The 207,365-nt window shown below is 44.1% G+C and overlaps 1 protein-coding gene across 1 annotated transcript; it reads right to left on the reverse strand.

Annotated features, from left to right (window-relative positions):
• Window positions 1-17,315: 17,315 nt before the first annotated feature.
• LOC146772763 (mas-related G protein-coupled receptor member H-like) lies at window positions 17,316-207,055 on the reverse strand. The gene is made up of 2 exons (XM_085637463.1): window positions 206,987-207,055; window positions 17,316-19,522 (listed from the first exon to the last, which is right to left on the reverse strand). The coding sequence occupies exon 2, from the start codon at window positions 19,484-19,486 to the stop codon at window positions 18,503-18,505; it is 984 nt and encodes a 327-aa protein (XP_085493589.1). The 5' UTR covers window positions 19,487-19,522; window positions 206,987-207,055; the 3' UTR covers window positions 17,316-18,502.
• Window positions 207,056-207,365: the final 310 nt, after the last annotated feature.

Raw genomic sequence — 207,365 nt, forward strand, 5'->3', positions numbered from 1 at the left:
GAATTCCATTATTTTACGAGAAAATATGTATGTTTCAGATTGCAAGAATCTATCGAAGAAAGCACGTGTTTTGCGTACCTTTTTCGTTTTTGTTCCCATGGCTGAAATAATTTTCACAGAAACCTACATCTGTATATCTTCATTGACTTTGGGAGTGTGAATATTGTTTCCAAAAACGTGTATATTTGTGGGTGAAGTGTGCACAAACTCACATGGCATTCCAGCTCTGGAACTTCCATACCACACCACTCACCACCACTCCCCACCACTTGAGGTATATGTAGTTGCAGGAAAATCTTCTTGTGGAGAAATCTTTTTATGCTGCAGAACTTATTTATTTGGATTCCAAAGGTTTTCCTTTCACTTTACATTTGCATATGTGAACTAAACTCACATATACTAAAAGATTTGCGGATCATGTGTTGGATTTATTAAGAACAGATTCAGTAAAAATTATCACTCATTTTGCACTGATATTTACCAAATCCATTCAGTTTTTGTGAACCGACCTATGTAGTAATAGGCTGGTTCACAAAAATCCAATTTGCAATGGGTTGTAATTCGACCTACTTCATGACTATTAATGCTCTAGGTCGCAAGTTACAAACCGACCTATGTCCTCATAGGCTGGTTCGCAAAAATCTGATTTGCAATGGGTCACAATTCGACCTACCTCATGAATATTAATGATATTGGTTGCTAATTGCGACCCACTACAATTCGCAGCCATCACAGGGATGGTGGCCTGCTGAGGTCCGCAGACCACCATGTGTGAGATTGCTTCTACATAAAGCAATCCATTTTCCCTAAAGGAAACAGGATGCATTAAAAAAAATATTAAACCTGTTGGTAACATTTTTTATGAGTAAGCAGTGGTCCATGTTTATGGCTCCATTTCATTGCAGGTATCGGCAGCCTGTCAGCCACCTGCCACCAACTCCCCAAAGGTTGCCATATCTTTATAGCCATGTGGACTGGCGACTCTGACTCGATGGAAGATATCATGTGGCCAGTCTCCATCAACATGTGCAACTACACTGACTGCATGTCTGGTTTAGTAGATGGGCACATATACGTTCACCTGAAAGCTTTTCCCTAGCACACTGTTCAATGCAATCAATATAAAATACATGTTTCACACACCGACACAGTTGTTGGTAGACTCACAAGTCTCACTTTTAGATTGTCCCAACACAACACAAACCCTTGGTATAATCATCAGTGGCAGCATCCGCAGGTATTCATTCAACATAAGTATGCCCGGGTAGTTTTCCACCTTGTGTAGCATCATTGCTGTCAGTTGTTGGGTTTATCAGAGGTTCTAGTAATCTCAGTGTTTTAAGATTTGGCAATCTCCTAACCCTAGGCTACACACTGTGGATGGCTCTTGAGTGTACTTGAGCAATGACTCTGTAACTGTTGTGGTTCATGATGGCACTTTACATGCTGTTAAACCTAACAGTGTAATGGTACAACCACCGTGTGTCAAATGCTGCATATCAAACTGTGGACAGCTGCTCTTTGTGTCTCTGTATTTCAGTCAGGGCATCACTAGTGTAGGCACATGGCCGTGCGTTAGCTATCCTTCTTCAGATGTTCCTTGCACTATTCACCAGTATGACTCTGTGTTTGTTCTTAGCTGCAGTCACTCAGTGACCTCTGGATGCAACACTGCGCCCCACCCAGGTTGTATCACATTGCTCATGAGAAGCAGGGCGTGAGCCTTCTGACATTCCAAGGGATATGTTTGTATCACAAAGATGACATCACACTGTGTGATCTCACCTACAAAGTGAACTCATTGTTGGGAAGCACTTGGAGGACAACTGCATCAGTGTTTCAGGACCAATGTGCCCACATGAATGTCAGATACGCCAGGCATGAAATATGTTCTGTGCCACCCAACTCGTCTACTTCTCAAATGTTTTGCAAAAGCTGTTTCCTCTACCACCAGATATTCACAATACTGTGCTTGTACTATTGAAGAGCCACTGATATCACAAGCTTAGTACCCCACAGAATCCCTGATTCTAGTTGTAAATTGTCTATGACACTGTCTAATGTGCACTATCAGAGTCGCATTGCGTCAGGTAATTTAGAATGCGTTTGTTAGCAGGCCACCGTACCACAAGTCCATGAACCAACAAGTGTGTCTCTCATGACCAGCATCTGACAAAGAAGACAGTGGAGGATGAATCATAATGTTATAATCACAGAGAGAAGCCCCGGGGCTTATTTACACGGTCATAGCGCCACCAGAGCGTCACTTTTTCCGACGGTCCTGTGCCCTGCTCCATATTTACAAGGCGGCACTAAGCCACTTTGCGTGGCTTAACGCCACCTTGTAAATATGACTCTCCTTGCTGCAGTTGTCTGCAGCAAGGGGGCGTGCGATGGGTGTTGCTCTGGGTGTTCCAACGCAACACACGTTACTTTTTGACACTGTCCCAGATTTGCAAGGATCTGTAGATCTGAGACCGCGCCAAAAACTAACGCCATTGAAAAGGAGGCGTTAGAGGTGTGCATTGAGGAGAAATACTTTTATTTCTCCTCTCCTCATTTTTAGGTCTCGCCTGACCCAGCGCATGCGCTGGTCTGGCGAGACTTATTGAGAGGGCTCCAAAAAGTGTTACCAGGCCAGCCTAGAGCTACAGTGCGCGCTTTACCGCGATTACTTTCACTTTCGTGGCCGCAAGGCGCTTTGATGTTTGATCGTGATCGCAATCGCGATCTCTTTTACTTTCGCTTGGCATAGCCAATAGGTCTCGCTTTTGGGACCTTATAAGTATTTAGTTATGCAACTGTTGCATTGCTAAACACTTATAAGGTCCCAAAGGCGAGACCTATTGGCTATGCCAATGCTTGTTTATCTTTCTATATGTTCTGCATTCTGCAGCACACTTAGAAGGAGCAAATGCCAATAATTATTGTTTGTGTGCAGAAAGGTGCCCCTTCCTGCACAAACACAATCATCCCTGCAGCGCAGGCATACTCGCACCATGGTGCAAGGGTGCCTGCGCTGGCGCTAGGCAGGTTTTTCAGTGACAGTGCAGGGAATATACAGGGTTGCGCCGTATTCTGGAAAATACGGTGCATCCCTTTTAAAAGGTGCTCCCAGCGCAATGAGGGAAAGTGCGCTGCATGTATAATACGGCCGCTGATGTTGTTATTATAGATTGTCGGGCAAATCTCTGAAATCAGCATGTCTTTTACAAAATAAACCGAGTTAGGCTCATTGACAGTAGCAACAAGCCAACCAGTAATATAGTATCCCATCCGGCGGCATGTCCAAGTGATTTGTCGTACAACTCAATATCCTTGGAGCTTGAGACTGCAACAAGCTCATGGAGCCTGTTACTTATGAGCATTACTTCATTGTGTCCACCTCTTCATGAGGCATGACAGCTAAGCTTGAACATAGTAAACTCATCCTCAGCCGCTGACCCAATATCGCCTCATTCAAACTATAGCTGAACCTGCTGTTTCTGATGCCACACCAAAAGTGCCACCAACCTCATAATCAATAATAACCTAGAGAGAGAGTGGGTGTGTGTCAGGGAGAGAGTGAGGGGAGAGAGTGAGGGGTTGGTGGTGGTAAGAGACAGACAAACTAAACAAGAAAGCAGGACAGAGCAAAAGAAAAAATGGAGAGCAAAACTATTGATAATGGCAAAGGGGAAGAAGCAAATGTCAAGGAGAGATGGAGAATAGATGAGGTTATAGTTAAATACTAGGGAATTTGAGCTAAAGTAAGGAATGATAAGGATACTTGTTAATGCATGTGAAATGTTACGTATATTTGTAGAGCGTACTATCCTGGCCAGGGCATGCTGGCACTGAGTGGGTGTAAGTCTAGGCACACCTAGGGCCGAGTGGACTACTCAAAAAGACAGGTCTTCAGCTTCTTGCGGAATTCAAGAAGTGAAAAGGTGGCTCTTATATGTAGCAGCGGGTTGTTCCCTGATTTAGGAGCGATGTAGGAGAAGGCTCGACTGCTGGATCTAGTTTTCTGTGTGCGTGGGATTTGTGGGAGTAGGAGTCTGGACGAGCAGAGGGGTCTGGAAGGTTTGTGAAAGCAGATGTGCTTGTTAAGGCATGCTGGGCCAGTGTTATGAAGTGTCTTGAAAGTGTAGGCGACGAGTTTGAATTGTGCTCCTTTCTGAATGGTCTGCAGCCTTCCGGTGAGTTTTTTGTTGATCCCAGTATAGAGGGTGTTCCAGTATTTCAGCTTGCTTCTGATAAAGGTGTGTATGATGGTTTTCAGAGTGCTGATTGGGAGCCCCTTAAAAATCTTCATCAGCATCTTCACTACCGGTGTACATTTGTCTTTCGTAAAGAAATCTCAGGGTCTGTGTGGCCTCCAATTAGATGAGTATGGCATCTGGCCCCAGTATACAGTCTCCGAGCTGAGGTCCCTATGCTGACCCAGAGTTGAAATTTGGCGATATGAGCTAGTCAAAGCCCAGGGCACCCTCGTAGAGCCATATAGCCCCCTGCAATGCTGTACAGACACTGGCAGATGCAACGTAGACCAAACGCGACACCAGTGCTGATGCAAGATGTTCTACCGAGAGCCACCACGCAGGCCTAGCAGCGAGGATCCGATGGACTGCTCCCTGCTCCAGCCACTGGTCAGAGTGCTCAGCGGGAGGGCTGAGCTCTAGGGCCCAACCCCCCAGTACAGGCCCTCCTGCTTGTATTTAGAAGTTCTGGGGCCGCACACCATAGCACAGTGAACCTCTGGGCCTCAACCCTGTTCATGAGGGGCAATTTTGCACCCCGGAGGCTGATTGCGCACAGAGCCTGAGTACAAACGGCTCCACATATCATGTTCCAGCAGATGCAACTCACCGTGGACGGACTCCCATCCTCTGTCACTACCCTATAAAAGTAATCCTCCTCCACCAGTGTGCACGCTCATGCCCAAGAGGTTGAAAAGGCAGCAAGGGCTCGAGGACTGCTGGGGGCAAATTTCTAATGAGAAAGCACCCTCAACCCACTGGGCCACCCAGAGGGAGTGCAAAAACACTGTGGCAGCCAAGAAGGGGGACGACGGAACCCGATTACAAAAGAGGACCTCTAGACGGGTCTGGTGGACCTCTACGACAAAATAGCAATCATTGTGACTACACAGATGCAGGCATTAAAAGCTGACCTTGCCTCCAGCCTCTACGAGGTCACAACGGAAATTCAGGCGTTGGGTGAGCGAGTGGAGACCAATTAGGACAACAAAATGGCCAAGAGCCAGGAACTTAACAAGCTACAGGAACAGTGCAGCAAGGCAGAAGAGGAGATATGCATACTGTGCGAGAAATTTACGGACCTAGAGGATAGATCGAGACACAATAATATCCGTATACGCTATGCAGCGGAATGAGAGGATAGAGATGATGTGGTTTGATACTGTGCAGACTGGTTCTGCGCTATCCTCCAGGACGAGTTCTCGTGTGAGATCCCGATTGATCGTGCACATACAGTAAGGGCACTGAGGCAGGCGTCCCCAGCTCTAGACGGAGGGATATAATTGTGAAAATGGCCTCATCACAACTGAAGTACAAGATAATATGGGAGGCCAGAAACGCTGACCAACTAGTTTTTCAGGACCAACGCTTCGAACTGTACCAGGACCTTCTCAAGCTACACTAACTAAGAGGCAGACTTTAGGCCCATTGTTGGAGGAACAGCAACAGTGACAGATGCGCTATAGATGGGTCTTCCCCTTCACCTTGTGGTTTCAATTGAACTCCAAGTCTCACACAGTACGCACCCCGGAGGAAGCCCTAGAGATACCTGGACCATCGCAGGAGAGTTGCCACCCACGAAAGAGGTTCAGGAACTTCCAGCCAGGCCTCACGATAGATGGGAGAAACCTGCAACACTATGCCAGGCGCACCACAAGTAACCAGATTTTGTAATTCAGACGACCCTTTTGGTGGGGTTAAGATGACTGGTCAGTAGCCAACCAGTGACTGTTACTGTCTGGCTGTTTTGTGCTGTTTACACCAGCCTGGAATCCACTACTGGGGGTACTGAGCACCAGATGCTTCAATATCTAGTATTAACACCACAATGGAACTGACGTGTCATACTGGATATGCTTTATCCGAGGACAGCCCCCACGTGGGTGGGCTATTGCCTGTTTCGAAAGTGCTTTGACTTGCTGTATTATTCTGGGGTGTTGTGAGGCCAGGGGAGCTGGGGAGGTGTAAAGCGGATAACACGGCAACTCATCATCATGCTCTACTCCCCCATTTGGTGTAGGAGACAAGAGTTTGAGTGGAGGGGAAGGGGGATTTGGGTTGGAGGGAGGAGGAGAGTTGGGGAGTTGTTTGACTTGATCATCCTTCATAGGGGATTTCACTCAGTGCACTTGTCTTCTAGCGGCAGGTTGGGAGACTCACCAAGATGTAGTATAGACCAGACCTCATACATTAATACCTTTGCTTGTTTTACAGTGCAATGGTTAGACTGATATCATGTTAATGTAAACGGCCTAAACTCACCAGCTAAACACCACAAGATATGGTGGGGGTGCGCGAAATCAACCCAGACATGATTTTCCTACAAAAGATACACAGCTGACTCTTGCACATACCCATCTCATGAAGCATAGGGCCAGATATACGACCATTTCATTTTGCGAGTCGCTAATTGCGACGTTTTGCGACTCGCAATATACGACTTGCAAAATAGAATGTACAACAGTGACTCAGACACTGTTTGCGATTCCTAATCCTCATTAATAATAATGAGGTAGGTCGCAATTTGCGACCCCTTAGAAAACCCACATATCACTGGGATGGTGGATAGCTGGGGACAGCAGACCACCATGTCTATGTTTGCTTTTTTAAATAGAGCAACTTTTTTCCCAAATGCGGCCTGTTTTCCTTAAAGGAAAACTGGGTGCATTTAAAAGAAAAAAATTAAAGGTTTATTTTCATTTTTTAAGGGCAGGCAGTGGTCCGTGGGACCACTGCCTGCTCTTAAAAAATATTTTTGCATTCATTCCCAAAGGGGAAGGGGTACCTGGGGACACCTTCCCATTTGCGACTGGCTTACCACCTATTTGAAGTAGGTGGTAACTGCAATTGTTTTGCGACTGCATTTGCGGTTGCAAAACAATCCTACATACCAGTGCGACTCGCTATAAGGAAGGGATGCCCTTGGCACGCCCCTTCCTAATAGCGACATGCAAACCCTATTTTGTGAGTCGGTAATAGGTTACCGACTCGCAAAATAGGGTTTGTACTTACCACAACCCTCTTAAGTGGTTGCAAACGGGCCGATTGCCTGTTTGCGACCGGTAGAAAGGGTCGTACATCTGGCCCATAGACTTTTTGCCACGCAATACTTCGACTCCACGAGAAGCAAGGAAGTGGGTGTCATGGTCGCTCTACACAAAGGTTTCCCCCTTGAGGTAAGATGGGTGCTCAAAGATAGAGGTGAAGGGAGGTTTGTATATCCGGAGGGTCAGCACCTGAGCAGCCCTACAATGTTCTGAGTGTATATTCTCCTAACCAAAATCAAGATTCTTCCCTTCTCAACCTGTCCCAAAATTAGGGGACTAGGGACCCTCCAGAAGCTCTGGGTTGGAGATTTCAATTTAGTTCCAGATGGGACAATGGACAGACACCCCGAGGATAGGTTACTTCATGGCTTTATGTCCAAGGAGCTGCTCCTAGAATTTACAGACTTGGGCCTGATGGCCATTTAAAGGGGCGTACACCCTATTGAACGGAACAATGCATTCTTTACTCATGCCCAAGGTCGGACTGGCTGTAGCGCGCATCAGGCATTTTCCCAGGTGGCTGGAATGGTGGGGGCCGATTTTGCAGGGGTGGAGGCTGTTTTGTTGCTGGGGCCGGTTTTGCAGTGCGGCTGCTGCTATTTCGCCCCCCAGGAACGAAAGCAACTGGGAGGGTGGTCCGTCAAAATTGCCAGGGCTGCTTTGGGTTCCCAATCCAGCCCTGCTCATGCCCACAAGTCCTATTCATGTTTGGACCAGATCTGGGAAACACTAGACATATAGGAAGCCACGGAATCCATCACACACAGTATGGCGAGACCTTGGAAATGCTGTGGCCACTTGGTTGGGGACCCATCGGGCGGAGCCTCTTTGTCACCCTGTGTAGATTTAAATGACGCCTTCCTGAATGGCACTGTGGCACGACAGGAGCTGCTCACATCGATTGCTCAGTTCTTTTAGACAAAATGAAATGGGGAGATTTAAATAAATACTTTAGGGGAGGCATATAAGGTGTTTTTTTGGAAACCATGCATAGCCGAAAGGGCACGGTCGTGCAGACAGGTGTTTCCCACAAGGGTGCATTAGAGACCAAGCTTAAACTATCCACAGAACATCGTCCGATCTCAGGGGTAAACTTGGTTTATGGATGACTGTAAGCGTGCAAAAAGCACTAGTGTGCGTGCGTCAAAGGTTTTATGAGAAGGGCAACAAGACGGGATCACTGTTGGCTTGGAGTCTATGCACCCAAGTGGCCTCCATGAGAAGATAATGAATGCATACAGTGCAGAGGTTTAAATCCTGGGCAAAACCTGTGCCACATCAAGGGCATTTTGGGACTTCTATGCCTCGCTCTGTACCTCAGACCCGGTATCCATGCGTGACGTGGAGGCTTTCTTGGCAGAGGACCAGCTTCTGAGACTCATGAAAACCAACAGTGATCATTTTTTGTTTTTTTTAGAGTTTTCTATAGCGCTAACTCGACCCAAAGGTATCAGAGCGCTTTACATGAGCACCAGTTGCGTACACAAGGACACATCATTCATTCAATAACTTTATTTCGGCCACGAAGACCATAAAAGTACATATCAAAGAAAAACACGATAAAACATATACAGTTTCATTACATACTACACGACCAGAGAGTAGCTTCACCTTACAAAGTTGACAAAATTGACAAACAGGCTATTTATCGCCATAATAAAGTGTAGCTTTAAAATTTGTTCAGAGGCCTGTGCCAATTTGGGGTGCAGTATATACATTCATCTGTTAAAAAAGAAACAAATGACTAAAATTTGCTACTATAAAAATAGTTACAAAATACCAAGATAAAACCAGACTAAAATAGATGAATATAAAAATGCACGATGAAAACGAATACATTACCGGTGCAGAGACTATTTTAGAAGAGTCCTCCGAATATGCCACATAGAATTTAAAAAGCGAGATACGGCGAAAACCGTGTGGGCATGAGTGTCATATTTTAATACTCAGTATGCCTCCACACAGCATACAAAACCTAAATTCTTACATAGTAAACAAGCCAGCACTGTCGCGGTAGTACATAGGCAGGGCCGAGGAGCACGACATGTAACTCGGTCTCTTCCTTGCAGTTACAGGCGGGAAATTCACCAGTGTGCATTTTGTACCACTTATTAGTGTATGTGTGAAGCGGCAGAGTCCCTAATCTAAGCTGTACATACAATTTGCTGGCCAGAGTTGGTTGAAGGTCGTCCAGGAAAAGTTCCCTACTATATACATCTTTAACTTGTAGATACTCAGCTGTCAATCTGCCACAAGAGGAACTTTCCTGGATAACAGAAAGTTTGTGTGATCTGTAGGTTCTTACCAATTCCACCCGTGAAATTAAGGGACAAGATGCCTCAGGAGTCCTCCATAGATTCACCTTGCCTAGTTTAAAACAGAGATCCTTATATGGCAAAACCAAGGTATTTTCATAGTACCATAGGTGGTCAAAACCTCTTTAAGCTCGGATCGATAGATAGCCAATTCCGGGGGCACCCAAAGCAGATGCCAGAAGGTCACGGGCCTGAGGGCAATCTCTTCATTAATGGGCCTAATACCCAGATTCAAGCATAAGGGGATGAGGGAGTTATTGAGGGGAAGGCCTAATAACTGCCTCATAAAATTATTCTCCACCTTGGTCAAACTAGTGGTAGAGCGATGCCCCCAAAGTTCTGCCCCATACAGTGTAGCACCACGCGCTTGAGTTTTATAAATTTCAACTGCTGGTCCAGCTTCTTAAATGAAGAGGTTCTGTGTAATTTCATAAGCCCACCCACTGTCTGAGCTAGCTTAAGACTAGCTTTGGCCATCTGTGGCCCCCATTCCAAATATTCGGTCAGAGTGACACCCAAGTAGTCGAAGACCGACACTCTTTCGAGGGGGGTGCCATTCAAAGATGGATTGGGGCGAGACGTATTAGGAGGGTTAAAGACCATGTATTTGGTCTTTGATGTATTTATCTCCAACCCCTGAGTCTTGCAGAAGACGTCAAAGCTATCAAGGATGCGCTGAATTCCCATTGGTGATTTTGAAAGTAGAAGGGTGTTATCAGCAAACATCATCGCTGGGACCTTCCCAGAAGCTAGCCTGGGGACATCATTGTCCTAGACCTTTCTGAGTTGGTCAATAAGCACATTAATAAATAAACAGAATAAAGTAGGGGCTAAAACACAACCCTGTCGTACCCCTTTATTGACAGAGAAGCGGGGGGTAAGTTCACCGTATTTTCCATATCTCACTTGCGCAAAATTTTCTGCATGGAGCCTCACTATAATGCTAAGGAGGGAGGATGGGATCCCCAGCTCTCTAAGCACATTCCAGAGTTTCTCCCTGGGTTTAAGATCAAAGGCCGACTTCAGATCTACAAATATAAGCTAGAGGCTGTCACCCTCTAATGCCACCGCTTTCCAGAAGAGAAGTTGGAGTCTAAATATCTGGTCAACGGTTGAGATGTTTTTTCTGAAGCCGGCTTGATAGGGACTAGGAATCTTTTCTTCTTCCATCCAAACCTGTAGGCGATCAAGGAGAACCCGTGCAAAAAGTTTTTGAGTTATGTTGATTAAACTGATCGGCCTATAATTAGTGGGTAAAAGGGGACAGCCTTTTTTATAGACTGGAACTATTTCTGCTCTCGCCAAGTATCAGGAGGATCCATGCCATTCATAATGGCATTAAATAGGGCCCACAAGTATGGTCCCCAAATTTTTGGTTCCTCCCAAAAGAGGTCCCCTGGTAGTTTATCCAGACTTGGTGCTTTGTTACTCTGGAGTTTATCGATGGCATTTCTCACTTCAATCATAGTGTTCTCCACATCCGCCCCCTGGTATGGTTCGAAAGATAATTCTAGAGGGTCTGTGTTGATAATCGGGCCTTCCTTGTTGGAATAGAGGGACTGGAAATGAGTCTCCCAAGCTTCAGAGGCAATATTTGGCTCAATGGCTGGCTTCCCTTCCATATCACCAGAACTCACTATTGCCCAAAAAGCCTTTAAATCTTTACTATTCAATGCGGTCTTGAGAGTTTTCCATCTATCTAATTCCCAGGTTTTTTTTCCTACTGGATGGTCACTTTATACAGTGCCCGGGTTAATTTAATTTGTTGCTTGTCCTTCACCTTCACAGCATCCATTAGGGCCTGCTTGGCTTTACGACATTTGGCGTTAAACCAAGTGCGTTAAAACTGGGTTTTTACCCTACTACACACCACTGAATAAAATATATCTTCCAATTTTGAAGTTAGCTCCAAATGAATTTTAGCTGCCTTCTCTATGTCCAGTGGCAAACCCTCCGCAGAAGATGCCTCCCACATTTTTGTCATTATTGGAGTTGCTAGCTGATAGACTTGTGCCAGCTTGTGAGACGATTGTTGTATGTGTCCCCACCTAACTTTCCTTCTATTGTTTGTTAAAGTTATTGCACTATTCACATTCGTAGGGGTTGTTAAGGAGTTGGAATAACTCTAGTCCAGCGACTTCAAAACCAAAATCAGTGTGTTGTGGTCACTATCCTGCCTCCTCACAATGGAAAAATCGCAGACCTTTTGCCATGCTCCTGTTTTCACTAGGATATAATCCAACAGGGAAGCTTGGCCTACTCTGTTGAATGTAAGCTGCCCCGGAGTATCTGATTTTGTTCGGCCATTACATGCCCTTAGAGAATGCGCTGATCCATTCAGGACACATCCATTTTTTGGTAGGGCAGGGAGATTAAGTGATCTGCCCAGAGTCACAGTATGTTGCGAATCACTGCCGAGACTCACACCCAGTTCCCCAGCTTCGACATCTACCAATCTAGCCCTTAGGCAACATCCTCCCCCCTTCACTTAGAAGAACTAATCAAGGAAGAGGAGGTTGCGAGGTCCATCGCGGATCTGCACCCAGGCATAGCACCAGGGCTGATGGCCTCACAAATTGTTTGTTATAAATATTGTCATTCTGGTTTCACATCTAGTGACCCTCTTTAATTCCTTCTTATCCTCTCATATGGTCTCTCCACTGATGGCTGTAGCCACTATCACGTTAATTTATAAACCCAGGAAGCCTGCTGACGAATGCAGGGCATAACGGCCCATAGCATTACTGATTTCTGATATAACAATTTTTCGCAATGCTAATAGCAAGCAGAACTCCCCCTTTTATACCATACCTTACTGACCCAGATCAATCAGGTTTTGTCCACCATAGACAGGCCGCTGACAATATTAAGAGACGATGTGGCCTAATGGCCAGTGCTGTCGATCTCAAATCTGGGGAACAGGGTTCCAGTTTCGGCAATGATGCTCAACATCCTGTGATTCTGGGCAAATCACTTAATCTCGCCACGCCTAACAAAAATGAATGTGTCCTTGTGTAACACAACTGGTGCTCATGTAAAGCGCTCTGATACCTTTGGGTCAAGTTCGCGCTATATAAAAATACATTTAAAAAAAGGAGAACCTTGCATTCAATAGCGAAAGCTAACTTCTGGGAGCTGCAGATACTGATTCTGTCCTTGGACGCTGAGAAAATGTTTCACAGGGGCAGCTGTCCAATTATCAGCAGGGTCCTGGAGATAGTGGGCTTCGGCCCCCAGATGCTGACCAGGTTGGGCGCCAGCTATCAGAACCCTATGGCCCGAGTCCTGGTGAATGTGGAAACCTCGGAGAGATCCCTTTTAGGAGAGGGACCAGACAGGGCTGCCCGCTTTCACCGCTGCTATTTGTCATAGCTGTCAAGGCACTTGTGGGTGTCATATGGCGGAATAAGGCTATTGGGGGTGTGCCCTTCTCGGGAGAAAAACACATTATACAATTGTTTACCAATTATATCCTCCTCTCTCTAACAGATTCACTACAGTTGATTCCTCAGGTCTGGACCTCCTGGAGAGTTTCGAGAAGGTACCCAGGTTCATGGTGACCGTAGCCAAATGGGAGATGTTTGGGGTGGGATTTCTTCAAGAGGTGATGGCTGGGTGGCATCTTTTGCTCCTTTCTGATGGGCCCCGGGGAAAAAGCTAAGATATCTGGGAATGTATCGCATGCCACTGTTTCACATGCTATATGCTGCCAATTACCCCTGACTGCCAGATGCTATAAGGACTGACCGCCATAGGAAGAGGCACTTGTATGTCTCGTGGTTGGGTAGGGTAGTAGTCCAAGCGCTAGCGCTCCCAGAAAGTGATCTCTACAATTTGCAGAGAGATATTGATAGATTCATCTGGGTGGAAATAAGGCGCGTGTATCAGGGGAAATAACGAGGGCCCCCAGACTGTCTGGCAGCCTTGGCCTCCTGGACACATGGAAGTATCACCAAGCGTCCCAACGCCACATCTTCTTTGAGTGGTCGTTGTATGAAACTGAGCTCCACTGGGTCCACATGGGCGCGGGGGTCTTGGGACGTGCTCCATGGTCTGTCCCCTGGCTCCCTAAACGCATTAGAACCACGGGTTGCTCGTCTCAGAGATTCTCAGAACTAAATCAAACAAATGGGACATACACCAGGGGCAGTGGGCAAACGTCTTTCCCTTTCTTGTTTATACTCTTGTTGGGCAAGATCAAAGGAATTTTCACACAATTGGACAAGGGGGAAGGGTGTATAATTTTACATTACCTTTTTGAGGGCAGGGGCATTCACAATTCCCTGCAATGCAAACGGTCCTAACAGTTACATGAAACTGAGTGCCTGAGATACTTTCAGCTCCAACACTGGGCCCACCACCCAGCCAGCAAACAATCAGCCACCCATTCCTTAAAAGCCTTGGAGACATTATTCACCAAATATAGTGACCCAGAAGGCTTAATAACTCGCATCAATGCATTGCTCTTAGTCATCTCAGACTGGCCCTACATGAACCAGTGGTCGAAGGCACTTGGTAATACCATCCCTAGAGCTGTATGGGAGAAATTATGATTTGATACTCCCTTACTCTGTAAGAGCGTATAAAATAGAGAAATGATGTACGTGATTGTGATGATGTGGTGCATTACGCCAGTTAAGCTCCACCAGATGTACAGTATGACTGATGCACAGTGAGTCGCAGGGCCAGACTGGGAACAGCAACCGACCGGCCCTTGGATCGTGGGGAGTGCTAGCAAGAAGCACGGCTCCCGCTTTTGATACAGGGGGGCGGTATTGCAGCACAGGTGTAAAACCGTCCCGCAGTGACAAAACCGCCCCCCATGGGCACAAAACTGGCCCTCATCCCTCCTGCCCACCGGGGAAATGCCCGGTGCCCGCTACGGCCAGTCTGGCCCTGGTGAGCGGATGATCAATGGAAGGGGATTATCTGCATGTATGGTGGTCCTCCTGTCCCAACCTGTCATGTTACTGGAAAGAGATCCTTAGCCACATCAAGAGGGTGGTGGGATACCCTCTGAAACGTGATATAATCCTGGGCCTCTGACCTGCGGACATTGTGATCCTACCCAAGGTGGACTGGAGAATAATATTTAATATGCTACAGGCGGCGAAACAACTCTTTGCTCTACGCTGGAGGACCACAATAGTCCCCTCCATGCAAGAGTGGTTGGGCCGACTGTGGTCACTCAGAGCCTTATGAAAGTCAGCATGGAGCCTCGCAATATGGACTATAGGTTTGATGTACTTCGGCTGCCCATGGTGGCATATCTTTCGGGCAACCCATAGACCACTGTTTTACTGTCACAGATCCTTGTAGTCATTGCGTTTGGTTGACAAGGGGGGGCTCTCCCAAGACACCCTCGTCACCGGTGTCGCTCCCGGTACTTATTGTGTGATGGGTAAGACTAAGTGGTCCACGTCAACTTTATGCTGTCATATCCTGCCTTTTTTAGCCTTATTCCTCATGCGAAGTTGTTATATGTTATGAGGGGGTATTCTTGATTTCTTTTTGACTTTGTGTTATTTTTCTATATGTAAAATCCGATAAAATGTCTTGGAAAAAAGAAAGAAATCTCTCACTGGATCAGAACAGCACCATCTTCTGCAGCAAGATTGCGTGGAGTACAGTCATTATCTGCAAGATGACCGTTGAGCACAAACTTGGTGGTAGAGAAGGGGCCCCTGCAGTAAGTTGGAACCACTCTCATCCAGATATATCTGTCCGGGAGCCCAAATCAGCCGTTAAACCCTACTTCCTCGAGTCTTTCTGATAGGCATCAGGCCTCTGTCGTCCGTTGTGTATTCATTCCTTATCTGCCGCTACAAGCCCTGCCCAGACATCAGGCCTTAGCAATGTCATTCACTAGTCTTATGTACTCTGACTTGCCATAAGTGTTTGATTAAAAGACATTGAGTGCTCACGAGATTTAATGACATCATAAGTGTGCCAGGCAATCCCCGAAATAATTGACATACAACCATGACATTTATACATACATGGAGATTTTATCTAGAGAGGAGTTCTTTACTCTAAATGACGTAGCAGTTATCTCAGTCTTTACATTTCTTTTTCCATTGATATTAGACTTACCACGTCCTAAATACAGCCTCACAACATGCCCTGCAAATCAATGTCCCCCGCTCCAGAAGCCTTCCTGAGGCTTGCAAGCAGGAGCCTCAGTAGTTATAATGCAGCTGAAACAAGAAATAACATGTCCTCTGTGGGTAATATGGAGGCAAATTCCTCAAGGGCAACTGTGATATGATCACCACCAACAAGCTGGAAATATATACAATGTTTTTGGAGCTGATTTGGTGGCAGGTAGACCAGTGCTTAATTTGAGCCGTGGTTTCCAGTTGCTTGGCACTGGCACTTCATTTTCAACACCGCACTTAGGACAGTCTGCCACATGGTGGTGCTACTCATCTAATTTAGAGTTTGAGCAAAACAATGATTGTTTATGAATTTAATACACATTAAATATTACTAATACCCGCCTCCCCGGCCATTCCTTTAGTTTTGGGGACCTGGAATAATCTGAACTGTCGCACTTGCAGGCAAGAGAGATGGTTAGCAGTTGTTTTGGCAGCCTTGATGGGGGCGATGGGTGGTGCAAGTTGCAATGGTCTCCTGCTTAGTGCCCTGGCACTTATTATTCTACAAATTAAGCACTGAGGTAGACAGGTCCAACACAATGTTCAGAATGAAGAGACTTCCCATCCAAACTTCAACTTCCCCCCACGAGGAGGCACAGAAGCAGGGCCCCTAGTCGTGACAATGCTGGTGAATCCCAAAAATAACATATTATGCGTGGGCAGAAAGACATTCTAGTGGGACCCCCTCAGTCACAACAAAGGCCTTGGGCTGTGTCAGAGAGAGTAAGCACTTCAAGTAATGAATTTAATTCACAACTCTGCCCCAGTTTTGGGTTGAGTCTTGTCTTAAATAATTGGAGAACTGTAACAGCATAATTTTACTTCCATTCAGAGACGGTAAATGGTTACTTGCCAGAGAAAATTTTAAATCATGTGCTGCTTTCAGCTGGAAAAGTATAACCATCAGTTGACATATCAAGTAAACAAGAGAACATAAATGAACAACAAAAGCAAGGTAACAAAACCACACAATTAAAACCTAACAGAGAAAAGCACAGTAAAACATAACTCAATGACAATACAACACAACATCACATTACACTATTATTGTACAAAACCAAAGCAGTAAAAATACAACAGAAAACATCACCGCTGGACAAAATGCCACACAAGAAGTATGCATAAACATTCTTGCCACACATTATCAAATTCGGAAACGTGCTTCGATAATACAGTGGCAGAAGGCATTTGAACCAAGCACAGCCTTAACTAACCACCAAGGACAGTGAATAGCACCAGGTAAAAATGTTTGGAGATCCAGCACATGATCACTCTGAAATAGCTTGGGATCCCTTCTGATATTTATGCAGCTGATCCGATAGCACAAAGATCAGTCAATGGTATGAAAGACACCGAAGAGACTTATCTATAAATGTCTCACCTTCCTCCCAAAGCCCTCAGAACCATAAGGAAACAGCAAGGTAAAGTCAGAGCTTTATTGAAGTTTATTCAAAACATCACAAAGTAAGTATCATCAAAACAATAGTTTACACAGAATTCCCAAATAGTTAAGAATACATTTTGTAACAAATCTAACATAAAAGTTCAGTAGGTTTGCAAATAGTGTTACATATTAGTCCTCTGCATAGTTGTAGGTTAACTTGCTAGGTCGAAATGACAGTTTAAAACTGCACACACAGGCTCTGCAATGGCAGGTATGGTATATGTTTAAAGGGCTACTGAGTGGGTGGCACAATCCGTGCTGCAGGCCCACAACTAGTATTTAATTTACCAGCCCTGGACACGTATAGTGCACTGTACTAGGGACGTACAAATCAATTAAATATGCCAATTGTGGATAAACTAATGTTATCATGTTTAGAGTACAGAGCGTATACACTTAAGCACTGGTTAGCTGTGGTAAACTGCTCAGAATCCTAAAGCCAGCAACAATTATGTCAGCAAAACAGGAGGTCAGGACAGGAGGCAAAAAGTCAGGAGAAACCACACCGAGGATGCCAGGGCTAACAGTTCCCATTATTGCGGACAAACTCCATTAGGTGCTATTTATTGTACCTCATTAATTCTGACCCCGCACAATTCGCATTCATAGTGTGCAATAAATGTAGGCCGAAGTAACAGGTCGCATGTGAAGTGCCACACAATTTTGGAGGTAATAAAGTTGAAATGAATTCATGAAGACATTTGATAGCACTTGTTTGAACAATCCTCATTTTTTCAGTCTAAAATCCTTGGTCATTAAAAAAGAGGAAACATGACCACTGCATCAGTGTACTACTCCACGCTTGAATAGCACTCTATCTGACAATTTCATTTTTTGGACAGCAACAAAACTTTAGAAAAGTTTGCAAATGATAAAAAGAAGGAATTCATAAAAAGTAATTCATTCATGTAGCTTTTCTCGACCATCTTCCATTTAGGTGGACTATAATTTTTTTGGTTAAAGTTTTTAGATCAGTGAACACTAGTATTAGGACCTTAAGACATAGTTTCTTAAATGTCCAGAGTGAATATAACCCACAAACCTATGATCTCTCAAAGCAGTCTTAATTAGTGTGTTTGTTTCAACTACTTACAAGCATTTATCACCAGGTAATGCTGCCACTACATCACAGATGGTCTAGTGATCACAAGCTTTAAGTGAACATAAGAACCACAGTTCAATTTTATTGTTCCTTTATCTCCAGGACCTTCACCTATCTAACCCACCACACACATTTGGTGTTGAACTGATGCATAATCTCTTCCATCTAAGATAAATTTGGAATGCCACACTTGCGCTAAAGTGGAGAGCGCATACTGAGACACGCTTGTTGAGGAACATCTTCATCTTCATCCTGAGTTAGTTGAGACTCATCTTGAAAAGCCTTCTGAAGGGCCCGCTTTATGGTGGTCTTGCTTCCCCGCCGCCGGAGACTGCCCACTAGAAAGTATAGTATAGGGTTGATGCTACTGTTAATGCAGAAGCAGTAACTTTGAACCATCACAAATGCAGGTGGCATAGTGAGAAGATCAAAAAGAAAAAGAAAAGTAAATAGACAGATTACCACCGAGAGGGAAAGAAATGTAAGGACGGTGATGAGAATGAGGATGGAGGGCCTCATGCTGCGGCGCCTCTGTGATTTCTTGCACATTTTGCTGAGCAGGGCCAGATTGGATAGAAACATTACAGGTGTTAAAATTAAAAAATATAAAACAGCCTCAAATATGTAAAATTCTTTAGAGATTCCATATGTAAAAGCAAACAAAGTTTCAGTTGCAGCCAACATACAGGAAAAAGCCCATACAATGATGCACACAATGGTGGTCTGGTAGCTAGGACGTTGACATCGATACCAAATTGGGTAAACAATAGAGAGGCACCTCTCCACACTGATGGCGGTGAGGAGGTACAGACTGGTCTGATACCCAAACGCAGTTATAAACATTATGATGTAGAAGGGAAAAGATATCACAATGAATCCGTGTAGAGGCAACAGATAAAGCAGGATGATCATGAAGGAAAAGGAGAGAAGAAATATAAAATCAGCAATGGACAAGTTTAAAATGTATGTGGTAAAATATGTTCTGGCGATGCAAACCATGAGGTACCAGAGAGTCATTCCATTCCCAACCAGTCCAAATAAACAAATGAACAAGAGGCCATAGGACTGGGCCAGTAGAATTGAAGTCTGAGGAGCATAGTCTCTGTCTGTGGTTTTAAGGTCTTCAAAGTATTCTTCCATTTCAGCAGAACTCGGAGAGATGGTATTATGATCCTCCATAGATGAACCTTTGGTACCACAAGTTGTTCCTCTGACCTGTGAGAGATATTAACAGAGATGAAAACACAGAATATGTTGACATGGACTGTGCATTTCAGCATTTCTTTAACAAATGAATCAAGACTGAAAAGGGACAGTTTTCTGCTCTTTCATCACAAACTTTAGTTGTTCTGTTAAAATCTAAATGGGTAGTTGGCCCACAAGGAAGTCCTTGGGGGAACCACTCTTCTTGTTACCTCCATTGAATCCCACACTGTGGGATTGCTAAGAGGTGTTCGGAGGCCAGGCCCCCCTTTTTCCACCAGTCTGCAAATGTGCCTCCTGGCACACTATTGGTTGGGGGATGAAGTCCACTTTACTGCAGAGGGACCTTGGGGGCCAAGAAACCCTCCTGGTAGCTCCTATAAGTCCTAAGCAGTGGAATTCCTGAGAGCTAGTTGGAGGTCCAGCCCTTTTTCTTCACCACTATGCAAATGTGACTGCTAGTTAAAAAACCTTAGAAATTCTCAGGAAAAAACAACGGTTTCAGGGACGTTATAGTTAGGAATTAGCATTTGCAAAACCTTAGAAATTCACTGAAAAAACCACAGACTTCAGGGTCGTTATAGTTAGGAATTAACATTTAAAAAACCTGAGAAATTCACAGAAAAAACAAAGGTTACAGGGACGTTCTATTTAGGCTGGCATTTCACTCGTACAAAACTAGAAAAATTCAGCCGTTATAGCTAGCTGAGCTAACTATAGCTCACGCCCCCGCAATGCACTATTTATGACCTTACACATTACATCACTCATGACACTGTCAGTGACATCACTGATGACATCTCTAATGACATCACTGATGACATCAGTGATGACATCATCCACAGCATCTCTGACGCACCCACTCACACCCTTATAGAATCATTTATATACCCACTGCCATTCCCACACAGCCATTCAGAAACCCATTCAAAAAGCCACACCAGTACTTACACACCCACCCACTTATTCACTGATCTAGTCACCCATCCACTCGCTCACCCATACTGCCACTCATAGACCCATTCACTCACTAATACATCCATTGACATATCCACTCATAAAGCCATACAGGCGCTCACACACTGAGTGAGTTACCCATAGAACTACTCACACACCTAGACACTCACCCATACAGACACTTATTCACCCAAACAGTTATACACTCACCCACTTACTTACTCATACAAATAGTAACACATACACACTCAGCTCTACAGTCACTGACAGAAGCATCCACTCATCATATAGCCACTCTCACATTTACTCACTCATGCATACATTCACTCATATACCCTGTCACTCATGTATACTGCCTTTCACATACTGAGTTACTCACCCATACTGACACATGCACTCAATCACCGACACAGCCATACAGACACTAACTCACCCATACAACTTCACACACATGCAACAGTATCCCATACAGTAACTGACTCACCCACTCACTGATCCATACAGGCAGTCACACACCTCCTCACCCACAAACACAGACACCCAGACAACCATAGACATAGTCAGACAACCAATCAATCACCCATATAGTCATTCATGTATCCACTAACACACTTATGCACCCACTTAGACATCAACTGACAGACAGATACACACATTCACACAGTCACACACCCATACATTCACTGATACACCTAATCACTCAATTTTGCAGACACTCATACACCCACTGTTTCACCAATACACATTGGCATATATATTTAACGCTCATAAACTTTTAAAAAACACTCAGACTCACTGGATGATGTCATCACTGATGTCATCAGTGATTGTATTCGAGATGTCATCAGTGATGTCACTGATGATGTAATGAGTGATGTAATATGTGAGCTTATAAGCAGTGCATTGCGGGGGCGCAAGTTATAGTTAGCTCAGCTAACTATGACGGTTGAATTTCTCTTGTTTTGTACTTTGTATGAGTGAAATGTCATCCTAACTAACGTCCCTGTAGCCTTTGCTTCTTTCTGTGAAAATATATATAGCTTTTGATTTTTACGCGGCCTCCCAGCCGCGGGAGATGCACCACCCGGACATTTTGGGCCACGGAGCTACGAATTACGGAGTCTCAATGTGGAGGCATCCATGGAGGATTGACAAGCCGGATGTGTGAATGGAGGCCCATTGGTGGGCTTGAAACGTCTCAGACAGTGGCACACAACTGAGGCACACACTACAAGACCCACAAACCAACGCGGACTCATTTGAGTCACCCATTGGCAGGCTCATATTTTTAAGTGGGAGGTGTGGCCTCTATGCCAAAATGACTGTCGCGCCTCTGAAGAGTGCAATGAGCACAAAATGCGTCAGGAGTGAATCGACAGGCATGCTGTAAACTGGATCCGCCCGCCGATCCGGCTTTTACCTCATGAAGGTTGCTGCAGTGGATGTCAGAGTGCGTCTCCACAGGTGGGAACCTTGGAGCTTTGATTTTTACGTGGCCTCCCAGCCGCGGGAGACCCATCACCCGGAAATTTGGGATCACGGAGCTCCAAATCACGGAGTCTCAATGTGGAGGCATCCATGGAGGATTGACAAGCCGGATGTGCGATTTGAGGCCCATTGGTGGGATCCGCCCGCCGATCCGGCTTTTACCTCATCCTCATGACGGTTGCTGCAGTGGATGTCAGAGTGCGTCTCCACAGGTGGGAACCTTGGAGCTTTGAGATATATATATATATATATATACATACATATATATATATATATATATATATTCACTTAAAAAACCATAGGTTTCACACATGTTATAGTTAGCTGGGCATTTCACTCGTGAAAAACCAATGAAATTCCCCCGTTATAGTTAGTGCAGGCAACTATAACTCACGCGACCGCAATCCTCTGCTGATGACGTCAGATATTACATCACTGTATTTAGACACTTATTTACCCATGTCTTCTTCCATTAATTTTTAGCTATACATATATTACAAATTTATTTTTTTCAGAAAGACACATATGTCATCAGTGATGTAATATCTGACGTCATCAGCAGAGGATTGCGGTCGCGTGAGTTATAGTTGCCTGCACTAACTGTAACGGGGAAATTTCATTGGTTTTTCATGAGTGAAATGCCCAGCTAACTATAACATGTGTGAAACCTATGGTTTTTTAAGCCATTTTGATTGTTTAAGAAGTGACTTTGACGACGCCCACATGGGTTAGACATTTTGCACTACCAGTCCCAGAATACATTGGGTGATGATTAACATGCTGATTATAGAAATAAAAGAGGGATTTTTACTGACAGTGCTTCTTTGTCGTCATCTACAGCTATGGCCCAAGAAGAAGGGCGTCCCTGCCCGAAACGCGTCGGCCAAAATAATGAGGATGTGGCTGCCACACCTACCTGTAATGAGGAGCGATCCCGAGTGCGCCCTCCACCGGAAGGGGTAACTTTTGAAAACAAATTAGTGACCAGCCCTTGGTCACGGAGGTGCACCACCGCCTGTGCCTCGTGGGTCCGTGTGCTGTTTGAATTGGTCAGCTACACGGAAGAGGCAATTCCTGTGTGGCCGCTGCTACATTGGAGCTCCACCCCCGGAGCCACGCGGGTCTGCTTGCTGTTTGGATTGTACAGTTTGAGTGGAGCGGGAGCTGCCAAATATATTGTACAGTGAGGCGGACAGCACCTTTTATCCCATTTTGATTGTTTAAGAAGTGACTTTGACGACGCCCACATGGGTTAGACATTTTGCACTACCAGTCCCAGAAGACATTGGGTGATGATTAACATGCTGATTATAGAAATAAAAGAGGGATTTTTACTGACAGTGCTTCTTTGTCGTCATCTACAGCTATGGCCCAAGAAGAAGGGCGTCCCTGCCCGAAACGCGTTGGCCAAAATAATGAGGATGTGGCTGCCACACCTACCTGTAATGAGGAGCGATCCCGAGTGCGCCCTCCACCGGAAGGGGTAACTTTTGAAATATATATATATATATATATATATATATATATATATATATATATATATATATATATATATATATATATATATATATATATATATATTCACTGAAAAAACCATAGGGTTCAGGGGTGTTATAGTTAGCTGGACTTTTCACTTGTACAAAACCATTGAAATTCCCCCGTTATAGTTAGTTCAGCTAACTATAACTCGCGCGCCCGCAATGCACTGCTGATGACGTCACATATTACATCACTCATGACATGGTCAGTGACATCACTGATGACATCACTGATGAAATCTCAAATGACATCACTGATGACATCACTGATGACATCATCCAGTGAATGTGTGTATTTCTGAAAATTAAATATGTTTTATATATGTATATCTCAAGGTCGATGGAAGAATAAATGGGTATATAAGTGTCTAAATGGATGATTTGTTTTTGAAAAATTGATTGTGTAACTGACTGATTAAGTGTATCATAGTGAATACATGGCTTAGCGAGTAATGTTTAAATATGTAAATATCTGTATCAGTCTCTCACTTTGTGTATAAGTGGCTGCATGGGTTGATGAGTAGCTACATGGGTGTCTATATAGGTTATTAGTTGGTTTTTTGAGTATCAGTCTGAGTGTCTGCATGGTTCGGTGGGGGGTATTACGTAGTGCATAGGTGCATGAATGAGTGACTCACTGTTTGTATGTGTTGAAGACAGCATGTGTGCAGGACTGTATGGGTGGATGAGTGTGTGTATGGGTGTGTTAGTGAGTGAATGACTGTCTCAATAGTGTCTTTATGAGTAACTACATATGTTTTAAACTAGTATATGTGACTATTGGTGTATATAAGTGAGTATATGTGAGAGTGAGAGATTGAAAGAGTTCCTGTATGAATAAGTATGTGTTTCTATAAGTGATTGTTTAAAAGACTAAGTATGTGTAAGTTTCCGTAGAAGTAAGTGTGGTGGTGTGTGTATAACTATATATGCAAGTAAATGTATGTTTGATTCTTTATTAGCATGAGTGACTATGTGTGTGAGTAACTCTATGGATGAGTGGCATTGTGTAACAGGATGTATAGGTGTATGAGTACATATGATGAGTGAGTACATGTATGAGTGACTGTATAGGACTGTTGGTGAATGAGTGGATGTGTATGTGGATCTTAGAATTACTGAAGAGGTTGTTGTAACTGGTATTGGTATGTCCATTGTTTTGAACATTTTAGTCTCTATTTTTGAATGTGTGTATCAAAGGTTATATTAGGGTGAGAGGAGGTCTGCCACACTATCACAAGGATGATGTCATCAGTGATGTCATCAGTGATGTCATTTGAGATGTCATCAGTGATGTCATGAGTGATGTCACTGACCATGTCATGAGTGATGTAATATGTGACGTCATCAGCAGTGCATTGCGGGCGCGCGAGTTATAGTTAGCTGAACTAACTATAACGGGGGAATTTCAATGGTTTTGTACAAGTGAAAAGTCCAGCTAACTATAACACCCCTGAAACCTATGGTTTTTTCAGTGAATTTCTGAGGTTTTTTAAATGCTAATTCCTAACTATAACGTGCCTGAAACCTATGGTTTTTTCTGTGAATTTCAAAGGTTTTTTAAATGCTAATTTCTAACTATGCCTACAGAGATAGGACATGTGAAGAAAGAAGAAAAAATGCACAGAAAGAAAAAAAAGAAGTGCAGAAAGAAGCAACAGAAGTCCTCAAAGACGAAGAAAAGTGCAGGAAGAAGGATAACGTGCAGAAAGAACAAAAAGAAGAGCAGAAAGAAGCCTTGTTGCAAAATCATCCTGTACCCTCAACTTTTTCAGACGGATACTGGTGGTAACTGAGTCTGACTAACCAGTCCTAGAGCCAGTGCTATGTTAAAAGACACTTAGAATACAGTGAAAACACCTACACACACTAGGGAACATTATGCGTTGGGGTCCCCCTGTGATTAGCATGACCTCCTCTGTAAGCCCCTAGTATATAATAGGACAGGGGGATTAAAACTACCTCTTAAAACAGGCCACAGGGCGTTTTTGCACACATTAACTCAGGCCCTGTCCCCTCCCTTCACCACTGTGTAAACACGCCCTGTGTCCGTTTTTAGTTGGGAGATTAAGTTCATTTGAATCCTGAGGGTCCCTAGGGTCCAACTAGCCCACTAGGTACCTCCAGTAAGTGCCACAGAGCTGCGTTGCAGAGAGGTGTAAAAAGTGGCACGGCCTGGACCACCTCTCTGCAATGCAGCTCAGTGGCGCTTACTGGAAGCACTTGGTGGGCTAGTTAGCCCCCAGGGGCCCTCAGTATTGAAGGGAAATTATATCCCCAATTTAAAACGTGCCATAGTGCGTGTTTGCACACGTCACCTCAGGCCCCGTCCCCTCCCTTCACCACTGTGTAAACGCGCCCTGTGGCTGTTCTAAGTTGAGAGATTAAGTCCCCTTGAATCCTAAGGGCCCCTAGGGTCAAACTAGACCAATAGGTACTTCCAGTAAGTGCTACAGAGCTGCGTTGCAGAGAGGTGTAAAAAGGGGCTTGGCCTCAGAACACCTGTCTGCAGCGCAGCTCCCCGGCGCATACTGGAGATGCCTGTTGGGCTAGTTGGCCCTCAGGGACCCTCAGTATTGAAGAGGAATTAATTCCCCAACTTACAATTCGCCAGGGGGCACGTTTGCAGAGTGCTGCAAGGAGGGGGCGTGGCCACCGGCACGATGCCAGTCTTTTATTTATTTTCATTTTTTAAGAAGGGGGGCTGTGTGGTTCCCCTTCTTATTCTAATTTATTGGCCCTGATGACCCCATCCCCCAGGGCCTGTCTGCTAATTATATTTTTTTGACCCCAATCCCCAGGGCCGGCCACTGTTTTTTATTATTTTTAAAAAATATATATTTATAGACACACCTAGGACATGCTGGACAAACCGTACGTACCTATCACCATGACGATTTGCGTGAATTCATTAAAAGGCGACTATGCATACAATGAATCCACGTGGAATGTATTTACACCACTAGTGAAGCTCTGACATGTCTGATGCCCTACCGTGCCTAATCCCGGTAGACACCCTTGTCGTTTATTTATACAAACATGGGTAGCTATTGACGGGCACATTTAATACACATGCACACCAAGCCATTCAAAGGGGATTCGACAAAATTTCGACCAAAACTATGCAAGAAACCCCCCTCACGGTTAATAAAACACACATCCACTGCCAGATGTGTAATACTTTTTATTTTACTCTCTGGAAAGGGGACGAACATCACTTGAGAGTCACAGCGCACTCCTGGCAGAGCCCAATGCTGTGTTACACCCACCATTGCCTGCTGAGTGCCACACACCTCTGTGTTGTATTCCACTAGCTAGTGCATATGCTATGACACTCTCTAGCCCATGTGCACTGTAACACCACCCCGTGAATATGTCATGCCACACTTGTCTTCGCACGGGTTATATTGCCCCATCTAACGTGCCTTCCTCGATGCCTATGTTATAACGCACAGTGCTATGCCATACATTTTACAATCTGGGATCCATATCTTTGTCACAGTGCATATGCAACGTTACACTCCCCAGCACATATTTTATATTACAACTTTAGAGACTAGTTAGGTTACACAACACTGCCCTGTGCATATTACACTCCAAGGCGCATATTGCATAGCACGCGCTAGTGCCTGTGCTATCTCGCGCTCTCCAATGAATCTGTCATTGCGCACAATGTATTGCATATTATATTTCACGCCCGGTTCATCTTATATCACACTTTTTGGTGCATAGTTTATACCATACACTATATCTAGTTTTCATTTTCAATCGTGCTCTCAGGACTATGTTCTATATAACACTGTGTTCACCTACCCTTTTCACGGGCATTACATTTTGCGATAGGGGGTGGAGGGTCAGGGGGTGTTTCTGCCAAGTGAACCCAGAGTCACAGTCACAAACGTCCTCTTCTTCCTGAATAAAAGTGAGATTATGCTGCATACTTGTTCATATTTTAAGTAGTTCGCACAGACACACGTTTTAAAAACAATAAAGCTCCTAAAACCCGCCTTCTCTGAACAGTTAGCTTGCTGCCCCATCCCCCTCCTCCCTATCCTCTGTTGTGTGAATCCATGGACTAGCCACCTCCCTCCTGCCATGCATGGTCTGATGTGCTGCCACTGCCCTCAATTTAGTATGATGTACCAGTCCACTCCTCCTGCCCTCCATTGCCCAATTCTATGCCCCATCATTGACCTCCTGCTTAAACTCTGTGCTTAGCTTGCTGCCCCTATTCTCCTTCCCCCTGCCCTCCGATGTCTTTGTGCATGCCCCTGCTCCATCCTTTTTGCCCACCATGTTCCATGGACCTGCCACTCCTATCTACTCTGAGTGTTCTGTTGAGCTGCCACTCCCCTCCCACCTGCCTAGCATTGTCAGATGACTGTAACCTGTCCCTGCCACCTCCACCCTGCCTGTCCACATGCCATGCCCCTATCCTCTTCCTCCTGTCCTACATGGTCCATTGTACTGCCACACCCTTCTGCCCTCCCTGGTCTGTTGTGCTGCAACTGCTCCTCCTGCCTGCCCCGTGCGGTCTGTTGTGAGGCCCCTTCCCCTGAAATTTCTTATCTGTGCACAGGTCCTGACCCTCCCTTCTATCCTCCATCGTCCTTTGTGCATGCCCCTGCACCCTCCTTCTTACCCATCATAGCCATTGTGCCACTAACCCTCCCACTTGCCATGCATGGTCTTCTGTGCTGCCATGGCCCCTCCCACCTTCCCTGTGTGGTCAGTTAGCTGCCCCTGACCCCCTTCCACCTTCCCTCCATGGTCTGTCTGTATGCCATCACAGTCTCGCTGTTGCTCTTCATGGTGTGTCTTGCTTCTAGTGCCCATCCTGCCTGACCTCCATGGCTATCTTGCTGCTCCTACCATGCCCCCTTGCCCCCAGCCCTCTGTTTACATGTGCAGACCCCTACTCCCTCCCTCCTGACTTGTCTGTTCCATTGTAATGCCCCTGATCCGTCCCTCCTGCCCTTTATGGTCGGTTATGCTGCAGCTTTCTCTCCTGTCTGTCCATTATGGTCAGCTAGCTACCATTGCCTCTTGCCCCTCTGTTCTCTGTTGCCATGTGCATGGTCCTGTCCCCTCCCTCTTGCTTTCTATGGATTGTTGTGCTGCACTCCCGTCCCGCATGCCCTGTGTGGTGTATTGTGCTGCTGCAAACCCTGATGCCTGCCCTGCAGGGTCAGTTTGGTGCACCTCTCCATGTCCCTCCTGTCCTCTGTTATCCAAGTCCATGTCCCTACCCCATTTCCTTCCATGATCCAATGTACCATACTTGCGAACATTTTGAACTTGGTAAGAGGGAGATTTTGAAAAAAAACTGGGGTATTGATTTTCCCCTTTGAGTTACATTGAAAAAGAGGAGATTGTAGACAGGAGACAGATCAAATAAAGCCCATTTGAGCTTAAAAACATTGGACGTTTCCTGGCTGAATCGGGTCTGTTGGCATGTATGGTTGTACTACCATTGCCTCTTCCTTCTGCCCACAATTGTCTATTACATTGCCACAGCCTCTCTTGCAAGTCCTGTATTGTTGGTTTGTTGCCCCTGCCCCCCTTTCCACTGCCCTCCATAGTCTGTTGTGCTGCCACGGCCCTTCCTGCCTGCTCAGTGTGGTTAAATTGTTGCCTTTGCACCCTCCTACCTGCCTTCAATTTTCAGAGTCCGTGCCCCTGGCCTCTGCCTCTCAACAGTATCCTAATGAACAACTAGATTGCTAACATTCTATATTCATTACAAAAGTGTGGAACGCCTGACGTCATCTTGATGTAATCAAAACTGTAATACCTAGAGCATTTCCTTTAGAAATTACATATATGAGAGGGTCTTATTGGCATCAAAATTATGGTTAGTGCTCTAAAAGACTAAAATAAGGACATATTTTCTGAGTTTTCAAATAGCGACAAAGCACTTTTAAATTATTTGTTGTCTTTATGTTTTTTTATCCAGTTGACCACTTGATTAAATGTTGCACTTAGGGGAGAGGATGTGGTGTTACTTCCAGAACTGCAGACTTTGCAACTGGGGAACCAGGTTGGAGTTTCTGCTTCAGCTCGACATTCTGTGATTCTGGTCAAATTACTTAGTCTCCCCATGTCTACAACCAAAATGAATTTGTTCTTGTGTGATGTAACCAATGCTCATGTAAAGCACTCCAATACCTGACAAGTCTGCACTATATAACACTGCAAAAACACAGAATAATAAGTGTTTTGCACACTTCTGTCATTGGGCTATATTTGGGCTACATCTGGGTGATTTTGGGCTACATTTGGGCTCTTTTGTCTCCGGTGGCCATCTTGGGAGATTTATTTGTTATGAAGTTTCCTAATTTCCTCATGTACTGCAGTCTCCTCAGTAGGAAATGCTTTCAGTTTTTTACTTTGATTCCATCATGAAGGTATTCAGATGTGTCACACATTTGCCATAAATTCAGAATGTTAGCACTCTTTTTGCTCATTAGATCACTGTAGTAAAGCTACTGCTCACCAGGGAAAACTGCTGCTGGTATTGAAAGTGCATGTTTCAGTCTGCATGTCAGAATTTTTTAATGAAATAGAAGAGGATTTGAGAAGTCACTCAAAATGTGCCCTAATTTTTCTTTCTGCAGCACTAATCATACTTTTTATGGAAAAATGAACCCCCTCCTTTTGTTCCTTTTTAAATTAAATGTTTTAAGAGTTACCACTTTAATCCAAGCAAGATGGCTTCAGGTGTGCCATACGTTTATCATAAGTAGGACTGTTAGCGCTCTAGTTGTTCTTTGGAACACTCTGGGAAGCTGCAGTAGAACACAAAGGAATCAACTGACAGTCTCTGCCATTGTTGGATGTACATGTTTTACTGAGAATGTCAGACTTCATTCTCACATGACTGAGAAAGATAATGTGAATTTACAGGAAATAAGCTCTCAGTTTAGCTTATAGATCACCTTCCAAACCTCTGTGGGAAAAGCATGAGAAAATATTTTTCTCTCAATCATGATATCCCAGCAGAAGGCTTTTTCACATGGTGAAATCACCTTAGAACATACCACACTTCCTAAAATGAGTATGGTACCATCAACAAATGATTTATAATGTAACTAAAGTCTTAAAACCTTCTATTAACTGCAATGCTTTTTAATGAGGTGCTATCATGTATATTGGTCCCAAGATGGCTGCCAACACTTCTTGGATGAAGTGCTGACAGCCAATCAGATCTCAGGATGAGATGTGTGGTTAGGCTCCGCCCACATATATATATGTTTTAACTTTTGATTTTCTCAGGAACTACTGAACAGATTGACACCTGCAAAAGGCACATCCCTGAGCTGAGGACTACCTCTCTGCCAAATTTCAAGTAATTCTGTTCAGCCGTTCGGGCTGTACCTTGGACTAAAGGTCCCTATGGAAAATTGCATGGGGAAAATGCGTTTTGGGACCCCCCTTTTTTCTCAGCCCCCGCTTGACGAATCCCCCCGAGACTTTCAGGGTAGGGGCGGAGCGGAGCGCCCCACCTATTTTGAAAATTTCGCGAGGATTCGTCAACCGGCGCCAAAGTTATCCCAAATAGAATGTTGCGGATTTCCTATGGAAACAAAGTCCTAACTATAACTATCTACTGGCGACCGCCAGTAGATAATATATATATATATATATAGATATATATATATATATTATCTACTGACGGTCGCCAGTAGATAGTTATAGTTAGGATCTATTTTCCATACGAAATCTGCAACATTCTATTGGGAATATCATTGGCGCCGATTGACGAATCTTTGCAAAATTCTCCAAACTTTTGGCTAGCTCTGCTCCGCTCCTACCCTGAACGTTTTGTGGTGATTCGTCAAGCAGGGGCCGAGATAAAAGGGGGGTCCCAAAACGCGTTTTCCCCATGCAATTTCCCATAGGATCTGTTGTCGCAGCTACAGCCCGAACCGCTGAACGGAATGACACCAAATTTGGCAAAGAGGTAGTCCTGAGTTCGGACTCGTGCCTTTTGCATATTTGGTGTGAATCTGTTCAGTAGTTCCTGAAATTAGGGTAAAAAGGTTAGTGATATCTATGGCCGCGGAGGATCCGCGGACCGTACCCGCACCGTAAGCGAACCCTCCCCCGAACTGAGCACGCACCCTCCCCACCGCGTGCTGTAGGTAATTGGCTGTCGAGCGACTCTCTACATTCGAAACCAGGAACTGTTGGCGGTCATTTTCTGCCTCCGTAGAAGCGAGGCTGAAGAAGCAAGGGGAATAAGTGAGTAAAACATATAAAGGGGGCAGAGTGGAAATACTCTGACCCTCTAGAGGTGCTTAGGGGGTCCCAGAAGGACCCCCTGGGGCCCCCCTTTTAAAAAAAAAAAGCGGCGAAATGCGCGCACGGTGCGCGCATCCTATCGCGTTGGATGCACGGATCCTCTTGCGGTGGGTTCGCGGATCCAAGGGGAAAAAGATGAAATTGTTGGCAGATAAAGATTAAGCTTAAGTGTTTTGTTCTTGAGTGGCTCTAAAAGGAGCCGTTGGGTTAATTGAGAGTTTTTGGTACTTATAAGTAAGTACCTATACAGAGTCTAAAGTTGTTGAGGAAGGCTCTGTTTCCTTCATCAGTAAAGTGTACTCCATCTCTCCTATACATCTCTTGCATATGAAAGCGCAGATTGTTATTGTAAATGGACCCCATTCTGTAGTCTCGGAGAAAAGCAGAAACAGATTTATTCACATGTTTCCTAGCTTTCTCAATCTGTGGACAAAAACGATCAGACCAGTTCCATTTCTGCCTTTGGCATATGTTAGAATACACAAAGGCAGTTTTAGGGAAAAGTGAAATCAGTTGTGCAAAGGTGTCCTTCATAAGCATTTCCAGACCTACCCCAGTCAAAGTGCCTAGGTCATTGCCACCACAGTGCACTATTATGAGGTCAGGGTGTTGGATTTGCATGAAGGATTTCACCAATGGCATCAATTGGTGCCACTTTAACCCTCTCTGTCCAATCCATTTAATGTCTACATTTGGCAAACCTAGGTCTTTGTGAGTGCCTTTGTTTTCTGCATACCTTTGGCTCCAGAAAATATAGCTGTGTCCCACAATCCACACTGTAAGCATCTTGTAAGGAGGTCTGGATGCACTCAGATGGTCTCTGTAAATGAAATGGCAGTTTGGAAAGTAAGATGTTTCTAAAATGGTGGCTAAGATGCAATTTTGAAAAAAGACAAGAAATCATTGGTTGTTTGACAACCTTCTACACTGAAAGGTAGGGTGCATGTTTCTGTTTTTTAAATGCTTGATTCTTATTGGTTAACAAAAACAGATTGTAAGGAACATTATATATGATAAGCTGATATGTTGAGAAGTCAAGCACACTTGCTGTTTTGATTAGCAACATTGTGTGTGCTGAACTTGTGACCTGTGTGCTCAGTACAGTGTTCCATGACCTGTTTCTATGGTAACGGGCGGAAGGCAGATTGGGGGAAGGGTTGAAGTTTATGTCATTTGGAAAGGGTTGAAATGTTTAACCAATAGAAATGTGTGTTTGCTTTTGAATTTATGTGGGAAGGAATGTGATTTGATATTTAAATGTTTATGTGTGGAAAATGAGAGGGAAACTTTCCCATTCTTTGGTTTTACTGACAGGTGCACAGTGCAGAGATTCTGTATAAGAAAATCTGGTGTGTGACTGATATCTGGTGTGTGACTGATATACTTCTTAATCTACAAAACATCTTGAAAGGTGAGTTATTTAATTGTGAGGGGATGTATGTAGACTATTTTTATTGTAATCAGCCTAATGTATTTTTTCTGCTAAAGTGTAGGGAGTATTTTTTTTTCTCTACAATCTTATTGACAGTGTGTGTGCATGTAGAAACCATTCTGTGATAAGGATTTGTGTTTTTTCATGTGTTTGTAGACAGATAACTATGCAGTTCTTATATTTTGGTAGATTTAGAAACCACTTATTGTTTATGAATTTGTGAAATGAGTTATGTTTCTGCAGTAAAATGTAGTACTCCTGGTAGATGAAGAAATATGTTTTGGTATAGAGCAAGGGATAGTGTTGTTTGTCTAGAATCACACAGAGAGCCTGTGTGCATTTGGGAACCACTGTGGAGAAGCGTTTGGTAACATTGTGCATTTGCTGACAGATAACTGTTTTGAAATCTGTCATGTTGTCAAGTTTTAGTAGCATTAGAAGACAGTTATGGCTTATGCTTTCATTAAATGAGTCAGGTATTGACAGTAAAGTGTAGTTGTGAAATATGTAGATTGTGTGCAGTTCCCTTACCACTTGCACTGTAGTGAATGAGTATTGGTAAACTCCTAGGAATACTGGTGCTTGTCTAGAATCACACTGTGAGTCTGTGTGCATTTGGGAACCACTGTGAGAGAAGCGTTTGGTAACATCGTGTATTTGCTGATTGAAAACTGTTTTGAAACCTGTCATGTTGTGAAGTTTTAAAAGCATTAGAAACCAGTCTTTGCTTATGTGTTGATTAAATGAGTCAGGCATTGACATTAAAATGCAGTCGTGAAATATGTAGATTGTGTGCAGTTCCCTTACCTCTTCCAGTGTAGTGAATGAGTTTTGGTAAACTCCTAGGAATACTGGTGCTAGTCTAGAATCACGTTGTGAGTCTGTGTACATTTGGGAACCACTGTCAGAGAAGCGTTTGGTAACATCGTGAATTTGCTGACAGAAAACTGTTTTGAAACCTGTTATGTTGTCAAGTTCTAGTAGCATTAGAAGCCAGTCTTTGCTTATGTGTTGATTAAATGAGTCAGGCATTGACACTAAAGTGTAGTCGTGAAATATGTAGATTGTGTGCAGTTCCTTTATCACTTCCACTGTAGTGAATGAGTTTTGGTAAACTCCTAGGAATACTGGTGCTAGTCTAGAATCACATTGTGAGTCTGTGTACATTTGGGAACCACTGTCAGAGAAGCGTTTGGTAACATCGTGAATTTGCTGACAGAAAACTGTTTTGAAACCTGTCATGTTGTCAAGTTCTAGTAGCATTAGAAGCCAGTCTTTGCTTATGTGTTGATTAAATGAGTCAGGCATTGACACTAAAGTGTAGTCGTGAAATATGTAGATTGTGTGCAGTTCCTTTATCACTTCCACTGTAGTGAATGAGTTTTGGTAAACTCCTAGGGATAGTGGTGCTTGTCTAGAATCAAACTGTGAGTCTGTGTGCATTTGGGAACCACTGTCAGAGAAGCGTTTGGTAACATCGTGCATTTGCTGACAGATAACTGTTTTGAAACCTGTCATGTTGTCAAGTTTTAGTAGCATTAGAAGCCAGTCTTTCCTTATGTGTTGATTAAATGAGTCAGGCATTGACACTAAAGTGTAGTCGTGAAATAAGTAGATTGTGTGCAGTTCCTTTATCACTTCCACTGTAGTGAATGAGTTTTGGTAAACTCCTAGGGATAGTGGTGCTTGTCTAGAATCACACTGTGAGTCTGTGTGCATTTGGGAACCACTGTCAGAGCAGCGTTTGGTAACATCGTGCATTTGGTGACAGGAAACTGTTTTGAAATCTGTCATGTTGTGAAGTTTTAGCAGCATTAGAATCCAGTCTTTGCTTATATGTTGATTAAATGAGTCATGCCTTGACACTGATGTGTTGTACTTAAATATGTAGATTGTGTGCAGTCCCCTTACCCCTTCCACAGTAGTGAATGAGTTTTGGTAAAGTCCTAGGATAGTGTTGATTGTCTAAAATCACACTGTGAGACTGTGTGCATTTGGGTAAGGATTGTGAGAGAAGCATTTGGTAACATCGTTTATTTACTGACAGATAACTGTTTTAAAACTTGTCATGTTGTCAAGTTTTAGTAGCATTAGAAGACAGTCTTTGCATATGTGTTGATTAAATGAGTCAGGCATTGACACTAAAGTGCAGTCGTGAAATATGTAGATTGTGTGCAGTTCCCTTACCTCTTCCACTGTAGTGAATGAGTTTTGGTAAACTCCTAGGGATAGTGGTACTTGTCTAGAATCACACTGTGAGTCTGTGTGCATTTGGGAACCACTGTCAGAGAAGCGTTTGGTAACATCGTGCATTTGCTGACAGAAAACTGTTTTGAAAACTGTCATGTTGTCAAGTTTTAGTAGCATTAGAAGCCAGTCTTTGCTTATGTGTTGATTAAATGAGTCAGGCATTGACACTAAAGTGCAGTCGTGAATATGTAGATTGTGTGCAGTTCCCTTACCTCTTCCACTGTAGTGAATGAGTTTTGGTAAACTCCTAGGGATAGTAGTGCTTGTCTAGAATCACACTGTGAGTCTGTGTGCATTTGGGAACCACTGTCAGAGAAGCGTTTGGTAACATCGTGCATTTGGTGACAGAAAACTGTTTTGAAATCTGTCATGTTGTGAAGTTTTAGTAGCATTAGAATCCAGTCTTTGCTTTAATGTTGATGAAATGAGTCATGCCTTGACACTGATGTGCTGTACTTAAATATGTAGATTGTGTGCAGTCCCCTTCCCCCTTCCACAGTAGTGAATGAGTTTTGATAAAGTCCTAGGATAGTGTTGATTGTCTAAAATCACACTGTGAGTCTGTGTGCATTTGGGTAAGGATTGTGAGAGAAGCATTGGGTAACATTGTTTATTTACTGACAGATAACTGTTTTAAAACTTGTCATGTTTTCAAGTTTTAGTAGCATTAGAAGCCAGTGTTTGCCTATGTGTTGATTAAATGAGTCAGGCATTGCCACTAAAGTGCAGTCGTGAAATATGTAGATTGTGTGCAGTCCCCTTACCCCTTCCACAGTAGTGAATGAGTTTTGGTAAAGTCCTAGGATAGTATTGATTGTCTAAAATCACACTGTGAGTCTGTGTGCATTTGGGTAAGGATTGTGAGTGAAGCATTTGGTAACATCGTTTATTTACTGACAGATAACTGTTTTAAAACTTGTCATGTTGTCAAGTTTTAGTAGCATTAGAAGCCAGTCTTTGCTTATGTGTTGATTAAATGAGTCAGGCATTGACACTAAAGTATAGTCGTGAAATATGTAGATTGTGTGCAGTTCCTTTATCACTTCCACTGTAGTGAATGAGTTTTGGTAAACTCCTAGGGATAGTGGTGCTTGTCTAGAATCACACTGTGAGTCTGTGTGCATTTGGGCACCCCTGTCAGAGAAGCGTTTGGTAACATCGTGTATTTGCTGATAGAAAACTGTTTTGAAACTTGTCATGTTGTCAAGTTTTAGTAGCATTAGAAGCCAGTCTTTGCTTATGTGTTGATTAAATGAGTCAGGCATTGACATTAAAATGCAGTCGTGAAATATATAGATTGTGTGCAGTTCCCTTAACACTTCCACTGTAGTGAATGAGTTTTGGTAAACTCCTAGGGATAGTGGTGCTTGTCTAGAATCACACTGTAAGTCTGTGTGCATTTGGGAACCACTGTCAGAGAAGCATTTGGTAACATCGTGCATTTGCTGACAGAAAACTGATTTAAAACCTGTCATGTTGTCAAGTTTTAGTAGCATTAGAAGCCAGTCTTTGCTTATGTGTTGATTAAATGAGTCACGCATTGACACTAAAGTGCAGTCGTGAATATGTAGATTGTGTGCAGTTCCTTTACCAGTTCCAGTGTAGTGTATGAGTTTTGGTAAACTCCTAGGGATAGTGGTGCTTGTCTAGAATCACACTGTGAGTCTGTGTGCATTTGGGAACCACTGTCAGGGAAGCGTTTGGTAACATCGTGCATTTGCTGATAGAAAACTGTTTTGAAACCTGTCATGTTGTCAAGTTTTAGTAGCATTAGAAGCCAGTCTTTGCTTATGTGTTGATTAAATGAGTCAGGCATTGACACTAAAGTGCAGTCGTGAATATGTAGATTGTGTGCAGTTCCTTTACCAGTTCCAGTGTAGTGAATGAGTTTTGGTAAACTCCTAGGGATAGTAGTGCTTGTCTAGAATCACACTGTGAGTCTGTGTGCATTTGGGAACCACTGTCAGAGAAGCGTTTGGTAACATCGTGCATTTGGTGCCAGAAAACTGTTTTGAAATCTGTCATGTTGTGAAGTTTTAGTAGCATTAGAATCCAGTCTTTGCTTTAATGTTGATGAAATGAGTCATGCCTTGACACTGATGTGCTGTACTTAAATATGTAGATTGTGTGCAGTCCCCTTCCCCCTTCCACAGTAGTGAATGAGTTTTGGTAAAGTCCTAGGATAGTGTTGATTGTCTAAAATCACACTGTGAGTCTGTGTGCATTAGGGTAAGGATTGTGAGAGAAGCATTTGGTAACATCGTTTATTTACTGACAGATAACTGTTTTAAAACTTGTCATGTTTTCAAGTTTTAGTAGCATTAGAAGCCAGTGTTTGCCTATGTGTTGATTAAATGAGTCAGGCATTGCCACTAAAGTGCAGTCGTGAAATATGTAGATTGTGTGCAGTCCCCTTACCCCTTCCACAGTAGTGAATGAGTTTTGGTAAAGTCCTAGGATAGTATTGATTGTCTAAAATCACACTGTGAGTCTGTGTGCATTTGGGTAAGGATTGTGAGAGAAGCATTTGGTAACATCGTTTATTTACTGACAGATAACTGTTTTAAAACTTGTCATGTTGTCAAGTTTTAGTAGCATTAGAAGCCAGTCTTTGCTTATGTGTTGATTAAATGAGTCAGGCATTGACACTAAAGTATAGTCGTGAAATATGTAGATTGTGTGCAGTTCCTTTATCACTTCCACTGTAGTGAATGAGTTTTGGTAAACTCCTAGGGATAGTGGTGCTTGTCTAGAATCACACTGTGAGTCTGTGTGCATTTGGGCACCACTGTCAGAGAAGCGTTTGGTAACATCGTGTATTTGCTGATAGAAAACTGTTTTGAAACCTGTCATGTTGTCAAGTTTTAGTAGCATTAGAAGCCAGTCTTTGCTTATGTGTTGATTAAATGAGTCAGGCATTGACATTAAAGTGCAGTCGTGAAATATATAGATTGTGTGCAGTTCCCTTAACACTTCCACTGTAGTGAATGAGTTTTGGTAAACTCCTAGGGATAGTGGTGCTTGTCTAGAATCACACTGTGAGTCTGTGTGCATTTGGGAACCACTGTCAGAGAAGCATTTGGTAACATCGTGCATTTGCTGACAGAAAACTGATTTAAAACCTGTCATGTTGTCAAGTTTTAGTAGCATTAGAAGCCAGTCTTTGCTTATGTGTTGATTAAATGAGTCACGCATTGACACTAAAGTGCAGTCGTGAATATGTAGATTGTGTGCAGTTCCTTTACCAGTTCCAGTGTAGTGAATGAGTTTTGGTAAACTCCTAGGGATAGTGGTGCTTGTCTAGAATCACACTGTGAGTCTGTGTGCATTTGGGAACCACTGTCAGAGAAGCGTTTGGTAACATCGTGCCTTTGCTGATAGAAAACTGTTTTGAAACCTGTCATGTTGAGAAGTTTTAGTAGCATTAGAAGCCAGTCTTTGCTTATGTGTTGATTAAATGAGTCAGGCATTGACACTAAAGTGCAGTCGTGAAATATGTAGATTGTGTGCAGTTCCCTTACCTCTTCCACTGTAGTGAATGAGTTTTGGTAAACTCCTAGGGATAGTGGTGCTTGTCTAGAATCACACTGTGAGTCTGTGTGCATTTGGGAACCACTGTCAGAGAAGTGTTTGGTAACATCGTGCATTTGCTGACAGAAAACTGTTTTGAAACCTGTCATGTTGTCAAGTTTTAGTAGCATTAGAAGCCAGTCATTGCTTATGTGTTGATTAAATGAGTCAGGCATTGACACTAAAGTGTAGTCGTGAAATATGTAGATTGTGTGCAGTTCCCTTACCTCTTCCACTGTAGTGAATGAGTTTTGGTAAACTCCTAGGGATAGTGGTGCTTGTCTAGAATCACACTGTGAGTCTGTGTGCATTTGGGAACCACTGTCACAGAAGTGTTTGATAACATCGTGCATTTGCTGACAGAAAACTGTTTTAAAACCTGTCATGTGGTCAAGTTTTAGAAGAATTAGAAGCCAGTCTTTGCTTATGTGTTGATTAAATGAGTCAGGCACCGACACTAAAGTGTAGTCGTGAAATATGTAGATTGTGTGCAGTTCCCTTACCTCTTCCACTGTAGTGAATGAGTTTTGGTAAACTCCTAGGGATAGTGGTGCTTGTCTAGAATCACACTGTGAGTCTGTGTGCATTTGGGAACCACTGTCAGAGAAGTGTTTGATAACATCGTGCATTTGCTGACAGAAAACTGTTTTAAAACCTGTCATGTGGTCAAGTTTTAGTAGCATTAGAAGCCAGTCTTTGCTTATGTGTTGATTAAATGAGTCACACATTGACACTAAAGTGCAGTCGTGAATATGTAGATTGTGTGCAGTTACTTTACCAGTTCCACTGTAGTGAATGAGTTTTGGTAAACTCCTAGGGATAGTGGTGCTTGTCTAGAATCACACTGTGAGTCTGTGTGCATTTGGGCACCACTGTCAGAGAAGCGTTTGGTAACATCGTGTATTTGCTGATAGAAAACTGTTTTGAAACTTGTCATGTTGTCAAGTTTTAGTAGCATTAGAAGCCAGTCTTTGCTTATGTGTTGATTAAATGAGTCAGGCATTGACATTAAAGTGCAGTCGTGAAATATATAGGTTGTGTGCAGTTCCCTTAACACTTCCACTGTAGTGAATGAGTTTTGGTAAACTCCTAGGGATAGTGGTGCTTGTCTAGAATCACACTGTGAGTCTGTGTGCATTTGGGAACCACTGTCAGAGAAGCATTTGGTAACATCGTGCATTTGCTGACAGAAAACTGATTTAAAACCTGTCATGTTGTCAAGTTTTAGTAGCATTAGAAGCCAGTCTTTGCTTATGTGTTGATTAAATGAGTCACGCATTGACACTAAAGTGCAGTCGTGAATATGTAGATTGTGTGCAGTTCCTTTACCAGTTCCAGTGTAGTGAATGAGTTTTGGTAAACTCCTAGGGATAGTGGTGCTTGTCTAGAATCACACTGTGAGTCTGTGTGCATTTGGGAACCACTGTCAGAGAAGCGTTTGGTAACATCGTGCCTTTGCTGATAGAAAACTGTTTTGAAACCTGTCATGTTGTGAAGTTTTAGTAGCATTAGAAGCCAGTCTTTGCTTATGTGTTGATTAAATGAGTCAGGCATTGACACTAAAGTGCAGTCGTGAAATATGTAGATTGTGTGCAGTTCCCTTACCTCTTCCACTGTAGTGAATGAGTTTTGGTAAACTCCTAGGGATAGTGGTGCTTATCTAGAATCACACTGTGAGTCTGTGTGCATTTGGGAACCACTGTCAGAGAAGTGTTTGGTAACATCGTGCATTTGCTGACAGAAAACTGTTTTGAAACCTGTCATGTTGTCAAGTTTTAGTAGCATTAGAAGCCAGTCTTTGCTTATGTGTTGATTAAATGAGTCAGGCATTGACATTAAAGTGCAGTCGTGAAATATATAGGTTGTGTGCAGTTTCCTTAACACTTCCACTGTAGTGAATGAGTTTTGGTAAACTCCTAGGGATAGTGGTGCTTGTCTAGAATCACACTGTGAGTCTGTGTGCATTTGGGAACCACTGTCAGAGAAGCATTTGGTAACATCGTGCATTTGCTGACAGAAAACTGATTTAAAACCTGTCATGTTGTCAAGTTTTAGTAGCATTAGAAGCCAGTCTTTGCTTATGTGTTGATTAAATGAGTCACGCATTGACACTAAAGTGCAGTCGTGAATATGTAGATTGTGTGCAGTTCCTTTACCAGTTCCAGTGTAGTGAATGAGTTTTGGTAAACTCCTAGGGATAGTGGTGCTTGTCTAGAATCACACTGTGAGTCTGTGTGCATTTGGGAACCACTGTCAGAGAAGCGTTTGGTAACATCGTGCCTTTGCTGATAGAAAACTGTTTTGAAACCTGTCATGTTGTGAAGTTTTAGTAGCATTAGAAGCCAGTCTTTGCTTATGTGTTGATTAAATGAGTCAGGCATTGACACTAAAGTGCAGTCGTGAAATATGTAGATTGTGTGCAGTTCCCTTACCTCTTCCACTGTAGTGAATGAGTTTCGGTAAACTCCTAGGGATAGTGGTGCTTATCTAGAATCACACTGTGAGTCTGTGTGCATTTGGGAACCACTGTCAGAGAAGTGTTTGGTAACATCGTGCATTTGCTGACAGAAAACTGTTTTGAAACCTGTCATGTTGTCAAGTTTTAGTAGCATTAGAAGCCAGTCATTGCTTATGTGTTGATTAAATGAGTCAGGCATTGACACTAAAGTGTAGTCGTGAAATATGTAGATTGTGTGCAGTTCCCTTATCACTTTCACTGTAGTGAATGAGTTTTGGTAAACTCCTTGGGATAGTGGTGCTTGTCTAGAATCACACTGTGAGTCTGTGTGCATTTGGGAACCACTGTCAGAGAAGCGTTTGGTAACATCGTGCATTTGCTGACCAATAACTGTTTTGAAACCTGTCATGTTGTCAAGTTTTAGAAGCATTAGAAGCCAGTCTTTGCTTATGTGTTGATTAAATGAGTCAGGCACCGACACTAAAGTGTAGTCGTGAAATATGTAGATTGTGTGCAGTTCCCTTACCTCTTCCACTGTAGTGAATGAGTTTTGGTAAACTCCTAGGGATAGTGGTGCTTGTCTAGAATCACACTGTGAGTCTGTGTGCATTTGGGAACCACTGTCAGAGAAGTGTTTGATAACATCGTGCATTTGCTGACAGAAAACTGTTTTAAAACCTGTCATGTGGTCAAGTTTTAGTAGCATTAGAAGCCAGTCTTTGCTTATGTGTTGATTAAATGAGTCACACATTGACACTAAAGTGCAGTCGTGAATATGTAGATTGTGTGCAGTTACTTTACCAGTTCCAGTGTAGTGAATGAGTTTTGGTAAACTCCTAGGGATAGTGGTGCTTGTCTAGAATCACACTGTGAGTCTGTGTGCATTTGGGAACCACTGTCAGAGAAGCGTTTGGTAACATCGTGCATTTGGTGACAGAAAACTGTTTTGAAATCTGTCATGTTGTGAAGTTTTAGTAGCATTAGAATCCAGTCTTTGCTTTTATGTTGATTAAATGAGTCATGCCTTGACACTGATGTGCTGTACTTAAATATGTAGATTGTGTGCAGTCCCCTTACCCCTTCCACAGTAGTGAATGAGTTTTGGTAAAGTCCTAGGATAGTGTTGATTGTCTAAAATCACACTGTGAGTCTGTGTGCATTTGGGAACCACTGTCAGAGAAGCGTTTGGTAACATCGTGAATTTGCTGACAGAAAACTGTTTTGAAACCTGTCATGTTGTCAAATTTTAGTAGCATTAGAAGCCAGTCTTTGCCTATGTGTTGATTAAATGAGTCAGGCATTGACACTAAAGAGCAGTCGTGAAATATGTAGATTGTGTGCAGTTCCCTTATCACCTCCACTGTAGTGAATGAGTTTTGGTAAACTCCTAGGGATAGTGGTGCTTGTCTAGAATCACACTGTGAGTCTGTGTGCATTTGGGAACCACTGTCAGAGAAGCGTTCGGTAACATCGTGCATTTGCTGACAGATAACTGTTTTGAAACCTGTCATGTTGTCAAGTTTTAGTAGCATTAGAAGCCAGTCTTTGCTTATGTGTTGATTAAATGAGTCAGACATTGACACTAAAGTGCAGTCGTGAATATGTAGATTGTGTGCAGTTCCTTTACCAGTTCCAGTGTAGTGAATGAGTTTCGGTAAACTCCTAGGGATAGTGGTGCTTGTCTAGAATCACACTGTGAGTCTGTGTGCATTTGGGAACCACTGTCAGAGAAGTGTTTGGTAACATCGTGCATTTGCTGACAGAAAACTGTTTTGAAACCTGTCATGTTGTCAAGTTTTAGTAGCATTAGAAGCCAGTCATTGCTTATGTGTTGATTAAATGAGTCAGGCATTGACACTAAAGTGTAGTCGTGAAATATGTAGATTGTGTGCAGGTCCCTTATCACTTCCACTGTAGTGAATGAGTTTTGGTAAACTCCTTGGGATAGTGGTGCTTGTCTAGAATCACACTGTGAGTCTGTGTGCATTTGGGAACCACTGTCAGAGAAGCATTTGGTAACATCGTGCATTTGCTGACAGATAACTGTTTTGAAACCTGTCATGTTGTCAAGTTTTAGTAGCATTAGAAGCCAGTCTTTGCTTATGTGTTGATTAAATGAGTCAGGCACCGACACTAAAGTGTAGTTGTGAAATATGTAGATTGTGTGCAGTTCCCTTACCTCTTCCACTGTAGTGAATGAGTTTTGGTAAACTCCTAGGGATAGTGTTGTTTGTCTAGAATCACACAGAGAGCCTGTGTGCATTTGGGAACCACTGTGGAGAAGCGTTTGGTAACATTGTGCATTTGCTGACAGATAACTGTTTTGAAATCTGTCATGTTGTCAAGTTTTAGTAGCATTAGAAGACAGTTATGGCTTATGCTTTCATTAAATGAGTCAGGTATTGACAGTAAAGTGTAGTTGTGAAAGATGTAGATTGTGTGCAGTTCCCTTACCACTTGCACTGTAGTGAATGAGTATTGGTAAACTCCTAGGAATACTGGTGCTTGTCTAGAATCACACTGTGAGTCTGTGTGCATTTGGGAACCACTGTGAGAGAAGCGTTTGGTAACATCGTGTATTTGCTGATTGAAAACTGTTTTGAAACCTGTCATGTTGTGAAGTTTTAATAGCATTAGAAACCAGTCTTTGCTTATGTGTTGATTAAATGAGTCAGACATTGACATTAAAGTGCAGTCGTGAAATATGTAGATTGTGTGCAGTTCCCTTACCTCTGCCAGTGTAGTGAATGAGTTTTGGTAAACTCCTAGGAATACTGGTGCTAGTCTAGAATCACATTGTGAGTCTGTGTACATTTGGGAACCACTGTCAGAGAAGCGTTTGGTAACATCGTGAATTTGCTGACAGAAAACTGTTTTGAAACCTGTCATGTTGTCAAGTTCTAGTAGCATTAGAAGCCAGTCTTTGCTTGTGTGTTGATTAAATGAGTCAGGCATTGACACTAAAGTGTAGTCGTGAAATATGTAGATTGTGTGCAGTTCCTTTATCACTTCCACTGTAGTTAATGAGTTTTGGTAAACTCCTAGGGATAGTGGTGCTTGTCTAGAATCAAACTGTGAGTCTGTGTGCATTTGGGAACCACTGTCAGAGAAGCGTTTGGTAACATCGTGCATTTGCTGACAGATAACTGTTTTGAAACCTGTCATGTTGTCAAGTTTTAGTAGCATTAGAAGCCAGTCTTTCCTTATGTGTTGATTAAATGAGTCAGGCATTGACACTAAAGTGTAGTCGTGAAATATGTAGATTGTGTGCAGTTCCTTTATCACTTCCACTGTAGTGAATGAGTTTTGGTAAACTCCTAGGGATAGTGGTGCTTGTCTAGAATCACACTGAGAGTCTGTGTGCATTTGGGAACCACTGTCAGAGAAGCGTTTGGTAACATCGTGCATTTGGTGACAGGAAACTTTTTTGAAATCTGTCATGTTGTGCAGTTTTAGTAGCATTAGAATCCAGTCTTTGCTTATATGTTGATTAAATGAGTCATGCCTTGACACTGATGTGCTGTACTTAAATATGTAGATTGTGTGCAGTCCCCTTATCCCTTCCACAGTAGTGAATGAGTTTTGGTAAAGTCCTAGGATAGTGTTGATTGTCTAAAATCACACTGTGAGTCTGTGTGCATTTGGGAACCACTGTCAGAGAAGCGTTTGGTAACATCGTGCATTTGCTGATAGAAAACTGTTTTGAAACCTGTCATGTTGTCAAGTTTTAGTAGCATTAGAAGCCAGTCTTTGCTTATGTGTTGATTAAATGAGTCAGGCATTGACACTAAAGTGCAGTCGTGAATATGTAGATTGTGTGCAGTTCCTTTACCAGTTCCAGTGTAGTGAATGAGTTTTGGTAAACTCCTAGGGATAGTAGTGCTTGTCTAGAATCACACTGTGAGTCTGTGTGCATTTGGGAACCACTGTCAGAGAAGCGTTTGGTAACATCGTGCATTTGGTGACAGAAAACTGTTTTGAAATCTGTCATGTTGTGAAGTTTTAGTAGCATTAGAATCCAGTCTTTGCTTTAATGTTGATGAAATGAGTCATGCCTTGACACTGATGTGCTGTACTTAAATATGTAGATTGTGTGCAGTCCCCTTCCCCCTTCCACAGTAGTGAATGAGTTTTGGTAAAGTCCTAGGATAGTGTTGATTGTCTAAAATCACACTGTGAGTCTGTGTGCATTTGGGTAAGGATTGTGAGAGAAGCATTTGGTACATCGTTTATTTACTGACAGATAACTGTTTTAAAACTTGTCATGTTTTCAAGTTTTAGTAGCATTAGAAGCCAGTGTTTGCCTATGTGTTGATTAAATGAGTCAGGCATTGACACTAAAGTGCAGTCGTGAAATATGTAGATTGTGTGCAGTCCCCTTACCCCTTCCACAGTAGTGAATGAGTTTTGGTAAAGTCCTAGGATAGTATTGATTGTCTAAAATCACACTGTGAGTCTGTGTGCATTTGGGTAAGGATTGTGAGAGAAGCATTTGGTAACATCGTTTATTTACTGACAGATGACTGTTTTAAAACTTGTCATGTTGTCAAGTTTTAGTAGCATTAGAAGCCAGTCTTTGCTTATGTGTTGATTAAATGAGTCAGGCATTGACACTAAAGTGTAGTCGTGAAATATGTAGATTGTGTGCAGTTCCTTTATCACTTCCACTGTAGTGAATGAGTTTTGGTAAACTCCTAGGGATAGTGGTGCTTGTCTAGAATCACACTGTGAGTCTGTGTGCATTTGGGAACCACTGTCAGAGAAGCGTTTGGTAACATCGTGTATTTGCTGATAGAAAACTGTTTTGAAACCTGTCATGTTGTCAAGTTTTAGTAGCATTAGAAGCCAGTCTTTGCTTATGTGTTGATTAAATGAGTCAGGCATTGACATTAAAGTGCAGTCGTGAAATATGTAGATTGTGTGCAGTTCCCTTAACACTTCCACTGTAGTGAATGAGTTTTGGTAAACTCCTAGGGATAGTGGTGCTTGTCTAGAATCACACTGTGAGTCTGTGTGCATTTGGGAACCACTGTCAGAGAAGTGTTTGGTAACATTGTGCATTTGCTGACAGAAAACTGATTTAAAACCTGTCATGTTGTCAAGTTTTAGTAGCATTAGAAGCCAGTCATTGCTTATGTGTTGATTAAATGAGTCAGGCATTGACACTAAAGTGTAGTCGTGAAATATGTAGATTGTGTGCAGTTCCCTTATCACTTCCACTGTAGTGAATGAGTTTTGGTAAACTCCTAGGGATAGTGGTGCTTGTCTAGAATCACACTGTAAGTCTGTGTGCATTTGGGAACCACTGTCAGAGAAGTGTTTGGTAACATTGTGCATTTGCTGACAGAAAACTGATTTAAAACCTGTCATGTTGTCAAGTTTTAGTAGCATTAGAAGCCAGTCATTGCTTATGTGTTGATTAAATGAGTCAGGCATTGACACTAAAGTGTAGTCGTGAAATATGTAGATTGTGTGCAGTTCCCTTATCACTTCCACTGTAGTGAATGAGTTTTGGTAATCTCCTTGGGATAGTGGTGCTTGTCTAGAATCACACTGTGAGTCTGTGTGCATTTGGGAACCACTGTCAGAGAAGCGTTTGGTAACATCGTGCATTTGCTGACAGATAACTGTTTTGAAACCTGTCATGTTGTCAAGTTTTAGTAGCATTAGAAGCCAGTCTTTGCTTATGTGTTGATTAAATGAGTCAGGCACCGACACTAAAGTGTAGTCGTGAAATATGTAGATTGTGTGCAGTTCCCTTACCTCTTCCACTGTAGTGAATGAGTTTTGGTAAACTCCTAGGGATAGTGGTGCTTGTCTAGAATCACACTGTGAGTCTGTGTGCATTTGGGAACCACTGTCAGAGAAGTGTTTGATAACATTGTGCATTTGCTGACAGAAAACTGTTTTAAAACCTGTCATGTTGTCAAGTTTTAGTAGCATTAGAAGCCAGTCTTTGCTTATGTGTTGATTAAATAAGTCACGCATTGACACTAAAGTGCAGTCGTGAATATGTAGATTGTGTGCAGTTCCTTTACCAGTTCCAGTGTAGTGAATGAGTTTTGGTATACTCCTAGGGATAGTGGTGCTTGTCTAGAATCACACTGTGAGTCTGTGTGCATTTGGGAACCACTGTCAGAGAAGCGTTTGGTAACATCGTGCATTTGGTGACAGAAAACTGTTTTGAAATCTGTCATGTTGTGAAGTTTTAGTAGCATTAGAATCCAGTCTTTGCTTTTATGTTGATTAAATGAGTCATGCCTTGACACTGATGTGCTGTACTTAAATATGTAGATTGTGTGCAGTCCCCTTACCCCTTCCACAGTAGTGAATGAGTTTTGGTAAAGTCATAGGATAGTGTTGATTGTCTAAAATCACACTGTGTTTCTGTGTGCATTTGGGAACCACTGTCAGAGAAGCGTTTGGTAACATCGTGAATTTGCTGACAGAAAACTGTTTTGAAACCTGTCATGTTGTCAAATTTTAGTAGCATTAGAAGCCAGTCTTTGCCTATGTGTTGATTAAATGAGTCAGGCATTGACACTAAAGAGCAGTCGTGAAATATGTAGATTGTGTGCAGTTCCCTTATCACTTCCACTGTAGTGAATGAGTTTTGGTAAACTCCTAGGGATAGTGGTGCTTGTCTAGAATCACACTGTGAGTCTGTGTGCATTTGGGAACCACTGTCAGAGAAGCGTTTGGTAACATCGTGCATTTGCTGACAGATAACTGTTTTGAAACCTGTCATGTTGTCAAGTTTTAGTAGCATTAGAAGCCAGTCTTTGCTTATGTGTTGATTAAATGCGTCAGACATTGACACTAAAGTGCAGTCGTGAATATGTAGATTGTGTGCAGTTCCTTTACCAGTTCCAGTGTAGTGAATGAGTTTCGGTAAACTCCTAGGGATAGTGGTGCATGTCTAGAATCACATTGTGAGTCTGTGTACATTTGGGAACCACTGTCAGAGAAGTGTTTGGTAACATCGTGCATTTGGTGAGAGAAAACTGTTTTGAAATCTGTCATGTTGTGATGTTTTAGTAGCATTAGAATCCAGTCTTTGCTTATATGTTGATTAAATGAGTCATGCCTTGACACTGATGTGCTGTACTTAAATTTGTAGATTGTATGCAGTCCCCTTGCCCCTTCCACAGTAGTGAATGAGTTTTGGTAAAGTCCTAGGATAGTGTTGATTATCTAAAATCACACTGTGAGTCTGTCTGCATTTGGGTAAGGATTGTGAGAGAAGCATTTGGTAACATCGTTTATTTACTGACAGATAACTGTTTTAAAACTTGTCATGTTGTCAAATTTTAGTAGCATTAGAAGCCAGTGTTTGCCTATGTGTTGATTAAATGAGTCAGGCATTGACACTAAAGTGCAGTAGTGAAATATGTAGATTGTGTGCAGTTCCCTTACCTCTTCCACTGTAGTGAATGAGTTTTGGTAAACTCCTAAGGATAGTGGTACTTGTCTAGAATCACACTGTGAGTCTGTGTGCATTTGGGAACCACTGTCAGAGAAGCGTTTGGTAACATCGTGCATTTGCTGATAGAAAACTTTTTTGAAACCTGTCATGTTGTCAAGTTTTAGTAGCATTAGAAGCCAGTCTTTGCCTATGTGTTGATTAAATGCGTCAGGCATTGACACTAAAGAGCAGTCTTGAAATATGTAGATTGTGTGCAGTTCCCTTATCACTTCCACTGTAGTGAATGAGTTTTGGTAAACTCCTAGGGATAGTGGTGCTTGTCTAGAATCACACTGTGAGTCTGTGTGCATTTGGGAACCACTGTCAGAGAAGTGTTTGGTAACATCGTGCATTTGCTGACAGATAACTGTTTTGAAACCTGTCATGTTGTCAAGTTTTAGTAGCATTAGAAGCCAGTCTTTCCTTATGTGTTGATTAAATGAGTCAGACATTGACACTAAAGTGCAGTCGTGAATATGTAGATTGTGTGCAGTTCCTTTACCAGTTCCAGTGTAGTGAATGAGTTTTGGTAAACTCCTAGGGATAGTGGTGCTTGTCTAGAATCACACTGTGAGTTTGTGTGCATTTGGGAACCACTGTCAGAGAAGCGTTTGGTAACATCGTGCATTTGGTGACAGGAAACTGTTTTGAAATCTGTCATGTTGTGAAGTTTTAGTAGCATTAGAATCCGGTCTTTGCTTATATGTTGATTAAATGAGTCATGCCTTGACACTGATGTGCTGTACTTAAATATGTAGATTGTGTGCAGTCCCCTTACCCCTTCGACAGTAGTGAATGAGTTTTGGTAAAGGCCTAGGATAGTGTTGATTGTCTAAAATCACACTGTGAGTCTGTGTGCATTTGGGTAAGGATTGTGAGAGAAGCATTTGGTAACATCGTTTATTTACTGACAGATAACTGTTTTAAAACTTGTCATGTTGTCAAGTTTTAGTAGCATTAGAAGACAGTCTTTGCATATGTGTTGATTAAATGAGTCAGGCATTGACACTAAAGTGCAGTCGTGAAATATGTAGATTGTGTGCAGTTCCCTTACCTCTTCCACTGTAGTGAATGAGTTTTGGTAAACTCCTAGGGATAGTGGTGCTTGTCTAGAATCACACTGTGAGTCTGTGTGCATTTGGGAACCACTGTCAGAGAAGCGTTTGGTAACATCGTGAATTTGCTGACAGAAAAATGTTTTGAAACCTGTCATGTTGTCAAATTTTAGTAGCATTAGAAGCCAGTCTTTGCCTATGTGTTGATTAAATGAGTCAGGCATTGACACTAAAGAGCAGTCGTGAAATATGTAGATTGTGTGCAGTTCCCTTATCACTTCCACTGTAGTGAATGAGTTTTGGTAAACTCCTAGGGATAGTGGTGCTTGTCTAGAATCACACTGTGAGTCTGTGTGCATTTGGGAACCACTGTCAGAGAAGCGTTCGGTAACATCGTGCATTTGCTGACAGATAACTGTTTTGAAACCTGTCATGTTGTCAAGTTTTAGTAGCATTAGAAGCCAGTCTTTGCTTATGTGTTGATTAAATGAGTCAGACATTGACACTAAAGTGCAGTCGTGAATTTGTAGATTGTGTGCAGTTCCTTTACCAGTTCCAGTGTAGTGAATGAGTTTCGGTAAACTCCTAGGGATAGTGGTGCTTGTCTAGAATCACACTGTGAGTCTGTGTGCATTTGGGAACCACTGTCAGAGAAGTGTTTGGTAACATCGTGCATTTGGTGAGAGAAAACTGTTTTGAAATCTGTCATGTTGTGATGTTTTAGTAGCATTAGAATCCAGTCTTTGCTTATATGTTGATTAAATGAGTCATGCCTTGACACTGATGTGCTGTACTTAAATTTGTAGATTGTATGCAGTCCCCTTGCCCCTTCCACAGTAGTGAATGAGTTTTGGTAAAGTCCTAGGATAGTGTTGATTATCTAAAATCACACTGTGAGTCTGTCTGCATTTGGGTAAGGATTGTGAGAGAAGCATTTGGTAACATCGTTTATTTACTGACAGATAACTGTTTTAAAACTTGTCATGTTGTCAAATTTTAGTAGCATTAGAAGCCAGTGTTTGCCTATGTGTTGATTAAATGAGTCAGGCATTGACACTAAAGTGCAGTAGTGAAATATGTAGATTGTGTGCAGTTCCCTTACCTCTTCCACTGTAGTGAATGAGTTTTGGTAAACTCCTAAGGATAGTGGTACTTGTCTAGAATCACACTGTGAGTCTGTGTGCATTTGGGAACCACTGTCAGAGAAGCGTTTGGTAACATCGTGCATTTGCTGATAGAAAACTTTTTTGAAACCTGTCATGTTGTCAAGTTTTAGTAGCATTAGAAGCCAGTCTTTGCCTATGTGTTGATTAAATGCGTCAGGCATTGACACTAAAGAGCAGTCTTGAAATATGTAGATTGTGTGCAGTTCCCTTATCACTTCCACTGTAGTGAATGAGTTTTGGTAAACTCCTAGGGATAGTGGTGCTTGTCTAGAATCACACTGTGAGTCTGTGTGCATTTGGGAACCACTGTCAGAGAAGTGTTTGGTAACATCGTGCATTTGCTGACAGATAACTGTTTTGAAACCTGTCATGTTGTCAAGTTTTAGTAGCATTAGAAGCCAGTCTTTCCTTATGTGTTGATTAAATGAGTCAGACATTGACACTAAAGTGCAGTCGTGAATATGTAGATTGTGTGCAGTTCCTTTACCAGTTCCAGTGTAGTGAATGAGTTTTGGTAAACTCCTAGGGATAGTGGTGCTTGTCTAGAATCACACTGTGAGTTTGTGTGCATTTGGGAACCACTGTCAGAGAAGCGTTTGGTAACATCGTGCATTTGGTGACAGGAAACTGTTTTGAAATCTGTCATGTTGTGAAGTTTTAGTAGCATTAGAATCCGGTCTTTGCTTATATGTTGATTAAATGAGTCATGCCTTGACACTGATGTGCTGTACTTAAATATGTAGATTGTGTGCAGTCCCCTTACCCCTTCGACAGTAGTGAATGAGTTTTGGTAAAGGCCTAGGATAGTGTTGATTGTCTAAAATCACACTGTGAGTCTGTGTGCATTTGGGTAAGGATTGTGAGAGAAGCATTTGGTAACATCGTTTATTTACTGACAGATAACTGTTTTAAAACTTGTCATGTTGTCAAGTTTTAGTAGCATTAGAAGACAGTCTTTGCATATGTGTTGATTAGATGAGTCAGGCATTGACACTAAAGTGCAGTCGTGAAATATGTAGATTGTGTGCAGTTCCCTTACCTCTTCCACTGTAGTGAATGAGTTTTGGTAAACTCCTAGGGATAGTGGTGCTTGTCTAGAATCACACTGTGAGTCTGTGTGCATTTGGGAACCACTGTCAGAGAAGCGTTTGGTAACATCGTGAATTTGCTGACAGAAAAATGTTTTGAAACCTGTCATGTTGTCAAATTTTAGTAGCATTAGAAGCCAGTCTTTGCCTATGTGTTGATTAAATGAGTCAGGCATTGACACTAAAGAGCAGTCGTGAAATATGTAGATTGTGTGCAGTTCCCTTATCACTTCCACTGTAGTGAATGAGTTTTGGTAAACTCCTAGGGATAGTGGTGCTTGTCTAGAATCACACTGTGAGTCTGTGTGCATTTGGGAACCACTGTCAGAGAAGCGTTCGGTAACATCGTGCATTTGCTGACAGATAACTGTTTTGAAACCTGTCATGTTGTCAAGTTTTAGTAGCATTAGAAGCCAGTCTTTGCTTATGTGTTGATTAAATGAGTCAGACATTGACACTAAAGTGCAGTCGTGAATTTGTAGATTGTGTGCAGTTCCTTTACCAGTTCCAGTGTAGTGAATGAGTTTCGGTAAACTCCTAGGGATAGTGGTGCTTGTCTAGAATCACACTGTGAGTCTGTGTGCATTTGGGAACCACTGTCAGAGAAGTGTTTGGTAACATCGTGCATTTGCTGACAGAAAACTGTTTTGAAACCTGTCATGTTGTCAAGTTTTAGTAGCATTAGAAGCCAGTCATTGCTTATGTGTTGATTAAATGAGTCAGGCATTGACACTAAAGTGTAGTCGTGAAATATGTAGATTGTGTGCAGTTCCCTTATCACTTCCACTGTAGTGAATGAGCTTTGGTAAACTCCTTGGGATAGTGGTGCTTGTCTAGAATCACACTGTGAGTCTGTGTGCATTTGGGAACCACTGTCAGAGAAGCGTTTGGTAACATCGTGCATTTGCTGACAGATAACTGTTTTGAAACCTGTCATGTTGTCAAGTTTTAGTAGCATTAGAAGCCAGTCTTTGCTTATGTGTTGATTAAATGAGTCAGGCACCGACACTAAAGTGTAGTTGTGAAATATGTAGATTGTGTGCAGTTCCCTTATCACTTCCACTGTAGTGAATGAGCTTTGGTAAACTCCTTGGGATAGTGGTGCTTGTCTAGAATCACACTGTGAGTCTGTGTGCATTTGGGAACCACTGTCAGAGAAGCGTTTGGTAACATCGTGCATTTGCTGACAGATAACTGTTTTGAAACCTGTCATGTTGTCAAGTTTTAGTAGCATTAGAAGCCAGTCTTTGCTTATGTGTTGATTAAATGAGTCAGGCACCGACACTAAAGTGTAGTTGTGAAATATGTAGATTGTGTGCAGTTCCCTTACCTCTTCCACTGTAGTGAATGAGTTTTGGTAAACTCCTAGGGATAGTGTTGTTTGTCTAGAATCACACAGAGAGCCTGTGTGCATTTGGGAACCACTGTGGCGAAGCGTTTGGTAACATTGTGCATTTGCTGACAGATAACTGTTTTGAAATTTGTCATGTTGTCAAGTTTTAGTAGCATTAGAAGACAGTTATGGCTTATGCTTTCATTAAATGAGTCAGGTATTGACAGTAAAGTGTAGTTGTGAAAGATGTAGATTGTGTGCAGTTCCCTTACCACTTGCACTGTAGTGAATGAGTATTGGTAAACTCCTAGGAATATTGGTGCTTGTCTAGAATCACACTGTGAGTCTGTGTGCATTTGGGAACCACTGTGAGAGAAGCGTTTGGTAACATCGTGTATTTGCTGATTGAAAACTGTTTTGAAACCTGTCATGTTGTGAAGTTTTAATAGCATTAGAAACCAGTCTTTGCTTATGTGTTGATTAAATGAGTCAGGCATTGACATTAAAGTGCAGTCGTGAAATATGTAGATTGTGTGCAGTTCCCTTACCTCTGCCAGTGTAGTGAATGAGTTTTGGTAAACTCCTAGGAATACTGGTGCTAGTCTAGAATCACATTGTGAGTCTGTGTACATTTGGGAACCACTGTCAGAGAAGCGTTTGGTAACATCGTGAATTTGCTGACAGAAAACTGTTTTGAAACCTGTCATGTTGTCAAGTTCTAGTAGCATTAGAAGCCAGTCTTTGCTTGTGTGTTGATTAAATGAGTCAGGCATTGACACTAAAGTGTAGTCGTGAAATATGTAGATTGTGTGCAGTTCCTTTATCACTTCCACTGTAGTGAATGAGTTTTGGTAAACTCCTAGGGATAGTGGTGCTTGTCTAGAATCAAACTGTGAGTCTGTGTGCATTTGGGAACCACTGTCAGAGAAGCGTTTGGTAACATCGTGCATTTGCTGACAGATAACTGTTTTGAAACCTGTCATGTTGTCAAGTTTTAGTAGCATTAGAAGCCAGTCTTTCCTTATGTGTTGATTAAATGAGTCAGGCATTGACACTAAAGTGTAGTCGTGAAATATGTAGATTGTGTGCAGTTCCTTTATCACTTCCACTGTAGTGAATGAGTTTTGGTAAACTCCTAGGGATAGTGGTGCTTGTCTAGAATCACACTGAGAGTCTGTGTGCATTTGGGAACCACTGTCAGAGAAGCGTTTGGTAACATCGTGCATTTGGTGACAGGAAACTGTTTTGAAATCTGTCATGTTGTGAAGTTTTAGTAGCATTAGAATCCAGTCTTTGCTTATATGTTGATTAAATGAGTCATGCCTTGACACTGATGTGCTGTACTTAAATATGTAGATTGTGTGCAGTCCCCTTATCCCTTCCACAGTAGTGAATGAGTTTTGGTAAAGTCCTAGGATAGTGTTGATTGTCTAAAATCACACTGTGAGTCTGTGTGCATTTGGGAACCACTGTCAGAGAAGCGTTTGGTAACATCGTACATTTGCTGATAGAAAACTGTTTTGAAACCTGTCATGTTGTCAAGTTTTAGTAGCATTAGAAGCCAGTCTTTGCTTATGTGTTGATTAAATGAGTCAGGCATTGACACTAAAGTGCAGTCGTGAATATGTAGATTGTGTGCAGTTCCTTTACCAGTTCCAGTGTAGTGAATGAGTTTTGGTAAACTCCTAGGGATAGTAGTGCTTGTCTAGAATCACACTGTGAGTCTGTGTGCATTTGGGAACCACTGTCAGAGAAGCGTTTGGTAACATCGTGCATTTGGTGACAGGAAACTGTTTTGAAATCTGTCATGTTGTGAAGTTTTAGTAGCATTAGAATCCGGTCTTTGCTTATATGTTGATTAAATGAGTCATGCCTTGACACTGATGTGCTGTACTTAAATATGTAGATTGTGTGCAGTCCCCTTACCCCTTCGACAGTAGTGAATGAGTTTTGGTAAAGGCCTAGGATAGTGTTGATTGTCTAAAATCACACTGTGAGTCTGTGTGCATTTGGGTAAGGATTGTGAGAGAAGCATTTGGTAACATCGTTTATTTACTGACAGATAACTGTTTTAAAACTTGTCATGTTGTCAAGTTTTAGTAGCATTAGAAGACAGTCTTTGCATATGTGTTGATTAGATGAGTCAGGCATTGACACTAAAGTGCAGTCGTGAAATATGTAGATTGTGTGCAGTTCCCTTACCTCTTCCACTGTAGTGAATGAGTTTTGGTAAACTCCTAGGGATAGTGGTGCTTGTCTAGAATCACACTGTGAGTCTGTGTGCATTTGGGAACCACTGTCAGAGAAGCGTTTGGTAACATCGTGAATTTGCTGACAGAAAAATGTTTTGAAACCTGTCATGTTGTCAAATTTTAGTAGCATTAGAAGCCAGTCTTTGCCTATGTGTTGATTAAATGAGTCACGCATTGACACTAAAGTGCAGTCGTGAATATGTAGATTGTGTGCAGTTCCTTTACCAGTTCCAGTGTAGTGAATGAGTTTTGGTAAACTCCTAGGGATAGTGGTGCTTGTCTAGAATCACACTGTGAGTCTGTGTGCATTTGGGAACCACTGCCAGAGAAGCATTTGGTAACATCGTGCATTTGCTGATAGAAAACTGTTTTGAAACCTGTCATGTTGTCAAGTTTTAGTAGCATTAGAAGCCAGTCTTTGCTTATGTGTTGATTAAATGAGTCAGACATTGACACTAAAGTGCAGTCGTGAATTTGTAGATTGTGTGCAGTTCCTTTACCAGTTCCAGTGTAGTGAATGAGTTTCGGTAAACTCCTAGGGATAGTGGTGCTTGTCTAGAATCACACTGTGAGTCTGTGTGCATTTGGGAACCACTGTCAGAGAAGTGTTTGGTAACATCGTGCATTTGCTGACAGAAAACTGTTTTGAAACCTGTCATGTTGTCAAGTTTTAGTAGCATTAGAAGCCAGTCATTGCTTATGTGTTGATTAAATGAGTCAGGCATTGACACTAAAGTGTAGTCGTGAAATATGTAGATTGTGTGCAGTTCCCTTATCACTTCCACTGTAGTGAATGAGCTTTGGTAAACTCCTTGGGATAGTGGTGCTTGTCTAGAATCACACTGTGAGTCTGTGTGCATTTGGGAACCACTGTCAGAGAAGCGTTTGGTAACATCGTGCATTTGCTGACAGATAACTGTTTTGAAACCTGTCATGTTGTCAAGTTTTAGTAGCATTAGAAGCCAGTCTTTGCTTATGTGTTGATTAAATGAGTCAGGCACCGACACTAAAGTGTAGTTGTGAAATATGTAGATTGTGTGCAGTTCCCTTATCACTTCCACTGTAGTGAATGAGCTTTGGTAAACTCCTTGGGATAGTGGTGCTTGTCTAGAATCACACTGTGAGTCTGTGTGCATTTGGGAACCACTGTCAGAGAAGCGTTTGGTAACATCGTGCATTTGCTGACAGATAACTGTTTTGAAACCTGTCATGTTGTCAAGTTTTAGTAGCATTAGAAGCCAGTCTTTGCTTATGTGTTGATTAAATGAGTCAGGCACCGACACTAAAGTGTAGTTGTGAAATATGTAGATTGTGTGCAGTTCCCTTACCTCTTCCACTGTGGTGAATGAGTTTTGGTAAACTCCTAGGGATAGTGTTGTTTGTCTAGAATCACACAGAGAGCCTGTGTGCATTTGGGAACCACTGTGGCGAAGCGTTTGGTAACATTGTGCATTTGCTGACAGATAACTGTTTTGAAATTTGTCATGTTGTCAAGTTTTAGTAGCATTAGAAGACAGTTATGGCTTATGCTTTCATTAAATGAGTCAGGTATTGACAGTAAAGTGTAGTTGTGAAAGATGTAGATTGTGTGCAGTTCCCTTACCACTTGCACTGTAGTGAATGAGTATTGGTAAACTCCTAGGAATATTGGTGCTTGTCTAGAATCACACTGTGAGTCTGTGTGCATTTGGGAACCACTGTGAGAGAAGCGTTTGGTAACATCGTGTATTTGCTGATTGAAAACTGTTTTGAAACCTGTCATGTTGTGAAGTTTTAATAGCATTAGAAACCAGTCTTTGCTTATGTGTTGATTAAATGAGTCAGGCATTGACATTAAAGTGCAGTCGTGAAATATGTAGATTGTGTGCAGTTCCCTTACCTCTGCCAGTGTAGTGAATGAGTTTTGGTAAACTCCTAGGAATACTGGTGCTAGTCTAGAATCACATTGTGAGTCTGTGTACATTTGGGAACCACTGTCAGAGAAGCGTTTGGTAACATCGTGAATTTGCTGACAGAAAACTGTTTTGAAACCTGTCATGTTGTCAAGTTCTAGTAGCATTAGAAGCCAGTCTTTGCTTGTGTGTTGATTAAATGAGTCAGGCATTGACACTAAAGTGTAGTCGTGAAATATGTAGATTGTGTGCAGTTCCTTTATCACTTCCACTGTAGTGAATGAGTTTTGGTAAACTCCTAGGGATAGTGGTGCTTGTCTAGAATCAAACTGTGAGTCTGTGTGCATTTGGGAACCACTGTCAGAGAAGCGTTTGGTAACATCGTGCATTTGCTGACAGATAACTGTTTTGAAACCTGTCATGTTGTCAAGTTTTAGTAGCATTAGAAGCCAGTCTTTCCTTATGTGTTGATTAAATGAGTCAGGCATTGACACTAAAGTGTAGTCGTGAAATATGTAGATTGTGTGCAGTTCCTTTATCACTTCCACTGTAGTGAATGAGTTTTGGTAAACTCCTAGGGATAGTGGTGCTTGTCTAGAATCACACTGAGAGTCTGTGTGCATTTGGGAACCACTGTCAGAGAAGCGTTTGGTAACATCGTGCATTTGGTGACAGGAAACTGTTTTGAAATCTGTCATGTTGTGAAGTTTTAGTAGCATTAGAATCCAGTCTTTGCTTATATGTTGATTAAATGAGTCATGCCTTGACACTGATGTGCTGTACTTAAATATGTAGATTGTGTGCAGTCCCCTTATCCCTTCCACAGTAGTGAATGAGTTTTGGTAAAGTCCTAGGATAGTGTTGATTGTCTAAAATCACACTGTGAGTCTGTGTGCATTTGGGAACCACTGTCAGAGAAGCGTTTGGTAACATCGTACATTTGCTGATAGAAAACTGTTTTGAAACCTGTCATGTTGTCAAGTTTTAGTAGCATTAGAAGCCAGTCTTTGCTTATGTGTTGATTAAATGAGTCAGGCATTGACACTAAAGTGCAGTCGTGAATATGTAGATTGTGTGCAGTTCCTTTACCAGTTCCAGTGTAGTGAATGAGTTTTGGTAAACTCCTAGGGATAGTAGTGCTTGTCTAGAATCACACTGTGAGTCTGTGTGCATTTGGGAACCACTGTCAGAGAAGCGTTTGGTAACATCGTGCATTTGGTGACAGAAAACTGTTTTGAAATCTGTCATGTTGTGAAGTTTTAGTAGCATTAGAATCCAGTCTTTGCTTTAATGTTGATGAAATGAGTCATGCCTTGACACTGATGTGCTGTACTTAAATATGTAGATTGTGTGCAGTCCCCTTCCCCCTTCCACAGTAGTGAATGAGTTTTGGTAAAGTCCTAGGATAGTGTTGATTGTCTAAAATCACACTGTGAGTCTGTGTGCATTTGGGTAAGGATTGTGAGAGAAGCATTTGGTACATCGTTTATTTACTGACAGATAACTGTTTTAAAACTTGTCATGTTTTCAAGTTTTAGTAGCATTAGAAGCCAGTGTTTGCCTATGTGTTGATTAAATGAGTCAGGCATTGACACTAAAGTGCAGTCGTGAAATATGTAGATTGTGTGCAGTCCCCTTACCCCTTCCACAGTAGTGAATGAGTTTTGGTAAAGTCCTAGGATAGTATTGATTGTCTAAAATCACACTGTGAGTCTGTGTGCATTTGGGTAAGGATTGTGAGAGAAGCATTTGGTAACATCGTTTATTTACTGACAGATAACTGTTTTAAAACTTGTCATGTTGTCAAGTTTTAGTAGCATTAGAAGCCAGTCTTTGCTTATGTGTTGATTAAATGAGTCAGGCATTGACACTAAAGTGTAGTCGTGAAATATGTAGATTGTGTGCAGTTCCTTTATCACTTCCACTGTAGTGAATGAGTTTTGGTAAACTCCTAGGGATAGTGGTGCTTGTCTAGAATCACACTGTGAGTCTGTGTGCATTTGGGAACCACTGTCAGAGAAGCGTTTGGTAACATCGTGTATTTGCTGATAGAAAACTGTTTTGAAACCTGTCATGTTGTCAAGTTTTAGTAGCATTAGAAGCCAGTCTTTGCTTATGTGTTGATTAAATGAGTCAGGCATTGACATTAAAGTGCAGTCGTGAAATATGTAGATTGTGTGCAGTTCCCTTAACACTTCCACTGTAGTGAATGAGTTTTGGTAAACTCCTAGGGATAGTGGTGCTTGTCTAGAATCACACTGTGAGTCTGTGTGCATTTGGGAACCACTGTCAGAGAAGTGTTTGGTAACATCGTGCATTTGCTGACAGAAAACTGATTTAAAACCTGTCATGTTGTCAAGTTTTAGTAGCATTAGAAGCCAGTCTTTGCTTATGTGTTGATTAAATGAGTCAGACATTGACACTAAAGTGCAGTCGTGAATTTGTAGATTGTGTGCAGTTCCTTTACCAGTTCCAGTGTAGTGAATGAGTTTCGGTAAACTCCTAGGGATAGTGGTGCTTGTCTAGAATCACACTGTGAGTCTGTGTGCATTTGGGAACCACTGTCAGAGAAGTGTTTGGTAACATCGTGCATTTGCTGACAGAAAACTGTTTTGAAACCTGTCATGTTGTCAAGTTTTAGTAGCATTAGAAGCCAGTCATTGCTTATGTGTTGATTAAATGAGTCAGGCATTGACACTAAAGTGTAGTCGTGAAATATGTAGATTGTGTGCAGTTCCCTTATCACTTCCACTGTAGTGAATGAGCTTTGGTAAACTCCTTGGGATAGTGGTGCTTGTCTAGAATCACACTGTGAGTCTGTGTGCATTTGGGAACCACTGTCAGAGAAGCGTTTGGTAACATCGTGCATTTGCTGACAGATAACTGTTTTGAAACCTGTCATGTTGTCAAGTTTTAGTAGCATTAGAAGCCAGTCTTTGCTTATGTGTTGATTAAATGAGTCAGGCACCGACACTAAAGTGTAGTTGTGAAATATGTAGATTGTGTGCAGTTCCCTTACCTCTTCCACTGTAGTGAATGAGTTTTGGTAAACTCCTAGGGATAGTGTTGTTTGTCTAGAATCACACAGAGAGCCTGTGTGCATTTGGGAACCACTGTGGCGAAGCGTTTGGTAACATTGTGCATTTGCTGACAGATAACTGTTTTGAAATCTGTCATGTTGTCAAGTTTTAGTAGCATTAGAAGACAGTTATGGCTTATGCTTTCATTAAATGAGTCAGGTATTGACAGTAAAGTGTAGTTGTGAAAGATGTAGATTGTGTGCAGTTCCCTTACCACTTGCACTGTAGTGAATGAGTATTGGTAAACTCCTAGGAATATTGGTGCTTGTCTAGAATCACACTGTGAGTCTGTGTGCATTTGGGAACCACTGTGAGAGAAGCGTTTGGTAACATCGTGTATTTGCTGATTGAAAACTGTTTTGAAACCTGTCATGTTGTGAAGTTTTAATAGCATTAGAAACCAGTCTTTGCTTATGTGTTGATTAAATGAGTCAGGCATTGACATTAAAGTGCAGTCGTGAAATATGTAGATTGTGTGCAGTTCCCTTACCTCTGCCAGTGTAGTGAATGAGTTTTGGTAAACTCCTAGGAATACTGGTGCTAGTCTAGAATCACATTGTGAGTCTGTGTACATTTGGGAACCACTGTCAGAGAAGCGTTTGGTAACATCGTGAATTTGCTGACAGAAAACTGTTTTGAAACCTGTCATGTTGTCAAGTTCTAGTAGCATTAGAAGCCAGTCTTTGCTTGTGTGTTGATTCAATGAGTCAGGCATTGACACTAAAGTGTAGTCGTGAAATATGTAGATTGTGTGCAGTTCCTTTATCACTTCCACTGTAGTGAATGAGTTTTGGTAAACTCCTAGGGATAGTGGTGCTTGTCTAGAATCACACTGAGAGTCTGTGTGCATTTGGGAACCACTGTCAGAGAAGCGTTTGGTAACATCGTGCATTTGGTGACAGGAAACTGTTTTGAAATCTGTCATGTTGTGAAGTTTTAGTAGCATTAGAATCCAGTCTTTGCTTATATGTTGATTAAATGAGTCATGCCTTGACACTGATGTGCTGTACTTAAATATGTAGATTGTGTGCAGTCCCCTTATCCCTTCCACAGTAGTGAATGAGTTTTGGTAAAGTCCTAGGATAGTGTTGATTGTCTAAAATCACACTGTGAGTCTGTGTGCATTTGGGAACCACTGTCAGAGAAGCGTTTGGTAACATCGTGCATTTGCTGATAGAAAACTGTTTTGAAACCTGTCATGTTGTCAAGTTTTAGTAGCATTAGAAGCCAGTCTTTCCTTATGTGTTGATTAAATGAGTCAGGCATTGACACTAAAGTGCAGTCGTGAATATGTAGATTGTGTGCAGTTCCTTTACCAGTTCCAGTGTAGTGAATGAGTTTTGGTAAACTCCTAGGGATAGTAGTGCTTGTCTAGAATCACACTGTGAGTCTGTGTGCATTTGGGAACCACTGTCAGAGAAGCGTTTGGTAACATCGTGCATTTGGTGACAGAAAACTGTTTTGAAATCTGTCATGTTGTGAAGTTTTAGTAGCATTAGAATCCAGTCTTTGCTTTAATGTTGATGAAATGAGTCATGCCTTGACACTGATGTGCTGTACTTAAATATGTAGATTGTGTGCAGTCCCCTTCCCCCTTCCACAGTAGTGAATGAGTTTTGGTAAAGTCCTAGGATAGTGTTGATTGTCTAAAATCACACTGTGAGTCTGTGTGCATTTGGGTAAGGATTGTGAGAGAAGCATTTGGTACATCGTTTATTTACTGACAGATAACTGTTTTAAAACTTGTCATGTTTTCAAGTTTTAGTAGCATTAGAAGCCAGTGTTTGCCTATGTGTTGATTAAATGAGTCAGGCATTGACACTAAAGTGCAGTCGTGAAATATGTAGATTGTGTGCAGTCCCCTTACCCCTTCCACAGTAGTGAATGAGTTTTGGTAAAGTCCTAGGATAGTATTGATTGTCTAAAATCACACTGTGAGTCTGTGTGCATTTGGGTAAGGATTGTGAGAGAAGCATTTGGTAACATTGTTTATTTACTGACAGATAACTGTTTTAAAACTTGTCATGTTGTCAAGTTTTAGTAGCATTAGAAGCCAGTCTTTGCTTATGTGTTGATTAAATGAGTCAGGCATTGACACTAAAGTGTAGTCGTGAAATATGTAGATTGTGTGCAGTTCCTTTATCACTTCCACTGTAGTGAATGAGTTTTGGTAAACTCCTAGGGATAGTGGTGCTTGTCTAGAATCACACTGTGAGTCTGTGTGCATTTGGGAACCACTGTCAGAGAAGCGTTTGGTAACATCGTGTATTTGCTGATAGAAAACTGTTTTGAAACCTGTCATGTTGTCAAGTTTTAGTAGCATTAGAAGCCAGTCTTTGCTTATGTGTTGATTAAATGAGTCAGGCATTGACATTAAAGTGCAGTCGTGAAATATGTAGATTGTGTGCAGTTCCCTTAACACTTCCACTGTAGTGAATGAGTTTTGGTAAACTCCTAGGGATAGTGGTGCTTGTCTAGAATCACACTGTGAGTCTGTGTGCATTTGGGAACCACTGTCAGAGAAGTGTTTGGTAACATTGTGCATTTGCTGACAGAAAACTGATTTAAAACCTGTCATGTTGTCAAGTTTTAGTAGCATTAGAAGCCAGTCATTGCTTATGTGTTGATTAAATGAGTCAGGCATTGACACTAAAGTGTAGTCGTGAAATATGTAGATTGTGTGCAGTTCCCTTATCACTTCCACTGTAGTGAATGAGTTTTGGTAATCTCCTTGGGATAGTGGTGCTTGTCTAGAATCACACTGTGAGTCTGTGTGCATTTGGGAACCACTGTCAGAGAAGCGTTTGATAACATCGTGCATTTGCTGACAGATAACTGTTTTGAAACCTGTCATGTTGTCAAGTTTTAGTAGCATTAGAAGCCAGTCTTTGCTTATGTGTTGATTAAATGAGTCAGGCACCGACACTAAAGTGTAGTCGTGAAATATGTAGATTGTGTGCAGTTCCCTCACCTCTTCCACTGTAGTGAATGAGTTTTGGTAAACTCCTAGGGATAGTGGTGCTTGTCTAGAATCACACTGTGAGTCTGTGTGCATTTGGGAACCACTGTCAGAGAAGTGTTTGATAATATCGTGCATTTGCTGACAGAAAACTGTTTTAAAGCCTGTCATGTTGTCAAGTTTTAGTAGCATTAGAAGCCAGTCTTTGCTTATGTGTTGATTAAATAAGTCACGCATTGACACTAAAGTGCAGTCGTGAATATGTAGATTGTGTGCAGTTCCTTTACCAGTTCCAGTGAAGTGAATGAGTTTTGGTAAACTCCTAGGGATAGTGGTGCTTGTCTAGAATCACACTGTGAGTCTGTGTGCATTTGGGAACCACTGTCAGAGAAGCGTTTGGTAACATCGTGCATTTGGTGACAGAAAACTGTTTTGAAATCTGTCATGTTGTGAAGTTTTAGTAGCATTAGAATCCAGTCTTTGCTTTTATGTTGATTAAATGAGTCATGCCTTGACACTGATGTGCTGTACTTAAATATGTAGATTGTGTGCAGTCCCCTTACCCCTTCCACAGTAGTGAATGAGTTTTGGTAAAGTCCTAGGATAGTGTTGATTGTCTAAAATCACACTGTGTTTCTGTGTGCATTTGGGAACCACTGTCAGAGAAGCGTTTGGTAACATCGTGAATTTGCTGACAGAAAACTGTTTTGAAACCTGTCATGTTGTCAAATTTTAGTAGCATTAGAAGCCAGTCTTTGCCTATGTGTTGATTAAATGAGTCAGGCATTGACACTAAAGAGCAGTCGTGAAATATGTAGATTGTGTGCAGTTCCCTTATCACTTCCACTGTAGTGAATGAGTTTTGGTAATCTCCTTGGGATAGTGGTGCTTGTCTAGAATCACACTGTGAGTCTGTGTGCATTTGGGAACCACTGTCAGAGAAGCGTTTGGTAACATCGTGCATTTGCTGACAGATAACTGTTTTGAAACCTGTCATGTTGTCAAGTTTTAGTAGCATTAGAAGCCAGTCTTTGCTTATGTGTTGATTAAATGAGTCAGGCACCGACACTAAAGTGTAGTCGTGAAATATGTAGATTGTGTGCAGTTCCCTTACCTCTTCCACTGTAGTGAATGAGTTTTGGTAAACTCCTAGGGATAGTGGTGCTTGTCTAGAATCACACTGTGAGTCTGTGTGCATTTGGGAACCACTGTCAGAGAAGCGTTTGGTAACATCGTGCATTTGCTGACAGATAACTGTTTTGAAACCTGTCATGTTGTCAAGTTTTAGTAGCATTAGAAGCCAGTCTTTGCTTATGTGTTGATTAAATGAGTCAGACATTGACACTAAAGTGCAGTCGTGAATTTGTAGATTGTGTGCAGTTCCTTTACCAGTTCCAGTGTAGTGAATGAGTTTCGGTAAACTCCTAGGGATAGTGGTGCTTGTCTAGAATCACACTGTGAGTCTGTGTGCATTTGGGAACCACTGTCAGAGAAGTGTTTGGTAACATCGTGCATTTGCTGACAGAAAACTGTTTTGAAACCTGTCATGTTGTCAAGTTTTAGTAGCATTAGAAGCCAGTCATTGCTTATGTGTTGATTAAATGAGTCAGGCATTGACACTAAAGTGTAGTCGTGAAATATGTAGATTGTGTGCAGTTCCCTTATCACTTCCACTGTAGTGAATGAGCTTTGGTAAACTCCTTGGGATAGTGGTGCTTGTCTAGAATCACACTGTGAGTCTGTGTGCATTTGGGAACCACTGTCAGAGAAGCGTTTGGTAACATCGTGCATTTGCTGACAGATAACTGTTTTGAAATCTGTCATGTTGTCAAGTTTTAGTAGCATTAGAAGACAGTTATGGCTTATGCTTTCATTAAATGAGTCAGGTATTGACAGTAAAGTGTAGTTGTGAAAGATGTAGATTGTGTGCAGTTCCCTTACCACTTGCACTGTAGTGAATGAGTATTGGTAAACTCCTAGGAATATTGGTGCTTGTCTAGAATCACACTGTGAGTCTGTGTGCATTTGGGAACCACTGTGAGAGAAGCGTTTGGTAACATCGTGTATTTGCTGATTGAAAACTGTTTTGAAACCTGTCATGTTGTGAAGTTTTAATAGCATTAGAAACCAGTCTTTGCTTATGTGTTGATTAAATGAGTCAGGCATTGACATTAAAGTGCAGTCGTGAAATATGTAGATTGTGTGCAGTTCCCTTACCTCTGCCAGTGTAGTGAATGAGTTTTGGTAAACTCCTAGGAATACTGGTGCTAGTCTAGAATCACATTGTGAGTCTGTGTACATTTGGGAACCACTGTCAGAGAAGCGTTTGGTAACATCGTGAATTTGCTGACAGAAAACTGTTTTGAAACCTGTCATGTTGTCAAGTTCTAGTAGCATTAGAAGCCAGTCTTTGCTTGTGTGTTGATTAAATGAGTCAGGCATTGACACTAAAGTGTAGTCGTGAAATATGTAGATTGTGTGCAGTTCCTTTATCACTTCCACTGTAGTGAATGAGTTTTGGTAAACTCCTAGGGATAGTGGTGCTTGTCTAGAATCAAACTGTGAGTCTGTGTGCATTTGGGAACCACTGTCAGAGAAGCGTTTGGTAACATCGTGCATTTGCTGACAGATAACTGTTTTGAAACCTGTCATGTTGTCAAGTTTTAGTAGCATTAGAAGCCAGTCTTTCCTTATGTGTTGATTAAATGAGTCAGGCATTGACACTAAAGTGTAGTCGTGAAATATGTAGATTGTGTGCAGTTCCTTTATCACTTCCACTGTAGTGAATGAGTTTTGGTAAACTCCTAGGGATAGTGGTGCTTGTCTAGAATCACACTGAGAGTCTGTGTGCATTTGGGAACCACTGTCAGAGAAGCGTTTGGTAACATCGTGCATTTGGTGACAGGAAACTGTTTTGAAATCTGTCATGTTGTGAAGTTTTAGTAGCATTAGAATCCAGTCTTTGCTTATATGTTGATTAAATGAGTCATGCCTTGACACTGATGTGCTGTACTTAAATATGTAGATTGTGTGCAGTCCCCTTATCCCTTCCACAGTAGTGAATGAGTTTTGGTAAAGTCCTAGGATAGTGTTGATTGTCTAAAATCACACTGTGAGTCTGTGTGCATTTGGGAACCACTGTCAGAGAAGCGTTTGGTAACATCGTGCATTTGCTGATAGAAAACTGTTTTGAAACCTGTCATGTTGTCAAGTTTTAGTAGCATTAGAAGCCAGTCTTTCCTTATGTGTTGATTAAATGAGTCAGGCATTGACACTAAAGTGCAGTCGTGAATATGTAGATTGTGTGCAGTTCCTTTACCAGTTCCAGTGTAGTGAATGAGTTTTGGTAAACTCCTAGGGATAGTAGTGCTTGTCTAGAATCACACTGTGAGTCTGTGTGCATTTGGGAACCACTGTCAGAGAAGCGTTTGGTAACATCGTGCATTTGGTGACAGAAAACTGTTTTGAAATCTGTCATGTTGTGAAGTTTTAGTAGCATTAGAATCCAGTCTTTGCTTTAATGTTGATGAAATGAGTCATGCCTTGACACTGATGTGCTGTACTTAAATATGTAGATTGTGTGCAGTCCCCTTCCCCCTTCCACAGTAGTGAATGAGTTTTGGTAAAGTCCTAGGATAGTGTTGATTGTCTAAAATCACACTGTGAGTCTGTGTGCATTTGGGTAAGGATTGTGAGAGAAGCATTTGGTACATCGTTTATTTACTGACAGATAACTGTTTTAAAACTTGTCATGTTTTCAAGTTTTAGTAGCATTAGAAGCCAGTGTTTGCCTATGTGTTGATTAAATGAGTCAGGCATTGACACTAAAGTGCAGTCGTGAAATATGTAGATTGTGTGCAGTCCCCTTACCCCTTCCACAGTAGTGAATGAGTTTTGGTAAAGTCCTAGGATAGTATTGATTGTCTAAAATCACACTGTGAGTCTGTGTGCATTTGGGTAAGGATTGTGAGAGAAGCATTTGGTAACATTGTTTATTTACTGACAGATAACTGTTTTAAAACTTGTCATGTTGTCAAGTTTTAGTAGCATTAGAAGCCAGTCTTTGCTTATGTGTTGATTAAATGAGTCAGGCATTGACACTAAAGTGTAGTCGTGAAATATGTAGATTGTGTGCAGTTCCTTTATCACTTCCACTGTAGTGAATGAGTTTTGGTAAACTCCTAGGGATAGTGGTGCTTGTCTAGAATCACACTGTGAGTCTGTGTGCATTTGGGAACCACTGTCAGAGAAGCGTTTGGTAACATCGTGTATTTGCTGATAGAAAACTGTTTTGAAACCTGTCATGTTGTCAAGTTTTAGTAGCATTAGAAGCCAGTCTTTGCTTATGTGTTGATTAAATGAGTCAGGCATTGACATTAAAGTGCAGTCGTGAAATATGTAGATTGTGTGCAGTTCCCTTAACACTTCCACTGTAGTGAATGAGTTTTGGTAAACTCCTAGGGATAGTGGTGCTTGTCTAGAATCACACTGTGAGTCTGTGTGCATTTGGGAACCACTGTCAGAGAAGTGTTTGGTAACATTGTGCATTTGCTGACAGAAAACTGATTTAAAACCTGTCATGTTGTCAAGTTTTAGTAGCATTAGAAGCCAGTCATTGCTTATGTGTTGATTAAATGAGTCAGGCATTGACACTAAAGTGTAGTCGTGAAATATGTAGATTGTGTGCAGTTCCCTTATCACTTCCACTGTAGTGAATGAGTTTTGGTAATCTCCTTGGGATAGTGGTGCTTGTCTAGAATCACACTGTGAGTCTGTGTGCATTTGGGAACCACTGTCAGAGAAGCGTTTGATAACATCGTGCATTTGCTGACAGATAACTGTTTTGAAACCTGTCATGTTGTCAAGTTTTAGTAGCATTAGAAGCCAGTCTTTGCTTATGTGTTGATTAAATGAGTCAGGCACCGACACTAAAGTGTAGTCGTGAAATATGTAGATTGTGTGCAGTTCCCTTACCTCTTCCACTGTAGTGAATGAGTTTTGGTAAACTCCTAGGGATAGTGGTGCTTGTCTAGAATCACACTGTGAGTCTGTGTGCATTTGGGAACCACTGTCAGAGAAGTGTTTGATAATATCGTGCATTTGCTGACAGAAAACTGTTTTAAAGCCTGTCATGTTGTCAAGTTTTAGTAGCATTAGAAGCCAGTCTTTGCTTATGTGTTGATTAAATAAGTCACGCATTGACACTAAAGTGCAGTCGTGAATATGTAGATTGTGTGCAGTTCTTTTACCAGTTCCAGTGTAGTGAATGAGTTTTGGTAAACTCCTAGGGATAGTGGTGCTTGTCTAGAATCACACTGTGAGTCTGTGTGCATTTGGGAACCACTGTCAGAGAAGCGTTTGGTAACATCGTGCATTTGGTGACAGAAAACTGTTTTGAAATCTGTCATGTTGTGAAGTTTTAGTAGCATTAGAATCCAGTCTTTGCTTTTATGTTGATTAAATGAGTCATGCCTTGACACTGATGTGCTGTACTTAAATATGTAGATTGTGTGCAGTCCCCTTACCCCTTCCACAGTAGTGAATGAGTTTTGGTAAAGTCCTAGGATAGTGTTGATTGTCTAAAATCACACTGTGTTTCTGTGTGCATTTGGGAACCACTGTCAGAGAAGCGTTTGGTAACATCGTGAATTTGCTGACAGAAAACTGTTTTGAAACCTGTCATGTTGTCAAATTTTAGTAGCATTAGAAGCCAGTCTTTGCCTATGTGTTGATTAAATGAGTCAGGCATTGACACTAAAGAGCAGTCGTGAAATATGTAGATTGTGTGCAGTTCCCTTATCACTTCCACTGTAGTGAATGAGTTTTGGTAATCTCCTTGGGATAGTGGTGCTTGTCTAGAATCACACTGTGAGTCTGTGTGCATTTGGGAACCACTGTCAGAGAAGCGTTTGGTAACATCGTGCATTTGCTGACAGATAACTGTTTTGAAACCTGTCATGTTGTCAAGTTTTAGTAGCATTAGAAGCCAGTCTTTGCTTATGTGTTGATTAAATGAGTCAGGCACCGACACTAAAGTGTAGTCGTGAAATATGTAGATTGTGTGCAGTTCCCTTACCTCTTCCACTGTAGTGAATGAGTTTTGGTAAACTCCTAGGGATAGTGGTGCTTGTCTAGAATCACACTGTGAGTCTGTGTGCATTTGGGAACCACTGTCAGAGAAGCGTTTGGTAACATCGTGCATTTGCTGACAGATAACTGTTTTGAAACCTGTCATGTTGTCAAGTTTTAGTAGCATTAGAAGCCAGTCTTTGCTTATGTGTTGATTAAATGAGTCAGACATTGACACTAAAGTGCAGTCGTGAATATGTAGATTGTGTGCAGTTCCTTTACCAGTTCCAGTGTAGTGAATGAGTTTCGGTAAACTCCTAGGGATAGTGGTGCATGTCTAGAATCACATTGTGAGTCTGTGTACATTTGGGAACCACTGTCAGAGAAGTGTTTGGTAACATCGTGCATTTGGTGAGAGAAAACTGTTTTGAAATCTGTCATGTTGTGATGTTTTAGTAGCATTAGAATCCAGTCTTTGCTTATATGTTGATTAAATGAGTCATGCCTTGACACTGATGTGCTGTACTTAAATTTGTAGATTTTATGCAGTCCCCTTGCCCCTTCCACAGTAGTGAATGAGTTTTGGTAAAGTCCTAGGATAGTGTTGATTATCTAAAATCACACTGTGAGTCTGTCTGCATTTGGGTAAGGATTGTGAGAGAAGCATTTGGTAACATCGTTTATTTACTGACAGATAACTGTTTTAAAACTTGTCATGTTGTCAAATTTTAGTAGCATTAGAAGCCAGTGTTTGCCTATGTGTTGATTAAATGAGTCAGGCATTGACACTAAAGTGCAGTCGTGAAATATGTAGATTGTGTGCAGTTCCCTTACCTCTTCCACTGTAGTGAATGAGTTTTGGTAAACTCCTAAGGATAGTGGTACTTGTCTAGAATCACACTGTGAGTCTGTGTGCATTTGGGAACCACTGTCAGAGAAGCGTTTGGTAACATCGTGCATTTGCTGATAGAAAACTTTTTTGAAACCTGTCATGTTGTCAAGTTTTAGTAGCATTAGAAGCCAGTCTTTGCCTATGTGTTGATTAAATGCGTCAGGCATTGACACTAAAGAGCAGTCTTGAAATATGTAGATTGTGTGCAGTTCCCTTATCACTTCCACTGTAGTGAATGAGTTTTGGTAAACTCCTAGGGATAGTGGTGCTTGTCTAGAATCACACTGTGAGTCTGTGTGCATTTGGGAACCACTGTCAGAGAAGTGTTTGGTAACATCGTGCATTTGCTGACAGATAACTGTTTTGAAACCTGTCATGTTGTCAAGTTTTAGTAGCATTAGAATCCGGTCTTTGCTTATATGTTGATTAAATGAGTCATGCCTTGACACTGATGTGCTGCACTTAAATATGTAGATTGTGTGCAGTCCCCTTACCCCTTCGACAGTAGTGAATGAGTTTTGGTAAAGGCCTAGGATAGTGTTGATTGTCTAAAATCACACTGTGAGTCTGTGTGCATTTGGGTAAGGATTGTGAGAGAAGCATTTGGTAACATCGTTTATTTACTGACAGATAACTGTTTTAAAACTTGTCATGTTGTCAAGTTTTAGTAGCATTAGAAGACAGTCTTTGCATATGTGTTGATTAAATGAGTCAGGCATTGACACTAAAGTGCAGTCGTGAAATATGTAGATTGTGTGCAGTTCCCTTACCTCTTCCACTGTAGTGAATGAGTTTTGGTAAACTCCTAGGATAGTGTTGATTGTCTAAAATCACACTGTGAGTCTGTGTGCATTTGGGAACCACTGTCAGAGAAGCGTTTGGTAACATCGTGAATTTGCTGACAGAAAACTGTTTTGAAACCTGTCATGTTGTCAAATTTTAGTAGCATTAGAAGCCAGTCTTTGCCTATGTGTTGATTAAATGAGTCAGGCATTGACACTAAAGAGCAGTCGTGAAATATGTAGATTGTGTGCAGTTCCCTTATCACTTCCACTGTAGTGAATGAGTTTTGGTAAACTCCTAGGGATAGTGGTGCTTGTCTAGAATCACACTGTGAGTCTGTGTGCATTTGGGAACCACTGTCAGAGAAGCGTTCGGTAACATCGTGCATTTGCTGACAGATAACTGTTTTGAAACCTGTCATGTTGTCAAGTTTTAGTAGCATTAGAAGCCAGTCTTTGCTTATGTGTTGATTAAATGAGTCAGGCACCGACACTAAAGTGTAGTTGTGAAATATGTAGATTGTGTGCAGTTCCCTTACCTCTTCCACTGTAGTGAATGAGTTTTGGTAAACTCCTAGGGATAGTGTTGTTTGTCTAGAATCACACAGAGAGCCTGTGTGCATTTGGGAACCACTGTGGAGAAGCGTTTGGTAACATTGTGCATTTGCTGACAGATAACTGTTTTGAAATCTGTCATGTTGTCAAGTTTTAGTAGCATTAGAAGACAGTTATGGCTTATGCTTTCATTAAATGAGTCAGGTATTGACAGTAAAGTGTAGTTGTGAAAGATGTAGATTGTGTGCAGTTCCCTTACCACTTGCACTGTAGTGAATGAGTATTGGTAAACTCCTAGGAATACTGGTGCTTGTCTAGAATCACACTGTGAGTCTGTGTGCATTTGGGAACCACTGTGAGAGAAGCGTTTGGTAACATCGTGTATTTGCTGATTGAAAACTGTTTTGAAACCTGTCATGTTGTGAAGTTTTAATAGCATTAGAAACCAGTCTTTGCTTATGTGTTGATTAAATGAGTCAGGCATTGACATTAAAGTGCAGTCGTGAAATATGTAGATTGTGTGCAGTTCCCTTACCTCTGCCAGTGTAGTGAATGAGTTTTGGTAAACTCCTAGGAATAGTGGTGCTAGTCTAGAATCACATTGGGAGTCTGTGTACATTTGGGAACCACTGTCAGAGAAGCGTTTGGTAACATCGTGAATTTGCTGACAGAAAACTGTTTTGAAACCTGTCATGTTGTCAAGTTCTAGTAGCATTAGAAGCCAGTCTTTGCTTGTGTGTTGATTAAATGAGTCAGGCATTGACACTAAAGTGTAGTCGTGAAATATGTAGATTGTGTGCAGTTCCTTTATCACTTCCACTGTAGTGAATGAGTTTTGGTAAACTCCTAGGGATAGTGGTGCTTGTCTAGAATCAAACTGTGAGTCTGTGTGCATTTGGGAACCACTGTCAGAGAAGCGTTTGGTAACATCGTGCATTTGCTGACAGATAACTGTTTTGAAACCTGTCATGTTGTCAAGTTTTAGTAGCATTAGAAGCCAGTCTTTCCTTATGTGTTGATTAAATGAGTCAGGGATTGACACTAAAGTGTAGTCATGAAATATGTAGATTGTGTGCAGTTCCTTTATCACTTCCACTGAAGTGAATGAGTTTTGGTAAACTCCTAGGGATAGTGGTGCTTGTCTAGAATCACACTGAGAGTCTGTGTGCATTTGGGAACCACTGTCAGAGAAGCGTTTGGTAACATCGTGCATTTGGTGACAGGAAACTGTTTTGAAATCTGTCATGTTGTGAAGTTTTAGTAGCATTAGAATCCAGTCTTTGCTTATATGTTGATTAAATGAGTCATGCCTTGACACTGATGTGCTGTACTTAAATATGTAGATTGTGTGCAGTCCCCTTATCACTTCCACAGTAGTGAATGAGTTTTGGTAAAGTCCTAGGATAGTGTTGATTGTCTAAAATCACACTGTGAGTCTGTGTGCATTTGGGAACCACTGTCAGAGAAGCGTTTGGTAACATCGTGCATTTGCTGATAGAAAACTGTTTTGAAACCTGTCATGTTGTCAAGTTTTAGTAGCATTAGAAGCCAGTCTTTGCTTATGTGTTGATTAAATGAGTCAGGCATTGACACTAAAGTGCAGTCGTGAATATGTAGATTGTGTGCAGTTCCTTTACCAGTTCCAGTGTAGTGAATGAGTTTTGGTAAACTCCTAGGGATAGTAGTGCTTGTCTAGAATCACACTGTGAGTCTGTGTGCATTTGGGAACCACTGTCAGAGAAGCGTTTGGTAACATCGTGCATTTGGTGACAGAAAACTGTTTTGAAATCTGTCATGTTGTGAAGTTTTAGTAGCATTAGAATCCAGTCTTTGCTTTAATGTTGATGAAATGAGTCATGCCTTGACACTGATGTGCTGTACTTAAATATGTAGATTGTGTGCAGTCCCCTTCCCCCTTCCACAGTAGTGAATGAGTTTTGGTAAAGTCCTAGGATAGTGTTGATTGTCTAAAATCACACTGTGAGTCTGTGTGCATTTGGGTAAGGATTGTGAGAGAAGCATTTGGTACATCGTTTATTTACTGACAGATAACTGTTTTAAAACTTGTCATGTTTTCAAGTTTTAGTAGCATTAGAAGCCAGTGTTTGCCTATGTGTTGATTAAATGAGTCAGGCATTGACACTAAAGTGCAGTCGTGAAATATGTAGATTGTGTGCAGTCCCCTTACCCCTTCCACAGTAGTGAATGAGTTTTGGTAAAGTCCTAGGATAGTATTGATTGTCTAAAATCACACTGTGAGTCTGTGTGCATTTGGGTAAGGATTGTGAGAGAAGCATTTGGTAACATCGTTTATTTACTGACAGATAACTGTTTTAAAACTTGTCATGTTGTCAAGTTTTAGTAGCATTAGAAGCCAGTCTTTGCTTATGTGTTGATTAAATGAGTCAGGCATTGACACTAAAGTGTAGTCGTGAAATATGTAGATTGTTTGCAGTTCCTTTATCACTTCCACTGTAGTGAATTAGTTTTGGTAAACTCCTAGGGATAGTGGTGCTTGTCTAGAATCACACTGTGAGTCTGTGTGCATTTGGGAACCACTGTCAGAGAAGCGTTTGGTAACATCGTGTATTTGCTGATAGAAAACTGTTTTGAAACCTGTCATGTTGTCAAGTTTTAGTAGCATTAGAAGCCAGTCTTTGCTTATGTGTTGATTAAATGAGTCAGGCATTGACATTAAAGTGCAGTCATGAAATATGTAGATTGTGTGCAGTTCCCTTAACACTTCCACTGTAGTGAATGAGTTTTGGTAAACTCCTAGGGATAGTGGTGCTTGTCTAGAATCACACTGTGAGTCTGTGTGCATTTGGGAACCACTGTCAGAGAAGCGTTTGGTAACATCGTGCATTTGCTGATAGAAAACTTTTTTGAAACCTGTCATGTTGTCAAGTTTTAGTAGCATTAGAAGCCAGTCTTTGCCTATGTGTTGATTAAATGCGTCAGGCATTGACACTAAAGAGCAGTCTTGAAATATGTAGATTGTGTGCAGTTCCCTTATCACTTCCACTGTAGTGAATGAGTTTTGGTAAACTCCTAGGGATAGTGGTGCTTGTCTAGAATCACACTGTGAGTCTGTGTGCATTTGGGAACCACTGTCAGAGAAGTGTTTGATAATATCGTGCATTTGCTGACAGAAAACTGTTTTAAAGCCTGTCATGTTGTCAAGTTTTAGTAGCATTAGAAGCCAGTCTTTGCTTATGTGTTGATTAAATAAGTCACGCATTGACACTAAAGTGCAGTCGTGAATATGTAGATTGTGTGCAGTTCTTTTACCAGTTCCAGTGTAGTGAATGAGTTTTGGTAAACTCCTAGGGATAGTGGTGCTTGTCTAGAATCACACTGTGAGTCTGTGTGCATTTGGGAACCACTGTCAGAGAAGCGTTTGGTAACATCGTGCATTTGGTGACAGAAAACTGTTTTGAAATCTGTCATGTTGTGAAGTTTTAGTAGCATTAGAATCCAGTCTTTGCTTTTATGTTGATTAAATGAGTCATGCCTTGACACTGATGTGCTGTACTTAAATATGTAGATTGTGTGCAGTCCCCTTACCCCTTCCACAGTAGTGAATGAGTTTTGGTAAAGTCCTAGGATAGTGTTGATTGTCTAAAATCACACTGTGTTTCTGTGTGCATTTGGGAACCACTGTCAGAGAAGCGTTTGGTAACATCGTGAATTTGCTGACAGAAAACTGTTTTGAAACCTGTCATGTTGTCAAATTTTAGTAGCATTAGAAGCCAGTCTTTGCCTATGTGTTGATTAAATGAGTCAGGCATTGACACTAAAGAGCAGTCGTGAAATATGTAGATTGTGTGCAGTTCCCTTATCACTTCCACTGTAGTGAATGAGTTTTGGTAATCTCCTTGGGATAGTGGTGCTTGTCTAGAATCACACTGTGAGTCTGTGTGCATTTGGGAACCACTGTCAGAGAAGCGTTTGGTAACATCGTGCATTTGCTGACAGATAACTGTTTTGAAACCTGTCATGTTGTCAAGTTTTAGTAGCATTAGAAGCCAGTCTTTGCTTATGTGTTGATTAAATGAGTCAGGCACCGACACTAAAGTGTAGTCGTGAAATATGTAGATTGTGTGCAGTTCCCTTACCTCTTCCACTGTAGTGAATGAGTTTTGGTAAACTCCTAGGGATAGTGGTGCTTGTCTAGAATCACACTGTGAGTCTGTGTGCATTTGGGAACCACTGTCAGAGAAGCGTTTGGTAACATCGTGCATTTGCTGACAGATAACTGTTTTGAAACCTGTCATGTTGTCAAGTTTTAGTAGCATTAGAAGCCAGTCTTTGCTTATGTGTTGATTAAATGAGTCAGACATTGACACTAAAGTGCAGTCGTGAATATGTAGATTGTGTGCAGTTCCTTTACCAGTTCCAGTGTAGTGAATGAGTTTCGGTAAACTCCTAGGGATAGTGGTGCATGTCTAGAATCACATTGTGAGTCTGTGTACATTTGGGAACCACTGTCAGAGAAGTGTTTGGTAACATCGTGCATTTGGTGAGAGAAAACTGTTTTGAAATCTGTCATGTTGTGATGTTTTAGTAGCATTAGAATCCAGTCTTTGCTTATATGTTGATTAAATGAGTCATGCCTTGACACTGATGTGCTGTACTTAAATTTGTAGATTTTATGCAGTCCCCTTGCCCCTTCCACAGTAGTGAATGAGTTTTGGTAAAGTCCTAGGATAGTGTTGATTATCTAAAATCACACTGTGAGTCTGTCTGCATTTGGGTAAGGATTGTGAGAGAAGCATTTGGTAACATCGTTTATTTACTGACAGATAACTGTTTTAAAACTTGTCATGTTGTCAAATTTTAGTAGCATTAGAAGCCAGTGTTTGCCTATGTGTTGATTAAATGAGTCAGGCATTGACACTAAAGTGCAGTCGTGAAATATGTAGATTGTGTGCAGTTCCCTTACCTCTTCCACTGTAGTGAATGAGTTTTGGTAAACTCCTAAGGATAGTGGTACTTGTCTAGAATCACACTGTGAGTCTGTGTGCATTTGGGAACCACTGTCAGAGAAGCGTTTGGTAACATCGTGCATTTGCTGATAGAAAACTTTTTTGAAACCTGTCATGTTGTCAAGTTTTAGTAGCATTAGAAGCCAGTCTTTGCCTATGTGTTGATTAAATGCGTCAGGCATTGACACTAAAGAGCAGTCTTGAAATATGTAGATTGTGTGCAGTTCCCTTATCACTTCCACTGTAGTGAATGAGTTTTGGTAAACTCCTAGGGATAGTGGTGCTTGTCTAGAATCACACTGTGAGTCTGTGTGCATTTGGGAACCACTGTCAGAGAAGTGTTTGGTAACATCGTGCATTTGCTGACAGATAACTGTTTTGAAACCTGTCATGTTGTCAAGTTTTAGTAGCATTAGAATCCGGTCTTTGCTTATATGTTGATTAAATGAGTCATGCCTTGACACTGATGTGCTGTACTTAAATATGTAGATTGTGTGCAGTCCCCTTACCCCTTCGACAGTAGTGAATGAGTTTTGGTAAAGGCCTAGGATAGTGTTGATTGTCTAAAATCACACTGTGAGTCTGTGTGCATTTGGGTAAGGATTGTGAGAGAAGCATTTGGTAACATCGTTTATTTACTGACAGATAACTGTTTTAAAACTTGTCATGTTGTCAAGTTTTAGTAGCATTAGAAGACAGTCTTTGCATATGTGTTGATTAAATGAGTCAGGCATTGACACTAAAGTGCAGTCGTGAAATATGTAGATTGTGTGCAGTTCCCTTACCTCTTCCACTGTAGTGAATGAGTTTTGGTAAACTCCTAGGATAGTGTTGATTGTCTAAAATCACACTGTGAGTCTGTGTGCATTTGGGAACCACTGTCAGAGAAGCGTTTGGTAACATCGTGAATTTGCTGACAGAAAACTGTTTTGAAACCTGTCATGTTGTCAAATTTTAGTAGCATTAGAAGCCAGTCTTTGCCTATGTGTTGATTAAATGAGTCAGGCATTGACACTAAAGAGCAGTCGTGAAATATGTAGATTGTGTGCAGTTCCCTTATCACTTCCACTGTAGTGAATGAGTTTTGGTAAACTCCTAGGGATAGTGGTGCTTGTCTAGAATCACACTGAGAGTCTGTGTGCATTTGGGAACCACTGTCAGAGAAGCGTTCGGTAACATCGTGCATTTGCTGACAGATAACTGTTTTGAAACCTGTCATGTTGTCAAGTTTTAGTAGCATTAGAAGCCAGTCTTTGCTTATGTGTTGATTAAATGAGTCAGGCACCGACACTAAAGTGTAGTTGTGAAATATGTAGATTGTGTGCAGTTCCCTTACCTCTTCCACTGTAGTGAATGAGTTTTGGTAAACTCCTAGGGATAGTGTTGTTTGTCTAGAATCACACAGAGAGCCTGTGTGCATTTGGGAACCACTGTGGAGAAGCGTTTGGTAACATTGTGCATTTGCTGACAGATAACTGTTTTGAAATCTGTCATGTTGTCAAGTTTTAGTAGCATTAGAAGACAGTTATGGCTTATGCTTTCATTAAATGAGTCAGGTATTGACAGTAAAGTGTAGTTGTGAAAGATGTAGATTGTGTGCAGTTCCCTTACCACTTGCACTGTAGTGAATGAGTATTGGTAAACTCCTAGGAATACTGGTGCTTGTCTAGAATCACACTGTGAGTCTGTGTGCATTTGGGAACCACTGTGAGAGAAGCGTTTGGTAACATCGTGTATTTGCTGATTGAAAACTGTTTTGAAACCTGTCATGTTGTGAAGTTTTAATAGCATTAGAAACCAGTCTTTGCTTATGTGTTGATTAAATGAGTCAGGCATTGACATTAAAGTGCAGTCCTGAAATATGTAGATTGTGTGCAGTTCCCTTACCTCTGCCAGTGTAGTGAATGAGTTTTGGTAAACTCCTAGGAATAGTGGTGCTAGTCTAGAATCACATTGGGAGTCTGTGTACATTTGGGAACCACTGTCAGAGAAGCGTTTGGTAACATCGTGAATTTGCTGACAGAAAACTGTTTTGAAACCTGTCATGTTGTCAAGTTCTAGTAGCATTAGAAGCCAGTCTTTGCTTGTGTGTTGATTAAATGAGTCAGGCATTGACACTAAAGTGTAGTCGTGAAATATGTAGATTGTGTGCAGTTCCTTTATCACTTCCACTGTAGTGAATGAGTTTTGGTAAACTCCTAGGGATAGTGGTGCTTGTCTAGAATCAAACTGTGAGTCTGTGTGCATTTGGGAACCACTGTCAGAGAAGCGTTTGGTAACATCGTGCATTTGCTGACAGATAACTGTTTTGAAACCTGTCATGTTGTCAAGTTTTAGTAGCATTAGAAGCCAGTCTTTCCTTATGTGTTGATTAAATGAGTCAGGGATTGACACTAAAGTGTAGTCATGAAATATGTAGATTGTGTGCAGTTCCTTTATCACTTCCACTGAAGTGAATGAGTTTTGGTAAACTCCTAGGGATAGTGGTGCTTGTCTAGAATCACACTGAGAGTCTGTGTGCATTTGGGAACCACTGTCAGAGAAGCGTTTGGTAACATCGTGCATTTGGTGACAGGAAACTGTTTTGAAATCTGTCATGTTGTGAAGTTTTAGTAGCATTAGAATCCAGTCTTTGCTTATATGTTGATTAAATGAGTCATGCCTTGACACTGATGTGCTGTACTTAAATATGTAGATTGTGTGCAGTCCCCTTATCACTTCCACAGTAGTGAATGAGTTTTGGTAAAGTCCTAGGATAGTGTTGATTGTCTAAAATCACACTGTGAGTCTGTGTGCATTTGGGAACCACTGTCAGAGAAGCGTTTGGTAACATCGTGCATTTGCTGATAGAAAACTGTTTTGAAACCTGTCATGTTGTCAAGTTTTAGTAGCATTAGAAGCCAGTCTTTGCTTATGTGTTGATTAAATGAGTCAGGCATTGACACTAAAGTGCAGTCGTGAATATGTAGATTGTGTGCAGTTCCTTTACCAGTTCCAGTGTAGTGAATGAGTTTTGGTAAACTCCTAGGGATAGTAGTCCTTGTCTAGAATCACACTGTGAGTCTGTGTGCATTTGGGAACCACTGTCAGAGAAGCGTTTGGTAACATCGTGCATTTGGTGACAGAAAACTGTTTTGAAATCTGTCATGTTGTGAAGTTTTAGTAGCATTAGAATCCAGTCTTTGCTTTAATGTTGATGAAATGAGTCATGCCTTGACACTGATGTGCTGTACTTAAATATGTAGATTGTGTGCAGTCCCCTTCCCCCTTCCACAGTAGTGAATGAGTTTTGGTAAAGTCCTAGGATAGTGTTGATTGTCTAAAATCACACTGTGAGTCTGTGTGCATTTGGGTAAGGATTGTGAGAGAAGCATTTGGTACATCGTTTATTTACTGACAGATAACTGTTTTAAAACTTGTCATGTTTTCAAGTTTTAGTAGCATTAGAAGCCAGTGTTTGCCTATGTGTTGATTAAATGAGTCAGGCATTGACACTAAAGTGCAGTCGTGAAATATGTAGATTGTGTGCAGTCCCCTTACCCCTTCCACAGTAGTGAATGAGTTTTGGTAAAGTCCTAGGATAGTATTGATTGTCTAAAATCACACTGTGAGTCTGTGTGCATTTGGGTAAGGATTGTGAGAGAAGCATTTGGTAACATCGTTTATTTACTGACAGATAACTGTTTTAAAACTTGTCATGTTGTCAAGTTTTAGTAGCATTAGAAGCCAGTCTTTGCTTATGTGTTGATTAAATGAGTCAGGCATTGACACTAAAGTGTAGTCGTGAAATATGTAGATTGTTTGCAGTTCCTTTATCACTTCCACTGTAGTGAATTAGTTTTGGTAAACTCCTAGGGATAGTGGTGCTTGTCTAGAATCACACTGTGAGTCTGTGTGCATTTGGGAACCACTGTCAGAGAAGCGTTTGGTAACATCGTGTATTTGCTGATAGAAAACTGTTTTGAAACCTGTCATGTTGTCAAGTTTTAGTAGCATTAGAAGCCAGTCTTTGCTTATGTGTTGATTAAATGAGTCAGGCATTGACATTAAAGTGCAGTCATGAAATATGTAGATTGTGTGCAGTTCCCTTAACACTTCCACTGTAGTGAATGAGTTTTGGTAAACTCCTAGGGATAGTGGTGCTTGTCTAGAATCACACTGTGAGTCTGTGTGCATTTGGGAACCACTGTCAGAGAAGTGTTTGGTAACATTGTGCATTTGCTGACAGAAAACTGATTTAAAACCTGTCATGTTGTCAAGTTTTAGTATCATTAGAAGCCAGTCATTGCTTATGTGTTGATTAAATGAGTCAGGCATTGACACTAAAGTGTAGTCGTGAAATATGTAGATTGTGTGCAGTTCCCTTACCCCTTCCACAGTAGTGAATGAGTTTTGGTAAACTCCTAGGGATAGTGGTGCTTGTCTAGAATCACACTGTGAGTCTGTGTGCATTTGGGAACCACTGTCAGAGAAGCGTTTGGTAACATCGTGCATTTGCTGATAGAAAACTTTTTTGAAACCTGTCATGTTGTCAAGTTTTAGTAGCATTAGAAGCCAGTCTTTGCCTATGTGTTGATTAAATGCGTCAGGCATTGACACTAAAGAGCAGTCTTGAAATATGTAGATTGTGTGCAGTTCCCTTATCACTTCCACTGTAGTGAATGAGTTTTGGTAAACTCCTAGGGATAGTGGTGCTTGTCTAGAATCACACTGTGAGTCTGTGTGCATTTGGGAACCACTGTCAGAGAAGTGTTTGGTAACATCGTGCATTTGCTGACAGATAACTGTTTTGAAACCTGTCATGTTGTCAAGTTTTAGTAGCATTAGAATCCGGTCTTTGCTTATATGTTGATTAAATGAGTCATGCCTTGACACTGATGTGCTGTACTTAAATATGTAGATTGTGTGCAGTCCCCTTACCCCTTCGACAGTAGTGAATGAGTTTTGGTAAAGGCCTAGGATAGTGTTGATTGTCTAAAATCACACTGTGAGTCTGTGTGCATTTGGGTAAGGATTGTGAGAGAAGCATTTGGTAACATCGTTTATTTACTGACAGATAACTGTTTTAAAACTTGTCATGTTGTCAAGTTTTAGTAGCATTAGAAGACAGTCTTTGCATATGTGTTGATTAAATGAGTCAGGCATTGACACTAAAGTGCAGTCGTGAAATATGTAGATTGTGTGCAGTTCCCTTACCTCTTCCACTGTAGTGAATGAGTTTTGGTAAACTCCTAGGATAGTGTTGATTGTCTAAAATCACACTGTGAGTCTGTGTGCATTTGGGAACCACTGTCAGAGAAGCGTTTGGTAACATCGTGAATTTGCTGACAGAAAACTGTTTTGAAACCTGTCATGTTGTCAAATTTTAGTAGCATTAGAAGCCAGTCTTTGCCTATGTGTTGATTAAATGAGTCAGGCATTGACACTAAAGAGCAGTCGTGAAATATGTAGATTGTGTGCAGTTCCCTTATCACTTCCACTGTAGTGAATGAGTTTTGGTAAACTCCTAGGGATAGTGGTGCTTGTCTAGAATCACACTGTGAGTCTGTGTGCATTTGGGAACCACTGTCAGAGAAGCGTTCGGTAACATCGTGCATTTGCTGACAGATAACTGTTTTGAAACCTGTCATGTTGTCAAGTTTTAGTAGCATTAGAAGCCAGTCTTTGCTTATGTGTTGATTAAATGAGTCAGGCACCGACACTAAAGTGTAGTTGTGAAATATGTAGATTGTGTGCAGTTCCCTTACCTCTTCCACTGTAGTGAATGAGTTTTGGTAAACTCCTAGGGATAGTGTTGTTTGTCTAGAATCACACAGAGAGCCTGTGTGCATTTGGGAACCACTGTGGAGAAGCGTTTGGTAACATTGTGCATTTGCTGACAGATAACTGTTTTGAAATCTGTCATGTTGTCAAGTTTTAGTAGCATTAGAAGACAGTTATGGCTTATGCTTTCATTAAATGAGTCAGGTATTGACAGTAAAGTGTAGTTGTGAAAGATGTAGATTGTGTGCAGTTCCCTTACCACTTGCACTGTAGTGAATGAGTATTGGTAAACTCCTAGGAATACTGGTGCTTGTCTAGAATCACACTGTGAGTCTGTGTGCATTTGGGAACCACTGTGAGAGAAGCGTTTGGTAACATCGTGTATTTGCTGATTGAAAACTGTTTTGAAACCTGTCATGTTGTGAAGTTTTAATAGCATTAGAAACCAGTCTTTGCTTATGTGTTGATTAAATGAGTCAGGCATTGACATTAAAGTGCAGTCGTGAAATATGTAGATTGTGTGCAGTTCCCTTACCTCTGCCAGTGTAGTGAATGAGTTTTGGTAAACTCCTAGGAATAGTGGTGCTAGTCTAGAATCACATTGTGAGTCTGTGTACATTTGGGAACCACTGTCAGAGAAGCGTTTGGTAACATCGTGAATTTGCTGACAGAAAACTGTTTTGAAACCTGTCATGTTGTCAAGTTCTAGTAGCATTAGAAGCCAGTCTTTGCTTGTGTGTTGATTAAATGAGTCAGGCATTGACACTAAAGTGTAGTCGTGAAATATGTAGATTGTGTGCAGTTCCTTTATCACTTCCACTGTAGTGAATGAGTTTTGGTAAACTCCTAGGGATAGTGGTGCTTGTCTAGAATCAAACTGTGAGTCTGTGTGCATTTGGGAACCACTGTCAGAGAAGCGTTTGGTAACATCGTGCATTTGCTGACAGATAACTGTTTTGAAACCTGTCATGTTGTCAAGTTTTAGTAGCATTAGAAGCCAGTCTTTCCTTATGTGTTGATTAAATGAGTCAGGGATTGACACTAAAGTGTAGTCATGAAATATGTAGATTGTGTGCAGTTCCTTTATCACTTCCACTGTAGTGAATGAGTTTTGGTAAACTCCTAGGGATAGTGGTGCTTGTCTAGAATCACACTGAGAGTCTGTGAGCATTTGGGAACCACTGTCAGAGAAGCGTTTGGTAACATCGTGCATTTGGTGACAGGAAACTGTTTTGAAATCTGTCATGTTGTGAAGTTTTAGTAGCATTAGAATCCAGTCTTTGCTTATATGTTGATTAAATGAGTCATGCCTTGACACTGATGTGCTGTACTTAAATATGTAGATTGTGTGCAGTCCCCTTATCACTTCCACAGTAGTGAATGAGTTTTGGTAAAGTCCTAGGATAGTGTTGATTGTCTAAAATCACACTGTGAGTCTGTGTGCATTTGGGAACCACTGTCAGAGAAGCGTTTGGTAACATCGTGCATTTGCTGATAGAAAACTGTTTTGAAACCTGTCATGTTGTCAAGTTTTAGTAGCATTAGAAGCCAGTCTTTGCTTATGTGTTGATTAAATGAGTCAGGCATTGACACTAAAGTGCAGTCGTGAATATGTAGATTGTGTGCAGTTCCTTTACCAGTTCCAGTGTAGTGAATGAGTTTTGGTAAACTCCTAGGGATAGTAGTGCTTGTCTAGAATCACACTGTGAGTCTGTGTGCATTTGGGAACCACTGTCAGAGAAGCGTTTGGTAACATCGTGCATTTGGTGACAGAAAACTGTTTTGAAATCTGTCATGTTGTGAAGTTTTAGTAGCATTAGAATCCAGTCTTTGCTTTAATGTTGATGAAATGAGTCATGCCTTGACACTGATGTGCTGTACTTAAATATGTAGATTGTGTGCAGTCCCCTTCCCCCTTCCACAGTAGTGAATGAGTTTTGGTAAAGTCCTAGGATAGTGTTGATTGTCTAAAATCACACTGTGAGTCTGTGTGCATTTGGGTAAGGATTGTGAGAGAAGCATTTGGTACATCGTTTATTTACTGACAGATAACTGCTTTAAAACTTGTCATGTTTTCAAGTTTTAGTAGCATTAGAAGCCAGTGTTTGCCTATGTGTTGATTAAATGAGTCAGGCATTGACACTAAAGTGCAGTCGTGAAATATGTAGATTGTGTGCAGTCCCCTTACCCCTTCCACAGTAGTGAATGAGTTTTGGTAAAGTCCTAGGATAGTATTGATTGTCTAAAATCACACTGTGAGTCTGTGTGCATTTGGGTAAGGATTGTGAGAGAAGCATTTGGTAACATCGTTTATTTACTGACAGATAACTGTTTTAAAACTTGTCATGTTGTCAAGTTTTAGTAGCATTAGAAGCCAGTCTTTGCTTATGTGTTGATTAAATGAGTCAGGCATTGACACTAAAGTGTAGTCGTGAAATATGTAGATTGTTTGCAGTTCCTTTATCACTTCCACTGTAGTGAATTAGTTTTGGTAAACTCCTAGGGATAGTGATGCTTGTCTAGAATCACACTGTGAGTCTGTGTGCATTTGGGAACCACTGTCAGAGAAGCGTTTGGTAACATCGTGTATTTGCTGATAGAAAACTGTTTTGAAACCTGTCATGTTGTCAAGTTTTAGTAGCATTAGAAGCCAGTCTTTGCTTATGTGTTGATTAAATGAGTCAGGCATTGACATTAAAGTGCAGTCATGAAATATGTAGATTGTGTGCAGTTCCCTTAACACTTCCACTGTAGTGAATGAGTTTTGGTAAACTCCTAGGGATAGTGGTGCTTGTCTAGAATCACACTGTGAGTCTGTGTGCATTTGGGAACCACTGTCAGAGAAGTGTTTGGTAACATTGTGCATTTGCTGACAGAAAACTGATTTAAAACCTGTCATGTTGTCAAGTTTTAGTATCATTAGAAGCCAGTCATTGCTTATGTGTTGATTAAATGAGTCAGGCATTGACACTAAAGTGTAGTCGTGAAATATGTAGATTGTGTGCAGTTCCCTTATCACTTCCACTGTAGTGAATGAGTTTTGGTAATCTCCTTGGGATAGTGGTGCTTGTCTAGAATCACACTGTGAGTCTGTGTGCATTTGGGAACCACTGTCAGAGAAGCGTTTGGTAACATCGTGCATTTGCTGACAGAAAACTGTTTTGAAACCTGTCATGTTGTCAAATTTTAGTAGCATTAGAAGCCAGTCTTTGCCTATGTGTTGATTAAATGAGTCAGGCATTGACACTAAAGAGCAGTCGTGAAATATGTAGATTGTGTGCAGTTCCCTTATCACTTCCACTGTAGTGAATGAGTTTTGGTAATCTCCTTGGGATAGTGGTGCTTGTCTAGAATCACACTGTGAGTCTGTGTGCATTTGGGAACCACTGTCAGAGAAGCGTTTGGTAACATCGTGCATTTGCTGACAGATAACTGTTTTGAAACCTGTCATGTTGTCAAGTTTTAGTAGCATTAGAAGCCAGTCTTTGCTTATGTGTTGATTAAATGAGTCAGGCACCGACACTAAAGTGTAGTCGTGAAATATGTAGATTGTGTGCAGTTCCCTTACCTCTTCCACTGTAGTGAATGAGTTTTGGTAAACTCCTAGGGATAGTGGTGCTTGTCTAGAATCACACTGTGAGTCTGTGTGCATTTGGGAACCACTGTCAGAGAAGCGTTTGGTAACATCGTGCATTTGCTGACAGATAACTGTTTTGAAACCTGTCATGTTGTCAAGTTTTAGTAGCATTAGAAGCCAGTCTTTGCTTATGTGTTGATTAAATGAGTCAGACATTGACACTAAAGTGCAGTCGTGAATATGTAGATTGTGTGCAGTTCCTTTACCAGTTCCAGTGTAGTGAATGAGTTTCGGTAAACTCCTAGGGATAGTGGTGCATGTCTAGAATCACATTGTGAGTCTGTGTACATTTGGGAACCACTGTCAGAGAAGTGTTTGGTAACATCGTGCATTTGGTGAGAGAAAACTGTTTTGAAATCTGTCATGTTGTGATGTTTTAGTAGCATTAGAATCCAGTCTTTGCTTATATGTTGATTAAATGAGTCATGCCTTGACACTGATGTGCTGTACTTAAATTTGTAGATTTTATGCAGTCCCCTTGCCCCTTCCACAGTAGTGAATGAGTTTTGGTAAAGTCCTAGGATAGTGTTGATTATCTAAAATCACACTGTGAGTCTGTCTGCATTTGGGTAAGGATTGTGAGAGAAGCATTTGGTAACATCGTTTATTTACTGACAGATAACTGTTTTAAAACTTGTCATGTTGTCAAATTTTAGTAGCATTAGAAGCCAGTGTTTGCCTATGTGTTGATTAAATGAGTCAGGCATTGACACTAAAGTGCAGTCGTGAAATATGTAGATTGTGTGCAGTTCCCTTACCTCTTCCACTGTAGTGAATGAGTTTTGGTAAACTCCTAAGGATAGTGGTACTTGTCTAGAATCACACTGTGAGTCTGTGTGCATTTGGGAACCACTGTCAGAGAAGCGTTTGGTAACATCGTGCATTTGCTGATAGAAAACTTTTTTGAAACCTGTCATGTTGTCAAGTTTTAGTAGCATTAGAAGCCAGTCTTTGCCTATGTGTTGATTAAATGCGTCAGGCATTGACACTAAAGAGCAGTCTTGAAATATGTAGATTGTGTGCAGTTCCCTTATCACTTCCACTGTAGTGAATGAGTTTTGGTAAACTCCTAGGGATAGTGGTGCTTGTCTAGAATCACACTGTGAGTCTGTGTGCATTTGGGAACCACTGTCAGAGAAGTGTTTGGTAACATCGTGCATTTGCTGACAGATAACTGTTTTGAAACCTGTCATGTTGTCAAGTTTTAGTAGCATTAGAATCCGGTCTTTGCTTATATGTTGATTAAATGAGTCATGCCTTGACACTGATGTGCTGTACTTAAATATGTAGATTGTGTGCAGTCCCCTTACCCCTTCGACAGTAGTGAATGAGTTTTGGTAAAGGCCTAGGATAGTGTTGATTGTCTAAAATCACACTGTGAGTCTGTGTGCATTTGGGTAAGGATTGTGAGAGAAGCATTTGGTAACATCGTTTATTTACTGACAGATAACTGTTTTAAAACTTGTCATGTTGTCAAGTTTTAGTAGCATTAGAAGACAGTCTTTGCATATGTGTTGATTAAATGAGTCAGGCATTGACACTAAAGTGCAGTCGTGAAATATGTAGATTGTGTGCAGTTCCCTTACCTCTTCCACTGTAGTGAATGAGTTTTGGTAAACTCCTAGGATAGTGTTGATTGTCTAAAATCACACTGTGAGTCTGTGTGCATTTGGGAACCACTGTCAGAGAAGCGTTTGGTAACATCGTGAATTTGCTGACAGAAAACTGTTTTGAAACCTGTCATGTTGTCAAATTTTAGTAGCATTAGAAGCCAGTCTTTGCCTATGTGTTGATTAAATGAGTCAGGCATTGACACTAAAGAGCAGTCGTGAAATATGTAGATTGTGTGCAGTTCCCTTATCACTTCCACTGTAGTGAATGAGTTTTGGTAAACTCCTAGGGATAGTGGTGCTTGTCTAGAATCACACTGTGAGTCTGTGTGCATTTGGGAACCACTGTCAGAGAAGCGTTCGGTAACATCGTGCATTTGCTGACAGATAACTGTTTTGAAACCTGTCATGTTGTCAAGTTTTAGTAGCATTAGAAGCCAGTCTTTGCTTATGTGTTGATTAAATGAGTCAGGCACCGACACTAAAGTGTAGTTGTGAAATATGTAGATTGTGTGCAGTTCCCTTACCTCTTCCACTGTAGTGAATGAGTTTTGGTAAACTCCTAGGGATAGTGTTGTTTGTCTAGAATCACACAGAGAGCCTGTGTGCATTTGGGAACCACTGTGGAGAAGCGTTTGGTAACATTGTGCATTTGCTGACAGATAACTGTTTTGAAATCTGTCATGTTATCAAGTTTTAGTAGCATTAGAAGACAGTTATGGCTTATGCTTTCATTAAATGAGTCAGGTATTGACAGTAAAGTGTAGTTGTGAAAGATGTAGATTGTGTGCAGTTCCCTTACCACTTGCACTGTAGTGAATGAGTATTGGTAAACTCCTAGGAATACTGGTGCTTGTCTAGAATCACACTGTGAGTCTGTGTGCATTTGGGAACCACTGTGAGAGAAGCGTTTGGTAACATCGTGTATTTGCTGATTGAAAACTGTTTTGAAACCTGTCATGTTGTGAAGTTTTAATAGCATTAGAAACCAGTCTTTGCTTATGTGTTGATTAAATGAGTCAGGCATTGACATTAAAGTGCAGTCGTGAAATATGTAGATTGTGTGCAGTTCCCTTACCTCTGCCAGTGTAGTGAATGAGTTTTGGTAAACTCCTAGGAATAGTGGTGCTAGTCTAGAATCACATTGTGAGTCTGTGTACATTTGGGAACCACTGTCAGAGAAGCGTTTGGTAACATCGTGAATTTGCTGACAGAAAACTGTTTTGAAACCTGTCATGTTGTCAAGTTCTAGTAGCATTAGAAGCCAGTCTTTGCTTGTGTGTTGATTAAATGAGTCAGGCATTGACACTAAAGTGTAGTCGTGAAATATGTAGATTGTGTGCAGTTCCTTTATCACTTCCACTGTAGTGAATGAGTTTTGGTAAACTCCTAGGGATAGTGGTGCTTGTCTAGAATCACACTGTGAGTCTGTGTGCATTTGGGAACCACTGTCAGAGAAGTGTTTGGTAACATTGTGCATTTGCTGACAGAAAACTGATTTAAAACCTGTCATGTTGTCAAGTTTTAGTATCATTAGAAGCCAGTCATTGCTTATGTGTTGATTAAATGAGTCAGGCATTGACACTAAAGTGTAGTCGTGAAATATGTAGATTGTGTGCAGTTCCCTTATCACTTCCACTGTAGTGAATGAGTTTTGGTAATCTCCTTGGGATAGTGGTGCTTGTCTAGAATCACACTGTGAGTCTGTGTGCATTTGGGAACCACTGTCAGAGAAGCGTTTGGTAACATCGTGCATTTGCTGACAGATAACTGTTTTGAAACCTGTCATGTTGTCAAGTTTTAGTAGCATTAGAAGCCAGTCTTTGCTTATGTGTTGATTAAATGAGTCAGGCACCGACACTAAAGTGTAGTCGTGAAATATGTAGATTGTGTGCAGTTCCCTTACCTCTTCCACTGTAGTGAATGAGTTTTGGTAAACTCCTAGGGATAGTGGTGCTTGTCTAGAATCACACTGTGAGTCTGTGTGCATTTGGGAACCACTGTCAGAGAAGTGTTTGATAACATCGTGCATTTGCTGACAGAAAACTGTTTTAAAACCTGTCATGTTGTCAAGTTTTAGTAGCATTAGAAGCCAGTCTTTGCTTATGTGTTGATTAAATAAGTCACGCATTGACACTAAAGTGCAGTCGTGAATATGTAGATTGTGTGCAGTTCCTTTACCAGTTCCAGTGTAGTGAATGAGTTTTGGTAAACTCCTAGGGATAGTGGTGCTTGTCTAGAATCACACTGTGAGTCTGTGTGCATTTGGGAACCACTGTCAGAGAAGCGTTTGGTAACATCGTGCATTTGGTGACAGAAAACTGTTTTGAAATCTGTCATGTTGTGAAGTTTTAGTAGCATTAGAATCCAGTCTTTGCTTTTATGTTGATTAAATGAGTCATGCCTTGACACTGATGTGCTGTACTTAAATATGTAGATTGTGTGCAGTCCCCTTACCCCTTCCACAGTAGTGAATGAGTTTTGGTAAAGTCCTAGGATAGTGTTGATTGTCTAAAATCACACTGTGTTTCTGTGTGCATTTGGGAACCACTGTCAGAGAAGCGTTTGGTAACATCGTGAATTTGCTGACAGAAAACTGTTTTGAAACCTGTCATGTTGTCAAATTTTAGTAGCATTAGAAGCCAGTCTTTGCCTATGTGTTGATTAAATGAGTCAGGCATTGACACTAAAGAGCAGTCGTGAAATATGTAGATTGTGTGCAGTTCCCTTATCACTTCCACTGTAGTGAATGAGTTTTGGTAAACTCCTAGGGATAGTGGTGCTTGTCTAGAATCACACTGTGAGTCTGTGTGCATTTGGGAACCACTGTCAGAGGAGCGTTTGGTAACATCGTGCATTTGCTGACAGATAACTGTTTTGAAACCTGTCATGTTGTCAAGTTTTAGTAGCATTAGAAGCCAGTCTTTGCTTATGTGTTGATTAAATGAGTCAGACATTGACACTAAAGTGCAGTCGTGAATATGTAGATTGTGTGCAGTTCCTTTACCAGTTCCAGTGTAGTGAATGAGTTTCGGTAAACTCCTAGGGATAGTGGTGCATGTCTAGAATCACATTGTGAGTCTGTGTACATTTGGGAACCACTGTCAGAGAAGTGTTCGGTAACATCGTGCATTTGGTGAGAGAAAACTGTTTTGAAATCTGTCATGTTGTGATGTTTTAGTAGCATTAGAATCCAGTCTTTGCTTATATGTTGATTAAATGAGTCATGCCTTGACACTGATGTGCTGTACTTAAATATGTAGATTGTATGCAGTCCCCTTACCCCTTCCACAGTAGTGAATGAGTTTTGGTAAAGGCCTAGGATAGTGTTGATTGTCTAAAATCACACTGTGAGTCTGTCTGCATTTGGGTAAGGATTGTGAGAGAAGCATTTGGTAACATCGTTTATTTACTGACAGATAACTGTTTTAAAACTTGTCATGTTGTCAAGTTTTAGTCGCATTAGAAGACAGTCTTTGCATATGTGTTGATTAAATGAGTCAGGCATTGACACTAAAGTGCAGTCGTGAAATATGTAGATTGTGTGCAGTTCCCTTACCTCTTCCACTGTAGTGAATGAGTTTTGGTAAACTCCTAGGGATAGTGGTACTTGTCTAGAATCCCACTGTGAGTCTGTGTGCATTTGGGAACCACTGTCAGAGAAGCGTTTGGTAACATCATGCATTTGCTGATAGAAAACTGTTTTGAAACCTGTCATGTTGTCAAGTTTTAGTAGCATTAGAAGCCAGTCTTTGCTTATGTGTTGATTAAATGAGTCAGGCATTGACACTAAAGTGCAGTCGTGAATATGTAGATTGTGTGCAGTTCCTTTACCAGTTCCAGTGTAGTGAATGAGTTTTGGTAAACTCCTAGGGATAGTAGTGCTTGTCTAGAATCACACTGTGAGTCTGTGTGCATTTGGGAACCACTGTCAGAGAAGCGTTTGGTAACATCGTGCATTTGGTGCCAGAAAACTGTTGTGAAATCTGTCATGTTGTGAAGTTTTAGTAGCATTAGAATCCAGTCTTTGCTTTAATGTTGATGAAATGAGTCATGCCTTGACACTGATGTGCTGTACTTAAATATGTAGATTGTGTGCAGTCCCCTTCCCCCTTCCACAGTAGTGAATGAGTTTTGGTAAAGTCCTAGGATAGTGTTGATTGTCTAAAATCACACTGTGAGTCTGTGTGCATTTGGGTAAGGATTGTGAGAGAAGCATTTGGTAACATCGTTTATTTACTGACAGATAACTGTTTTAAAACTTGTCATGTTTTCAAGTTTTAGTAGCATTAGAAGCCAGTGTTTGCCTATGTGTTGATTGAATGAGTCAGGCATTGACACTAAAGTGCAGTCGTGAAATATGTAGATTGTGTGCAGTCCCCTTACCCCTTCCATAGTAGTGAATGAGTTTTGGTAAAGTCCTAGGATAGTATTAATTGTCTAAAATCACACTGTGAGTCTGTGTGCATTTGGGTAAGGATTGTGAGAGAAGCATTTGGTAACATCGTTTATTTACTGACAGATAACTGTTTTAAAACTTGTCATGTTGTCAAGTTTTAGTAGCATTAGAAGCCAGTCTTTGCTTATGTGTTGATTAAATGAGTCAGGCATTGACACTAAAGTGTAGTCATGAAATATGTAGATTGTGTGCAGTTCCTTTATCACTTCCACTGTAGTGAATGTGTTTTGTTAAACTCCTAGGGATAGTGGTGCTTGTCTAGAATCACACTGTGAGTCTGTGTGCATTTGGGAACCACTGTCAGAGAAGCGTTTGGTAACATCGTGTATTTGCTGATAGAAAACTGTTTTGAAACCTGTCATGTTGTCAAGTTTTAGTAGCATTAGAAGCCAGTCTTTGCTTATGTGTTGATTAAATGAGTCAGGCATTGACATTAACCCCTTGAGTGCCCGCCCTTTCCCCGCCCTGTGCCGGGTGTTTCATTAGCGGGCGGGGTTCATGACGAGCGGGTCTCGTCATGGGCACAGCGCAACCGCGGCCCATGACGAGACCAGCTCGTCATGGGCACTCAAGAGGTTAAAGTGCAGTCGTGAAATATGTAGATTGTGTGCAGTTCCCTTAACACTTCCACTGTAGTGAATGAGTTTTGGTAAACTCCTAGGGATAGTGGTGCTTGTCTAGAATCACACTGTAAGTCTGTGTGCATTTGGGAACCACTGTCAGAGAAGCGTTTGGTAACATCGTGCATTTGCTGACAGATAACTGTTTTGAAACCTGTCATGTTGTCAAGTTTTAGTAGCATTAGAAGCCAGTCTTTGCTTATGTGTTGATTAAATGAGTCAGGCATTGCCACTAAAGTGTAGTCGTGAAATATGTAGATTGTGTGCAGTTCCCTTACCTCTTCCACTGTAGTGAATGAGTTTTGGTAAACTCCTAGGGATAGTGGTGCTTGTCTAGAATCACACTGTGAGTCTGTGTGCATTTGGGAACCACTGTCAGAGAAGCATTTGGTAACATCGTGCATTTGCTGACAGAAAACTGTTTTAAAACCTGTCATGTTATCAAGTTTTAGCAGCATTAGAAGCCAGTCTTTGCTTATGTGTTGATTAAATGAATCACGCATTGACACTAAAGTGCAGTCGTGAATATGTAGATTGTGTGCAGTTCCTTTACCAGTTCCAGTGTAGTGAATGAGTTTTGGTAAACTCCTAGGGATAGTGGTGCTTGTCTAGAATCACACTGTGAGTCTGTGTGCATTTGGGAACCACTGCCAGAGAAGCATTTGGTAACATCGTGCATTTGCTGATAGAAAACTGTTTTGAAACCTGTCATGTTGTCAAGTTTTAGTAGCATTAGAAGCCAGTCTTTGCTTATGTGTTGATTAAATGAGTCAGGCATTGACACTAAAGTGCAGTCGTGAAATATGTAGATTGTGTGCAGTTCCCTTACCTCTTCCACTGTAGTGAATGAGTTTTGGTAAACTCCTAGGGATAGTGGTGCTTGTCTAGAATCACACTGTGAGTCTGTGTGCATTTGGGAACCACTGTCAGAGAAGTGTTCGGTAACATCGTGCATTTGCTGGCAGATAACTGTTTTGAAACCTGTCATGTTGTGAAGTTTTAGTAGCATTAGAATCCAGTCTTTGCTTATATGTTGATTAAATGAGTCATGCCTTGACACTGATGTGCTGAACTTAAATATGTAGATTGTGTGCAGTCCCCATACCCCTTCCACAGTAGTGAATGAGTTTTGGTAAAGTCCTAGGATAGTGTTGATTGTCTAAAATCACACTGTGAGTCTGTGTGCATTTGGGAACCACTGTCAGAGAAGCGTTTGGTAACATCGTGAATTTGCTGACAGAAAACTGTTTTAAAACCTGTCATGTTGTCAAGTTTTAGTAGCATTAGAAGCCAGTCTTTGCCTATGTGTTGATTAAATGAGTCAGGCATTGACACTAAAGAGCAGTCGTGAAATATGTAGATTGTGTGCAGTTCCCTTATCACTTCCACTGTAGTGAATGAGTTTTGGTAAACTCCTAGGGATAGTGGTGCTTGTCTAGAATCCCATTGTGAGTCTGTGTGCATTTGGTAACCACTGTCAGAGAAGCGTTTGGTAACATCGTGCATTTGCTGACAGATAACTGTTTTGAAATCTGTCATGTTGTCAAGTTTTAGTAGCATTAGAAGCCAGTCTTTGTTTATGTGTTGATTAAATGAGTCAGACATTGACACTAAAGTGCAGTCGTCAATATGTAGATTGTGTGCAGTTCCTTTACCAGTTCCAGTGTAGTGAATGAGCTTTGGTAAACTCCTAGGGAAAGTGGAGCTTGTCTAGAATCACACTGTGAGTCTGTGTACATTTGGGAACCACTGTCAGAGAAGCGTTTGGTAACATCGTGCATTTGGTGACAGAAAACTGTTTTGAAATCTGTCATGTTGTGAAGTTTTAATAGCATTAGAATCCAGTCTTTGCTTATATGTTGATTGAATGAGTCATGCCTTGACACTGATGTGCTGTACTTAAATATGTAGATTGTATGCAGTCCCCTTACCCCTTCCACAGTAGTGAATGAGTTTTGGTAAACTCCTAGGGATAGTGGTGCTTGTCTAAAATCACACTGTGAGTCTGTGTGCATTTGGGAACCACTGTCAGAGAAGTGTTTGGAAACATCGTGCATTTGCTGACAGAAAACTGTTTTGAAACCTGTCATGTTGTCAAGTTTTAGTAGCATTAGAAGCCAGTCTTTGCTTATGTGTTGATTAAATGAGTCAGGCATTGACACTAAAGTGCAGTCGTGAAATATGTAGATTGTGTGCAGTTCCCTTACCTCTTCCACTGTAGTAAATGAGTTTTGGTAAACTCCTAGGGATAGTGGTGCTTGTCTAGAATCACACTGTGAGTCTGTGTGCATAGGGAACCACTGTCAGAGAAGCGTTTGATAACATCGTGCATTTGCTGACAGAAAACTGTTTTAAAACCTGTCATGTTGTCAAGTTTTAGTAGCATTAGAAGCCAGTCTTTGCTTATGTGTTGATTAAATGAGTCACGCATTGACACTAAAATGCAGTCGTGAAATATGTAGATTGTGTGCAGTTCCCTTATCACTTCCACTGTAGTGAATGAGTTTTGGTAAACTCCTAGGGATAGTGGTGCTTGTCTAGAATCACACTGTGAGTCTGTGTACATTTGGGAACCACTGTCAGAGAAGCATTTGGTAACATCGTGCATTTGCTGACAGATAACTGTTTTGAAACCTGTCATGTTGTCAAGTTTTAGTAGCATTAGAAGCCAGTCTTTGCTTACGTGTTGATTAAATGAGTCAGACATTGACACTAAAGTGCAGTCGTGAATATGTAGATTGTGTGCAGTTCCTTTACCAGTTCCAGTGTAGAGAATGAGTTTTGGTAAACTCCTAGGGATAGTGGTGCTTGTCTAGAATCACACTGTGAGTCTGTGTACATTTGGGAACCACTGTCAGAGAAGCGTTTGGTAACATCGTGCATTTGGTGACAGAAAACTGTTTTGAAATCTGTCATGTTGTGAAGTTTTAGTAGCATCAGAATCCAGTCTTTGCTTAAATGTTGATTAAATGAGTCATGCCTTGACACTGATGTGCTGTACTTAAATATGTAGATTGTATGCAGTCCCCTTACCCCTTCCACAGTAGTGAATGAGTTTTGGTAAAGTCCTAGGATAGTGTTGATTGTCTAAAATCACACTGTGAGTCTGTCTGCATTTGGGTAAGGATTGTGAGAGAAGCGTTTGGTAACATCGTGCATTTGCTGACAGATAACTGTTTTGAAACCTGTCATGTTGTCAAGTTTTAGTAGCATTAGAAGCCAGTCTTTGCTTATGTGTTGATTAAATGAGTCAGGCATTGACACTAAAGTGCAGTCGTGAAATATGTAGATTGTGTGCAGTTCCCTTACCTCTTCCACTGTAGTGAATGAGTTTTGGTAAACTCCTAGGGATAGTGGTACTTGTCTAGAATCACACTGTGAGTCTGTGTGCATTTGGGAACCACTGTCAGAGAAGCGTTTGGTAACATCGTGCATTTGCTGATAGAAAACTGTTTTGAAACCTGTCATCTTGTCAAGTTTTAGTAGCATTAGAAACCAGTCTTTGCTTATGTGTTGATTAAATGAGTCAGGCATTGACACTAAAGTGCAGTCGTGAATATGTAGATTGTGTGCAGTTACTTTACCAGTTCCAGTGTAGTGAAAGAGTTTTGGTAAACTCCTAGGGATAGTGGTGCTTGTCTAGAATCACACTGTGAGTCTGTGTGCATTTGGGAACCACTGTCAGAGAAGCGTTTGGTAACATCGTGCATTTGGTGACAGAAAACTGTTTTGACTCTCTCATGTTGTGAAGTTTTAGTAGTATTAGAATCCAGTCTTTGCTTATATGTTGATTAAATGAGTCATGCCTTGACACTGATGTGCTGTACTTAAATATGTAGATTGTGTGCAGTCCCCTTACCCCTTCCACAGTAGTGAATGAGTTTTGGTAAACTCCTAGGTTTAGTGGTGCTTGTCTAGAATCACACTGTGAGTCTGTGTGCATTTGGGAACCACTGTCAGAGAAGCGTTTGGTTACATTGTGTATTTGCTGACAGAAACTGTTTTGAAACCTGTCATGTTGTCAAATTTTAGTAGCATTAGAAGCCAGTCTTTGCTTATGTGTTGATTAAATAAGTCAGGCATTGACACTAAAGTGTAGTCTTGAAATATGTAGATTGTGTGCAGTTCCCTTACCTCTTCCACTGTAGTGAATGAGTTTTGGTAAACTCCTAGGGATAGTGGTGCTTGTCTAGAATCACACTGTGAGTCTGTGTGCATTTGGGAACCACTGTCAGAGAAGCATTTGGTAACATCGTGCATTTGCTGACAGAAAACTGTTTTAAAACCTGTCATGTTATCAAGTTTTAGCAGCATTAGAAGCCAGTCTTTGCTTATGTGTTGATTAAATGAATCACGCATTGACACTAAAGTGCAGTCGTGAATATGTAGATTGTGTGCAGTTCCTTTACCAGTTCCAGTGTAGTGAATGAGTTTTGGTAAACTCCTAGGGATAGTGGTGCTTGTCTAGAATCACACTGTGAGTCTGTGTGCATTTGGGAACCACTGCCAGAGAAGCATTTGGTAACATCGTGCATTTGCTGATAGAAAACTGTTTTGAAACCTGTCATGTTGTCAAGTTTTAGTAGCATTAGAAGCCAGTCTTTGCTTATGTGTTGATTAAATGAGTCAGGCATTGACACTAAAGTGCAGTCGTGAAATATGTAGATTGTGTGCAGTTCCCTTACCTCTTCCACTGTAGTGAATGAGTTTTGGTAAACTCCTAGGGATAGTGGTGCTTGTCTAGAATCACACTGTGAGTCTGTGTGCATTTGGGAACCACTGTCAGAGAAGTGTTCGGTAACATCGTGCATTTGCTGGCAGATAACTGTTTTGAAACCTGTCATGTTGTGAAGTTTTAGTAGCATTAGAATCCAGTCTTTGCTTATATGTTGATTAAATGAGTCATGCCTTGACACTGATGTGCTGAACTTAAATATGTAGATTGTGTGCAGTCCCCATACCCCTTCCACAGTAGTGAATGAGTTTTGGTAAAGTCCTAGGATAGTGTTGATTGTCTAAAATCACACTGTGAGTCTGTGTGCATTTGGGAACCACTGTCAGAGAAGCGTTTGGTAACATCGTGAATTTGCTGACAGAAAACTGTTTTAAAACCTGTCATGTTGTCAAGTTTTAGTAGCATTAGAAGCCAGTCTTTGCCTATGTGTTGATTAAATGAGTCAGGCATTGACACTAAAGAGCAGTCGTGAAATATGTAGATTGTGTGCAGTTCCCTTATCACTTCCACTGTAGTGAATGAGTTTTGGTAAACTCCTAGGGATAGTGGTGCTTGTCTAGAATCCCATTGTGAGTCTGTGTGCATTTGGTAACCACTGTCAGAGAAGCGTTTGGTAACATCGTGCATTTGCTGACAGATAACTGTTTTGAAATCTGTCATGTTGTCAAGTTTTAGTAGCATTAGAAGCCAGTCTTTGTTTATGTGTTGATTAAATGAGTCAGACATTGACACTAAAGTGCAGTCGTCAATATGTAGATTGTGTGCAGTTCCTTTACCAGTTCCAGTGTAGTGAATGAGTTTTGGTAAACTCCTAGGGAAAGTGGAGCTTGTCTAGAATCACACTGTGAGTCTGTGTACATTTGGGAACCACTGTCAGAGAAGCGTTTGGTAACATCGTGCATTTGGTGACAGAAAACTGTTTTGAAATCTGTCATGTTGTGAAGTTTTAATAGCATTAGAATCCAGTCTTTGCTTATATGTTGATTGAATGAGTCATGCCTTGACACTGATGTGCTGTACTTAAATATGTAGATTGTATGCAGTCCCCTTACCCCTTCCACAGTAGTGAATGAGTTTTGGTAAACTCCTAGGGATAGTGGTGCTTGTCTAAAATCACACTGTGAGTCTGTGTGCATTTGGGAACCACTGTCAGAGAAGTGTTTGGAAACATCGTGCATTTGCTGACAGAAAACTGTTTTGAAACCTGTCATGTTGTCAAGTTTTAGTAGCATTAGAAGCCAGTCTTTGCTTATGTGTTGATTAAATGAGTCAGGCATTGACACTAAAGTGCAGTCGTGAAATATGTAGATTGTGTGCAGTTCCCTTACCTCTTCCACTGTAGTAAATGAGTTTTGGTAAACTCCTAGGGATAGTGGTGCTTGTCTAGAATCACACTGTGAGTCTGTGTGCATAGGGAACCACTGTCAGAGAAGCGTTTGATAACATCGTGCATTTGCTGACAGAAAACTGTTTTAAAACCTGTCATGTTGTCAAGTTTTAGTAGCATTAGAAGCCAGTCTTTGCTTATGTGTTGATTAAATGAGTCACGCATTGACACTAAAATGCAGTCGTGAAATATGTAGATTGTGTGCAGTTCCCTTATCACTTCCACTGTAGTGAATGAGTTTTGGTAATCTCCTTGGGATAGTGGTGCTTGTCTAGAATCACACTGTGAGTCTGTGTGCATTTGGGAACCACTGTCAGAGAAGCGTTTGGTAACATCGTGCATTTGCTGACAGATAACTGTTTTGAAACCTGTCATGTTGTCAAGTTTTAGTAGCATTAGAAGCCAGTCTTTGCTTATGTGTTGATTAAATGAGTCAGGCACCGACACTAAAGTGTAGTCGTGAAATATGTAGATTGTGTGCAGTTCCCTTACCTCTTCCACTGTAGTGAATGAGTTTTGGTAAACTCCTAGGGATAGTGGTGCTTGTCTAGAATCACACTGTGAGTCTGTGTGCATTTGGGAACCACTGTCAGAGAAGTGTTTGATAACATCGTGCATTTGCTGACAGAAAACTGTTTTAAAACCTGTCATGTTGTCAAGTTTTAGTAGCATTAGAAGCCAGTCTTTGCTTATGTGTTGATTAAATAAGTCACGCATTGACACTAAAGTGCAGTCGTGAATATGTAGATTGTGTGCAGTTCCTTTACCAGTTCCAGTGTAGTGAATGAGTTTTGGTAAACTCCTAGGGATAGTGGTGCTTGTCTAGAATCACACTGTGAGTCTGTGTGCATTTGGGAACCACTGTCAGAGAAGCGTTTGGTAACATCGTGCATTTGGTGACAGAAAACTGTTTTGAAATCTGTCATGTTGTGAAGTTTTAGTAGCATTAGAATCCAGTCTTTGCTTTTATGTTGATTAAATGAGTCATGCCTTGACACTGATGTGCTGTACTTAAATATGTAGATTGTGTGCAGTCCCCTTACCCCTTCCACAGTAGTGAATGAGTTTTGGTAAAGTCCTAGGATAGTGTTGATTGTCTAAAATCACACTGTGTTTCTGTGTGCATTTGGGAACCACTGTCAGAGAAGCGTTTGGTAACATCGTGAATTTGCTGACAGAAAACTGTTTTGAAACCTGTCATGTTGTCAAATTTTAGTAGCATTAGAAGCCAGTCTTTGCCTATGTGTTTATTAAATGAGTCAGGCATTGACACTAAAGAGCAGTCGTGAAATATGTAGATTGTGTGCAGTTCCCTTATCACTTCCACTGTAGTGAATGAGTTTTGGTAAACTCCTAGGGATAGTGGTGCTTGTCTAGAATCACACTGTGAGTCTGTGTGCATTTGGGAACCACTGTCAGAGGAGCGTTTGGTAACATCGTGCATTTGCTGACAGATAACTGTTTTGAAACCTGTCATGTTGTCAAGTTTTAGTAGCATTAGAAGCCAGTCTTTGCTTATGTGTTGATTAAATGAGTCAGACATTGACACTAAAGTGCAGTCGTGAATATGTAGATTGTGTGCAGTTCCTTTACCAGTTCCAGTGTAGTGAATGAGTTTCGGTAAACTCCTAGGGATAGTGGTGCATGTCTAGAATCACATTGTGAGTCTGTGTACATTTGGGAACCACTGTCAGAGAAGTGTTCGGTAACATCGTGCATTTGGTGAGAGAAAACTGTTTTGAAATCTGTCATGTTGTGATGTTTTAGTAGCATTAGAATCCAGTCTTTGCTTATATGTTGATTAAATGAGTCATGCCTTGACACTGATGTGCTGTACTTAAATATGTAGATTGTATGCAGTCCCCTTACCCCTTCCACAGTAGTGAATGAGTTTTGGTAAAGGCCTAGGATAGTGTTGATTGTCTAAAATCACACTGTGAGTCTGTCTGCATTTGGGTAAGGATTGTGAGAGAAGCATTTGGTAACATCGTTTATTTACTGACAGATAACTGTTTTAAAACTTGTCATGTTGTCAAGTTTTAGTCGCATTAGAAGACAGTCTTTGCATATGTGTTGATTAAATGAGTCAGGCATTGACACTAAAGTGCAGTCGTGAAATATGTAGATTGTGTGCAGTTCCCTTACCTCTTCCACTGTAGTGAATGAGTTTTGGTAAACTCCTAGGGATAGTGGTACTTGTCTAGAATCCCACTGTGAGTCTGTGTGCATTTGGGAACCACTGTCAGAGAAGCGTTTGGTAACATCATGCATTTGCTGATAGAAAACTGTTTTGAAACCTGTCATGTTGTCAAGTTTTAGTAGCATTAGAAGCCAGTCTTTGTTTATGTGTTGATTAAATGAGTCAGACATTGACACTAAAGTGCAGTCGTCAATATGTAGATTGTGTGCAGTTCCTTTACCAGTTCCAGTGTAGTGAATGAGTTTTGGTAAACTCCTAGGGAAAGTGGAGCTTGTCTAGAATCACACTGTGAGTCTGTGTACATTTGGGAACCACTGTCAGAGAAGCGTTTGGTAACATCGTGCATTTGGTGACAGAAAACTGTTTTGAAATCTGTCATGTTGTGAAGTTTTAATAGCATTAGAATCCAGTCTTTGCTTATATGTTGATTGAATGAGTCATGCCTTGACACTGATGTGCTGTACTTAAATATGTAGATTGTATGCAGTCCCCTTACCCCTTCCACAGTAGTGAATGAGTTTTGGTAAACTCCTAGGGATAGTGGTGCTTGTCTAAAATCACACTGTGAGTCTGTGTGCATTTGGGAACCACTGTCAGAGAAGTGTTTGGAAACATCGTGCATTTGCTGACAGAAAACTGTTTTGAAACCTGTCATGTTGTCAAGTTTTAGTAGCATTAGAAGCCAGTCTTTGCTTATGTGTTGATTAAATGAGTCAGGCATTGACACTAAAGTGCAGTCGTGAAATATGTAGATTGTGTACAGTTCCCTTACCTCTTCCACTGTAGTAAATGAGTTTTGGTAAACTCCTAGGGATAGTGGTGCTTGTCTAGAATCACACTGTGAGTCTGTGTGCATAGGGAACCACTGTCAGAGAAGCGTTTGATAACATCGTGCATTTGCTGACAGAAAACTGTTTTAAAACCTGTCATGTTGTCAAGTTTTAGTAGCATTAGAAGCCAGTCTTTGCTTATGTGTTGATTAAATGAGTCACGCATTGACACTAAAATGCAGTCGTGAAATATGTAGATTGTGTGCAGTTCCCTTATCACTTCCACTGTAGTGAATGAGTTTTGGTAATCTCCTTGGGATAGTGGTGCTTGTCTAGAATCACACTGTGAGTCTGTGTGCATTTGGGAACCACTGTCAGAGAAGCGTTTGGTAACATCGTGCATTTGCTGACAGATAACTGTTTTGAAACCTGTCATGTTGTCAAGTTTTAGTAGCATTAGAAGCCAGTCTTTGCTTATGTGTTGATTAAATGAGTCAGGCACCGACACTAAAGTGTAGTCGTGAAATATGTAGATTGTGTGCAGTTCCCTTACCTCTTCCACTGTAGTGAATGAGTTTTGGTAAACTCCTAGGGATAGTGGTGCTTGTCTAGAATCACACTGTGAGTCTGTGTGCATTTGGGAACCACTGTCAGAGAAGTGTTTGATAACATCGTGCATTTGCTGACAGAAAACTGTTTTAAAACCTGTCATGTTGTCAAGTTTTAGTAGCATTAGAAGCCAGTCTTTGCTTATGTGTTGATTAAATAAGTCACGCATTGACACTAAAGTGCAGTCGTGAATATGTAGATTGTGTGCAGTTCCTTTACCAGTTCCAGTGTAGTGAATGAGTTTTGGTAAACTCCTAGGGATAGTGGTGCTTGTCTAGAATCACACTGTGAGTCTGTGTGCATTTGGGAACCACTGTCAGAGAAGCGTTTGGTAACATCGTGCATTTGGTGACAGAAAACTGTTTTGAAATCTGTCATGTTGTGAAGTTTTAGTAGCATTAGAATCCAGTCTTTGCTTTTATGTTGATTAAATGAGTCATGCCTTGACACTGATGTGCTGTACTTAAATATGTAGATTGTGTGCAGTCCCCTTACCCCTTCCACAGTAGTGAATGAGTTTTGGTAAAGTCCTAGGATAGTGTTGATTGTCTAAAATCACACTGTGTTTCTGTGTGCATTTGGGAACCACTGTCAGAGAAGCGTTTGGTAACATCGTGAATTTGCTGACAGAAAACTGTTTTGAAACCTGTCATGTTGTCAAATTTTAGTAGCATTAGAAGCCAGTCTTTGCCTATGTGTTGATTAAATGAGTCAGGCATTGACACTAAAGAGCAGTCGTGAAATATGTAGATTGTGTGCAGTTCCCTTATCACTTCCACTGTAGTGAATGAGTTTTGGTAAACTCCTAGGGATAGTGGTGCTTGTCTAGAATCACACTGTGAGTCTGTGTGCATTTGGGAACCACTGTCAGAGGAGCGTTTGGTAACATCGTGCATTTGCTGACAGATAACTGTTTTGAAACCTGTCATGTTGTCAAGTTTTAGTAGCATTAGAAGCCAGTCTTTGCTTATGTGTTGATTAAATGAGTCAGACATTGACACTAAAGTGCAGTCGTGAATATGTAGATTGTGTGCAGTTCCTTTACCAGTTCCAGTGTAGTGAATGAGTTTCGGTAAACTCCTAGGGATAGTGGTGCATGTCTAGAATCACATTGTGAGTCTGTGTACATTTGGGAACCACTGTCAGAGAAGTGTTCGGTAACATCGTGCATTTGGTGAGAGAAAACTGTTTTGAAATCTGTCATGTTGTGATGTTTTAGTAGCATTAGAATCCAGTCTTTGCTTATATGTTGATTAAATGAGTCATGCCTTGACACTGATGTGCTGTACTTAAATATGTAGATTGTATGCAGTCCCCTTACCCCTTCCACAGTAGTGAATGAGTTTTGGTAAAGGCCTAGGATAGTGTTGATTGTCTAAAATCACACTGTGAGTCTGTCTGCATTTGGGTAAGGATTGTGAGAGAAGCATTTGGTAACATCGTTTATTTACTGACAGATAACTGTTTTAAAACTTGTCATGTTGTCAAGTTTTAGTCGCATTAGAAGACAGTCTTTGCATATGTGTTGATTAAATGAGTCAGGCATTGACACTAAAGTGCAGTCGTGAAATATGTAGATTGTGTGCAGTTCCCTTACCTCTTCCACTGTAGTGAATGAGTTTTGGTAAACTCCTAGGGATAGTGGTACTTGTCTAGAATCCCACTGTGAGTCTGTGTGCATTTGGGAACCACTGTCAGAGAAGCGTTTGGTAACATCATGCATTTGGTGATAGAAAACTGTTTTGAAACCTGTCATGTTGTCAAGTTTTAGTAGCATTAGAAGCCAGTCTTTGCTTATGTGTTGATTAAATGAGTCAGGCATTGACACTAAAGTGCAGTCGTGAATATGTAGATTGTGTGCAGTTCCTTTACCAGTTCCAGTGTAGTGAATGAGTTTTGGTAAACTCCTAGGGATAGTAGTGCTTGTCTAGAATCACACTGTGAGTCTGTGTGCATTTGGGAACCACTGTCAGAGAAGCGTTTGGTAACATCGTGCATTTGGTGCCAGAAAACTGTTTTGAAATCTGTCATGTTGTGAAGTTTTAGTAGCATTAGAATCCAGTCTTTGCTTTAATGTTGATGAAATGAGTCATGCCTTGACACTGATGTGCTGTACTTAAATATGTAGATTGTGTGCAGTCCCCTTCCCCCTTCCACAGTAGTGAATGAGTTTTGGTAAAGTCCTAGGATAGTGTTGATTGTCTAAAATCACACTGTGAGTCTGTGTGCATTTGGGTAAGGATTGTGAGAGAAGCATTTGGTAACATCGTTTATTTACTGACAGATAACTGTTTTAAAACTTGTCATGTTTTCAAGTTTTAGTAGCATTAGAAGCCAGTGTTTGCCTATGTGTTGATTGAATGAGTCAGGCATTGACACTAAAGTGCAGTCGTGAAATATGTAGATTGTGTGCAGTCCCCTTACCCCTTCCATAGTAGTGAATGAGTTTTGGTAAAGTCCTAGGATAGTATTAATTGTCTAAAATCACACTGTGAGTCTGTGTGCATTTGGGTAAGGATTGTGAGAGAAGCATTTGGTAACATCGTTTATTTACTGACAGATAACTGTTTTAAAACTTGTCATGTTGTCAAGTTTTAGTAGCATTAGAAGCCAGTCTTTGCTTATGTGTTGATTAAATGAGTCAGGCATTGACACTAAAGTGTAGTCATGAAATATGTAGATTGTGTGCAGTTCCTTTATCACTTCCACTGTAGTGAATGTGTTTTGTTAAACTCCTAGGGATAGTGGTGCTTGTCTAGAATCACACTGTGAGTCTGTGTGCATTTGGGAACCACTGTCAGAGAAGCGTTTGGTAACATCGTGTATTTGCTGATAGAAAACTGTTTTGAAACCTGTCATGTTGTCAAGTTTTAGTAGCATTAGAAGCCAGTCTTTGCTTATGTGTTGATTAAATGAGTCAGGCATTGACATTAACCCCTTGAGTGCCCGCCCTTTCCCCGCCCTGTGCCGGGCGTTTCATTAGCGGGCGGGGTTCATGACGAGCGGGTCTCGTCATGGGCACAGCGCAACCGCGGCCCATGACGAGACCAGCTCGTCATGGGCACTCAAGAGGTTAAAGTGCAGTCGTGAAATATGTAGATTGTGTGCAGTTCCCTTAACACTTCCACTGTAGTGAATGAGTTTTGGTAAACTCCTAGGGATAGTGGTGCTTGTCTAGAATCACACTGTAAGTCTGTGTGCATTTGGGAACCACTGTCAGAGAAGCGTTTGGTAACATCGTGCATTTGCTGACAGATAACTGTTTTGAAACCTGTCATGTTGTCAAGTTTTAGTAGCATTAGAAGCCAGTCTTTGCTTATGTGTTGATTAAATGAGTCAGGCATTGCCACTAAAGTGTAGTCGTGAAATATGTAGATTGTGTGCAGTTCCCTTACCTCTTCCACTGTAGTGAATGAGTTTTGGTAAACTCCTAGGGATAGTGGTGCTTGTCTAGAATCACACTGTGAGTCTGTGTGCATTTGGGAACCACTGTCAGAGAAGCATTTGGTAACATCGTGCATTTGCTGACAGAAAACTGTTTTAAAACCTGTCATGTTATCAAGTTTTAGCAGCATTAGAAGCCAGTCTTTGCTTATGTGTTGATTAAATGAATCACGCATTGACACTAAAGTGCAGTCGTGAATATGTAGATTGTGTGCAGTTCCTTTACCAGTTCCAGTGTAGTGAATGAGTTTTGGTAAACTCCTAGGGATAGTGGTGCTTGTCTAGAATCACACTGTGAGTCTGTGTGCATTTGGGAACCACTGCCAGAGAAGCATTTGGTAACATCGTGCATTTGCTGATAGAAAACTGTTTTGAAACCTGTCATGTTGTCAAGTTTTAGTAGCATTAGAAGCCAGTCTTTGCTTATGTGTTGATTAAATGAGTCAGGCATTGACACTAAAGTGCAGTCGTGAAATATGTAGATTGTGTGCAGTTCCCTTACCTCTTCCACTGTAGTGAATGAGTTTTGGTAAACTCCTAGGGATAGTGGTGCTTGTCTAGAATCACACTGTGAGTCTGTGTGCATTTGGGAACCACTGTCAGAGAAGTGTTCGGTAACATCGTGCATTTGCTGGCAGATAACTGTTTTGAAACCTGTCATGTTGTGAAGTTTTAGTAGCATTAGAATCCAGTCTTTGCTTATATGTTGATTAAATGAGTCATGCCTTGACACTGATGTGCTGAACTTAAATATGTAGATTGTGTGCAGTCCCCATACCCCTTCCACAGTAGTGAATGAGTTTTGGTAAAGTCCTAGGATAGTGTTGATTGTCTAAAATCACACTGTGAGTCTGTGTGCATTTGGGAACCACTGTCAGAGAAGCGTTTGGTAACATCGTGAATTTGCTGACAGAAAACTGTTTTAAAACCTGTCATGTTGTCAAGTTTTAGTAGCATTAGAAGCCAGTCTTTGCCTATGTGTTGATTAAATGAGTCAGGCATTGACACTAAAGAGCAGTCGTGAAATATGTAGATTGTGTGCAGTTCCCTTATCACTTCCACTGTAGTGAATGAGTTTTGGTAAACTCCTAGGGATAGTGGTGCTTGTCTAGAATCCCATTGTGAGTCTGTGTGCATTTGGTAACCACTGTCAGAGAAGCGTTTGGTAACATCGTGCATTTGCTGACAGATAACTGTTTTGAAATCTGTCATGTTGTCAAGTTTTAGTAGCATTAGAAGCCAGTCTTTGTTTATGTGTTGATTAAATGAGTCAGACATTGACACTAAAGTGCAGTCGTCAATATGTAGATTGTGTGCAGTTCCTTTACCAGTTCCAGTGTAGTGAATGAGTTTTGGTAAACTCCTAGGGAAAGTGGAGCTTGTCTAGAATCACACTGTGAGTCTGTGTACATTTGGGAACCACTGTCAGAGAAGCGTTTGGTAACATCGTGCATTTGGTGACAGAAAACTGTTTTGAAATCTGTCATGTTGTGAAGTTTTAATAGCATTAGAATCCAGTCTTTGCTTATATGTTGATTGAATGAGTCATGCCTTGACACTGATGTGCTGTACTTAAATATGTAGATTGTATGCAGTCCCCTTACCCCTTCCACAGTAGTGAATGAGTTTTGGTAAACTCCTAGGGATAGTGGTGCTTGTCTAAAATCACACTGTGAGTCTGTGTGCATTTGGGAACCACTGTCAGAGAAGTGTTTGGAAACATCGTGCATTTGCTGACAGAAAACTGTTTTGAAACCTGTCATGTTGTCAAGTTTTAGTAGCATTAGAAGCCAGTCTTTGCTTATGTGTTGATTAAATGAGTCAGGCATTGACACTAAAGTGCAGTCGTGAAATATGTAGATTGTGTGCAGTTCCCTTACCTCTTCCACTGTAGTAAATGAGTTTTGGTAAACTCCTAGGGATAGTGGTGCTTGTCTAGAATCACACTGTGAGTCTGTGTGCATAGGGAACCACTGTCAGAGAAGCGTTTGATAACATCGTGCATTTGCTGACAGAAAACTGTTTTAAAACCTGTCATGTTGTCAAGTTTTAGTAGCATTAGAAGCCAGTCTTTGCTTATGTGTTGATTAAATGAGTCACGCATTGACACTAAAATGCAGTCGTGAAATATGTAGATTGTGTGCAGTTCCCTTATCACTTCCACTGTAGTGAATGAGTTTTGGTAAACTCCTAGGGATAGTGGTGCTTGTCTAGAATCACACTGTGAGTCTGTGTACATTTGGGAACCACTGTCAGAGAAGCATTTGGTAACATCGTGCATTTGCTGACAGATAACTGTTTTGAAACCTGTCATGTTGTCAAGTTTTAGTAGCATTAGAAGCCAGTCTTTGCTTACGTGTTGATTAAATGAGTCAGACATTGACACTAAAGTGCAGTCGTGAATATGTAGATTGTGTGCAGTTCCTTTACCAGTTCCAGTGTAGAGAATGAGTTTTGGTAAACTCCTAGGGATAGTGGTGCTTGTCTAGAATCACACTGTGAGTCTGTGTACATTTGGGAACCACTGTCAGAGAAGCGTTTGGTAACATCGTGCATTTGGTGACAGAAAACTGTTTTGAAATCTGTCATGTTGTGAAGTTTTAGTAGCATCAGAATCCAGTCTTTGCTTAAATGTTGATTAAATGAGTCATGCCTTGACACTGATGTGCTGTACTTAAATATGTAGATTGTATGCAGTCCCCTTACCCCTTCCACAGTAGTGAATGAGTTTTGGTAAAGTCCTAGGATAGTGTTGATTGTCTAAAATCACACTGTGAGTCTGTCTGCATTTGGGTAAGGATTGTGAGAGAAGCGTTTGGTAACATCGTGCATTTGCTGACAGATAACTGTTTTGAAACCTGTCATGTTGTCAAGTTTTAGTAGCATTAGAAGCCAGTCTTTGCTTATGTGTTGATTAAATGAGTCAGGCATTGACACTAAAGTGCAGTCGTGAAATATGTAGATTGTGTGCAGTTCCCTTACCTCTTCCACTGTAGTGAATGAGTTTTGGTAAACTCCTAGGGATAGTGGTACTTGTCTAGAATCACACTGTGAGTCTGTGTGCATTTGGGAACCACTGTCAGAGAAGCGTTTGGTAACATCGTGCATTTGCTGATAGAAAACTGTTTTGAAACCTGTCATCTTGTCAAGTTTTAGTAGCATTAGAAACCAGTCTTTGCTTATGTGTTGATTAAATGAGTCAGGCATTGACACTAAAGTGCAGTCGTGAATATGTAGATTGTGTGCAGTTACTTTACCAGTTCCAGTGTAGTGAAAGAGTTTTGGTAAACTCCTAGGGATAGTGGTGCTTGTCTAGAATCACACTGTGAGTCTGTGTGCATTTGGGAACCACTGTCAGAGAAGCGTTTGGTAACATCGTGCATTTGGTGACAGAAAACTGTTTTGACTCTCTCATGTTGTGAAGTTTTAGTAGTATTAGAATCCAGTCTTTGCTTATATGTTGATTAAATGAGTCATGCCTTGACACTGATGTGCTGTACTTAAATATGTAGATTGTGTGCAGTCCCCTTACCCCTTCCACAGTAGTGAATGAGTTTTGGTAAACTCCTAGGTTTAGTGGTGCTTGTCTAGAATCACACTGTGAGTCTGTGTGCATTTGGGAACCACTGTCAGAGAAGCGTTTGGTTACATTGTGTATTTGCTGACAGAAACTGTTTTGAAACCTGTCATGTTGTCAAATTTTAGTAGCATTAGAAGCCAGTCTTTGCTTATGTGTTGATTAAATAAGTCAGGCATTGACACTAAAGTGTAGTCTTGAAATATGTAGATTGTGTGCAGTTCCCTTACCTCTTCCACTGTAGTGAATGAGTTTTGGTAAACTCCTAGGGATAGTGGTGCTTGTCTAGAATCACACTGTGAGTCTGTGTGCATTTGGGAACCACTGTCAGAGAAGCATTTGGTAACATCGTGCATTTGCTGACAGAAAACTGTTTTAAAACCTGTCATGTTATCAAGTTTTAGCAGCATTAGAAGCCAGTCTTTGCTTATGTGTTGATTAAATGAATCACGCATTGACACTAAAGTGCAGTCGTGAATATGTAGATTGTGTGCAGTTCCTTTACCAGTTCCAGTGTAGTGAATGAGTTTTGGTAAACTCCTAGGGATAGTGGTGCTTGTCTAGAATCACACTGTGAGTCTGTGTGCATTTGGGAACCACTGCCAGAGAAGCATTTGGTAACATCGTGCATTTGCTGATAGAAAACTGTTTTGAAACCTGTCATGTTGTCAAGTTTTAGTAGCATTAGAAGCCAGTCTTTGCTTATGTGTTGATTAAATGAGTCAGGCATTGACACTAAAGTGCAGTCGTGAAATATGTAGATTGTGTGCAGTTCCCTTACCTCTTCCACTGTAGTGAATGAGTTTTGGTAAACTCCTAGGGATAGTGGTGCTTGTCTAGAATCACACTGTGAGTCTGTGTGCATTTGGGAACCACTGTCAGAGAAGTGTTCGGTAACATCGTGCATTTGCTGGCAGATAACTGTTTTGAAACCTGTCATGTTGTGAAGTTTTAGTAGCATTAGAATCCAGTCTTTGCTTATATGTTGATTAAATGAGTCATGCCTTGACACTGATGTGCTGAACTTAAATATGTAGATTGTGTGCAGTCCCCATACCCCTTCCACAGTAGTGAATGAGTTTTGGTAAAGTCCTAGGATAGTGTTGATTGTCTAAAATCACACTGTGAGTCTGTGTGCATTTGGGAACCACTGTCAGAGAAGCACTTGGTAACATCGTGAATTTGCTGACAGAAAACTGTTTTAAAACCTGTCATGTTGTCAAGTTTTAGTAGCATTAGAAGCCAGTCTTTGCCTATGTGTTGATTAAATGAGTCAGGCATTGACACTAAAGAGCAGTCGTGAAATATGTAGATTGTGTGCAGTTCCCTTATCACTTCCACTGTAGTGAATGAGTTTTGGTAAACTCCTAGGGATAGTGGTGCTTGTCTAGAATCCCATTGTGAGTCTGTGTGCATTTGGTAACCACTGTCAGAGAAGCGTTTGGTAACATCGTGCATTTGCTGACAGATAACTGTTTTGAAATCTGTCATGTTGTCAAGTTTTAGTAGCATTAGAAGCCAGTCTTTGTTTATGTGTTGATTAAATGAGTCAGACATTGACACTAAAGTGCAGTCGTCAATATGTAGATTGTGTGCAGTTCCTTTACCAGTTCCAGTGTAGTGAATGAGTTTTGGTAAACTCCTAGGGAAAGTGGAGCTTGTCTAGAATCACACTGTGAGTCTGTGTACATTTGGGAACCACTGTCAGAGAAGCGTTTGGTAACATCGTGCATTTGGTGACAGAAAACTGTTTTGAAATCTGTCATGTTGTGAAGTTTTAATAGCATTAGAATCCAGTCTTTGCTTATATGTTGATTGAATGAGTCATGCCTTGACACTGATGTGCTGTACTTAAATATGTAGATTGTATGCAGTCCCCTTACCCCTTCCACAGTAGTGAATGAGTTTTGGTAAACTCCTAGGGATAGTGGTGCTTGTCTAAAATCACACTGTGAGTCTGTGTGCATTTGGGAACCACTGTCAGAGAAGTGTTTGGAAACATCGTGCATTTGCTGACAGAAAACTGTTTTGAAACCTGTCATGTTGTCAAGTTTTAGTAGCATTAGAAGCCAGTCTTTGCTTATGTGTTGATTAAATGAGTCAGGCATTGACACTAAAGTGCAGTCGTGAAATATGTAGATTGTGTGCAGTTCCCTTACCTCTTCCACTGTAGTAAATGAGTTTTGGTAAACTCCTAGGGATAGTGGTGCTTGTCTAGAATCACACTGTGAGTCTGTGTGCATAGGGAACCACTGTCAGAGAAGCGTTTGATAACATCGTGCATTTGCTGACAGAAAACTGTTTTAAAACCTGTCATGTTGTCAAGTTTTAGTAGCATTAGAAGCCAGTCTTTGCTTATGTGTTGATTAAATGAGTCACGCATTGACACTAAAATGCAGTCGTGAAATATGTAGATTGTGTGCAGTTCCCTTATCACTTCCACTGTAGTGAATGAGTTTTGGTAAACTCCTAGGGATAGTGGTGCTTGTCTAGAATCACACTGTGAGTCTGTGTACATTTGGGAACCACTGTCAGAGAAGCATTTGGTAACATCGTGCATTTGCTGACAGATAACTGTTTTGAAACCTGTCATGTTGTCAAGTTTTAGTAGCATTAGAAGCCAGTCTTTGCTTACGTGTTGATTAAATGAGTCAGACATTGACACTAAAGTGCAGTCGTGAATATGTAGATTGTGTGCAGTTCCTTTACCAGTTCCAGTGTAGAGAATGAGTTTTGGTAAACTCCTAGGGATAGTGGTGCTTGTCTAGAATCACACTGTGAGTCTGTGTACATTTGGGAACCACTGTCAGAGAAGCGTTTGGTAACATCGTGCATTTGGTGACAGAAAACTGTTTTGAAATCTGTCATGTTGTGAAGTTTTAGTAGCATCAGAATCCAGTCTTTGCTTAAATGTTGATTAAATGAGTCATGCCTTGACACTGATGTGCTGTACTTAAATATGTAGATTGTATGCAGTCCCCTTACCCCTTCCACAGTAGTGAATGAGTTTTGGTAAAGTCCTAGGATAGTGTTGATTGTCTAAAATCACACTGTGAGTCTGTCTGCATTTGGGTAAGGATTGTGAGAGAAGCGTTTGGTAACATCGTGCATTTGCTGACAGATAACTGTTTTGAAACCTGTCATGTTGTCAAGTTTTAGTAGCATTAGAAGCCAGTCTTTGCTTATGTGTTGATTAAATGAGTCAGGCATTGACACTAAAGTGCAGTCGTGAAATATGTAGATTGTGTGCAGTTCCCTTACCTCTTCCACTGTAGTGAATGAGTTTTGGTAAACTCCTAGGGATAGTGGTACTTGTCTAGAATCACACTGTGAGTCTGTGTGCATTTGGGAACCACTGTCAGAGAAGCGTTTGGTAACATCGTGCATTTGCTGATAGAAAACTGTTTTGAAACCTGTCATCTTGTCAAGTTTTAGTAGCATTAGAAACCAGTCTTTGCTTATGTGTTGATTAAATGAGTCAGGCATTGACACTAAAGTGCAGTCGTGAATATGTAGATTGTGTGCAGTTACTTTACCAGTTCCAGTGTAGTGAAAGAGTTTTGGTAAACTCCTAGGGATAGTGGTGCTTGTCTAGAATCACACTGTGAGTCTGTGTGCATTTGGGAACCACTGTCAGAGAAGCGTTTGGTAACATCGTGCATTTGGTGACAGAAAACTGTTTTGACTCTCTCATGTTGTGAAGTTTTAGTAGTATTAGAATCCAGTCTTTGCTTATATGTTGATTAAATGAGTCATGCCTTGACACTGATGTGCTGTACTTAAATATGTAGATTGTGTGCAGTCCCCTTACCCCTTCCACAGTAGTGAATGAGTTTTGGTAAACTCCTAGGTTTAGTGGTGCTTGTCTAGAATCACACTGTGAGTCTGTGTGCATTTGGGAACCACTGTCAGAGAAGCGTTTGGTTACATTGTGTATTTGCTGACAGAAACTGTTTTGAAACCTGTCATGTTGTCAAATTTTAGAAGCATTAGAAGCCAGTCTTTGCTTATGTGTTGATTAAATAAGTCAGGCATTGACACTAAAGTGTAGTCTTGAAATATGTAGATTGTGTGCAGTTCCCTTACCTCTTCCACTGTAGTGAATGAGTTTTGGTAAACTCCTAGGGATAGTGGTGCTTGTCTAGAATCACACTGTGAGTCTGTGTGCATTTGGGAACCACTGTCAGAGAAGCATTTGGTAACATCGTGCATTTGCTGATAGAAAACTGTTTTGAAACCTGTCATGTTGTCAAGTTTTAGTAGCATTAGAAGTAGGGGTGGGCGGAATTTGCGGAATTGCGTTACGCAAATCTCCGCGAAACGGTAAAAAATCTCCGCGAACACGCAGAAATTCCGCGAACACGCGGAATTGCTTGTTCGCGATGCTTTTTTCCTGTTCGCAATTGCTGTTTGCGTGTTCGAGGAGAAATATCTCGCGAACATGCATTTTGAGAACGCGAACAAGCAAAAATTTCGCGAAATCGCGGAAAGCAGACTTTTGAGCAATTTTGCGTTCTCCGCGGAACGCGAAATTACGCAAATTCCGCAAATTCCGCGAGCGGAACAGAATTTGCCGCCCAGGCCTAATTAGAAGCCAGTCTTTGCTTATGTGTTGATTAAATGAGTCAGGCATTGACACTAAAGTGTAGTCGTGAAATATGTAGATTGTGTGCAGTTCCCTTAACACTTCCACTGTAGTGAATGAGTTTTGGTAAACTCCTAGGGATAGTGGTGCTTGTCTAGAATCACACTGTGAGTCTGTGTGCATTTGGGAACCACTGTCAGAGAAGCGTTTGGTAACATCGTGCATTTGCTGGCAGATAACTGTTTTGAAACCTGTCATGTTGTGAAGTTTTAGTAGCATTAGAATCCAGTCTTTGCTTATATGTTGATTAAATGAGTCATGCCTTGACACTGATGTGCTGTACTTAAATATGTAGATTGTATGCAGTCCCCTTACCCCTTCCACAGTAGTGAATGAGTTTTGGTAAACTCCTAGGGATAGTGGTGCTTGTCTAAAATCACACTGTGAGTCTGTGTGCATTTGGGAACCACTGTCAGAGAAGCGTTTGGTAACATCGTGAATTTGCTGACAGAAAACTGTTTTAAAACCTGTCATGTTGTCAAGTTTTAGTAGCATTAGAAGCCAGTCTTTGCCTATGTGTTGATTAAATGAGTCAGGCATTGACACTAAAGAGCAGTCGTGAAATATGTAGATTGTGTGCAGTTCCCTTATCACTTCCACTGTAGTGAATGAGTTTTGGTAAACTCCTAGAGATAGTGGTGCTTGTCTAGAATCCCATTGTGAGTCTGTGTGCATTTGGTAACCACTGTCAGAGAAGCGTTTGGTAACATCGTGCATTTGCTGACAGATAACTGTTTTGAAATCTGTCATGTTGTCAAGTTTTAGTAGCATTAGAAGCCAGTCTTTGTTTATGTGTTGATTAAATGAGTCAGACATTGACACTAAAGTGCAGTCGTCAATATGTAGATTGTGTGCAGTTCCTTTACCAGTTCCAGTGTAGTGAATGAGTTTTGGTAAACTCCTAGGGAAAGTGGAGCTTGTCTAGAATCACACTGTGAGTCTGTGTACATTTGGGAACCACTGTCAGAGAAGCGTTTGGTAACATCGTGCATTTGGTGACAGAAAACTGTTTTGAAATCTGTCATGTTGTGAAGTTTTAATAGCATTAGAATCCAGTCTTTGCTTATATGTTGATTAAATGAGTCATGCCTTGACACTGATGTGCTGTACTTAAATATGTAGATTGTATGCAGTCCCCTTACCCCTTCCACAGTAGTGAATGAGTTTTGGTAAACTCCTAGGGATAGTGGTGCTTGTCTAAAATCACACTGTGAGTCTGTGTGCATTTGGGAACCACTGTCAGAGAAGTGTTTGGTAACATCGTGCATTTGCTGACAGAAAACTGTTTTGAAACCTGTCATGTTGTCAAGTTTTAGTAGCATTAGAAGCCAGTCTTTGCTTATGTGTTGATTAAATGAGTCAGGCATTGACACTAAAGTGCAGTCGTGAAATATGTAGATTGTGTGCAGTTCCCTTACCTCTTCCACTGTAGTAAATGAGTTTTGGTAAACTCCTAGGGATAGTGGTGCTTGTCTAGAATCACACTGTGAGTCTGTGTGCATAGGGAACCACTGTAAGAGAAGCGTTTGATAACATCGTGCATTTGCTGACAGAAAACTGTTTTAAAACCTGTCATGTTGTCAAGTTTTAGTAGCATTAGAAGCCAGTCTTTGCTTATGTGTTGATTAAATGAGTCACGCATTGACACTAAAATGCAGTCGTGAAATATGTAGATTGTGTGCAGTTCCCTTATCACTTCCACTGTAGTGAATGAGTTTTGGTAAACTCCTAGGGATAGTGGTGCTTGTCTAGAATCACACTGTGAGTCTGTGTACATTTGGGAACCACTGTCAGAGAAGCATTTGGTAACATCGTGCATTTGCTGACAGATAACTGTTTTGAAACCTGTCATGTTGTCAAGTTTTAGTAGCATTAGAAGCCAGTCTTTGCTTACGTGTTGATTAAATGAGTCAGACATTGACACTAAAGTGCAGTCGTGAATATGTAGATTGTGTGCAGTTCCTTTACCAGTTTCAGTGTAGAGAATGAGTTTTGGTAAACTCCTAGGGATAGTGGTGCTTGTCTAGAATCACACTGTGAGTCTGTGTACATTTGGGAACCACTGTCAGAGAAGCGTTTGGTAACATCGTGCATTTGGTGACAGAAAACTGTTTTGAAATCTGTCATGTTGTGAAGTTTTAGTAGCATCAGAATCCAGTCTTTGCTTAAATGTTGATTAAATGAGTCATGCCTTGACACTGATGTGCTGTACTTAAATATGTAGATTGTATGCAGTCCCCTTACCCCTTCCACAGTAGTGAATGAGTTTTGGTAAAGTCCTAGGATAGTGTTGATTGTCTAAAATCACACTGTGAGTCTGTCTGCATTTGGGTAAGGATTGTGAGAGAAGCGTTTGGTAACATCGTGCATTTGCTGACAGATAACTGTTTTGAAACCTGTCATGTTGTCAAGTTTTAGTAGCATTAGAAGCCAGTCTTTGCTTATGTGTTGATTAAATGAGTCAGGCATTGACACTAAAGTGCAGTCGTGAAATATGTAGATTGTGTGCAGTTCCCTTACCTCTTCCACTGTAGTGAATGAGTTTTGGTAAACTCCTAGGGATAGTGGTACTTGTCTAGAATCACACTGTGAGTCTGTGTGCATTTGGGAACCACTGTCAGAGAAGCGTTTGGTAACATCGTGCATTTGCTGATAGAAAACTGTTTTGAAACCTGTCATCTTGTCAAGTTTTAGTAGCATTAGAAACCAGTCTTTGCTTATGTGTTGATTAAATGAGTCAGGCATTGACACTAAAGTGCAGTCGTGAATATGTAGATTGTGTGCAGTTACTTTACCAGTTCCAGTGTAGTGAAAGAGTTTTGGTAAACTCCTAGGGATAGTGGTGCTTGTCTAGAATCACACTGTGAGTCTGTGTGCATTTGGGAACCACTGTCAGAGAAGCGTTTGGTAACATCGTGCATTTGGTGACAGAAAACTGTTTTGACTCTCTCATGTTGTGAAGTTTTAGTAGTATTAGAATCCAGTCTTTGCTTATATGTTGATTAAATGAGTCATGCCTTGACACTGATGTGCTGTACTTAAATATGTAGATTGTGTGCAGTCCCCTTACCCCTTCCACAGTAGTGAATGAGTTTTGGTAAACTCCTAGGTTTAGTGGTGCTTGTCTAGAATCACACTGTGAGTCTGTGTGCATTTGGGAACCACTGTCAGAGAAGCGTTTGGGTACATTGTGTATTTGCTGACAGAAACTGTTTTGAAACCTGTCATGTTGTCAAATTTTAGTAGCATTAGAAGCCAGTCTTTGCTTATGTGTTGATTAAATAAGTCAGGCATTGACACTAAAGTGTAGTCTTGAAATATGTAGATTGTGTGCAGTTCCCTTACCTCTTCCACTGTAGTGAATGAGTTTTGGTAAACTCCTAGGGATAGTGGTGCTTGTCTAGAATCACACTGTGAGTCTGTGTGCATTTGGGAACCACTGTCAGAGAAGCATTTGGTAACATCGTGCATTTGCTGATAGAAAACTGTTTTGAAACCTGTCATGTTGTCAAGTTTTAGTAGCATTAGAAGTAGGGGTGGGCGGAATTTGCGGAATTGCGTTACGCAAATCTCCGCGAAACGGTAAAAAATCTCCGCGAACACGCAGAAATTCCGCGAACACGCGGAATTGCTTGTTCGCGATGCTTTTTTCCTGTTCGCAATTGCTGTTTGCGTGTTCGAGGAGAAATATCTCGCGAACATGCATTTTGAGAACGCGAACAAGCAAAAATTTCGCGAAATCGCGGAAAGCAGACTTTTGAGCAATTTTGCGTTCTCCGCGGAACGCGAAATTACGCAAATTCCGCAAATTCCGCGAGCGGAACAGAATTTGCCGCCCAGGCCTAATTAGAAGCCAGTCTTTGCTTATGTGTTGATTAAATGAGTCAGGCATTGACACTAAAGTGTAGTCGTGAAATATGTAGATTGTGTGCAGTTCCCTTAACACTTCCACTGTAGTGAATGAGTTTTGGTAAACTCCTAGGGATAGTGGTGCTTGTCTAGAATCACACTGTGAGTCTGTGTGCATTTGGGAACCACTGTCAGAGAAGCGTTTGGTAACATCGTGCATTTGCTGGCAGATAACTGTTTTGAAACCTGTCATGTTGTGAAGTTTTAGTAGCATTAGAATCCAGTCTTTGCTTATATGTTGATTAAATGAGTCATGCCTTGACACTGATGTGCTGTACTTAAATATGTAGATTGTATGCAGTCCCCTTACCCCTTCCACAGTAGTGAATGAGTTTTGGTAAACTCCTAGGGATAGTGGTGCTTGTCTAAAATCACACTGTGAGTCTGTGTGCATTTGGGAACCACTGTCAGAGAAGCGTTTGGTAACATCGTGAATTTGCTGACAGAAAACTGTTTTAAAACCTGTCATGTTGTCAAGTTTTAGTAGCATTAGAAGCCAGTCTTTGCCTATGTGTTGATTAAATGAGTCAGGCATTGACACTAAAGAGCAGTCGTGAAATATGTAGATTGTGTGCAGTTCCCTTATCACTTCCACTGTAGTGAATGAGTTTTGGTAAACTCCTAGAGATAGTGGTGCTTGTCTAGAATCCCATTGTGAGTCTGTGTGCATTTGGTAACCACTGTCAGAGAAGCGTTTGGTAACATCGTGCATTTGCTGACAGATAACTGTTTTGAAATCTGTCATGTTGTCAAGTTTTAGTAGCATTAGAAGCCAGTCTTTGTTTATGTGTTGATTAAATGAGTCAGACATTGACACTAAAGTGCAGTCGTGAATATGTAGATTGTGTGCAGTTCCTTTACCAGTTCCAGTGTAGAGAATGAGTTTTGGTAAACTCCTAGGGATAGTGGTGCTTGTCTAGAATCACACTGTGAGTCTGTGTACATTTGGGAACCACTGTCAGAGAAGCGTTTGGTAACATCGTGCATTTGGTGACAGAAAACTGTTTTGAAATCTGTCATGTTGTGAAGTTTTAGTAGCATTAGAATCCAGTCTTTGCTTAAATGTTGATTAAATGAGTCATGCCTTGACACTGATGTGCTGTACTTAAATATGTAGATTGTATGCAGTCCCCTTACCCCTTCCACAGTAGTGAATGAGTTTTGGTAAAGTCCTAGGATAGTGTTGATTGTCTAAAATCACACTGTGAGTCTGTCTGCATTTGGGTAAGGATTGTGAGAGAAGCGTTTGGTAACATCGTGCATTTGGTGCCAGAAAACTGTTTTCACTCTCTCATGTTGTGAAGTTTTAGTAGTATTAGAATCCAGTCTTTGCTTATATGTTGATTAAATGAGTCATGCCTTGACACTGATGTGCTGTACTTAAATATGTAGATTGTGTGCAGTCCCCTTACCCCTTCCACAGTAGTGAATGAGTTTTGGTAAACTCCTAGGTTTAGTGGTGCTTGTCTAGAATCACACTGTGAGTCTGTGTGCATTTGGGAACCACTGTCAGAGAAGCGTTTGGTTACATCGTGTATTTGCTGACAGAAACTGTTTTGAAACCTGTCATGTTGTCAAATTTTAGTAGCATTAGAAGCCAGTCTTTGCTTATGTGTTGATTAAATAAGTCAGGCATTGACACTAAAGTGTAGTCTTGAAATATGTAGATTGTGTGCAGTTCCCTTACCTCTTCCACTGTAGTGAATGAGTTTTGGTAAACTCCTAGGGATAGTGGTGCTTGTCTAGAATCACACTGTGAGTCTGTGTGCATTTGGGAACCACTGTCAGAGAAGCGTTTGGTAACATCGTGCATTTGCTGATAGAAAACTGTTTTGAAACCTGTCATGTTGTCAAGTTTTAGTAGCATTAGAAGCCAGTCTTTGCTTATGTGTTGATTAAATGAGTCAGGCATTGACACTAAAGTGTAGTCGTGAAATATGTAGATTGTGTGCAGTTCCCTTAACACTTCCACTGTAGTGAATGAGTTTTGGTAAACTCCTAGGGATAGTGGTGCTTGTCTAGAATCACACTGTGAGTCTGTGTGCATTTGGGAACCACTGTCAGAGAAGCGTTTGGTAACATCGTGCATTTGCTGGCAGATAACTGTTTTGAAACCTGTCATGTTGTGAAGTTTTAGTAGCATTAGAATCCAGTCTTTGCTTATATGTTGATTAAATGAGTCATGCCTTGACACTGATGTGCTGTACTTAAATATGTAGATTGTATGCAGTCCCCTTACCCCTTCCACAGTAGTGAATGAGTTTTGGTAAACTCCTAGGGATAGTGGTGCTTGTCTAAAATCACACTGTGAGTCTGTGTGCATTTGGGAACCACTGTCAGAGAAGCGTTTGGTAACATCGTGAATTTGCTGACAGAAAACTGTTTTAAAACCTGTCTTGTTGTCAAGTTTTAGTAGCATTAGAAGCCAGTCTTTGCCTATGTGTTGATTAAATGAGTCAGGCATTGACACTAAAGAGCAGTCGTGAAATATGTAGATTGTGTGCAGTTCCCTTATCACTTCCACTGTAGTGAATGAGTTTTGGTAAACTCCTAGAGATAGTGGTGCTTGTCTAGAATCCCATTGTGAGTCTGTGTGCATTTGGTAACCACTGTCAGAGAAGCGTTTGGTAACATCGTGCATTTGCTGACAGATAACTGTTTTGAAATCTGTCATGTTGTCAAGTTTTCTTAGCATTAGAAGCCAGTCTTTGTTTATGTGTTGATTAAATGAGTCAGACATTGACACTAAAGTGCAGTCGTCAATATGTAGATTGTGTGCAGTTCCTTTACCAGTTCCAGTGTAGTGAATGAGTTTTGGTAAACTCCTAGGGAAAGTGGAGCTTGTCTAGAATCACACTGTGAGTCTGTGTACATTTGGGAACCACTGTCAGAGAAGCGTTTGGTAACATCGTGCATTTGGTGACAGAAAACTGTTTTGAAATCTGTCATGTTGTGAAGTTTTAATAGCATTAGAATCCAGTCTTTGCTTATATGTTGATTAAATGAGTCATGCCTTGACACTGATGTGCTGTACTTAAATATGTAGATTGTATGCAGTCCCCTTACCCCTTCCACAGTAGTGAATGAGTTTTGGTAAACTCCTAGGGATAGTGGTGCTTGTCTAAAATCACACTGTGAGTCTGTGTGCATTTGGGAACCACTGTCAGAGAAGTGTTTGGTAACATCGTGCATTTGCTGACAGAAAACTGTTTTGAAACCTGTCATGTTGTCAAGTTTTAGTAGCATTAGAAGCCAGTCTTTGCTTATGTGTTGATTAAATGAGTCAGGCATTGACACTAAAGTGCAGTCGTGAAATATGTAGATTGTGTGCAGTTCCCTTACCTCTTCCACTGTAGTAAATGAGTTTTGGTAAACTCCTAGGGATAGTGGTGCTTGTCTAGAATCACACTGTGAGTCTGTGTGCATAGGGAACCACTGTCAGAGAAGCGTTTGATAACATCGTGCATTTGCTGACAGAAAACTGTTTTAAAACCTGTCATGTTGTCAAGTTTTAGTAGCATTAGAAGCCAGTCTTTGCTTATGTGTTGATTAAATGAGTCACGCATTGACACTAAAATGCAGTCGTGAAATATGTAGATTGTGTGGAGTTCCCTTATCACTTCCACTGTAGTGAATGAGTTTTGGTAAACTCCTAGGGATAGTGGTGCTTGTCTAGAATCACACTGTGAGTCTGTGTACATTTGGGAACCACTGTCAGAGAAGCATTTGGTAACATCGTGCATTTGCTGACAGATAACTGTTTTGAAACCTGTCATGTTGTCAAGTTTTAGTAGCATTAGAAGCCAGTCTTTGCTTACGTGTTGATTAAATGAGTCAGACATTGACACTAAAGTGCAGTCGTGAATATGTAGATTGTGTGCAGTTCCTTTACCAGTTCCAGTGTAGAGAATGAGTTTTGGTAAACTCCTAGGGATAGTGGTGCTTGTCTAGAATCACACTGTGAGTCTGTGTACATTTGGGAACCACTGTCAGAGAAGCGTTTGGTAACATCGTGCATTTGGTGACAGAAAACTGTTTTGAAATCTGTCATGTTGTGAAGTTTTAGTAGCATTAGAATCCAGTCTTTGCTTAAATGTTGATTAAATGAGTCATGCCTTGACACTGATGTGCTGTACTTAAATATGTAGATTGTATGCAGTCCCCCTACCCCTTCCACAGTAGTGAATGAGTTTTGGTAAAGTCCTAGGATAGTGTTGATTGTCTAAAATCACACTGTGAGTCTGTCTGCATTTGGGTAAGGATTGTGAGAGAAGCGTTTGGTAACATCGTGCATTTGCTGACAGATAACTGTTTTGAAACCTGTCATGTTGTCAAGTTTTAGTAGCATTAGAAGCCAGTCTTTGCTTATGTGTTGATTAAATGAGTCAGGCATTGACACTAAAATGCAGTCGTGAAATATGTAGATTGTGTGCAGTTCCCTTACCTCTTCCACTGTAGTGAATGAGTTTTGGTAAACTCCTAGGGATAGTGGTACTTGTCTAGAATCACACTGTGAGTCTGTGTGCATTTGGGAACCACTGTCAGAGAAGCGTTTGGTAACATCGTGCATTTGCTGATAGAAAACTGTTTTGAAACCTGTCATCTTGTCAAGTTTTAGTAGCATTAGAAACCAGTCTTTGCTTATGTGTTGATTAAATGAGTCAGGCATTGACACTAAAGTGCAGTCGTGAATATGTAGATTGTGTGCAGTTACTTTACCAGTTCCAGTGTAGTGAAAGAGTTTTGGTAAACTCCTAGGGATAGTGGTGCTTGTCTAGACTCACACTGTGAGTCTGTGTGCATTTGGGAACCACTGTCAGAGAAGCGTTTGGTAACATCGTGCATTTGGTGACAGAAAACTGTTTTGACTCTCTCATGTTGTGAAGTTTTAGTAGTATTAGAATCCAGTCTTTGCTTATATGTTGATTAAATGAGTCATGCCTTGACACTGATGTGCTGTACTTAAATATGTAGATTGTGTGCAGTCCCCTTACCCCTTCCACAGTAGTGAATGAGTTTTGGTAAACTCCTAGGTTTAGTGGTGCTTGTCTAGAATCACACTGTGAGTCTGTGTGCATTTGGGAACCACTGTCAGAGAAGCGTTTGGTTACATCGTGTATTTGCTGACAGAAACTGTTTTGAAACCTGTCATGTTGTCAAATTTTAGTAGCATTAGAAGCCAGTCTTTGCTTATGTGTTGATTAAATAAGTCAGGCATTGACACTAAAGTGTAGTCTTGAAATATGTAGATTGTGTGCAGTTCCCTTTCCTCTTCCACTGTAGTGAATGAGTTTTGGTAAACTCCTAGGGATAGTGGTGCTTGTCTAGAATCACACTGTGAGTCTGTGTGCATTTGGGAACCACTGTCAGAGAAGCGTTTGGTAACATCGTGCATTTGCTGATAGAAAACTGTTTTGAAACCTGTCATGTTGTCAAGTTTTAGTAGCATTAGAAGCCAGTCTTTGCTTATGTGTTGATTAAATGAGTCAGGCATTGACACTAAAGTGTAGTCGTGAAATATGTAGATTGTGTGCAGTTCCCTTAACACTTCCACTGTAGTGAATGAGTTTTGGTAAACTCCTAGGGATAGTGGTGCTTGTCTAGAATCACACTGTGAGTCTGTGTGCATTTGGGAACCACTGTCAGAGAAGCGTTTGGTAACATCGTGCATTTGCTGGCAGATAACTGTTTTGAAACCTGTCATGTTGTGAAGTTTTAGTAGCATTAGAATCCAGTCTTTGCTTATATGTTGATTAAATGAGTCATGCCTTGACACTGATGTGCTGTACTTAAATATGTAGATTGTATGCAGTCCCCTTACCCCTTCCACAGTAGTGAATGAGTTTTGGTAAACTCCTAGGGATAGTGGTGCTTGTCTAAAATCACACTGTGAGTCTGTGTGCATTTGGGAACCACTGTCAGAGAAGTGTTTGGTAACATCGTGCATTTGCTGACAGAAAACTGTTTTGAAACTTGTCATGTTGTCAAGTTTTAGTAGCATTAGAAGCCAGTCTTTGCTTATGTGTTGATTAAATGAGTCAGGCATTGACACTAAAGTGCAGTCGTGAAATATGTAGATTGTGTGCAGTTCCCTTACCTCTTCCACTGTAGTAAATGAGTTTTGGTAAACTCCTAGGGATAGTGGTGCTTGTCTAGAATCACACTGTGAGTCTGTGTGCATAGGGAACCACTGTCAGAGAAGCGTTTGGTAACATCGTGGATTTGGTGACAGAAAACTGTTTTGAAACCTGTCATGTTGTCAAGTTTTAGTAGCATTAGAAGCCAGTCTTTGCTTATGTGTTGATTAAATGAGTCAGGCATTGACACTAAAGTGTAGTCGTGAAATACGTAGATTGTGTGAAGTTCCTTTATCACTTTCACTGTAGTGAATGAGTTTTGGTAAACTCCTAGGGATAGTGGTGCTTGTCTAGACTCACACTGTGAGTCTGTGTGCATTTGGGAACCACTGTCAGAGAAGCGTTTGGTAACATCGTGAATTTGCTGACAGAAAACTGTTTTGAAACCTGTCATGTTGTCAAGTGTTAGTAGCATTAGAAGCCAGTCTTTGCCTATGTGTTGATTAAATGAGTCAGGCATTGACACTAAAGAGCAGTCGTGAAATATGTAGATTGTGTGCATTTCCCTTATCACTTCCACTGTAGTGAATGAGTTTTGGTAAACTCCTAGGGATAGTGGTGCTTGTCTAGAATCACACTGTGAGTCTGTGTGCATTTGGTAACCACTGTCAGAGAAGCGTTTGGTAACATCGTGCATTTGCTGACAGATAACTGTTTTGAAACCTGTCATGTTGTCAAGTTTTAGTAGCATTAGAAGCCAGTCTTTGTTTATGTGTTGATTAAATGAGTCAGACATTGACACTAAAGTGCAGTCGTGAATATGTAGATTGTGTGCAGTTCCTTTACCAGTTCCAGTGTAGTGAATGAGTTTTGGTAAACTCCTAGGGAAAGTGGAGCTTGTCTAGAATCACACTGTGAGTCTGTGTACATTTGGGAACCACTGTCAGAGAAGCGTTTGGTAACATCGTGAATTTGCTGACAGAAAACTGTTTTGAAACCTGTCATGTTGTCAAGTTTTAGTAGCATTAGAAGCCAGTCTTTGTTTATGTGTTGATTAAATGAGTCAGACATTGACACTAAAGTGCAGTCGTGAATATGTAGATTGTGTGCAGTTCCTTTACCAGTTCCAGTGTAGTGAATGAGTTTTGGTAAACTCCTAGGGAAAGTGGAGCTTGTCTAGAATAACACTGTGAGTCTGTGTACATTTGGGAACCACTGTCAGAGAAGCGTTTGGTAACATCGTGCATTTGGTGACAGAAAACTGTTTTGAAATCTGTCATGTTGTGAAGTTTTAGTAGCATTAGAATCCAGTCTTTGCTTATATGTTGATTAAATGAGTCATGCCTTGACACTGATGTGCTGTACTTAAATATGTAGATTGTATGCAGTCCCCTTACCCCTTCCACAGTAGTGAATGAGTTTTGGTAAACTCCTAGGGATAGTGGTGCTTGTCTAAAATCACACTGTGAGTCTGTGTGCATTTGGGAACCACTGTCAGAGAAGTGTTTGGTAACATCGTGCATTTGCTGACAGAAAACTGTTTTGAAACCTGTCATGTTGTCAAGTTTTAGTAGCATTAGAAGCCAGTCTTTGCTTATGTGTTGATTAAATGAGTCAGGCATTGACACTAAAGTGCAGTCGTGAAATATTTAGATTGTGTGCAGTTCCCTTACCTCTTCCACTGTAGTAAATGAGTTTTGGTAAACTCCTAGGGATAGTGGTGCTTGTCTAGAATCACACTGTGAGTCTGTGTGCATAGGGAACCACTGTCAGAGAAGCGTTTGGTAACATCTTGCATTTGGTGACAGAAAACTGTTTTGAAACCTGTCATGTTGTCAAGTTTTAGTAGCATTAGAAGCCAGTCTTTGCTTATGTGTTGATTAAATGAGTCAGGCATTGACACTAAAGTGTAGTCGTGAAATATGTAGATTGTGTGAAGTTCCTTTATCACTTCCACTGTAGTGAATGAGTTTTGGTAAACTCCTAGGGATAGTGGTGCTTGTCTAGACTCACACTGTGAGTCTGTGTGCATTTGGGAACCACTGTCAGAGAAGCGTTTGGTAACATCGTGTATTTGCTGATAGAAAGCTGTTTTGAAACCTGTCATGTTGTCAAGTTTTAGTAGCATTAGAAGCCAGTCTTTGCTTATGTGTTGATTAAATGAGTCAGGCATTGAGAGTAAAGTGCAGTCGTGAAATATGTAGATTGTGTGCAGTTCCCTTACCTCTTCAACTGTAGTGAATAAGTTTTGGTAAACTCCTAGGGTTAGTGGTGCTTGTCTAGAATCACACTGTGAGTCTGTGTGCATTTGGGAACCACTGTCAGAGAAGCATTTGGTTACATCGTGTATTTGCTGACAGAAAACTGTTTTGAAACCTGTCATGTTGTCAAGTTTTAGTAGCATTAGAAGCCAGTCTTTGCTTATGTGTTGATTAAATGAGTCAGGCATTGACACTAAAGTGTAGTCGTGAAATATGTAGATTGTGTGCAGTTCCCTTATCACTTCCACTGTAGTGAATGAGTTTTGGTAAACTCCTAGGGATAGTGGTGCTTGTCTAGAATCACACTGTGAGTCTGTGTGCATTTGGGAGACCCACTGTCAGAGAAGCGTTTGGTAACATTGTGCATTTGCTGACAGATAACTGTTTTGAAACCTGTCATGTTGTCAAGTTTTAGTAGCATTAGAAGCCAGTCTTTGACACTAAAGTACAGTACCATGTAGTATTGTGTTTACTGCCCCAGAACTGAAAATTTAAAATTTTTAGCCAGGCACTGTCCTAGAAGTAGTCTGATGATTTAGTCAGTTTCTAAGTACTTATGTTGTGAACCATTCATTACCAAATTGACTGCTTGAAATGTCTATGCAGTATGCATGTAGTTCTCTAACCACCTACACAGTTGTTTTTCACACCTTCAATTCTCTAGACAGTTTCCATACACTTCCAGGAAACACCCTATCACTCTCTTTGTAGTTTTCTAGTGACCCATTCAACAGCATGTACTAATCCATTCACTGTGCCAAAACCCAAACATTTATAAATTCACCAAAACACTCTCTTTCCAGTACTCTAATGATTCAGTTACTAAGTATTCATGCACTGAGTCAAGACTTAGCATATGGACTGCTTCAAACCCCTATGCACCATGCATGCAGTCTTTTAACCACCTAGAGATTTGTCTTTTATACTTTCAATTCCCTAGTCAACATCCATATAGTCCAGCAAACATCTTGTCACTCCCTTTGCAGTCTTTTAGTGATCTTTTTAGTACCAAGTACTAATTCATTCCCTGTGCGAAAAGTCTACCAGTTGTAAATTCATCCAGGCAGTCTCCTTGCTGTAGTCTAATCATTCAGTCAGTACCCAAGTACTCATGCAGTGAGCCGGGCCTTAGCACATGGACTGCTTTAAATGCCTATCCAGTATGCATTCAGTTCTCTAATGAGCTACACAGTTGTCTTTCGCAGCTTCAATTCCCCAGTTAGTATTCATACACTTCTAGCAAACACCCTGTTACTCACCCAGTGTGTCTCTTTTTAGTACTGTAATCATTCAGTTAGTTAGCATGTAGTCTTTTAGTGAGGTAGGCTTTAGGGCATGAACTGCTTCAAAGTAGTATGCATTATGTATGTAGTGTTTTAATCATCGTCACACTTGTGGTTCAGGGCTATAGTTTTTTAGTCTGTTTTTATAAAAAATGTGTTTGTACAGTAATGGAATATTGTAAATTTGAAAGTTATTAATATACATTTATTTGTGAATCGTTTTTGCAGATACTGTTTTTCAACGTTAAAATCGAGAAAGTATGCCAGGATAAAAAAAAGAAAAGAAAAGAACAGAGACAGGAGGATTATTTGAAGAAACATCAACCACAAGTATTGAATGAAAAAGATAATGTGCCTAAAAGGAAAAAATCTTCTGGTAAGATCACGAAGCAATTTATTAAAAATGTTTGTAGGAGCAAACAGAATGTAGAGAATGCTGCAACTTCAAATAATTTTTTAAGTAAGAAAAAAAATCAAAATAAGAGGAAAAGTAAAAAAGCAAATGTTCAGTCAAAGGAGATAAAGTATGGTAAAAGAAGACAAAATCAGTATAAGGAATTACGGAAAAAAATATTTTGCAAGAGAGTAGTGCATAATTTGCTGAAAGATGTGAAGAAATATAAAAAGAGAGCTTTATTTTATAAAAAGAAGAAGCATATTGAAAGCATTGTGGAAAAGGCTTTTGAAGTAAAAAGGAAACTGTTTATTTTAGTGTTAAACAGAATTCGATCACTAGATAAACCAATATATGTAATGCAGGCCAAAAGTAGGAGGAAAAGAGTTATTAATAAAAAAAAAATTGGTGATGTTTTTTTGGGAGAATGGAAACACAGTTCTAGTTCAGAGCCTTTTTTTAATGAAGAGAGTAATTCACTAAGTGAAAAATTATTGTATGCAGTTGACACCAGTGGTAGAGGTTATGAGGTTAGTGATGGTTGTCCAATGGAGAAAGAGAAAATGGTTGAAAGAAATGCAGAAGAAGTGATAGCTGATGAAGTTTTAGGGAGACGTGCTAAAAACCCTGGGGCAGATTTATGAGCCCCTTGCGCCACTTTTGCGTCACTTTTAACATGGGAAAAGTGACGCAAAAGTGGCGCAAGGGGCTCATAAATCTGCCCCCTGTGTACACTTGGGATTGCAGTAGTGTTTGTAGTGTACGACAGGAATCTATTGAAAAATTATGCCGTTTTTTACGAGTCTATACTAAAAAAAGTGTAAAACAAAAGATTAAGCTGTTGCAAAGACTAGACCCTTGCAGAGTGAGAAACCATACTGGTTTGCAAGGTCATTCTCTGGCTTGTCTTTCTAGGAAAGTTTGTGAAAGTGTTTTTCACCATTTCAGAATGCTGGTAGTACATCATACTCAAATGCGGAAGTTAGTGAGAAGGTTGTATTATGCAAAAAGTCCAGCACTAAAGTTAAGTGAGTTGAACAGTGCTCTTTTGCGTGGGTCAGTTTCAGATGTGAAGCAGGTCTGTGAGGATATTGAGTTTTGTTACTTTGGGCCTCAGCAAGAGAGTGAAGAAACTGACACATTAGCAGAACAAAATGTTGAAGTCAATGTAGAACCTGTAATTACAGAAAAATTTGAGGATGAAATGACAAAGTTTAAGGTAATTTCAGGTGAAAGACCAAATGTTTCTTGTATTTGTTGTCGGCGAAGTCACTATAAAAATCAGACTAGGGGTGTCAATCTGTATTTAAAAAGTGAAATAGAAGATAATGATAAGTGGATGGAATTTGCAACTTATTTGTTGCTAGAGGATTGTTTTGATTTGGGATGTGAGCAGCGTATTTGCAAATATTGTTATAATATATTAGAAGAGAATAAAATGCCTGCTAGAGCTGTTCATAATAATCTAGAGTTGGTTGCTATTACTCCAGAGGTGATAGATTTAAATACGTATGAGTCTATTCTGATACAATGTGTTCACCCATTTCAGGCTATTGTTCGTATGGAGCCCAAAACAAGTAAATTACCTCCATCAGAGTTGCAAAGAGGATTGAAAGGAAGAGTTGTGTATTTACCATTAGATTTAAGGAAAAATGTTGAAACTATTGGTGTAGACCATGCAGAAAATAAGCCACTAGTCATTCTAGTTAATGGTGTTCCGACTAAGAATAAGAAAATCTGGCAAGAGTTAGTGGATGTTAGAAAAGTGCAAAAGGCATCATTGTATCTGATAAAAAATAATGAGTACTATGGAAATGTGTTTGTCGGAGAAGAAGAAATAGATTTAGCAGAAGATAGTGAAACATTAAGTGGACAAATTGAAAAGTGGACATGTCCAGATGTGAAGAGATCTATGAACACTACAGTGTACATCCACTTCATTCCAAAGAGGTGATGGGGAATACAATTGAGTTGTTTCAAATGAAAAAAGCAACAGGAAGTCCCATGAGTGTATGGGAAGAGAGTTTGGAAGCTCGTTGTTTCCCACAGTTGTTTCCAACAGGAAAAGGTGGACGATATGATGAACATCCTGTGCAGATTCCTGCATCTGAATATCGGACAACAAGATTATATGCAGAAGATCCAAGATTTCGACAATGTATCCCTTATATGTTTCATCTTCTATTTGAAAGTGACTTGTCTGGACTTTCATATGCAGTAAATCACATTTTAAAAACTGGAATGCATCTGCAAAATGTAACTGCAAAGGATTTTATGGATAAAGTGCACCAGAGAGATGATCATTTAGAATCTCAGTTGATTAATCTGATGATGGCATGTCAGCGTGGGACTAATGAATATTGGTACCGTTGACATGGAGAACTGAAATGCATGCTACGGAACTTGGGAACTCCTACATGGTTTGTTACACTAAGCTGTGCTGAGTATGCTTGGGATGATTTACTTGAATTTCTTCGAGAGGCAAATTCCAATATAAATAATATTGAATACAAGACACCTGGAGAATTGTGCACTTTGGATCCTGTCAATGTATGCAGATATTTCATTCATAGATTTGAAGCTATGATGTCTTTCATCTGCAATAAAAAGAATCCTCCTCTTGGAGAAGTTGTGGATTTCTTTTGGAGAAAGGAGTATCAAGCAAGAGGTGCTCCTCACATATATATGTTGTTATGGGTCAAGGATGCCCCCAAATTTGGAACAGATTCAGATGAAAGTGTTTTGTCTTTTATTGAAGATTATGCTACATGTGCTGTACCAAATAGCAGAGAAGACAAAAACTTAAAAGAACAAGTCTTACGATTTCAAAGCCATAGGTGTGGAAAATACTGTCGACGAAAGTACAAGTCAAAGGATAAGTTCTATACCAAGGGGTCGATTCCGATCCGTTAAAACCCGGGTACGAATCGTCGGACGGAGCGTTGTCTCCGTCCGACTCGTAACCGGGAAAAACACCTTACAAACCCGCAAGACGATTCGGCCTGAAATACAAATTACGCACGATTCGTAAAAACCACCGACTGACAAAAAAATACCCACAATTCCGATCCAGGACACCGCGTACGTGACGTCTGGACGGAGTCAGGCAGCGTTTCACGAACCAGCAAGTACAATCCGCGCCCACGTCACTCCGCATGGATAATATTTTACGGCAGCCAAAAACTGCCGGGAAATCAGGACGACGCGCAGAAGGAGCACCTTACGTGACGGACAGCCATGGACCCCAACCTACGTGTCATCCCGGCCCTCATAGCATACGACCTGGTGCACAGGAACCGACGCAGACGCCGCAGAAGGTCAGAACAACACCCAGGGGCAAAGGGGGGGGGCAGGGGCAGGAAACATAACCCCCACCCAAGTTAAAAATTATACATGCCCTGTACATACCTGACCCCCAGGGCCTGGTCACTTCGGGGGGTGGGGGCGTGTCCACCAAGGCCTGCGTCCCGCCACAACGGAAGTGGACATGGATGCGACCCGTCAACACAACAATTGTGGTACGCACCGTACCCACACCTTAAGAGCTTGGGTACGGGTCGTACCACGCCTACCCCTACGTCACCCCAACAATGGCGGTACGGCCCGTACCCACGTCCTAAAGGCATGGGTACGGGCCGTACCACCATTGTTGGTGTGACGTAGGGGTAGGCGTGGTACGACTCGTACCCACGCTCTGAAGGCCTGGGTACGGGCCGTACCCCCAATGTTGGGGTGCCGTAGGGGTACGGCCCGTACCCAGGCCTTCAGAGCGTGGGTACGGGTCGTACCACGCCTACCCCTACGTCACACCAACAATGGCGGTACGGCCCGTACCCACGTTCTAAAGGCCTGGGTACGGGCCGTACCCCTACGGCACCCCAACATTGGGGGTACGGCCCGTACCCAGGCCTTCAGAGCGTGGGTACGGGTCGTACCACGCCTACTCCTACGTCACCCCAACAATGGTGTGACAGGCCGTACCCACGTTCTAGACGCTTGGGTACGGCCCGTCTCTCCATTGTTGGGGTGACGTAGGGGTAGGCGTGGTACGACCCGTACCCACGCTCTGAAGTCCTGGGTACGGGCCATACCCCCACTGTTGGGGTGCCGTACGGGTACAGCCCATACCCAGGCCTTTAGAACGAGGGTACGGGTCGTACCACGCCAGTGGACAGACACATAGGGGTGTGTGCCTATCACCCCAAGCAGTGCCCAGACATAGGAGGGGTGGGTGCAGAGTCCTCCCAGCAGTGGACAGACATAGGAGGGGTGGGTGCTTATCATTCCCAGCAGTGCCCAGACATATGAGGGGTGGGTGCAGAGTCCTCCCAGCAGTGCCCAGACATAGGAGGGGTGGGTGCAGAGTCCTCCCAGCAGTGAACAGACATAGGAGGGGTGGGTGCCTATCACTCCCAGCAGTGCCCAGACATATGAGGGGTGGGTGCAGAGTCCTCCCAGCAGTGCCCAGACATAGGAGGGGTGGGTGCCCATCACTCCCAGCAGTGCCCAGACATATGAGGGGTGGGTGCAGAGTCCTCCCAGCAGTGCCCAGATGGGGAACAACCTTTACAACGCAACTTTTACAACGCACTACCATTACAACAAAACTTTTACAACGCAAGTGGATTTACAACGCATGCTTTTACAACGCAAGTCTTTACATCGACTTGCGCTAGATGGCGTGCTAACATTACAAATAGTGTAGTTTACTATCCCAACACCTTCCCTACTGTTACGTGGACTGGAATTGGAATAGTAAACTACACTTTTCTAATGTTAGCACGCCATCTAGTGCAAGTCGATGTAAAGACTTGCGTTGTAAAAGCATGCGTTGTAAATCCACTTGCGTTGTAAAAGTTACGTTGTAACAGCACGCGTTGTAACAGCACGCGTTGTAACATCATACATCCGTGCCCAGACATATGAGGGGTGGGTGCAGAGTCCTCCCAGCAGTGGACAGAGACATGGTGGTGTGTACACCATCCTACAATTAGCAAAACTTCATGGGTGCATGAAGGCATACACAAAGTGCGACTATATTGAGAGTGGCATGACAACACATCACTGACAGCAGTGTCCCACTCCCATGAGGGTGGATGTCCATCCCCCACTGCATGACACACCACATGTGGGTGTGATGACAAATGACACATGCAACCCCCACCCCTGGCGCTGCCAGCACAATACACACACTGAGAGCATGCAACAAGACTGTATACTCATGTTCCACCCTACTAAACTAAGAGAGCCAAAGGGAACACACACTGTCACGCACATTCCAGGACTGATAGAAATGTACAGGTGCTGAGACAGCCACCAAGTTGTTGTCTCCCATGGAAGGAATAGGGTGGAGTTACCACAGATACAATGCCCACAATTGTGAGTCAGGTGCCCAAATCCCCTGCAGAACAAGTAACACATGTGTGCGAGGCTGGGAGTACACACATGCATAGTGCGTAAAAGGGAAAATGTCCACATGAAGTCATGTCAATATACTCCATACACAAGTACAGTGACCACCAAGGATGCCACAAACGATGCAGGTGGAGACATTGCTGAGCATGCATGGCCAAAGTTCAAGGGATCCGTCACACACCAAGGAAATGTAGACACAGCTCAGCACAACAATTGGGAAACACCCTGCAGGGAAGATGTCAGGTGCCACAGAGGAAGGAACACACCTTGGGACAATGTCACCATACAGTAAGAGCTTACATTACCTAAGATTATATGCAGAGACCTTGTGATGGCATGCAGATACCAGGGTCCACCTCATGAGCAGCACACTACAACATTTCCCAGACACCTAACACATTATCACCACCCCCACTCAGGGAGCAGCAGCACCAACAGCAATACCAGAAAAGCAATAGTGTGCAAATGAAAAACAAAATGCTTTATTCAGCATTCAAAAGAAAATTTGCAAAAGTACACTATTCACAAGGCCCATAGGCCAGTCCAGATGCGAAGTCCTGGGGGGGACACTTCTCCCCTAGCTTGCCTGCACAGTTCACTGTTCCATATCATCCACAGAAGGGGGGGCATCATGTGGGGGGGAAGGAGCAGGCACTGCAGGGACAGGAGGGGCAAGGGTAGGTGTTGTGGGTGCAGGGACGGACGACTCCACCACAGGGGGTGGGGCAGCGCCAAAGGTGGTGGTTAGGATGGCGCTGCACACGGTCGCAAGTTCTTCAAGCGTCTCCCCTGCACCCGAAGGAACCACAGGCCCCAAGGAGTGGGGGGTCAGAGGGATGGGTTGCAGCACTACTGGGGGGGTGTGGACAGGGGGGGGACTCAACTACCCTGCCCAGGGAATCCCTCAAACGCTTGTGGGGTGGTGTCACACTGGGGCTGAGGGACAGACTGGCCATGAAGGACTCTTTGTCCGACTGTTGGGCAGGAGAGCTAAGGGGAGTGGTTTTGGAGGAAGTGGGTCGTGAGGACTGCAGACTCCCACTGTGACTGCGTGGCTGCTGTTTGCCCCCCCCGACCCAGTGTGTGCGTGACAGGAGGTGTGCGCTTGGCCTTCCCTGGTGGTGTGCTGCCTGTGTCTGGTGGGGTGCGTGCATGGGGACGTCTGGGTATGCTTGGGACAGGCATGGGAGTCGGAAGTGCGGATGGTGCAGGGGTAGGGGGGGACAGAGCGCTGCAGGAGACCCACTGCTGCCGTCAGTGACGAGTCCATAGACCTCAGCAACATCCGTTGGTCAGACATCGCTGCTGACATGCCCTCCATGTACGACACCATCTGTGTCAGCAGTGTGGTGTGGCCATGGAGGACACGAAGCAGCAATGTCTGACCAACCTGCAACTGGCGCAGAATGTCCACAGACTCTGCATTGACGGCAGCAGGGGAGACAGGGGCAGGGGTGCGGTGCCTGGCACGAAGGAGACATGTTGTCGCCTAGCACGGACACAAGGAACCCGAGCAAGTGGGAGGCCGGTGATGGGAATGGAGGGGGCGGCGAGAGATGGAGTGCTGCTTTCAGCTCTGGGAGCAGCCTCCGCCCCCTCTGGGAGCTCAGCCTCGGACCCGTCAGCGTCATAGTCGGTGGGGGGACTGGACAGGTCCTCCGCCTCACTCCCCTCGGCCTCTGTGCCACTTGCTGCGCCAGACTCCCCAGCACTGGTGGCACCGGTGCTGGATCCCTCCTCCACGTCCGTCCCAGTGTCTCCCTCGGTTTCCCCCGACGATGCTGTGGGCAAGGTGAAGAGACAGGAAATGATCAGACACCTGTATTCATATGACACATAGGTCCAAACTACATAGGTCACAGTGCATAGCATGAAAAGCAACATGAGTAACATCTACAATACTACGCACATATGTAGGCCCTGCACCACACAGTTGGTTGACCCACCATGCCACTGGGAAACAATGGAGAGCATGACACAACAGCAAATTACTTGATATCAAATTATACAGAGGAGCTAGTGTCTGTGGACAGTCGAGCACAGCATCTGGACCACACACCGTTGGCAAAAAAAGGATGATCAGGAACCATGTCTTTTAACTTTTGACACATGCTGCAAAGCGAAAACATGAAACCATGCACAACATGACTGGGACAATACTTGTTGAGTGTCTGTTCAGACAATCATCACACACAGGCCAGACCTGGCAAGGAGACATAAGGTTTGGACATGTAGGCCTTGCCCGCACAAACCCCCCCTACCTGAGACAATGTGATTGAGACAGAGGAAGTACTTACACCTCTTACTCGGGGATTACCAAAATGGCCTTCAAGAAATCCTGATTGTACACAAACTACCCCTCGTTTGCCTGACCACACATATTATTGACAGACAACCATCATCAGATAGTTGTACCGAGACACACAGGCACTGCCCACTGTGAGTATGCACAAGCAAAATTGGGTCACTCTGTACAGTGGACACATGTAGCACACTTCACGTAAATACTAATGAGGCCAGGGTACAATGCCACAGAGGCCAACCTATGCTGAAGACACAGAGAATGTCCACATTGTTGGATGACACACGTGATACGGAAAAGGTGCCCCAGGGGACTGTAGTGGCCACACTCCTCCATGGACCTGGATGTATATGACTGCAACAGGAGCGACCGCCCCTGCACTATGCATATCTCCCCCTCATGCACATCTTGTCTGAGGGCACAACATTGGTCATGCATGCTGTAAGGCAGTACATTTTAAGACACACTCCTATGTCGGGACTCAGCATCAGTGCCAACTATCATGGACCCTTCAATGACTGAACTGGACAGGGCACAGGCAAGGTCCCAACACATGTCACACACCACCCCCACACATGATGCTGCAAGCATTGGGCACTTGGGTTAACTGCCAGCCTAGATAAACTTGTGTAAGAGTGACTACACACAGACCAGGGAACACATGTCAAGGAGGGGAAGGGAGGAAGAACAGCACCGGTTGACTTGGGGGAACAGGATATGCACTGCACATATAAACCCTGGCAGTGTATCCATGCGACTGCGCACTTCCAAAAGCTGGTGACACACAACAAACACACATGTACCTACCCCCTTCCTGCTGCTGCTTCTCCTGTAAGCGCCTATCCATCTCTGGGAAGACCACCGCCAGGACACGCTTCATGAGGTGGGTCAATTGGCGACGCCCGCCGTGGGGGCGTGGTGGTGAGTCCCCCAGCTGGACCCGGGCGATCCTCCTGGTCCAGCACCGGATATCCTGCCATCGTTTCCTCACCTGGGCCAGGCGCCGCTTGCGACCCTCCACCAACCTCACAGCCCTGACGGCCTGCTTCCAGATCTCCCCCTTGGCATAGGCGCCTACCTGTGAGGATGACAAAGTGAGACAACATCAATACACCTGCTACATGTCACAGAGACACACATTTGAACAATTTGGCTGGTTTGAACAGGGAATAGTATGCAGCCAACTCATTGCACCTTTGTCATAGGGACATTATCCTCTGGGGAAGGCCAAATGCACTACGTGGCATTGAAAGTACACAGGTGGCATGAGGGGTGCGACACAATCAATGATCATGGCTCACACTGTGCATCAAAAGCAACACCAGGATTAAGGACAGCACCTCAAAGCAGTCACATGCCCCAGGCCACTGACGCAACCTCAGCAGAGTACACAGACACACACAGGCACAGGACAATCACCTGCCATTGGCAACTGCGGGTACAAACCTCACTCTGCACATGTGCCACTTGACTGGGGGGTGTCACAGGTGTGGGGCTAGCTCAGCACGTCAGACACACAGCACTGCTCCCAGTCCCTGCTCACATCAGATGGGTAGGGTATATACATCCCTCATGCAGCTGGGCTGCAACACTCCACATAGACACTCACCCACATGACAGGGGACTTACACACACACCAATGTCCAGGGGACGAACACATCATTTGGACACTCTCACCACAGGTACACTCAACTCACACACATCCGTGGGTAGAGTCACCTGTCACACTGGGGGGACCACAGAATCACATCAGGACTGTAGAAACAACATTCCCAAGAGGATTAGCCAGGCTGAATGTGGCATGCACCTTGCAGTGATTGTCACAGTAAGCACTATGCAAGTGAGGAGTGCAGACATGAACTACAGCATGCTCTGCATGGGAGACATGAGGCATTCCCCCCCTGGGACCCACTCTAAACAACATTGCATGTCTGTCACACCTGGACACAATGCCAGAAGTGACAGTCACAAAAAAGGGGCACAGTCTAAGCTAGTGGAGTCAGCACTCACCTGCTCCCCTGGTCTCCCATACAGGCTGGGGTACTGTGGGAGGATGACATCCAGCAATGCCACATTCTCTTCCAGGGTGAATGGCTGGGCCCTCTCCACAGACCTGGACATGGTGACAGAGGAAGCAATGACAGCAGCAGTGGTGTGGAATGAAAGGTTGTGCAGGCAAGTGCTCTCTCATGGGACCTGGCTGCCTTATATCTGCCTTGCTGGGCTGTTTCATTTACAGGAGTACAGAGTGATTGGTCAATCTCATTATCATCCTACGTTTCCTCCAATCCCTTTAAACCTACCCCAGTGAGGGCCTTTGCATGGTTTAAAATTTGAGCATGATGTCAAGTCAACAACCACTTTGCAACATAGTATATAATCTCCAACCGACTTTTGCTGGCCACCTGATGAAAATTTTTGAAATGGAAACTCGGTCTCCATGACAACCAGCATGCATTTAGGCCCTTATACTTGTCCCTCAAGTGTCCCCTATGTAATTTCACTATACACACACAGGTACGGTGCATTCCACACCCCTAGGGCACCACTACTCCAGTGATACGGTCCGTACACGCGTGTGTAGGGTCCGTATCACTATGCTAGTGTAGCCGTAGGCGTATGTCATAGGGATACGGTCCGTACACGCGTGTGTAGGGTCCGTATCACTATGCTAGTGTAGTCGTAGGCGTACGCCATAGGGATACGGTCCGTACACGCATGTGTAGGGTCCGTATCACAATGACGTACGCCTACGGCAACACTAGCATAGTGATACAGACCCTACACACGCGTGTACAGACCATATCCCTATGGCGTATGTCACTCCTGTAATGCATCTGCCTGTTCACTTACACGGGCCCACAGCTACTTTCATGGCATGTCATGTTGACCTTGAGAACCGTTTGTAGCTGGTTCTTGGTAGGAGTATCACCTGGCTGGCATACGTGTCCAGGATGTATTGCACAGACCAGACTCTATATGTAGCATATGTGTATTAGCTGTTGAACATGTGCTCAGTCCATTGACATTGTTGCTGTAATGTACTCACTCTTCGTTATCCCATCAACAATTAATGCAGGGCACCGCCTCTCCCCCGACCAGTGCCAGACTTGGCTGCCCTGAGGGAATGTGACTGTATACACCGCTACCGCTTCTCCCAACCGTTGATTGACAACTTGACCGCAAGGCTGGCACCACACCTCCAACCGCTACACAGGTATCCTACTGCACTGACACCCAAGATGAAGGTGATAGCAGCCCTACATTTCTTTGCCACGGGTACGTTTCAATTGACCATAGCTGATGTTGGTGGCATGTCCCAGACCATGTTCAGCCGTGTCCTGCATGATGTTTTAGAGGCCATATTGGTTCACCTGGATGAATTTATACATTTTCCAACTCGTGAGCAGTTGACAAGTGTCAAGGGTGAGTTCTATGCCCTGGGAAGGATGCCCCATGTCATTGGGTCCATTGATGGGACACATGTGGCTTTGGTACCACCACAGGCACAGGAGGTAGCCTATAGGAACCGCAAACATTACCACTCCATTAATGCCCTTGTGGTGTGTCTTGCTAACATGCTGATTTCCCATGTCTGTGCTCATTTTCCAGGCTCAGCACACAATGCCTACATCATGAGGCGTATCAGGGTGCCTGAAATGATGCTGCAGCTGCGAAACGAACGAGCATGTCTTGTTGGTGGGTATACTCTGTTAGTCCTGTATTTAGCGGTATCTTTATATCTTACTGCTTCTCCTGACCCACTTCTGTCCATGATGTTTCCATGTAGGGGACTCTGGCTATCCCAACATGCCATGGCTGATCACGCCTCTCCGCAACCCCAGAACGGCTGCCAATCACCGGTACAACAACGCCCATGGGCAGACCAGGCGAGTGATTGAGAGGACTTTTGGCCTCCTGAAGAGCCGATTCCGGTGCCTCCACAAAACCGGCAGCTGCCTCCCATATGCACCGGTGAAGGTCTGCAAAATCTTCCTCGTGTGCTGCATGCTGCACAACATGGCAGTGGAGAAAGCTGTGCCACTCATCCTGGATCCGGATGAGCAGGAACATCCACCCGTGGAGGATGAAGGGCTTGGTCACGAGGCAAGTGATGTGGAGGAGGAGGAGGACATCCGGAGTCGGCTCATACGCAACTTCTTCGCATAATGGTGAGTTCCAGTGTCTGAGTGTGCACGCATTGAGCCTTGTGTGGCATGTGTTGCAATGTGTGGGTCCATCTGCATGTATGCTAAGTGACTCAGAGGTGTGTTTGGATGTGTCACTCGAGTGATGATGTCATTAAACAAATTGTAGCTGAGACACTCTATTTTCACCTAGCATGTTGACAACCTTATACGTGTCGAGTACATACCCATGCATGCGGATGAGCAACTTTTGTCTGACTTCTTGTGTGTCTCTCATCCCCAGGTATTTGCGCATGCTGTATGCTGGTGGCATCGTTGTGCTCCTGCTATTCCTCATGAGTACAGCAACGTGTGCTGAATGCGTTACATGCACGGACATGGTGAAAATTCTCCTTTGGGTAAGGGATGCAGCATGGCTTTTAGGTTTGGTATTTGTTTACAATGTGTGTGCACTGCTCCTGTGCATGTTTTGTTACTATGCATACATGTCGAATCACCATGGGGCACATGACATGTGTTAGACGGACCGGGAGGGTCGGCCGAGGACAAGGGGAGAGGTCTCCGGGGAGAGCCGCCTCCAGCGATCGTACAGATAAATAACTTCCCCCCCACAGACAGACACCACACAAGGAGAAGATTTAGCGTTCTTTATAGGCAATTTCTTACGGTACGATGGAAGGTACAAGGAGGTCTGGACTCAGGGGTCCCCTCGATTCAAGTCTCTCAAGGTGGGGAAAGGGGGTAGCGGGACAGTATGGTTACCAGTCTTGGTAGTTGAGGTGGTATGGTGGATAGCTCACAATCCTCGAGCTCGGTGTTCTAGCTGGGACGGGCCGCGGCAGCGCCAGCAGGTCCCGGTGAAGATGGGTGATACACGGTCCGCGGCAGCGCCAGCAGGTCCCGGAGAGATGGTCGATGCACGGTCCGCGGCAGCGCCAGCAGGTCCCGGTGAAGATGGTCGTTACAACGGGCCGCGGCAGCGCCAGCAGGTCCCGACGAGGATGGATGTTGCAGAAGGCCGCGGCAGCGCCAGCAGGCAGGACGATAGTTCACAAGATAGGGCTACGGCAGCGCCAGTAGTCCGTCAAGGCTGAGTTCTCTCGGTGTCTCTCGACTCCAGGATACAACTGCCGTCCTGCTCCGGAGCTGCCCTAGTTATAGGTCTGGCGCCCTTTGATGTCCAGACCCTCGCACTTGGAGGTCGGAGGGTCCGGGATGAAGGTGTCCAGACACCCAGCAGGGGGTGGAGCCAGCGCCTGGGGGAGCTGGAGGCAATCGGCACCTGGCGGGGGAGAGCCCTTGACGCTTCGTTCTCCCATTGACCTGCCAAGTGGTCCGCTCACCTCCTGGGTGGAAGGTGGTGCCGGGATGCCGGGGCCGGCCAGGCCCAGGGTTAGGGTCGAGCTGAGGCCTCGTGGTGCAGTGTCCAAGATGGCGGCTTGATCCGGCCGGGGGAGCCGGTGGTGGCTCGGTCCCGTGATACATGGAGGTCCGGGGGCAGGAGTTCTGTCGGAAGACGGGGTGCGGGTGATTCGTGTGGGTCACGCCTGGCGGGCCGGGGCTTAGGCCCTGTCATGCGGGGAGGGAGCAAGCCCTTCGTGTGGCCTGTCCAACATGCGTCCCCCCCAGCTGAAGGCGGGGAGAGTCACCCATCTTCCTGGGGACTCTCCTCGTCGAGGCGGAAGAAGCGTGACAGGCCATCTGCGTTGGCGTGGTCTTGGCCCGGTCGGTGTTCCACGGTGAAGTCCATTCCCTGCAGGGAGATGGACCAGCGCAATAGTTTTGGGTTCTCCCCCCGCATCTGCATCAGCCACTGCAGGGGTCGATGGTCGGTTTGTACCCGGAAGTGGGTACCGAAGAGATAGGGCCGGAGCTTTTGAGGGCCCACACCACTGCGAAGGCCTCCCTCTCGATTGTGCTCCAGCGCTGTTCTCGGGCCAGGAGGCGTCTGCTGATGAAGGCCACCGGCTGGTCATGGCCCTCGGGGTTCAGTTGGGAAAGAACCGCTCCGATGCCGTGGTCGGAGGCGTCTGTCTGTACAATGAATTCCCGACTGTAATCGGGGGCCTGGAGCACAGGGGCGGTGCACAGGGCGGCCTTCAGCTTTTCGAAGGCCGCTTGACAGTCGGTGGTCCAATTAATCCGCTTCGGCTGGTTTTTGGACGTGAGACCCGTGAGGGGCCCCACAATGCTGCCGTAGTCCCTCACGAACCGCCGGTAGTAGCCGGTGAGTCCCAAGAAGGCTCGGACCTCGGTCTGGGTGACGGGGGGCTGCCAGGACTGGATGGCAGCAATTTTAGGTTGCAGCGGGGCCACCAGTCCGCTTCCCACCTGGTGCCCGAGGTAGGTCACGGACCCTTGACCAATTTGGCATTTGCCAGCCTTAATCGTGAGGCCGGCCCGCTGGAGGGCCTGCAGGACCTCTTGGAGGTGGAGGAGGTGGTCGGACCAGTGGCGGCTGTACACCGCGATATCGTCCAGGTAGGCAGCGCTGAACTCCTCGAGCCCCGCCAAGACCTGGTTCACTAGACGTTGAAAAGTAGCGGGGGCATTCTTCATGCCGAAGGGCATGACCTTGAAGTGGTAGTGGCCATCGGGGGTAGAGAAGGCAGACCGTTCCTGAGCCCGGGGTGTGAGACCGATCTGCCAGTATCCCGCTGTTAGGTCGAAGATGCTGAGATAGCGGGCGGCCCCCAGACGGTCGATCAATTCATCTGCGCGGGGGATAGGATGAGCATCGGTCCGGGTGACAGCGTTCAAGCCCCGGTAGTCGACGCAGAATCTCAGTTCAGGCGTGGTGCCGGGGGCAGCGGCTTTGGGGACCAGTACAACTGGCCTGGCCCAGGGGCTGTCCGAGGGCTCGATGACCCCGATCGTGAGCATTTTGGCCACTTCCTCTTGGATGCAGGCCCGTACCCGATCTGGCACGCGGTAGGCCCGGTGTCGGACAGGGGGACTGTCCCCGGTGTCCACGTCGTGCAAGCACCAAGGGGTGATCCCGGGGGTGAGGGAGAACAGTGTAGCGAACCGCAGTAGGAGGTCCCGGCAGCTCTGGCATTGCTCTGGGGTGAGGGCATCGGAGAGCCGGACCCCGTCCACGGAACCGTCGTTCTCCTGAGTCTTCAGGAGATCCGGGAGGGGTTCGGAGTCTTCCTCCGCCCCACTGTCCGTAGCCATCAGGAGGCTGAGTTCTGAGCGCACAAAGTGTGGTTTGAGTCTGTTGGTGTAGAGGACCCGAAGGGGGTTCCGGGGGGTCCCCATGTCGATGAGGTAAGTGACGGGGCTTTTGCGCTCGACCACTTTGAAGGGCCCCGTCCACTTATCTTGCAAGGCACATGGTTCGGTGGGGGACATCACCCACACTTGTTGACCAGGTTCGAACTCGACGGAGGAGGCATTGTGATCGTACCATTTTTTCATGTCCTCCTGACTGGCCTCGAGGTTCGCTTTTGCCATCTCCCTGAAGCGTCGGGTCTGATTGCGGAGGGCCAGGAGGTACTTGAAGACGTCTGGAGGGGTCTTTAGGGGGGCCATCTCCCAACCTTCTTTGACTAGGCTGAGGGGCCCTCGCACAGGGTGCCCGTACAGGAGTTCGAAAGGGCTAAAGCCGAGGGACTTCTGGGGAACTTCTCGATAGGCGAAGAGGAGGCACGGGAGTAGTACATCCCACTGGCGACGGAGGGGCTCTTCCAATCCCCCAATCATCCCCTTGAGGGTGCGGTTGAACCGCTCCACTAGTCCGTTCCCTTGGGGGTGATAGGGGGTCGTGAATCGGTAGGTGACCCCGCACTGTTGCCAGAGGGACTTCATATATTTCGAGATAAAGTTCGTGCCTCGGTCGCTGACGACTTCTCGGGGGAAGCCTACTCGGGAGAAGATCCCCATTAGGGCCCGGCCAACCACCGGGGCTGTTACAGTTCGTAGGGGCACCGCCTCGGGGTAGCGGGTGGCGTGGTCCACCAGTACCAGGATGAACCTATGTCCTTGTGCCGTGCGGGGGTCCAGGGGCCCCACAATGTCTATTCCTACCCTCTCGAACGGGGTGGTGACCACTGGGAAGGGTTGCAGAGGGGCTTTCAGCTTACGGCCGCTCTTCCCACTGGCTTGGCACGTGGGGCAGGACCAGCAGTGGTTGAGGACGTCGTTCCGCATCTTCGGCCAGAAAAAGTGAGTCACTAGGCGACTGTAGGTTTTGTCCTGGCCCAGGTGTCCAGCCAGGGGGACATCGTGGGCCAGAGTTAGTAGGAAGTCTCTGAAGCGGAGAGGCACCACCAGCACTCGACTGGCCCCTAGTTCTGCGATTCTTTGTTCGCTGTATAGCAGGTCGTTATCCCAATAGACCCAATGAGTTCCGGTGGAGTCCCCTGCGCTCTGGGCGCTGGCTTGCTGGCGGAGCCCCTCGAGGGAGGGGCAGGTCTTTTGCTCCTGGCGGAACTGCTCTTGGGTGGGCCCCCCTTCTTGACGCCACTGAGCCAGGCCGGGAAGGTCCTGGGGTTGCGCGACCCCTTTGGCCGTTGGTTCTGGGGGGTTGGTCTCGTCGTGGTCCTCTACTGGGGCGACCGGGGGCGGAGGTGCCGGCCATTCTGGATCTTCTGATCGAGGGACGGCACGGGCGGCCATGGACCGGGTGGTTACGCAGGCCCAGTCCGGGAGGCCCAGCATCCCCAGGTGCTCTCTTCTCTCGACGGTGGCCCACGGGGAACTCTCAAGGTCATTCCCCAGGAGGCAGTCCACCGGTGCATCATCCCGGACCGTCACCTTCAACAGGCCGGAGACCCCTCCCCATTCGAAGGGGACGCAGGCCATTTGACACAGACTCTCGGAATTGTCGGCTGAGCGGACGGGGCAGAGAATGTTCGGCAGGATCTGCTCGGGCTTCACCAGGTGACAGCGGACGGCCGTCACACTGGCGCCTGTGTCACGTAAGGCCTCGGCCCGACGTCCATTAATGGTCACCCATTGGCCATATTTCCGGGTGTTGGCGGGTAGGGGGGCCCGCGGAACCATGTCCTTTCCCCCTAGGCATGCTAGAACCATGGCGGCCGGTTCCCACTCTTGCTGGGCCGGCTCATATTATTCCTGTTCCTCTGATAGTCGTTCTTCCCCCAGGGCGGCGGCCGCTACCTGGCGGGGCTTTGGTGTTTGGTTCTGCGGGCAGCTCGGGTCATTGGCGTAGTGGCCGACTCGCTGGCATCGGTGGCACGTAACGTTGGCTCGGAACCCCGGGCGCATCGGGGGGTTGCCCCGCCCGGCCGGGGGTGGGGTGCTGGCCACGGGTGTTGCCGGGATGGTGTCTCTCCCTCGCCCCTGGCCTCCTCCTCCTCCCCGGGGACGGTGCTGGCCTTGGTTGTTTCGGTTTTGCTCGTGCGGTCCTCTCCGGCCCACTCGGGTGCTTTCCCATCGGTCAGCTTCGGTGGCGAGTTGCCGGGGGTCAGTCAATTTACTGTCGAGGAGGTGCTGCCTGAGCTCGACGAAACAGTTGTTCGACAGGTGCTCCCATACCATAAGGTTAAAGAGTTGCTCGTAGGTCGTTACATGGCTCCCCTTGATCCAACCCTCGAAGGCTCGGCTGAAATAGTTGACGTACTCCACCCAAGTTGTACCCGGGATCCGGGTGCAGTCTCTGAACCTCTGGCGGTACATCTCGGGCGTGAGGCCGTAGCGGGTGAGGAGGGCAGCCTTCATGTGGTCGTAGGACGACATCTGGTGATCTGGGAGCTGTAATAGGGCATCGCGGCCTTCGTTGACGAACCTCCCCCATAGTCCGGCTCCCCAATCACTCCGGTCGATCCGGTGGGAGGTCATGGCGATCTCGTAGGCTTTGAACCACTGTTGTATGTCGTCCTCTCGGACATATTCTCGGACAACATCCTTGGGGATGTGGACTTTTCTCTCGGTTGCTCCCGGGGTGTGCGGTCGCTCAGGCACCCCCGGTTCTTTATTCTGTTTCCGGAGTTCTATCTCCGCCAGTTTGCGCTCGTGTTCGAGTGTTATTCTTTTTTCCTCGAGCTCTCTCTGTCTCTGTTTTTCTTCTCGCTCTTCTCGGAGCCGCAGATGTTCTAGATTTAGTTTCTGCTCGGCTAACTTTAGTTCTCCGTCCATCTTGAGTCGTGCCATTTCCAACTCATGTAATCTGGTTCTTTCTCTTTCTTGGATCTCCTCCTGCGAGAGGCCCGTTCCCCGCTCCTCGGGAGCCGTGGCGTTCCCCTCTGGTGCGACACTGTTTTGGTCGGGTGATCCGGTGACCCCAGTTTCCGCCCACGACTCAAGGGCGCGCTTCAAATCGTCTTTGGTACTCAGGCCGGTGGTAGCAATGCCTAGTTCCATGCAGAATTGTTTAAGTTCGCGGTGGTTATATTCTTCCAACTTATCCATTTGGAATTTCTCGGTGGATCCGCTCTCCTTGGTTGTCATTGTGGTTTCGTCGTGGGGTGAGCTACTCTCTGTACGATTACGCGTTGATTCGGATCGCGCCGCTGGCCACCAATGTTAGACGGACCGGGAGGGTCGGCCGAGGACAAGGGGAGAGGTCTCCGGGGAGAGCCGCCTCCAGCGATCGTACAGATAAATAACTTCCCCCCCACAGACAGACACCACACAAGGAGAAGATTTAGCATTCTTTATAGGCAATTTCTTACGGTACGATGGAAGGTACAAGGAGGTCTGGACTCAGGGGTCCCCTCGATTCAAGTCTCTCAAGGTGGGGAAAGGGGGTAGCGGGACAGTATGGTTACCAGTCTTGGTAGTTGAGGTGGTATGGTGGATAGCTCACAATCCTCGAGCTCGGTGTTCTAGCTGGGACGGGCCGCGGCAGCGCCAGCAGGTCCCGGTGAAGATGGGTGATACACGGTCCGCGGCAGCGCCAGCAGGTCCCGGAGAGATGGTCGATGCACGGTCCGCGGCAGCGCCAGCAGGTCCCGGTGAAGATGGTCGTTACAACGGGCCGCGGCAGCGCCAGCAGGTCCCGACGAGGATGGATGTTGCAGAAGGCCGCGGCAGCGCCAGCAGGCAGGACGATAGTTCACAAGATAGGGCTACGGCAGCGCCAGTAGTCCGTCAAGGCTGAGTTCTCTCGGTGTCTCTCGACTCCAGGATACAACTGCCGTCCTGCTCCGGAGCTGCCCTAGTTATAGGTCTGGCGCCCTTTGATGTCCGGACCCTCGCACTTGGAGGTCGGAGGGTCCGGGATGAAGGTGTCCAGACACCCAGCAGGGGGTGGAGCCAGCGCCTGGGGGAGCTGGAGGCGATCGGCACCTGGCGGGGGAGAGCCCTTGACACTTCGTTCTCCCATTGACCTGCCAAGTGGTCCGCTCACCTCCTGGGTGGAAGGTGGTGCCGGGATGCCGGGGCCGGCCAGGCCCAGGGTTAGGGTCGAGCTGAGGCCACGCGGCCTCGTGGTGCAGTGTCCAAGATGGCGGCTTGATCCGGCCGGGGGAGCCGGTGGTGGCTCGGTCCCGTGATACATGGAGGTCCGGGGGCAGGAGTTCCGTCGGAAGACGGGGTGCGGGTGATTCGTGTGGGTCACGCCTGGCGGGCCGGGGCTTAGGCCCTGTCATGCGGGGAGGGAGCAAGCCCTTCGTGTGGCCTTTCCAACAACATGTATCAGGATTCACATGAATTGATAGTCACACTTGGTGACAGTCATCTGTAATGGGATTGTGGATTACTGGATTGTGATGAAGGCATCAATGTGTGTAACACTGCCCTCGGAAACATACGGGATGCACCGGGTTGACATAGTGTGGGACATCCCCATAAGAGGCTAAATGGTGAATAGCAGCCTCTCCGTGAGCAGCAGGGGGTGTTTTGCTCAACCCCGTCACTTGTGTGCCAGTTCAATGGATTTCCAGCATCTGTGGTGCAAAGAGGGGTGCCAGTGTAGGTCCCACATGTTCATCCACATGACCTGTGCGTCTGTTAATATTGATGCATTTGCCTTCGTGCGAGCATGAATAATAAAGGTGTCCCTCGGCCTCCAAGGTGCCCATCTCGGTCAATGCAGCTCTCTTGCCACTGTGCATGCGGCATCTCTGGCATAGTTATCAGAGATTATGCATATGAGTCTATGTGTAGAGTAGCATGATGCTGGCTGTTTGTCAGGGATTTGAATCTGCATTGTGCATGAAGTCCATGGCTGTGTAGGTATTTTTGCATCTCTGTCCCCACAACGTGCACTTTGCTCATTGTGCATCTATTGTCTCTGTGTGTGCCATGTTGAACCAGACACTCCTTCCTTAACATACACCTTTTGCAGTAGTCCTTTCTGACATCCTTGTCTTTGTGTGCAACTTGTGGCATGGTTTTGAGGACATGCCGCCTGCTGCTGCAGGCCCTGCAGCAAGGGCACACAAAGTTTCAATATTTGGCCTCACACACACGCCTCTAAGATGCTCCTCCCTTCCTCCCTCCACCCATTCATTTGGGTGTAATCAGCTTGTGTGTGACACAGTTGCGGCCACGCGGTGGCAAAGGCTGGACCGTCTGCACATGCTACGTGCACATTGCACGAGCATCATGTCCTTGCATGAGCCACATCAAATTACAGTATGAGGTTGCAGCCACCCTCCAAGCAATGTCCATCCAAAACATCTGTTGCCTGCACTTAGGCATGCACTAAGCGCCCACACAACACCTTTGCATAATGAGTGTGCAACTCCAACTGCCTACACAGCGCTGGCACACCTTCCAGGCCCTGTCACACCAACCAGGTCATGTCCCTCCTACTCCCCACCGGCTATGTACCACAACAAGGCCATGGGAGTGGGACTCCAGGCCTCTGCATGTAGTATGGTGTCGTTGTCGGACACATGGCAGAGGTATCATGTCTCAGCGTGTCAGTCTACAATGTGTCCAGGATCCCCCTCTACACCATCACATGCGCACAGCATCTCATCATTATCTTGTGTGCCATTGACAGCCAGGTGCTCCTCACCCTCCCCAAAGACGCAGACCTTGCCAGTTCTCATATTCAATAATGCATGAGATCCATTGGCAGATGGCTGAACATCAGCCACCTGAGGCTGGACTTGTACAGGACTGAGGTGATCATCTGCGGATTGTCCCCTTACAGCTGGGTCAACTGCTTGTGTCCCACCCGCAAGAGCCCTGCACAAGCACCCAGTGGCCACGCACACAAGCTGGTGTGCATCATGGATTGCTTGCTCACATGTGCTATGCTGATCACCAGCATCTGTACCTCAGGCTGCAGCACACTCTGCATTATGCACATGATCCCCAGTTCGATCCACCTCAAGGCAAGACAGACCATCCCCCAGGTCCACTACGACATCCGTGTCAAATCCTACCCTGCCCTCTACGGAACAAGTACATTACAACTCCCATGATACTTGTCCACATCCAGGGTGCATCTGCACAGCTCTGCTTCAACATCCGGCGACCCAGCCACATCACCGTCCAGCAGAGATAGCTGCAATGGATCACTGTCTGCTGCAGGATGACCTTCACAATCCACACCCACACTCAGGAGGCAGGCCACGACCACCACCCCAAAACAACCTTGTGCCACTGTCATTCACGACCCCATTGTGCCATCTCCATGCATCCAACCTTGGCCTGGCCACCATTCTCCACATCCACCTTACTCCAGCATGCAGGACATAGTTCTCCCACCTGGCTACACATACCTGGGACTCCCTCCCCAGGAAACTCCACATGAGCCCTGACCTCTGCGCTTGAATGATGCTCTTCAAAATAGGTCTGTCCGCACAGTTGTGCAAGCCCCCCCTCAGCAGGTTGAGCCCATCACGGGTGAGTATAGTGCTCCATGTCTGTATTGAATGATACATTGTGACCCATGTGTGTCCTGTGCCAGACTCAGATCCCAGGGTATGGATGGTTGGAGTTACTTCAACACTCAGGCATAGTTTGACATTACAACACACACATGTTATGGAACAATGCAAAATGACGGCTACATCTCATGATTGTGAGGATTTTTATTTGTGGTGGGGTACGTGTTTTGGTGGATGAAGAGGTGCTCGCCGGGTGTATAGAATCCAAAGTTCACAGGGGGAGTTGGTATCCTTGGCATTGGAAGTCATCAGAGTCCATGGCACAGTCTTGGTCATCATTGGTCAGACTGTGACCAGCAAGTCCATGTGGCAGAGAATGTCATTGGATGAGGTGCTGCTGTTGCGCCAGAGGGCCAGGTGCCAGGCCAGGTGACCTGGGAGATGTTGATGGTCCGCTGACTCTCACGGTCTTTTCCGTGGACGACCCACCTTCCTCCGGGGACCCTCAGATGCAGGCCGTGACGATGTTTGTGATGCTCCATCGGACGAATCCTCCTCCTCCTCATCCCTCCCTGTGGCTGGTGGTGATCTTCACCTGGTGGCACAGGGAGGGTTGCCCATGTTGTCGGCAATCCGACGGAGTAAACGGCTCATGTCCGTTTGCACCGCCACGAGCTCAGCCAGTCTTGCCTCCATCCGTCCTTGGTGTTGTCGTTGACTGGCATGTTGCTCGGCCTGCAGGGTCTTCATCCCCTCGAGAGTCCCCTTGATGTCTGTGAGGGTTGACACAACCTGGCTGATTCCCCTGGTGTCACGCCGGTATGTGTCCAGGATGTGGCGTACGTGTGACATACCGGTTCCCTCAGGTGGCTGGTCAGGTTCTCGCCTCCGCCGTCCTCCACTCCCACCACCCCTGCCCACACAAGCCTGGCCTGCCGTTGTGGGCACATCGGGTCTACGGGACCCCAGAGGGATGGCATTTGCGGTGTCGCCTGCCTCCTCCTGGGTGCCCGGAGAACCTTGTCCCTCTTGGTCAGACTGGCTGTGTTGTTCAGTACGAGCAGGGCTCCTGGGTGTATCCTGGGATGTGGCAGGAATGGGGGTGGTGGTTGGCACAGTTGTACCTGATGCAGGTGCTGCAGGGGCTTGGGCACCAGAGGGGCCATGTTGGTCGGGGTCATCCACGGAGTGGTGAGAGTCGCCTCTGCCGGTGGGATCTTCTTGACGCCGAGCCTGGGCCTGTGATTCTTCCCCCCCAGTGTTGGGGGGAGATCCATGACGTTGCCCTGTGTGTGAGAGAGAGACAATGTTAATGGTGTTTCATGCGACATCCATGTTTCATACATATTCAAGTTGGCACAGTTCCTCTAGGTAGTTGGATATGGCTAGCATTCCTCTCAAGTGGATGGGTATGTTGCGGGGGACAGATTGATATGTTCTCCTGAGTCTTTGGCCTGTCTAATGACTGCTAGGATGCTTATTTGGCTATGGATTGGTCTTGTTGTGTCACATGTCCATTGTGGGAGTGGCAAAATCCGTTGGCTGCCCCGGGGGTGTGTGCTTGTGTAAGGGGGGTGTGTGTGACCGGGCATGCTGTTGGGTGTGGTGTGATTTGTCATTGGGTCTACCAGGTGATGTGTCTATCCCCTCATGATGCATGCTGGCATGACAGTGAATGTGAGTTCCTGTGGTAGGAAGGTGGCATGTGGAGTTGGTGTTTGAGTGTACAGTGGTCACAGGAGGGCCTTGTGCTGTCTACAGCAGGGCCAAGTGTCATCTACCTTGTCTGTACTTGGCAAGTCCCTGTGCATTGCGCATGGTGCATGGGTATGTCTCTAGGCCACAGCTTTCCACACTTTTCCTGTTGGTGACACACTTTTTGTAGATGCATCATTTTTGGACGCAGTAAGGCAGTGTAGCGAGCGAGCGTAGCGAGCGAGGCAGAACCTCCTGACGGTTTGCACTGAAAGTGGGCAAATGTTGCTTTTTCCAGACAATTAGAGAAAGCAGGAAGGTTACTAAAGCATTTGTGAATCAGTTCTAACAAACACAGTGAGTGGCAAAACTGGGTGTAAGGTTAGGTTTGTGCCTGAAGCAAGGATCTACTCATGCACAGATTGACACATGCCCCAGTGATTTACAACACAAACAGGGCTGGTTCACGCACTGCCAAACCTTGAAACCATGCACAAAGTCCACCTGCTGACGAGCGAGCAAGCCCAAACCATCCAAGGGGGATTTGCTCTCCCTCTGTCTCCCTCTCTCTTTCTCCCTGGGTCTCCCTCTCGGTCTCCCGCTCAGTCTCTGTCTGTCTGTCTCAGTCTCTGTCTGTCCCTGTCTCTGCCTCTGTCTGTCACCCTCTGTCTCCCTCTCTGTCTCCCTCTGTCTCCAGCCCTCTGTCTCCCTCTGTCTCCCTCCCTCTATCTCCCTCTCCCTCCCTCTGTCTGTCACCCTCTGTCACCTCAGCCCAGCTTCCTGGGCACACACACTTTGCAGGTCTTTCAAAGGCCATTTGCTTATTCATGAGGCTTAGTTTTGAATCGCCCGGCCCCCATGGAACAGAGTGTCTCTGAGTCTGCGCTGCTGCGGCGGTGTGTGCTGACACTCTTTCAAAGGGATGCCTCTTCATTAGCTGCTGTTATGTGCAAAATGGCCGTTCATACCGATGTCATCCTGGGACGCGCCCACCATTTGCAGGCGACACAGTACTGTGTCGGGACACACTGTTTGGTAAGCTCTGCCCTAGGCCATATGGGCTGAGGGCATTGATGTCTGCTTCTGAGTTGCACAATGTGTTTTGTGAGGCCCACCCTCCCAGCATCGCGGACATCCAGTCTTGTGTTGGTATTTTGTGTAGCCTGTGACTTGGCATGGCCTTGCTTCGTGAATGGGGCATGGACCCGTTAGTGGCATGTGCGTGTTTTTTGGGTGTGGTTGTGTCCGGTGAGGGCTTTGGGGTAGTTGCGTGCATTATTTGTAGTTGGGTTGTGGATGCGGTTCCCCACATGTAACGTGAGTTGTTTGTGTACTCACCAGGCTCTGCGACTCCTTCAAGTCCATGTACTCCCACCGGCGGAAGCGTGCCCATCACCTTCTCCTCCCAGGGATGGTAATGTACTGGTCTGCGGGGGGCACCACCTCCAGTGATGTTTGTCTGGGCGTGCTCTTCATTCATTTTTCTCTTGACCGCCCTCCGCAGATCGTACCACCTGGCTTGGCATTCATGCCTGGTCCTTCTGATGGGCGCAACAGCATTCACCCGATCGACGATCCTCTGCCACATGGCTGATTTCTCCGCTATGCTGGTCTGTCTGACCAATGTTCCAAAGAGCTGTGCCTCGACTCTGATGACTCATTGACAAGGATCTCCAGCTCCTCCCTTGTGAACTTTGGATTCTTGTCTATGGGCATGGTGTGGGGTGTGTGTGTGGATGGTTGTGGGTGTGTGGGTGTGGTTGTGACGGTGTGGGTGTGAATCTGATGAGGGGGTATTTGTGAAGGTGGTTGTGTGAAGGTGTGCAAGTGTAAGGTGTAGTCAGGATTCAGGTATGGTGCAGTGGTTTGTATGTGGGGTCTGGCAGCAGTGGGTCTGTTGCAAAGGCTCATGGTTTGTGTGTGTGGGCCCTTTTTATTGGTCCATTTGTGGGTGTGGCTGTGTTTGAATTTTGGGTGGGTGAGTTATAAGAGGTGGTTGTGGTTTGGGCCTCTGTTTACCTGTTTGGATGTTGCAGGTCAGTGTATTGGATGTATTTGGGCTTGTTGGACGTGTTTTGTGGTGTTATGCGATTCGAATTGACCCTCCTTGTTGTGTTTTACAGTGTCCTGGTTCAGCACGAGTGGTTTTCGCGTCTGTAAGGTGCGTACATCCGCCATGTTGGTGTACAGTGCTCAAATTTGCAATGGTGTAGTACGAATCGTACATGCATGATGCTGGGTGAGGGTGCTGGTGTAGGGGCCTGGGGTAGGGTGCGTACAGGCACGGGGATGGGGTACGGAGTTGGGGTACGGTGCATACAGTCAAGGGCATGGTGTAGAGGCCTGGGGGTACAGGCCGTACATACGGGGGACCGGGGGTACGGCACGTACATAGGGGGTGGCTGGGGGCATGGCGCGTACATAGGGGGCTGGGGGTACATCGTGTACATACGGGGGCTGGGGGTACGGCGCGTACATGGGGGTGCTGGGGGTACGTCGCATACATACGAGGGCTGGGGGTACGACACGTAAATACGGGGGGCTGGGGGTACGGCGCGTACATACGGGGGGCTGGGGGTATGGCGCGTACATACAGGGGGTGTTCGGCGCGTCTGCGGGCACATGTTTAGACATCTACATGGTTGCTATTGAAGTTCGTTCCGTACGGTGTTTTTTCCTCCGTACATTCGGATGGACGGGACGGATCGTACTTGCGCGCTCGGACTTCAATTTTACGAATTGTACGTGAAAATGTACGGGGACATGTCGGGGACTTTTTCCGATCCGAGGACGTGTCGGGGAATTTTCCCAATGCGATTCGTATGTAGTTTTTCACATACCAATCGTACTTGCCAGTTTGTACGGGACTTGTACGATTCGTACGTAAAAAAATACGGATAAGATTCGTACAGGGAATATTTTTAACGGATCGGAATCGGCACCCAAATGTCGTTTTGGATTTCCACGTCCTGTATTAGCCAAAGGAAGAGTGAACAGTTTCATGTCAGCTGTACGACATACCATCACAAGAAAGTCTCCGAAAAACACCTACAACTTAAGAAGAAGCGAAGAATCAAAAAAGATAAATGACTACAACCCAGTTATTTTATCCATGTGGAACGCTAACATGGATATTCAGTATGTTGCGGACAATTCTATTGCTGTTGCTCGATATGTAACGTCTTACATTACTAAATCAGAAAAGACTGAATTGAAAGAAATGTGGGAAGAGATTTCTCACGAGAAGAGTCTAAGTAAGAAATTATACAGTTTCAGTTTGAAGATGTTATCGCATCGTGAAATTGGAGCATATGAATGTTCAGATCGGTTATCATCTGCAAGTCTATATTCCAAAAGTAGAAGAATCATTTGGGTGAGTCTAGGTCTTGCAGGAATGCGAAATCGGGTTCTAAAATCTGTTCAACAAATTGAATATTTAGCAGAAAATGACCCTGAAAGTACAGATATTTTGAAAACCAATATGTTGGACACATACTATCCAAAGAGAAGTCATCATCTTGAGAACATGTGTCTCTATGAAGTGTTGAAAAACTACACTTTTAAACGGAATATTACAGAGAACATCAACGATGGAAAATATGGAGTGATTGGTTCTGAAGGATGTCTGGTGAAACAAAGGAAAGGAAATTTAATTAATCACAGAAAACTGAGTTGCGACACTGCTGACAAAAGGGAATTTTACTATTTAGCCCTTTTGCAAATGTTCACACCATGGCGTTCTGAACTGGAATTACTTGGAGATTTTCCCAGCTATGAAGATTCATTTAATGCTTGTAAAGATAGCATATAATGCAGTGCTTTCGCAAATTATGTGAAAATGTTGAATGATGAAATTGATCAAGAGGCTACAATTGCAGCTGAGATTGCTAGAGACAGTTCTCAAGACAGTCAAAGTTCTGCTGTACTGAGTCAAGATCCACTTGGACAACCAATTGTTGAAAATGAAGCAGCTATTGCCATGAATGAGGTGGAAACAGCAATGTATCAAACACAAGAAGATGCAATACAGTTAGGAAACTTGGAAGAGCAACTAAATGTTGAACAGAAACAAATATATCAGCAAGTGAAAGAGCAGATTGACCATGGATTACTTCATGAAAAGAAAGACTGCTCATGTACATCATTTCAACCTATCCGAATGTATGTGAGTGGTCAATCTGGAACAGGAAAGAGTTTCTTAATTAAAGTGATTACAAGTTATCTGCAAAAAACAACTGAGTCGCATTTGTCTTGTGTTGTCACTGCTCCAACTGGGTTGGCAGCACATAACATTAAAGGAATTACTTTACATAGTTTACTAATGCTGCCAGTAGAGCATGAGAACAAATTGGAATACCACAAGCTATCTGGAGAAGCTTGTTGTGAAGTTTGAAGAGTGTTGAAGAAAATGAAACTTCTCATTATTGATGAGGTGAGCATGGTTTCAAACTTGATGCTTGCCTTTGTGCATTTAAGAATGCAGGAAATTCTTAAAACAGAGTATGACGTGTTATTTGGAGGAAAACACGTCATAGTTTTTGGAGATCTACTGCAACTGACACCGGTAAAAGGACAACCGGTATTTAAAACACTTGCCCATGAAGATACTAGAAAGTCTCTTGGCAGTGTTGGTAATGTGAACATTTGGAGTAATTTTGAATACAAAGAACTGACAACAAATATGCGACAGGCAAATTATGCTGAATATGGAAGTATTCTTCAAGATATAAGAATTGGAATTCTTTAAAAAAAAGGGAAAGAAGCTTTGGAGAGTCGATTACTTTGCAATGTCTTTCCAAATGAAAATGCAGTTTCTGCAAAAGTGTACGTGGAAATTGCTAAAAATAAGTCAGTGATTTGCTTATTGCCGATACTGCGTGAGTGTTTAATATTCAACGAAGAATTATTAAAATTGGAAAATGAAGAAATTGTCAAAATGGAAGCCATTGATAAAATACTACATGAAGGAATCACTATTATTTTAACGGGTAAGTTGAGATCAAAATTAGATTGTTTAGAAAAAAAAATATCTAAAACTGTTGGCTTGGAAAAGACACTGTATGTGTGTGTAAACTGTCGGGTAATTTTAAGGCGTAATTTGGATGTAGAGAAAGGTTTAGTTAATGGTGCAATGGGCAAAGTGGTGGATTTTGTGAATTATCAGAAAAAAGAAGGAATTGAATTTTTAAAAATTACATTTGATCAGATTGATGAAGTTAAAGAAATTGGTCGTTGTTCAGTTCGTTTTTTGCTTGTTAAAGATTTATATGTCCGTAGGAAACAATTTCCATTTTCTCTGGCATATGCAGTGACTATTCATAAATCTCAAGGATTAAGTGTAGACAGAGCATTGGTGAACATTGGATCTACTGTATTTAAAGAGGGTATGGCATATGTTGAGTCAGAACATTATCTGGTTTGTTTTTTATTGATTTTGATGAGACAAAGGTTACTGCAGATGCAAACTGTGTAAAAGAGTATAATAGGTTAAGAAGGGTGTATGCTCCAAATGTACGTCAATATCCTGTATTTGAAAAGCGTGTGGTTGGTCGAAAAGAAGGTTAGAGAATATCTGTTCTGAAGGTATCAAGAAAAGAAAAGAACAAGATAATGTTGTGATTGCAGGTAAAAAGAAATTGGACACTGTTGAAGAGATTGTTGGTTGTCAGTTTGAAAATAGTTCTGGTGTCAACTGCTATGCTAATGTAGTGGTCAATGTTGTTTTTTATCTTGAAGGTTTGCAAGAACAAATTATGGAGAATCGGCAAAAAAGATTTTGTTCTCCGTTGCATTCTGTTTATGAAAAATTGACAACAGATAGAAGTAAAATACAATCTGTTTCAGATGTTCGTAATCTTTTGGATGTGTGTTCTGGTTCTACACAATTTACTCAAAATATTCAACAAGATGCTCAGGAATTTTTAATGTATATGCTTACCATTTTTGAAAATGAAGGTGTAGAAATAGAATATATTTTTGGCCTTTCTTACAAATGGGAACATCATTGTGAAAATTGCACGTATACATGTAGCACCAATGTAGACACTGAGAGATTTCTATATTTAACATTGCCAGACTGTAAATCAGTGGCGTTCAATAAATTAGTGAAAGGTGCAATTCAAAACACGGAGTGTAGTCAATGTAAGTCAGAAATGTTATCCACATTATTGTTAACAAAATATGGAAAATACATAATTTTAATGATGCAACGTTGTACAGCTGAAGGAAGAAAATTGGATACTTTAATAAAACAATTTGTAGCAGCACAAATATCAATATCAGGAAGGACTTTTGTGGCAATTGCAATCATTTTCCATGATGGTCCTTCCACCACATCTGGACATTACACTGCCTATCTAAAATGTGACGAAGGCTGGACACTTTGTAATGATGCCCAGTTGGTTTTCAAACAACGTTTGCCTAGGGAATTACAAAATTCCTACCTAATATTTTTGAAGCCAAAGTTTTAGGAAGCTAATTCACTCTCTGAGGAATTTATTATTATGATTTAATAGAACTACCATTGGACAGTTTACATAGAGAAGAAGTGCAAAAATACCATTTGGCCTCAAGGAAAGGTATATTTTTGAATTATGGACGTTTTGGTGGTCATTCATTCGGTGATTATTTTAATGTGGCAACATTTACAGTTTTATAAGTTAAAGTTATAACCTTTTGTAAGCTGTAAGCATTTGATATATGTATGATTTGTATTTTCTGGTATTTTACTGAGAATAGTATGTTGGTTTTTTTTTAACAATCTTTCTGATTGTTTTTTTTTTGCCCGCTGTTAAGTGATGAGTACCATTGAAATCACTATTTCGAGTGAAATTCAATATATTCTGAGAACAGCAAAAAAGGCAAACAAATTACTTTGTGAAATTATGGTGTGTTGTAAAAAATGTATTATTATATGTTATAATTTTTATTTTATTTTCTTTCACAGATCCAAATTTTAAAATGAGCAATTTTTAAGAATTTATATTTGAAAGAAAAATAGGCAACAATGAATAAAATTTTTTATTCCTATTACTGTGAAGGTAAGTTTAACTAAGTCTCAATATACAGAATGAAGAGGACTGCAAGAATCTACAAAGTTGAAACACGTTTCTTAAAACACTTTGTATATGTAGTTTTGAATTCTGACCATAATCAGATATCAAGTGACCTGCAAAAAAAGAGATTTAAGGGGTTCATAATATTTCATCTTTTTAGCTGTTGAAGGACCGCAATCATTTCAATCATTCTTCTTTAAACATCTTTGCAGTCAAAATTCTGTGCTTACCTTCTATCATTCGCAAGGAAATTTAAAAACGGAAATATGTCACTTTTTGTAACATAGTTATTGTGTAAGATACTCTTTCATATTTTCAAAGAGAGGAAATGGCACTCTGTGCACTTTTTATACTCCATGAAAATATAACCTCATCATGCAGACCACTTTCGGTTGAAAGGGTGTACTATAAGTGTTGTTGTGCATGATTGCACTTAATACTCATAGAACAAGACACATGTCTAGGTTTATTAGAAATCGTAAATCTCGATATATGTGTGAATGGTGCACCATTCTACAATTGGTGTAGGAAAGCACAACAAAGAGAATTGTTTTAATTTCTCCACATTTTTATATCTTCAATGCATGCTGAAATGTTCAGCATACATTGAAGGAGAAAAATGCATTTTCTCATTGTTTTTGTGCAGGAAAACAAACAGCACATGACACAGATATCCTTGCACTATTGTGCAAGGGTGCCTGTGTCACCACATGGCTACAGTTTAAGCAGCCGTGCAGAGAGAAGCATAGATTTGCAACATATTTATGTACATATGTTGCATCCCTGTGCTTCGGAAGTACTACAGCACACTACAATTAAAGAGGTTACTGTGTGATGCTGCAGCACTTCCTTATAGTTCTGCACTTATACATTCACCATACGCTACTAATGCATTCATTCAGTCAATTACATACTACACATACATTCATCTAAACTTTCACACACTAACAAAGAAATTTAGCTCTTTTTTTAAACCAGGAAAGTTAGTTCTTAAAAGAACTTTTTTTTTTCTTCTTTCTTCTTTTATAATTTTGTTGGGGTTTTGTGAACAATTTTGTGATTTTTTTGGTTTTTCTGAAAAAAAAACAGGAGAAACCAAACAATGAACTTCAGGGATCAGTAAAAAAAAAAAAAAAAAAAAACCTAGCAAATATGACTTTCCTGCCAGCGGCAGATGAGGTCGATTGACTGCTCACCATAGCACAAAGTCTTATTGCACTTAGTGCAGAGCACTTTTAAAAATTGAAATTGAGGACGGATGTCCAAGGTTTGGTCTGATAGATGCACTCTTGACGTGCTCGGCTGCGATGAGGTGGATGGCGCAGGAGCAGGAGTGTCTCTCATCTGTCGGCACTCTTCACGTGCAAGATTATTTGGATGAAGGCTCCTCATGTGCTTCATCATACTTGCCGTGCCGCAAGAGTATTTCTTGGTAGGATCCGCTCTCGATAAGACTCTTTTGCAAATCTTACATGTGACCAAGGTGGCATTGGTCTTATTCTATCCTTCGGGAAAAATAAAATATTTCCACACCACTGAAGCAAAATGTTTCTTGCGTGGTTTCTCCGGCAAAGATTCATCCTCAGAGGTTTGAGGTGATGCAGGTGATGCCTGCTGCCCTGAAGCCATTTTTGGTTGCAAAAAGTTAGAACTAAGTGTATACTTAGTCTAAAAAAATCTTCTTCTCTCCAAAGAGATGGTTCTCCAAAGAAGCTCAAAGAAGAATGATTGAAATGGGTGGGGTCTTTCAGCAGTTAGAACAGGAAGTGTAATGAACCAATCAAATCTCTTTTTTTGCAGGTCACATGGGATCCGCGCACCCTGCGCATACGCAGCACGCACCCAGCGCGCATCCGCGAAATTGAATTGAAAAAAATGATAGCATTAGGTGTAAAAATGTATTCGTTTTAAGACTAGTTTACAGTTTGTCTTGAATTACTATGCACATAAAATACAGATATATATATATTTATTTATTTAGTATTTTGTAGAGCGCACAGCTACCTCCGACGGAGGTGTCCCGGCGCTGAAGACATTATCTCAGAAGGGTCACGGGAGTTTGAAAGGAAGGAATAGAATTAGATCTGGGAAAATAACCAGGTCTTTAGTTTTTTCCGAAATAGGGGTTCTGACGTCAGAAATCTTAATTCTGTGGGCAGCTGATTCCATAGTTTGGAGGTGGCTTCTGTAAGGGCCCTTCCTCCCGTGCGTGCAAGACGAAAACGGGGGCAGATCATGAGGCGGAGATGGTTGGATCTGAGGTTTCGTGGTGCCTGTGAAAATCTCATTCTGCGACGTAGGTAGGAGGAGCCTCAATCAGTGAGAGCTCTAAAGGCCAAGGTTAAGGCTTTGAATTGAATGCGCAGTTTTATTGGGAGCCAGTGAAGTTTGATCAGGTGGGGTGAAATGGAATGACGGTAAGGAATATTGCAAATTAGCCTTGCTGCAGCATTCTGAACTTTTTGTAGTTGGTTAATGAGGTAAGTAGGGGCACCTACGTACAAGCTGTTGGCGTAGTCTAGATGAGCGGTGATGAGGGCATGGACTACTGTTTTTCGGGAGTCCAGCGGTAGGTAGGGGATGATTTTTTTTATCATTCGTAGCTTCCCGAAACAGGCTGAGGTGACTTTGTTGATTTGAGTCTTACAGGAGAGGGTGGTGTCAAATTGGAAGCCTAGGTTACGGGCAGCCTGAACCGGTTCCGGGGGGGGGGTTGAGTTCAGTCGGCCACCAGAGATTGGAAGGTAAAGGTGATTTTTGATTAAAGAATAAGACTTCGGTCTTATCTGTATTGAGCTTTAGGTTGTTGGCAGACATCCAGGAGGCGATATTAAGCATACAAAGGCGAAAGTTGTTAAATGATTTTTCGGTGTGGTCTTTGAAGGAGAACACCAGTTGGGTGTCGTCTGCGTAGAAGGTTACTTTGACGCCACAAGATTCAACTACTTTTGCCAGTGGTTTGAGATATACATTGAAAAGGAGCGGGCTAAGGGCAGAGCCCTGCGGAACGCCCCAGATCAGTGTTTTTTTGGAGGAGAGAAAGGATCCCAGCATCACTTGTTGTACTCTGTTAGTAAGAAAAGATTTTACCCATGAGAGGGGTGACCCGCAGACACCTACTTCTTGCAGGCGAGCTAGAAGTTTGTCATGAGAGATGGTGTCAAATGCCGCGGATAGGTCGAGGAGGACCAGCATGGCCTCCTCTCCCCTATCCGTGCATTCTCGGATCGACTCGGATACCTCGAGTAGCGCCGACTCAGTACTATAGTCTGGTCTGAAACCTGATTGGGTATCGTGGAATAAGGAGTTAGATTCCAAGTAGTGGGATAGTTGTTTTTGAACACCTTTTTCAAGAACTTTTGCGGGCTTGGGTAAAAGTGAGATCGGTCAGTAGTTGTTTAAACAGGTAGGATCAATGCCAGTTTTTTTTTTCGATTGGGATTAGCATTGCGTGTTTCCAGGCGGAGGGAACAACTCCAGTAAGTAAAGAGGAATTCCAGATGTCAAGTAGGGGGTCAATGATTAGGGGGGCAATTTCGTTCATGATAAGGGCTGGGGCTGGGTCCAAAGGGTAGCCAGATTTACATTCCAAAAATAAATTCAGAGCAAGCTCCTTGGTAAGTGGTTGGAATGCAGTGAATGCATGCTTGCAATTGGAGGCTAGGTCTTTGGTGATGTCGGTGCCGTTCTGAAGAATAGTTGCCGCAATGTTGGCAATTTTTTCTTCAAAGACGTTTGATAGGTTTTCACTCAGTGCTTGGGACATAGGTACTGGAGTGGACAGTGCACTGGGATGAGTGAAATCTTTCACTATATTAAATAGGGCCTTGGTCGAGTTTTTTGCTTTGGCAATAGTATTTGAAAAATAGGTGCTCATGGAGTCGCGTTTGAGTTTGCGAAACTCTTTAAGGCCTTGTTGGTAAAGGGCCTTGGCTCCTGGATCATAGTTCTGTCTCCAAAGTCGTTCCAACTTTTTGCACATGCTTCTGTGTGCCCGTAGTTCTTGGGTGTACCAAGGGGCCGAAGGTTTTTGTCTGCGGGAAGTAAGGATTTGTAAAGGGGCAACTTTCTCAATAGCTGTCGTTAGGTCACTATTTAGTAAACGCACCGCTTCGTTGAGATCGTCCGGAAGAAGGGTCAAATTGTTATATGTTTTTTCAAATGTTAAATATTTCGCGGGATTCGCGCACCTACCGCGTCATGGACGCATATGACGCATCGCGGAAGCGCGCAAACGTCGCGTTGCGTACATCGAACGTATCGCGTATAGGCTGGGAGTCGCGTACCGGTCGCATAGCGATCGCGCACTAAACACGTACCCAACGCATACCATGCGCGGATGCTATCGCGTATGGATCGTGAACGGTGCGCTTAGGGTGTGCGGATCCAAAAACATTGAAAAAATATATATCTAAAATAAAGTTTTGCACATATAGTTAAAAAAATATTTTGAAAAATATAAAAAAATATGTTTGAAAAACCCATTAAGTTCAAATAATATTTTTTAATTTTTAAAAGGATTAATTGGAAAAATATGTTTAAAAAATGGTGATAAAGTATTTAAAAAAAAAATAATTAATGAAATTGACACACTGAATTTGAAAAATATAGAAAACCAATCAAAATCATTAAACATGATATCTTTAGAGATAAGTTATAGATAGGAATTAGCATTTATAAAACCTTTGAAATTCACTGAAAAAACCATAGGTTTCATGCACGTTATAGTTAGGAATTGGCATTTAAAAAACCTTTGAAATTCACTGAAAAAACCAAAGGTTTCAGGGGTGTTATAGTTAGGAATTGGCTTTTAAAAACCTTTCAAATTCACTGAAAAAACCATAGGTTTCATGCATGTTATAGTTAGGAATTGGCATTTAAAAAACCTTAGAAATTCACTGAAAAAACCATAGGTTTTAGGGGCGTTATAGTTAGCTGGACATTTCCCTCATACAAAACCCTAGAAATTTCCCTGTTATAGTTAGTTCAGCTAACTACAACTTGCACCCCCGCAATGCACTGCTGATGACGTCACATATTACATCACTCATGACATGGTCAGTGACATCACTGATGACATCTCAAATGACATCACTGATGACATCACTGATGACGTCATCCCTTGAGTATGTGTTTCTGAACAGTTTTAATATGTTTAATATATATAGGGAAAGGCCTGTTGAAGAATAAGTGGGTGTACAAGTGTGTGAATGGATGATTTTCTAGGTGCGTAACTGACTCTATAAGTGAGTCATTAAATGTATCTTACTGCAGACTAGTGACTAAACTGTGTGAATGTCTGTATCTGTCTGTCTGTTGGTGTATAAGCGGCTGCATGGTTTTGTGAATAGCTATATGAGTGTCTCTATGGGTTATTGATTGGTTGTCTGAGTATCTGTTTGGGTGCCTGAGTGTTTGTGTGGGTGGGGTGTGTGTGACTCTGTGCATACATGTGTGAGTGGGTGATTCTATGGGTGCATGGTTTTAAGAGTGCATCTGTGATGGACTGTATGGTTGGGTGAGTGTATGTATGGGTGTGTTAGCGATTGAATGTATATCTCAGTGGTACATGTGTGAGTAACAACATATGTGAAAGGCAGTATATGTGTGTGTATGAGTATATAAGTGGGTATATGTGAGCGTGTGTGATTGTGAGAGTGGCTGTATGGATGAGTGTGTGCTTGTATCAGTGATTGTATAAGAGTGTAAGAATGTGGTACTATTTTTATGAGTAAGTGAACTTGTGTGTGTATAACTGCATAGGTGAGCAAATGGGAGTGTGATTAATTATTTGCATGACTGACTAGGTGTGAGAGTACCTCTATGGTGGTGTGTGAGTGTCTATGTAGGTGTATAAATGCATATGATAATCCTGTACTGAGTGACTGTAAGTATGAGTGACTGTACAGGTGAGTGAGTGGATGTGTGTGTAGATCTAAGAGTCAATGAGTGGGTATGTAGTTATTGGTATTGGAGTATCTATGGTTTTGAGAATGGACGTCTGAAATTTTGATTGAGTATATCAAAGGGTGTGAGAAGGTGTACTAATTTATCACATAGATGACGTCATCAGTGATGTCATCAGTGATGTCATTTGAGATGTCATCAGTGATGTCATCAGTGATGTCACTGACCATGTCATGAGTGATGTAATATGTGACGTCATCAGCAGTGCATTGCGGGGGCGCGAGTTATAGTTATCTGAACTAACTATAACTGGGGAATTTCTAGGGTTTTGTATGAGGGAAATGTCCAGCTAACTATAACGCCCCCGAAACCTATGGTTTTTTCAGTGAATTTCTAAGGTTTTTTAAATGCCAATTCCTAACTATAACATGCATAAAACCTATGGTTTGTTCAGTGAATTTCAAAGGTTTTTTAAATGCCAATTCCTAACTATAACGCCCCTGAAACCTTTGGTTTTTTCAGTGAATATATATATATATATATATATATATATATATATATATTCACTGAAAAAACCATAGGTTTCACACATGTTATAGTTAGTGGAAATTTTACTGATAAAAAACCAATGAAATTGCCCCGTTATAGTTAGCGCAGGCAACTATAACTCACGCGACCGCAATCCTCTGCTGATGCTAATACTGTATTTAGACACTTATTTGCCCATGTCTTCTTCCATACATTTTTAGCTATACATATATTACAAATATTTTTTTTTCATAAAGACACATATGTCATCAGCAGAGGATTGCGGTCGCGTGAGTTATAGTTGCCTGCGCTAACTATAACGGGGCAATTTCATTGGTTTTTTATCAGTAAAATTTCCACTAACTATAACATGTGTGAAACCTATGGTTTTTTCAGTGAATTTGCAAGGTTTTTTAAATGCTAATTCCTAACTATAACGTGTGTGAAACCTATGGTTTTTTCAGTGAATTAGTACGGTTTTTTAAATGCTAAGTTTTTATCCCTTATAATAAGCCCTGTACATTTGGTGGCCTACGGCCACCAAAAGCACAGGGGGTGGGGTAAGTGTGGATAGTGTTTTTTTCCATTGTAATAAGCCCAGCACATTTGGTGGCCTTCGGCCACCAAAAGCACAGGGGGTGGGGTAAGTGTGGATAGTGTTTTTTTTATTTTTATTTTTTTACCGTACGCTTACCGTAAGCGTACGGTAAGCGTACCCCGCGAAATTGCCGAAAAAAAAATAAAACCGTTTTTGCACTTGGGGGATGTTTGGGGACTCCCTCCACATGACTATGTGGGAGGGAGTTGTCAAAACAGCCCCTTTACATGTTTTTGGGCTTCCGATTTTAAAAATCTCTCTCAGTGCGAGAGACAAAATGGCGGCCGCCGCTTCCTGGTTTCGGCCGATTCGAATGTTTACTAAGATCTAAGAGCCAATCAGAATCGCGCTCGCGCACGCCACCGTACGCTTACCGTAAGCGTACGGTAAGCGTACCGTAAGCTGGCTCAGATATATATATTGATTTAAAGGCTATTTTCTCAGAATCTACTGAACAGATTTACACCAAACCTACAAAAGGCACTTCCTTGACCTAGGGACTACCTCTCTGCCAAATTTTGAGTAATTCTGTTCAGCCATTCGGGCTGTAGCTCGTTCTAAAGGTCCTATGGAAAAATGCATGGGAAAAACGCGTTTTGGGACCCCCCTTTTATCTCAGCCCCCGCTTGACGAATCCCCCCGAGACTTTCAGGGTAGGAGCGGAGCGTAGCGCCCCACCTATTTTGAGAAATTCGCGAGGATTCGTCGACCGGCGCCAAAGTTATTCAAAATAGAATGTTGAGGTTTTCCTATGGAAACGTGGTCCTAACTATAACTACCTACTGGCTATCGCCAGTAGGTAATATATATATATATATATATATATATATATATATATATATATATATATATATTCATCCAAGAGTTGTCCACAAGCAGAGGCGCACCCAAGGGCAAGATAAACACAGCAAACCTGCAATGTCTTTTATTCAGGAAAACGGCAGCAGTCACGGATATATCAAGGCCTTTTCCCTACATGTTTCGGAGCTCCCCGGCCCCTTGCTCACGGGTTAATGGCTTCTTCTGAGTGGATGCAAACCGACTGAGTCCCTTAATTAGCCTTTTATCCCCACCAGATGGTTCCTGTTATCCACAGGCATGCTGGGACCCGTAGTCATCTTTGCTAAAATATTATCCACATTGGACTCCACTTCAGCCTCCGATATTGCCGTCGTTCAAAATCCAGCCATCTTGCCCTCCTGCATATCGATGTCTGTGTATCAGACATCACAGTCCATTTAAATGTTTGGTGGTGCTGTCTCCCCGACCGGACCGGCCGTATAAATTCATCCAAGAGTTGTCCACAAGCAGAGGCGCACACAAGGGCAAGATAAACACAGCAAACCTGCATTGTCTTTTATTCAGGAAAACGGCAGCAGTCACGGATATATCAAGGCCTTTTCCCTACATGTTTCGGAGCTCCCCGGCCCCTTGCTCACGGGTTAATGGCTTCTTCTGAGTGGATGCAAACCGACTGAGTCCCTTAATTAGCCTTTTATCCCCACCAGATGGTTCCTGTTATCCACAGGCATGCTGGGACCCGTAGTCATCTTTGCTAAAATATTATCCACATTGGACTCCACTTCAGCCTCCGATATTGCCGTCGTTCAAAATCCAGCCATCTTGCCCTCCTGCATATCGATGTCTGTGTATCAGACATCACAGTCCATTTAAATGTTTGGTGGTGCTGTCTCCCCGACCGGACCGGCCGTATAAATTCATCCAAGAGTTGTCCACAAGCAGAGGCGCACACAAGGGCAAGATAAACACACCAATGTGGAGAATATTTTAGCAAAGATGACTACGGGTCCCAGCATGCCTGTGGATAACAGGAACCATCTGGTGGGGATAAAAGGCTAATTAAGGGACTCAGCCGGTTTGCATCCACTCAGAAGAAGCCATTAACCCGTGAGCAAGGGGCCGGGGAGCTCCGAAACATGTAGGGAAAAGGCCTTGATATATCCGTGACTGCTGCCGTTTTCCTGAATAAAAGACATTGCAGGTTTGCTGTGTTTATCTTGCCCTTGTGTGCGCCTCTGCTTGTGGACAACTCTTGGATGAATTTATACGGCCGGTCCGGTCGGGGAGACAACACCACCAAACATTTAAATGGACTGTGATGTCTGATACACAGACATCGATATGCAGGAGGGCAAGATGGCTGGATTTTGAACGACGGCAATATCGGAGGCTGAAGTGGAGTCCAATGTGGAGAATATTTTAGCAAAGATGACTACGGGTCCCAGCATGCCTGTGGATAACAGGAACCATCTGGTGGGGATAAAAGGCTAATTAAGGGACTCACAGCCTCATGCATCAACCCAAAATCCAGTCGGTAAAATACCGAATCGCTAATAGCTCCCGGTATTAAGTTAAAAATACCCAATCCCAATGCATCAACCCAAAAGCAAAAATCGCTATTTAAGGAATCCTTAAATAGCGATTCTTTAAATAGGGATTCCTTAAATACCGATTCCTTAAATAGGGATTCCTTAAATACCGATTCCTTAAATAGCGATTGCATTTAAGGAATCCCAAAGTGAGATTCCTTAAATGCAATGCATCAAAGTTAAAAAATTAGCGATTTCGCTAATAGGGGGAGCAAATTACCATGAAGTTGAACTGCATGGTAATTTGCAAAAACTTTGAAAAATGCACTTTTGTGCATTTTTCAAAGTTTCATGTTGCGTACACACATGCCCTTAGAGCATGTGTGTGTGCAACATATGTGCACATATCATTTTCAGGGGTGCTATAGGGTGTCATTTTGACACCCTTGCACCCTTGAAATTGCATGAGCAATTTGCGAGAACCTACTGGTACTCGCTATTTGCTCATGCAATCTCCGATTCATTCCTATGGGCCTGGAGGCCCATAGGAATGATTGGGACGGCATTCCTTAATTGCTACTCGCTATTTGCTAGTAGCAATTAAGGAAAGTTAAGGAATCGCTATTTGAATAGCGATTCCTACATGCATAGCCTTTTGCTATTCCTTATTAGCGAATCCTTATTTTTCGCTAATAAGGAATCGCAAATGCTAATGTTGATGCATATGCCCCTCAGTCGGTTTGCATCCACTCAGAAGAAGCCATTAACCCGTGAGCAAGGGGCCGGGGAGCTCCGTAACATGTAGGGAAAAGGCCTTGATATATCCGTGACTGCTGCCGTTTTCCTGAATAAAAGACATTGCAGGTTTGCTGTGTTTATCTTGCCCTTGTGTGCGCCTCTGCTTGTGGACAACTCTTGGGTGAATTTATACGGCCGGTCCGGTCGGGGAGACAGCACCACCAAACATTTAAATGGACTGTGATGTCTGATACACAGACATCGATATGCAGGAGGGCAAGATGGCTGGATTTTGAACGACGGCAATATCGGAGGCTGAAGTGGAGTCCAAAGTGGAGAATATTTTAGCAAAGATGACTACGGGTCCCAGCATGCCTGTGGATAACAGGAACCATCTGGTGGGGATAAAAGGCTAATTAAGGGACTCAGTCGGTTTCCATCCACTCAGAAGAAGCCATTAACCCGTGAGCAAGGGGCCGGGGAGCTCCGAAACATGTAGGGAAAAGGCCTTGATATATCCGTGACTGCTGCCGTTTTCCTGAATAAAAGACATTGCAGGTTTGCTGTGTTTATCTTGCCCTTGTGTGCGCCTCTGCTTGTGGACAACTCTTGGATGAATATGTATATATATATATATATATATATATATATATATATATATATATATATATATATATATATATATATATATATATATATATATATAGGAGCCAGCTTCTCCCCCAGCTATGCTTGTTTGCATACGGGCTGGTGGGAGGGGGTTTTTCTATCAAGGGAACATGCTTCAAATGTAAGGAGTGACCTAAGAGCCTGGTGGAGATACATAGATGATCTTTTTGTAATTTGGAAAGGATCTAGTAGTGAAGCAGAGGAATTTGTAAAGGCACTGAATGTTAACTCACTTAATTTACATTTTACTGCTTCTAACAGTGCCACCAGCGTCAATTTCCTTGATGTACAGGTCTGTGTAAAGGAAGGCAAGTTAACAACAAAATTACACAGGAAACCGACAGCAGGCAAAGCAGTGCTACATGCTGGCAGCTCACATCCTAAACATCTCATCCAAAATATTCCTTACGGTGAGATGTTTAGACTTAGACGCATCTGCAGCTGTGAAGAAGATTTACTAATAGAACAGGAACAAAGTAAACAATGCTTCATACAACGACGTTACCCTAGACACTGTATAGATGTAGCCATTCACAAGAGCAGGGCACTATCTAGAGAGTCCCTCTTGAGAAAAGACAGGGAGGAATTCTCCCTAGAAATAAAGGACAACACGGGACATAATGTTGGTGACCCTTTTAGATTTATCATTCAGTTTAACAAACAAGAACGATACATCAGGAAACTATTAACCAAAAATTGGCCTTTAGTCCTCAGTGATCCTATAATTGAGCACTTGCTGCCCAGAAAACCAGCTATCATGTATAGCAGAGCGATGTCCATGAAAGATATTTTGGTCCTGAATGACCCCTGAGGTCCTACTAAAAGGCTTTTTCAGATGTCGGGTGTGTAAGGCATGCCAACATGGCTGCCATCAGAGTACATACAAAACTCCTTTTAGCGACAAGGACAATGTAATAGCTAAGTCCCTCAATTGCAAAACTGACTATGCCGTATATGTGCTGGAGTGCCCTTGTGGGCTTCGCTATGTTGGCAGCACTATTTTACAAGCACACAAGAGGATACTCCAGCACATAAGAGCGATACAAAATCAAGATCGGGCATATCCAGTGGCTAGGCACTTCAGTGAATTACACCAATCAGACCCTAGTTGTCTGAGATACTTTCTAATAGATACTGTCACCCCCAACAAAAGAGGAGGGGACAGACAAAGAGCGCTCAGACTACTCGAAGCTAACTATATCATTAACCTCAATACCAAATTTCCTAAGGGTCTAAATGCCACAGAGGAGTTACACACTTGTCTCTAATATGCTGCAACTGTGAGCAAAACTAAATTTTCAATTTATTGTGTCCATCAAGCTACCATCTACTTTTAATTGGCGTTCATCTACTGTAAATATACATATTTTTTATATTGATCATAACACTAGTATTGTCGCATTTTATACAAACTTTTACACATAGGGTGAGTTAGTATTATTTAAGTAGGATATATTTTTTTTTTTTAAGATTGTTAGCAATATTTGCACAGCACTCACACTTTATTTGCACTTAATGTTGACACAAGACGCAGATGTTTTGTACTGTAGTAGCGAAATTTGCACAGCAACAAGGATTAATTTTAGCATTAGGTATTCATACCGAAATGTTCTTTTAATACATGATTTTAGATATATTTATAATCATGTCTCCCCTTGAAATTATTTGCAAGAAATTTTAGCAACAGGTACTAAGGATGGAATGAAATTGTTTGATATATAATTTCTTATAAGGAAATGTGTTATTTGGTATTTTACCGCAATACAACACCAATGCAATTGTCTTATTAGGCATTTTCCTATTCCCATCAATGCGTGAATTGACCATCTGTTTTAACGTTATTTGTATATTTGCACTTGTCACTTTAACACTGGTTGAGTAAAGAGAGAAAAAAAGCAAAAAAAGAGAAACAAATGGTATAAAAGAACTACTCACCTGACAGAGCGTGTCATGTGATCAAGGCCCGAGGCGGGCTGAAACGTGTCACGGCTGTAAAGGTCCTGGGGCATTAATAAATACTTCTGCACAACGCTGTGGTCCGTGCCTGTTTTTTCTGAAGGAAAAGGAACTTTTAAAACGAAGCAAAACGAATATATATATATATATATATATATATATATATAGGTATTTATATGTGACTTTAACAATAGTAAACCTATACTCATCTTTATTCACTTGTGTCCTCAATATTTTGCCCACAATATTTTGGGACACTCCATAGACCGGCGACTCAATATTCTGTACTCAATATTATAGATTACAACCACTTTCCTGGTCTCTTTATGTAGGTGGAGAGGTTGTGATATCCATTTAGGCATATACTGGATATGATATCCCACCAGGTCCATCACAGCAAAACTTTGGAGCCAGATTATGTTTTTGCTGGAGTTTAGAGAGAAAGTAACAGTCTATCCAGTTGAAGGACTTTTCAGCATCCGGTTATACTAGAACTACCTAGATCAAGTTTTGTTAGGCCTTCTCAATCAAGTGCACCACTCTCCGCAAATTGTCATGGGCTTGACGCCCCTTGATAAAGCCTGACTAATCAGGATGTATTAATTCAGGAAAGAAAGTTTCCGATCTGTCGCCACGATTTTCGTAAAGAGTTTTATATCAGTGTTTATGAGCGCCATTGGTCTATAGAAAGAGCTTAATTTCGGGTCCTCCCCTGGTTTGAGTAAGCGAGACCAGTTGGCCTCGCTCATCTTGGGAGTGACTATTAATAGTTCAGCAAGGCTGTTGAATAGGGTAGTGAGGTTAGGTACAAGGGTATATGCAAATGCTTTAGAAAAAACACCCATAAACCTATCCAGGACGGGGGCCTTGCAGATTCAGAGTTTTAATAGCCATAGCACGTCTTCTACCATAGAATTGGTGTTCAACGCCTTCAACAGAGCAGAGGTTGCATGGAGAAATGTAATGCTGTCGAGATATTTGGCTTGCCTCAGTTCAGCCAGATATTCGACCCTAAAAAGTTTGTGTGAAAAGTACAGAAGGCATCTAGCTTCGCCTCTAGCACAAAGAGGCTTCTGTCATCATAGGCAGAACCCTAGAGCCAGAGTCATCAGAGCCAGAATATCCAGCATAGAACTATTTTCAGTTCTTTGCTGAGTATGTCTGCTACTTGTACAACTATTTTATTTACCAGATCATAGGTTTTCTTAGAGTGTGGAGGGCCATTATCCACTTTCTTGGTAGTAACAGAGTTAAGATTCGCCTTCAGGGCTGTAACTCTATGAAGCAGGGCGATGCCTTATGCCGCGTCTCTATCAGCAGTTGCAGGGGCCCTTACGTTGAGCCTTGGGAAATTCCCTGCCTTTAAGTCATCCCACAGGTACTTGAGCCCCACTGACCCGTCGCAGTTATTTATATATATATTTTTTTATATAGCGCAAACTAGACCAGAGACATCGGGTATCAGAGCGCTTTACATGAGCACCAGTTTCGTTACAAATGGACACATTCATTTTTTGTTCGGCACGGAGAGATTAAGTGATTTGCCCAGAATCACAGGATGTTGAGCGTCGTTGCCAAGACTCGAAGCCGGTTCCCCAGTTTTGAGGTCGACTGCTCTAGCCGTAAGTAAGGCTACATCCTCTCCCCCATGAAGTATTGCACTTGACCGGTGTGAAGTTCCGACGTACGGGATGAGTTCCTCAGTAGTGAGTGGTACAACCCCCTCTTCCACCCTTTGACTCCATCGTGCTTAGGACGGTGATAAGGCGGGCCGGTTTTAGGGGGTGCGAAGAGTGTGGCCGCGCTGGGCGCTGACTTGGAGAGGGGGCTCTGACCTCAGGGGGGTGTGCTGTGTTTAGTATTAACTTACGATTTAAAGGCACCCAATGCAGAGTTCCTGGTGCGTCCAGCTTTCAAGAAGCAATAAATATGTAAAGATAAATCTTGTGACTAACATTCCTGCTAGAGAGAGAGATCAGAGATTTGTCTAGTGGCAGTTTTGACTCGTCATAAAGTAGGGCTGAGGGTTAATGTGCCTGCTGTAAAGAACAGATCTGTATTTTATGTGGATAGCTGACTGGATTAGTAAAGCCAGCCTTTACCAGCACTTTAAAACAAATGAAATGTATATGAGAGAGGGGTAATGGAGAGCTGAGGGGCACCTTTGCCGGTGGTAGTGAGGGAATACGAGGAGGAAACCGGGGGAGGGGTGCCAAAAAAAGATTATCACACTGGGAGCCACTAGTGCTAAAGCCCGCCCTGGGCTAAGGTCACTTGGGCAATTAAGTGCATCTGTCTCCCCCTCAGATTAGCAAACAGAGTCTTACTAATCAGTACGCAGTCTATCCTCGAATCAGGGCCGGTTTTAGGGCTCTGGGACCAGTGCGGCCCCCTGGGCGCTGACCTGTGGAAGGGGTTCTGACCTCAAGGGGGGGCGCAGTGTTTAGCAATAACTTATGATTGGAGAGATGAGGGGCACTTTTGCCCGGTGGTGATGAGAGAGTCAGAGAAGGCGGTTATGGTGTGGGAGGGCACCAAAAATAATTGTGGCACCGGGCTTCACCAGCGCTAAATTTGGCCCTGCCCCGAATAAATCTCAGAGTGACAAAAAGACCTAATCTCTAGCTGTTTAATTAGATTCACCCCAAATGTCCTGGGGGTCCAAGGGCTTTTTGGTGGTTTTATTTTTTTCAGCAGGGTGAGGGTTTGTATGTGGGAGTGGCGGAGGGTCTGTAGTGACCTCTCCGGGTCAGAGTTCCATACAGAGTACAAGTTCCCTCGTGGACAACTGCGCCTTCTTTGAACCTCTTCAAGATGACAAAAGCCACACTAAAAAGTCTCATGTCAATATGCTGGCATATATGACGTGGCCAGTGTGACTTTATCACGGTATAAGATTTCCCGTAATAAGGATGAACCTGCCAGCCTTATCAGTTTTGCATTTTATTAAACCAAAGCGTAGATTTCCGTGTAGGATGATAATGGCGCGGTTATGTTTGGGCTCTAAGGGAATTTGCCGTCGGATATGACGTGCCTAAAGCGATGATGTCACAAAAATCTGAAGACATCTGCAATAATCTTTGCTGCATTTTTCTGTTGCCCTACGCGTGGCTCGTCCAAAAATGTATCGACAACATAATGAATTACACAAATAAAACGGAGCTCGTCGGCGACAAAACTCGTTCCAATCACAAACAGAAGCTTAGGTTTACTGGTAGTAGTTTGTGGTCCCGCGGGCAGAAGCTGCCTCAGGCCTGGTCGGCAGGCCGCGGCCTCGCCCTCGGGTAGGGCTTTCCACCTACAGCGCCCTGAGACCCGTAAGGGTTGCGCTTTGGAATACTGGAGTTACTGCCTCCTCACGCGACTAGGTCGCAGCGCTCTCTGGGGGGATTGGCCTCCCCCCCTTACTCTATCCACACGCCGTGAGGTGACCTCATTCACAGCAAGCCCATGTCCATGGGGGTGCTACGGTCATGCGGGGTGGTGAGGTTTTGGCCAGGCTTAGGTACGGAACTAGTCCCCATCTCGCAGCCGGGGGTTACCCGGTATTGGGTTAACGGGGGCATTTGCCGTTATTAAAGCGGCATGGTGTTTTGCGGGCTTTCCCACCTGGCAGCAGGTTTCTCTACCCGGCCAAAGCAGGGGCCTCACAGCGCGGGCATTGCCCAGCGGGGGGGGGGGGGGGCCTGAATGTCCCCAAATAAATTGTAAAGGCCATCGCATTCGCAACGGGCCACCAGTGCTGGGTGGCCGCCGCCCCTAAATAGTGCCGCCTGGGGCGGTCCGCCCCCACTGCCCCCCCTAGCTACGCCACTGGGCCTGTCCCAGCGAGCCCCGGCATGCTCCCCGGGTACTCGCAGGGTCCAGAGCGGAACAAGGGTTGGGGCGGGAGCGGTGTGGGACCGAGGGCAGCAGCTGCATATGGCCGCAACTTCGATGTCGAATTAGGGCTTTCTGGTCTCTGCTTCCCCACCACCCAACTCGACTAGGTCGTAGCCAGGATTGCGCACTAGCCAGGCACCTTATCACATCGGGACAGACATCGAGCCCCCCTGTATCCCCTCCTGTATGCGAAAGATACATCGCTTGTGGAGCATGTCGTGTCGGCGGACAGTGTTTTTTAATGTAAAGAGAAGCAATAGTGATAGTGCCAATATCGGCCACACTCACCAGCCCTCCGGCAGCAACATACAGGTAGCATAAATAAGCAGACAGGACAACTTTTTGGTGGAGAAAATTGCTGCAGGTTTATTAGCATACCAAATAATGCCAACATGGTGGGTTATCTTACAGGCGATCCAAAGGCAAGCCGCCCTACGCGGCCTACCACCTGATGGGCCAACTTGCATCGTGGTCTTAGCCAATCGGTGCTTAGCGGTTGTGGTGAGGGGATAGCCCCTCCCACTTCCGGTGAAACCTTGGTCCACCATAAAACTCACGCCCCCCCCCCCTACGAGGGGCGGAGCGTTCAAGCGACCCCCGGTTGTACAGGTTTCCAACCGCCCGTAGGACAGATGGGGCGCCGTCTCACCCCAGGGTCCACCGCACAGACTTCCTGGGGATATTCGGCCTCAGCACCCTTTGTGCTCCTGAAGAGGGTACCCCTGAGTACCTTTCCGCCTCTGGATCGCCATGTAACTCTGCCACAGCCCTGGGTGTGGCGACCGTTGCAGCCAGGGCCCCCCACCAAGGCCGGCGCTCCTACTTACATCCCTCTATTTCCAGGGCCTCCCCTAGGTCCAGGAGGAACAAGTCCATGCCTATTCTGGAGAGATGTACCCCATCATCCACGAGACACCCTGTGGATTTAACATGAGGCAAACCATGTCTTGTGAGTCCAAACCCCATTTGTTCGGTGAGTTTACGCATCGCGCATCTGACTCTCCTGCGTGCAGCCTCCATTGCCTCCCCCGTTCGGGCTCCCTGCCACAGGAGCCGGGGAGGGATCTCTGACCACCACCGTTCACATGTCCCTAACTGGTTGCTTCAATTGCAAACTGTGGCCTTAATGTTTTGAAGCAGTGTCCTTTTGCCCAAAGTAGCGGCCTTATCTTTAGCTATTTATGGTACCCCTCCCCCTATCCAGCAAGGATAGGTCCATGCTTAACTGGACAGATGTTCCCCATTGTCCTCAAAGCACCCTGTGAATTTGGCGTGAAGCAACCCATGTCTAAGGAAGCCAAATCCCCTCTGCTCAGTGAATAAACGCATAGTGCAGAGGACCCTTCTGCGCGCAGGCTCCATCGCCTCCCCCAACCGAGCTCCATGCCACAGGAGCTGGGGGTGATTTCAGACCACAAAAGTTCACCTGCCCCCAACTGGTTGCTAATTTGCACATTGTGGTCTTCGTGGTCTTCTTCTAGGGTGCATTACTTTGCCCCATTGACCAGACAATTTTACAGTTCTTTTGGATTGCTCCCACATAGTAATGGTGTCAAAACAGGTTTGAGGGAATATGTGAATGGTACCCGTTATTAGACACTGCACCCTTTCGTGGACTGACAACTTACTCAGCCCACCCTGCTTGCTGAACCTTCAACCGGTCACAGATGCCCAGTCCCTGCTATCCACCTGTGACCCTTGATACTTACACCAGTAATGGTGTCAGACTACCAGGTTCTGTGTCACGTGCTTCGCTGCAGTTCCTTTGGTGGATCCGCTGGGACCCTTCTTCATCCCTGCAAATGCCTTGTCACAAACTAATGCCCTTTAATGCCCTTTCCCATCCCTCAAAGACACCTGGCCGGTCAAAGCGCTGGGGGTGCCCTGTTCCAAACCCACCGACACCTGGAGTCCCATGCGCAGGAGGGAGCCAAGAAGCACCAGTTGTTCCCAGCCGTCCCTCCGCTGCCGCTCGGGCCTAAGACCCCCTTCCCACGTGGCAGAGGCCCCCATAGGGCCTCGCCATTGTGAGCGCCTTAGCCCACGCTCCTGATGAAGCGCACGGAAGGCATGGAGAGTAGCTCGGACCCATGACGCCCGGTGCTGGTCGCCCCCCTTGCTTGGGAGTGGCGGGAAAGTACAGCCTGTACTAGGAGACCGGGGGAAATACCCCTTCATTCTGCCCCCCGACCCGGTACCGGGTCAACCCCCACAGTCCTGGCTGCACAAGGTAAGACCCTGGAACCACATGGACAGCCAGCCTACAGTGGGATGGGGTGGGGCGGGGGAGCAGAGCCTACACTCACCAGTCTCCTGGCGAGGTGTTGCGACCACAATCCCGAGAGACCACGACCAGTCGGCGCCAGGGCGAGGGGACAAAGAGGCTGCCAGGGGGGCGGGGGAGGACTTTATACCTCTCCCTGCCCCCGGGAGCCCCCCCCCCACGGCCGGAAGTGACGCGCGGGACCCCAGCCGGGGTCTCTGTCAAAAGACTAGGCTGCCCAGTGTGCCATCTTGTGGCACTAAAGGGGCCGCCCTCTTATGAGAGTCCCCTGCGGGGACTGTGTCGGTCAGCCCGCAGAACCAGGCCCGGTGGGCCGGAAGGATGGCATTATTACGGCAGAGCTGATCATCTGGCGTCTTTGTCCAGAATTCCCTGTCCCGAGGAGTGTGCTAAGCGAACTGCGAGGAGACAGGTTTAGCATCACATGTATAACCGGTCTTGGCCACGCAGCAGGGAGCAAACCAGACTCCATTGTATATTATTGGTAATTTTATGTAGCGCGACCTCGACCGTATCGGTTTCAGGCGCCTTTCCATGAGCATCTGTTAGTGGCATTGAGACAGACGCATCCATTTGTGGGTGCGTGGAGATCGGGTGATTTGCCCGGAATCACTGAAGGCTCGAGCCTCTCGCCAAGATTGTCACCTGGCAAGTAGGCCGCCTCAGCCTGCACCGGTTCACGGCCGCGGGGGCCATGTTTAATGTCCGGCTCTTTCAGCTTCGGACCCGGGACCGCGGTGGCCTCCTCGTAGTACCAGCCACTACTGCTTCTTCCTTCTCCCCCCTGGGAATCATCGGAACCGGGGCCAGGCTCCCCCGCACTTGTCCGTGGCGCGCGGGGGCCAGTCTCAGGGTACCGGGTGTTACACAAACGTTTGTGAGTCTAAACAGGATCTATGGGTTGTGGATTAGAATCGGATGACGTTTATTTTGCAATGTTTGTAGTTCTGCTCCCTTTGCCACAGCGGTGCCTGTCTGCCATGTGAGTGTGTTGGTTTTATTACACTCGAGTCATTACCAAACCCTCATCAAGCACGATATTTAGCGGAGCGTGTTTGCTGCTTTATTGTAGTAAAGGGTGATTTGTGTTGTGCCACGATTGTCTACCGCTCATTAACGATCATTGGGGGGGCACGATGTTACGCTAACGGCTGGGGGGAATCTGCAAGGCTTGCTAGTGTTGTTCTTTGGGGCCCTCTGCGCTTGCTGAGGATCGTGATTAAGCGTTAGTCAGGCAACCTCTCACACCAAGCCGGCTCCTCGGGAATTTGCACGTTCAGGGTCCTTCTTGAAAGTTAAGCAGGGTCGGGCCTGGTTAGTACTTGGATGGGAGGCCCAAATGGGAACACTGTGGTGTTGCGGTCTAGTCCGCGGCGCGCACTACGTGCGACGTCACCGGACTTCCGGCGGCGGCCATATTGGATTCGGCATTAGCGCGCCGATTCGAATTGCGATCGGAGCTCCGTACCGGCGCTCCTGCTGTGGATGTAATTCTAGGAATAAAACCCTTCCACCTTACTACGACGCCTAGTGTCATCTGTGGGGGGCACCACAAGTAAGGAAAGGGGCAACATTACAATGGCGACGAGGATGGGATACGGCCCAGCGCTGCCTCCAGGGTGAGTGCCTCGTGGTGAGCACGCTGCCCACACCCACGGACACCACCCCGAACCAGCAGGGGCGCGGCAGTGTCGCGGAGAGCGGCGGAGGGCGTGCATCAGGTCAGACGGGTCCCTACCGAGCCCGGTTCAGGACGGCAGCAGCCCGGCGGCGAGGAACGGCGCCAGGGAGAGTCCACGTGGCTAGGCACCTCCACGCACCGTGGCGGGGGTCACAGGAAGACACGCAAGAAGCGGAAGATCCGACCGAGACGACGACCCGGGCGAAGGGAGCCCCGACAGCACCCGTGGGTCGAGAAGTTCGAGCCCAAGACCGCGGCGGACGGAGGCAGGGAGTAAGATGAGTGCTACATCGACCGGATTGCCGAACCCTGTACCCTTCCTCACGAAGGCGGGGGGTTCCGGAGATGCCGTGGGAGGACTGGAAGCCGTATTTCTTGAACTACTTATTCGCGTTGGAGGAGGAAGGCGGCGCAGAGTTCTCGAGCACGCGCAGGAAGAGGATACTCTTGCACCATTTGGGCCAGCAGGTCAGAGAGTATACGACGATCTGGTGAAGGTAGTGCGGCCCGCAGCGGACGATGATGTGTTTCAGCACGCGATCGATGATATGGATGCCCACTACCGTCCGACCGTATGTGTAGCTGTCGACAGGTACAACTTCTACCACAGAGCGCAACAGAAAGGGGAAACGATCGACCAGTACGTGGCGGCGTTACAGAAGCTGGCCCTAACGTGCAAATTTGGGACCTTCCAGGAAGAGTTGATCAGGGACCAAATAGTAATGCATGCAGTGAACGCGTCCATCCAGGATAAGCTGTGGGCGAATGGAGACGAACCCCTTAAAACAGTGGTAGCCATGGTGAAGAAAGCAGAAATGTCCAAGAGATGTGCGGAGACGGCTAAGAAGGACCGTCTCCCAGAACAAGCAGTGTGCAGGATAGAAGATCGGAAGGGCCGCGAGAGACAGACGGCGGCAGAACAGCACAACACGTGGCCGCACAGGAAGCCCATGAACCGGGGCGCGAAACAGCAGGCACAGGGACAAGGGAGCACCAACACGTGCTACAGATGCGGCAGTGATAGACATGCCGCCAACGACAAAGTGTGCCCGGCGTTCCGAGCTAAGTGTACGTACTGTGGCCTGATGGGCCATTATGAAAGAGTATGCCGAAGGAAAACACCAAGGCAGCAAGTAAAGTACGTGGCACAGGAGACGAGCAAGGAGGAATAGCAAGAAAGCCAGGAGGAAGACGAAGAGATCTTGATGATAGAGGACCAGATTTTGGGGATCGACGGTGCGGTCGACAAGAAACCCAGATGCGACATGACCATCGGGGGAGTAGGAGTCACAATGGTCGCAGACTCAGGTTCCCCCTACACGATCATAAGGAAGAAGATATGGGAGGAGGACTTCGCACCGGTTACTACACACCGACTGCGCCCCACGGACATCCATCCGGTGACATTCACTGGGGAACCCATACCCATGGTAGGGTATTGCCCCCTAACATTCGAGTTCAAGGGCAGAACGTGCGAAGGGAAATTGTATGTGGCAGAAAAGGGGCCATCAGTGTTAGGATGGAAAGATCAAGGAAAGCTGGGGATAAAGTTGAACCCGGGAGGACGCGTACAAGTGCTCATGATGGAAGAGGACCCCGGAGCGGGAGCAAGGCAGTGGAAGGAGGAGTTCCCCGAAGTCTTCAGAGACGACATAGGGAAGTTAACCAAATTCACGAACAAAATAAACCTGAAAGAAGGAGCCCGCCCGGTGTCCCACAAAGTGCGAAACATCCCGTTCCGCACCAGGGAAGCAGTACAAGAGGAACTGCAGAGGTTAGAGGACAACGGGATCATCGAAGCCATCGACAATGCGGAATGGTTGGCCCCCTTAGTCGTGGCGCAGAAGCCGAACGGGAAGGTGAGATTGTGTGTGGACCTCAGGGAACTCAATAAGAACATTGTGGTGGACAAGTTCCCCCTTCCCCGCATCAATGAGATGTTAGCCAAGACCAAGGGCGCCAGATGGTTCTCCACTGTAGACTTGACGTCTGCGTATCACCAGATCGCACTCCACAAATCGTGCAACCATCTCACATCATTCATAACACCGTTCGGGTGCTACAAATTCTTACGGATGCCGTTCGGGCTTGCCTCGGCAGCGGCAGTCTTCCAAAAATTGATGTACCGCCTGTTCAACAAGATGGAGGGAATCCAGTTCTTCCAGGACAACATCCTGGTGATGGGCGCCTCCAAGGAAGAGCACGACCGGAGGCTAGCAGATGTCCTGGCAGTACTCGAGCAGAATGGGCTTACAGCCCAGTGGGACAAGTGCAAGTTTGGAATGGAAAATGTCACGTACTTGGGGCATGAATTCAGCCAGGAGGGCATAAAACCCAAGGCATCCAACGTGGCAGCCATCAGGGATGCACCCACGCCCGCAAGCAAGGAGGAGGTACGGACATTCTTAGGGATGGCTGAATTCTACAGCAAGTTCGTATCCCACTTTGCGTCAAAGACATACCACCTGAGGTCAGTCCTGAAGGACAAAACGGCGTTTGCATGGAAGGAGGAACAACGGCTGGAGTTCGAGGGAATGTAAAGAGAAATATGCGATGCTGTACCCATCCAAGGGTTTGACCCAGCAGCTCCCACGATCCTGACCACAGACGCGAGCGACCAAGGTCTAGGGGCGGTGCTAACTCAAAGGTCAGCACAAGGAATGACAGCCACAATCAGCTTCGCGTCCTGCACGTTGGCTGACAATGAACGCAAATTCAGCGTGATTGAGAAAGAAATGCTGGCCGTGGTGTGGGCGGTGGAGAGGTTCCGACAGTTCCTGTGGGGAGGAAGGTTCCTCTTACGAACAGACCACAAGCCCCTGGTAAAAGTTCTCACGTCCAACGGCCATGAGCATGCAACACCAAGAATCGCCAAGATGACGCTGCGACTCCTCGACTACGTGTACGACGTGGAGTACATCCCAGGCACCAGGAACCGAGTGGCGGACTACCTGAGCAGGGCAGCTGCAAAGGAATCTGCGGAGGCGCAAGACGCAGAAAACTGGGCAGAGTACGCAGTGGCGTTCATGGGCGATCACGAAAAAGCCATCAGCAGGCAGGAATGGGAAGAAGAGTACGGGTCAGACGAGAAGGTGAAGGCAGTCAAAACATATGTGACGCAGGGGTGGCCGGAGAAGAGGTTTCTCGGAGAAGAACTCAAACAGTACTGGGAAGTCAGGGAAGAACTGTCGCTAGGGGACGACCCATGTTTCCTGTTCAGGGGCCACAAAGTAGTACCCCCGAGGGCGCTGAGACCTAGAGTAGTGGCCATTGCCCACGAAGGGCATTTGGGAATCGTGAAAACGAAGGGAAGAGTAAAAGAGGACTATTGGTGGCCAGGGTTGGACCTCGCAGTGGAAAGACATGTCAGAACGTGTGAGCAGTGCAGCAATGCAGACAAGACGCAAAGAGTGCTACGTCCACCGCTGGGACGCTTCGACTGTCCGGAAAATCCATGGGAAGAAATCTCAATAGACGTCCTAGGCCCCATACAAGACGCCAGTGGTAACCAGAAGTACCTCACCGTGGTCGTGGACAGGTACTCTAAGTGGCCAGAAGTCCATGTGGATGAAAACGCGGAGACAGATACCATCTTGGGGTTCCTCACGGATGTATTCATCAGAGAAGGGATCCCCAAAGGGATCCTCAGTGACAACGGCCCACAGTTCACATCGACCAAATGGGAGGCCTTCATGGACAGAAATGGGATAACCGTCAGGCGCACACCGGTCTACCACCCAGCGGGAAACGGAGCAGTAGAGAGATTCAACAGAGTAATAATGGGGTCAGTGCAAGCGGCCATCGGTCAGGGAGCAAGCTGGGAGAAGGAACTCAAGCGTCTGCTATGGGCTTACCGGATAACTCCCTCTTCCACAGGCTACAGCCCCTTCCGAATACTGAGAGGAAGAGAACCGTTCACCAGAGACAACGTGGCCTGGAAGAAGCTCACCGTGCAGAGTCATTGGTCGCCGGCAGTGGTGCGCAAGAACTTGGAGAAGGCGCAAGCCGGCGTGTACACAAACTACTACGACTCAAGGCATAACACCAAGGAAGTCGCATTGGAGAGAGGAGAGTGGGTGAGGGTGAAACTGCCAACACCGGGGAAGAAGGGGGACACCAAGTTCACGCCCCCATTCCAAGTGGTGGAACCCTATTCCACATCAGCCTTACTGAGCGACGGGAAGATATGGGCCTAAGATCGTATGGCAAGATGTACCAGGGCCGACGAGACTGAGCAGAGAACGGAACGGGACAGCAGGGAAGGAGCCGGGTTCACACCGGCGGGAAAAAGCGAAAGTAGGGGACCAGATGGAGAAGCAGGAAGTGTCCCCCAAGGGACCTGGAGTCCAAGAGGAGGGGGAGTCGAGACTCCAGGACTAAGTGACCGAGAGACAGAGTTGGGTGGTCCTGAACCTCGAGAAGCGAGTGGAGCAGCGTTCCCGAGTGGGGGAGCACCACCCCTACCGCAGGCGCAGGCAGCAGGAGGACACGCTGCGGGAGGAGAATAATGCTGCCACGAAGATTCGAGGAGTTCAGCCTAGACCACAAGTAAGACTGTTCAAGTGTGAAGGAGGGACTGTGAATGTTGTGTTATAAAGGAGGGAGATGTGGTGTTGCGGTCTAGTCCGCGGCGCGCACTACGTGCGACGTCACCGGACTTCCGGCGGCGGCCATATTGGATTCGGCATTAGCGCGCCGATTCGAATTGCGATCGGAGCTCCGTACCGGCACTCCTGCTGTGGATGTAATTCTAGGAATAAAACCCTTCCACCTTACTACGACGCCTAGTGTCATCTGTGGGGGGCACCACAAGTAAGGAAAGGGGCAACATTACAAACACCAGGATGCTGCAGCCTTTGCAACGAGTTTAGGGCCTATTTTGTGGGCAAATAGGTTCTTAAGGCAGGCAGCGCTGTGTTACTGGGGGGTCACCCCTAAAATTGCGCTCTTGCAAATTTTGCTACTTTGTAAACAGAGATATTTTATATGTTTTATAGGGACACATTTTCTTGTGCATGATCTAAGGCTTTTAGAGAAGGGGGCTAACGCTGGTGGGCGGCGGGGCAGGGCTTATAACACTCGCCTGGCTTCCTTCCTTACCCCACCCCCCCACCCACAGAATGGACATAGTCAGGGGACGCAATAGCATATATGTACAATTTTTGGGCTTGATTAACGTGTCTCCTTTGCAGGCGCTGTGTCGTTCGTTTGGGTACAGCTGCACGGTGGCACGACGGTTCCACGGCCGCAGCGGGTTCTGGGGCACAAGGGTCTGCAGCGAAGATGTGACAGGGCACGTGGAGTCATGGACACCGGCCTCGTCCAGGCACAATAATTGTGCGCACGTGATGCGGAAATCCAGTCTGTGCTTCGGGGCAAATTAGTTACCTACCGTGCCAAGTGCATTGTAATGCAATGCACCAATACCGTTGGTGGGCTTCTAGGCTTATCCCTTATCTTCCGAGTCGATGTACAAGGGAAGGCGGTGCGCAGGCCAGCGCTACAGTACAGTTGTGGTTATTATACAGAGAGCAGACCTTTTAAAAACAGGATTGACGCTGCATCGTTTTTAAAACTACTTTCGAAAGTCTAGTCATCCCTGGTCATCTTTTCATGAAAAACTTTCTCCTTCACCCCACATTTTGGTATATATGAAAAGTACTTTTTGCTCAGACTGCACCAGGTTAATTATAATAGTAATTTCCCAGGGTTCACCAGAGGTACTTGTGGGTACGTTTTTAACCAACATTGTTCCCGCGTTGAAATGCACAGGAGGCAGGGTTCTCAACTGCTTATTATACAAGTGCACATTTCTGTGCCTGCAGCATGTGGTCCGAGTCTTGGCTTGAATCGCAAAACGTTGATCCTGGGCAAATCCCTTCTCCCCTGGGTTTACAACATTTGACCTTGTCCTTGGAAGGTAACGGGCAAGCAGAAGGGGGTTTTATTGAACAATACTATGCCTTTCAAATGTCGTGCCTTTGAGGGGCCATGGCCTTTTCCATCCCCTCTTCGTCCCTGACTAGGGGAGGGGGGGAGTTATTGTGATTAAGTGGATCTTGTGCTCCACATACAGGCTTTGGGCCACTGTTGTCACTGTAGTAGCACAATCAGGATACTAGGAGCATTACAATATGGTGTAAAGAATGCATGCCGTTCCTACAGAACCCCAATCCTCTGCTCTATTGTGCAGACCACAACTATGGAATCGATAGAATGTTTACACCAAATAGGCCAATTTGGAATAGAGGGTTGGTCAACTTGTGCGGGTTGGGACGGGTTACTGGGTATGCCTTACCAGGACAGTGACACACACTTTACACAAACTGGAGCCTCTGTGAAGGTATGATGGAAACGCAAACTGGTACATGGTACTCTCCCCCCCTACATGATGCTGGGCATTATATTTGCAGGATCTGTGACTGACAGGCAAGGGCATCTAGGGGCTGTATTAAGCAACAAGGGCAGTTGCATGGTGAACCGAATAAGTTGTCACTCCGTGAAAGGGGGCGGTGGCGCCACAGTGGGCACAATTCATATATTTTCCAAACCAGGTCAGGAGTGCATACACGTGCACAACAGCACATGTGGTAGTATTATCAGTTGCCCTTGGAAGAACCTTATTTGGGGGCCCCTGTTTGGAACAGCTTTGAATTTGATACAGTCCAACTTTCATGCCCACTTTGGGAAGTTACTGACAGTGCACGGGCATACTCTCCCAATTTCTATATGTGTTTCCATACAATATTCGGGGATGGTGACGTGTTTGCATTACAGTAATACAGCAGCAGCTCACTAATAGTAATTAAAATTATAGCTGACCCTACCAACTAGCATATAGGAGGTTCTGTTTTGATCTAAAAGAAACCTTTTAGTGATGTTGTAAGGGTGGAACACATGGCCCAAGTGGCGCATGGTTAAACTTCTCAAGGAGGCACACTGGGCTCTGGAATCGGAGCGCTGTGGGTTGGTAGTGCGACCGTTGGTGTTAGTTTTGCTCTCACAGGTTGAGAAGAATAAAAAGAGACTTGTACTTGGTTGGCGCCAATTCGTTATGAGACTGTGTTCTTTGCTAGCACATGCGCCACCTGTCCAGAATCGTTGCATTTTCAGTATACTACTACACCAAAGCCATTTTGGGGTGGTTCGCATTGTTGGTGTCCTGTGCTCGAGAGGGGCAGATTCGGGCCTCCCGTCCCCGGTTAGGGGAGGGCAGAGCTCTCTCTAGATGCAGCTGCTGCTTGGGGGGCCTTGGGGGCAGTTGATGATGGCACCATGGATCAGTGAGTGGCGCACTCAGTTGAGGCAAAGCCGGCACGTGCCGGTTCCCCCTCTCAGCGCAAGGTGTGCACATCACACAAGGCTTGTAGTTTACTGTCGCCCATCGCCTATACTTACGGTGCCAGGCTGTTCAGAATGACTCTGTATATTTGTGATACTCTGCTCCATCTGGGCTACGTCAGTGTCCTACCAGACCACGCACTTTGACTCCCAAAGTATCGTATATATGTTACTGTCTCACACATGCACACTCCAAGCTCGGGAATATCTCACAAAAGCAGCCTTAAACCTTGTCTTAGAGTTTCTTGTTGGTCAATGGGCGTAATTACTGATATCGGAATGTCTCCCTCATCTTCATGGTTTGATTGCTAGCAAGAAAGTGTCATTTATAGTCTTTTAAATGTCACTTTTAGTGCACGGAATTATGGTAATGTCACACTTAGCAGTTGAAACCTAGGCAGCCATGGGTGAGGGCGGCTAGCTCTCGGTTGGCTATGCAAGAAAGCTATAATTGTGGCTTATTTATCTTATGCGACTAAGAAGCATTGACTAAGCCAACAGATGGGCTTGTTGTAGGTGTAGTGCTCCTTTTGTAGTAAGTCTAGGGAGGCAATGACATAGCGGTTAAATACCAGGCAATATGCAGCACATTGCCTTAGCAAGCTGGGTAGCCCTGCAGATTAGTTGGGCCTGCACAAGCCACACATATACCTCCTACTTTCTGGTCCACACCTATCACAAACTGAGGGAAGGCAACCTTTCCTTTAGAATCCCTCGCTTAATTTGTACTCTGTCAAAATAGTGGGCAAAGTTCACTCGAGATGCCAGGCAGTAATGCTATATGGGGGCCTTCGTGGTTTTAGGCAAGTAACCAGAGGCACCGAAGCCAGTAGTACTAGTTTACAGGTTTATGTATTTGGTGGATACATCTGGACAATGGCCACCAGCTCATCTGTGCATCATTCTCCCACAAGAGAGCAAGCATTATTTGAAGCCCCCATCCATCGAAGGCACATATTTAATTGTATGACACTTCTTGATCTGATAAAGGAGCACGGATAGGGAGCAGAGTGGTCGGACAGCGTTTGTGGCTTGACACACAAATCATGGCAGGGCACACATGGGGGGATGCACAATAGACATACAGTCACAAAAACCAGAGGGACACCATTCAGTTGTTCGACACATTTCAATGACAGAATTGCCTGCCCAAAGGTCTGGTCGATGCAGCAGAGTAGGTGCACTCTGTATACAAGGGCATGCTACCAGTTGCTCAAGGGAGACAAAGCACCCGCCCTATAGCCGGGGAGCCAGGCATTTGCAGGAGTTGCCATTTAAATAGTGGGTTGCGGTGCACAAGCTGGGGGGAACATGGGGTCATAGCATAATTTGGCTACAATGATTGAGGAATGATTGTTTAGGCATTCCCACTGCTCGGGAAGGGGCAGGTAGTCGTACATGTTGTTCCCCCCTCCTATACGTCAGGTACACGAGGACACCAGTGCTTAATGTCGCCTATCCCATGGCAGGATAGTCACCAAGGGGTGGACAGGCCATTGGCATGCCCTGCCAGGACAGGGATAGCCACTCACACTATCTGGAGCATCTAGGGAGGATATATGTTGGAAACTACGCTCTTTGTTCCCTCACCCTGACGCCAACTCGGTCATGTCCCCAGGAGCTGCCTACTATTGCGGTGAGTGATTACCCCCCCACCTCCCCCGAGGCTGGGTTGCTCAACCCAGCTTCGGGTTGGCAGTGGCCCGCCAGTGAGGGGGGGAGGGACAGCTCCTGGAGGGCTATGGCAGCGGCACCCCTCCGTTCAGGGCCAGCACTGTGCTGACGGGGTAGGGGGCACCGAGGTGGAGGTTTGCGTGTGCTCCTCAGCTCGGGCTTGCGGTCCGAAGGGAGAGGATGTGGATGCGCTGCCGACTTTGGTGCTGGAAACCAGGGTTCGAGCCCCGGAGTCGCGTCCACATCCTGTGATTCTGGGCAATCCAGTTAGTATCTTTCCGTCCCTGAATATATATTGTATACGGGGCTTATGTACAGCGCTCCAGTCGAGTTCGCACTATATTAAATGATGCAACATTTAAAATATTGTGGGCCCACAAGTCCTGCGGGCTGATTGTGCTTGGCCCCGGGGGTGTCTAGTTGTGGTGGGGGCTGCTCCAGCTCGGGAAGCTCGCCTATGCGCCGGGTGCTCGCTGGGGGGTTAGGCCGCTTACAGCGTTTTGAAGCCCGTCTCGTAGCGCTGTGCATTCGCTTTGTGGCGGCGCTGCTGGTGGTCGCGGGGGCTTCTGCCCGCGCGGTAAACGGAGAGTGGGGTGTCAGTCAGTCAATCAAAGCACTTTATTTCGATTAATTAAAATCATAAAAGCAATGGGCAATCACACAAAATTACCAACAAATACAATTCATTGGTAAAGAGCATATAAAAATTTGAATAAAACAAGTGTAATAAAAACAATAATAAAAGAAGTTATAAAAAGTAAGAAGTCATTCTATGTGCAGGGAGCAGATTCATACAGAGCCACAAAATACAATTGAAAGAAACACAAAAACCCCAATTGTACAAATTAACAATCAATCTCCCCAGAGAAAGACAGTTTTTTGTTCTTAAGCCTCATAGCTGCCACCAAGAAGCTGGCCACATAAAAAATATTGCGGGTGCTACTCAGCATCTGTAAATGTATTAGGGCTGGTCTAACTTGGATAAAACCTTTCTCTTTTAAAAGTGGGAGCCAATATTTTTTCCTCATTTCAGAATAAAAACTGCAGGGCGTACTACATTCAGGTTTGGCCCACACAGGATAACTCCCCAGGGAGTAGTGGATTAGGTTGAATCTAAACCTGGTCAGTAAAAATCTATGGAAAGGTTTAGTTGCGAGCTGTAAGTATGGCTCCAGGGAGGGCGAGGTGACTAGAACATAGTTCTGTCTCACAACTGGTTTTTTAAGCTCCATCTCCTCCCGGGTCAACCTTGCCTCTTCTAGAAAAGTAGCCCTGATCCATAGGACGTCCTTCTTAACGATATTCTCCGGGGACGTAAAAAGCTCTGGACGACCTAGATCAAAAAAAGTCTTTTTCACATACTCAACCCAGGGGATCCTTTTAGCATTTTCCATGGCAATAATATCTGTAAGTATGGCATGGTTCAACGTAATTTCCTTATTTAACCATGTTTTTGCCCAACAAACCAGGGGGGCCACCCTCAACTTGTCCGTAACATATCCAATACCCACCTCTGTGTGAGTACTAAATGTGGGGGTGGATTGGGGGACAGACAGGAGGGATCTCAAAACCTGTTTTCAACTCTTTGTATTTGGACTTGGGCTACGTGGCCCCACAACGGGGCTCCATACAAAACGATGGACAAACATTTAGCATTGTATACTTTTATCAGTGCTTCCATGGGTCTCGCCCCCAACCTTTTTGAGAAGCCCAAAAGAGCACTGGTGGACCTTGCCATAGAAATGCTTTTTAGCTTAATTTGGGGGCCCCAAGAACCCTTATAATCAAAAAGAACACCAAGATATGGAAAGGTACGAACCCTTGACACCTCCGCCCCCTTGCAATGAAAGGTTTTTAATTTACGGCTGCGACTACTTCTGCCCACGACCATGGCGTGAGATTTATTAATGTTCACCTTCAGGTCTAACTGGTCCATAAAAGAGGCAAAAGAATCCAGCATCCTTTGCAGGCCCACCCCAGTGCGGGCCAGTAAGACAGCGTCATCCGCGTATAGGAGAACAGGGATTGATAAAGCTCCTACACGCGGGAAATCTGCCTTAGTGGTGCCTAGGAAGCTATCCAGGGCGTTTATATAAATAGTAAAAAGGAGGGGGGCCAAAATACAACCTTGTCTAACCCCCCTCTCTGAACTAAAGTGTCAAGTGCATTTTCCCTCTTGGTTTACCCTAATGGTGGCAAAAAGCTTTTCGTGTAGGGCCGCTAAAAAGTTAATCAGTGGGGGATCAATACCAATATCATGTAGGATCCTTCAAAGCTTGGCCCTGTTCACCATGTCGAAGGCCGAAGATAGGTCCATAAATGCCATAAATAAGGACCCATCCTTTGCCACCGTGTACTTGCTTATTAAAAGATGTAAATTTAAGCATTGGTCCATGGTACCCCTTTTTTCTCGAAAGCCATATTGTAAATTAGAGAGCACCCCTAGCCTCTCCACATTTTCCCTGAGTCTAAATAGGAGGACTCTGCCCAAGATTTTAACGGCAGAGTCTAACAGGGAAATAGGCCTGTAACAAGAGGGGTCCATGCGCTGCCCTTTTTTAAAAATCGGGACTATGACCGAGGTGGACCAAGAGTCTGGGAAAGGATTACAAACAGATGCATTAAAAACATTAGTTAAAATTTTTGCCCAAAAGGTCGGTGAGTTCATATATAGGTCAGCGGGGACACCGCCTGGGCCCGGGGCTTTATTCTTTAATGTTTCTTTGATTGCTCTTTCAACCTCCCCCCGATTAAAAATTATTGGGGGCGTTGGGTAAGATATTTCGGGAGGGCCCTGGTTACTCATGCCACCAACACCGTAGACTTCTTCAAAATGGTGAAGCCAAACATCATCTTGAATGACACAGTCGGTGTTAGTATTCTCTTGGCCGGAGAGAAAGGGGTCATTAATAGTAGCCCAGAACTTGCCACTATCCCGCAAAACATCTATTGACAGTAATTTGTCCCAAGCCTCCCTTTTAATTGACTTCTTGCGCCCTTCGATTGCTAATTTATAAGCCTTTCGTAAATTGGCTACATTCCCCCTATCTCTAGGACTTGTTTTTAGTGCTTGTAGTAGCGCCCGATGTGCCTTGGAGCAACTACTATCAAACCACCTAGGGTCGGAGTTGCCACTATTGTTATTCGTATTAGTGAGATCCGCCGCGATCCGGGAACAGATTATCTCGAAGGCGCTTATGGTCTCATTATCTACACGCTCACTATCCAGACAAATGGACATCTGACTTCCTACCTCAGTGATTAAAATCTCTAAAAAGGTGTCGGGCACAACCCTCGTCCACTTTATTCTCCGACCTTGGTCCTTTGCAACTAGGGGGGCCCCCACTCTGTATATACGGCTCTCAGGGGCAGAAATGTCCCCCAGAATCAACTCAAGAAACACGGGGTTGTGATCACTAAAGGACGACGGGACTGCCCCGTATGTCCCCACCAGTTGCAAAAGGCCCGTGGAGATGAAAAAATAATCACGGTGCCCGAGGTTAAACCCTTAAAAGTTGGAACCCTATCCACCCCTTCTATAAGATCGGGTTCAAATACGTTGCAGTTAGCTAGGAGTTCTTCAAGGGCCTCCCCCTGCCTGGAGTGCTCAAAGTGTGGTATCGCAGCTCCAGGCGGACCCTCAAAAACCCCCTCGTAGCAACCATCCCCGCAAGGGTGGATGTTAAGATCGCCCATTAAAATAAGCTCGAAAGCAGTGCTTTGATTAAGACTATATTCAGAAATAAAAAATCCCAGGGCGGCTATGTGTGTATTTATATTTTCCCTCTCCCTGTGATTATAAAAATTTATCAAAAGAATGTTTCTAAAATTAGGAAGAACCCATTCTACTATTAGGAAATTACGAGAACCAGAGTCCAACTGCCTAAAAGAACCCACGAGGGTTATGGAAAACAAAAGGGTGAGCCCACCCTTAGGTCTACCCATAGCTCCCATCATGGCTGGGACCGAGAAACTGGTATATCCATCTAAGTAAAAACTTGATGTAGTTTCCCAGGTTTCTTGTGCCGCTATGATGTCGTGTTTTTTTATAAAATCAACCCAAATAGCATCAGACCGCTTTTGTCTGATGCCAGCGACATTCCAACTAATAATTTTACAACCTGCCAGGCCAACTCTTGTGACAAGATTATCTGCAGGGGGGTCAGCTGTGGCAGGCCGTCAATCGTTAGAGTCTAGGTCTGAAAGAGGGTTGAAACGGTTACCTAGCAGCAAAGGTGCCTGTACCTGGTGTATAGGTTGTTGGAAAGATATACTATCAGTACCTTCTAAGGTTTGGACCCCCAGTGTCGCATGCCGGGGGTCACTATGTTGTACCAAGTTCGAACTACGGGGAAAAAGGGCCTTATGGCGGGCAGGATTGTTATTAGGGGGTCTGGTAGTATCCACACTGGGTGGTACGGAGGGGTAAAAAAAACTGTAGGGGGACTGGTCTTATCCCATCCTGTGCGACTTTTGAACCATCCCAGAACAATTTATATGCTGTATTAGGATTATTGAAATTGACTACAATACAGTCCCCCCTAACTGCCTTTGGCCGATGCCCTATCCATCCCACCCTTCTGGCCGTAATTATACTGGCGGCGATGTCTTTCCCTCCACTACAGTAATTCGCGGACCAAGAACTGACCTTCCTCATTAAGGCACCTGTTGTTTCAGACTCACCGGCCTGAAGGTGGGGAACGCCTACAAGGACTGCTACCAGAGGGGCTGCCTCTGGGAGAAAGTCAAGTCTAAAGGGGTTATCGCAAGCCCGGTCGGCCAAACTGGAGGATAATTGGTCAGGGGTGCTACTCGAAACATCTTGCCCTTTACCATAAGAACCCCCCAGTGAATTATGCCCGGCTGTGGCATGGGGGACGCTAACCTTACTTCTGACAGGATTATGCGTGCTGGAATTGCGACTTGGTTGAGGTTTAGTCATGTGTACTTCAGCATTGTTCCCTGGGGTACTAACAACGGTCGCAGCCTATCTGTTCTGCACCCTAAACTCCTTCATAAAATCATCGATTTTTGCACATTTTTCCAAAAGTCCCGCAACACAAGTATTCAAAGTGTCAACAATATCCTTAGCCAAATCTGTAAGGATAGGCTCCAACCGTGAGGTGACCAGTGACTCTATCATGTCCCCCAAATCGTCCGCAGATATGTCATTACCATTACCAGGCTTGGGTGGGTCTTGGACTTTAATCTTCCTAGGTTTTTTCTTCTTGGGGCCCATTACTAGATCCTGTGTAATCGTTACTGGAGGCTCCTGGCTGTCATCATTAACTGTCAAAGGGGCAGCCGGTTCAGTAGTGGCAAAAGGTATGGCTACGATAACTGCTGGTTCCAAGGGGACACTGGGTGCGTTTGCAGACGGGGAATCAGGCGGAGTACAGGGGGGGGGTCGATTGTAGGCCAAGTTCCAACTCCGCATTAGCTATTTCTTTCGTTAACGCCCCCACAGCGGAAGATAGGTACGAAATTATAGACTCCGACTTCCTGGGGACTTTGGCCTTTTTCCCCCCTTCCCCGCAATTGAATTGCTTGCGCTTACCCATTTAGGCGATGTTAGATGGGTGGCCCAGCCCGGCCTCCTTTGGCCCCTGACGGCCACAGACGGCCCGCCCGCGCGCGTTCCGCGTGGCGTAGAGGAGGTGCTCCTAATCAAGTCCTTGCCAAGTAGAGGGCGGGACCGGGAATGCTGGCGATGCCCCTTTGGCTCCTGGGGCTTGTGGTCCGCTGGGCCTCTGCAGCTCTCTGCCCCCGCTGTACCGGCGCTGCGTCTCCCGCGAAGCGGGAGGCGCGAGGTCTTCAAATAACCCCCGGCAAGTAGAGGGCGGGACCGGGAATGCTGGCGATGCCCCTTTGGATCCTGGGGCTTGTGGTCCGCTGGGCCTCTGCAGCTCTCTGCCCCCGCTGTACCGGCGCTGCGTCTCTCGCGAAGCGGGAGGCGCAAGGTCTTCAAATAACCCCCGGCAAGTAGAGGGCGGGACCGGGAATGCTGGCGATGCCCCTTTGGCTCCTGGGGCTTGTGGTCCGCTGGGCCTCTGCAGCTCTCTGCCCCCGCTGTACCGGCGCTGTACTACCGGCGAGTGGGGTGTCATTTAATCAAGCCCAGAGCAAGTGGTAGGCACCGGCCCAACTCGGGACCCAGGGGCGCTGCTGCTGGCGAGGGGGATATTTGCCCCTGCGTGGTGTGGGTGTGCGAGCGGCGAAACACCCCTCCACCCTCCGTGATTTTCTGCGCTGTCAGCTTCCACCACTCAGCAGGATGCGGTCTCCAACAGTAGGTCTCATTCGGGTGCCATGACGCCGTTTGGTTGCGTGCGTTCAGAGATCGCGGTCGTTTTCGTAGATTCACGGTGAGTCTGGCCGGATAACCCCTCGTCCCCGTTGCGCATCTGGTCCCACCAGGAGAGTGACTTTTGACCTTCGGGCCACAGCAGTGGTTTCTCTTCTGTGCCGCTCACTCTGAACAGCTGAAGTGTGCAAGTAAACGTGCTAGCCCTCCTAGGTGGGGTTGTCAGCAAGGGATAACTATGCGGCTTTCACTAGCTGTGGTGGTCGAGCGGTGGGAATGGCGGTGCCTGCCTGCGCCCCCCCCCCCCGTGATGTACTTGGGTCCGGCGGCAATTAGACAACGCCAGCCCGCGAAGCTGTCTCAGCCGGGCTTCCACACATTAGAGGGAGGGGGGGGCTGGTGCCCGGTGAGCCCAATGGGTGCGCCTGGCCTTCTCCCCTCTATATTTCTCGTCGCCTTTGCTGACACAACAAAGAGAGAGAGCATTTTCAGATTCTTGGCCAATTTTACATTAATAGCCAATGCTATCATCTGACTCTTCCTGATATATTTTCTTGTCCTCTAGCGTGGATAGCATCCATATTGGAGGTGGTTTCTGTTGCAAGTTTGCTTGCTCTCTTGGGCTGCTGTAGCCAAAGACGAGTCCTCCTGTTCCTTCCTGGGCACTGGCTGCGCGCATGGTCCCTCCTCCCTTACTGTGGCCCTCTGGAATTCATAGTGATTGTCCACTGCTGCAGTATAGCTCTTGTCCACTACTGCCGCCAGCATTCGCCCCGGTCAGTTCTCCACCTCTAGCAAAACACGAATAGTGTTGTGTGAGAGAGGCAGAAATTCCAGAAACATTACTAACATTTCGTTTTGCTCATTACTCCCCAGTGCCTTAAGCATCACTGTTCCCGGGAAAGAATTTCCCACATCCGCAATCCGGATGTACGTTGCGTTAGTTCATTATCCGGTTTCTGGACAAATCCCCCGTGCCTGCAAATGCTTTTGTTTCCCCAGGGGGTTCCACTAGTTGCGTTTCAGGCAGATGTAGGGCATAGGGTGAGGGACTAGTGCTCTTTGCGCTGCAAGCGACATAGCATGGCGCGCTGCGGTTGCCTTGGCACCATATTAACAGGCTTTGCCAGTGGGGGCACAGTTCAGTGCCTCTGATACAATCAGGGTAATAGGCTACCCTTATACGACGTTTGCCATGGAAAAGCAGCTCTCGCTTGGCCAGTTCCTAACGGGGAATACTAGGGTGATCACTTTTCAACTTACAGTTCTGCCCCTTACGGCTCCGCCATGAGGATTAAGGGGCACTTCACGGAAGGTAAGGGGCAAGGAAATTGAAAGCGATCTGGGTCCGAGGACTATTTCAGTCTCCTCGGTATATTGGTTAGCTTTTATGAGTCAGTATTGGTTCAGTTGCAATGCAATTTTCCACTCAGAGGGGGTGGCGATAGCTATGTGCAGTTAACGTCTGCCATGCAGGTGTTTGGATCCGGCTCCAGGAGCCTACTTTGAGCCAGCTTGGGTAGGGCATTGTAGCTTTGTGTCTGATAGTCAGGCGCCGCGGGCCGTGAAAGTCCCAGTTTCGTGCATTCCGGTGGCTTTAGATGCAGTAAGTTTTACCTTTTCCAACTTAGGCATTAGGGCCATGGCAGCGTCTTGGCCTACAATTCGTGAAATGTTCATACCAGCACTATTCTATGGTGGCTACACAATTCCGGGGTAAATGTTATTACTAAGTACAGACACATTTCAAACAAAATCGCTCAGTTGCAACTGGACTGAGGTCTGAATTTTTCGTCACATGGGAACTCAGCCTGAGTAACAAGGTTGCAATCATTTTACAGCTTTGAGGCAGGGCACATTGATGTACATTAGCGGTTATTGACCTGCCTCAATTATCCTTTACCAGATGAAAGTGTTATGTTTTCTCTTAGCTCGAAGGTGAGTTCGGCCAGCAATCCAGAGGGAAAGGGCAGAATTGCATTAGTGATGTTTATATGGCGACATCGCCAGGCAGTACGATCCGGACTTCAGCGGGGGCCACATCGCTGCAGCGTGGCAGGGTTTGCAAGTAACTTTACAGCAACTTTGTTATGGCCTGTATCAGTCAAGTGACATTGACAGTACCCGTGGGTAAGCGCGATGACTTTGTTTTACGAGCCCACCCCCCCTCATTATACAACCAGCGCCATCTTGGGCAGCGGTCACATGTCTCATTTATTTCCAATTTGTTTCAGTAGGGGGCAGGGTGCATTGTGCAATCTGTGTATTGTACAGTGAGAAGTATAACGGCTAAAATACAAGGGGGGACAGAAGGTTCCCCGTGGCCATGGTATCGGTGGGTGAGCACGCTGGTCCCTGAGGACGTGATGGGATTTGGACGTCTGGGGCGGGGCCTGCACAGACTTATAACTGGAGGTCAGTCCAGGCTTCCCACTTGACTCAACTGGGTGATCACAGGCACTTTTGCATTTCAACTCGCTTCCTTGTGATCTTCACACGTGGGAGTGCTCTAATGCGAGTCGATCTGGCAGACTGCAATGTCGCTCTAGACCTCATGTAGGACACAGATGCAGTTAGGTCTCAGTTCACTGGTAGGATGTTCACCATTACTGAGGTCCACAACAAATCAAATACACAAAGCTAGCGGTATCCCACTAAGACAGCACCGGATTTAAAAATAACTCAATAAATCTATTGGTGAAAAATTTCGTTAACCGTAAGTGTGCAATTTTGGTTAGCACCCGCCAGCACAATGCCGTTCCAATTAATGGAATGTACATATGAGAAAACAGCACCAAATGCACCACTCAGCACGAACCCTTCCCTTGGTACACACTCACCCATCTAATATGGTGGTTACGTTTTTCCTCGTTCAGGCGCTTACTTTGAATATTCTTTTTTACTTTATGATTAATGACTTCTATTGTCTTTGGCACTTATTGACGTATCTAACATGGCGATTCTGTTGTCTTTGCCAGTTGCAAACACGTGTCCATATGAATCTTTGTTATCATCATTTACACGTCCGTGTCTTTATGTCTCTTGCCTTTAAATAATTCAACATTCACACATACCCTTATGATCATTAATCAGTTATTAGTGGTATTTTTGGTTACCTTGACCAATCTATGGGCGCTCATCACCTTTCTAAGATGACGCCCATTTTTTGCTTTATACATCGCTTAAAAAATTTTTCTGTTATCTGAAACTCCTGTCTTAGTGTGTGTTTTTTTTACCCTGTGGGTTTGAATCTTGAATTAATTTATCCATTCCTGGATACTCCTCTAATTAGGAGATACAACTACCCATTACATTCTCTTTCTTTCCAAACCGCCGTATAGGCTCTTACCCTTTAAAGATGGCGGCGGTCTGTATGACTGTCGTGCCTGATGATACGCCTTGTTTAAGCCCTGAAAATCTCACGCTGTGGGTTTTCGTAACCCTGAATCACCTAAACTGTAATGAAGGTTTATTTCATCTATTTAAGATACCGTTCAACTATCTTTTCGTTTTCCCCACTCCTCTGACCGCCACGTAGGTTAACTTCACCTTTCCAAGATGGCGGCCAGTTTCGTATCCTCTCGTCCTCACATATATTGTATGGTTATTTGACCCCTGCAATTTCAGTGTGCTTAACCTTACCTTTCCACAATGGCGGCTAGCTATTTAACCTTTTGCTCTCTTACATTCTGTACGACTATCTGATACTCCCGTAATTCCAGTGTAGTATTACTGGATCGTTTTATGGAAATCACGGACGGATGGGAATAGAAAAAACCCGTCTTTGTCACAATTTTATATATCGTCATATAGTTCTTTCTCGCCGTTCAAATATGGCTGCCGACATGCCAATCTATTTTTACTTCCCGTAATGCTCGGCTTGAGATTCGAAATTCCCGCATTTTGTGATTACAATCAGGTGTTTTCGTTTTCACCTGCTAAAGATGCTATATAAACGGGTACTTTTATTCATGGGTGCTGCCACCACGGACAAGGTCGGTGCCTTCCTTTACTCATAATTGGATACTGAATCGGGTAAGTCTGATCACGTCTTACTTCTCTGAAGCTGATATTGCATGTGGTTTGAGGTTCCGCTTGGCAAGTAACATGGGTTGTCCTTCATACTCTCGCTGTTCAGCCTTCTGCTCTGATTTTAGATGTTGATTACAATTGACTTCACACTCAGATAGCTATAGGTCACTACACTCCTTTCCATTGATAACATTAATTTTTCCATTTTTGTTCCAGCCCAACGATGGCATGTTGAGTTATTTATTACACATTTCCTCAGATTTTTGTGGTTTCCTCCTTTTACAAGTAGTTAGGCACATGCTCACTGGAATTGTTACATTCCACTTTCTGATGAAATATGCATTACATATGTTTTCTCCCATAGGTATCTCAGAACAGGATACACTCGCCCACATTATTGGAGGAGTTTTCGTATAGATCCATCATCACACCAGTTTACAAAACTGATGTCATCGGATATTGAACCTTTCTACATCATATCAAAAAAACTTATTCTAAAAATGTGAGTAGGACTTTATTATGACCCATATAACTTTGCGGCTTCATATACTGAACCTGCATCACTATAGTGCCCCTTATGTGATCCTCTTTTCCTCCCAGGGACTTGGATTGCTAATCTGGGATATACTACGAATTGAAGTAGTAAGGTTTCTAAAGAAAGTAAAAGAGAACCTAAAGATGATGACATTCAACCCACTGTTTTAGGTGGGTACATATTTATCAAAATTCTTTTCTTTTCCCTCTGCAGTCATTATTTCCTTTCCTTGTTTCCTTCGGGTTCAGGTGGGACCATTACTGAGGCTTGACTCCAATGCCGTCATTACCTAACATACCCCTTCAACCTGTGTGCCTTTCATACTCAAATCCGCTTCGTGCTTCTCATGTTAAGTTCTGGGTGAAGTGGTTTCCCTTCTTGTGTCCCCTTCTGGCCTGTTTTTAATAATTTTTTAGTAATTTTTAATATAATAATCGTCATGTGACATATTGAGAGGAGTGTTCATATGTTTCCCAAATGCACTCGTCTGCAATTCCAACTGTCTAATATGTCACAAATATGATGTCGCCAATACTAATTTTTACTTTATGTATTATGGACTCCCCTGACGACATTATAGACAGATCTGTAAGTGTTAATTTGATTGTAGTAGACACATTGATGCCCATGTCTCTTTGTATTGGATATGTGTTTACATTGTTTTTAATGTTCTCAATCGTGTTAAAATGTTTTGGTTCGTGCCTTGTCCTCATGAGTGTCATTTATATTGCCTTTTTTGTATAAATCTGTTGCAGCCCTGAAGAAGTCCAAAGGTGGACGAAACGCGTCGGCTGCTTTGGCTGTTTTTGGAAGTTTTAAAGATTGCATGATAAACTGCATAATAAAGAAGACGTTTTTTGAAAAAGAACAACCTTAACGACTTGGACTTATTCAAAGCTGAGTGGTGCATTTGGTGCTGTTTTCTCACTGAGGTCCACAACACTACAGAATTGAAATACAGCGGATGATGCAAATGCCCATAGTTACCACATTTACAGTTTGGGACGGGTTACGTGGTATGCCTTGCCAGGACAGTGACACACACTCTATTTGAACTGGAGCCTCAGTAAAGGTATGAAAGAATCGCAAACTGGTGCAGGGGACTCTCCTCTCCAACGTGCTGCGGGGGCATTATGTTGGCAGGGCGGTGACTGGCAGGCAAGGGCATCAAGGGGCGGTATTAAGCAACAGGGTCAGTTGCAGGGTGAACTGCGTAGGTTGTCACTCAGCGTAAGGGTGCGGTGGTGCCACAGTGGGCACAATTCATATCTTTCCCAAACCAGGTCAAGAGTGCACACTCGTACACAACAGCACATGCGGTAATACTAGCAGTCGCCCTTGGTAGAAACTCATTTGGGGCCCCTGTTTGGATCAGCTCTGAATTTGAGACAGTCCAGCTCTTTCTTGCCCACTTTGGGAAAAGCACTACAGTGCACGGGCAAACTCTTCCAATTTCTAAATGTGTTTCTATACAATATTCGGGGATGGTGACGTGTGCAATAGGGTAACACAGCAGCAGCTCACTAATAGTAATGAAAATAATAGGTGAGTCTGCCAACTAAAAGAAACCTTTTAGTGATGTCGTAAGGGCGGAGCACATGACCCAAGCGGCGCATGGTGAAGCTTTGCAGGGGGGCATACTGGGCTCGGGATCTGAATGCTGTGGGTCGGAAGTGCGACCATTGGTGGTAGTTTTGCTCTCACAGGTTGAGAAGAATAATAAGAGACTTGTACCTGGTTGGTGCCAATTTGATAAGGGACTGTGTTCTCCGCAAGCACATGTGCCACCTGGCCAGAATTGTTGCATTTTCAGTATACTACTACACCAAAGCCATATTAGGGCTGTTCGCCAGGTTGGTGTCCTGTGCTAGAGAAGGGCAGATTCGGGCCTCCCGTCCCCGGGTATGGGAGGGCAGTGCTCTCGCTAGGTGCAGCTCCTATTTGAGGGGCCTTTGGGGTGCATCTTGATGATGGCACCATAGGTCAGCGAGTGGGTGCTCAGTATGAGGCGAAACCGGCACAAGCCAGTTCCCCCCTCAGCGCAAGGTGTGTACATCACGCAAGGCTTTTAGTTTGCAGGCGCCCATCTCCAGTACTTACGGTGCCAGGCTGTCAGACTGACTGTGTATATGCATGATATTCTGCTAGATCTGAGCTACTTCAGTCTCATCCCATTCCAGGCACTTTGACACCCAAAGTATCGTATATATGTTACCGTCTCACACATGCACACTCCAAGCTCTGGAATATCTCTCAATAGCAGCCTTATACCTTGGTCGTCTTAGAGTTTCTTGTTGGTCTAATAGGCGTACTTCCTGATATCGGTATGTCTCCCTCATCCTAAGGGTTTGACTGCTAGCAAGAAAGTGTAATTCATAGTCTTTTATAAGTCACTCATAGTGCACTGGAATGACGGAAATGTCACATATAGCAGTTGAAACCTTGGCAGCCGTGGATGGGGGCGGCTAGCTCTTGGTTGGCTAGGCAAGAAAGCTATAATTGTGGCTTCTCTATCTTATGCAACTAAGAAACATTGTCAAAGCCAACAGATTCGCTCAGAGCCCAAGATCCTACCATTTAGGAAACTTCTTAAGACCCACTTGTTTCCATAGTAGTGATTAGCTGTGTCTCTCCTTCTGGTCTTTTGCGCCGGGATGCCCCCGGGTAAGCTGAGCGCATTATAAATTTCATATTATTATTATTATTATTTTGTTGTAGGGTAGTGCTCCTTTTGTAGTAATATAGGGAGGCAATGACCGAGCGGCTAAATACCAGGCAATATGCAGCACATTGCCTGAGTGAGCTGAGTGGCCCTGCAGATTAGTTGGGCCTGCACGAGCCACACATGAAGCTTCTACATTCTGGCCCACGCTGAGACATTTACATAAGTTGTATTACAGCATCGCCAGCTTCTATACTCAGGCCCATTGGTACTATGGTGACGCATCATCTATTTGCACAGATTTTGGGCCTGCATTAGCCTCCCATACCTCCTTCAGTCTAACCCCACTAAGACCATTCAGCTCTAGGCAAAGTTCACCCGAAATGCCAGGCATTAATGCCAAATGGGGACCTTCGTGGTTTTAGGCAAGTAACCAGAGGCACCGAAGCCAGTTTACTAGCTTACAGGTTTATGTATTTGGTGGATACATATGGACAATGGCCACCAGCTCATCTGTGCATCATTCTCCCTCAAGAGAGCAGGCATTATTTGAAGCCCCCATCCATCGAAGGCACATATTTAATTTTATGACACTTCTTGATCTGATAAAGTAGCACGGATAGGGAGCAGAGTAGTCGGACAGCGTTTGTGGCTTGACACACAAATCATGGCAGGACACACATGGGGGGATGCACAATAGACACACAGTCACACAAACCGGAGGGACACCTTTCAGTTGTTCGACACATGTTGACAACAGAATTGCCTGCCCAAAGGTCTGGTCGATGCAGCAGAGTAGGTGCACTCTGTATACAAGGGCATGCTACCAGTTGCTCAGGGGAGACAAAACATTCGCCCTATAGCCGGGGAGCCAGGCATTTGCAGGTGTTGCCATTTAAATAGTGGGTTGCGGTGCACAAGCTGGGGGAACATGGGGTCATAGCATAATTTGGCTACAATGATTGAGGAATTATTGTTTTGGCATTCCCACTACTCGGGAAAGGACAGGTAGTCGTACATGTTGTTCCCCCCTCCTATACGTCAGGTACACGAGGACACCAGTGCTTAATGTCGCCTATCCCATGGCAGGATAGTCACCAAGGGGTGGACAGGCCATTGGCATGCCCTGCCAGGACAGGGATAGCCACTCACACTATCTGGAGCATCTAGGGAGGATATATGTTGGAAACACATTGCGCTGGGCCCTTAACCCCTCACCAAAGTTGCGAGGGGCATCATGCTGTCAGATGTCTTTGAGGGATGGGCAAGGGCATTATTGGGCATTAGCTCAGGAATAAGCATTTGCCAGGGCTGTGGCGGAGTTACATGGCGATCCAGAGGCGGAAAGGTACTCAGGGGTACCCTCTTCAGGAGCACAAAGGGTGCTGAGGCCGAATATCCCCAGGAAGTCTGTGCGGTGGACCCTTGGATGCGACGGCGCCCCATCTGTCCTACGGGCGGTTGGAAACCTGTACAACCGGGGGTCGCTTGAACGCTCCGCCCCTCGTAGGGGGGGGGGGCGTGAGTTATATGGTGGACCAATGTTTCACCGGAAGTGGGAGGGGCTATCCCCTCAACACAACCGCTAAGCACCGATTGGCTAAGACCACGATGCAAGTTGGCCCATCAGGTGGTAGGCCGCGAGGGGCGGCTTGCCTTTGGATCGCCTGTAAGATAACCCACCATGTTGGCATATTTGGTATGCTAATAAACCTGCAGCAATTTTCTCCACCAAAAAGTTGTCTTGTCTGCTTATTTATGCTACCTGTACTTTGCTGCGGGAGGGCTGGTGAGTGTGGCCGATATTGGCACTATGCGGGCTGACCGACAGTCCCCGCAGGGGACCCTCATAAGAGGGCGGCCCCTTTAGTGCCACAAGATGGCACACTGGGCAGCCTAGTCTTTTGGCTGAGACTCCTGCTGGGGTCCCATGCGTCACTTCCGGCCGTGGGGGGCAGGGAGAGGTATATAGTTCTCCCCCGCCCCCCTGGCGGCCTCTTTGTCCACTCGTCCTGATGCCGAATCCCTCCCATCCGCTTACCCGGCGATCAGGGTGAGGGGAGGAAGGATGTTCTAATCTTTTTATTTGTGTTGCAGGCGGAGTTACATGGCGATCCAGAGGCGGAAAGGTACTCAGGGGTACCCTCTTCAGGAACACAAAGGGTGCTGAGGCCGAATATCCCCAGGAAGTCTGTGCGGTGGACCCTGGTGTTCGACGGCGCCCCATCTGTCCTACAGGCGGTTGGAAACCTGTACAACCGGGGGTCGCTTGAACGCTCCGCCCATCGTAGGGGGGGGCATGAGTTATATGGTGGACCAATGTTTCACCAGAAGTGGGAGGGGCTATCCCCTCACCACAACCGCTAAGCACCGATTGGCTAAGACCAAGATGCAAGTTGGCCCATCAGGTGGTAGACCGCGAGGGGCGGCTTGCCTTTGGCTCGCGTGTAAGATAACCCACCATGTTGGCATATTTGGTATGCTAATAAACCTGCAGCAATTTTCTCCACCAAAAAGTTGTCTTGTCTGCTTATTTATGCTACCTGTACGTTGCTGTGGGAGGGCTGGTGAGTGTGGCCGATATTGGCCCTATGCGGGCTGACCGACAGTCCCCACAGGTGACCCTCATAAGAGGGCGGCCCTGTTTAGTGCCACAAGATGGCACACTGGGCAGCCTAGTCTTTTGGCTGAGACTCCTGCTGGGGTCCCATGCGTCACTTACGGCCGTGGGGGGGGCAGGGAGAGGTATATAGTCCTCCCCCGCCCCCCTGGCGGCCTCTTTGTCCGCTCACCCTGACGCCGACTCCCTCCCATCCACTTACCCGGCGATCCGGGTGAGGGGAGGAAGGATGTTCTAATCTTTTTATTTGTGTTGCAGGCGGAGTTACATGGCGATCCAGAGGTGGAAAGGTGCTCAGGGGTACCCTCTTCAGGAACACAAAGGGTGCTGAGGCCGAATATCCCCAGGAAGTCTATGCGGTGGACCCTGGGGTGCGACGGCGCCCCATCTGTCCTACGGGCGGTTGGAAACCTGTACAACCGGGGGTCGCTTGAACGCTCCGCCCCTCGTAAGGGGGGGCGTGAGTTATATGGTGGACCAATGTTTCACCGGAAGTGGGAGGGGCTATCCCCTCACCACAACCGCTAAGCACCGATTGGCTCAGACCACGATGCAAGTTGGCCCATCAGGTGGTAGGCCGCGAGGGGCGGCTTGCCTTTGGCTCGCCTGTAAGATAACCCACCATGTTGGCATATTTGGTATGCTAATAAACCTGCAGCAATTTTCTCCACGAAAACAGTGTTTTGTCTGTTTATTTATGCTACCTGTACTTTGCTGCGGGAGGGCTGGTGAGTGTGGCCGATATTGGCACTATAATCTTTGCTGCATTTTTCTGTTGTCCTACGCGTGGCTCGTTCAAAAATGTATCGACAACATAATGAATTACACAAATAAAACGGAGCTCGTCGGTGACAAAACTCGTTCCAATCACAAACAGAAGCTTAGGTGTACTGGTATACAAAGAAACAAACCAAGAAAAACAGGCAAGAAAAGCGGGAATGAAAACATGCAGCGTCAGAGTTCATCTGCCTGAAAATTTCTCTCTCTCTGTAAATACAACTTCACAAAATTAAAAACAGCTTCGAGTTGAGACACATTTCTTTTTATTGGCGTTCCCGCTCCCCTTTTTGATGTGTCCATAGAGCCCGTTCTATGACACTTCCCTACATGTTCTCGCTCTAAATATATTGTTATGGTTCAAAAATTGTTCATTTCATGTGTGATCTTCAGTGTGTGTAAGCACACCGAGGTAATGGACAACCAACTTTCACACACAGCTCCCTCTGTCAAAGCAGTAATATTTAGCACGAAAAATCTACCCTAATTGCTGCATCCCAAATGCAATCAAAAATCTTTCCACTGCAACAACGCAAAGGCCATCATTACTGTAATGGATCAGAAAACCAAAAACATGGTATGGATAAAATGCTATCACCAGGACAGAGTAGTGTCTCTCTTTCTGCCCGTTGATGTCAATATTAATCATGTTTTTACAGAATGAGAGAGAGAGAGAGAGAGAGAGAAGAGAGAGAGAGGAGAGAGAGAGGAGATAGAGGGAGAAGAGAGGGAGAGAGAGAGAGAGGAGAGAGAGAGAGGAGAGAGAGAAGAGAGAGAGAGAGAGAGAGAGAGAAAGATGGAAAGATTGAGAGAGACAGAGGGGAGAATTACTAAGATTTTGCACCGTTTGCGTCACAAAAGTGACGCAAAATGGCGCAAAATCTTTTTTTCCTAATTTACTTTCAAGCGTTAAACTTGTTTAGCACTTGAAATAATGTAAAAGTAATGCAATACAGCGCATAGCCATGGGGGTGTACCAGGGGTGGAGCATGGGCGTTCTCATGCAACCACCCAAGGTTTCCCATGCTAAATCCAATTTACTACATACAGTAGATTGGGTTTAGCGTGAGAAAACTGCACCCTTTTAAACTAGATGCAATGAAGGAGAAATGCTTTCATTTCTCCTTCCTTTTCCGACTTTGCACACATGCTGCACTGTGCATCACGCATACAAAGTGGGGAAAGCTTTCCCTCATGTCTGGGCATACTATTTTGTAAAGGAAGGGAACCCTTCCTGTACAAAACCTATGCTAGACTCACACACACGCTATGGTGCTAAGGTGGTGTGTGGCGCACGGCAGCTGTAATCAGCTCCAGGGAAAGGGAAGGGGAGTGACATATCTTTGAAAATATGGCGTTCTCCTGCTCCTTACCTGTTGCGTGACGCAGGAGGCTGTGCTGCGTTGCATGGAGATTTGGTAAATCTACCCCAGAGCATGAACCAGATAGAGATTTGCAAACTAAGCAAGAGACAGCATGGAAGGGGAAAGAGTGGTGGTTTGTGAGAGGAGGATGCGAATGGTGAGGGAGTAAGAGCGAGAAAAGGAGAGAAGATAAGGTGATAGGGTGCAATTAGGTAATGGAGCACAACAGCCAATAAGGACACTCGTCAGTATATCACTACCCGTGCACACTTACCTTCAATAGAGAATCTATGGCTTAATTAGAGCAGGTCATCTTCTGCCCCATGATCAAACGAAGCACAGCCGGCGACTGTAAGATGGTGGTAGAGCACATACCATGTGCCTCGGTGGAGATGTGATCTAGGCAGGAAGTTGGGAGCGGTCCATCCTGCACTATCTGCTCATATCAGCCCATAAACTCTGCTTCCTCCTTTTTTCTGATAAGCATGTGACCTTCCAAGGGGGGTCTGATTTTATTTTGCTCTGGGCTTAAAGTAACTGCACAGACATCAGACCATAGCAATGTTGATCGATAAACTCAATGGCTCAGAAACATTGTCAGCTTCTGAGATATCATGATGGGGGAACAAAGAAATCCCTTAATGCCAGTCACC

Source organism: Triturus cristatus, chromosome 12 (assembly GCF_964204655.1).
Source record: "Triturus cristatus chromosome 12, aTriCri1.1, whole genome shotgun sequence".
NCBI lineage: Eukaryota > Metazoa > Chordata > Amphibia > Caudata > Salamandridae > Triturus > Triturus cristatus.

Coding starts and splice junctions, on each gene's coding strand:
- LOC146772763 (XM_085637463.1), bottom strand. CDS start 19,486: ATGGAGGATCATAATACCATCTCTCCGAGTTCTGCTGAAATGGAAGAA.